The 288,358-nt window shown below is 40.3% G+C and overlaps 3 protein-coding genes across 12 annotated transcripts in view; all 3 read left to right on the forward strand.

Moving 5' to 3' along the window:
- The first annotated feature begins 2,498 nt into the window (after positions 1 to 2,498).
- On the forward strand, positions 2,499 to 96,897 carry KIF21A (kinesin family member 21A). 8 transcript variants are annotated; one of them, XM_065658278.1, is made up of 37 exons: positions 2,499 to 2,766; positions 35,255 to 35,477; positions 36,770 to 36,952; positions 40,139 to 40,288; positions 40,985 to 41,119; positions 44,207 to 44,374; positions 46,956 to 47,071; positions 51,403 to 51,598; positions 52,418 to 52,607; positions 53,305 to 53,368; positions 54,180 to 54,383; positions 57,758 to 57,796; positions 60,023 to 60,107; positions 60,291 to 60,408; positions 61,542 to 61,730; positions 62,664 to 62,863; positions 63,259 to 63,366; positions 63,914 to 63,982; positions 64,093 to 64,304; positions 64,969 to 65,122; positions 65,499 to 65,699; positions 67,021 to 67,122; positions 68,706 to 68,871; positions 69,390 to 69,410; positions 73,309 to 73,369; positions 73,565 to 73,619; positions 74,979 to 75,196; positions 79,190 to 79,300; positions 79,845 to 79,973; positions 81,562 to 81,600; positions 83,599 to 83,735; positions 85,840 to 86,020; positions 86,363 to 86,527; positions 87,750 to 87,867; positions 90,453 to 90,623; positions 93,475 to 93,674; positions 95,645 to 96,897. In XM_065658278.1, the coding sequence occupies exons 1-37, from the start codon at positions 2,723 to 2,725 to the stop codon at positions 95,736 to 95,738; spliced, it is 5,016 nt and encodes a 1,671-aa protein (XP_065514350.1). In that variant the 5' UTR covers positions 2,499 to 2,722; the 3' UTR covers positions 95,739 to 96,897. The 8 variants fall into 8 exon arrangements, with proteins under 8 accessions (XP_065514350.1, XP_065514299.1, XP_065514334.1 ...); XM_065658227.1 differs by lacking the exon at positions 81,562 to 81,600; XM_065658262.1 differs by lacking the exon at positions 79,845 to 79,973.
- Positions 96,898 to 98,539: 1,642 nt separating this feature from the next.
- On the forward strand, positions 98,540 to 123,473 carry LOC135984501 (sucrase-isomaltase, intestinal-like). Its single transcript, XM_065626845.1, has 8 exons — positions 98,540 to 98,585; positions 102,357 to 102,585; positions 103,044 to 103,146; positions 103,231 to 103,376; positions 113,342 to 113,510; positions 114,162 to 114,258; positions 115,340 to 115,452; positions 123,426 to 123,473. Exons 1-8 carry the CDS (start codon positions 98,540 to 98,542, stop codon positions 123,471 to 123,473), a joined length of 951 nt encoding a protein of 316 aa, XP_065482917.1.
- Positions 123,474 to 187,039: 63,566 nt separating this feature from the next.
- The window catches only part of CPNE8 (copine 8), a 107,239-nt gene continuing 5,920 nt past the window's right edge, over positions 187,040 to 288,358 (forward strand). The window contains exons 1-19 of one of the 3 annotated variants that reach the window (XM_065627366.1): positions 187,040 to 187,269; positions 199,503 to 199,543; positions 207,830 to 207,876; positions 216,703 to 216,806; positions 221,060 to 221,099; positions 224,135 to 224,211; positions 238,242 to 238,305; positions 242,207 to 242,310; positions 243,444 to 243,548; positions 249,086 to 249,127; positions 254,982 to 255,057; positions 260,161 to 260,214; positions 263,138 to 263,199; positions 272,803 to 272,849; positions 274,400 to 274,581; positions 276,500 to 276,627; positions 280,207 to 280,309; positions 283,707 to 283,764; positions 287,304 to 287,377. In XM_065627366.1, coding sequence (XP_065483438.1) covers positions 187,130 to 187,269; positions 199,503 to 199,543; positions 207,830 to 207,876; positions 216,703 to 216,806; positions 221,060 to 221,099; positions 224,135 to 224,211; positions 238,242 to 238,305; positions 242,207 to 242,310; positions 243,444 to 243,548; positions 249,086 to 249,127; positions 254,982 to 255,057; positions 260,161 to 260,214; positions 263,138 to 263,199; positions 272,803 to 272,849; positions 274,400 to 274,581; positions 276,500 to 276,627; positions 280,207 to 280,309; positions 283,707 to 283,764; positions 287,304 to 287,377 — 1,548 coding nt within the window. In that variant the 5' untranslated portion in view covers positions 187,040 to 187,129. Of the gene's footprint in view, positions 187,270 to 199,502; positions 199,544 to 207,829; positions 207,877 to 216,702; positions 216,807 to 221,059; positions 221,100 to 224,134; positions 224,212 to 238,241; positions 238,306 to 242,206; positions 242,311 to 243,443; positions 243,549 to 249,085; positions 249,128 to 254,981; positions 255,058 to 260,160; positions 260,215 to 263,137; positions 263,200 to 272,802; positions 272,850 to 274,399; positions 274,582 to 276,499; positions 276,628 to 280,206; positions 280,310 to 283,706; positions 283,765 to 287,303; positions 287,378 to 288,358 lie in introns of those variants that run through there. The other 2 variants (XM_065627374.1, XM_065627384.1) reach the window with 2 other exon arrangements.

Consider the following 288,358-nt stretch of genomic DNA (forward strand, 5'->3'; position numbering starts at 1 on the left):
TTTGCGAATCTGATGTAAATAAATTATGATAACCAATTGGGCATAAGATAACAATGGCGTAAGATTGCACGCTCCGTGGATGGGCTGCAGGTATTTTTAAATAGCTCAGTACAATACAGACAGATGTATGACCCAGTCACGGGTGCTCAGTCCCACAAGCTGGAAACGCCTCACTCACTTTCATTTTGAGGCTATTTCACATGGACGCTAACATACTTCACCTGCAAGAGCTTTTTCTTGCTCAGCTGTCTTGCTCATTCTATAAAACATTGTGGAAAAAGGAAAAGAAAGCATCTGGACGACAGCATTAAACAGAGGATAGTGAGCTGGGAAGCCCAGGGAAATGTAGACTTCCCTCTGCCTGTAGCAGGCTCCCTTGCTGACTTCAGACCGAGCTATCTGTGTCTCCATTTTTCTGCCTTTCAGATAAATATTATCTCAGTATACCTCAGCCATATTCCCGTACTTTCAAATGCTGTCAGAGCTTTGTATAGTGGTGCTGTGTAATTAAGAAGACAGACCATAATTTCATACAGCAGCTTCCAGGTGGGCCATTTTCCAGCAACAATCCAATTTCTTAATGAACAAACAGAAAAAGGTGAGAAAATAACTATAAGAAACAAGCAGTGTATCAATAATACAGTCAATTTCTTCTGAGAAGAAGAGACTTGTCTTCAGAGAGAGGCAGGGCCATGGCTGGAGGCCCCATCCTGCCCGCAGACCTCACCTGCCCATCTCTGACAGACGCTGGGGCCTGGGCGTGAACAGCCTTCACTATCAGAAGCAAAACAACTTGAACTGCAAGGTTTTTAGCATATCATTACAAATGCAAACCCGGGCCTATTCTGATGGAAAATCTTCCTTAGGAATGTGAATTGTTTTGGGCAAAATAACCGGGCTTGTTTCCTGGCAGGGATATTATTTGCATCAAAAATTAATGTCATCCACCCACTCAGTTTCCAACTAAAAACCAGGCATTTCATTAGTGAATTCAGAAGAGCGATGCCTGGCTGGAGCAGTTAGGGCAAACAAACCTGCTGAGTACAGCCCAAAAAATGGGAGAGCTGCGTGATCCTGCAGGTGTGAGGGTCCTGACACCGACAGGGCCAGGGGAGGAAGGAGGAGGCATGAGAACATCCCATTCCTGCTCAGGAGAGGGAAACAGGTGGATGAGCAAAAACCCCTGCCCTGACAGGGGGTTAAGCTGCTGTTTCCCAGCAGCGAGGCCTGGAAAGCTGCATGCAGAGCCTTTGTGTCTGGCTGTGCGTGTGTGCGCAAGAGCCGTGTGTGTTGATAGCATGAGTGGAGCATTGTGGGGGGAAGAGCCGTGTGTGTGGAGCAATGCATGGGTGTCGTGTGTGTGCGGAGGGAAAGAGCTGCCTGTAAACCAGACACTGCAAACGGCGCTGTGTGTGCCCACGGCTGCCAGCGTGTAGGTGCGTAAGAGGTGTGCGTGGGGCTACGTGTGAGCGCACGTGCGAGGAGAGCTGTGTGGGGACGGTAACACCGCACGTGTGTGTGGATGGCAATGCCACGCGTGTGTGCAGAAGGCAGTACCACAGGTGTGTGGAAAGGCCTGCGCGAGGAGGGGAGCGTGCAAGGTGCGTGGGAAGGGCTGTGTGTGGGGAGTGCGTGTCCAAAGGTTGTAGCCCTGAAAAGAGGTTGGAGCATGGAGGTGTTGGGCTCTTCTCCCAGGTAGCAAGTGATAGGACAAGAGGAAATGGCCTCGAGTTGCGCCAGGGGTGGTTCAGATTGGATATCAGGAAAAAATTCTTCATGGAAAGGGTTGTCAGGCATTGGAACAGGCTGCCCAGGGTGGTGGAGTCACCATCCCTGGAGGCGTTTAAAAGGCGTTTAGACGAGGTCCTTAGGGACACGGTTTAGTCCTAGAGTTAGGTTATCACAGAATCACAGAATCACAGAATGTCAGGGATTGGAAGGGACCTCGAAAGATCATCTAGTCCAATCCCCCTGCCAGAGCAGGAACACCTAGGTGAGGTTACACAGGAAGGCATCCAGGCGGGTTTTGAATGTCTCCAGAGAAGGAGACTCCACAACCTCCCTGGGCAGCCTGTTCCAGTGTCTGTCACCCTCACTGAGAAGAAGTTATGAGAAGGTTATGGTTGGACCCGATGATCCTGAGGGTCTCTTCCAACTGAAACGACTCTATGAACAAACGGCAGGTGTGTGTGCGGGAAGGCAGGTGTGTGAGGGGGATGAGCGTGTCCGTGCAGACGGGTGCGGGCGGAGGGGGTGCGTGGGGCGCCGTGCCGGGGCGCCGTGCGCCCGTGTGCCAGGCGAGGCCCGCGCGGCGGGCGCTGCGGCGGCTGCGGGGGCGGGGCCTGCTGACGCATTGCGGCTGCACGGGCGCGGGCGGCCGGGGCGGGGGGCCGGACCGCGGAGGGGCGGGGGCCCGGGCCCGTCCCTCCGCCCGCCGGCGGGCTGACTGACAGCGCTCTCCGACCGGGCACTGGCAGGGCCGGGGCGGGGCGGGGGGAGGAGGAGGAGCAGCGGCGCGAACAACGCTGCGCTGCCGCGGCTGCTACCTATTCATTCAGGCACCTAAAATGGCTGGAGAGAGGAGGCGGCGGAGCGGGCGGAGGAGGTGAGGGGGGAGCCGCAGCAGTGCCCCCACCTCCTCCCGGCGGGCCCCTCCTCGGCCCGGCAGCGCCCCCCGCTCCCGGCAAGGCTCGCGGCCGCCCCTCGCCTGCCCCCCGGCACCATGTCGGCCGGCCAGGACGAGAGCTCGGTGCGGGTGGCGGTCAGGTAAGCGGCGGCGCCGCCTCTCCTGGGGGCCGGGGGGCGGGCGGCCGCGGGGAGCGCTCCCGCGGGCCCTCACGCCACGGATGACCGCGGCCGGCCGTGCCCGGGGGCCCGCTGCGCCGGAGCGGGCTGTGCGCTCCCCGCCCGTGGGAAGCGGCATCGCCCCGCGGGGACAGCCAGAGTGGATCAGCTCGGCTCCTGCTGAGGAAAGATCCTTACAGCGCTTGGAAACAGCGAAAGGAGAGGGGGAAAAAGAAACCCAAACGTTCTGAGGTCTTTCTCAGTCATTTCTCTCTAGTTTTCAGCAATGACCCTGAAAATATTCTGGCTAATTATAGCCCGGTGCTGCAAGTGCTTACTCATGGAAGTAAAGCAGTCCCTGGGCTGTAGCGATGCGTTTGCATCACGGAGCTTTGCCAGAGCGGAGCCCGGCAGACCGATATTTTTAGAAAGATAAAGGCTTTTATCCCAGGCAGGCTGTGTCTCACCTTACGTACCGGGAGGGATGGATGGAGTTCCATGGGGCTGCTCACAATAAACAGGAATAGGTAAATGTAGAAGTCATCATGGGAGTGGAGCTTAAATCATTTTAAAACATCAGCTAATTCAAATTACTCTTTTATCAGAGATCAGAATCTGTTGTTCATCAGTGAACTCTTGGCTCTTCTCAGTTTTCCATGTGAAGATATAATGTTATTGTTTGATGAACTTCCAGATTAGCCCACGGATGCCTTAATTTTTGAGATGTCTTTTATATAATTCAGACATGAGAAATATATATATGTGTGCATATATATGTCCATATGTATGTGTCAATATGTGGGTTTTAATTGTGATACTGAATTATGATTTATTTCTTTCTTTTAAAGAAGTTTCTTTATATTATATGCTGATGCACCTGGAGTATTATATTACAAGAAATAAGACTTTAGGGCAAGGTCTGTGTCTGCCAGTGTGTCCTTGGAGCCACTACATACATCTCACCTTCTTAGATAATTCCAGGGTTGTGCAGGAAGACAAAGAGAGCGGATCATTTTTTCTCTGAAGGGCGTAGGAATAAGCTATGTTACTGTGTGGTGTTGTTGGTATGTGCGTGTGGGGGGAACAGTTCAATAACATTTTCAGTAAACAGAGGAACACCGCCCCTGCATGATAACATGGAGTGTATGCTGCAGTTGTTCATTGAAGTCTGCTCGATGATTATGATAGCATTTTCTATGGGCAGAGATACTTTTGTGAGTGTCGTTATCTGTTGAAGCATTTTTCAGGGAGGTATTATTCCAAAGCATAATTAGGCTGTGTTTTTAAAAAGGAAAATATGAGGTAGGTGTGATCCTAAAAATAGGGTGTGTTACAGGTTTACAGACTGCTCTGTCATATGAAGAAAATATTAAATATGTTCTGAGCCAAAAATAATAGTGATGTAGAAGTTCATTTACAAATACAGAGGTTTGTTGCAACTAGGAATTAACACTTACTGGTGCAAATATGTTTCTAGTTGTATGTGTGTGGTAGATTAGAAATAATATATGGCAAAGAATTAGTAAAAGTGTGTTAAAATAATCCAGCTGTAGCTCTTGAAAACAAACCCCTAATGTTACAAGGCACATTTCTGTAATGTAGTTGTCTAACTAACACCTTAGTGCAGTTCACTAGTCATGAAGGATTGCATCTTCTATCTGCTTTCTTCCTTTTGGCAGATTACTATTCATGTTCAGAATTTCTCCCTCTCTGCTTAGCAATCATGAACAAAAGCATGCACTTTTTTTTTTCCCACCAGTAGCTCTTTGTAGGTGATTTTCTATTATTTCTGGTTGCACAGTCCTGTTTGTTTGCACAGTTCTATAATTCAACTGGTGTGGCAACTCACTGTTTATCAGTGCCATCCTGTACTGTGCATTATGAATATTACATTGTGTGCTTGTTGGGTTTGTCCTTCAGCTCTTTTTTGGAACTAGAGCTTAGTTCAATGATGATCTCCAGTGTCGTGATGAATTAGTTGTTGTTTTTGTCTGTGTTTCCTGAACAAGGCTTGCTCTGCACCAGGACCAGCTTTTAGTTTGCAACCGCTGTGACAGTAACTGAATTAAGATACTGCAAAAGCATGTTGGGCTGAATTTACTGCAAAGCTGAATTTGTTCAAACTTTAAACATAGGTTATACAATAGACATCCCTGAAATTGTTTAGCAAATTGTTTTTCCAGAACCTGGTTATCTCATTTAATTGTGTACAACTGGATTAAAAAAATACTTCATTCTATCCAATTAGCACCACCTTTAAGCTATCGTCTTGTAGGCTAATTGCTCCCCATTTTCTTCTGTGTAATAATGGGGTTTTGAACGATTAGCTAAATACTCCAGTTTAGTGAAGCATGAAAGCTGAAAATAGTTTGGCAGATAATCCAGTAACAAATGTTAAATTCCTCAATTAAGAAAAAAATTCTTTCTCTATTGTCAACCACTACTGAAAGACTTGTGGAATTGCAATTTTGATGATGATGTGCAACTTCAACAAAGAGCTTTGCTCTCCGTATGACTGTGTATAGTGTGTGTTTTCAGATGGAATCAGAGAGCCTCTATGATAGTTATCTAATCACGATGGCTGTTTTTTTATCTGAAATTGCCATCTTGCTTCTATAAATGTCTTTTCAGCATATGAAAACTTAACTTTTTCTGAGTATGCTGTGAAATGGTATAGTTCATCTTTCTAGAACCAAGACCACAAAAAGGATATAGGTTATACTTCCTAGTTTCCTAGTTCTTGTGTGTCTTGCTGCGTTAGTGGTGTTTGCAGCCAGAATACAGCGTGTAGGCTTCCTGCATGCTGGAGAGATAAAGTTCTTGCCTAAGACTGAGACCCTCAACAACCAGTGGTCTGTGTCAGTGTTGTGTTTTAGAGTCATTGTATGAGCTATCCTGAGACCGGATGGAGTCGCCGCAGTCAGAGCCCAGAACCACTAGGTCAGACTTACACTTCTACCAACTAGACCTGAGCTGTCATCAGAATTGAAATAGCTCCAACAGGAGAGCTGACAGTTAGTGCCTGTCCTCATTCCATATGGCTTGGAGCTGTAGGGTTAAGACATCCAAGCAGTGATGGGGAAAGTTGGGCTTGGGTCCTCTGCATTTTTGGATACCTGCTAAACAAGGGAAATCTTGGAGGGCAATCATGTTTGGATGGAGCTCACCAGAAGGCTTGCATGGGGGACTGCTGTCTGATGGAGCATGGAATGATGTCTGTTGTTTGGATCCTGTTATGGAGAAGACATAATGATGCAGAACATTGATGTAAACATCTGTCTAAAGGAGGAAGATGGCCTTGATTCACTCTGAGTCAGTGGAGGCCCCGACATATAGATGATAAGATTCAGTGTTGATGTATAATATCGCCTTTTAAAATACTATGTGAAAACAGAAATAATGAAGAACAATGTGAAAAGATGAATAGCTATGGAAGTTGACCAATAGTCAAGAAAAGCAAGGTGGTCACTCAGACAGGCTTGGGTGGCACCTCAGGTGGAGTGGACAATAGTAGGACATGAAGTGTCAGTGGTGAAGCTAAAGGAAGTTGGGCTTTGGTATTGGGCACGTTGGCATTGTGAAAGATGGAGCCCAGCTGAAACTGTGTTAGGGCAGGGGTGTCAGACTCATTTTCACCAGGGGGGCCACATCAGCCTCACGGTTTCCTTCAAAGGTCCAGATCTAATTTTAGGACTGTATAAATGTAGGAGTAGGGGATGGTGTTTTACAATCAGTGAGGAGTGAAGAGCAGAGCTGTGAAAGTTTCCACTTTTCATCATCCTCGGTGTGTTTGTGTATATGTACCTTCTTCCCTGCTTGGGCGACAGTACCTGACTGCTGCTGCGTCAGCTGCCATGACTGGCATCTGCTCTGGGTCGCATCCCTTAAGCAAAGATGGGGAGTGCTGCTGCCTTCCTCCTCACATGAGCAGAGATGCTATGGGTTCTGGCCACCTAGCTCTTCCCTGAATCTTCTAAAGAATTTGCTTCTCATACCCACCTGGGGTGTCCGCAATATGTTGTGACACTGCCTCACAAAGGTGAAATGTTGATGTTTGCCAAGCATGGAAATTACTCGTGCAAAATGTAACGGATCTATTGGGAAAGTTTTCTAATAACAGTGGGAGTAATAAGTGTAGCTGATGAATTGAAACCACCCAGCTTCTGTTTCTGGTATTCCAAAAGGGAGATGAAGTACTCTAAAAAAATGTATTGATTACAGATTCGATTTAGGAACAGAGATTTTTGCAATTTATCAAGCTGCTTGGGGCATGAAATAAGGATACAGTGTTAACTTTTGATAAGGCAAATGGGACATGTTCATCCCTTGTAACCTTAGCCTTCTGCTGCATAAGTGTGTTATGGGAACACTGGGTTTTTTCTTCTCATACCCCCAGATCTTGAAATATGTGATCAGTTGGACCTCTTCTGCATTGTTTTCTCCTTTGCTAGTTGTGTGTGTTATTTCTCCCCATACAGAATCTGCTGGTTGTTGCTGTTGTGCATCCTGCTACCTTTTCATCTTTTGCATTACTCTTTTTCTTTTTTTTTCTAATAGCTTTTACACTGAAGTTCTCCTCCTCTGTGCTAGATCCAGTTGCTGTTAAATATACTAGGAAAGAAGCAGCTGAGTGGAAGGAACTTTTTTGATAGGTGTGTTTTGAAGCACTTTGGCTATTGAAATATTTTCTTTTTTTTGGGCTGCTGTTCTGCAGACAGTTACAGCTGTGTTTAAGCTTCCTACCATGAATAGATCCTCGAATGTCAGATGAATGGCCATGTATGCTGTGGTATATATCATGAGCTCTAGATGGCAGAGGTACTCATTTCACACTTCCCATACAGTGCTAAGCATTCTCATAAATCATTCGGTAACTAGATAAGCAACAGCAATAGAGCACAGTACTATCCACTCGCACCTTAAAATTAACCAGTTTTCCTTTTATTAGACCACAGTTATCACCCATCTGTAATTGTATGAAGCTCCAAAAGTTTTGGTGGTTTTTTTTTTTTTGGGAAAATGTCTCAGAGTAACTGTTTAATGAAGTTCAGCAGTCTGTCAGTATGCCTCACCAAAGACAAAATCATTTCTTAGCAGTATTACATAGTAAATTTTTGGGACATGTCAGGTGTTGGGAAATACCTCTTTTGGAAAGAGAGTCTGTTAATGGAAAGCTACAAAAGAGATCTTGGTTTTGGAAAGCTCGTGTTTCATATCTTTTGTTAGTTTTGATGTTTCTCTTTGCTCCCTGACTTAAACAAACATTCCCTTGTCCTTCAGTGAAACTTTACTCTACCCCATCCATATGTTTTGCATTTTAGCTGAAAAAAAGACACAACACCATCTGCTGCTGAATTAATTCTGGTTTCGTCATCTCTGACTTGATCATCCGTAACTGATATTGCTTGGGGCAGGCTGAAATCTGTGATCTTGCTTTCTAGGAAATAAACTTCCCTTCCTATCACTCATGATGTAAACACAACATTCTTTGATGGAGGGGACATAAATCCTAATCGGATATTTCCCGTCCTTGATGGATGTATATTGAATTTAGGAAGAAGAAAAAGCAATGAGTGGTATGCACAAGTGTCTGTTCATGGTTGTGGATGAATTATATTTTTAACTTGGCATTTTCCAAAGTTTGTAGAAGACTTGGGAGTTTGCTTTGAAAATCTATCCAATTAGTCACTAATTTCCATTTAGTGGTATTTTTTTTTTACTACTTAAAGCTCTAGGAAGGCTTAAGTTTTATATTGTTGACCTAGACATTCCTTTATTACAGAACTCAAAGCTTCACATTTTCAGTTTTTCTGTGTGATTTCTGCAGATTCTTCTATAGTAGTTGAATGGCCCTTGTGCTTGGGATTAAGGGAGCCTTGCTCCCTCCCTCTGTTTTCCCTTTATTTGCTTTAAGCGTTTTATGGATTGCCTCTGCTGCCCACTCAGGGGTGGCTGCTGGAATTCTTGCTTTCATGTTCTGTTGCCTGATTACTGCTGGGGAAATAAAGCCACTTTAGGTACACTTTGTTTTTCTGTTAAAGGAAAAGATTCAGTATCCTGCTGTACCTGTCGCTGCTGGAACAGAGAATTTTTTTGTTGTGCTAATGTGGTTGCCATGTAAGATACTTGCAAGAAGTTAAAAGTATCATTTGCACTGGCAAAAAAGAAATTTAATTAGAGATCAAACTAGATCTGAACAAGTCCAGCAAGAGTAACTTCATCAGCTGTACCTTTTTCTTGTGCTTGCTTTTTCTTCTCTTATAAAATTGTTTTAAGTATTTGGTAATTTTCTTCCTGTCCTTCCTCCTTTTTTGTACTTCTCCATGTTTATTTCCACTTTTCCCTGGTGGAACTTTTCTGGAATAAATAAGTCTGTTCCAGTGCGACTAAAGGGGGAAATTCAGCCTAATTTTTCAGACATGTTCTCTTGTTTGATGTGTTTACCATAGCAACAAGATACAAATGGAGAACAGTGAAAGGATTTTAAGGTCACTGCCACAGTGAATTTGATGCATAGAAAAGCTCTTTTCAATATGTATTTTAAAATGTGCAAAACTGCTGATTCAGAGCTAATGATTAATTACCAGAAAATATTTCTTGAATAGACTCTGCATGGAAATAAGGAGTGAGGAGGGGGTACCATCTGGTCCTTTTGATAGTATCCACAACAGATTTGGTAAAGTTGGCCACTGCTGGAATAATTAATTTTTGTTTAAAGAACTCTTTTTTTTTTTAAATCAGCTGACAAATGCTAGGCTTGCTGTTTGGGACAATACATCCTGTAAGCATTTTTAGGTCTTTAAATGAACCTAGTAAAAATGACATATCTCTGAAGCCTGTTTTTTATGGAGTTTCATCACAGAAATCTGAGAGCAACAAAACCTTAGTACAAGGTTATGATATTATTGTTTTACCATATGTAGCAATTCAAGTTGAATAGTGCTTTTCCATTGTTGGATTTTAAATGGATCAAAGGATTTGTTGTCTAGGTAATTTTGGTGTCTCACTGGTGGTTCTTGCATTTGTGCTGTTACAGGAACTCTGCATGGTTCAGTTGCTTAGCTGATAACTCTTTGCAGGCCATTTTAGATTAAATATAGTTTTTCAATACTTGCTCTTAAATACTCCGGATTTTTTGATATGCTTTCTCTTGTATACTGTAGCTTTGAAGGACACTTACTTTCCCTTTCGTTTATGTTCGACATAGTCGATCCTTTAAAAACATAAATAAAACATGATTCTAAAGATGGAGAAGAGTTGAAGGACTGTAGCATTCTATAGCATGATGGCTCAACTATCACAGCTGAATACATGGAAGGTTGTAGCTAATAAGACTGGACAGAAAATGTTTCTCTTTTGTGAGGCATCTCGAAGTCTGACACTTTATCTTTTCTGCCCTGTTTTTTTGATAATGGAAGAGTTTGATCAAACAGGCTTCTCTGTTTGTCTGGTCTAATCTCATTTGGGGTTTTAATCAAAGGTCTTCCACATCTTGGGTCAATGCTCCAACCACTTATTTTCTTTAAGCCTGTGTATGTTTTCATTATTTTCATTGACTTTTATATTTCTTTCTTCTGTCTCTTTCTAACCATGTTAGTTGTCTTTTGCTTAATACTGCTAAAATGAAGTTAAGGAGTCATCTTAAGCTGATAACCTATGTAGCCGTGGAGTATTAAAGTCAAGAGACTATATTGAAGTATGTGACTTGGTAGCAATGTTGATTAAAAGGTTTTGCAAGTCATCAGTAATAGTTTAAAACATAAAAGAAATAGTATCCTCTAGAAATGTATTGCAAATAATGAAATATAGTCCTGCGTAATTCTGGAGTCACTAGCAAACCTGCTAAGAAATGTCCCACGTACAGTATAACCCTTACTATTTTATAGAACGTAGGAACCCATGTAAGCCACTTTCTTTGAGGCATTTGGTACCACGTCACCTGTGAGACTGGAGTAAAGTGATGGGGAGGTAGACTGACTTAAGTAAGATGTCTGTTTATGTAACTTGTTCAAAATATTGAAAATGAGGTTACTTACCTAATTAAATTTGTTTTTCAAAGCCAGTAATTCTTAGCCTTCATTTTGGTGGATATTTCTTCCCCTTAGCATGGGACTAATGGGGAGATGAGTCCTGAGACTTTTTATGACACTCTGACTAGCTCATTATCCTAAGATCTTGGAGTTGCTGACCTCTCACTCAGTAGTATTGATTATGCCAACTGTGGCAGTGCCTCTGTCTTAGTTTGTGTTTGATTGTGTACTAGGACAGAATCTTTATGCCCCCATCTCCACCCTTATGAGGATATGAGAGGGCTATGAGTGTAGGTAGTGACTCTTTTGTCTGTCTTTATTGTTTTCCTGCTTTTCCCTCCCCATACTCCACTGGCACTTAGTATGTTCTCATCTCAGAATTGTGCCATAAGCTCTTTGGGACAAAGATGTAGCTTCAAAGTATAATAAATGCTTATGGTCTGATATAAATAATACATGATGTAGAATCATGAGAAAAGCAACTTCTACTAAACACCTGAGTTGGTAATTAACTTCTATGAAGTGTTACAATTAAAAATTCTGTTTTGCTAAAGCATGTATATGGATTTGTTTCTCTCTCCCTGCCCCCCCCCCCCCCCCCCCCCCCAATTTGTTTCTGTGTGAAGAGGAAAAAAAAAATGCCTGTACAAGACACTTTGATCTGTGGGAAATAGCTGACTACTTTTGGTGTTGTGTGGTGTTTGTTGTTTGTTTGGTGGGGTTTTTTGGTGTGTGTGGTGGTTTTTTTTAAAGCCTACTAAGCAAACCACACATTGCTTCAGTTTTCACTCTACCTAAGTTGTCTGGGTAAGGTTTATTTCACTCCCTGGTCTCAAATGCCGTCCTTTTAAAGTCTGGTCTTTAGTTTTAAGTATGTGTGGAATCATTACATTTAGACTTTTTCTCTATAATGTGATGCATTTGTTTTTTTTATTTATTTTTTTAAAGACATCTTATCTATACACATTGTTTTGCAAATTCGGGATATTGATACTATCCAGAAATCACCTTTTTTTTGCTTTCTTTCTGGTTACAATTATATCATGCATGTGAGTAACTGGTATATTTGGGAAAGATGGATTTGTTTTATAAGCAAACCGTTCGAAACACATTAAAGACCATAAAAATATCTTCATGCTGGGCGTAAATATCTGAATATATATTTTCTAGACATGATGGAGATGAGACGAGTTCTACTTCTAATGGTGTTTGAAAAGGTAGCAGGTCGGAGAAAGGGCCACCTGTTCCATCTATATCACTTAGAGTGCAGCTTATGCTTTTGTCTAATCTGATCAGCCAGCCCATCACTCAGGAACAATGAAATTGCCATTTTGATCTTCACTAGCAGAACTTTGAGATCAGCAAAAGTGGATTGGTGTTCAGTGAGCTCTGCAAGTGAGATCTGAGATAGGGCTGAACTGCTGTTGAGAGGTAAACTATTTGACAATTAAACATCAATGTAATTAAATGTCCTTTTTTTTTCTTTTCTACTCCCAAAAGCTTCAGAATTTTTTTTTGTGCGTATGTTTCTTTTTCTTCCCCACATAACCCCCAAAGTGACCTACATCGGCCAGTCATCTAGCCGGCCCACTGTCTTGGCTCTGCCTTTTAAACCATTACCACAGAATCAAAGAATCCTAGAATGTCCTGAGTTGGAAGGGACCCACAAGGATCATCAAGTCCAACTCCTGTCCCAGCATACGACAACCCCACAGCTCACACCATGTGTCTGAGGGCCTTGTCCAGTCTCTTCTTGAACACTGTCAGGCTTGGGGCTGTGACACCTCCCTGGGGAGCCTGTTCCAGTGCTCCACCACCCTCTGGGGGAAGAACCTTTTCCTAATGTCCAAGCTAAACCACATTATATGGGAATGTAGCGCTGAGGAGGTTAGTTAAATGTAAATACGCTCAAGTGACTTGCACCTGTCTGTAGAAAGAACACATACATCACAGTAATTTTTTTATTGACCTTGTGTGCTTGATGAGTAGAACCTCTGTGTTAGATAACGTAGGCCTGGGAGAAACTCTAGGCACCTTATCACTATGTCTGAGATTCTTGCTTTGTTGTGAGAGAGAGCGGGAGGCTGTGCCTGCCTGAAGCCTTGAAATACAGGCGAGCTCAGCAGGCCCAATGATCTTCCAGCAGGGCTGAACTTACAGCGCCTGTGTCCCTGCTCCTGTCACCTCTGCCTGGGAACTTAGGTGCGACTTTGGAGATCCCCCCAGTAGAGAGGTAACTAAAATAAAACTTACTCTTTGCAATGCATTTGTGGCCTCTGGCTCTTCTTGCGATGTGCCTGTGTATGTGTACACACACATCTTCCTGCCATTCCCTTGGGTTCTGTCATAGGTCGCCAAAGAGAAGAGATCAGTGCCAGCCCCTCCTGCTCCCCTTGTGAGGAAGCTGTAGACCGTGATGAGGTCTCCCCTCAGGCTCCTCTTCTCCAGGCTGAATAAACCAAAGACTTTACTGCTCCCCATACGGCTTCCTCTCCAAACTCTTCACCAACTTCATAGCCCTGTTCTGGACACTCTCCAGCAGCTTTATATCCTTTTTACCCTGTGGCGCCCAGAACTGCACCCAGTGCTCCAGATGAGGCTGCACCGGTGCAGAGCAGAGCGGGACAATCCCCTCCCTGCCCGGCTGGCGATGCTGTGCTGGATGCACACAGGACACAGTTGCCCTCTTGGCTGCCAGGGCACACTGTTGGCTCATTATCATTGTTAGCAAAGCTTTTGGGGGACAGATGGAATTTTCATTGTTCTCTAAATGTCAACAAGTAAAGCCTCTGTAGGCCCCAAAGAGGAATAAATGTTGTACAGCTGAGAGCTTCAAATGAAAGTGCTTTGCTCTGTGCTTGCAGCCCTGACAGCAGGGCTGGCCTTTGCCAGGCCAGTGCTCCTGGTGATGTTTAATTCTCCTGACTGCCAAACGCCGAGATGTTGCTTTGGGAAGAGGGGACTTGCATAAAATGGTGTTGGCCTACATCTTGGATGATAGATGGCTGAAAATAAAGGGCCAGTGCGCTCTCTACTGCTGCTGTAGGCAAGAATTCAAGTGATTATTAATAAATGCATGAAACCATAGTGTTGCATTGTGGCAAAAGAAGAAAATTAGTGTATATAGAAATTTAAGCTTTTATGTAAGGTGCAAAGTAATCCATACCTTTTGTTCAGTACTGCTAATCTCTTGGCTGATGTCTAGTATTTGGTTTTGGGTGCTGCAGATCAAGAAAAATGTGGACTGAGAGGAATTGAAAAGAGGAGGGAAATGACCTAAGAAACATGGCCAGTTCCATAGTGTGAGAGATGAGGAGTGAAGATTGCTAAGAGATGTTTTGAAATACCTGGAATCAAATACAAAGTAGAAGGGAACAAATTGTTCTTCATGTTCAAGGCAAAGTGGATACAAGGTAATAGGCTTAAATTACAGTAAGAAAAGTAATAGATAGGAAGAAGGTCTGGGTGGATGTCCTGGAATGATTTGTTTGTGGAGATGTGGAATTGCCTATATAGGAAACTTTTAAAAACTATTCAAACTATTTGGAACATTTTGGATGTAGTTGACATTACCTTGATCCAGAAAGGTAGGGTGGATGAATAAACTCTATGACCTTTCCAGCCCTTTTCCATACCAGTTATCTGTAATTCTGTGAAGCTGCATGTTGAGTGCCAGGACCTGAATTCAGCACAGTCGAATGATCCCATTCAGATGTCAGAATGTGTTTACAGGGGTGTGATGATGTCCACATGAACAATAAAAAAGCCTTACAGGTTTGGAAGGGTAAGCTTAGACTAATTCAAGTTTGAAGGGACCTTAGGAGGTCATCTGATCCAACCTCCTGCTCAGTGTAGGGTCAAAACTAAATTCAGGCAGGGTTGCTTAAGGCCATATCAAGTTAGGTCTTGGAAAAAACCTTTGAGGATGGACATTCCTCAGTCTCTCTGAGCAACCAATACTTGACTGTACTAAAGGGCAAAATTTTTTTCTTATGCCACATTGGGAAGTTTCTGGCTTTAGTTTACCTTTTGTCTTCTCGATGTGAACCTCAGTGAGGAGCTTGGCTCTGTTTTCTTGGTAATCTTTTGTTTTGACAGATGGCAGGCGAGGCCTAAAAGCCAGGAAGATATTGAAGAGCTATGTGGCTGCAATCTGTTGGAAAGGGTGAGATATGGGGGACAGCTGTAGCACAGGGGTGCAGTCACTTTTGTGGATGAATTCTGAATACAATAGAGCAGATTCTTGGAGGACTGGCAGTCATCCAGTGGCGCCGGTGATATGGCTGCAATGAGGAGGTAATATGTTGTAAGCATACACAGCATGAAGTACGGAAGACTTTTGTTTGCGTGGTTTCTATATTATTTCTGTTTTAAAGTCTCTCCCTTCCCCTTGTCCAACCCTCCCTGGCCTGTTTTGAAGACTATTTCATGGCAGATGTGATGTTGTTGCTGTGAAAGCATTTGGAGTGTGATTCAGTGATGGGTAACAATTCACTTTCCTCTTCTCCCAGTGGGAATATGTGGTGGTCGCCTTCTGCCTGCAGTTCCTCTGCCACAGTTCAAGCTCACGTATTCTTTTCACCAAGCTGACTCAAGTCACATCGAGAAGACAAAAGTTGCTCAAGAATAATTAACCTCCATCACTGTTAATGTTTCTTTACTTTTCAGATGTTCATGCTCTCCTCAGTCATCTCATAGAATAATTGTGTCCGTTTCCCCTTCCCCCCATGAAAGTTGGTGTTTCATTCTTTCAGTTCTTCAGGCTTGTTCAAACAATACCTTCTGTAAGTCAGAAAGAAATGCATACAATAGTTGATGGTTTATCACATGAAGCATGTGATAATCTTGTGAGTACAACCCAGAGCATCAGTTACTTATCTTGGAACAGTTTCTTATGACTCTTTGGAAATAAATTATAATTTGTGCATTATCAGTTTTTGTCACATCTATGAAAAATGGATTTTAAAATTTGATTTATTTGGATTTGTGTGTTCATATAATGTGTGTGGAGCACAGGGCAAAGTTAACATTCAGCTTGGTTTGTATTATTGGATGTCTGCCTGGTATCTGTGTAAGTGTTGTCTGGTTGAAGTTCAATCTGTTTAAAACAGCAGAATGTATTGGTAGACTGACTAAAGTGTTCCGAAGCTCATGATATCTGCATCTCCTGAGGATATATGCTTTTGATTCTCATATCGCAGCTAAGAAATGCTACCAACTTCCAAGTTTTATCAGATATGTCAGGGAAGTTTGACTAATTGTAGTCTATTGGCATGACTAACTGCCTTTTTATATGTATATTCTATAATTCATACTTGCATTTTTAAATTTAATATTAAACTTCTTTTGGCCAAGGCTATATGTCTAACCGAGGGATGTCCAGTGGGGCGGATTGCTTGTAATGTACTGCACTGTTCTAGTGAAACTCGTTCTCCTGTTTTGCTGCCTCCTTGGTACAGAGGGGGCTGGTCGCTCCAGCACACAGTGCATGTCAGAGGTCCTCTCCTTTGCTCAGAAGTTACATGAATTGGCACTGTGTTATTTTTCCATTCTGAAAAAAACACAAACGGTAGGATCCTGACTGTTAACCCACTTTCTGTTCAAAATAGCAACAGGACTACAATTTGAATTTAGTGTATTAATGCATTACATTTTGGTGATAGTAATTGTATTTCAAATATTAATTTTGTAAACATGTTTTTCTTGGGTCATTCTTGCTGTTTTCTGCAGAGTGTAGGGTTTGGGGTTTGGTTCTTCCTTGCCAGCTAATAATGCATTTACAGTTTAGTTGCCTCTCATTTCTGCAAGATCTGCCTTCAGCTTCTGAATGTCAGATCCTTTAGAATGGTTCTGGGGGTATCATTCAAATATTAAAAACCAGTCCGTTTAAAGCATGGTTTTAAGTTATGTTGTAACCCGAGGTTTCAGGTATTAATACATTTAACGCATTGTAAGACCTTTTCTCTCTGAGTTACTTTACTTTTAAAGTGCAATATAAAAAGTAGATTGAGGCTTATTTTCCTCATCTGTTTGTCTTTTGAGGCTGAAAGCTCCATCTCTGTAGATGTTAAAATTAGATGAGGGAAACATCGGAAGGAAAACAGCTAGGCTAAGACAAAGACATGGATATATTAACATGTGAGCACTAGTGCTGGTTGATGTAAAGTGATACTGGATGGATAACTTATCAGGTACTGCTGGGAGAAATAGCTGAAAGATTTTGGTGTTTAAGGGGTCTCCCTCTGCTGCAGCCATTACCAGTACTGGGAATTCTTTAGCTATAGTGCTGCCTGTCAGGATGGGTGGTGCCATATACCCTATACACCGTATACATGGTGCTATGTACACCAGTGTCCCCACTTCTGTGTGCCAATGTGAGCAAATGCCCAGTTAGGGGACACTACACTGGCCATCTTGCTTCCAAAGTTGGAAATACTTAAATAATCTGTGTGACTTGTTTTAGTGTTTTTTTTTTTTTTCTTCGGTGCAGGGCTAAGCTACAAAGTCATGGACATCTGCTGCTATTTCTAGGGTCAGCTCTGGTGTTGGAGTATCAATGACCCCATCTTCTGAGTATTCGTTCAGTATTTAATGTGCTGGGGAGACTTACTGCTTATTGATTGAGGTACAGTTGGAGCACAAAGGTAGGGGTATATTCAATGAATTTGGAAAGAGCTGAAAAATTTTGTTCCTGAAGGAAATGGACTTTTGAAGCTCTCCCTTTCTTCCCCCACAGCTAGGCAGGAATGACAAGAGTGTGTAGAACTGGGGACTTTTCCAGTTTTATTACGAATTCTGAAAGGTTCAAGGACAGCCAGAGCTTTTTTCCTTTCTTCCAATCCACAAATCTTTCTGGATATCCTTATTATGTACATACTGGACTTGTTCAGTCCAGTGTGCTTGTGACTGATGTGAAAATCACAGATCTACAAGAATGCACAAGGACCTTTCTTATGTGGGATGTAGGTATTTTTTTAAAATGAAAACTGATCTTTTTTCTTTTTTTGGTCAAGTTTTTCTCACTTGAGTCCTGGTCTAGTTTGTTTACTTTAAATTGTTAGCTAAGGTAGGTGACAAAGCACTTAGAGTATCAGATTTTACTGTTTTTAAGGAATCTCATGGTTCCAGCTAGAATTGCAAGAGATACTGAAGTTGGTGGTTCCTGTGGTGACAGCAGGTTTTAGGTGGAGTGTCACTGCTGTACTGTTTTCCAGCTGCTGAGTCTTTGTGTTGCTCTATTTTTGCTGCCTTTGCAAGACCCCTCTGCCAACACTGCTGCTGTAGATTAGAGGTCAACAACCTAAATGTGCTGCTTTATCTTGGCTGACTGGGAACACAGGGCTGAAGCCTTGTTACTTGGAAACTGAAAACTCTGATACCTCCAGATTAGCATGATGGTGGATAGTACAGAAAAGACACAAGAGCTTGTGTACATTTTTGATCCATTCTGGCGCTGATAAGATTATCTGACATATTGTGTAATACCAGTCAACTGGATTTAACTGAGAATCCAATTATGTATTTAGTTAAAAACATGATTGTATGTGAAGTGCAACAAGTCCTGACCTCAAACTTCAAGAAGTGGCAAAATCCTCTCCTTCCATTAGTTCCAGGTAATCAAGCTCCCTGTCCTGAATCTGTCGCTCACTTATTGCTTCAATTTGCCTTGTTCCCATTCATCAGCCACTATTTCTTGATTCAGTGGTCTTAGAAATGGTTAACTCTGGTAATATAGTTGGGAAATAAGCTATTTGTAGTTTCCTACAGGCCCTGCTAATTATTCATGTGATAAAGCTTACATAAGGGCTGCATTGCAGTTACACTTCATTTGATGACAGAACTCTGTACTTCTGTGTAAACAAAAGTCAAGTGATAAGGCATGGGCAAGCAAAGTCTAGTGGTAACTAAGGAGAAAACAAACTTTTCTGGGAGGATATTAAGGTGGTACTATCTGCTTGATTGTCATGTTTCTTTTTAAAAAAAGAGAAAAAACTTGTCCATATCATATTTAAAAAGAAAAAAAAAGAACTGAAAGAGCCTTCATTGCTATCATTGTTCATTGCTTTAGCATTTCTTCAGATTCAGTGGTGAAAGCAGTTTAATCATACAATTAAAATTTTATGTAGCATAAGTTAGCTAAATATTAAAATTTAAAACAGTGCAGTGATTTTTCTCTTTAGTTTTGACACTGAAATTGTAAAAGCAGGCTGTTGTAGGAGAATTCTAAGTACTTATTTTGGAGAAATCTGGAAATTCTAGAAAAAAGTATAGATCTACTAGAACACCGTTTTAAGACCTTGTTTAATACTTCCTGGCAATTTCTGTAGAACACTAGTTACCTTAAGATGTCTTGTCCAAATATTCAACTTTACTTTTAAAATATCTGTTACCTTAGCATCTGCTGGAATAAAGAGCCTTCTACCTCTTATCCCCATCCCCCAAATGTTATTTGTAGTGCTAAAGGAAATTATTTTAAGTGGAAACAAGGTTGGCCAAAACACTAGAGCTTTGTTATTGCGGTATGAATTTTTTTTTTTTTTTCCTTTTTGTTTGTTTGGTTTTTTGTGTCTTTTGTTTTGAGGTTGACTGTGAAAGCAGGGGCAGTATGTGGCTGAACCCAAGTGCAGCCATGGACTGGAAGTCGTGTGTGTGTCTCAGTATGGGAGGCAGCTGCATGATTCACAGCAGTAGGTGAAGCAAAGTTTGTAGCTTGTGTTATCATGCAGTCTTCTGATTTCTTGGTGCTGGTGAGGAAACAGTCTAAACAGCTTTAATCATAGAATCATTTTGGTTGGAAAAGACCTTTAAGATCACCAAGTCCAATTGCTCACCTAACGCTGTCAAGTCCACCACTAAACCATGTCCCTAAGCAACCACGTCTTAAACACCTCCAGGGATGGTGACTCAACCACTTCCCTGGGCAGCCTGTTCCAATACCTGACAGCCCTTCCCATGGAGAATTTTTTCCTAATATTCAATCTAAATCTCCCCTGGTACAACTTGAGGCCATTTTCCTCTCATCCTTCTGGTTGTTACTTGGGAAAAGAGACCAACACCTCCTAGTTGTAGACAGCAATAAGGTCTCCCCCTCAGCCTCTTGTTCTCCAGGCTGAATGGCCCCAGTTCCCTCAGCCGCTCCTCATCAGACTGGTGCTCCAGACCCCTCACCAGCTTTGCTGCCCTTCTCTGAACTCACTCCGGTTGTGGATTAACATGTAGATAATATTTGTCTGTAGCTTTTAATAAATGTATGACCCCTTATGAAAGCTTTAAATAAGCCTCAGTGTAAGACCCTCCCTAGCCTTTGGGCACTACCAGTGTGCCATTACTGCATTATTTTGTGTGAACTCATACTTTTCCCGGCAAAGTTTTTGTTAGCTTAGGTATTGATCCTGGAAACCTTGTGTGCACCTCCCTTTGTGCACAGTCCTCTTAGGTGTTAGGTCTCATTTCAGCCAGCGGAACTCTTGTCTTGTCTGATGTTAAGTTCTCAGAGGGATGAGATATCTGGTCACAAGTTTTGTGGCAGGGACCAGTTGGTTTTATCATAGTCCTGATATGTAAACAGTTACTGTAAGCTTAAATTTCTAAGTCAATTTGAAACTGTTTATTTTATATGACAGTAATTGTTTCGAAAGCATCTGTGCTACCTGTGGTGCATGAGAGACTATGAACTCTAATGCAGACAAACCACAAGTGATTTGCATTGATGATTTCTGAGAGCAGCTGGGAAGAGCCTGACTTAGAAGTATTATGTGCCAAGAAGAGCTGATTTAATTCAGTCGAGACAAAGAAATGGGGTTCGACCCTGAAGAAGCTTGTCAGGACAGACTTTTTTTTCTGTTCCCAAGGAGCTGCAGCCAAGGGTTGAGCAGACTGAAGTGATCCCTGGATCAGGTGTTGCTGCTCCGTGTGCGCTGGAGCTGAGGGAGCCTGGCAAAGTGGGGCCAGCCTGGCAGCTGCACCCAGCAGGGAGGATTGTTCCAGAAACAGAGGCAGAGCCTCTCCTGCCTGTCATGTACAATTGAGAGGACTGCTTTTCATTCGTATGAGCTACCTTGCTGTGTGATTTATCATTTTTTAAAGTGACTTGGCATTAACAGTTTTGGAGATCTGGTTGGATTTGTAATCTAATCAGGGAATCTGAGCCCTAATGAAAAATTAAGGCTACAGTTAAAAGCTGAAGCAGAAAGTATTTAGCCTCACTGTTATGCCATTTTAGATATTAGTTGTTTAAAGCAGATACAAGTAGCAAGGAAGTAGCTAGTTCTGTCTAGATTTTATTCACAGTGTGCATGTCATGAGTTAACTACGTAGTTGACTTGTCAACGTGTGGGTTTACATTGTGGTGCATTACCAGGGTGCACTTATTTAATGGATGTGCTCTGTCCTGGAGTTAAAATTTTGCTGAAATGTACTAGTATTGTTTTTAGTAGTGGTAATTCCAAACTGTAGGCTTGCTAGTTCAATGAGGTATGCATGCTGATAGCAATTAAACACGGAGAATGACTCTGTTTCCACAATGATTTCCACACTGAATTTGTTCAACCTAGCCAACAAGGATTTTCTACCTGTCTGGAGTGGAAGCTCAAGTGTTAGAAAAATCAAGCAGCCTTTTCTATTTTACATGTTATTAAAAGTCAAGAACATGAAATTAACCTATACTTTCCTGAGGAGGCAGCAGAGCATGCCCTTTCACTTTGTTAGGTTAAAATCTCCAGTGATATGTTGGATATTATAGTTATTTGGGTAGTTTTAACTCTTAATGGAGAATTAGTAGAAGTAATACTGAAACATCACATCTTTAACTTTAGTCAGATGATAAGCATCAGTCATTAAATTTTTAAATGTTTTCTTTGACATAAGGCATTCTCTAATATGTTTCTCCGTCACTGAATAGAAGATGTTCTCTACTGGAAGTGAGGAAATTTAATACCGTAGGCAACGTGGAAGAAGACATAGTGGCTGCAGCTTTTTGCATAATGTAGATATCTTTGCCCAAATCAAACAAATAAATTGAAATATTCCAATTATTCATGTTTAGAAAAAGTTTCTGGTTTATCAGCCAGAAAGTTGTTTTCCATGCAGTATCCACATTTAGACACAGGTCTTCATTTTAATAAAATTCCTGATTTTCTTCCAGAACTGTTTTAATAAAAAAGCTTATGATCGTGCTGGTTTCTTGCCTTTCTTCAGGGTAACGCATTCTGAGTGTGCACTACAGGTGTTTTCTTCTGTGAGAAGTGAAGGTGTGTAAGTGAAGAGAATTGGATTTATCTGTGAGAAGCTACTACCTTGCAATTATGTAGTTCCATGGATAGATGTGACTGGAAAAAAGGCTGGAGATGTGAAACGGTGGCAGCTCAGCCATTGGTGCAGATGTTGCTGCTGTGGAGAGCTCTCTTCCTGCTGGCCTTGGAATGTGAATTTGTGAGTGGAAACTGGCTTTCCTGTGAAGTTCCATATTCCAGTGGATTTCTTGCATAGTTGATGTTGAGCGAGGCCCTTTATAGCAATACCAACTGCAAACTTGTTTCCCTAGTCAGCCGTGACCAGTCCCTTTATTTTGACGACTTGTCATTTAAGCTCCAATTATTTCAGCTTTCCGCTGGTGTTTCCATATAAATGCTAAATATTCTCTCATTAACATTTAAAATTTTTTTCCTGTCCCTTTCTACCACATCTGAAAAAATCAACTTGCAGTTAGGAAAAAAAGCAGATTATAGCCTGTAGGTAATCCAAGTTTGCACCTGATCGAAACTTCATGGGCAACATAGTTAGACTTGGTACCAAGAGACTTGCAAGTATTTCAACTGTTGTGGGGGGAGGGAAAATGGAGGAAGGGGGTGGGGGTATGCTCGGGGACTGTCAGTTTATATTTGCCTGAAATACTGCTTGAAACAAAAGAGCACCCAGCATTGTACTGAGCAATCAATTCAGAGTGTGACTCAGTGTGGAAAAATGCTACCTACTGAATTTCTAGCATAGTTTCCTGAATTGCCTTGACTTAACTTGGAGGCCTTCTTTTAAAGCGTCATCTGAAGCCAGCAAAGGAGAGAGGTGGTCAAGTCTTCACAGGGCAGCTGAATACGGTGTCACTGCATAGGAACAGAAGGATGAAAAAATTAATCTTTAATTTTTGATGCTGTTGCTGCTAGTGTGGATGTTTTTGTAGCCTTGCAAATGGGATGAATAGACATGAAGGAAAGAATTAAAATTGCAGATTGGCATTTAGACATGTAAAAATGTGTAGCTGAACCAGAAGGACTGAAGAAGGTGTATAACATTGTTCATTTCTGTTCTGCAAGTTCTATAATAAAACAGTACTAAATAAAGCAAATGGGTTATTTTTCCTTACTGCACAGTTACAATTTACCAGCTCAGAGCTTTCAGTCACTGCTTGAACAGTCTACCTTCTGTTTTGAGACAGAGCAACTTCTGTTCATTAGAAACAGTCAACAATAAATACGAAGAACTTTTCTGCAGTTTGCTTTGGAACTTGGTGGATCGGGTGTTATGGATACAACGCTGCACTTTTTTTTTATTATTTTTTTTTCTTTTATAAGGAGTGGCAGGAAGGTCATATAGTGGTTTTTGTTCCAAGAATGTTGCACTGAAAACTGAGAGTGTGAAGGCACTATTCAGAACAGATTATTGAAACACCATTTTTAGCTGTCTTGTCCAATTGTGAAGTATCTGCTTGTTATTTTAGTAGTATTAGCTAAGCAGTCATCTCAGTAATGAATAATGACAACTTGTAATTTTCTTTTAACTGACCTGATCCTTCTTTTCTTTTGTTGTATTATTTAATGTAATTACTTGGGAAGTGGCTTGTAGCTTTAGCTATAATAAGTAAGTTGGTAACTTTGTTCTGAGTTAAATGAGGTTGGTGAAAAGTAATTCTTGGACCTGTGGCTCATAAGTGTAAAGCAACCAACTGCCCTAGACTTGAGAATATATTACTGGGAAGATAAATTCTCTGTATGGAGGGAAAATAAATGAAAACAATTTTCAGAGCTACAGTAGTCTTGGTGTGAATGTGTAGTGATTTCTGCGCTATAGCTCTAAGGGCTGGGAGAATAAATGTATGTGTGTGGGTAGGGCAGTATGGGGTGTTGGTGAAAAGGGAAACTGGGTAAGAAAGGCAATAATTAAGAGTGCTCCTTTGCTGAAGACATAGAAAATGCTTTTAACTTTGTTTAAATGTAATAGATTACCTCTTTTGAAAAATTAGGTTATTTTGAAGAAGTAGTGGACTTCTAGCATATGTGCATTTAACTGTGAAGAGGAAGAAATTGGATGAAGCCTAGTGTTGGCATGGCTGACAGGTTTGGGTTGTTTTTTGGTCATACGGATAATCTTGCATTACATTGTTTTTTTTGTTGTGGTTTGTTTTTTTGGTTTTTTTTATCTCATATTTAAAAAAAAAAAAGTTTTCCTATTGTGAATAAACATTGTTTTGTTTCGTTATTTCCAAATATACTTGTGGCACTTATTCTTGATTTCCCTAAAGGAGCTGGAAACTTGAAATGTGAGAAATCAAGAATATATATACTTATTCTTAAAATATTTTATTTTATTGCGTGGAACGATCTTGTTTTAAAGTTATTCCTTTGACTTCACAGGTAAAGGAAAAAAAAAGCAATGGTGGGGATGTGCAGAAATAGTGTCATTGCTTTGCAAGTAGGAGTGTTGAGTTTTCGGACCAGAAAGCCACTGTCAATTCTGTGTCTAATCGAAAATACTGTGTGGGCATTATTAGTTCATTCATCGGTGTACTGTGTTGCTGTGGGCAATGTTTTTGAAACCAGCTGTCTCACAAAACTGTTCTTAGTAAAGTTTGAGTGTGGTAATTATATAGTAGTTACAAGTGTGCTTTATAAAGAGTTGACACCATCAACGTTTGTGTTGTGAGTGGTGTACTTTTTATGGGCTTGGTGTGTTTGGATGTGTTAGGCTGAGTGGGTCCTGGCTCAGAAGATGTACCTGAATGATCCTTAAATTCCTGAACTCTATAAGTTTAGGTTTGCAGGCACTCGGACTGTGTGGTTTGTGTGGTGCTTGTGTGTAGTTCATGTTTGTTTGTTTGTTTATGTTATTCTGTAGCTTGGTAAAGCAGCAGTAGCCACAGTATTTTGGAGAGGGGGGTGTGTGGATAGCCTACGTTCACCGCATTGCTTTTGACAGTACTGTTTTATCTCAGTTGAATTCTTGCACTCAAAAATCTCTGAAAACAAAGTGTATCTAAAATATTGGCAGCATTTGCTACCATGACTCATTGCTAGGCTGCTGGGCTGTGCACTCTTCAAGTTTTCCTTAAGCTCCCTTTTGATTAAGTTATGTATAATGACATCTATTTAGCAGGTTTAATCTCTGTTAAGTGTTCAGCCATATAGCAGAAGGATACCACAGAAAGTGTATGCCTTTTCCTGATTCTGCCCTAATTACATAATTAATACCAGGCTCTGGTAAGCTTTACCAGCAGCATGACTCAGCCACTCCTCATAGTTGCGCGCTCCAGAGCAGGAATGATGAGTGCTGCAAACTTATGTGTTTAAGCTAAATTTTGGAGGAAGAAAACCCATAACTTGCAAAAGAAATATAGGGTGTGATGCTCTTTCTCTCATATATTCTTTCTTCATGAATCCTTTTCCAGAAAAAGATACAGTTGATTGCCTAATTGGCCTCTTTGTATCCATGAGTACAGTAGTTGTAGATGCTGGTCTGGGGACACACCAAAAGACCTTTCTTTCCTCTTCCTTTTTGAATTTGTGACATCTATGTTCTTTAAGCACTGTGACCATCACGTGTTATTTCCATACATTTTTCATAAGCTTTACTAGTCTTTGGTGCTGTCAGTGCTAGTGATTGATGTGAAACACCACCAATGAAATGAAGATGGTATTTAATTCTTTTGTGCATGAGCTTATCATTCATAAAAGCTAAAACATAGCTTTCAATAGAGACCTTAAAATTACAAGAAGCAAGTGCACTCATGAGAGAGACAGATTTAATGCACAGTTTAAGGCAGTTCTTCTGACCTTGATTTGGTTTTTGGATATTTGGCTTGGTATATAAATACATTCAGAGCACAGCCATCAAATTGCAGACCTCTAGCTGGTTGAACCCTCTGGGAAACTACAGCTTTGGTGACTTGGAGCAGTCATCCTAACCCAGAGCCACCCATGGCTCTGCTTCCTTGTGGTAAACTTTTGGGTTACATATTTCCCTTGTTCCTGAACTTCCTTTGGCTCTGAAGACACGTATTTGATTTCTGGCAGGCCTTTTGGAGATGTTAGGTTTTTCAGACCACCTAGGGAAGGGACTTGCCCTTCCTGACTGAACTAGGCATTTGGGATGTCTCTGCTGTTCTATAGACTGTGGGCTGATATCCAGAAGTGCAGTATAAGCAGACAAACAAACTGGAAGTATACATAGGGTTTTCTAAAAGACTAGGAGCTACCTCTCAAAATAAAAACTGAAATGAGCTAGCACCTTCTGGAGTTCCTTTTTGCTCCTTTTTTTAAGAGGTGAAAAAGGTTCCCATGGATTATATTTTCAGGGTTAATTCTTACAGGAGTAGTAGCCTGTGAGGGACTTGAATATTTCAGGATATGTCCACACGTTTGGTACAACATGGTGTCCAGACCTTGAGCTAATGCCGACCATGCTAATAGTACAGCTGAGCACTGTGTTCCACTGTGCTGTAACAGCAGAGATACTTCCTTGCGCTTCTTACTCTCTAAAATTACTTTTTTGTGCTCCTTAATGAGGGGAGGCAGCTTCTCCAGACTAATTAGCTACATGGAGATTAGATGTCTCTAGTCACTTTCCACACCACAGTATGTTTTAGCAGGATTACTGGGACTGAGGTCTCTATTCTGCAACTTTGTTGCATGATACAGATGCGCCTGCATTCCTGTATTGTATGAAATTAATTTTGGACTTTAGTTTTAGGAATGCATAGCTCCTTGTTTCGAATACTTCAACTCTTAATTTGTAAATTAAACTTCACTGCATTTGTTTAGATCTCATTTTCTCCAAGATATCGTTATTTCTCTTCCAGCTTTCTGAGAGTGGCGAGACACAGCACTAAATGTTCATGAACAAGGCAAGTAGCACAGTAGAACAATTTAAAAAAATCTGTTTGCCTTAGAAATGTCATTTCCAATATCAGTTTAGCTCTAATCAAATTGCACTTGGATTTGGAGGCGTGCCAGTTCTGTGCTTGGCAGGCACATGGAAGCTTATGGCAGTGCTGCTTTTCCATCGCAGCTGACCTTGTCTTGAACTAGAAATAATCAAGGCCTGTACAAGTCCTGCAACACAGTGCCCCCTTCTCTCTCTCTAAAGTCAAATTGTTCTCCAAAGCTCTGGGTTTCTTCACTTGCTGGAGAGTAAAATAGTCCAGGAGAAATTGCAAGGAGGAGGTTTGGATGAAAGCATGTGTTCATGTTATAAAGAAAGATGTTGGAGGTCTGTTAGCCCTTCTCTGGGAGGTGGGGGTAGGAAGGGACCGTGTGAGGCAGCAGGAGGTCTGTGTGAGGACAGGCTTGGGTCTTTCCCCTCCCTGTGTTTTGTTTTCTTGGCAAAAACACAGGACTCTGCCTGTCAGCGTGAAGATGCCATCTGCGTTGCACAGCCTGCTAGGCTGTTACAGAATTGCACAAGAATTAATCTGAAATCATACTGCGAAACTGTTTTCTGGCTAGCTGTGGCAGCTGCCCAGGGATGTGGTTATAGTACGGTATGTTGGGAACCAAGGGAAAACAGCAGCCTGCAGAACCGCCTCAGCCTGGCGCTGCGAATGTAATCCCCAACACAAACAGTTAATGGGTACATGAGCTCCTGAAAAGGGTAATTGTTTTATGAAATCAAATTAGTGTTCAAAAAAAAAAGTAGCTGAAGAGGTAGAGGTTGACCGTAGAGGAGGAGAACTGGACAAATCTAGTTACAACAGTGATACATTTCCTCAACTTAATTTAATTTCTGTTTTCCATTTGCTGTCTTCTCACTATGAGCAAACTGGAAATGACTGCAGCACTGAAAAAAAATATTCTGCATGTGTATTTTTGAACAGGTTTGGTTTTTTTTGCTTGCGGTAAAATAAGTTAGCTATTGAAATGTAATATCTTGGAGCCCATTTGGTAATTTGGTGGCTGATGTTGCTGGATATCTAGCTGAGGGCTTAATGGTTATGTTTAGTGGCTACACATGGACTGAAGGGATGCTAATACCTTTTTATCGGTATCTTAATAGGACTTTGGAGTAAAACCTGGACCACATGTATCCTGCTTTAGCTTCTGCCACATAGTCCTTAATAAATGTTTGTGTCCGAGAGCTACCCAGGAAGTTTTATTCTCTGGTGTTGCCAAACTTGCACTGAGATACCTACTTGACGTGTCTGAAAGTTTCCTGGTGTCTAAAGGCAAGCACTAGTACGTGTGCAAAACATCTGCCTCACTTCACTTGCTCAGGGAGCTGGTGTAAGTTTAGGCCAAGTGACACCTGGACTCTGCCTAGTTTCTGTGGGCTCTGGGCCCACACAACACCTGCTGGCAGTGCTGAGCTTGGCCTAGACCATGGCAGCCATGGCAACTTCAGAGCAACATTGATGGGATCGGTGCCCAAGTCTTGCATAAGGGCGATTGAGTTAGTCTCAGCAAGCTGGTCCTGCTTACCCTGCCTGGGCGACTGGTGTGTGCCCCTGCTGCTTGCCACTGAAGCAGGTTCATGGGGTGGGAGCTGACCTGTGATGGGGGGAAAGACTTGGCAACATGCTGGGTGGCCAGTTGCCACAGCTTGGCTGCTGGGCAGCATCTCGTGTAACTGCTATAACCTGAATATCTGTAATTGCATGTCCTTTTTACATCTTAATGCAAGTGACTGGTGCCGTTAACATGAAATTATGCCATTAACTGATACCACTGAATACTAGTGTGCATCTAAAAATCGAGTTAGTCTTTCTGCAGAAGTGACACTGTTGTAAAGGTATCCTGAATATGTCTTACACTTTCTTTGCTTTTGTTTATACAGATGGCTTTTATTCCATTATTTATTCAATCACTGAAGTATTTTATGAAGGCTTGGGTTTTCTCTGCCATAGTAGGCACTTGAAACAAATGGATTCCACTCTGAAGGCCATCAAGGGCTACTGATAATACAGTATATTTATGACTTGTTCAGAGACAACTGCCTAGCTGGCACTTTAACTGAAAAGCAGAAGACAAATATACTTTACCTGTAGTTTACCATAAAAGTGTAGGGGGTTATTTTGATGCTAACCTTAGGAAAGAGTGCTGTGTGGTATTATTTGTAGGCATTGGGTTTGAATTTGTTCTGTGTCATTCTGGAGTTAAAAAAAAAAAAAAAATTGAGATATTTCTTCAAAAGGATTTGGGCTGGAAGGTATAGTACTTTTACACTTTTAATGAACTATGGGTATGTGCATGTGTTTTTGAAGGAAAAAAACAGAATAAAAGCATACTGAAACAGTTATCAGACTTTTGATACTTGTTTCACTGGCCACCAAAAACCACTTTGGAAATGTTGAGAACGGCATTGCAGAACTACATCTGTACTAAACGTACTGAATGGTAACTCGCCAAATATGAGCATTTTGTTACCTGTCAGTGTTATTTACCACCACAGACTGTGTTGCCCCAGGCAGCGGAGGTGCAGGGGCCATTGTGCTGAGATGTGCTGGCAACAGAACAAACTCTTAATGGGCGATGGTTGCTGGCAGGAGCTGCCAGGTTTGTTCCTGTGTCCTTATTGCTGTGTTAACAAGAGGTAGACCTGACATTTGTCATATGCCAGCTTTTTTCATATCCCTAAACCTCATCGAGAGGTAAAGAATTAACATACTGATCAGCTAGTTCAGATGAATGCATTCAGGTGCTATAGTTGTGGTCTCATTTGGAGGTGCTGATAGTGACAGAAGCAAGCAAGCTTCCAATGTGTGCTAGCAAAAATACTGAAAAGTTTATGCAAACAGAATTTAAATCTGTTTAGCTTTCTTTATTCCCTACTTGTTGTGAAGGAGTGTGTTTGATGGGAGTGGATTCGCAGAATCATAGAATGTCTTGAGTTGGAAGGGACCCACAAGGATCATCAAGTCCAACTCCTGCCCCAGCATACGACAACCCCACAGTTCACACCGTGTGTCTGAGGGCCTTGTCCAGTCTCTTCTTGAACACTGTCAGGCTTGGGGCCGGGACACCTCCCTGGGGAGCCTGTTCCCGTGTCCAGCACCCTCTGGGGGAAGAACCTTTTCCTAATGTCCAACCTAAACCTCCCCAGCACATCTTCCTGCCATTGCCTTGGGTTCTGTCATTGGTCACCATAGAGAAGAGTTTGGTGCCTGCCCCTCCTCCTCCCCTTGTGATGAAGCTGTAGCCACCATGAGGTCTCCCCTCAGTCTCCTCGAGGCTGAACAAGCCAAGTGACTTTAGCCACTGCTCATATGGCTTCTTCTCTAAACCCTTCACCAACCAAACCCTTCACCAACTTCATAGCCCTGTTCTGGACACTCTCCAGCAGCTTTATATCCTTTTTATCTTGTGGTGCCCAGAACTGCACCCAGTGCTCCAGGTGAGGCCGCACCGGTGCAGAGCAGAGCGGGACAATCCCCTCCCCGCCCGGCTGGCCATGCTGTGCTGGATGCACACAGGACACGGTTGCCCTCTTGGCTGCCAGGGACACTGTTGGCTCATGTTCAACTTGCTGTCGACCAGAACCCCCAGATCCCTCTCCACAGAGCTGCTTTCCAGCATCTCATTTCCCAGTCTGTATGTACAGCTGGGGTTGCCGTGGCCCAAGTGCAAAATCCGGCACTTGCCTTATTGAACTGCATACAGCAGTTGGTGATTGTCCGGCTTGGTGAGTGTAAATGTAATGGAATAGAATGGAGAGGGAATTGCGATACCGATTTAAGGGCAGGAAGCCGTGTGTGGGGGTTTTTTTTTGTTTTTTTTCTGGTTTTAGAGAGCTTTTGTTTGGTTTTTTTTCCCCTCAGTGTATGTTGCCTGCTGTACTTCATTAAGTGTTAAGTGCTCTTGGACTTAATATTTCACATACCCACATGTGAAACTTAGTTGTGTGAAATTTAATAGGCTTTGTGTAGTGAGAGAGGAGTAATGGAGAGTTTTGGGTTTACAGGTTAACTTGTTTCAAGAACTGCACGTGGTTTGAGTGATGTTTGAACTCGGGCTTTTCTGAGCAAGGTGAAAAAAGTGCTTTCGTCACAGCAGAGTTTTTAATGAAAAACAACTTTTTCTTCTTTCCAACACACAACTTCTGGCTAATTATTGCTATCTGAAAGATTAATCTGTGATTTTTTTAATTTATTTTTTTCTTCTTTTCTTTCTGTAAAACAAGAACAGAATAACTCAATGCTTTGCCCTTTATAGGTCACTCTTAGAAGTTCTTGTTTGCTTATTGCAGTTCTAAACAGGTGCTGAGAAGGTAAATGTGATAATTACCCTGTGTTAGAGTAGTATTTGCAATGCTTCACAAGGAGAAGCAAAATTTAAAAAATCGCTGGTCTCATTTGGTTTAGTATACGAAATGGGATTAAGGGACGGTTTGATCATAGATGCGTGGAGATTTCTGGGGAAAAATTACGTAATGGGGAGGTTTTTAAATGAACAGACACAGAGAGAAAACTTTTCACTAGCTAAAAGGAAATGTGTGTGTATGTATATTTGTATCCTTATGTATCTATCTATCTAAATAAATAACATATATTTAAATCCCAGGGACAATTTTCCACCCCTAGAAATAAACTAAGATAGGATGCTTTTCAAAGGAATACTATAATATTATCTAGTTTAAACAGGAATCAGTTCTAGGAAGTATGTCTTGCAGAACACAAGGTATTGACCTGATGATTGCTGTAGTCCCTGCACTATATTTTCTGGGTCTGTTCTAGCTGGCAATATTTTTAGCAGAGACATTGTGCACGTATTGTACTGAGAGATTAGTTCCAGTACAATACAGTGCATTATTGTGCCACCACTGGCTATTTTAGCCTTTCGTAATTAGACAACTTGTCCTAGTGTGCTGAGACAGAATAGATTTAGGGGATTAAGTTCCATGTGTGTGGCCTGGAGGCTCTGCAAAGTACATGTAAACAAGGGTTGGGTGTGTTCACTTTGGAGAGGAGGAAAGGGAAGGATGCAAGGCCTGATGCTGTTTGGGAAGTTGCCACATCTGAGGAGATGTGATTGGAAACAGGCAGAACACACATCATTGTATACAATTAATAGAGTAGCCTGAAAACCAGGCGAGTTAGAGCCATGTAGAATACAAAATGGGTGAAGTCAAATTGGTCCTGGAAAAAAAAACCAACCCAGTGGCAGACTGCCAGGTGGGTAACTGGGCAAGGAGAGATGACCAAAATGAACTCTTTCTCATTCTAAGGCATGGGCGACGCCTGCTTTGCTGGCAGAAGTGGCCACATTAAGGCATGAGGGAAAGGTTTTACTGTAAGCAGAAGAAAAAATCACTTTGTCATTTGATGTATGGGGTGGAGGAAGAAATGTTCCTATAGCTAGTGCTGGAACAGGAGCAGACTTGCACAAGGACTGCAACTTGCTGGACCTTACATTCGGTGTCGATGATAATATTTTTTGACAGCCATGAAGTTCAAGTAATCCACTCACACTGTTCAGAAGTGGCCAGAGATCGGGTTGAAGGCATTTATTACTTACTCATTAAGGTCATCACATTAGCTTGGTCCTAAACTTATCAAGAGAACTATATGGATTTCAGGGCATGAAAATCTGTCCCTTGAGCAGCCTCAGATTGGGTGATGAAGATCTCTTGTCTGCACATAATTTTTAGTTTTCAACCTTCATCGTATAAGTCGTTGCTGAAAGCCTTTCAGAACTGGGGGGAAGTTTGGTGGTTTGGGTTGCACAAAAGGTTACTTGATTTTGAAAACGTGTTTTCCATCTTGGTGGTGGTTTGTGGGTGTGTGTTTGGTGTGTGGGGTTTTTTTTTTTAATTTTAGATAAGATTTTTCTAGTCTTCCTTGTACTAGAAGACAATGTGAGCAGTACCTCTGGAGCTTTAGGAGCCCTCAGAGTTCATGCTCGTAAGAACAATTGATTGCCTTTGTGCTGTCTGCACTGGATTAGTGAAAGAATAAGAGTGCTTAGTCTTAAGAAGGAGGTTGGCCTCTGACTTCATGGCATTAAAATAAAGCTGTAAAATAAGGTACCAAGTTAGTATTTTCCAAATATTAAGTGTTACAGGCAGCATACTACAATATTTTATTTGCTTAGTTTTTCCAGTTGTGTAGAGCTCTTTTAGGATAGGCATATGACTACTGTCTCTTCGAAGACTTTTTCTCTCTACTTGGAAATAACAGCTGTTTTATTATAAAGTGTTTGTTAGTCTGGAACAAAATAAACTTATTACAAGCTTAGGTACGTGTTTGTCAGGTTTCGTGTTTAGTGGGCACAGGTACTAGGGGATCAAGTTGTTAGTGAGGAAGCTATGTAACTCCTGAATTATTTTCAGCATTCTTATTTCATTTAAGGGGAAAAAAAACCCCTTATGATAATTATTATGTTATAAGAGAAAAAAATCTGTGACCTATATTATACACTCCATGTTGTTAAATGCAAATACTCTTTGTAGAGTATTTGTGCCTATTTTACACATCATATAATCATTCCTTTTAATGATATTTTTCAAAAGTTTTCTGCAGAAAACCTTACAAATAAATTATGGTTATTCTGTTGTCACACAGTAGGATATAATGAAACCTTTACAATAAAAGTTCTGAAAAATATTCCTGACAGGAATGCACATCCCTGGGTGAAATATTTGTTGTCTACAATAAAGAAGATACGTTGTGCTCTGTGTGACTATTTCTTTTTTTTTACAGTATATTTTTAACTTGAACTGAAGTATATGTGTGCTGATATAACTTGAATTAATCCGCAGCAGTCCGCTCAGAGTTGTTGGAGATGAGCCCTCTCAAGCATTGGCACGGTCACAGTAGATCTGCAGGTGGCTTTGGGTCCTTATGTTCCCATTAGATTTTGGAACAAGTTTGGTGTCTGGAGAGGAGCGTTTTGGCTTATTTTCCTGTGAAAGGAGTATAATTTGTGCACACTGAAACTGCTCTCTGATCCAAACCAACATGTGAGAAGTGGAGATGTTGGGGGAGTTTGCTTTAGGACAGCACAGCTACTCCAAACCAAACACTAATGTAGACATCGCCTTTAAAACACGGAATATGAAATGACTATGTGCCTTTAAAGTGTTCTCCATATATACAGATCTTCGACTTTGACACTGTAACCTAAAGTAGCCATACCAAGGTAAATATAGGTGCTTGAAGTTTGATATAAATGGAGAATCTATATAAAATATTCCATGGCTATGTGTAGCTCTACTGCTGACTTTTATCACCTTTATATATGGCCTTACTTGTCCCCTGTCTTTTAAGCTTTAATTGATGCTACTTTGAGAACTTGGAAACACTTAAAAAAAAAAAAAAAAAAAAAAAGTAATTTTGTAAACAAATTATTAGTTAAAGTTTTTCTTCCTGATAGTTAACCATTAAACCAATTGAATCACAAACTTCCACAATCTTCTTTAGTCACTAAGCTAGTACAAGAATTCAATTTTTACAAGACTGCAAGAGTATTAAGAATGCAGAGTAATTAATAGAATGATAAATATAAGAAGTCTAAGATAGTTGTGTTCTACAAAGCAGTTTTCCAGAAACTGAACAAACTGAAATAAAAGCTGGAATTTGTCTCAGTGGGGAAATAATGAGGAGTAAGACACTCTTACCTTTAGGATTTGTTAGAAATTGGTGTGGTGTGTATTTTTTTTTCTCCACTCTTTTTCTCTGAAGATGTGTCACTTCACTGAAACCAAACATTTCACAGAAAATGTCACAGAGACAAAGCTCCTTTCCTCTCAAAGGAAAAGCAGCAATGTGAGACTTTCATTTAAGATGACACATAGGCTTTGGAGGTCCTTGCTCCCAAATTACTACTTAAACTATGCTGCATTTTTTCATATTTCTGTTGCAATTGAAAAATTACAATGAAAACAAAGAAATCTGATAAAATTGGAAAGCTTGATTTCAAAGTCTGAAACAGATCGTGCAAGTTAGTCATTAATAATGCATGGTGTACATACAGAAACACTTTTCTAGGGAGGTCGTTACCTTGAAGTTGGTAGGTGACCCTTCAGGGAAGAGAACATCATCTGCATGAGCAGCTGTGTGAGTGGGGTTCTGATGCCATCAGTACTGTGGCTCAGACTGCTGCGTCCTGGCTTGATGCAAAATTCTCATTTTTCAGTCAGTAAGGAATTCTTTTCACGTCTCTTATTTGCATTGTTTGTATGCTCCTGTTTCTGATGATGAGAATTTCTCATAGTTTTTTTTTTTTTTGTCTCTTCTGAAACAGAATTAGACCACAGCTAGCCAAAGAGAAGATTGAAGGATGCCATATTTGTACATCTGTCACACCTGGTGAACCTCAAGTGTTCTTGGGAAAAGATAAGGCCTTCACTTTCGATTATGTCTTTAACATTGACTCGCAGCAAGAAGAGATCTATGTACAGTGTATAGAAAAACTGATTGAAGGTTGCTTTGAAGGCTATAATGCCACAGTCTTTGCTTATGGCCAAGTAAGCTTTACAATTTTATTTTGAAGCATTTCTTTCAGAATAAACAATTTATTGTAACTAGTCTTTCTCTTAAATTTCAGAGTGCATGAACCTGGTTTTTAGTGTCTTTTTGACATATCCTGTAGGAGACTGTTTGGGAGTTTGTATAGATTCTGTGCAGAATGGCTGTTGAAATACAGGATGTATATAGGCAGTATATGCTGAAAATAGCATGAGTCCATGTAATTCCTGAATTCATCCCAATGCAGCACTACAAATTAGTGACTTCATTGGTTGATATATAGAGATAGGTTGTACTGAGATTCCTTTCTGAGCAATTGTCAATCTCTCTGCATTTTCAGACACTTTTGGGAAGGAGAACTTTAAAAAAATAAATCCTAGGGAACTTCAAGCCACATTGTTTGTTTGTGGGCAAACTGTAGAGATCATATTTCAAAGTCAGAACTCTTCACAGAGAACACACCCTCTCAGTACACTGGGCACAAATTTAAGTTCTCAAAGCTGAAATATCATTGAGCACAATGTAGAGAATGTATTATGGTCTTCTGAATATTCCTCTAGGAATTGTGTAAAATTTGGTTTTGGATGCTGACTTTCACCACTGTTAAATATCATATCTGAAGTTAACTAGGTGAAGTCTAGTCCTAGTGAAACAATGCGGTTTGCAGATCCAGTTTAGTAGATTATGTTCAGCTGTGTGATACTATCTTCATCTTAGGCTTGACCCACTAATTAAGTGAAAACACAACACTTATAGGGCTTATATAGGACTTCACATTTAATTATTTTCCTAGTGAAGGTACAGCTTGTATTCTTCAGTGCTGTTTGTAAACTGAGAACAATGGTAATATTGTACCTGAAATATTCAGACATCATAATTAAGGGAATCATTTGACCTACTTCAGTAAAGAATTGCAAATGCTGCTCCTACCTCCAAAATATATCCTTTAATTAACAGTCTGGGTTAAAAACATTAGCTATTCTTTTGACCTCGGAGATGATAGCTCAAGGCTGATGTAAGCAGCTTAGAGGAAGTTTGTGGGGAAAAGGTTATGAAAGATTGAACTGGTCCCTGCCTTTTTGCATGTGATCTGCGGATAAACAGCAGAGTTTGTCCAGCTTCTACTGTTTATCCATTTTTCAAAGTGACCTGTTGTTGTGCATGTTAATATTGTAAAAATGACAGACTGACTTAGTAGTTGCTATCTAGGACTAGGGTTCACAAACTGCATTTATCTGTGATGATTTGGTACTATTGATGTGTTCTAGTGACTAGTCCTTTCTCAATTTAGACAGGTGCTGGCAAAACATACACCATGGGCACTGGATTTGATGTCAACATAACAGAAGAGGAACAAGGGATTATATCACGTGCTGTTAAGCATCTTTTCAGATGTATTGAAGAAAAAAAACAAGCTGCTATTAAACAAGGACTTCCCCCTCCAGATTTTAAAGTGAATGCACAGTTCTTAGAGGTAAATATGATCCGTGTTTGTGTGTGTAACTTAAGTTTTTTTGGAAAGCAAATTAAACTTCTTTTTCTTGTGCTACTTTTACATTCTTTTCCCACAAGATGTTTTGAATTAATCTTCAAGATTTCAAAAGGAAATTTCATGGAGTTTGCTTCAGCTCTTCAATTTATGAAAAACAGCCTTTTTATCTTATTCCAATTATTTTAGTAGTTTCCTTTACAGGGTTATTTTGAAGTGTAGAAGTAGTTTTATTAGTCATCATTTGTCCCTTTCCGCAGCACACATTTGCTCACAGAGCCTGTTGCTCTTGCCTGTTTGAAATTCTTTACAAAACCTTTAAGCAAAAAACTATTAAAAAAAAAAAATCAGTTGTACTTTTTGCCTTTGAATTGTGACTGTGCTTCACCTGATTTTGTCACTTTGCCATAGATTTCTTTAGCTTTCAAAATCTGTTCAGGAGACTTATTATATTCCTTTCACCAAAGGAGAAACCTAATATAAAAATAATTTTCTCTGATCCCCAGTGGTTTAGGGTTGAGCTTCTGTGTCACTATTCCCTCTTTCATTAGACCCAGAGAAAACCTGTGTCAGTGCTATGCAAAAACTGTTCCCTTTGTGTTTTCTTGTAGACACAGCTACTGGTAAGAGAGGCCAGAAGATCTTTGATCTTTCTGACCTGCTGCAGCAGTTGGTTTAAATTTTGCAGCTTTTATGTTGTGTCTCCTGCCCATGGAACTGTTTGGTTTTGGTTTTTTTTAATTGATTGATTTGGGTGTAATATATTTACATTCGCCACCAAGCTGCAAAATCTGATGCTTTAAACACAAGGAGAGGAAGAATCAATTTAAGGAAGAGGAGGTGTAAATGTGTATTACTTAGTTCAGTATTTGTGACTTTATCTACTTTGGGGGGAAAAAACTCCACTTTTATATGACCCAAGAGAAAAGCTGTTGGTTTCATTACTGCTGAAGTAAAGTGAGTCCTTTAGTCATATGTTCCTATAATTGCTTTAAAGTTTAACAAGCTGGCAGTAGTTTTGCACTAGTTTAGGTTTGTCACTGCTAACCTTAAGCAGGGCTTTTTGTTGCTCTGGCTAATGTTTGCCTAGAGAGAGCCTGGGCCCAGGCGTGGGCCGTGGGAATGCTGGAGTCTTCTGTTCTCTCTGAACACCGGGAGCTGCAGCTCCTTTTCTGCTTAGGCAGCTGCAACAGTAGGAGTGTAAGGAGTAGTAACCAGTGCAGTTTCTGAATTCCTTGTGTTTTTTGATGTGACATTACAAATGTGACTCTGAGAGTCTCAAGATACAGCGCAGTAACTGAATGTTACAGTGATAATGATATGTGGGATCGCAGGCATTATGACATTTCAGATGAAATGTACATCCTAAAACCTCTCTTATTTATCTAATTTAGAGAAAGGTTGTTACATGTATAATAGCTTCTCCCTTAACAAAATGTCACTTTTTAAAATTGTACTGAGGCTAAATAGGAGCTTTCCCAGAAAGAGCTTTTTCTGATTAGTTATGTATTGAACACTACTCCTGAGTCAGAAAGTATCCTCTTCCTCCCATCCTATCTACCATTAGGGCTGGATTACATAAATAGTAATTTAGTCATTGAACAAGCTGAAGCAACATTTTATTTTGGAATAACTTTGAAGTCTGACAGCTGGATAACTATTGGGAACAGTGACTTCTGTTTGCTACTTGCTTGCTTTTCTTTAGTTTGCTGCAGTTTGTCTCTCTTAACTCCTTGCTTTCCTGCTGGCTTCTCCAAAAGACAGGTGTATACAGTCCCATGCAATTGCAGGGGCATTATCAGGATCCTCTCTAAATCGTGGCATCAGTTCGTTTGCACTTACCAAGGTAAAGCATTAGTGAGAAGGCTCCTACTTAGTGTATTTATGCCTAATAATTAAATATAATCCATTTTTAACATGCAAGGATTCAAAGGCGTCACATTCAGAAATGGTGAGCCTTTTCTTCTCAGGGATGGATTTTTACTTGTGAGAGGAGAAAACCTGTAGCTTTTGGTGTATGAGAAAGTACATTGGGTGAATACAGATCTATTGCAGTGGTTCTTTGGCTTTTACCTAGAGACTTTGATTAGGGATTTGATCAGTCTGGCCTAAGCTCTGCTGAAGTGAATTGGTGTAAGCAAACTGAAGACACTGGGCTGCTGCTTTTTCTGTGGTTGTGTTGTGTTTGGGTTTGTTTGTTTGTTTGTTCGTTTGCTTTTAAATGTTTGCCCTGATATCTTCAAGTGGATCTAACATCTTTCCTAAAACCCAGAACATTCCTATGAAATGATAATCCATCTTCTCTAACACTGATAACTGCATAATAATTTTTGATGTCTTTGCTGGTACTGGTAAAATTTGCTGACCTAACAGTCTGATGTGCTTAATGACACTGAGTTGAAAGACCACTAAATGTACACGTACTTGCCTTCAGGACACCCAGGGAAACATGCAGAAAACATTAAGCAGCCTGAAACATGTAGTAAATAGTTGCTGTTACTCATATGATTGTGCCTGAAAGTTATAACTAAATCTGGGGCACCAAAGCATAGGTGTTGTACAGAGGAAAGTACAAAAGCCCTGCTCAATAAACCATGACATTATTTTTGGCCTACTGGTTGGTGTCTTTAATAAGCAGCTTGCACAAAAGCTATTATATGTTAAATTCCTTCCAGGGGAGGAACAGTTTATCTAAATGAAAGAGAGACATAGAATTATGAAGGTGTGAGAGGGGAGATGAGAGAAGGTGTGATGGCAGGGAGAGCAAGTGGAGTGAGTTTGAAGTGTTTGGAGGAGAGTGCAGCCAACTGAATCTACAAAGCAAAGTCAAACCTGAGGACAGCAGGTGCCTGCTACAGAAACCACTGCTGCCGTCATTCTGCGGGCATCCAGTGCCACCCCTTGCCTCATACCACCAAAGAATTTTCTCCCAGATCTGATGATGTGAAGATTGTTGGGGCTTCTTTGGGTGGTGTAATAGTAAAGTGGGGAGATGGCTGCTCTATCATCCTATTGTCTTTGTAAGTTTGTATTCTTCACAGCATCCTTTTTTGAGAGCTTTGGAATTTGCATTTTTAGAATCTTCTGTATGTACCATGCACGATTTATTAGTCATTGGAGGAATTCCTAAAGTAATATGTATTTTTTTTTGTCTTGTTTTTTTCTCCCCAGCTTTACAATGAAGAAATTCTTGATCTGTTTGATACCACACGTGATATTGATGCAAAGAATAAAAAATCAAATATTAAAATACATGAGGATTCAGCAGGAGGAATTTATACAGTGGGCGTTACAACCCGAACTGTGAATGGAGAATCAGAGGTGATAACTGGAAATAAATTGCTCTGTAGCATAGCGAGTGCTTTCCACAAATGTTGTCTGTGTTGATAAGCAGTTAAAAATAGAGGTTATGCTTGCTGACATCTGCATCTCAGACAATTTAGGTGTAAAGTTTAGTTGAAATTTTTGTTTTCTTTGCTTTCTGTACACTTAAAACTGATAAATGTCTGATACTAAGTGTGCATCACTTTCACTTAGTGCTAGAAATAGACTTTTGCTAATAGTGTAGTTCTGCTGGGAGAGAAAACTTTGGCGTATGTAAGTCTAATTTCCTAAATCTTATGTATGTTATTTTTCTTGTGGCAGGAAAGCTTTGCATGATGTTCGATGTGATATAAATTGCTCTTCGTGAGTGTGCATTGCAAATCTGAATAAAAATATTATTGTACCGTGCAAAAGTTGTCCATTTTTACCACTGGCGAATGGAAGGAAGATTGCTGTGTTACTACCAGGGAACAATAAAAAGAGCAGTACATAGTTTGAAGTGTTTTCTTTCAGAAACCACAAAAAACCCCAACTTTTAGTTCACTTATTTAAGAATCTTTGTGCTTTTGACATATAGGAGCAGAAATTATAGCAAATGGAAAAAGCTTGTTTATATCGAAACCAATAAGTGTTATAGGAACACTTTTTATTTAAACTTCAAGCAATATAGTGTACTTCTTGTCTGTCTTCTAGATGATGCAGTGCTTGAAGCTGGGGGCTTTGTCTCGAACCACTGCCAGCACTCAGATGAATGTTCAGAGCTCACGGTCACACGCCATCTTTACTATACATTTGTGTCAAACCAGAGTCTGTCCTCCATTTAACACCGTATGTATCTTGGCTGTTATTAAACTTCACTTTAGTAACTGTTTTTCAAAATGTGAATATTGTTTTGGCAGCTACTGCTGTCTGAATTGCACTTAGTAAAGATGCTACAGTCATCATCATGCTTGATGAATTTGCTAAACATTATTATAATTTGATTTAATCTGTGCATGTATAACCATCCTCTAGCCAGAGGCAACAATAAACTGCAGTCTCTTACATGAACCTGCCCATTCTCCTGTAGCATTTTCTTCAGTATTTTGTTGCAACATACACAAGCAAGAAAGGTAAAATATAATTTTTCTTTAATTGGGAAAGCGTTTTTCAGTGTCTCAGTAGTTAGTGGGTTTAAGATTGCAGTCAACTAACTGACAATGCTTGAGTATTGCAGATTAAGTGCTTATGTCCAATAAGGAGCAAGTAGAAAAGCATTAGATTCTGAAGCTTAGTGTATTTATTTCAAATGGATATATATTTGGGATTCGGATGTGTTGGTAGGTCTATCCACGTGACCTGAAATCTGAACTAGGAATATAGACGGAGCTGTTCTGTAGATGATTTTTTTTTTTGTGTCTGTAAATGTTCAGTTGTTAGTTGCTGTTGATGTATCTTGTAAAGAGGAGAGTTCTGAATACATGTCTACTACCAAAAACTACGGTAGCTTCAGGGGGGCTTAATTTGGTTATTCGAAAGGTATCAAAATTTTTAAGTGTTTCAGTGAAGTCCTAAGTAGCTGCTTAGCATTTTACACATAGATATCACATTTTTAAGCATGTGGAACAGTGAATTGGATTTGTAGTGCTTTTTGAGGGGGTTGCTTTTTTTTTTTTTTTTAACGCTGCAAATAATCATTTTCAGGCAAAAAGAGAGTTGTTCCCTGGTCTTTTGCGGTATGTAGACCTGCTTTATGCACCTCTTATAACACTTCTTCCCGCTTTCCACGCTGAAACCGCAGCCCTGGTGGTGTGGGCAGTGTTCTGTCTTCTCACTTGGGAGGGACTGGCACTATATTCAGAGCCCAGACAGGGCACCTCGGTCACTGCACGGTGACACTGTCCCCTCAGAGGTTTTGTTTAAAACTGTCTGTGTAGCTGGGGAGTGAGAACTCACCTGAGGGCCTCGTTTCCCGCAGGCTGCCAGCGCAGCAACCCACCACACCAGTGCTCTTGCGGCCTTCCCCACCAACTGAGCCACCCACTCTTGCCTGGTTTCTAACAGAAGTTTGTGTTAGAGAAACAGGTGGCTGCTTTCTGCCCTGTGTCAAAACGTGTTTTGTTCCCTCTTTTGTTTTTTTGTGGGTTTTTTGGGGGGAGCTATGCAAGATAATTTGGCTGTCTGGAGCAGGACATTGCTAAATCCTGAATCTGCAGGCAGCACCTTCTCCTCTCCTTGCAGTGTTTGGGAGAGCAGAGATTAGACCTGACATTGGCCTCTGAACGTTCCTGGAGTGTAAATTAATACGAGCCCTTATTGGGTGGCCAGGAGAGATGCAGCTCAAGTTTCTGTTGTTGGTGCTGTCTGGTAGACAACAGTTTTGGGAGGCCTTTGTTACCAGGGCAACGCAGTGCCAGGGATGGGGTGACTCTGCCCGTGTCTCCCTGCGTGGCCCTGGGCTGGGCGGGCAGCCAGGGCCGCAGTGCAGACATGCTGCTCCTTGTGCTGCGCTCACACCCGCTGCGCTGCTCAGGAGATTCCGTACGTATATTTGATTTACTAAATAAGCGAGAGAGATAGAAGGATGTATTAATCCTTGCTTTGAGTCCTGTGAAAGAGAGAGTGATCCACCAGCAGCATAAATGTCAAAATAGCTGAAAAGGCGTGATAGACCAGCCTGGAAGCGGCACAATTCCTGTTGTCCTCTGAAACTGCTACACAAGGAGATTGCTTAAGAAGTTTGGTCTGCAGCCACACACATTACCCCTTGCACTAGCGAGGGAGCTGTGGGCTAACTGGCTAAGGACATAAACATCATTGCCACAGAACATTTGAGGGTTTCTTTTAAAGAAAAAACAAACCAATCTGTGGTTACTGTGATAGAAGATTCCTATAATAACAAAGCCTGTAGATTGGGCTGTGAGAATGTAAGTCCAGTATACACTTGCTAGATGCCTATTACATGCTGCCATGGCAAGTAGCGAGAAGTTGCCCTGCGATGTTTATTTTAGTAGAAAGGTCTGGAACTGGGTGATTTACAAGATTTTTCTCATTCAGCGTTGCTTTCATGGCAACAGGTCTAACCGAACTTAGAGTAAAATAAATCTCCACGGTATATGGTACAGCTACAGTAATTGACAGAAGGAAAAAAAAGCTTGGTATTATCTAATGAAAAAGGATAGTTTTACTGCTGTGCTTTGCGATGTGAAGTGGAAGAGGCCGAGACTATGGAACCTGCCCAGGAACACACTGCACTACAGGCAGGTGCCCCACACTGATGGAAGCGTGTATCAGGTGCCAGTCATTACAGCTTACCTGGGGGGCTGAGGGGAGAAAGGAACCTCTTCTTCCTCCAGTGGTTCCTATGCTGCTCTTATCTCCTGATCAAATCAGAAGTGCTGGTGCGATACTGGTTGCTGGGGAAGCTGACTTAAAAAATTAATTCCTAAAATAAAGCTGAAGAATCATGCCACAGGGAAGCTGATGATAGGGATTAGAGAGGTATAAAATCAAAATATCTCTTGAGTTATTTGGCAGGGTTATGAACTGGTAATTTAGGAGGGCAACATTGTCATTACTTTTTTTTAAAAATCAATTTCCTTTGACAATTGATTTAAGACTTGCATTCCAGGTGAGGTACAAATTTCGTTGCCCAGCTTGTTGCCCTGAAACAATTGTAGCCCATATTTAGAAGTAATTTGTATGCTGCTATTCATGTGCATATATAGCTGGGTCTTAATGATGTGTTAGTGGATATGACTAAAATGGAGATAGGTTTTTGAGAGTTACCGATGTTGTTGTAAGAGAATTGGTAAATAAGAAAGGAAGTGGATGTGACAAATAGGTAGTCTTGTAAATAATTGTTGATTGAACTTTACAGTAGACATGTTAATGTAAAAGATCTTACCAAGCTTTATGGGTTCTTCTTTATTTCAGGATAATGCCACTGATAACAGGATAATATCTGAATCTTCTGAGATGAATGAATTTGAAACTCTTACTGCCAAGTTCCATTTTGTTGATCTAGCGGGATCTGAAAGATTGAAGCGAACAGGAGCTACAGGAGAAAGGGCAAAAGAGGGCATTTCCATCAACTGTGGACTAGTAAGACACTACGATTTGTTTCCATTGGCTGTTGGTACCATCTTCTCTTCCTTTTTGGATTGCTTTGTTTTTAGGAATCCCTAAAGGAGAAATGCATCATGTGCAGAACAAGGGCTGTAGTACGAGACATAACGGCATATATTGGTGATTACTGGTTCTGGCTTGCTAACATTTTCTTGGTTGTACTAGACCCTAACTGGCAAATGATGGCACTTATAACTGTTGTGAAATATAGAGTAACTAACTTTTAAAAGCTATTGCGGAGCAGGGCTGTCAAACTCATTTTCACTGGGGGCCACCTCAGCTTCGCAGTTGCCTTCAAAGGGCCAAATGTAATTTTAGGACTGTATCAATGCAGGAGTTTGTCAATGAGTTTGACTCTCCTGTTGTAGAGATTTCATTTTTATTTTCATTTTTAATTTGTCAAGACTCTAACAATGGGAGAACATTACAACCAGTTTGCAAAGAGTACAGGCATGTAAAAAGTGTACGATGAATAAGCTTAATTGATCAAGCAATACTGGTTCTTTGTTATAATTATGAAACATAATGTCAGACAATCCAAGGCAAAACACTTCTAAGTAGAAATGAAATTTTTAACTTATAGTGTCACTTTTTTTGTCTGTGAACTGGCACTCTATGCGTGGTGGTTTTTTTTTAATGAACTGTATTACATTATTTAATTATGACTACAGTGAAAAGTAGAGCTAGTGATTATCAGTGGAGATTGTATTTTCATGCCTTTATTTTGAGCTACTTGGCTGTGTGAAGGCTCTGTGCAATTTTCTTTTAAAGACTCAAAAATACATGTTCATTTTATATGTGAAAACACGCCCTTTTCTCTGGTCTAGTTTGTAGTACCAGAGAAGTGTTTTGCAACTAGAATGTTCTTAGTGATTCTTTTGCTATCACAACGGTGATTCTGTAGTTACTCTGGTTATATTGTATGTAAGAAAGAGAAGGAGAATTTAGTTCATCACTGCACAGAGCCAACAGAAGCTTGGGGGTGTAGGTGAGACAGATATGTCCTTAACAAACAGGATACAAAATGCAGGAAAGTGAAAATCAGTCTGATAAAACTAATATTTTATATGATCACAAAACTTTCATTTACAGTAAATTCCAGCCCTCAGCTTTGGGAGACAGATTGAAGGTGATTTAAACACTATAAAACATTCACAGAATGTGGTGTGTGTGCAGGTCTTCAACTGCTGGGTGCAATAAGACCATTTTCAAGACTAAGAACACGCTGTACGGGGTGCCATCTAGAGGAATGTTCTTTAATTTGGCATGTGAATAATCTGATTAAAGTACATGCCGTTGCACATTAAAACTAACTTTACAGCTGAATGCTAGGTTGTTTATAAGCAGGAATTAGACCCTTTCTTAGCAATGAAGAAGGATAGCCATGGACTACATAATTTCAAGCCTTAAATGCTTAAATCTTTGTCAGACATTCCTTATTTTATATCTGTAGAGGTAGTAAATTCTGCTTTTTTTTCATATTGTCGTGGTTTGATTGTGGGGTGACAATAAAACCGTGGCAGATGTATTGTTAACCTCCTCTCCTCTCCTTTCCCCTTCAGCCCCTCCCTCTCCCCCCTTCCCACTCAGGACAGGCGATTGGGAGGGAAAGGAGGACAGAGAGAAGAGAGTTCGAAAAAATTAAAAATGTTTTACTAATGCTACTAATAGAAATAGAGAAAATAATACAAAATATACAAAACCGATCTTGAAAGTCCCGGCAGCTGCTCCGGCAGAGGTGGGGCCGGCACCCGAAGTCCTGGACTGGACTCTGCAGCCGACCGGAGCTGGATTCAGTCTGTCACTAGGTCTCAGTTCGCAGGGACAACTCGCAAGGTCCTCTCCCAATGTCGGCCATAAGGAAAAGGGACGAGATCCTCGTGATCCTCCACTTTTATATGAAGTATGACGTGAATGGGATGGAATACTTTAGTTGGTCAATTTTCAGTTCATCTCCTACTTGCACATCTCCCGGGATGCATCATTATCAATGACCTTGCATTCCATTGCTATTTCTTCAAAACATGTACCTAACTTTCAGGAAAACTGCAGTTAGTAAGACGACTTTAGCTGACGGGGAAATTCACTAAAAGAGAAACTTGTTTTTAACAAAACCAGGACACACATTAATACCCTATATCTTATTCTAAAGGTAGTATAAAGCAGATTGATAAAATTAATTTTTAAAAGAAAATAGCTACAGCTTGAAGTAGAGATCAGCTTTAATAATTATTGAAAGTAAATGTTTTTTACACTAAGTATTTCTAACTTTAGTTTGCGACTGACATATCAATAAACAGTGCACACAAATTGTGCTAAGCACTTAGCAGTTGCAGATACCAGACTGCAAGTCATCTGATTCACTGTTAATAGCAAGGAAGTTTATAGATATCTACTGTAAAATGTAAGAATCTTTAGAATTTTTTATTATGTTAACTTTCATGAGCATATTCATTTATTCAGAATATACAGACCTCAGTTTGTAGCTTTTTTTGAGACTAAAACTACTCAGGAACTGATTTTTAACTTGTGTGTTACATGATTTGGTGTGTTATAGCTGGCACTTGGCAATGTAATAAGTGCACTGGGAGATAAAAGTAAGAAGGCGACTCATGTACCGTACAGAGATTCAAAGCTTACAAGACTACTTCAAGACTCTCTTGGAGGAAACAGGTATGAAAACTGGAATGTTTTATATTTTTCATTGTGAATGAACATGAGTGAGTACATACTCTTCAGAAAGTAAAATAAACATTAAACAATGATAAAAATAGCCACTTTTTTGTTGGAGGGAGGTTCCAAATATAAATGACTGTCATGGTAGAAAATGCTGGTAATGCAGGGAAAAGATTTTAAAGAGGCTTTTTGCATCGTTCTTTTCAGTACTATTGTAGCTTTACTAGATGTGAGGCTTCAAGTTACTTAGAAATTACCATTTCCAGGACAAATCCTTTCCATGAAGACATCTTTAGATTATATACAGCATAAATGGTAAATTTTGTTATTGTGTTATAGCCTTATTAATTACAGCATAGTTGAAACCTGTGATGAGTTCTTCTTTTGGAGAGGTTTTTTTTTGTTACTTTTTTTTTTTTTTAAATGGTGCTTAATTCTTTGCTCTGACCATCATGCACAGGAGCTTGGAGTCAGCTTGCCGCAGACACTGTCATCTTTTTGTAAAGGCTGTAATCTCAGGGTATGGTGCATATGTCCAGTTATCCGATGTTGGATTAGAGCCTAATAAAAACAAACTACTGTATCACCAGAATTGTTTGTATGAAGCTGTTCTGTATACCTACTGCACAGGCAAGGAATGGAGACTTTAGCCTCCAGAAGCTTTGTCTAAGCAAACGTTAAGAAATTTATTAAAATAATACAAATTTTGTAGTTTTAATGTTAACATGTACAAATACAAAAGAGAGTGTAGTAGAGTATGCTTTAGCAAGGTAGTATTCTTATTCCTCTTTAGTCGAATACAACTGACTGCTATTTCTGGAGGGCAGGAAGTTTTCTGGGCATTTCAGAAAGGAATAGGGAAATGCGGAAGAGAATTCTTAAATTGTTGCTCTGCTCTTCAGAGAGAGAATTTCAGCAACACCCTGCAGCACCACAGTGCAAGGAAACACAAAGAGCCGGACAACACAAGCAAAATAAAGACTAGAATTTTCAGAAGTGCTTAAGGGAGAAAGAAACTCAATTATGAAAAAAAAAATCAGCAGAAATCAAGAAAATAGCTCTTCTAAGCTCTCTCTAAAAATAACTACAGATAGCATTTCTTGACTAATTTTTATATCAAATACACTTAGGTAATTTGCATTTTTTTTCAAACCACTTCTAAAATTGCATATTTGTTGAAGAATTGTTTTGGCTCTAAAATATTTTCCTGTCTTATAGCTCTGCTGCTCCCTCTCCTGTTCATAAGGAGAAATCACATAGTTTAGTGTACAATGTACAGAGAGCAAATGCTGTCCCAGAGCATTTGCATGGGTATTCAGATATATTCTTTCTGTCTGTTTTTGACTGATGTTGAATTTGTGGATACCCCCTGCCACCACCACCTATATTTATTTATGTGATATACATGCTAATACATGTCAAGTTAGCAGTTTGCTGTTAAGGAAGAATTATACACATTAACATGATTCAAATATTTTCTTATCCATGCTTTGGCAACCAGAATGTGTGGGAAAGCTAAATTTTAATAAATATGCTGTTTTCCTTCCGGGAAATTATTGGATTTCTGTCAGCCTGTTCTCTTAGCCTTCCCAATTCTACTCTAGGTATTACAGTCCACATTGTTTCTCTTTTGCAAATACTCAAAAAAGATTTATTGGTGGTTATTCAGGTTGGATTGCAGTGAGTCCTGAGTTAATGATGATGAAACCATTGTGTTATTGTACTATTGTCACTGTAATCCTGACTTTAAATATAATGCTATAACAGTTATGAAGCAGCATTTAAATAATAAGAATACAAAGTGTTGGTAGTTTTGGAAAGGATTTTGTCTGTCTGAAATTATGGAATTATGTGAAAATCAGAATCTGGTCTGCCTAATGCAGATATTGCTCCACTTCCGTGGAGACAGTGCTCTCTTCCTAGTGCAACCACCTAAGCTTTCATAGAATCGCAGGATTGTTTAGGTTGGAAAAGACCTTTAAGATCATGAAGTCCAACCATTAACCTAGCACTGCCAAGTCCACCACTAAACCATGTCTCTAAGCACCACATCTATGTCTGTGGTGACTCAATCACTTCCCTGGGCAGCCTGTTCCAATATCTGACAACCCTTTCCCTGAAAAAGTTTCTCCTAATATCCAATCTAAACCTCCCCTGGGGCAACTTGAGGCCATTTCCATGTGGTGTTTAGGGACATGGCTTAGTGGTGGACTTGGCAGTGCTAGGTTAATGGTTGGACTTGATTATTTTAAAGGTCTTTTCAAACCAAAATGATTCTATGATTCTCATAGAAGGAGATCAGGTTGGTCAAGCAGGACCTGCCTTTCATAAAGGTGTGCTGACTGGGCCTGATCGCCTGGTTGTCCTGTACATGCCTCATGAGGGCACTCAAGATGATCTGCTCTGCAACCTTCCCTGGCGCTGACAGGCCTATAATTCCCCAGATCCTCCTTCCAGCCCTTCTTGCAGGTGCGTGTCACATTTGCAAACCTCCAGTCAGCTGGGACCTACCCGGTTAGCCAGGACAGCTGATAAATGATGGAAAGTGCCTTGGTGATCACTTCTGCCAGCTCTCTCAGAACCCTTGGGGGATCCCATCTAGCCCCATAGGCTTGTGGGTGTCTAAGTGGTGTGGCAGGTCACTGTCTGGGGGCTTCATTCTACTCCCCATCCCTGTCTTCCAGCTCAGGGGGGCTGGGTGCCTGGAGCACAACTGGCCTTACTATTAAAGACTGAAGCAGAGAGGGCATTAAATACCTCGGCCTTCCCCTCATCCTTTGTCACTGTTTCCCCCTACATCCAATAAAGGATAGAGATTCTCCTTAGCCCTCTTTTTGTTGCTAATGTACTTATAGAAACATTTTTATTGCCTTTTACAACAGTAGCCAGATTAAGTTCTAGTTGGGCTTTGGTCCTTCTAATTTTCACCCTGCATAACCTCATGACATCCTTGTAGTCTTTCTGAATTGTCTGCTCCTTCTTCCAATGGTCTCTCCTTTTTTTCCTGAGTTCCAGCCAAAACTCCCTGTTTAGCCAGGTCAGTCGTCTTCCCCACTGGCTCGTTTTTCAGCACATGGGGACAGCCTGCTCCTATGTCTTTAAGATTTCCTTCGTGAAGAACAACCAGCCTTCCTGGACTCCTTTGCCCTTCACAGCTGCCTCCCAAGGGACTCTGTCAACCAGGCTCCTAAACAGGCCAAAGTCTGCCCTCTGGAACTCCAAGGTGGCCATGTTGCTGGTCCCCTTCCTGACTTCTCTGAGAATCGAAAACTGTTATCATTTCGTGATCGCTATGCCCAAGGCAGCTTCCAATCATTTAAATACAACAGAGAAGCAAATTTCTCTAAAGCCTGGTGGAGAGGCTTCAGTCCATCAAATGTAGGTGTTTTCCCCATCTGTTGTGAATTTAGGCCATGTAGGCACCTTCAGAGTGTGATCTAGAGCTCGAACTCCGGTTCTGACCCCTTTAGGCTGTTCTCATATGATGTGAAATGAGAGTGAGCTCCAGGGAATGAGGGATGGGACCATGGTTCCTCCATCTGCCTGTTGGATAATGAAACCATGTGACTAGAATGCAGAATTTTTTGCCTTTTACTGCTTTTGTGCCATTGGTTTTTGCTGGTCTGTCTGCTCAATAATTCATTTGGAGCAGGGAATTTGTTCTCACCCTGCATATCCCATGATGGGATGGCTGGAGGGCGTTGTAAGAACCTGGAAGGAAGATGGTCTTCATGAATAAATAGTTATAGCCAGATGCACTAAGGCTAAGTACTAGCGGCTCCTGTTGGAGAACAGGAGATAATTTGCAGTGGAGAATTCAGGCAGTTTGGACCTCGGTAGAACCTGAGGTAGGCACTGGGTACCTTAGGTACTTGTGCACATGCATGGATGAGCATTCAAGCAACTTTCAGATTACGTAGGTAGGAACCTCAGGAATTAATGAGAGCAGGCAGTCCTGACTACTGTGTGATCCAAATCGCTGTCTAGGACTTCAGGTTGATCTTAAGGACTTAAACTTCAGTTTACCTATGATTAAGCAAACTAAATATAATTTGAAAAGCATTCTAGGAATGCCAGTTAATTGCTTTTGTAATTTTACATGCAGAATAATTAATGGTCTGTTATCTCCTATGCTATGCTATGGCAATACAAGATGTAACAGTGCTGAACATTGTGATTGACAGTCTTCTACTGTGAATTAGAGGAATATTTTCACAAATGTTATGAAGTCACTATTCTTGTGTCACCTTCTACCTGAAAACCTGTCAGCTTCTCTCTACTCTTTTTGCTCTTGATGAGTAATGCTGACCTATGTTTGTAACTTGCAGTCAAACACTCATGATAGCATGTGTGAGCCCTTCAGATCGAGACTTCATGGAAACCTTGAACACATTAAAGTACGCCAATCGAGCACGGAACATCAAGAACAAGGTGATGGTTAATCAGGATAGGGCTAGTCAACAAATAAATGCTTTGCGCAGTGAGATTGCACGGCTACAAATGGAACTCATGGAATACAAAACAGTAAGTTTATCCCCTTAGGGCTTCTGCTTTAAAATGCTTATAGTTCTACAGCTTGTTTTTCTTTTGTCTACTTCCACTTTGTACACTAAAAAAATCTGAATAGCAACCCTAACTTAAACAACACCTCTAATTCCAGTGATTACCAAATGTTTTCAGAAAACTTAGATTGTGTCCCTAGAGAAAAGATAGATCAATGAATGCCAGTGACATCAACAGGTGCTGCATGCTATTTGCTTTTTGAAAGGCAAAAATTGACCTTGTCATGCTCAGCAATGAGAAATAGTCACTTCCAAAGCGAAATTGACCACAATTTAGATTGGTACATAAATGGATGTGAACAGTAATTGTGTATGGCTTTTAAAGACTTAGAAGGCAGCTAAAACAACTTGTGTTTTAAAAATAGATTTGAAATTATATAAGCTGAATACTCATACCACACAATGCCCATTTCTTCCTGAAATTTTAAAAAAATGTTTTCAGCAATAGGTGTTGCTACCAAAGTGTCCTCCTACATTGTTATCCTTGAGATAGTATCCTAATTTGATAAAGGATTATCTTTCCATTTCTTAACCTCTTCAAGAACTTGTATTTCAGACTAAGATGGAATTATACAGGACTCAAATCCTAGGACGTTGGCCAGACATCAGTGGTTTGAAAACTATCTATCCATGGTTTTTAAACTTTTTGAGGGAAGATTATCTTTTGCAATGAGTGTCTATGTGGAATATAAATTAACCTGTGAATTGCCTTTGCCAAGTTAGAAACTTTTCGTGTGTACGTCAGCCTTTATTAGTAATAAAATGCATTTATTTTCTTAAGGGTAAAAGGATTATAGATGAAGAAGGTGTTGAAAGCATCAATGACATGTTTCATGAAAATGCGATGCTGCAAACAGAAAACAATAACCTGCGTGTTAGAATTAAAGCAATGCAAGAGACTGTGGATGCACTGAGAGCCAGAATAACACAACTTATGAGTGATCAGGCCAACCAAGTGCTGGCCAGAGCAGGTATGCAGTGGGTGCGTTGTGCTTGTGCGTAAACTGCTTAATAAGTTCATGAACTTCAATCAGTTCTGTGTTCATTCTTCATGGGTCCCTTGGGATGAAGTGATGCCTTTGTAACAGTAGTGTGGGACCTACTTGGGCAGGGATAGGCTCCCATCTGGAGAATTCTATTAATATAAATAGTTTGGTACCTTGATCTGACCATTTATTTAGGACTACAAACAACATGAAATGTGAAATAATACTTTTGGGTAGGAGCTACTCGTATGTTTAGCTATACGTGGGTTTAAATATTTTGCTTAGGGTGAGGACATGGACACAGATGAGTGTGTGTTGGCTTGCTTTTCACCTCATAGAATAATTGACCAATTGACATACCATGACTTCATTGTTCTCTTGTGCACTGTTTGATTTATGGTACATGCATTGTTAAAAGTTGCTAATATTGAAAACAAATGTACTAGAAAAAGTTACTTGTAATAATCCTGATCATATGGCACAGAGGAAGCAGAAACTTAATGCAGCTTAAGGAGGAAATATATTTTTACAAATCAGATAAAATCAAAACATGCAGCCCATATGACTGTTTCTCTTTGCTGGTACTTTGTGCCTTGTAACTGTATTCAGGTATTTATACTGTTATTGTCCTTTTTCAATCTTTCTCTTCTGTCCATCTTCCCTTTCTTCTTTGTCCATCAAGGAGAAGGAAATGAAGAAATTAGCAACATGATTCATAATTATATTAAAGAAATTGAAGACCTCAGGTACTTGCATGATGTGTATTTGAACATTTTTTATTAAACAAACAAACAACACTTAGCGTTTGCAAGTAAATACTTCAGCTGTTTTCCTGTGTGGGGATGAATTCAGAACAATGGTCTTTCAATTTCTAAGACCAACTGGTGGTGCTCTTGGCCACAGAAAATTAAGATGTTAAAGATGAAGGTGAGAATAAAAATGAAAGCAAGATGTTGCCTAAATAAAAATGGTGACTCGATGTTGTTGCACAAAGGGCGGCAAAACATGGAACAATTGTTTTATGTTATCTTTGTAACCTTGTATATAAATGATAGTACTGAGAAAGTACTTGTTACTTTTTTTTAACACTAAATTGTATCTGCCTTCCTTTCAAATGAAAAAAAGTATTAAATATTTTAGATATTTTTGTTTCTCTATTTCTTGTAGATGTATCATGCAACAAATATTATCTTGCCTATTCCAAGTTAGTGTTAGAGCTACATAATACTGTAGCTTTTGTGTAATGTGTATATACATAGAGCCTATGCAGATGCTTATCTGTACGTATGTTGTGTGTATTTATACAGCCAGTAGCATTTCTATATATCCTGTCTTGGGTATACGATATATGTACAGTATACATAACCATTGTGTAAAATGGTCTAATCAAGGTATTTACTACACTTGTCTTTCGTAAGACATCAACTTGGTTTGCAGTTTCTTTTTAAACAGAAGTTAATGCATTGCAGTTATAGATGCTAAAGAGTATATATCTCATACATTAGCAATACTTGTGACTTGTGGTCTGCAATTTTTTTCCTTTTTTATTTTTTAAAGAGCAAAATTATTAGAAAGTGAAGCAGTGAATGAAAATCTTCGACGCAACTTGTCAAGAGCTTCAACAAGATCCACATACTTTGGTGGACCATCAGCATTTTCAGCTTCTATGCTTTCTTCAGAGAAAGAGACAATGGAAATTCTAGATATAGCCAAGAAGGATCTAGAAAAGCTGAAAAAAAAAGAAAGGAAAAAGAAAAAGAGGTGGCGTATGAATTTTAATGCTACTTGTTTTCTCTTTATTAGTAAAGAGTTGTATTTTTTTAACCACTGAGAGTTTAAAATTAATTCGTTATTGCTGTGTGGGTTTGGATCCTAAGCTGCTGTTTCTTCAAACCCTTTTACAAATTGAAGTTATAAGTGTTTTGCATCTTTTCTTCCAGTGAAGTATGCGGTATTTGTAATGTCTCTGTTGTAATGAATTTTTCTATATAACTATGCCCAATGGTAAAAGCACAGGTGGTATCCATAAATTTTGATTTTTTTAAGATCTAAAATGTATCTGAAATTCAACAGAAGTTTTCAAAACCAAAAATTATAAACCTTTATCTACCATATGTCAAAACTGAAGCAGCTTTCTGAAGAAAAGATATTCTGAATAACTGGGATTTCTTTGGTAGCCCTTGGAATGGCTTCTTTTGCTTTATCTTCCTGCTTTTATGAATGTTTTTAATTTTATGTTTCCTAATTCTCTGCAACATCATGCTTTGCTGTTTCTTGCTGTCCAACTTCTCATCTACTAAAATGCTCATAGACTTGGATATAAATGCCTGTTCAGACAGCAGTTAGTACAGCAAGGATCTGTTTGTGTACTCTGAGACTGATTCTGTTAGATATTTCCATTTTCCTTGAAATTTTCCACACTTCTATTACTCCTTCTATTAATGTCCCTTCAGACTTTTTCTACAAGTTAAAACTAAAGTAGTATGAGCCTGAAATGTAGTTGAAGTATAAACTGGATTTGAGTTAGTGATATGTGCTATTTGAGGTCTTATATCTATAAATCCATTCACCACACAAATGTCTGATGCTTGTAGAGAACATACATTTTAGTAACAACTAGATTCTTCCTTTGTGTATCATTTTTTCAGGAAACTCGTACTTTTATGGGTATTTTGATAGATTTTGTGTCTCATGTTTATAGGAACTTGAGGGGATGATGGATATGTCAAATGAAATCAGCAGAATGTTCTGACCTCTCTTCGGCCAGACATTTTAATATGTTCTTTAGCTGTAAATGCAAGAATGAAGAGATTTGATTTTGTATAGTATGTTTCAACACATTTTAAATTCAAGCAGGCATTTAAATACAACCTTAGATAGAGCCCCATTTGTTAGGTTGGGGCCTGAGTATTAGGTAGCAGACAGGATTGTGACCACAAAACAGCTAAAGGTTACTAGATATATTGAGTAATATCTTTTATTGTAGGAGATGAAGACTTTAAAAATGTAGTAAGTAAAACACATGCTTAGTCACTTTGTTCTTTCTTTTCTGAAAGAAGCTTCTGTGTCCAATCACACTTACTCACACCAGGCCAGTAATCTTATGAATGGGATAGCTGAGTGGTCTGACCTAGAATCAGGGACTACTTACCACAAACTATTTTTGAGCTCAGTTTTCTATACAATTAGAGGCCATATAAAAATTTAAGTTGGAAGACACCTCTTGATTGTCCAGCCTCCATCTTAAAGCAGGTCTTGTGTTCTTTAGGATGGGATCATACTCTTCAAAGTGCTGGTAAGGTTTGAATCTGTCTACTGGCCCATCTGTCTACTGCCTTGTAATAAATACTTATCAATTTCTGAGGTGCGTATGTTAGGAGAAAAATTCTTTAGAAGCTAAGAAATGTTAGAATTTGAGGGATTATGCATAGAGCCTCTCATACCTGTTACCTGCAGAGTGCTTCTGTCAAATTAATGAAATGCAAAGCCTGTGTACATGATATAGCACTGTGAATTTTTATTCTATTGAAATTTCAGGAATCGGCAATGGGTATACTAATATAATATATTGCAAAGGGACAATTCACCCTGTTGGTAGGGATTCTTTGCTCTACTTCTGTCTTCTACAGGCATGTAGCTGCTTTTACTGTACTATTTCTTTTTAGGGTGCTGATCTTTTAGAGTTGTCTAACTAGCCTTTTCCTATTAAAATGGGATTGGTAAGCCTAGTTACTAGTTCTGTTCCATCTGCCACCTTTCTTGATCTGTTTGTTTTCTGGTTGTGGGTCAGTATGGTGCATAATTTCAAATACAGGCAACTTATCTAAATCGTTGAGAGCTAGCCTGAAGATCTAAGAGCCAGTTTCTGAATGAGCAGCAGGTATGTACTGCTATATACCTGTAGCCTTTAATAAGCATCTGTCATACAGTTTATCAGAAACAGCTTACACAGCAGTAATGTTTTTTCCTGCTGAAATACCGACATGCTTGAACGGAGTGTCCCACAGTGTGACCTACTCACCAGAAGCCCCAGGGCAAACCTCTCATGTCCTTTCCAATTGTTTGTCAGCCTTATATACCTGGTAGCCTTTTTTGACTGTTATCTTTTGATTTCCCTAACCTTTGTTAAACTAAATTAGTGATAAAATTACATGGGGTTCAGCATGTTAGCTCCTAGCTGATACTGAAAGAAGATGATAGGCAGTATAAGGTGAAAAGGCAGCAAAAGCTCCTGCTCAAAACTTGCTCATAATGGGAACATAAAGAATTTCAGTAGTTGTTGAAATTTAAGCCATCTCTACACTTATATATGTCATGCAGAAAGTTATTTACTGATAGATCCACATTTGTTCAACAGGAAAAAGTGCGAGTAAAAATACTAACGCTTTATCCATCTCATTGCTTCTGATGCATATTTTTGTTAATTTATTAAAAAATAACAAGCAATCATTGGCATGTACTTTTTTGAATCCCAGAAAAATAAACAGGTTTTGTTTATTTAAAAACAAACAACAAAACCCCAAACCAAAAAATAAATGCAGTTTAAAGATTTTTTTTGTATGAATTATATTCAGAATATATGTTTTAGAATATTAGTAATAAAAAGTTCTCATTACTATTTTATGTTACAATGTGTTATCAGCATATATAAAACTAGTGCATTGGTTATTTTTTTTTCCTGATGTATTCATGAGGATCTATAACTTCGGTTCAATGGCAGTCCTTCTTGCAATTTTTGGTATGTTACCTGCCAATTTAAAGTGGCAAAAGAGGAGAAAGCTTTTTCTAGAACTAAGATTTTTTTGAATCTGTACTAGAAATAATTCCCAAAGTGAAATATTTTCTATATTTAAAACTTCGTCCTTAATGTCAATTGAATATACAATACTTGACAGTGACAGATTAGTTAACCTACAAATGCTTCTTCTTTGTTTTCTGTTTACTTTCCAACTGTGCAAAATGTATTGCCTTTTTACTACTCGTTGTCTCTTGATGGTATCTTTTAAAATTTCATTTTAAACTCCACAAGCTCATATATATCATTTTTTTTTACCTTCTTATCACTTTTGCCTTTCACTGTCTGGTTTGTCCTTCATTGGCTTGGCCTTCCAATACTGTACCTCGTGCTTTTGAAGGCTACAGAAACTTGAGGAAAGCAGTCAAGAAGAAAGAAGGTTGGAATATTTCCCAGGTTTTTAATTACCTGTCATTTCAATTAACTGGTTGTCATACATGAAAAGAAGTTGGGCAGATCCATAGGTACTTCAAGAGTAGCTAATTTGACATTTCAAAATTCTTTCCTGTGTTTTGACTTTGAACAAGTGTTTTAACTGGAAGAGCCCTCTGTTGTGGGATTGAGGTTGACTCTGGGATTGCACAGTGTTGGACAGGCATTTATGGGGAGGTGGCGCCTTTGGGAATTGCTGTGGAATTTCTTTCTTGCATGGCCTGTATGGCATGAAAGGCAGGAGGAAGGCACAGTAGTTCATATGGTATGAAAGGTATAGCAGGCGATATACAACAATAATAACTTTGGCATGTGAGATCAAGAAGGTCTTGATCCTTCACACCTCAGCTAAGTCTGCTGCTTTTATTTCTGGAAGTGTGACTGAAGCCTTGGCCATTCCTTCCATCCAGCTTCAGCCAAAGCAGTTGTTAGAGAGAGCAGTTAAGTTGAGGGCTCTTAAAAGAGAAATATACTGTCATTGAAAATGAAAGTAACAGAGCTGTTATGTTTCAGCTGTCTGCTTTGATATCCACTGAATTCACTCAGATGACGTGAATCCACAGCTTGGTAGGACACAAATTAAGCAGTGCTGTTCTGCCTGGGAGAGCTGCTGGCTCTCCTTCCTCCTGTCTCCCCCCTTTCTTAGGCAGAACAAAATGCTCTGTGGCGGTGAACCCCATGCTGTGTGCAGGCAGAGGCGAAACTGGGGATTTGCCTCAATCGGCATGAAGATTGCAGCTAAGATCTGCTTTCTTTTAAGCTTATTAACCAACATAAAAAAGAACCTGTTGTGGGCTAAGACGAGAGTCTGTGGAAATGAGATTGCGTGGCTCAGTGTTCCCTGTTGGGCATTTGTTTTCTGTACAAATCTGGTTATTAGGCTTTTTATTTCCAGCCTCCCTGGCTGTTGTGTGGATTCAGATAGTCTAAGCAAAAGGGGGTTGTTTTTAGGTGTCACTTGCCAAATTACTAAACATTTCTCCTCACTGCATTGGGTATTCGTTTTATCTAAGAGCTGGACCTTGAGTCTGAGCTCCTCTTGGTGTCAGTGGAGGAAGATGTGCATTTCTAATTACCCTGCCTGATCAGGGACAGCACACAAATTGCCAAACTTTATGTTGCTGGAGTTTGAGGTGGATTCCACATTATGCAATCATAGCCATGTTTTTTCATGACTACCCTCTATAGTGTTTTACCATGATTTCCCATGTATAGCAGATGGTTTGGGTTTTGCATGTGTAACGCTAGAAGGACTGACATTTGGTCTGTGACAATTCACAGAGTGCCATTTATTTTTGAATTTTGTATTTGCATGTGATATCTCAAATGTGCGCTTAAAAAATGTTAAAACTCCTCCTAATGGCTAATACACCAAACCTTTAAAACAATACAAAACAAAGCCCTGCTGTAACTTGCATAAGCCATCACTACAGTTCAGGTTGCCAAGAAAGGAGAGAATATAGAGATGCTTGACTTTCAAATAAGTTTTCAACCATAGTCTGGGGGAAAAAAAAAAAAAGCAAAGCAGCATGGAAATATACTAAAAAGAAATCTTAGTAGTTGGGAAAAGTTTCTTCTTGAGACAGACAGTCCTATTGCAAAAAATCAGTATTTCTTGATGGTCTTTGTATCATTGCCTATTTTGAGCATTCCCTTGATGTCAAAGTAGATAACTGATCAAAAGAGTAGATATATTATGATAAATTAGGATAATGTTTAATACTTACACATTTTCATATTCTTGTAAGCACAGTAGGCAGGCTCTGTTATAGCTTGACAGTGTAGTAATACATGTATGTTGTACTTACACAAAATGTTCTTCACTTGTTTTGTAAAAGCTATTCTGGGTACACTGCAACTTCCATGCAAAATGAATACTGCTGTAGTTTATGAAGATGTGTATGCTAATTGTCCCAGTCATGCAGTATGCCTTAATCCAATGTGCTAATCATCAATATTATTTTGCAAGCTAAGATTAAGAGTAATTAGGCATTGTCTTATTATCTGTGGGAGTTTGGAAGTTGTGTTTTACCCATGCCCAACACTCGTGCCTTTCTCTAACTGCACTTTGGTTTTCATCTTTATTTGGAATTACAATTTATTGGTTTGGGGGATGGGAACCGCATGCCATTTCAGTTTGTGAATATTTTGTATCTGTGCCTCTTCTGCTTAGTGTTAAAGAGGATAACACAGATAACGAGCAGGAGAAGAGAGATGAAAAAGGCACTTCGGAGAGAGAGAATAATGAATTGGAAGCAGTAAGTATTTAGATGTGTTTGGTTTATTTGTTCATTGTCTGTTTAAAGATTTACAAGGTTATAGAAAGGAAACTAGGAATGGGTCAGCTGGATACTGTGGCTTCACAGTGATAGTCGCAAGTGATTAGGGGATGAAAAAGTGTGGGTATGCTTCAACATCTTTCTATTCTGTACATTTTGTAGGAGGAAATTCAGGAAGCAAGTGATCGTGAGGATGAAGAGGAGGAAGATGATGAGGATGAAGATGACATGGAAGTTGTTGAAAGCTCAGATGAATCAGATTCTGACTCTGATGAAAAAGGTGATGTCAGTGCACTATGTTGTAGTATTTTACAAGTACTATCTGTTGTTCCTTGGGTTTTGGTAGGCAAGATAGCATGCTGTCAACTCGCTGTCCATAATTCTCTGTGGATTGTATGTCTAGTTGTGGTGCTAAGACATGTTATATACACTGAACAAGTGTTCCTGTACTGGCTTTAAAAGTGACCAGAGGCCATTGGGTGTTTGATAACACATTTGTTCCTTAATTATAATATCCAAAGTGTAAGGTTTAAGTACTGGGCTATTTTTATGTCCCAGGACTAATTGCCAAGGTAATAATGTTATCACAGCTGGCTTACGTGTGACCTACAAATTAGAATCACTGGAGTCAGAAGCAGCATCACTGCAATTCCCTGAGTTGGGCCAAATAGACAAACTGAGTCTGGTTCCCTCTTGTTTGAGAGTCACACAGACTATTAGCAGGAGTTGCACAACCTAAAAAGAAAAATCTTCAACTGACACCTTCATTCTGGAGCACATAATCTTAAACCAGAAAAGGACCTAATTGACTAAGGAAACTAATTAAACTTTCATAAATTTGCATGGGTTAGTCCTTTTTCATTTTTCTTCCTACTTTTCTCATGCTCTTCACCAGTCCACTTCCACGATCAAGGTGGATCCTCTCTTCTCAGAATTTTGCCTGTATTTTTTGAAGAACTAGAGGAGAGCAAGTCTCCCCTTGGAGTCTGCCAGCAGTCAATTTTTCCTTTTATAATCTGCTGGATTTATGAATGTCAGTAATTCTCTAGCCCTGAAATGTGGCTGAAGTGTTACATCCTGTGCAGCTTTTGCATGGGGAAGGACAGATTGCTGATGTGGAGATTTAAATGTGAACAATTACAACACATGGGCAGCTGTGATCCAATGAGCGGTGTCTTTCTCTACCTCTTTCCCAGTTCTAGGATGGGGGGAGTGTTTAAGGAGGAGACTTTATCATGAATTGCAGATAATAGTTCCACTTGCTGCATTGTGCTTTGTGTAGAATTCTCTGATGCATAATTTACATGTCAGAAAATGACCCTAACATTGCAGGGGGTATCTGCAGTTATGTGACTCTCACTGTTACTTTAACAGAAGTCTTAATTTTTAATCACTCAAATCTTTTTATTTTAGAAAATTATCAAGCTGACTTGGCAAATATCACCTGTGAAATAGCTATTAAGCAGAAACTGATAGATGAGCTAGAGAACAGCCAGCGAAGGTTGCAAACACTGAAAAGACAATACGAAGAGAAACTGATGATGCTACAACATAAGATCCGAGACACTCAGCTTGAAAGAGATCAGGTTCTTCAAAACTTGGGTAAGAAGTACAAAATCATTTAAACCTAGATGGTTGTGTAAGATATTAAAATTCAATTGTTTGCTAATTCCCTCACTTTTTTCAAATGTGATAAGAAATTGCAGAAAACAGTTTGTGGTCACAATGCCAGTGAATCATATTTTACTCATTCTAGTTTCTACCTGAACTGGGAGGTTTTTTAAAAAAAGATACTGCTACTAATGGGTATTTCATTTGGTTGAATAAGCATTTTCAAATTTCTAGGAGCTTTCATTTTACTATAGTCCTTGAGAGAGTTCCTGAATTAAAAGTACTTTACTGTTCCTCCCTCTCTCCTTTCTTTTGATTTGTGTAAAAATAAGAACCAGGATCAGTGACCTTGCAGAGATGTTTTACTGACCAAGCTTTTTTGAATATGCCATTGTACTGAGATGAAAAACTGACTCTGGCTCATGAAATCCTAAGCCATAAATAGTTGAACTTTGGGAGAGTACTGCGGGAAGTGTTTTGTTTGTTTCTTTCTTTTAAAAGCTACATATGCTTTATAGTTATATACTTTAGATGCTTTTACTGTTCCGTTATTCTTTCTTAGACCTTCCCTTTTGACCAGTGCCAGAAAAGGGATACTAGGCTTGATGGCTCTCGAGACTGTTGCTATGATCTTGTGCACATATGTGTGACCAAGCATGTGTGTATCTGTGTCTTCAGGTACTCAGATATTTGCTGCCTAGGGCAAAGAAATCAGAAGCAAAGTGTTAATACTTGACCTCTTATCCATGAAGTCATACAAGGTGGAAAGCTCAAAGCAGTGCAGGTGACAGGAGCTAGTGACAAATTAAATTTTTCAAAGATTTTGCAGATATTGCTAAAAGCAGAGAAAGCAGTCATTTGCTGTGGCTGCCAAAGTAAAAATATCCTGAACAAAAGCACATTAAGAACTCCCTTTTGCTCTAGGTTCTGTAGAGACCTATTCAGAAGAAAAGGCAAAAAAAATCAAGTCAGAATATGAAAAGAAACTCCAAGCCATGAATAAAGAACTGCAGAGACTTCAAACAGCACAAAAGGAACATGCAAGATTGCTTAAAAATCAGTCTCAATATGAAAAACAACTGAAGAAATTGCAGCAGGAGGTGACAGAGATGAAGAAAACCAAGGTATATTTCAGTATATTGCAGTGTCGTACAGTGAGTGTTTACTGAAAAATGGGTTGAAATCTCCTGTGCATTTATCTACCAGATAACTCTGTTCTTGCTGTCAGCTGCTCAGAAGTCTGAAAAGAGAAAAGATATGAAGACTAGGCTATTCCAGGGAGAGAGGAAACCTAAAAAGGTTTAATGAACGGAAGTTACAGTATCAAACATGGAGAAGCTTGCACTACTTATTAGCTGTTATTCAGCACTTAGTGAAGAAGACACTTAAATTGAGGAGGTAAATTGCTAAAAGTGTGTAATATACTGGAAGATGGCAATTTGAATGAGAAACTCTGAGTGAGGGCAGGGAACAGCACTTCAGTGTAAAGAGCTTTTTCTAAGTGATGATGTCTTTACAGGTTCGCTTGATGAAACAAATGAAAGAAGAGCAGGAGAAAGCTAGAATGACTGAGTCTAGAAGAAACAGAGAGATTGCGCAGCTTAAAAAGGAGCAACGCAAACGAGAGGTGATTTGACAGATAAAGAACTTTCATTTGGAATAAGCATCTGTCATGATGTGCATCCACTTGCAGGCACACAATGTGTACACACATTCACTGAGACTGGCATGTACCTTTATATTTTCACCAGACAAAATGCGCATAATTTGATTTGACTTCTATGATAGCTTGGTTTCTAGGTTCAGGTGTTAAGTGCAACAGAAAATAGGAGACTTATTGAATATGTATTTCAGTATTATTTTATTGGTTAATCTTTGCAAAACTGTTGTTATCACTTTAAGTGCATGCAGGTATTATATTTGGTAGAGAATAGATATAGTGAAATGCTTATTTTCATTCTGTCCTAGAAAGACCAAGAAGCCATTGTGACTTGATCTCTTCATGTCACAACAATTTTGCAAACTTGTATTAGTGTGCAAAGGTCTTATTTTTTTTGGTTTTTGTTTATTTTGGGGGCTTTTTTTGGGGTTTTTTTTGCGTTTTTGTTTACACAATACAGTCCTTGTGGCAGATAATGGAAAAAATATCACGTGCTGCTTGTATGTTTTCACAGCATCAGCTCAAGCTTCTGGAAGCTCAGAAAAGGAATCAAGAAGTTATCTTGCGTCGCAAAACTGAAGAGGTACTGTGGTGAAACAGTAATGCATCTTTGAAAACAGAATTATATTGTATTGTAATAACTCAGAACACACTTTTGTGGAGAAGTAATCATGTCTTTGCGCTCTGTTTTAGGTCACAGCCCTTCGTCGGCAAGTAAGGCCTCTGTCTGATAAAGTGGCAGGAAAAGTAAGTCGAAAACTGAGTCTGCCTGAGCATCCTATACAGGAACCAAGTTCTAGCTCATCAGTTGAGCATGATGGTTCAAGAACAGCAGCACAGCAGAAGATGAGAATTCCTGTTGCAAGGGTTCAAGCATTATCTGTAACTGCAACAAATGGAACAGGGTAAGGGTTAAAACTGGTTAGTACTTTCTTAAGAGAACTGAAAATTGCATGGGATTTCTAGCAGATAAACTTGTGATGATACATATTGCAGTAGTTATTTTTCAAACTGCTGTCATGTAATGCTCACAAAACAGGCATTTTACCGTTATCAAATGCAACCTGAGTTTTGTGGGTTTGAGGCAGCGTGGAATAATGTAAAATGGCATTAAAGGGCAAATCACACTAGGAAACCCTAAAATTTCAAAACGGAGTTAATCTGTCCTTAAAGAGAAATGCCTTACTGGTCCAGTGCTTGCAGTGTTCTTGAGTACAGAAAAACCCTTGTTAGAAAACGCAATTTAATATATTAGGTTTGCTGGTGGTCTTCCACTGTGATTTGAAGCAGATCTCCTAGTTAAATAGGGACAAACTCTTAGGTGGCATTTGATTTCAATGGTGCATCATACAAGATGCCACAGTGTTTGATACCTGTTTTTCAAATGCAATATACTGGAGTGCAGTACAGTTCAGGGCTGGGTGCAGCTAGCTGTCTGGTGCAATGAAAAACTTGAAGAAATTCTGCAAGTTGTCTGTGAAAAATATTCTGGCCTGATCATTTCCACGTTCAAATGTGTAATTGGTCTACTTTAGACTTAGTTGTATGTTTCTCTTGAATTTATCACAGAAGAAAATACCAGCGGAAAGCAGTGACAAGTAGAGTTTACTCCTCACGGGCAGCCAGGATGAAGTGGCAACTACTTGAACGCAGAGTGACTGATATCATTATGCAGAGGATGACCATTTCCAATATGGAGGCAGATATGAACAGATTACTTACGGTGAGTGATCCGCTGAACACTGTTGGCTATTTTGTCGTATTAAATAGAGAGAGAACATTTATGTTAGCTGTAAATGAGCTGCTGCGGTGGTGGCATGGGCAAAACAATTGGAATCCGTTGCAGTTGATGAAGAAGCTCTAAATATCACCAGTAAGCACTTGGACTGTGGGATTGCTGTGCTTAGTAGGAAATAAAAAAGACATTAATGGAATAATGTGCTAATATACTAATATACTCACCTGTGTAAATTATTCCTGTAGAAATCATTCTACGTTAATTAAAGTATAGCAAGGAAAAGAAAACAAAGATGTGTTTAAATGCTGTTAAGTGTTTACTAATTCCTTTTTATGTAATATTATGTCTTTGGGGAAAATAGCAACGTGAAGAACTTACAAAAAGAAGAGAAAAGCTTTCAAAGCGAAGGGAGAAGCTCATCAAGGATGGGGGTGGCAGTGAAGCAGATAGAAATGTCCAAAACATAAATGAAGAAATGGAATCACTAACTGCAAACATAGACTACATTAATGACAGCATTTCTGACTGCCAAGCAAACATTATGCAAATGGAAGAAGCAAAGGTAGGTCAAATATTAATGCAAGAATAGTAAAAAGGAAAAAAGAAAAAACAACCGTGTTAGCCTTGAAAATATTCTCATTAAGAAATGAATTTTGTTTTGGCTATATAATTATTGAACCAGGAAATGAAAATTACTGAAAACTTTGAAATCTGAAATGAAGAGTGTTTATACAACTGAACCTTCAGATCTGAGTTTTAATGTCAATAGTGTAATGCAAGTTAAGATTGCAAAGCATTTAAGTGTCAAAGCTGATGCTTTCTATTCTGCTGGCATTAAATTAATAAAATTCTTGGGACTAAAGGCTAACAGCTTGAATCATCTTCCTGCAGCTGTTGATATACTTTCACTCCCTTGTATTGGTTTTGTATACTTAAAATATATTTAAGTATTTTTGTATGTAAGAATTCATATAAATTCTTTATATTGCATTTTAATATTTCAATTATGGAACAGTGGCCTTCTGTAACTAAAGACTGTTTTCAGGCCGTGTTGCTTGTTTAGGATTTTTTTTTTTTCCCAAATAGTGATTTAGTAAAGGGAAGTTGTCTATTACGTTTGATGTAGAAACTTTACATTACCAAGAGCAGTAAAATCCAAATGTGGAGACTTTTATAATGTGCATCATATCTTACACGATCTAGCTGGAAGAATCCATCATGTGCAATCTCTCTTGGCACACGGTAGCATGAAACGTGAACTATAATGCTTACCAGTATTTTTATATGACAGTGCTTGAGTTCTTCCTCCCCCACCTTGAGCTAATCTGTGCTTTAATACATGTTACATTGCTAGCAGCTTTTACTGTTTTACTCACATCAGGGTTTCTTGAATTTTGGACAGCATGCTGCAAGGTTACAGGACTTTACCAGTGAAGAAGTGGTGAGCACAAAAGGCTTAATAATACTTGAGGGTATCAAAGTGCCTAATAATGACTGAGAATAATTGGAGGAAAAATGAGGAAAAGACTGAGGGAGAAGTCTTCAAAAGCATGATGACTGCAGAGGATGAAGGAATGCACTTATTTCTGCATCCACTGTGAATAACTTAGCTTGTAGAAAGAAGGGGTCTGAGCTGAAGGTTGAGAAGAGCTTTCTAATAGGAAGAGAACTGAAGGACTGGAAGAGACTGGGAGGGCTACAGAGTCTGTACTGTGAGGTGTTCTGGGGATAGTTTGGATAAAAAAATTGTCAGATGTGGTTTACAGGTACCAAGGGGATGAACTGACTGTTGCAGCATCTTTACTTTCTGTCTTCTCTGAATACCATAATGAATTAAAAAATTATGCATTTTTCACTGTCTGTCTTTGTTGTTGCACACATAGGAAGAAGGAGAGACCCTGGATGTAACAGCAGTGATTAATGCTTGCACTTTGACAGAAGCTCGATATTTGCTTGATCACTTCCTCACGATGGGTATCAATAAGGTAATGCATTAAGTGAAAGATGTGTGTGCCAGGAACCAGGAGCAGAGCTGTGCTGCCATCAGTACTAACTAATGTGAATTTATACCTGTGAAAAGCCAGCTGGACAAAACAAAGCTGGTCGATGCTACGGAGTCACGCTGGTTCTCAGCATGAAGGCCCTTGAGATCCCTTGTCCCCTTCAATCCGTTGCTTGTTTTTCAAGCCCCAGTATGGTCTACTTCACTAATTACCTCATGTTGTTCTTATAAGAGCACTAGCTTTTTGCAGTCAAATAAATAAAGTTGTTCTATGTTTTTCAACAAGCTCCTGAAGAATGCTCAGGATCTTTTTTTAAAGACTGGCTCATCCATTTCCATAAAAATGAGTGTTTCAAATATACCAATGCGTGGCATACTTCAGTCAGAATTTTTACTTCTGAGTAGAGTAGTATGGGCTTTTTCTGAAAGCACTGGGAAGCAATATTTTCAAAATGAGTATTGGGCAATTTACAACCCTATGCACACATGTATCTCATGCTCTTGCTGCTGTTTTTCTTTCTGTTAGAGACCATACTCAGTGATAATCAAAGAAGTTTTCCTTGCAGCAGAATTAATATGAGAGAAGTGTCTCTGACTTCGTCTGTTAACAATTTCTCCTTATCATGATAAAAAGCTGCATTATGTGAAGGTGTTTCTCTTTTTTCTGATAAGTAATTATTGCGTAGAAAACCTGAAGTACGTTTTCTTGCAAAACTGGTCATACATGCTGTCTATTCTGTCGTCATTTCCATGTAGAAAATGTGTTTATTAATATGTTGGTTTCGTTTTTTGATAAAATCAGAATCTAATGTGTAAGTCCATAGTACTGCACTTCTTTCTCAAGTGCTAGTGTTCAAAGTCCTCTGTTATCCTATAAGCCTTTGAGAAGATGTCTTTTACTCTCATTTTTCCCTACTGTTTCTTCTATTTCTAAACCATTCTCTGAAATTTCCTTCACTACATTTTCTAAAACCATGGATCTAGGGAATAGATTCTCTCTTAAGTTAGGTCAGAATATGTTTCAGAAAAAGCTGAAAGTTCACTGAGTGATTCTGTAGGACAGATTACTGTTCTGGGGTTGGTGGTGTGTGGTGGTGGTGGTTGGTGTGGGTTTTTTTTTATTTTTTGGTGTGTGTGTTTGGGTTTGTTTTGTTTTCTTATAGGCTATCATAGGTAATTTTTTTTAAAGTACTTATTTGTGAAAAATGAAGATGTCTTTTTTTTTTTAATTTTTTTTTTTCAGAGGTTTTCTACTCTTAAATAAATGCAAATAATCTATGAATTGTGCTTGGGACTCACATCCAATTTAGCCATAGATGCAGAGTCTCAGGAACACAAGTTAAATGAATGCTTAATAAGTCCCTTTAAAAGACTTTTTTTTTTTTAAAAAAAAAGGACATTTAGTTGACACCTGATCTTTAGGATGCAAAAGGAAGGTTACAATGTACGTGTTGTTTGTCTTTTGTAGTTTTTAAAAAGTTTTGGCAATTCTCATTTTGTAGCAAAAGAGTTGTGATAAAGTGTTTTTCATCTTTCTCCTTCTTTCTTTCTTTTTCTCTCTCGTAGGGTCTCCAAGCAGCTCAGAAAGAAGCTCAGATTAAAGTTCTTGAGGGACGTCTTAAACAGACAGAAATTACTAGTGCTACTCAAAACCAACTGCTGTTTCACATGCTAAAGGAAAAAGCTGAATTAAATCCTGAACTTGATGCTTTGCTGGGTCATGCTTTGCAAGGTAATTTTGTCATCTTATATTCTGAATAGTCAACTGCATGTCATGTTTGCCTTTCATGCATGCTGTACTGGGCATTCTAGGCTATTTCTTTCCTGAATAGATGCTGTATTTTAACATCTTACACTTAAACTCTATTTCACAATTGGTGTGCATGTATGTCATTTTTAAGTATATCCCCTCAGCAGTGGAATGTAGGAAATAAAGAAGGGGTTTTTTTTATTATTGAGACGTTTTAAATTCAAGTAATCTGCTTGTTTTTTTACAAAAGACTGCGTTTACAATTTGCTGTGATTTTAACTTCTGAATGTGAAATTCTAAATATGCAATCCTGTTCAATCACCATGCTAGTGATTTTGAAAGTGACATCATGTCTGTTACGGCATCTATTCTACTTCTCATGAGATGACATTAAGAAATTTAGAATACATTTGGGTACTTCTGTTTTATTTCTTTTTATAAATGGATATGTTTTGATTGGAGTGTTGCTTTTTGTTTCCTTCTTGCTGTTATTTACACAGACCTAGATAGCATACCGTTGGGTAAGTATGTTTAGCTTTCTGTGTACCATACAGCTGCATGAGCTACTAATTCATTCATGTTCACTAACTGGTGCATCTTAGAATTTGTGAGTTTGTGAAGTTTGCATGAACTATTGTGTAAATGTACTCATTATCATGAGCTTACAGAGCATTTCTTCCTCTCTGAAACCACCCATAGCCCTCATATTAGTTAGATTTGTCAGATAGGAAGTGAACACAGAAAGCAGAGCTGAATTTCAAATTTATGACTTACTGCTTATGAACCTATAGTATGTTCAGATTACATACAGCTATTTCATGATATACTACTGCTGTAGTTATGACATTCTGCTCATCTTTTTAGGTCTGAAAAAAGTCATTCTTAACATATAGATGATTTTGAACCTTTTGCAGATAGCTTATCTTGTAATGTAAATATTTCACAGAATGCAGGTTATATCTCATTTTTTCAATTGGCTTTAGTTACTGACTTCACTGATTTTGAGATGAGGTGGTTGTTGTTGTTGTTTTTAAATGATTCCCAAATAAATTGCTCCTTTTCTCTCCTCCCTTGTTCTTAGACACAAAATCAGCTATGTTTGAAACTTGAAAAAATAATCCTGATGTCAGTAACAATTCCTTTTGTGCTGTCTTGCATTACTTCTAATCCCATTATGCTGTCCTGTGCTAGTTGCATAGGCCTCTGAAACATTTTGAGACCACCATAGTGCCTGAAAAGATCATCACCTGGTGTAAACTGGTGAGAATTTTACCAGCTTCCTGATGGGTGACACATGAAGATCTGTGTCAGGGCACCTTCCTGCATATGGACAGTATTGTTCAGGAACCTCAGTGGTTATTAATACCATAGTGTATCTAAAATAGACCATTAATGTGTGTGCACGTGTGTGTTTATCCCTGCTGGAGTGAGAGCAATGCCTCTCCAGTCAGGAACATAGCATTGTGTTTTCTTTGGCCCTGGACAGGCTTTTACTTATTAACAGCATCTGAAGCAGTGAAAAATCATTTGTTAAATGCATTGGAACAGTAGCTCTATTGTGAAAGCTTTTTAACACTTTGCAAGCGTGAACTGAGTCTTTTAAAACATCTAAACCACTCAGGTCTCTGCTATCACTTTATAGGAAGGAAACTTGACTGTGTGTGTGTCTTGGCTGATATGCCAAACTCAACTCCATCCACACTGAAATCCAAACTGTCGATTGTGTGTTGTAGCCCCTTTGAGCTGCAGGGAGCTCAGACACGGCTGCAGTGAGGCCCCGAGGCTGGGACTGCCAGCTGCTCAGCACGGACTGTGGGCTGGGGGCTCCCTGGTGACCTGACACGATTCCCGGAGCTGGAAGTGTGGGTGGCAGCAGATCCCGAGACTGATTTCACCAGGCTCCCTGGCAGCCCAGTGGCACTACCCAGCCAGCCCTGTCTCTAGTAAAGGGGCGGCACTTCTAGGGTGCCTGTGAACCATTCCCTTGATGCCTACTTTCAGCTTTACCTTCAAAAGTTCTAAGCCATTTGAATACACTTGGCTTGAAGAAGTTTGGGCATTCTTCAGTGTAGTTGTGCACCTGCATTCAAGGGTAGATTTAAGAAGAGGATTCAGTCTGCAGAAAAGTACATCACAGGCTCAGGTTTTGACCCTCAGAATGGGTTTTGAATGCACACCTGCCTTGTGTGTGGAGAATCAGCTGCCATTTGCTATCCTATCCACTCTTGTGAAGAGTTAACATGACTACAAAATAGAGTCCTGAAGTGTTGCTCCTCCTTTCTGAAGAATTGTAGGAGCTGCTCTTTTCCTTCTCACCTGTGACATTTGGACATTCATGGATGTGACTCACAGCCATGTTTGTACAGATCATGAGAGGGCTGGTCAAATGTAATTTCCTCAGGATGAACCGTGCTGGTGTGCTGCACTGTACTGGAACTGCCCAGTTGCATCTGCAAGAGGATCAAGACAAGTCATCAGAAAAGCTCTTCTCTGTTCTTCCGTCACTGGTTTATTAGCAGTCGCCTCAGCCACTTCTCTCAAGCAGTACTGCCTTTACTAACTTTATTGCTCCTTTCATCTCTTCTTGTTCAGGACTTCTTGCAGAATCTTATTCTTCTGCCTCTTCTCATTTCATTGATTCTGTGTGCTGGTTTCTACCTGGGAACTTCCTGCAGTCTTCCTGTGCCGAACTGCAGGCACACTGAAGAAGAATATCAACACGTCAGGTCATGTGCGCGTGAGCCTACAAATACAATCCTGTCTTTTGTGGCCAGCCCACACTTTCTACTTTGTTACCTGGGAAAGCCAATTGCAAGTTCTTTATGAGAAGGGGATGAAGTAACATCACCCTAACATGAATCTTACATTAAAAAAAATGCATTTCTTTTATTGATGCTGCTTTTGTGACTTGCTTGGAAGAGCAGTACTCTAGATCTGCCTCTTCTGCAGAAGACATAGAATAATAATAATGTGTATAGAAGAGGTTTAACGTGGGCTCAAATCTAGGGTGGAACAAAAAAGGAAGTTCAGAGTACTATTCCTATAACCCTGCTTTCTTTATAATATTGTTGTATTTCTGATAATTAAGGTTATGTTTTTAAAATTAATACAGCAGTTGAGTACCTCTGAAGTGCATTGTTGGTGCTAAGTCAATATATGGTTTTGACTTTTTGGGAGACATTTTTAGTAGCAGCATACACAAGAAGGCAGCATTTTACTTTTCTTTATTCCTTCTCAGAATTCAACTGGAAACTATATATCTTTCTCCCTTTCTCCAAAGCATGAACTTGCACTTAAAACGTATAAATGGACAAACCTATTTTAATATGGGTGCCAAATAAATTGTTTCTATGCATTACTAATGGTATCTGCTTTATGGTAAAAATTAAGTAAATAAAGCACCTATAATAATAAAGGAGAAATGTAATAGAATGTCATGAGAAGGTTATTTAATCTTTAACATTTCATGAGTATGTTCAAAAAATAAGGGACTTTGCTTGCAGGAATGTATTACCTATGTCCTTAAACTATGCTTAAAATATATTATTATTACAGAATAATACGCAAGTTAGGGAATTTGGTTTCCCAACGGTTTGGAACTGATTGTACATGTGCCTTGGACCAGTCGTCTCAGCTTAATGTTTTGCAGAGTTTGCATGCAAACAAGTCAATCTAGTGTTCAACAGTGTTAGTGTGACGTGCATGCTGGCTTTGTCTTTTGTGGACAGGTTTGTGTACCCATTTTACTTCAGGAGCATTTCTACTGAAGGGCTTCATTTTACAGTTAGCTTCAATACAGTTAATCCCTTTTTAGGAAGCACTTCTATAGTATTAAATAGTGGCATCATCCAGCTTTGAAACCTAAATGCTTATATACTAATAAAGTGTTTGCTTCTTGTCAGCCCAAATGCTGCCATTCTATATGTGCCTCAGCTTGCTAGCTAGTTAAAAATACAGGTCTTTTCATTATAAGCAGGTCGATTCTGTTTTAGAGCGAGATTACAAAAACAAAAAAGGTGGGGGGAAGAAACATCCTTACTGTCCGTTGATTTAAATCTTGTCTGTTCTATGTCTTGCAGTTAATTTCCTTTGCTTTATCATCTTTCTTCCAGATTTCCTTCTAGAATTTATTTCTGATTTTCTGTCATCCCTGTTGCTCTGTTATGATAAATGGAGGACCACATTTGGCACAGTATGCCTAGGTGTATGATTTACTTAGATTGTATGAAAAAACTTAGTTTAGATACCAGGAAAAGTCATTTGGGACTGCCTAGCAAATAGTCAAGGTATTTTGAAAATCCCTGCCTTTTGTGTGCTGTTCATCTACGTTCAACATTGTCTGAGGTGTTTTGTGTAGCACTTAAAACCTGTCCTGTTGAAGGTGGACAGACTAACATTATTCTCTTGGAAATTTTCTAGAAAATTTGGAAGATAGTACTGATGAGGATGCCCCACTGCATAGTCCTGGGACAGAAGGAAGGTGAGCAATCTTTAGATCTGGTTCTCGAAAAATTACTGTAATTTCCTCTTTTTGTAACCAATCCTGTATGTGTTCTTCTGACATTGTTTCATTACATTTCACCCACCATTTCAGTAGAAAGTAGGATCAAATAAAAATAGCCTGCAAAAATATGACTATTTTGTTTCTAACTGTGATGCATTTTTTTTCTTTCAGTTCATTATCTTCAGATCTTTTGAAGCTTTGTGGTGAAGTCAAACCCAAAAGCAAGGTAGGCTGTACAATGATGATGACAATAATTCATCTATGTGTCTTTTAAATGATTCTATGATTCTGTAGTAATTCATACTTTAATGGCACCTTCTGGAGAACGCTCTTGCTTTGCTCTAGAGACATTAATGAACAAAGACGCAAAAGGTGAATAGACGTACTGTTCATGTGATTTGTATGTAATATGCTTTTTTGTTATACTCTCCCCTGAGAAGCAAAGATAAAAATATACTTTTTCAATATTTTGTAGTTGAATTTTTACAGTTTCAGAAAGAGATATATTCTGCCAATTAATAGCACTCGGAACTGGAGTAAATTTGCAGTTTAGTATTAGGCTGCAGTTTAATGCCAGTGGAAACTGTGAACATGTTTATTGTTTGCTATTTGCTTCTGTGGTCATAGGATTGTAAAGGAAGTTTATAAAATAAACGGATGTTTGACCTCCAAGCTCTTAATTACAGTTGGCATTGGAGGAATATATCTAGGCTGACTGCAGTTTAATATTAATGGCAGCGGGAACTGGAAACGTACACTGATTTGTGATTTTGCTTTTATGCTCACAGGAGCATAAACCAAGTTTGCAATTAAATAGAGGCTTAGTCTCCACTCTTCTAACTGCAGTTGGCTTTGGAGGAATATATCGATGTTGCCTGTTGTTCATTGGTGTGCAGGTCTTTAGGCAGGTAAACTGAGTTTGAAAATGTTGGCATAAAATGAACGTGTCGTTTTTGTAATGGCTCTGTTCAGACTGGACCTTTGTCCTCCCCAGTGACCTTTCTTTCCCTGAAGAATAGATCTTAATTTCACAGTATCATCACACCTAGCATGTGTGATCATTTTTTTAGGAAGGACTGTGTTGCACAAAGCTTGGCTCCTTTGTGAGGTTTTCTGTTTTCAAAGTGTTGAAATGCTGAGCAAATCCTAATTCACATTGGCTTAAAGTACTTTTGAAGTGACATAAACTAAGGAAGAAGCAGAGTTTGTAAATCGGAAGAAGCATCTGTGTAAGAAGTCACACCAATATAATTGTAGCTATTTAAATTTACATTTTGCTTGATTCCTCTCTGCTTTATAACATTTCATTTGGATAAACCTTAGGAGAGCAATATTGTACTACTGTATTATTGACAGTCACTTGTACCTGGTTGAAAGGATATCCTTGGAAACCAGTTGTCAGATCGGTATTTCATGCTGTTGAATTCGACTTGCCTCCTCTGAAATTGTTGCCAAAGTAGAGGTGAACTCCTTGGTTTAGTTTCCAAAAGATGCAAACTACCAACCAATGCCACGCTTAAATGCAGTGCTTTTGACATATAACATGAGATGTTTAAGTTGCAACTTGGTTTTTATTTGTCTCCAGGCCCGCCGGAGGACCACGACCCAGATGGAACTGCTATATGCAGACAGCAGCGATTTAGTGTCTGAAGTCAGTGCTGCAGACTCTACTTTGGCTGGCCCTCTTGCATCAGTTGCAGAAACCCAAGCAAGTGGGATGGCTGCTGACACAAATGATACTTCTGCTAGGGACAGAGAGTTTATTCCCCCACCATCTGGCTTACCTTCTAAAATAGGCAGCATGTAAGTTTGGCCATGCTGTACTAATTATCCTTTGCTTTTAAAAAATGCATGTTGCCAGTTTCTTTTAATCTATTATTTTAACTTTACAAAGGAGATTGATATACTTGAAGCTTACTAAATAATACTGACAAAGCTCCTCCTTTTCTACCATCACCACTCTAGAAAATATAAATGCGCTGTTGTAAAGAATGTGTTTCTTATTGAATATACAAGTCCTATTAAGTTGCTTTGTCATAGTAAAATTACTGTAGCCTTGTTTCTAAGTAGCTGGAAAAAATCCATGTCGTACCTTAGATACTTTGTTATATTAGTGCTATGGGAAATGCACGTTCTAGGGAGCTAGTGAGAATCTGCTTAGAACAGCAGAGATTTAAAAAAGCAAACACCCCAAAACCCAACCCAAAGACTTACATAATGCAGTAATAGTATCTGTATATGGTCGTAACTAGTAAGTGAAATCTTTCTGTGAGTCATCTTGTGTGGATTGTGCTTAAAATGACTCAAGTCTATACAATAATAGAGCATGCAAGTGTAAAGGTGAAGGAAACATGTTGGATATTATGAATTCTCAAAAATAATTTTGATTTGCAGGTGGCAGTTACCTGCAGAACAGATTTACTAATTAAAAGTATTACTTGATGCCAAATAGAACTAAAAAATATTATTTTTGTCTTTTTACTTTGGGGCCAACAGCTGTCTCTCACATGTACTCTCTTTTTTTTCACTTGCTCTTGCTGTTCTTTTTTATATCTACCAATATCACTGTTGGTTATTAGCCATTCACTGCTAGAGACCCTTTTCTTGGCTTTTTAGGTACTAGCTCCTGTGTTGCACAAACTGAATGCGCTTGCCATGTTCAGCAATATGGAAAAGCTGTGCCCCAGAGCTATCCTCATATTACAGATCCTGGAATTAAACATCTTTCACTATCCATCTGTCCTATTTGCGTAATATTTTTACAGCAGTCTCCTTCTAATGTACATTTGCAATTTGCGTTTTTACTGTGTATTTCTAGCATCTGCTTGAAATGGCAAACATGAACAGCAGAACACTGCTGACAGCAATTATTAACCCATGCTGATGGCTTCAGTGCATTTTACCAGTAGAATCTGCTTGGAAAGAATGCTCTTGGGGGTGAGGATAGGTGGAGAAACCCACTGGTTTCAGCAGTTAGTGTGAGATCACTAGGGACTCTTGAATCTTCAAGATTAAAAACGTCAAGTGTTATGACCTGGCATCCAAGACTCAGGTAATACCAACTTTTGCCTCTCTCCATCTGCTAGAACGTATCCATTTGTGAAACTGAGCCAGCAACGAGGCAAAATGGGATTTTCCAAAAACTGCATTCTGTGAGCATTAGAGTGTTATGCGCTGTCCGTAAATCAATTTCATCAGCAGTATGCCTCAGGTACATTCAGGTTTGTTATTGATCATGTTTTAGCAGATAAGTGACCAGAAATTCCCACAATCAGTCTGCAGTGGCTTCCTTACTGCAATTTAGATGCTTTTTCAAAACTAGAACTCAGTATACTTTATACAGTATTACTATTTTTGCTGGTCACTGGTCATTGTTGAAGAAAGTTTCTCTTTGTCATCCATCTGGCCTTCCTATAGGGGTCTGTAGTGCCGTCATATCTTATATAATAAAATACATTCTTCTGGAGCAGATTGTGGTCTTATCTGCAATAAATATTACCTCTCTTGTGCAACTTACTGAAGTGGCATTCAGAGATGTAGAAGCAGTAACACTGATCCAAAATACACATTCTCAAAGTGACAGAAATTAGTTATGTGCTATGGAGCAAATCTAGCATATGTACAAACTGCTCCACTTTGGAGACACCTCAGTTTTCTCAGATCTGTGGTGATTCAGAGAGGTGCCTAAATGCACATGGGCAACAGTTAGTTTGGTTGGAATTCTGTTCACAAAGATGGATAGTGCCGTTGTCCTTGGATATGCTAAACTCATCTACAGCAGCCTCTTCAGAGTAGAGTGGCCTCCTGTAGGTCTTGTGCCAGCTCTTCAGATGTCTTATGTCCTGGAAAATCTGAAAGGACAATGGAAACCTGTAATTAGGTGTGTGTCTTGCTCCTTTTCATTCAGGTGATTGACATCATGCACCCGGTTTTTACATCTATGCTTGGGAAGACTGCTGCATTTTTAGAATACCTGTGTTTCCAGGCTGTCAAAAAGAATTCATAATATGGGCATGCTCTTTGCACCTTCTTCTGAGGACGTGCCACTGTGGAGTCAAAGATGGAAGACTCAAGGGGCAGGTAGAGTGTGAGCAAGAGGAAGTTGACTCCATGTCTGAGTATGCAGGATGCTGGTGTGAGGCAGAGGAGCTTGGGTTCCTGTTTCTGGTGTGGCTTATTTAATCTAATAACTGCACAGAAGACACATAGGCAACCATGGCAGTGGAGACTGTAGCCCAAGTTTGTCATGCTTGCTGAAAGATCTAGCTGTCATGCTGATCGCAGGATTCGCCTTGTAACCCCGGGACTTTTTACGTTCCTAAATGCATACTGGTCCAGCATAAAGAGACAGAAGTACTGTGTCCTGTTCCACCTCCTTTTTGTGTCCTTTGCAGCATATGCCTAGAAGTAAGGGAGCCCTGCAGAGGAAAGAGTGCTCTGGCCTTGAGGAGAGAATTGAATCAACCTTCTCCCCTTTTTTTTGTACTTTAACTGCTAGGCTTTTGTGCAAAACCAGACAGGTTATCACTTGTCCTCTGTTTCCCACCTCTTGAAGGCCCCAGGGGAGCTCTAGGGTCTGCACACAACTCTTGGCACTAGGTCCTGCAGGTAGGACCTTCACTTTCAATTAGGGCTTATGTTCAGTGTCCATGTGATCGCTTCAGGCAATCTCAGCTACTTGAGTCAAGCAGCTGTTCTTGGTTGTGCTGTCCTTGTTAAATCATGTTATCCTGCATGCCAGTCCTCAGGAGGATTTCATATAGCACAGACTTCTTCTCAAGGGAACCTGGTACAGCTTCGCTCTTGTAGAGAAGCTGCAGCAATGTAGATCCAGAGCCTGTAGAGCTCTGAGAACAGACACTGGTGACCATGTCAGGCAGGTGACCTGCCAACTGAACTTTGTTTAATAAAGTTGTGTGGCACAAAAGCACTTTCAGAATCTGCTTTCTCTCTTTTGGTGTTTCTTGTCCTTATATTCATAGAAACAACTTCTACACACACACAAAAAAGTGATAAACCGAAGCCAAAGTTGGTTTTCCAATTGCTCGGCTAGGGAGAAAAGGGAGTTCAGAAGAGAGGAGACCATCCAGATGCCCTTCTTTTTTTGGCTGTGGTGAAATGATGACATTTGGGTGTGAGCATTAATATTATACTCTTCATCCTCTTGCTATTTTTAATGAGGAGTAAAAGGTTGGGGCAAATACCCTAGTGACTGTGAACTTGAATGATGTCAGAGCAATAACTAGAGAGACGAAAGAAGGATGGAAAGCAAGGAAGAAGGGAAGAGGTGACAAAGAGAGGCAGTGTTATTATAACAGTCAGGCTGTGAATGCGAAATACTTTTTCTCACTTCCTGGTTTTGAATTTGATATTGAAACGTGAATATGTTAATACAAAGTTCATATATGAACAGTCATGATTTTTCTGTTCTCATGTATTTAAGTGGTCTATTGTAGATGAAAGTTGTGGAATCTGAAATTTTAGATCTTAATCAGACCTTCCATCTTTTCTGTGGTCTATATTTGAGAAACACGCTCCACTGTGTTTCTTTTATTGTTGAGTTAGTAGTTCGCCTTTGTGTATTCAGTATCTGGCTCTTAATACGTTGATGAACTATGGAAGTTAATAAACCTGGTGTGTTTTCATATTAAAATGTGAGAACAAATTTTGAGTCCGTAAATGCGAGAGACAATAATAGATAAAGTGCATTCTGAAATTTGAAATCTGAATGGGAGAATGACGGTTCATGTAAGAAAAGCAAGTTTGTAAGTAAGATAATGATTCCTCTTGCTTTAGTTCTAGACAGCCATCTCTGTCAGAGAAGAAGATACCTGAGCCTTCACCTTTAGCCAAGAGAAAAGCCTATGAGAAAACAATGGAAAAGACAAAGGCAAAAGAACAAAAACTGTAAGATTCTTTTATTTTCTCTGACATAATTTAAACCTCGGGTATATTTTCTTGAAAAATAAATCTGTATTTTTCTATTTATTTAATTCTAAGGCAGTTTTTATTTTAGGCAGTGAAATGATTCTCTGCTTAATTTCTATATGTGGATTTATTTTTTTCCAGAGTATTTTTCTGTATGAAATAACTTGGGAGCAGAGCCCTGAGACCATGTCCTTTGGAACACTTGCAAATGACTTTTTAAAAATTATTATTATTAAATGGAAGTCATCAATTTCTCTAAGAAACTGCAGTTTTATAAGAATTTCTTCATTTTACATATGTGTGTTTTCTGCCTGGAGCTTTCACCGTTTGCACATCAACTTTGAACATTGTGCCACCTTGTACTCTGCAGCAGTTTATTGACTTCTGTGGGAAATATCTCTAGCTAGCATTATAATTTTATTTATTCGCTTAAGAAAAGAGCATCTAACATTTGAGGCATGTTGCATTTAACTTTTCTAACCATTCATAACCTATTAAAGAAGATGTTCTTTTTTTCTTGTAGCTCAGATTCTGGAGCCCCAGAGGCTAGTCTGTCACCTCCTACTTCCCCACCAAGCCGGCCCCGTAATGAAATGAATGTTTTTAGTCGTCTTACTGTTTCTCAGGGAAACACATCAGTTCAGCAGGATAAGTAAGTCACAGAGGGAAGCCTCAGCCCCCAACCAGGGAATTGCAAAGTATGCTCAAGTTATCAGTGTAGTATCTGTTAGATATTTTGCCCTTCTCCTGCAAGACAGGAGGAAGCATTTCTTGTGTTTGCATGTAGTTTTCAAAGAAAATACTTTAGACTTCCATGGAACCATTGTAAAAATTCAAGAAAAGCAATTTCCTGCTGAACCTTGTTTCCTGTTTTCTAGGCTATGTCTGGTATTTGTAGGTTAAAACCAAAATATAAAAGAACAATAGAATTCTTAGATGTATGTGTATTTGTGTGTGTGTTTATACCTAAAAATAGGATTTAGCTGACAGTTCAGGAAATGGTGCTTTTGGCAGTTATTTGGTTGTTCCAGCATTGCTCTGAGTGCTGTCACAACAGCACCCTGGAGGACGGGATGTTGAGATGGCTAGAACACGGTGGTTTAGAGATTATCCAAATTATTGAACAGACTGACTTCAGGAGGTGATCTGGAGGAGCAGATGGCAGTCATACCTGTTCAGAAAAAATGGAGCTGAGTTTCCTTGCATGTTAAGCATCTGTTAGGCACCTTACTCCAAATTGCAGCAGACTTGACTTGAGCAGAATCTTTATTGCAGGTTTTGGTACTGATACTAGTGCCATGCAGCACTTAAGAACTGCAACTTAAACTTAGAATAAACCTTTAGTTTTCACTGTAGCACGACAAGAATTTGCTCCTGTCTGTTTACACTCTTGTTTTTTTATAAAACTTCGCTTTTTTCCCAGTGTTCTACAGAGTCACCATATAGCAAGCAGTAGTTTGCAAGGCTTTCAGTAGTTTAACTGTGCTTATAACCTCTTTATCTCTTAGCTATGTTACCTTTACCTTACTGCTAACTCCCACCTAACCCTTTTAATTTTTGCTGGACTGGCTTTGAAGTTAAATTGAAACTGCTGAGTGTTTGATTTGAGTTGAAAATGAAGGACATCTTAAGACATACTGCAAATGTTCATGTTGGGGGTGGATTTTTTTCTCAATGTGTATTTTCTCTTATTTATAAATGTTTCTGAAAATGAGAGGTGAAGGATTTTGAACTTAGGATCATTTGCAAATTGGTGTTCTTATTTCAGTGGGTTATCAATATGTTTAGTATTTATGTTCCATGATTAACATTTTACGTGTTTCTTCTACACCTAACAGGCGTTGATATTCAGATTTTTTTTTCCTTTTGACATTTTCAACAAGCACTGTGTTACAGAGGTTAAATTATGCATCCATCTTCTCCTTTTACTCTGTTGCCTTTACTTCTGTAAGAAAATGTTGGGGAAATAAGAAATGGCTCAGCTGGTGTTATTCAGATTCTTGCGCTGAGACAGTCTACCACTGTAACTTACTGCTGAGAGTGCTGTTTTAAGATTGATTCCCCCCAGCCCCATATTATCAGGGGTTTAAGATATACCCTGAGCAATGCTGCATACTGTATGTGGATTTGCATTGCTTTTCTGAATTGGCCATGCTGTTGTTTGTTCTTCTCCTATGGAGGCTTTACTTTGCTGATACCTATATTCTTTCTCCTCACAATTCCACCACTGTTGATTGTAGGTCTGATGAAAGTGATTCCTCTCTGTCGGAGGTACACAGGTACTTTCTCTTTTCTGTTTTCCTGGCGTCTCTCACTGAAGTTAGTCCAGTTCTTAGGAAATTTCATTTTGCTGCATGACTTTTCCTGATACTTGTGCACTGCATCTCTTTTGCTTTTGCCAGAAGTTTAAAAATCTGCAATTTTGGTCAAGTATGTCTCCCTCTCTTCTTTTTTTAGAGTGTTCTTTATTGTGTTGAGCATGTCAGGTTTTTTCTTTTCAAATGAAGTATGGTGTAAACTGTCCCTTAGACATATTTTTTCTCTCTTTGTTTTCTTTAAAAAAAGAGGAGCAGATGTTTTCTTAGGTTTTGTATGCTTCTCTCTTTTTTGTTTTTCTTGTTCAGTTGTATGCTTTGGGTCACTCACTAAAAATGAAATCCTAGTGTAAATTAAAAAAAAGTAGGTTTTTTATTATATCTTTCTGACAGAATGTGCAGTGGCTTAAGAGATGAAAGAGATGTCCCCATTCATGTTCCTAACCTGTGGCTTAGGATTTTGGTACTCAGTGAAAAATGGGTTTACCGAGAAGGGCAGTGAAGGGGCTCATAATAATGTGATGGTGGCTTTGTCTTGTCCTTGTAGCAGTTGTAGCCTGTTTTGTCTGTAGATTTCAGAGCACTGCACACAGGTAGATAAATAGCTGTGGGACATGTATTTTACATGGTTTGTCAAGGGAACATGTGGGTGAGAACAGCAGCAGGAATAACTTGGCCTAGAGGCAGCGTGATCCGCTGGGGAATACTACAGAGAAAACCGTGTTAGTTTTGGATGGTGTTAGAAAACAAAAGCATAGAGACCTAAAGTAATAATAAGAATAAAGTAAGATGTTCCTGTTCTCTTGAAAACATAAAAAGATGCAGATTGCAAGGCGAATGCCTTTCCAAAATGAGGCATTAATGTCAAACAATTTAAGGCAATATTAATATTAGTAAAATCTATAAAAAGATTGTGGAGTAATGAATTATATGAACGAAGAGGTCCTGAGCAGTAAAAATGTATAAAATAATAATTTCGAATACTCTACTAGATAAACCAGCCAATTGCCACAAAGTTAGATAGTATCAGGAAGGACTTTTTTCCTTCCTGTGGCAAGGTTCTGGGCAATATTATGGAATTTTTACATTTCCTAAAGCATCTGACACTTGTGTATGTGTGTGAGATAGGGCTATGGCTTGGTTCCTTTTTCTCACAGTTACATGTGTAATATGCAGAAGAGCATGATGGTGAGTCTTCTCTGCAAGCAGATCAGGTCACAGCGTTGTGTTGCATGTTTGTGGGCATTACCTTGAGGCTTTTCTACACCTCACAGAAATCAGTGGCGTCTGTGTGTGTGCAGCAGTATGCATGGGATTTTAGACTGCTAAATAATTTTTATTTGGGGATGAACTGTGGCGCTTTTTTCAGGCTGAGTTAGTCTTTTGGCACCACCACACAACTAGCTGCAAATCCCCAGGAAAATTCCTCTGGGCTATCTGTATTCCAACCACAATCCTGTTTAGCCATTTGAGTACAAGAGTGGCGTTGGGTACAGGTGCAGTAGGAACCTTCCTCAGGCACACAAGTTAGCAGCAATTCTCCAGGTCTTCCTGTAGAAGGCAGCTGGTGTGAAATGCCTGCTCAGTTTGGAATTGGCAATGTACCATAAATTTGCTCCATTTTTTTCAGATGCCCTATTTAGATTGAGATGTCTTTATGCAATTTGCAGTCTTAAGGTTCGTCCTAGGCATCCAGGAGCTTTAAGCATCCTGGATCTTTCAGCATTATACAGACTTACCTGTGTACCAAACATTCAGCGTCTTGTCTTTTTTTCATTTGTTTTTTTTTGTATGTGATTTGCTGTAACTGATAGTCCAGATTTGGCACTTGTTGAAGCTAAAAAGTAAAAATCCTTCCATAGTTTATGAAAGGCATTCAGCTGTTCTGCCCTCACATGTAAGAAAATGAGATTAATTTTATGTGTCTCTTACTATGCCCAACTCACATTTTCTTTTCTTTAGGGGGATAATCAACCCATTCCCTTCTTCAAAATGCATCCGATCATCTCCACTTCAGTGTATCTATACAGCTGAAGGCCACACCAAGGCTGTGCTTTGTGTGGATGCAACTGATGATCTTCTCTTCACTGGATCTAAAGGTTGGGCAAGCTCCATGTGTCTGTGCTGCCTACAGAGGCTGCTTTGACAGCGTGGGGTATTGTGAAATTCTCTGTTTGTGCTTAGGGGCTGTAAACACAGTGGAAATTGTGAGGATCCATTTTGTAACAGAAACTGAAGAAGGATTTACAGTAATTAGCTACAGGTTTTTAATTCAATGGGTAGTAATCGGCTATTTATTTGTAGTGGAAAAAGTATCTATTGAGAATAACATTAACATTTCTTGAGTGATATGATGGAACCAATCAAGGTAACGTGCACACCTGACATGCAATGCAAAGTAATAGCCTCAGGGTAGGGATAGAGGTGGGAATTAGCACATCTTTGGCTGCACTACCTACAGAGTTGAATCACAGAATCACAGAATCACAGAATGTTAGGGATTGGAAGGGACCTCGAAAGATCATCTAGTCCAATCCCCCTGCCAGAGCAGGAACACCTAGGTGAGGTTACACAGGAAGGCATCCAGGCGGGTTTTGAATGTCTCCAGAGAAGGAGAATCCACAACCCCCCTGGGCAGCCTGTTCCAGTGTTCCGTCACCCTCACTGAGAAGAAGTTTCTTCTCACATTTAAGTGGAACCTCTTGTGTTCCAGCTTGAACCCATTACCCCTTGTCTTACTGTTGGTTGTCACCGAGAAGAGCCTGGCTCCCTCCTCGTGACACCCACCCTTTATATATTTATAAACATTGATGAGGTCACCCCTCAGTCTCCTCTTCTCCAAGCTAAAGAGACCCAGCTCCCTCAGCCTTTCCTCATAAGGGAGATGCTCCACTCCCTTAATCATCTTTGTGGCCCTGCGCTGGACTCTCTCCAGCAGTTCCCTGTCCTTCTTGAACTGAGGGGCCCAGTTGAAGAGAGTCTTCACACCATAGTCGATTCGTCTAGCAGACCTAAGGATACTTTCTGCTTCCCCTGTGGTCTTGTTGCCTGTCTGTTGTGGGCATAAGAGTTGTATGGCTGTTGTGGGAGGAACTGGGTTTTTAGTAGTCACTAAATTCTGTACTGGATGGTGCAACCAGTCTATAAACTCCTCAAGCTGGTAGAAACAGTGTTTTGGAAGAAAACCTTTTGTTCCTGTCTTGGACTTTCCACTGTGATCACCTATTTTGGCTTGAAGATAACATAACCAGACCTCAGTGGTCATTTTTCATGAATACTTTTTTTCATATTGCTCATAAAAATGTTTTTTTGCATGTTCTTTTTCTCTGGGCCTTTTCATATAAGATACTTATGGTAAAGGACTTGCTATATTCTTAATTGTGCAGCTGAAGCTATGGCAGACTCTGTTTCTCCCAAATAGAACCTGTGTGATGATCTGCGATTTTTATTTATTTTTAATTTTTTTTCCTTTTCTTGGAGTACCAAAAGCTAAGGTGAGCTAGAGTGGTGGCTGGGAAAAAGTTAACACCTACTGAAATGGAGACTCTCATTTTCACCTGTACACATAATGAATAAACTGAAATTTCAGGGCAACCTTTTTATCCCTCTAGTAACACAGAGGTAATCCTATCCAGATGCAGGTCTTCCATTGCTAATATTCAGGTGGCTACTGAATGAAAACTGTGACTAAAGTACTTATGCTGTGATTTTCAGAGGCTCTTAAAGCACCGAATAGTTTGGATCACTTACCTTTGTAGTTTCGTTGTGGCAGTCAGTACTCTGTTGTGTTGAGCCTCGAAGTCCCTCTTGAACTATGTTCTTGAACTCTTGAATTAAAAATTGGGGTCTTCTCTTGATCTGTCATCATCCAAACTTTACAGCCTCAAAACTATCTGTATCTTCACTTTCCTTGAAGTGGAATTTTATCCTTCTGAAATGCTGTGGGAGCTAATACGCACATCTTGAATGCACAAAATTTAATGGTTAACCTTGCTTAGTTTTGATGATGGGTGATGATGCCCATGTGTATTCTTTAAGATCTATTTAATTTAGCTATTTTCTGTAGTACCTACCTAATGGGGGGGATATGGATGAGTAAAAATGAATGCATGTACTTATTTCTTAAATTACTGAGTTTCAGAAAAACGTGAGTTTTCTGTGGAGTTTTTAAATATCTTTTTCCTCCTGTTTGTCTTTATTTAGATCGTACCTGTAAAGTCTGGAATCTGGTAACTGGACAAGAGATTATGTCTCTAGGGGGTCATCCAAATAATGTTGTTTCTATAAAATATTGCAACTACACTAGCCTGGTCTTCACAGTCTCAACCTCCTATATCAAGGTGTGGGACATCAGAGATTCTGCTAAGTGTATTCGGACATTGACGTAAGTATGCTAAACCTCAAATGCCAAGAGTTTAAATAAGTCTCAATTTCAGATAAATTTTATTAGATTTAATTCAGTAATGCAGCATAGTGTAATTCAAGTACACTGAGGCTGGAAGCTTTCTATGTATGTTCAGGCTGAGTCACTGCGGTGCACTGGTAATGTATGGAAACACGAAACAATTTGCATTCATGCCTATAGTGTTTTACCAAACATTCTGTATTCATCATTGGCTTGCAGCCTCTTTGCTCAGGTAAATCGATTTGGTTTTGAACAGTATGCAAAGCAGGAAAAACATGATGTAGAAGTTTGTTGTTTTTTCTTCTTCCTCCCTGTATTCAGATCTTCGGGCCAAGCAATGCCTGGTGATGTGTGCTCGGGAAGTACTAACAGAACAGTTGCTATCCCAGCTGGGGAGAACCAGATCAATCAGATTGCACTAAATCCAACTGGCACATTCCTCTATGCAGCTGCTGGAAACTCAGTGAGGATGTGGGACCTGAAAAGGTACTGAACACTAGCAGAAGAGAATGTTCTTTAAGTGGTTACATGTGCATATGACGCAAAGTCAATGAAATGTTTCCTGTTTATGGTAATGTCCTTAACTTGGGCAAAATATGGTCAAGGTATGGACTGACTCCACATGCATGGAAGTACTCATGATTTCCTCATGTGTTAAGGTTATGATGAATTGTTTCAGTATTGGAAGGGGGGTGGTTAGTAGGTCGAGAGAGGTTCTCCTTCCCCTCTACTCTGCCCTGGTGAGACCTCATCTGGAATATTGTGTCCAGTTCTGGGCCCCTCAGTTCAAGAAGGACAGGGAACTGCTGGAGAGAGTCCAGTGCAGGGCAACAAAGATGATTAAGGGAGTGGAGCATTTCCCTTATGAGGAAAGGCTGAGGGAGCTGGGTCTCTTTAGCTTGGAGAAGAGGAGACTGAGGGGTGACCTCATCAATGTTTATGAAAGGTGAGTGTCACAAGGCTGGAGCCAGGCTCTTCTCGGTGACAACCAACAGTAAGACAAGGGGTAATGGGCTCAAACTGGAACACAAGAGGTTCCACTTAAATTTGAGGAGAAACTTCTTCTTAGTGAGGGTGACAGACACTGGAACAGGCTGCCCAGGGAGGTTGTGGAGTCTCCTTCTCTGGAGACATTCAAAACCCGCCTGGACACCTTCCTGTGTAACCTCACCTAAGTGTTCCTGCTCCGGCAGGGGGATTGGACTAGATGATCTTTTGAGGTCCCTTCCAATCCCTAGCATTCTGTGATTCTGTGAAATCACTGGAAAAACACAAGGTTTTGTTTAAGACAGGCACTATAAAACAGACTCTTGTAAGGAGACAGATGCATGAATCCTGACTAATAATTGGTGATGAGATGAGGAAAGCCAGTTGATGTTATGTAATATAATATAGAACTATGACAGCCATACTATAATAGCAGTTTTCCAAACAGAACCCACACCTAAAGAATGCATTCAAAATACAGAGAATACTTTGAGGGGTCTGATTTGTCTTTCCTTCTAGTTTTTAAAATTATTATTTTACACAAATATAAGCTTTTGTTTACATTTAACATAGATTTAACATTTACCCATGGATACGAGCAATAGAGGATGAATAGTTAAGACGTAAGGGAAAATAAAAAGATGCAATCTGACAGAAATTGTGCAATAGACTGTATTGGATGTATGAACAAATAACAAATCCTCATTTCTTTTTCTTGAAGATTTCAGTCTACAGGAAAGCTAACTGGTCACCAGGGTCCCGTTATGTGCCTTACTGTAGATCGAATTTCCAATGGACAAGATCTTATCATCACTGGTTCAAAGGATCATTATATAAAGGTAAACCATTAGTATTTGCTTATTTCTTTTAACTCTTCACATCAGCATGGGATGCAGGCTTCAGCAGAAGTGACTCACATCTCTGCATCTGAAATGTGACAGCCAAAATGAAAATTTTTCATCAGTTATAGATTATGAAAAATGTTCATTTTTTTCAACGCTTATCACTTCGTTGCTATTTTTATTTGGATGGCTTTCTGTAGTTAAACTTTTTCTTAATCCCCAGTAAAGTGGACATCAGGTGCAGGAAGTCTTGGAGAAATATTCATAACTCCTACTCTTAAATAACATTTAGCTCTTGGAAGTATCTTAAGTCAGTGTTTTGTTTTGAGTGCAGACCTAATTGCCTCAACAGAGACAGTCTGTGTGGCCCCACAGAAGAGAGTCTGGAGTCCAGCCCAGGCTCTTGCTTAAGTGTTACCTGAGTTCTGAGGTGGGGAAGAACAGGGAGGTCAGCACATCTCAGCCAAGGTGCCCAGTCTCCTGGTGTATTCATGAGCACGCAGGTTGCTCCAAGTTGTGTTCACAGCATAGCCAGTGGTGTTACAATACTTTCCTGCTTCTTGGCATTGTGATTAATTCGCTCAAAGATAGGCAATCTGGTTTTGTGGGGAGAGGTGTTCAGTTTTGTGTGTGTTTGTGTTTTCTCTTATCTAACTTTTTTTCTATTTCGGGCCCACCTCAGCCAGGGGCTATGTGAACCCACAAACTCCTGTTTCTCAGGAGTATGCCTGAACCACCAGACTATGGGAACTATACATCAGCTTCCCCATAAAGTTGCCCCTCGCACTGCAAAGAACACTTGATTCATGAGGCCACAGAGAGAATGAGCAAGATACTCTGGCTTGTTATGAGGGAGCCCTTCGTTCTGATCTTTATACTTCTCACACACTGGAAAAACTGTATAAACATGTCTGGGAGTGGAGCGGGAGCCAGAACCTGAGTGAGCTTTCTCTCTGAGCTGGGCTTTCTCTTTTTGATATTATCCTGCAATTCTTGGACACTTGGTTGTGCACTGGCCTCACCTTGGAAGACCGTCTGTGAGCTCGACAGTTCGGGCCATGGGTTTGAATCCCGTCAGCAGTCCCTGTAGTTAGAGGCCAGAGGATTCCTAGGCAGTGGGATGACAGAGCAGTGCTCATTAATTACTTCTCTGCGTAGTTCAGAATATTGGGTTAGTGAAGAGCTGCCTTCCTGGCACACTAATGAGCATAGAACCTCAGTGGGGACAACAGGTTGTGATCATGTAATGCGAGTTTGTCATGCTACCAACCCATGTGACAGGCAAGGACGTGGGAGACCTCTTGGAAAACACAGCTGTCAACAGTCAGGCAAGTTCATCTGCCATTCTCTTGTGTTCCCTTGCTGTGGGCAGGCTACAGAAATCCTTATGAGGTGCCCACCTCTTGACTTACGTCACTGGAATATCCAGGGATATTTTGGCCATGTGTATGTGCTGCAGAGTAGTGTGTATTCTGCAATTCTCTGTAATTGTCAAGCCGCTTTGGATAGTACAAATGATCTCTCTGGGCATGGTCAGTGCAGGGGTTTGGGAATTCTCAGGGTTCCTCCACGTGGGGAAGCCCACTGGGAATAGTAGGTCTGGTCACAGCTGCTGCTTTCCCATACCACAGGAAACTACTGGCTTGTCTACTGAGCCAGGGTTAGTCACCTCTGTTTACATGCCTAACTTTTCTGGTGTATCATTGAACTTCTGTGTTACACCTGGACTGGTGCATGTTAATTGAATGCAGTAACTTTTAAAATACCTTTAAATCACTTAAGGTATTCTTTTACACCACCAAGCTGTCTCTTTTTTACTGCCAAGCTTATTCATTTTAAAAGGTTGACGAAGAGCAAATAATAGGGGATGAAGTCTGACATTTCATTGTGAAACAGAGGTAGTGGTTCAAAGAGTTAGAGCTCATCTGTTCCTCCTCAGCTCAGTCTAACTGGATGAGTTCTGGCCTGCTACAGTGCAAAAATGAAACAGGGTTGCTTATGCTGCTGCTCTAGGGACAAAAAACCTGATGGGATTGATTATGCTTTAGGTTGTTAAAATGGCCTCACTTAAAGAATCTGTTTTGAGACCCTATTCTTGGAGCACAGGCAAGGAGAGAGATGTGTCTAGTCCATGGAAAGCATCATAATGCTGTGTAACCCTTGCCAAAACACCTTGTCCAGAAAAATATCTTAATACCTCCTCCTGCAGCTGCCTGTGCAATTCTCCCAGGGTGAGTCTTGTTTCCCATGCTCACTCATGAGCTTCGTCCCTCTAGCCCCCACATGGTGTATATACAGGCTCTTCCTTGTGAAGACACTGTGTATTTCATAATCAAGTAGTAGCACTTCTTCCCAGAGCAATCTTCTCAGAAGTTAGCGAAGCATTCCTGATTCGGGCAAGAGGTAGAAGAGTAGAGAGGAATGGTTCTGGTAGATAAATATTGTTGAAGGTACATCACGATACAGTGGTCTGCAACAAGACTTTCCAAGTTTTTTCCCTGAAGTTACTGCACATCTTCCACACTGGTTAGGTGGCAGATAATTTTGTTTAACATATTTGATCTTTTATTTATCTATTTTAGATGTTCGATGTGACTGAAGGAGCTCTTGGAAGTGTAAGTCCTACACACAATTTTGAACCCCCTCATTATGATGGCATTGAAGCACTTGCTATTATGGGAGACAACCTTTTCAGCGGGTCCAGAGATAATGGAATTAAGAAATGGGATTTGGCTCAAAAAGACCTTCTTCAGGTAATGGGAAAAATCACACAGCTAATGTGACAGTCATGCTCTAGAACTGTTTTGAGGTTGTGTAAATGTTCAGACTCATACAATGACTGTTCACTTAGATACTGATGTTTTTAACAGGAAAGGCACAGAGCACTGACTAAAAAATCAATAACGTACTTGATCTTTACACTAGGAATGCAGTTTTTCTTTTCAGTGAATGTATTGTCAGGAAGTTTGGAAGAAGTGGTCAGCCCTCTATTTTAGCTTTGAGTATGTGAGGTTTGTTTTTTTGCTTTGGAATAAAGGCAGCACTTGCCTCCTCTGCGATTGGAACTGCTGGATATCATCCTTGTCATTGACAAGTTAGTAAATTCTGGACTGAGGACTCATTAATGACAAACAATGCTTTAGATCAGGCTACAGAATATTTTCTTTTGAAGAGGGTTTACAACCTACCTTGCTCCACCCAGTCTTTTTTTCTAAAAAGATTATTCTTTACATCTCCATTCATCCTTTTATACAATGAATATGTTAAATAACGTATACAACACACACATCATAATCCGTTTGTGGATAGAAAATAGTGGCTGTGAATCAGGGAGAAAAAAAAGTGGAGGGGTGCAAAAAGGACCTCAAATCCAGGGAAACTTTGAAGTTTGTTGTAATTTGTTTGACATGGAGAACTTTGATTTTGGCTATTGCTATAAACTAGTCTGTTCTTTTAGGTCGAATGAGAGGTGGTTGAGGTAGAGATATAATTATTTGAGACCGTGTGAGAAATGGAAGGCAGAAAAACAAATGCCAGAAGATACTGCTGTTTTCGCAGAGGTTTGGTTAGATTAGATACCAATCATTTAATAACTTTTAGAGGGAGGAGGAACGTGTCTTTTTTTGCATTTAATGTGCAGATTGATCGCAAGGAAACAAATAGAATATTGAAGTTTTGAGACATGAGAAAATAATGGACTGGTCACCTTAACACGAAAATTTCCATATGGGCATACTGAGTATTCCATAAATATACAAACTTTCTTGACCTTCTTTCAAAGTTGTCTAATTAGTTGCCAGTCCCTTTTTGGAGTGCTACTAGGAGTTCACAGTTAAAATAAGGATTCAGAAATTCAGCTGCTTACAGAAAACCTTCACTTGGCCGTACTGGGCCATCTGCCCTCTTATCTGTCTGTCTAGGGGAATGCACTAAGCAGCTTGTTAGTGAAGACAAGGAGGACTGCAGGAACAGGAAAGAATTTGAATTTTCAGGATGACTTCATTAAAGCTGTGGGAAGCATCTTCACTATTGCATTTTAGGCTCATTAAAATATTATGCGATGTGCATTTTTGCCATTGCAATTAACATCAGAAAGAATAAAGGGGCAGGGGTGAAGTAGGATGTAACAGTGGACTAGTTGTATGCCTTTTCTTTTTCTTTTTCTTCTTCTTTTCTTCCTTTTGGTACATATGTATTTCGTATTTTCTATACTTCATGTTCCCTCGTTTGTTGGTTTGAAAAGTAGAACTTAATTATCTCACACTTCCTTCTTTCTATTTATTTCTATAAAATATTTGGTGTTTTTCAAGGAGAAGAGACCAAAGTGTTTGACAAAACAATCTCAAGAATTTTTATTCGCTGTCTTTTTAGGCCTTGCCCAGCTGAGTTTTCAAAATCTCCAGGGTCACAGATTGCACAGCTGCTCCAAGTGACCCATTGCACTCCTTAAACTACTCTGGTGTGAATTTCCCCCCCACTCATATCCAGTCAGAATTTCTGTTGTTGCAATCTTTTTGTGGTGTGTACACTTGGTTGTTTTAGATGAAGGAAAAATAAACCTGAAACAGAGCTGAGCTGCTTTCAAGTATAAATGCTAACATTTCAACAGAGGTCCTTCTTTGTCATACGTGTGTTAAAACAAATCTGATCCTCTAGAATTGATGAAAATAGCTTAACAAACATGCTACTCAAAGTATTTTGGAGATCATCTACATCCCAAGCCACAGAACACTGCTTGGCAAAATTCGGATGTATGAGAACCACCCCCCTCCCAGTTTCATGAAGTGCTGCGAGACCAGACCGCCGGTGTTGTGATAGCAGTGTGTGTTATAGGTGAAACATCGAGATGATCCTCAGAAGCTGCATGTCCTCCATAATATGAGAAAGGCAGCAAACCAAAACAGTTCCTACCAAACTGAACTGGAGAAGAGCCACTTTTGGTCCCCTTAAAAGACAAACTGGGGCTCTTATTTCCCCAATGCTGGTACCAAATGGATGGTGTTCTCAGCTGGTCTGTGCAGCATTTTGCTTTCTGAATTAATAATGTTAGTGTCCTTCCTCAATAAAGAACCAATGTGTTTTTGTGAAGTGCTACATCACAAAATAATTTATAATGTGTAATGGGAAAAGAAGAAAGGAGGAAGGCAAATATAGAAAGAGTTTCTGTCTCCCTGGTGTATTTTCTGTGCAGTATTTTGGATTTTCTTTTTAGGTGTTTTATAGCTGGTTTACAGACAGACTTGAAACATACACAGCGACCATATGGTCAAATATGCATTTGAACATATGCAGATTTAATATTATCCTAGATGAATTTCTGTTCCACGTCAGGTCAGTTGTGCATATTGGATTTTCTTCTTGTTTTGCAGTATTATTTCAGAAAGAGAAACAAACTCGTGGTATAGAAGTAGCCTCATAGAAGATATCACTCTCCTTGCTCTAAAGGGGGAGAAGCCCCAGAGCTGGGATACACCTGGAGTCATGTAGCAAATCTGCTGCAGGACAGGAATCGGGCTTCGAACTTGGGATTTTTCCATTTCGGTGCTTGTTCCTCTAGAAATTTTTTTGCAGTCCTGTGAGACTTGCCTGCCTTCTCTTTTTCAGCAAGTTCCTAACGCTCACAAAGACTGGGTTTGTGCTCTCGGCCTGGTACCTGGTGCTCCGGTTCTGCTCAGCGGCTGCCGAGGAGGCAACATCAAGCTCTGGAACGTGGAAACCTTCGCACCCATCGGGGAGATGAAGGGACATGACAGCCCTATAAATGCCATCTGCACCAACTCCAGCCAGATTTTCACAGCAGCAGAGTGAGTTTCTATTCTCAATGAATCTTTCTTTTCTCTAGCTCCTGCTAGAATTCTGCGAGTGCAAATGAATTTAGAAGATCTTCAGCTGTTTAAGTCACTGTGTAGCAAGCATGGGGAAACAGGGCCAGGCCCCTAAATGCTAATAATATACTGCAGTGGTTTTCAAAGTAGGGTGCATGTGCCCCAGGGCATGCACAAGATGATCCATCGAAGTGCAGGAAGAAAATATTAGAACTTCAGTAGTACATGTATATAATTTATAGATTAATAAATGTACATACAGTGAGGGCGAATGCTCAATTTTTTTTTTTTTGTGATGAGGTATGTATCAAAAATGTTTGGAGACCACCAGTCTACAGGACGTCAGGGAGGATTTGGCAGCAGTGAGAATTTTACCAGCTTTTATCTATAGTTGGAGTATTTAGTACTAGGACTGACTCCTGACCTGTGGGAATTTTTCTAAAAGCAGTTTGATGTGCTGACACATAGCAGAAGCTTTGCAAGCTGTTGTAGTGTCCTTTAAAAACCTGGTTTTGAATATTTGCTTCTTCAGTAAAAGTGAGCAACTTTAGTACCTGAAACCCCAGGAGACTTGACCAAGAAAAATACCCGATTCTGGAGAAAGGACAGGAGACAGCAACAGAGCCCACTTAGCGGAGCAGTCTACACACAGGAGCTGTGAAAGCTGTTGTGTTGTCTTCTGGTGCCAACCACGGAAGCTTCTGCCCTTCTGAACACAGGCAGGAGCTTCTGAATCGAAGCAGGACTACTTCCCATTCGGGAGTTGCTAATTTCCCCATTTGATGGCCAGTTTTCATGGTTAAGCACTCACAGATGGCATGGAAACATCAACACTCATGTTTCTGATAATCTTAAAGATTATCAATGAGTTTAGAACACGCATGCACATTAAATTTATTCTTTATTACTAGTGAAAGAAAATCCCAACCTTCTGGCAATTACAACATTATGGTGAAGGTCTATAGAACGTGGGGTATCCCTGACCATTTACAGCTCAGAGAAGGCTCAAGCCAGAAAACCTCTGTACTCCACTGAAGTCTGTCCCAGCTGCTGCCTCCTGGCTGGTTTGGGGGGAATATAAGGAACACACGAGTCAATGTTTGCCAGTCACATGACTCGGTGTTTATGAGAAATTCATTACTTCTCTTTCACGGTATAAGTTGCTATTTAACAAGGCTCATTCTTTATTTTATTTTTAAATTATGATAGAGTTTTGTAACACATTCCATGTGATACTTTACTTACACACTCTGCAAATAGTGATTCTTGCTAAAAGTACAGAATTACAACTTGCCTCTCCTGGGCTTCTGAACACCAGCTCACTAGGGAAGGGATTTGGGTTTTTTGGGGTTGTTGTTTCTTCAGGGTTTTTTTTTTTAGGACTTTGTGTCTTGTGGTTCTGTACTTTTTTACCTTATTACACACTGACACCTCTTGTGAAAACCGAGCACGTTTCAGATCCTGTTTGATTTAACCTATTATAATTTTTCATGCTTTTTTTAGGACAATGTCTTGTCCTAGTGATTCTGTCTCTCCAATTTTGTAGTACGCTGGCTGTTTGTGGTCTTCTGAGTTGCAAATAGTTGCGTCATGGAAGCTCTTCTCTGATATCAGTCTGCTTAAACCTGTTACTGTTATTAATAGTTTGTATCTTAAAAAATGAAGTAATATTAGACTAGGTTTTTTACTTTCCTACCCTTCCTACTTTTTTTTTCTTTATACTCGCCTAAATAGTTAAAGGTATTAGCCAGTGCTGTGATAAGGTTTGGGAATCTTAAATGTTGTAAATCTTGGATTTCAAAGTCTCCTGGAGGTGGAATGACCGTTGCATATCCATTAAGGAAATCTGATTTTGCCAACAACACCTTTCAGAAAAAGACACCTGAGCTGTCCCTCTCCCTCCCCAGTTTCATTACCTAGCTCTAATACTGCTTTATTTTGTTTTTCAGTGACCGGACTGTGAGGATCTGGAAAGCTCGAAATATAATAGATGGACAGAGCTCAGATACAGGAGATGCAAGTGAAGATCTTGCCAGTAATTGAAATGATGGGGATAAATGAATATATTGATGAATTTGAGGTGCACTCTATGCAGTTTGCTGCATGCTTTTTAGGTAAACACTGATGACTGGAATGAACTGAAAAATAAGAGTGAACTCTTCTACTTAGACCTGCTGTCCTTAAAATATGTACTGTATTTAAGAAAAAAATAACCCTTGGTAACATGCTTGTGTCTCAATGGTCACATATACATGTCTATATATTATGGCTGAATTTGTGCGTATATGTAATACTTGCAGTTAAAATTAACTGGAAATCAGTCTTCTCTAATGACCATCTCAAAATTATAACCTAGAATGCTGCTCTGCTGTATTTCACTCACAGGTATGATCAGCTGTTTTGCATTTTAGGGTAGCAGGAGAATGATGATGTCCCAATAATAAGCCTTTGATTATGACAGGCATTGTTTCAAGATTCTAAAGGTGACTGACACTGTTGTTGGGAAAGTGGAGTGAATAACCGATGGGAAGAAGCTGTTGATGACACATCTGTCTGACGTGGCTGTATCCTGCTAACAGTGAATGCCGTATGATTTGTGTTAATGTTGGCATATAATCCTTGTTGACCAAAGTTGTGCAGCTATGTATACTCTGTGCTCAGGACTAGAACTCAAATGCTCACCAATTGGTATGTTTTATTAGTGTTTTGCCTATATTCTGTAATGACTAGGTGTTCTTAATGTCATGACAGAAATATATCTTAATCTATTTTTCTTACGGATTTGTTTCAATCATCTCACATTTTCTTTTTTAAAGCAAAATGTCTTTCCTTTTTATCTAATTTTATATGCTGCTAAATGTATTTTAAATACACTGTTTTGCAAACCTTGGCGGTTACTTCGAGAACTGAACCACGTGTATTGGAAAAAGCTGTGTAAATAGTTGGTTGTACAAAGAAAATATCTTATCTTGTGCCTGTATGACTTTTAAAGCTCTTAGAGTGTGGATATTGAGGGAGGATGTATAATTTACCCAACTGCTCTGAATATTAATTTGTAAATTCTGCAAATTTTGAAAAATTATGTAGATTCACCTGCAGTGTTTGGATATTGAGGTTGTTTTGGTTGTTGTGGGTTTTTTTAATTTTTTTTTTTTCCAGAAATATCAGTCTGTAAATTATAGCTTATGTAGGTAACACAAATAAAGATGTGAATGTGAACTACTTTTCTTTGCCTTTTTCATCATACTTCCTTAGAAAAAAATCACTTCCCTTGCAAAGGCCCTGAATATAAAATGCACAATTTTACACAATGCAGTAGAATAGCTTGCTGAGTAACATAGTCCACAGGTTGTTCTGCTGTCCCACGTCTGTGTTCATGTTGGCCATTATTTGTGTTTTGATAGTCCTTAGGAGCCCTGGTAGGATTCCCTCATACCAAGTAGTGTACAGACTTAAAATGAAGCAGATGGCTCCTGTTCCGAAGAGATGACAGTTCTTACCGTACTACATATGGTCCGTCAAACAAAGAAGGGTTCTGATGCCTCTTACTCATCTTGGAGGAATTATTTCCTTCATAGCTCAGCTTGAAAAGAGATGAAAATGCATACGGTTTGCAATTTGAGGCTACCAATTTATTCCAAGTTTGGGCAGAAATGAGTAATGATGCATATTGTTCAGAAACAATGTATAGGTTAGTTAAAATAAACAGCAGCAATACCAATTAATGTTTATCTATCATGATTTTTGACTGCTTAAGAGTTGCATGCACAAAAGATTTGACACCGTATCACAACTTTGAACAAAACTCCTGGTGCGGAGTAGATGTACGTGCAAGACCCATGTGAGAGGCTTCGTGTGCCTGGTGGAGGGTCCCCGTTCCACCTGGCCCAGTGGGTGAAGGCCACTCGCTGTGCCAGCCTACACAAGTGATGCCAACAGCTTGGTGACCCCTAGTTTTGGAGCCGAATGCTCCTGACTGTCACCTGGGAACACTGAGTAGCTGTGGTTTTTTTAGTGTGTGTGCAAGATTCATACGAGTGTTGCTCTGCAGCTGCAGGACAGAAGTCCTTATGAAGCTGGGAAATGATGACCTGCTGTCAGGCTGCTCTGATTAGATAAACCATATGGCGAGGGGCTGTTGTGGCGGCAGTCTGAATTGCAGATGTTTCTCCCTGGCGATGCTCGACAAGGCAGACATTTCGTTTGACAAAGCTGTCTCCTGATAGAACTTGGATAATGAGTGTATAGAAAGATTTTTTTTTTTTCTTCCCCCCTCCTCTAAGAGGACATTCCACCTAAACCAGATCTTCCTGTAGAACACAGCTTTACTCCGAAAGTTTTTGCCGTCAAGTATTCAGAAGAAAATTGTCATTTTGTGAAGGTCACATTATCAGTGTCTTGTTTTAATGGAGAATTACTCAACTGTTTTGTTTGGGTTTTTTTCTCCAAACTTTTAATTTGTACTATAAGACTACATATATGAAAAAAAGATAATATGAAATCAGAAAAAGGTAAGCACTGCACTCAGATTGTCTGAAAATTTTTGTTTAAAAAAAATGATGATTTCTGAAAAATTCATTTTCTAAGTCACTATGGGAAAGTCCTGTTCTCTCTCAAAGCTGGAATTCACAAGTTTGTGGACAACTTAGTAAGTACATCCCATCTTATCTGCTTAGATACCTTCTTAAATACAGGCAAGGTCGTGTGTTATAATTAATCTCATGTAAGATACGAATGCTGAGAAAATATTTGCAGTGTTTCTTATTGTGTATCGGAACAAGTGCTTATCATGCCCCTGCCTTGGATAAAATGCTCTGTGCACCTGCAGAAGTTGAGGTTCGGCCATGGAGAGGAGCAGGGGGCTGTGTTTCTTGGCTGCTGTGCTCGCAGGTAATTGTATGATACTTGCATTTTCTCATGGGCTTCAAAAGCAAGGTACAAATGTGAAAACAACAGAAGAGCTATTAGGGGAGGGGATCTCTTTCCACGAAAAAGGAGAGAACAGGAATGGCTTTAACCCCACCTGAGGTGACTGTGCAAAGAAAACAGGGCTGGCTTGTTCAGAAAGACACCCCAGTCCAACAGCAGATCCAGCTCCTGTGCACCAGCACAGCCGCGCTGGGGTCAATGGGACCGTTCAGCTGCTGAAATGTGCCCTGTGCTTTGCTATTATAGTTTGTTCGCTGTGGTTTTGCCCCAGTATACCAGAGGTTAATTCGGCCTACAGTCTAGTAAAGGGACAATGCATCCTATTATGTTCGGAGGAGGGTGATGAAGCTGGTGAGGGGCCTGGAGCCCAAGTCTGATGAGGAGCGGCTGAGGGAACTGGGGCTGTTCAGCCTGGAGAACAGGAGGCCGAGGGGAGACCTGATCGCTGTCTGCAACTGCCTGAAAGGAGGTTGTAGCATGGAGGGGGTTGGTCTCTTCTCCCAAGCAGCAAGTGATAGGACAAGAGGAAATGGCCTCAAGTTGCACCGGGGGAGGTTTAGATTGGATATTGGGAAAAAATTCTTCACAGAAAGTGTTGTCAGACATTGGAACAGGCTGCCCAGGGAAGTGGTGGAGACACCATCCCTGGAGTGGTTCTTAGGGACATGGTTTAGTGCTAGAGTTAGGTTATGGTTGGACTTCATGTTTCTGAGGGTCTCTTCCAACCGAAACGATTTTAGGATTCTATGTTGCTAGAAAAAGCAAGAGGGAACCTCTGCAGCAAATGTCTTTGAAACGTATGAATGAACACAAACTGTAAAGGCTAATGTCATTACATTAAAAGGCCTGTGGTAATATTTTAGTTCCTTGCTTACATCATATTGCAGCATTTTCTAATCTAACTTCACAAAATTGGAATTGGGGTTTTTAAAAATCAATGGGGACAATTTTTTACATATGTAGTTCAAACTCCCTCTCTTAAGCTGCTGTTCCCATGGAAATTATCGTGAAAAGCAGCAAGTGGCCATACCTATTGCTAAATTCAGCTGCTGGCTTGCATTTCATATTCTGCATGTGTTTACAGACATGGTCCATAAATGCAGTGAAAATGATGTGGAGATGAAATGTTTTTTAAAAGTAGAGAAGGAAAATTGCATCTTCCCCCTTGCTACTATCCCATTTGCACTGCAATAGAGGTAAATCCAGGAACAAGGGATGAATGAAGTTATAGCCTTCTTCAGTTGCTCATACCTGCATGTGCTTATTTTCAAAATTTAAGATTCACAGTGATGATGGGAAAAAAAATAAATTAAACATTTTTTGTCTCCTGCTGGGGTAATGTTTTTTCCCTTGAACTAGCTTTTTCATTCACAATATCCCTCTTGTTAAGCATTTGAAAGTATTTTATTATACAAATGAGTTGATAAAACTCTCCTGTGAACTTATGCTATGTAAAATGATACCAAGTTAATAATACGCTGTAGTGCATTCAGTCGTATTCTTTGATTTCAGCATTGAAAACACCGATGTTGCATTTGACTCCCATTAGAAAAAACGAAACAAAACCAAATCTAAATGAAATGTGGTGGATTTACTCTGTTTTGTGCTTTGCCTGCCAAGGTGCTAACTGGAACATGCAAGGCACAGCAGGGCAGAGCTGCTGGACGCAGAAGCCGTGCGTTGACTGCAGAGCTGGGGCTTGGTCTGTCGTTTCTTTAGCCACTGTGGTTGCACAGGTTCCCTTTGAAATTCTTTCACTTCTCCCTCAATAAGGAGGAATACTTGGTGTATAGTGGCACAAAGGCACGGCAGTTATTTCCAGGGGACCTGTAATCTGTGTGTCTTTCTCACATTTGGCAGGACCCAGAGTATTCAGTGTTTCATTAGACCATTGATGAATTCTCCCTGATTTCTGCTCCAAGAAGAGAGAATGTAGAGTTTGCAGAGGGATGTTCATATTCCTATCACATATCAGAATTTAGGGCTTTTCTATGTGACAGATCATGGCCAGGGGGAACACCAGACAGAAATTGGCCAGCCTGTGGGTCATGACTGCCCACCCCAGAAAACAAAGGGGGGAGCCAAGGCTGCCTGTCTGGCAGCCGGCAGAAGTTAACAGGATTTTGCCTGTTAATTCCTGCCTCGCGAAGGTGGCACAAGGGGTTGTGGCAGGGAGGAGCCAGCTCTGCTGCGCATCCCCTGAGCCTCAGACCTGAGCGACAGGTGCTCCTGCATCAAACGGGGATGGAAGTTTTCTCTAAAGACACATGTAGACAGACAGCACTCAGCTCCTGCTTTGCTGCATTCCCATCCCCTCCTTGGAAATCAACTCTGACATCGCAGCATGATGGCATTTGCTAGTAAATCTACAGTTTTACTCTGTAAATTTTCCCAGTATATATAATTATTGCTTGTGCACATCTGCTTGTAAAGTTCTTTATTTGGAGAAGCCCAGACTGCATTGGCAATCACATTTTAAGCTTTTAAGCACACAACAGTCCGCATTAAAAAAAAAAATAAAGCAGAGGTATTAGTCATTTTATAGAAAAGAGCAATTATCTTTCAAGTAGATTTAGTATTTGAATATTGCTGTAATGACTAAAATGACATAAATTAACTTCAAAATAAGGATGCTGCCTGCAGTATGCCTGCTCTCTTTAAGAATATTTGATAACAGAGCATTCTATGGGCATAGCGGGGAGCCGGTCTCACGGTCCCCTGGCTCTCCGGAGGCTCACTCCATGCAGCGGAACCACAGGGCTTGACCTGCAGTTGCAGAAGAAAAAAGATTCAGCACCTTACTAAGAGGTTTTTGTCAGGATAACTCCGCAAATGACTGATTTGTGCCTTTTCTTTTACTGCGGGCATTTGCCCTTTACTCATAACCATACCTGTATGAATGCAAGCTACTAATGCTACCTAGATGTAGTAGTCGTATAATATAGAAATGAAGGCTGATACAAACATATATATAATCAGTATTTTTTTATTTCTATATGTCATACAGGTGCATACCGATTTCACATGTTTGTATCTATATATATATAACCTCTGTGTATAACTCGAGAGAGAATAAGTATACAGAAAATATAGTATTTTAGTATCTATAGCAGTTCTAGTCCTTACTGAAGTACGTCTCCTGTTTAGTGAGTCTGAAGTGTTATTCTGGTGCCTCACCAGTGGTTTAATTAGCAGGCTATTTAACTTCCCATGAGTATTTAGAATCATAATATTGCTTTGGTTGGAAAAGACTATAAAGATCATTGAGTCTAACTGTTAACCTGACACTGCCAAGTCCGCCTCTAAACCGTGTCCCTAAGAACCTCATCTACGAGCTTCAGCTGAACACCAGCAGCTCCGAGCACTGAAGGACGCAGACCCACTGCCTTGGCTTGTAAAAGAAACCGGTTGCTCTTGTCTTGGTCACGAGCAGGCGTGCTGCTCTGCCACCACCTGGGTCAAAACAATCATGCGTATTAGCCCCAAAATGGGAAAAAAACACAACCAAAAAAAGGATAAGTTGAATGTTTCCAGGGATGGATGTGGTTCTGAGCAACCTGATCTAGTTGAAGATGTCCCTGCTCATTGCAGGGGCGTTGGACTAGATGACCTTTGAAGGTCTCTTCCAGCCCAAACTATCCTGTGATTCTGCATTGTGGGTTGGTTTGTTGTTGGTTGGTTGGTTGTTTAACATGGTTCTGTGCTGCTCTGACTGCTTTTTCCCGTGCCCAGCCCTGGGTGGGTGCCTGGGCCAGCCCGCGCAGTGCCCCGGGGCCGTGGCGGTGCAGAAGCGCATCGACTGCTACCCCCAGCCGGGCGCTTCCCAGCAGGCCTGCGAGGCGCGGGGCTGCACCTGGTGTGCCACCGACGTGGCCAACGCTCCCTGGTGCTTCTTCCCTGAGGACAGTCCCTACGGCTACTCCCTGGGCGGGAACGCCGAGACGACAGCCAAGGGCTGGAGGTAAGAGTGCGCGGCTGCGTCGGTGCTGCGCTCCGGCACTGCCCGGCCACCGCCGCTCAGGGACCTTCCCCAGGCCGCTTTGCTGCAGCGCGCTCAGCTTGCAACGAGGAGGACAAGAGGTGTATTTCCCTGCGTGTAAGCCACGCAGAGCTGGGCTCCTGCACTCACATCGTGTCACTGGTGAGGAAACCAGGTTCTGGCATGGAGCGGTCCCTCTCCCTGGGAGCTGTGTCCCAGGAGCCCGCGAGGCACCCTTGCTTCAGGAGCTCCTATTTCATCCATTAACGGCAAGGAGAGCCTAAGCTAACCTCCCCTCAGAGATTATTTTTCTCAATACGTCAATGATTGTTTTTTTAAGAGCTGAGGTAGAATAGCCAGGTTGTCCCCTGCCCGCCGTGCCAGGGTGGCGGCAGGCAGTGAGTGGTGGCGGCGGGCGGCAGCGCGTGTTTCTGCCGCAGGGTAACGCTGAACAAGCGCCAGGCCTCCTCCCTCTTCGGAAATGACATTTCCCCCGTCGTCTTGGAAGTGGAGTTCCAGACCAGGGACAGGCTCCGGTTCAGGGTGAGTATTTGGGGGGCGATCACCTAACCAAAGCAACGCACGCTGAGGAAGGAGCTCACCTGCCGCCTCCTTGCCTTGCTCTAGCTCTACGACCCCAACAGGCAGCGGTTTGAAGTCCCACTTGAGATTGACTCCCCGGGGGTTGCTGCCGATGAGGCCAACTATGAGGTGGAGTTTGTGGATGACTCCTCGCGCTTCAAGATCAAGAGGAAAAGCACCGGCACAGTGCTGTGAGTACCAGATCTTGTTAACATCGCTTTTTGGAGAAATTAAGTGATGGGGTGAGCACTGTTTCCTCACACCCAGTTGTTCAGGTCTGTGTGATACAGGCGCAAGCGCCAATTGGATGTGGCTTCATGCAGATTTATGCTTCAAACCTGGAAAACTCTCATTGTTAGTAGAAGTATGTGCCTGTATAATGGGAGATTATCTACATGCATGAAGGAAAGATTATTAAGCAACTCAGCTTTTGAGGCTACAGTGTTACAACTTGGGATGCTGGTAGACTCAACTTGTGAAAGCACTGAACTAAGATTTCTGAAATTTAGGGTGCTGAAACGTGTCAGAAATTGAGCACCAAATGTCCTGACGCTCTCCGAGATGTAGGCCCAGGAAACCAAAGCTCAAACCCACAAAGACTGTAAACCTCTAACTTCCACTTATTTCAGTAAAGGGCATCTGAGGGTCTAGTTCGTCTCTCTGAAAAAATGCCGGCTGTATGTATCCTCAAGCTGCTACCGTAAGTTTAACTTCAGCAAAAGCTCCCCTCACAAGCAAATGTCAACAGCTGTCATAATTTTCCTATTTTCCTGGATTCCACCAACACATCTCTAGTGTGTAATGCTACTTAGCAAGAGAGTTTTTTGGAAGGAGCAGCTCCATGTGTCCCAGTCAAGGTGTGATCCTGCCAGTTGCATTCGGGGGTGCTACAGCCTGGCATTAGCAGCGGTCTGTGGCTGTCTGTGGTGACAAATGACAGGGTTACAGACCACTCTGTGTTATCATCACTGGACATAAGTGAGCGAAGGAGAGGCACAGAACAGAGAAACATGGGTATCGTTCCCATCTGGCTGTGGTTGTGTCTATATTAGCATTTTAATTCAGATCAGCAGCACCCTTTGATGTGAATCTCCTGATTATACCCACCTCTTGTGTGCTGGCTGACCTTGCAGTGCTCCTGAGGAGTGTGGATTTGGGTCCCTTCCACGTCACCTCAGTGAGACGTGTGCCCTGGGAGCACATGGGTGGGCTCTGGCTGCTAACAGGCTGCTGCAGAGCAAGCCCCCGAGACCCGTGCGGCCGCTGGGTGCCCAGCACCAGCTGTGCCCGTCTTGCAGCCCACCACTAGTGCGAGCACATTCCCAGAACGCCATTGGGATCCAAGTCATTAGTTTCATGCATTAGAAAATCTAACCCCAAATCAAGAAATTAAAAAAACAGCTCAGATTTCCCCCCGCCCGAGAACCTCACACACTCAAAATACAAGTATTATCTTTGAGAGCAATGTAAGGTTGGCTTAACATGTGCGATGCAGCCTCTAGAAAGGTTGGAGTCTGCAGATGGAACCACCACACTGGGTTTTTAATTCACTGCCCATCCTTTTAAATTACAGTCTCTTTGCATCTCTTTTCATACACATCACAGTCAATTCTGTAAAGTTTTCTTTTTGCAGGCTGTTGTAAATGGATGTATTACGCATTACTCCGATAACAAAAGTAATTTAATTCCTTGTTAGACTTAACGGCCTGGTGAAAACAGCGGGCTTATATTAAAGGCCCAATTTTCTTCTCTTGGTAATAAGAGATTTTTGTAAAGGCTCATTAATTGGAATGGTGATGCAAGAGGTGAATGCATAACGAGACATGGTGAGCAGCTCTCTCACGGCCTGTTCCTGTTCAGCCCTTCTTGTCTTCGCCCAAAGCCCAAGACTTTAGCCTAGCCAGGACATTCTCATATTTAGGACATCCTGGTTAAGGGAAGGGGCCTGCCATAAAGCAGAAACAAGGTTTGATCTGCCGAGCTGCCAAAAGCACAACTCCAGCGAGAGGCAAAGGAGCACAAGTTGGTTCCCGCTGAGGAGGTTTCCAGGAGGGCACATTCCCCAGACTGCCGTGGGCCCAAGGAAGCCTCCTCCATTCCCCCAGCAGTGGGGCACCCCTTGTCCCCCAAAATCTGCACTCAGCAGCAGCTCAGGCGTGCAGTGCAGCAGAGATGTGCTGCAGAGCCTGGGGAGGTAGAGGGCAGTCTTGGTTAGCAGCATCGATGCAGCACTCAGCAGTGATGCTCTGCCATCGAGCATCGCTGGTGGAAAAGTATATGCTGCCTCTGGGCAGGTAAAGGAGTTCTCCTGAAACCCAGCTGACCCCTAAAAGAGGAAATTGCAGGTGAATGTAACGTGCAGCTAATGGATTTTTATCTTGTGAACAATGGCAGTGCTGCTACTAAAGGATTCTTATCAGCAGAGACACAGAATTTTGCATATAAAAAGGGAAATTATGTTTCCAGAATTTTTGTTTCATGTGAAATGGCACAGCCGGTACTTACAGACTAAAGGATCACATCCTGGCAGGGAGCCATTCCTTTCACAGCTGAATCATATTTGGAGTTAAATTCCCTGTGTGAGGAGCAAAAATGCTCCCTTTTCATTTGCTTGCCTGTGTGTCCTGTCAGAGTGAATGAATGCAGATGCTCAGGGATACCTCCACAGCCTGACTTAGAGGGATTTGCAGCCTCCCCAGCCAACAGAAGAGAAGTGCAGATGGACATCTTATTTCAAAACAGGAAAGCAGGTTATATATCCTGGCCTAAAAGACATGGGTAGCTGCATTTTCTTGACTGGGAGGGATGAACCCTCAGCAAGCAGCACTACAGAAGTATCCCCACCGGTGACACCACCGGCTGGCTGGGTCTGGGGAGCACTGGTGGCATCTGGCACATTAAGTGGATTTTCATGTTAGTCCAACGTGCCCAAAGGCAGGTACGGATGCATGGGAGGTGAGTCTGAGTGTGCTCAGTGGCTGCAGCAAGGGCTCAGCAGGAACTGCTGCTGAGCATCTTCATTGTTGCCTGTACCCCGTCCCAGGTGCAGTCTGCAAAGACGGTGCAAAAACCCAAATATTTAGGGCTTCTTCCAGAGGTGAGAGCTGCTGCGCCAGGGCACCCAGCGTGCCCGGGCCAGGCATTGAGCTGCGCAGCTGGTGGGCTCCATGGCTGTGCCAGGTTAGGGCAGGCTATGTGGGCAAGTGTCCCTGAGAAACGGGCAAGCACCCAACACCTGGAGGGACGTCAGTCTCCTATTTTAAGATGTGAATGGCCATGGCCTTTCTGTCTCAACAGACAGCTGAATCAATCGACAATGTTCACATGCACGCAAATATTGCTCAGAACAGTTGATGTGGGTAGATAAAGCCTCTTCAACAGGTACTGCAGCTGCACTCCCTGAGTGTGAGTGGATAATATTGTCTACACCAAACTAAGTCCAGGTGCTCTGCTGGACCTAAGATCTCTGGGAAAGCCTTTCCCATTGTAAAGCTACCCCAAATCCTCAGAAATCTGTTTTACATGATGCTTCTTATCCCTCACCAGCAGCTTCACACTGCTAGATGACCCACCCCCCAAAAAAGCTTAAAATCCCTCATTATACCCAGAGTTCTCTGGCACAGCTGACCCAACCCATGTGGGGAGGGAGCAGCCTGTCCCAAGGAGAAACGTGGTATGGGTTTGGGTTGTTCTTTGAAGTCCATACTTGTGTTTCTCTCCCCTGCTTCCCATGGCGCAGTCTATCCCCCATCAGCGTCCCTGCGCCGCAGACTTTGCAGTGACGACGGAGCTGCCGGCAGGCTCCCCGCCTGCCTGCTCGATTTAAAACCCCATCCCAGCTCTGCCACTCATGCACACAAAGCCTCCTCCTCGTGAGGAATGATTTAATACCATGTTGGAAACATTTCAGGGGAGAAGCAGCGGAGACTCTGAGATATACCTGAATGTGCTTTGCAGGCTTTTCTCCCGCTCGCTGCGCACGAGGAGCATTTGCTGTAGCTGAGCTACCCTGGCACTGGCTCGAGGAGCGCAGGACAATCTCGGGGCTCCGTGCAATCACAACAACAGGGGAGAGGAATGAATTATGTGAGGGGAGAGCCATTAACGGCTGATTGCAAACCTCACGTGGAGCCAGGAGCAAGAATAAAAGGCCAAGTCCCGCTACATTTTCAGCTTGCTATGAGGTAATCAGGCAACAGCTGCTGCTTCGCCTGTATGGGGTGAAATTAGATGGGGTCATGCAGGTAAATGATCCACACGCTGCTGGGGGGTTCCGGGACCAGGAGCTCCTGGGCTGTCTCCCTTTCTCCTCCCAGTAATGCCTCTTGTCTTACCCCCTCTTACCTCCACTGCTGCCCTTTTCTCTGTCCCATCGAGTCCTGATCCTGCCCCTCTTCTTCACTCTCTCTCGCACTTCTGCTGTTTCACTGGTGGCCGGGAAGGTCCTTCCCTGTGCCAGCCATTCTCCAAGGCCATGGGGGTGAAGAGGTGTCACCTCCACGTGTTCACAGGTGAGGTACCGAGGATGTCAGATGAGACCCAGGGGCAAGCACAGCCCCTACTCCCATACAGATGACAGGTGTTCTCTCTTTTGCTGAGGGAAAACAGAAACCTGCAGTCGATTTAAGTCTGCAAGTCTTAGATTTGCACCATCAGGGACATGGACTGAGGCCTGGGTCTCCTGCCCCAGAGGTGAAGCTCCCAGACTACCGGCCTCAGGGAACCCTTGCCCACTCCCATGATGCTTGGAAAATACCCCTTTTGGCAAATGGTTATGATCAGTGGCAAAGTGTCTTGTCAAGAAATTTTTAATTGGCTTCAGTTTAACACATCCTCACTCACACTTTCCTAGCTGGTCTTGCAGCTCTACCGGGAAACTGGCCTGTCATTGACCAGGGCCCTACAGTAATAAAAACAGGAGAGAAAATACTGGGTTGAAATGAGGCAGACAAGGGAGCATGATGGAGCCTCTGCGTTATTTAGTGGCATGCGCTCTCCACTTGAGCGCTATTCTCTGTTCTGCTCCGGCCACTCGCAGCAGCGGCCACTGGAGGAGGCAGTATCAAGTGTGAGCATGAAGGGTTCAGGAAAGCAGATTTCCTCAAGATCAGAGAGTAAAAGGCCGGGAACTGTTTGCTTTAAGGCAGCAATAAATAACAAAGACATCCTCACTTTGCAGCCTGTGATTACTCTGTGGGACTCGTTGCCCCAGGGCGGTACTGACAGGGGAGGCTTAGCAGGATACACATTCATACATAATAAAAAAATCATCTGTAGAAAAAAACCAAACCAAAACAAACAACTATTTTTGTCTCTGTTTTACAACATAAGCTAATTTATGAAAACAGCCAGAAACTTCCTCCATAAGCGCATTATTGCAAGACTGGCTCTGAGTGACATCTTATGCCTTCCTCTGCGCTATCTGGCCTGGGCCATTGCTGGAGACAGGCTGCAGAGGGATGGACTATTGATCTGATTCTCCACTTTAATATCCGTTCTCCAACTGACTTTTTCATATGAATAATGGAAGGCAGATCATTTTTCCCAAGCTGGATAAGTGCTCCTTTCTCTCTGTTGCTCTCTATTTGGAATACCTCGTTTGCTATCACACTTGGGAAGCTATGGCACAAAGAACTGAAATCTAATCAAGATTAACCATGATTTCCAAAAAGGCTGCTGGAGAGTTCAGTTACAATTTTATTGATTCTGGTAGCAAGCACACACACCACTTACCATGAAGAGGTTTTTACATAGGCAAGGCTATTAGAATGATTTATAACACTATTGTCTTAAACTGCAATTTTGCTGAAAGCAACAGGAGCAAATTGTGTACATCATGGATAGCTTGCGTTTGGTCCTACTTTGTAAGAGCTGCTATTTTATTCTCCTGGTCATTAAGATTTATGTTATGTAGGTAAGAAGTATTGTAGGTATATCACATATCCAAATGTTTTTCAGAACAAAAACGAACCAGTGTCTATCCAGCCACTTGTAGGACATGCCCTGATACCATGACAATGAATACAATAGAAGTAGAGCAGAACTGTGTCAATAACTGCAAATATACCTTGCAATCCTTTCTTTTAAAATGCCACGTTTGTGGAAAATCTGTTGGTTACTCATGCTGACTTCCTCTACCTATTTGAAAAACCGCGTTAAAAATAAGATAAGCATATAAAAATTCTCTCTTGGTGTGCACTTTGCAGTTCAGTGGTGCCCCAAGATTTAACAGCTAATAAGGAATATGGCTGTTGTGAGACAGTGGAAACATTTTTCAGCAATCTGAGAGCAACAGAAATTCACGGCTCCTAAGCTGACGCTCCCCAGCACCTCAAGTGGGATGAGTCAGGTCCAAATGTATTTGAGGTTCTTCTGAAAACAGGGCCTATACTCAGTCCCTGAGGTGCCTTACTGTTTATAGGCAGCCTGTGCATACAGTGACAGCCTGTGCCCTCTGAAAAGGTATGACAAAGCTCTGCCAGGAGGCTGAGAGCCACTTTTCTGATAGATGTGTGAAATTTCCACCTGAAATTGCACACAGATAATACATATGACTTGCTCAGTTTCACAAGGCTATGGTTTCCAAAGGGTCTGCTGGCCAAGAAAAGCAGATGTTAGAGAGGACATTTTCTCCAAGCAGAACAGGTGTTCACACCTTAAAGTAACGAGTTCATTTCTCTTGGATTCATAGCAATAAGAAGAAAAAAAAAAAATCAAAAAAACCCAAACCTCTCCCAACAAAAAATGATTTATGAATTTCCAGACAGTGCATGATACGTATCCTAATGATGTATCATATGTGTGTCTCCAGCCTCCTAATTCTGGAGGTTTTATAAGACCTCTCAGTGTGTGCCACCAGCTGCTTGCTCACAGCAGGCAAGAGGCAGCGCTCCGAGCTGCTGCACGCACTGCCGTTATTGGTCTCCAATAAACTTCAAGCAGAGCAAAGTCGTTCAACGGGGTAAGTTGTCATGTCCAGTCTGTGTTACAGAGAACTGACGACCGCGCTTCTGAAAACCATTTTATACTGCCTTTTAGTCATCCCTCTCAAATGTCGTGACAATGTTAGTCATAAACCACATCTTCAACACGAGCGGGATGTTTTATCTATCTGCCCACCCACCTTCCTTCGGTTCTACTTCCCCAGCGTGCCGTAGTTACCTTTTGTCCTGTTGGCCCGAGAGCTGACTGCTGGATGTGAGACTGGTTCACTTGCTGGCCAGAAATGTTAATTTTCACACAGGTCTCTTGAATTCTGAATCATTCTCTTTTTTTTTTGCCTCGATATGAGGTTAAAAAAAAGAGAGGTTTACTTTTGAGTATAGTGCATGGTGTTAGGAAGAAAACTTCAGCTTTTGTCAGTCAGGCTTCCCAGACAGGCAGCAGGCAGCTGTTAGCAGGCAATGGGCCAGGCAGAGGTGTGGGGAGCCCAGTTTGCATTTCAACTGGCAGGAACGTTCCCACCACAGAGACACTAAAAGGTCTGGACTTTCCCCAATGAACATGAGTTCAGCTATTACCTCTTTTGCAAAGAAAAGGGTTCTTGTCTTCACAGGCTTTGCCATGTCTGACTGCTGGTAGGGGTTGAATTTCTGACAGTGAACAACTGCTCAACTGTATTTTTAGATTTTTTTTAGATTTTTAGATCCCTTCTGTTGCCCATTCCAGCACTGTTAGGTTTTGTAGGACTGTTGGAGGAGAGTCTTGCATATTCCTGCACACATGGTGTCATTTTATGCTCCCTCCTGTGTTGTTCCTTCTATCTGCTTTAAACCAGCAGGAGGTGAGGTGGGAGAAATATAACATTTTCTTTTACTGTCTCCAAGTGCTTAAGGAATGACAGACATTGTTTTTTCATTTAAGGGATCGCTCTTGGCCAACACAATGCAAGCAAACACTGATAAAGTAGCACAAGAGCTCACCACAGTGTGCTGATGAGTGTGAGGGCAGCTGCCTGGGAGTGGAGGCAGAGAGGTGCCAGGGGAAAACCTGTCCATGCTCTCTCTCAGATGGAGAAGACATAATGGTGCCCGGAAAAAAGAGACAGTCATTATTGGTCTTTTTATGTCACATTTAATGCTATATGTAGTGCATGGCTGTTCTGGCAAGCGTTGGTCTAACAACAGATGAGGCCGACAGCAAGCGATGGCTGACAGCACAGCACAGGGGGCTCCTGGGGAGCCCAGCAGTGGAGGGGGCAGAGCAGGGCCCTGTTTAGGTGATGCCATGTAGAAGGCGAGTGACAGTGGCCCAGGGGAATGCATGAGATATGACATGGTTTCTCTGTGTCATTTTAAGATGTGATGAGGAAGAGAGGTTGCTCCTAGGGCTGTAGTTTGGACCACCCCAGTGAACCTTCTGGGCAGAGAGAGGACTTGCTGAGCAGGAGCACTTTTAATGCCATGGTAACACTGACTGCTCTCATGATGGGAAATGTCAGTGCTGTAATGTGGGTACCGTGACCGTACAGAGCCTCATGTCCTCTGAAGAGACATCATGGAGAGTGCTCAATGAGTTAGGACAGATATTTAAGCTCTTCCCAAAGCATTTCCCCTCTGGCATCCTTTGCTTTTTGCATAACCCCGTAGTCTGCTCAGAGCAGTGACCGTGCCTGTCTTGTCATGGAGTAGAGCTACGTGACAGCGCTTCTTTGGACAGGAATACAGCTCCAGAGCCCATCCCTGTTCCTGCACAGCAGCAGCCTCTTGCAGAAAGGCTTCTGTTCGCCCAGGGCTGGATCTGATTCTCAGGTACATTTTGCATACGTTAACCTTCCTATAAGAAAATAACCTTATTCAGTACAGCGTGTAGGTGGAGGAGATAATGGGAGGGTTTCTGCTTGCAAACAACCAAGTCAAGACTTAGATACAAATTCTTACTTTTCCTGCTTGTGAGAAAGGTCAAACAGATTTTTCAAAAATACATAGACCCTTCAATACATGTGGTTGCCTTAGGACTTGTCTAGGACACTTCAGGAACTGCTTGTGCCTGCTTTTTGCATGGAGAGGCAGCAGGGTCCCTTGGACCCGCCTCTGGGCACCCCTGTGAGTGGCTGTCCTTGGTTCCCCGTGGGGAGAGCAGAGCTGCTCAAGGCTGGCATGGTGGAGCAGCAATACCCTCCCAGTCCTCCCAGCAGCGGTGACTTGTCCCCAGGCAGGAGAGCCAGTGGCGCTGGCAGCAGCCACGGCTCACCAGGGAGAACCGCCCTCGCAGGGGTAGCGCTGCTCCCCACCCACACAGCCCATCTTCCGCTTCCCCGATTTACCGGTCAATTTGATCGACCATTTAATTTTTTCAAAATCATTGACAAAAGACCATTAAAAGGAGGGTTATGCCACTTCTATGCTCTATGGCTTTGGCTCATTTATTTTAATTAGCTGTAACAAATTCACGGTTAAACAAGGCTCGAGAGGGTGCTATCTAAATGTGGCACTCATGGCATACACAGTACCATTAACAAAACACTTCTCCACAGCTTGACTATGTTCTCCTCCATCTAGTTTACAGCTCATTATAGCACTAGAGATAGGAAACAAAATGTAACACCTAATTAAAATGTGAGCCTGTGTCCACAGATGATTCAATAGAAATAAAGTCATTAAGCTGGCAAGAGAAGCAGGAGAGAGTCATCACAATAAAAACATCTCATTCAAGCAGAATCTGGAAGAAGCTGCCCCTCTGCTTTAGGCACCTGCATAAAGTCAGGGGTAACAAGAGCGTTCAGGTCCTGATCCAGCAAAACGTTAAAAAGTAAAAACTGGTAACAACTAAATGTCTGTTATTCTCATTAAGGATTCTGAACCCCACTGCGTAATAACAATTTTTAGCCTGCCCTGTTGGTTGTCATAGAAATAGCACAAGCAACCATTTATTTTGGTAATAGGATTATAGATAGTGTCTTCTGTTATTTTAGTTGTTCCTTTCAAAATTATACCAATGCATTTTATTGTATAAGCAGATGAGATGTCTGCAGCCATTGCAAGATGAATGTAATGTGTGTTAGGTCAAGCATGTTAGAGGCGTGCATAGAATTTAATATTTTTTTAATATTGTTACTCTCCAAAATACAGAAACAGTATAAATAGCCAGCTGTGAACTTAAAATGATGCATACCAAAGATAAGCAAACTAATCAAGTCTCCCTCTATTTGTTGCAGGTGGGACAGTCCCCTGGTTGATCTGTTTTTCTCCAACCAGTATCTTCAGATCACCACTACTGTGCCATCCACCTCAGTGTACGGGTTTGGTGAGCAAGAGCACCAGTCCTTCAAACACAGCATGGACTTCGTTACCTATGGCATGTTCAGCAGGGATCAGACACCTACGGTAATCCACTTCATGCAGCACTTTGTCCTAAACTGTATCACCAGAGGGAGGTGGCGAGGTGCAGTTTTGCTAATGTGAATTGATGGCAATCATGGAATGTGATGGGTTTTGCAGGTGTCGTAAGTTTTAATTAACTGACAAACCATGACTCATTTTGAGAGGACTCTGAAACCTTTCATCAGAAGCTTTCTCACAGTGCAGTTAGTTTTCAGGAAAAAAAAAATATTTTGTGTGCCAAGATCCTGGATCAGGAAAGCATTTCGTGTCATGCTTGGATCAATCCCTGTTCATTTAAACAAGGTGCACTTCAGCAGGGTTCATTAAATGTGTGGCTAAACTGGGGTCAGTGGTTAATGAGTCTATTTTAACTAGCAAAGCAGTTCTTACTCATGCCATTTGGCAGGGTTTGTCAGAATGTGGAAGGTTTAACTGAGAGAGACTAGAAAGAAGCATAGTGATGATGCAGAAAACCTAGCTCTTTTTTACCAATTTGACTTCACACAAGTTAAGATGAAAAAATCCCCAGTCTTTCAAAGCAAGTTTCTGACTATGAGAGAATTTATTTCCTTGTCTTTGCTTATGTAACTAGCTGACAAAAACTATGAAAAATAGCCAAGTCAAGCCATACTTAATGCACTGTTTATGTTTCAGCCACTTGCCAACCTCTATGGAGTTCACCCTTTCTATATGTGTGTAGAAGCTGACTCCAATGCCCATGGTGTTCTCCTTCTGAACTCCAATGCACAAGGTAAAAAGACATATGGATTCCCTATATGGATGCATATAAAAGCATTGTAGGTTAGTAAATATAAAAAACTGTTTTATTGATTGCTTTTTCAGTGTGGTACAAATATAAGTGACTGTTCCATAACTGAGGTTCCAGGAATTACTATAAAATTTTCAAAGGGATTTCATTAGAATGACTGTTTAACAAGGTAATGTATTTTCAGTGAAAATATATGATTACCTTTTTTTTTGAAAATAGTTGCACATACAGGGAAAGGAGAAGGTGGAAGAAATTTCCTCTGGGATTGGCATAACTGAATCAAATCAATTTAAGTTAGTCCTATATTCTGTCTGTGGAGAATAGTTTTGTGCGTTGCCATGGTCACCTTACTGTATTAATCCAGTGGTATAATTTCAGAAAAGGAGAATCTTCACGCAGTCTATAAAATCATTTTCCCCTGGCAGGCAATGATTTCCAATAAGAGGATTAAAATAGCATAGACGAACCCTAAACACAAGCTTGTGTTTCCTTTTTATATAAACGAAACTGAGACAAATGGATCTGCGCAATCTCCTCTGTGTGGATTTCTATGATTTATTGCTGCACAATGCCAATCTGAAAGCAGAGATTACAGAAACAGTGGGCAGCTGCTAGCCTGTGTACAGGTCCTGTTTGCTCATCCAGTTGTACCCACAAGGCGTCAGGTACTGACTTGAACTTGTAGCCACCTCTGCCTGGGGATATGTTTATGCACAGAAGAGTGCAGTGTGCATACACCTAGAATAGGATTGGACATTTCAGTTAGAAGAGACCTACAATGATCATCTAGTCCAACTGCCTGACCACTTCAGGGCTGACCAAAAATTAAAACGTTATTAAAGGCATTGTCCAAATGCCTCTTAAACACTGACAGGCTGGGGGCATCAGCCACCTCTCTGGAAAGCCTGTTTCAGTGTTTGACCATGCTCTCAGTAAAGAAATGCTTCCTTGTGTCCATTCTAAACCTCCCCTGGCACAGCTTTGAACCATTCCCATGCATAGTGTAGAGCTATTTTGTACTGAGAAACTGTGTGGGTTTGTTTGTTTTTTTTTTCCCTTTCAGATGTTTCTCTGAGTCCAGACCCATCCATAACTTTCCGCACTATTGGAGGGATTCTCGACTTCTATGTCTTCCTTGGACCCACTCCTGAAAATGTAGTTCAGCAATACACAGAGGTTAGTAGGAAGGTCCATATGGCACATGGGGGAGTGTATTGTGATAAACAGTATCGAGAACAGGACTGTGTTAAACGGATGCAATGGTTAGAAAGAAATTTCTCCAAGCTTACTCTTCCCCGGGCTGTGATAGTTTCACAGTCTTCACTATGTGACTGTAACTGTGTTTTGACGCTGTGGATAGAGAAAACAAAACAGACAGGGAACAGATGATAATGTTTGGGAACTTTACATCTGCTGGACTTTCAGAGATTTGGAATGACCCTCAAAGGCTTCAAGTCTTTATTTGCCAGTGGAATTGTCTGTTGATTTTGGACCCATCAGCCTGGTTTTTTACTAACAAAAATCCATGTAATTGCACTGGAGAGCATAGGTGTCAAAAACATATTTACTACTGTCTCACAGAGCATAACTACTTGCTTTGCAATTGCCCAGTGTTTTCCAGAGAACTGAGGGTACACATGCAAACAGCTGTTTTGGGAGTGTGCATGCAATTCTTATTTAGTGAGGGCTGCCTAGAAGAAAGTGGCAGGTGGCACGTTCTTCCTGGTCACCAAATGCCAGGTGGCATGTGAACTGAGCACTTGCACAGAATAATGCCACCTCAGAACCAAACCCTGCATAAAGAAACCAGCGCCAAGCCTAAAGACTATAGAGCAAAGCTGAGAAGGGGCATGTCGCTGTCAGAATGGGGGTTCATGTGTGCAGACTCTGAGGATTAAGCTGTCACCGGAGACACTGAGCAGCCTGCCCTAGGGCATCCCAGAGCCAGGCAGCTGGAGCTCCCAGTGAGATGTGCACATGCTCTGCCTTCCTCTTCACAGCCCCACTGAGGGGCATGAACTCTGATTTTCAGCAAACATTTTGTCTTTCCTGGCTTTTTAAAGCCTCCATTTTTAAACCTTGCCTTCTTTTAACGTGCCTGCAATAGGAACAGAAATATTGTCATTTGGACCAAGGGAGAAGATTTAGGAGGATTTAGGTCACAAGGAAAGTATTGCCAGGTTCTGTTTTGGTGACGGAAGGAAGAAGCTTCATTCATGCCACTGTTTTGGGAAGGCTGGAGTGTCCTCAGGGTGGTGGGCTCTGCTAGTCCTTCCATTTCAAAGCAGAGGTTCAGGTGATGTCTCCCAGAGAGGTGGGAGGCTGCCAGTGCCCCTCTGCATCCTAGAGAGGGAGTGACTGCTCCATCTCTTAAACGTCTCTCCAGCTGCCTCTGCATGTCCTCCCCACCAGCCACCTCTGACTCCAGTGCCACAGACTAACCAGCAAACTGGGTTTTGAACTTACACATTGGCAATCAAACTAAAAAGAAAAAAACCAACAACAACCACCAAAAAAGAAAAAGCAACGTGACTCTCCCTAGCTGCAGCTGTGATCCCTGCAATGAAAGCACCTATTTCAGGGGAGTCGCTGCAGCAGTGCAATGGTGATTAGAGCCATCCCCGTTTCTTTTCAAAGTCTGTCGCTGGTTTTTGAAGGCAGCGGTTTTGTGGCTTAGCAGGTGGCCAACAGCTGAAAATAAAATGAGTTCTCACTCCCCAGCTGATGGGTACTGGCAGCTCACTTTCCACCCCTGCCTCTCTGGAAATGGAGCTGGAGCAAAGAAAACAAGGTAAAGGGGAGCTGGTGGGCGTCCCCTAACTAGACATGTCACATGCCAGGACAAAAAAATCCCCTGTTCTGTGCTCTTTGAGCCTGCTCTCAGCTCTCTAGGGAATCTTAAAGAATGCATGGTAGCAATTTCACAGTGAAATAATAACTTCTTCAGTAAACATCCTGAAATTCCCGGATTGCAAATGTTACAATTACCATATTATTAGTCTCTAGGGTAATGATTTGGCTTTTATGTACAAGATATGTGGGAAGATGAAGGAGACAGAAAAGACTTTATTTTTCAATTGTATTTTCTGTTGCACTGAGAGGACTCTCCTGTGCGGTCATTGTCATGCCCCAGGGAAGGAGAGGGGGCGGAAAGGAGCAGTGTGACCGATGACTACAAGGCACAGTGCAGCAGCATTGCTCAGCTCTCTCAGCTGCTTGCATGGATCTCCTCTGGGAAGTGGTGTTTTGGGAGCCCCCAGCTGCAGGGGATCCTGGTGGGGTCAGCCTGCCCTGCTGCAATGAACTTGAGGGAATGGCACCTGCCTCCTGCCTCTGTGAGCATCTGCCCGAAGCCACTGCATGGGGCTTTCTGCAGGGGCCACCCATTGCACCCTCTCCAGGATGGCCCCAGTGGTTTGGCAAGGTGGTCAGATGCCAGCCGAGGCATGGCCATTGAGAGCAAGTGAGCCGTGTCCAGAGCAAAGTACTCCCCACCTTTCCCAAACATTTTGTGCTGTTGCCTTCAGTGCCACTTTAAGACCTGCGCAACCCCTCTGCCCCCTGCCATGCTTGTTTCTGTGAAGGATTTAGAAGCTTAGCTCTGCTCAGTGCTTTTATGCAGCTCCATCCAAACCAGTGAGTTAGGACAGCTTTGTAACGAAGCTCTTTACCGGGTCTCTGCAGTCCGCAAGCTTTCTCCATGCACCTCTCCAGGTTGCTGCCAGCACCCAGGGGTAGCCCACGGGCCCTTGCCCAGATCCACTGCTCCGTGGCTGACTGGGGGCAGTCAGGCTGTGCCAGGTGTGAGGCTCCCTGCATGGTGACCAGGGCTGATTGTGGCTGCCCTGCCAGGGCCACCAGCCTCTCTGTGCATCCTCTGGGTGAGGACATGTGGCGTTGAAAGCCATGGTGGCCCCAACTGCCAGCATGGCCGAGGATAATCTGCTTTAAATGGGCTCTAGGGGTGATGCAGGGAGTAGGAAGGGAGCAGAGAGCTGGATGCCAGCACCACCGTCCCCCCTGCTGTGTCCTGCGCAGAGCAGAGCTGGGCTGTAGGACGAATCCTGCCAGTGACACCACAGTGCCACAGCAGTGAGGGCAGTGACAGGGCACGTGCTGAGCATCGCGCGGTGGGAAGGAGAAACCTCCTTCCTGATTCCTCTGCTCCCCCTTGTCTCTGAGCTCGGCTGTGAGGAATGCTGCTCCTGGCGCATCAGAGACAGTCCTGCCACAGCTATATATATATTTGACAGTAATCACATTTTTCTCCTGCTACAGAAGGGGTCCAGTATGCAGAACAGTTATATAACACAAGTCTCACTTTTTAAGGCGAACACTTCAGTTTGCAGGAGGATGGGAAAAAGCAGCAATAAGCTAAAGGGCTCAGCCATTGAGCTGAGCCTAGCTGGGGCTCTACAGCCAGACCTAAACCAGATCACCCTTGCCAAGTCCACAGTTGGCCTTTCTGGACAGAGTAACAGTGTGTAGGAGCAGCATATGAGCTCCATACTAAGATACTCATAAACGTTATAGTTCAACAAATGGACATTTAACAGCTGTTGGATGGAGTGAAGGCCATGAATTTGTTATTTTATCACAAATTTTCCGATGACAAGCTTTAAGAGAGCATACTGCATGTCTCCTGATTCTGTTTTGAGAGCAAATTGCTGGTTTACTTCCTCATTATAGATTGTAGGGTAGTTCTGGGTGGAAGAGACCTCAGGAGGTCTCTAGTCCAGTCTCCTATTTGAGATGATTCAGTGAGAGTCTCACAGTTGAATATAGACTAAGCAGCTGATAAGTGTTTGTGCAGCAAAGAACAAGGTTTGAAGCCCTTGGCATTGAAAGTTCTTAAAATTTTTAGACTCCTGAGGTTGTGAGCATCTTTTTAATGGTTCAGCATTTGCAGGGCCTTTCTTCTTGCTCTTCTAAAACAAAGTTCAGCTTCTGTGCATAGACTTTGAGTGAAGGTTACCCCCTGCCTGACTAGATGCCCACAGCACTCACCTGCCTGCCTCAGCCATAGGAGATGAGCTGGATACAGATATCTGGGCCACAGGAGCGCCCGTGTGATGTAGCCATAGTGTGACTATCCACACACACTATTTCTGTGTCTAAATTCAGAGCATTAGCCCACTTGGATTTTTATAGTTTCCTCCTACAGCTCTTCCTTAAAGAAAGGAAGTTTAAGCAAATATCAAGCTTCAAGAGTCATTTTATATGGATAATTAGGCTGTAAGATTAGCAATCTTTCATGTTGATCTCCTGTACCTGCATTGCTGGAGATGCTGGCTCCTTTGTAAGCATGGGAAAGCATATCTTTACAGCCTCTATCATGTATAGGGCATAACTCTTTAGTCATCTCTCTCACATCAAAGTCTTTGGTCATAATGTTAATAGAATAGGATCTTGATTCACTCTATAGCATTTATAACTTAGTTGATATCCTTAATGCTCATAGTAATAATGTGATTCCTCCAATAACCCAACACAGGGAAAGTGAATACATATCACCTGCTCCCTGGGCACAGATTTTAGCTGTTAGATATATATGTTTCCACTGAAGTTTGTTCTTACTGCAAAATGCTTCTGGAGTTCCTCCTAGATTCATCAGCTCTCAGGTGCATCTGAAAAAAGTGAAAAAATAATTACATAATGACAAGTTATGTAAACCTGAAAAAACTCACAGTGAATTTATTAAACAACACCAGGAGTTATTTAAGAACCAAGTGCAGGAGGAATTGAGGTACAGAAAATAGGATCTATTTTTTTTTTCTGCTTCTGCATTACTGTATCTTCCCATTTTTTTTCTCAGTTTGGATACTCCGTATGTTTGCTGTTTCTGCCTTTGTCATTTTCCTCTCTTAGTTCCCCTGCCATACCTCATTTACCTTTTCTGATTCTATGGGAGTCAATTTTGCCAAGCAGGCTTTCTCTGCCTACTGCATTTTATAAGCATTTGTATGCAGAATGCAATCTGTATGAATTAACTAGATCCTAAATATACATAAAATCCAACATGAGTTTTCAGGTTTGCAAAATTACATTCCTGCCTCTGCTGATCCATCTGCAAGTAGGTACCATATGTCAGTTACTTTATCAGGAAACTTCAGGGGGATCCATTAGAGAGAGTCAGCAGCATAATTATAAAAAAAGAACATTTGTTTTCCCAGCTGCCCTGTTTTCATCCTTCCTCTTGAAATGTTCTGCTGATTTCAATTAAGCTCACCATAGATGCTCCAGCCTGGTGAACCTGGGGAACTAATTGCTTTAAAACTTAAAGCCTTGCTTGCAAGGTGGATTTTCTTCAGTTAGTTCAGCTATAATCTCAAACTCCTCAAGGGATGCTGTAATGAAATACTGCCTCACCATGGGGCAGCTCTGCTGTCTGCAGGTGAGACATCACCTTCAGGTAAGGGCAAGCGGCCAAAGCTCAGCAAACCCCAGCGCTGGGGACATGGCCTTTGGGAAGGACCCTGGCTGGCACACCAGTGGCCACGGCTCCACCATCAGCCCTGATGGTGTCATCCTGGGTGCTTGACAGAGCATGAGGGCAGAAGCAAATCCCCTTCCAGCTCTTGAACTGCTTTGTATTGGCGATGTCTCAGGCTGACTGTCCTCCCCAGCCAGGAGCAACCTGGCGTGTTGCAGGACCCGGAGCAGGGCTCCCTGGTGGTTCCTCCTGCCTCTGCCCAGGCTGGTCACCCCCACAGCAGTTCCCATTTCCCAGCCCGCTCGGGGAGAGGCAGCAGATGCCAGGCAGGCATCCTGCCAGGGCACCTGGCTCTGCGTTCAGCCGCAGGATTAGTATTTATCAGCTGGTTGTCCCTCTTCCTCTTTTCCAAGAGGAGAAGCCTATGCACAAAACATTTTATTTCATTAGGAATTTCTTTTGGTTTTGTCTGTCTTTTTAACATAGTTTGTAGAGGTCACTCTGTTTACTGTTTGCAGTAGAGAAAGCAAGGGCAAAATGTGCATCTGCTTTAGAAGCACAAAGTGGTGGGGTTCAAAAAGCTCATCTTGCAGCCTTCACTGGTCTAAAACAAGCTCTGCTGCTGCCTCAGATTAATTTATCCTTAATATGGAGAGTGCAGTTGCGACAGAGAAAGCAGACTTCTTGCCCTGAGCCTTGCCGTGCTCTGCTGGACACCTTGCTGCTGGCTGACAGGGCGTCTAGGAGGTTGTCCCGAGCCATCGCACCCTGGTCACCTGGCCATGGGAAAACCCAGCAGAGCTTGAAGGATGGTCTGGGGAATCAGGTGCATCCACACAAACTGGAAATAACTAATGACATGTGTAACTAGATGACACTGCATCATGGTAGCAATGGTGTGTCTCTGCCCACTGACCTCCGCCTGCATAGTTGGGGGTCACCTCCATCTGTCCAGGACCTCTCCTGGCAAGGGCGCAGCAATGCATAGTGAAGGTGAAGTGCAGCAGCACTGGGTCTTGCTGCTGACGGCTGTGTTTCCTTCCTCCTAAGGGCTTAGCCTCCAGCTAAGGTGGAGGTCGAAGCAGGTGTTGAATAGGCTGAAGTGAGTCCAGTCTGGTGGAACGGGAGGAGCAGCAGGCATCCAGGGGAGGTGCGCTGCTCAACCAAGCATCTGTCCTGGGGGCACTCAAACTATTAATCTCAACAGTTGTTCTGGCCTCTTCCTGCTTTCTGTTAGGTGAGACAGCAGCAGCCCAACAGGAGAAAGCACGTTGTATAGCCAAATTTATAATGCTTAGTGCGTGAAGTTCACCTATCTGTACACGAACCGTTCTAGTTTGCAAGCATTTTACCCCACGTGCTCCCCCAGCTCAGATGCATTAAAACATCCTCTGCTTATCCCTGCTTTTCTCCTATCTGTTTTTGTGTTCAGTGCAGTTTGCATGTTACAGAATCAAAGAATGTTAGGGATTGGAAGGGACCTCAAAAGATCATCTAGTCCTATCCCCCTGCCAGAGCAGGAACACTCAGATGAGGTTACACAGGAATGTGTCCAGGTGGGTTTGAATGTCTCCAGAGAAGGAGACTCCACAACCTCCCTGGGCAGCCTGTTCCAGTGTCTGTCACCCTCACTGTGAAGAAGTTTCTTCTCAAATTTAAGTGGAACCTCTTGTGTTCCAGCTTGAACCCATTACCCCTTGTCTTACTGTTAGTTGTCACTGAGAAGAGCTTGGCTCCATCCTCGTGACACTCACCTTTTATATATTTATAAACATTAATGGGGTCACCCCTCAGTCTCCTCTTCTCCAAGCTAAAGAGACCCAGTTCCCTCAGCCTTTCCTCATAAGGGAGATGCTCCACTCCCTTCATCATCTTCATTGCCCTGCGCTGGACTCTCTCCAGCAGTTCCCTGTCCTTCTTGAACTGAGGGGCCCAGAACTGGACAAAAGATTCCAGATGTGTTCTCACCAGGGCAGAGTAGAGGGGGAGGAGAACCTCTCTGGACCTACTAACCACCCCCCTTCTAATACACCCCAGGATGCCATTGGCCTTCTTGGCCACAAGGGCCCAGTGCTGGCTCATGGTCATCCTGCTGTCCACCAGGACCCCCAGGTCCCTTTCCCCTACACTGCTCTCTAACAGGTCATTCCCCAACCTATACTGGAACTTGGGGTTGTTCCTGCCCAGATGTAAGACTCTACACTTTCCCTTGTTATATTTCATTAAATTTTTCCCCACCCAACTCTCTAGCCTGTCCAGATCTCGCTGGATGGCAGCACAGCCCTCTGGCGTGTCAGCCACTCCTCCCAGCTTGGTGTCATCAGCAAACTTGCTGATAGTACACTCAATTCCCTCATCCAAGTTGTTGGTGAATATATTGAATAATACTGGCCCCAGAACTGACCCTTGAGGCACTCCACTAGATACAGGCCTCCAACCAGACTCTGCCCCATTGGCCACGACTCTCTGGCTTTTGATGTTCCACCAGCTCTAGCATCTCTAAATTATTTTAGAGAAATTCCAAGTTCAGCATTGCTTTCCCAGGTCAGATCCTTACTGGAGAATATCCTATAGAAAGATGAACCTTTATGCACTGTGAGGTCTAGAGAGCTTGGCAATGCAATTGATACAGAGTACCAGGAGAGTCTTGTTTTATTTAATTAAAGTAGATGGGGTTTCGCTGCCAATATCTGTTTTATTCTTTTTCATTTCTTAGCATAATTACCTCTCTGTGGAGATCCACGAGGAAATAAAGGAGGAATAGTTATTTGGCCAAAGGGAGTCAATAGCTGCAACTGATTAATAAGCCGTGGGTTCTTACTGACTACTTGATTTTCATGTACTGTCTGCAAGGATGTGAGAAATACTGAATGAAGGTTAATTGCATGGGTTCTAACAGTTTAATATTGGAGTAAGGATTTCAGGAGGTGTCCCACAGAAAACACCAGTGTGTACTATTGAGGCAATGCCAAATTTCAGCTTATTTCTAGAACAGCAACATCATGGTGCTCGCTCCTCGTCCCAGGTTGCCCGAGCAGCTCTCACTGGGAGAAAAAGAGCAGGATGCCTTGCTCCCCTCTGCTCTCAATCCAGTTTCCTCATGCAGTTTACAGCTGGATTACGTGGAGCCAGTGGAAATCAAATATTTATAAAATCATATTTAACTCATTATTTCATGTTTCAGTTGAGAATTTTGGGACCAAACAGTAACTATGACCTTGAGGAGGTTTGTCAATGACTGGCAACACAGTGCTGTGGTCCAGCAATAAGAGCACTCAGTCATAAGTAACTGAATTTCAACAGAGTGGTGTGTAAATATAATTAAAACTTCAGAGAGCACAAATAAACATCAGACTCCTGATGAGTTAGTTCAGCTGGATGCGACGAGAAATTAGCAAAGCTGATGTTGCTGTGTAGCATCAGGGATTTGCCTGCTGTTGACCACAGGGTTTGTGGACTCGGCACGGGTCAGGCAGTGTGAGGCTCTACGCAGGGTTTCTGCCGACATGAATCACGTAAGTGAAGGCATGTGCCGCAATGCAGAGGCTGGGACCTCAGTGAGACCCTCATTTAATGTTAATCTGAGTTTTATACATCATATCTTCCACTGGAGTGTTCTCACAAGTGATGCTCACTGTGAGTGTCACTCAGAGCCCCTGTTCAGGACAAGGGTCCACCAGAAGCACTGTTTGAAGCCAAACATGCTGTAGTGAGCTATTCTGAGAAAGGAATGGATATTTCATGAGTGTGTGACACCCGTGCCCTGACCTTCATGGCATAAATGAACTGGGAGTCTCTCCTGGTGTTTCAGAATAACTTCTCTCTCCAAAATCTTCATCTCACCCTTTGCAATTCTGTATTCCTCATGCCTGCTGTAGGCCATTGGACGCCCGCACATGCCCGCTTACTGGTCCCTGGGATTTCATCTCTCCCGATGGGGTTACGGCAGCATCGATGTTTTAAAGAAAACTGTCAATCGCATGCACTACTATGATATCCCATACGTAAGTATCAGTTTTTCACTGTGTATGCTAATTTTATAATCCAAAGCGAGATGAATAAAATTATAATAGAGGAAAAGTGATTATCCTGCCAAGAGAACTGTAGAATAAAAGAATGTTCATAATCTTATGTAGTGGTTTTTCATGGAATAACTTTATAACGCTTAAAAGAACATTCGAAGTGGGCTTTGAATGTGAAGTTTAAGTGTTGCTCTTGGCTGCATAGCAGGTGATTCTGGTGTTGATTTATTGTTATGCAGTATGAAGTGCTAGCATTTTAAAAATAAATTATGGTATTTCTGATGCATATCACTGCCAAACCGTTGCTAAACTAGGACTTAAACATTTCCATTTTGTCCATTGCTACCATATAAGTTTATAGGAGCTGCATTTGGCCTGACAATTATTTACAATTATTATAGCCAATCCCTTAGGCTCTATTTCCTGTGTTAGTTACCTTTTAGAAAGTTGCATATATTCTGGTTTTCTGTATCAAATACTTCAATCACGGAGTCATAGAATAGTTTGGGTTGGAAGGGACCTTCAATGGTCATCTAGTCCACCCCCCCTGCAATGAGCAGGGACATCTTCAACTAGATCAGGTTACTCAGAGCCCCGTCCAGCCTGGCCTTGAATGTTTCCAGGGATGGGGCATCTACCACCTCTCTGGGCAATCTGTTCCAGTGTTTCACCACCTTCATTGTGAAAAATGTCTTCCTCATGTCTAGACTGAATCTCCCCTCTTTTAGTTTAAAACCAATACCCCTTCTCCTGTCACTACAGGCCTTGATAAAAAGTCTGTCCCCATCTTTCTCATAGGCCCTTTTCAAGTACTGAAAGGCCTCAATAATGTCTTCCTGGAGCCTTCTCTTCTCCTGGCCGAACGACCCTCAGCTCTCTCAGCTTTCCTCATAGCAGAGCTGCTCTAGCCCTCTGATCATTTTTGTGGCCTCCTCTGGCCCCTCTCCAACAGGTCCATGTCTTTCCCGTGCTGAGGGCTCCAGAGCAAGACACAGTACTCATGTAATGTTTCCTTCAAAAATGTTTAGGATGTCCAGCATCTCGATATCGACTACATGGAACGTCACCTGGACTTTACCTATGATAAAGTGAATTATGCAGGTCTGCCAGAATACCTCCAACAGCTGAAGAGGAAAGGAATGCACAATGTCGTGATTCTGGTAAATTAACAATGTTGCTAATTATTTCTCCATTTATAAGAACTATTTGCAGCCTAGTGTTCATAGCAGTATCTAGGTGCTAACGCACGCATTCTATTGTTGCAGATTTTCCATTTTTGTCATTTGTTGAGAAGAGCTGAAGAACAATTTTTCACAGATTTCATATTTAAATGTGTTGCATTTATCAGATATCTGTGTACCAGCACCATCTCTATACCATAACATTAATTTTCTTTCACTCTTTTTCCACTCAGTTATGAGAAATTTTGCCGTTGCTCAGGGCTAGGTTGAGACAGGATTGCTTTAATGCAATTATTTTCCTGAAAAAGAACAAATGAGTTAAATATGCACAGAAAAATAGTAGAATAGTGGAAAAATATCTACTCATAATCACTCAGGAGAGCTAGTAACTACAGTTCATACTGTCTTGTTTTTACTTTTAATCTAAATTAGTGTAAGAGAAGTTTGTTTGCATGAAAATTGGTGGAAAATATTTGTTGAACCTATAACCAAAATTGATGTATGATTCAATGAATAAATATGGGCAGAAGTTGGAGATTTCTGTCTTCCCCTGTCACTTTTTCCAACAAAGATTGCTGCTTCTCTCGAGCAAGTTCACAGATGAGTCCTTGCACTGAAATTATTTTTTTCTCACCAGCTATGTAAGCGCCATTGGCAGCAATTGGAGGCCAGAAATTAAAGAAAAGTCCTTGATAGATGCATAAGAGCTGGCCCAGCACAGCCTGGGACAGTCACACCACCCGGGGTGGGAAGGCTCAGGAGAGCTGAGACCTGGAGCGGTGCATGCAGGTGTGGAACGTCGCCAGAGAACAGAGGCGTAATTTGTTCTCCATAACCACTAAGGACAGAATAATAAGAAAAGTGCTTTAAATTGCAGCAGATGAGGTGTAAGGTAGACATTAGGATAAATCTGCCAGTCTGCAAGGCGAGGCGAGCAGGAGCCAGGGGTCCCTCCCTGCGCGGGTGCTGCAAACAAGTCTGGCAGACGCGTTGGGGACAGCTCAGGCTGAGCTGACCTGCAGGGGAAGGAGGAGGAGACAACCCCGCAGGGTACCTCTCAGGACTTTTTGCTGTAATTGCAGTATTCTATTTTCCAGCCTAAATGGTCGGCTTATATCTTTCATTTGGGTGCTACTATTCCTATTTTGCAAAAATTGCCAGTTTCTTGTCCTGCTATTCTTTCCTGATATACTTATTCTAACGAGCATATTCTCCCCCAGCTTTGTCTTCTAGGCTAAAAAACCTGAAGTATTATATTCTCTTTTTATGAGGTGAGGTCTTCAGGATCTCATTGTAGTAGCTCTCCCTCAGATGTGCCCCAGTTTGAATGCCTGTGTGGCAGATAACTGGATTTCACAGTGCTCCCGATGTGCCCTCAGCGTCCGGAGAATGGCAGAAATATTTCCTTCATTCTGCTAAAAATGCTTCGTATGACAAAGCCATTTACCTACATTATATTGGTGGCTTATACTTGTAAGGAGACCAATTAATCCAGCTGAATCAAGGCCACTAGCCTTTGGGTCTTAAGTTGATCCAGCCCTTTTAAAATAAGGGCAACATTCTTCATCTTGTCATGGGGGTCCTGTCAAAGGCTTGTGGGAAGAGAGGCTGAATACGAGTCCTAAATTGTGGAACAGCTCGTCTCTCACTTGTGGTGGTGTATCAGATGTTTACTGGAGTCAAGATCACTGAGAACTACTGCAGTTTCCTCATCTAAAAATCACATCACCTTGTTGAATAGATATATTAAGTCAGAAGTGTCCTTATTTTTTGCTTTACAATTTGTTTTAAAGTTTAGCGTATGACTGAGGATGGACTAGTCAGCACCATGGATACCCATATCAGTGTTTTCTTTTTTAAAATACAGTTATGAGGTTTGCTATTCCTCAGTCTCCTGGGATATTTTTGGAAGTTTCATTAAAAATACCTGCTCCCTGTTTATTACTGGCCTAATCTTCACTTTGTTGTACTACAATTGCATTCGCTGCTAGGAATCTCAAACAGAACAACATAGCCCAAGTGATCAATTACATATTGATAATGGAAATAGCCTATATAGTGAGTACCGTTTGCCAGCAATTTGTCCTCAAAGATGCATTCCCATGAAGTCGCAGTCCTTCTGCAGCTGTAAATCATGAGAAGCTCCAGGGTGCAGCAGTGAAAACAGTTTCCATCATTGCAGGTCCAAGGCACAGAGTTTAAACAGTAACAGATTACTAAGTCACTCTGACGGAGAGCAACGTCAAGACAAAAATAGTCGAAATTAACTGAATACATCATTGACAATAACTAACCAAGCAGTAGATAAGCGCATGTTCTGTCAGGACTGAGTGCTCTTTCCAGCTATTAGGCAGCTTAGGCTCCCCGTATCCTCAGTACTGCTCTGTAAATTACCCAGTCACTTAGAGCTGTAACTTTAGATACCACCTGTCTATCTATTGTTTTATCTCAAAAATGGTTGCAAAACAAGAATATATCAGCAAAATACCATGAGTTTGGGGTAGCTCTTCCCATGCACTCTTGCCCTTCAGTAAATACATGGTAGTCACCTTTTTCATCAAAGTTGGGATGCTTACCGTTGTTTTGCACTTGCTGCTGGGTAAGAAGCTACAGGCAAGCAATCACGGTTTAGTGAGTGAGCTCCGTTGTCTTCGTACTTCCTACATTTTTAAAGCCCTTTCAGTTTCTCAGATGGCTCATGCTAGAGTGGTGTAAGCAGCAGTTGCTACATAACTCTAAATTCAGCTGTTAGGCAGATGCAAGGAATGTAGCAACAATTTTTAATTAATGCAATGGACTAGTGGCAATACAGATAGGAAACCCTTCTTTCCTCCTTCCACTAACCTGTAACTAAAGACTGTCTTCTGCTCTAGTTCTTCAGATAAGCTTGTGAAAAAGAACAAAAGTTGTTCCAGTTTGTCCTTCAGTTTTTAAAAGCTAATGGGAAGTAGAGGTTGCACCAGTGGTGAAGTTTTCTATTTTCACTTTATTACAGCTGCTGAAATTTCTGTCAGATTCTGACTGTTAGGATTCTCTAGTGATGTAAAGCATTCCCATAAGTTGAGTCAGGAGCTGGAACAGCATGAAGGGTTCTGTTCCCAAGTGACAGCGAAGATATGCTAACAGCAATCAAGCCAAGTGTAATCCAGTTTGATACTGAAAGAACGATTTTCTATTTAGATTCCCTTTGGGTAATGACAGTAATGAGTGAGTTCCCCCAGTGCAGCAGATCGTTGCCTCCCTCAAGATGATTTCAGGAAATGTGCTCTGATTGCAGGCACTTAGTGTCATGTAAAACCTCTGGTAAATGGATTTGGGGGAGATGGGTTCAGTCCTTCTCATCTCAGACCGCTATGGTCAAAAGCAAAGTGCAGATTGTGGGAGCCAGCAGTATTAACACTGGTGACCTGCCTGAGGATGGGACACTGAATGTGGTTGTGCCACCACTACTGAGGTGGCTGGTGCCTCACCACCAGGAAATGTGGTCCCCATGCTGCATCCAATGCTGAGACCCCTCTGTGCCTTTGGTCACCTTGATAGTAGGATGGCCCCATTACTTGCAGTCGTTCAGCTCTTTTCTGTCCCAATCTTTTCCAGAGGCCACCTCCATTTCAGGAAGATTTTGTGTAAGCGTGTAATACTTCATTATCATTTTCGCACTGAATAATGTGCACACTTCAGCCGAGTCAGAACAAATATATTCTTTAGAAACAAAGAAAGAACATCTAAAAGTAAAAGTGACTACAATGTAAAATGATAAACATTACTACTGAAGAGGAGCTTTAATGAAAGACCTTGTATACCTTCCATTAAATCACACTAAAAATAGAAGCAGCTAGGAAAGTCATGAATGACAAATTACTTAAAAGTCAATAGCAACATGCTTATGATTCAAAATGCTGCTTGATAGCTTCAACATTTTAAAGTCCAGCTCTATGAGCTATAAAGGCTAAAATTTCCAGAGATGAGTTTTTATGGATGTGCATCAAAATCTATATTTGGAGCCACAGGTGGAAGTGCATCTGTCTGGATAAGTGCTGGGCGCCCCAGGTCTCAGGCAGTCAGCTGGAGTTTGGGATGCTTAGCACCTCCTCTCCAACAGCTGCTAAAAAGATGAGTGAGGGAAGATTTAACAGACGTGAACTTCCTCCCCCACAAAAAACTCATGAGTGCATGGGAGTGTTTTGTTCTCTTTAGGATGATGCTAAACCTGCATAATGTATGAGATTTATGCACTGGAATAACCTTTCAGCTGAAGGAAACCAGAAATGTGGATTAGGAGTAGCTAATTAAGCTGACTCCTTCCAGCCTTCAAGTCCCTTGAGAGATGTCCTTTCCACAATTATAAGATAATTATTGCAGATGGACAGTTTCCTTTTTTCCAAAGCTGAGCTATTAAACAAGTTAAAAATGTAATGGACACCTATACTGTTTATGTAGGTGATGCTGGAGGTACATAGCTGAAGTTGAACATAATTTTGCACTTAAGGTAGGGATTTAGCAGAGGCTTTTGTTTTTGAGGCATGGAAGAATATACTTTCCTCTTCAGGGCTATAGCTGTCATAGGGCTTACAAGTAAACCAGGCAATACATTCACATATTAAAATGGGCTTTAAAACATGTCTTTAAATAATTTACCATTTGGGATTGGATAATTTTTATTCTTAAGAAGTTTATTAGTTAGACTTCTGTCACATTTTAATTAAAGTTCACTTAAATTATTGCACGAGCTATAAGTGAATGGAAGAGTTTTTTCAGTGATGTTTTCCTCCACTGTGTCTCATAACTGGAAGTTTTTTGCCTTAAGCAGAACCTGAGGGGCTAACACTTTCTAAGAAAAACATAAAGAATTCCCTTCTTCTAAAATGGCTTCAGTCTTCCTCTGTTCTAAATAACACAAAGCAGATAGCTGCTCCCAATTAGGGATATATTGGAAAATGCATTTATCTCCTTTTAGTCCCAGTTGACTGCTGAGCAGAATTGAATAGTATATCTTAATTCACTGACATCTGAAACTATTCCTAACTTTATTACTCACTGGCATGGTAGGCCACCATCTTCCCAGGAGTAGATTAGGCTCCATTTTGATGAACTTGGTGGCTACTGATGGCCACCCTGGGGCAGAGAAACTGGCGGTGTCAATGCCACTGGCAGCAATGGGAGGTGGTGACCACCCCAAGCAGTGAAAGGGGCAGCAAAGATGAGCTATGGGGTGTAGAATGCTCTGGTCTTCATGTCTGTGGACAATCGTGACATATGGCCCTGCAGGCATGCATGAGTGGGGTTGTCTGCAGCGGACTGACATAGAACACCCTTGTCTGACACTGGATATGAAGGGAGGGCTAATGAGGTCCATTAGAGGTCAAATGTGTCCCAACTTCAAGCCCCTTGAGAAGTTCTAGTTATTCCAACATAGAGCCGCTGATGCTGAGACAGCTGGAATGAGGATTGTCTTGGACGAAACCCAGAGGTGTCCAAGTGTGGGGGTGCCCAGCGTGGCACCCTGCTCTGCCAAGCAGGGACCTCAGCAGCAAGGAAAGTAGAATCTAGTTCTCTTTAGAATAACTTGAATATAGCATGTCTCATGAAAAATAAACATGAGGGTATTTAATAATTTCACATCACTTTGGCCTTATACAAGAAATACTCACGACATATCCTTAATGACATTTCCTAAATTATTATGTGCTCTGAACTCTTATTAAATTTTAATGTTGTTTTCTTCCAATATTATTGCAATCTGCATTAAGAACGTAATCCAATTCTTTCTAAAATATACAAATAGAAAAGTAATTGTTAACTTTGTGATTTTGATAATGGAAGTGTAATCACTGTTTTCAGGACCCTTTCATAACTAAGGATGAAGAACCGGGCACTTACAGGCCTTATGATCTCGGGGAAGAAATGGGAGTCTGGGTAAACAACTCTGATGGTGTAACTCCTGCTGTTGGAAAGGTTGGTTTATTCAGTCCTTTCATGCATTTGGTCTAGTGCTGCTTCCAAGTGATAAAGCAGCTATGTAACAGAAGAGAGAAGGTAACCAGTTGTTATACCTGTGACCTCCAGGCCTGGCCCCCCGGCGACTCGGTGTTTCCTGACTACACCAACCCCAGGACAGCTGAGTGGTGGACCCAGATGTGTCTGGAGTTTAAGGATGTCCTGGACTACGATGGGATTTGGATTGTATGTCTCATTATATTTGCACTCCCTTCTTTTAAAAAAGGAAAATGAGGCTTCTGACACATGTCTTTCTTTATTCAAGGATATGAACGAACCGTCCAATTTCTTAACAGGCCAGTATCCTGGATGTGCTGTTAATGATATCAATGACCCACCTTACGTTCCTAGTAAGTAAAGCTTCCTTGACAGTTTTTTTTTAAAATTTTTTTTTTTTTAATCTCGGATAGGCTATTTCTTAGGGAAAAAATCCATCTTCTCATTTTCCATCTTTCCCTGCCTATTCTGTGCATTTAGTTGCATGTTTGTCCAGGACTCCATTGGCTCAGTTTTGGTGGAGTATCAAACATAAGGCACTTACCTCTGTCACTGGGGCTGCCTTGTAACAGGATTGGAAAAATGACCTTCTCTGCCATTCTCTGAGCAACAGGTCTGCATCAAAGAAAGGGCAAGGTACCTATATACTGTAATGTAGCTGCAGATTTGTGGAAGGAGTAACACTTCTGCCTTAACCACCACCACTGTTAGTCCCAGGGCTGGGCAGTCTCTGCCTTTTCCACAACCCGTGATAAGGAAGATGGCATCTCCCTGATGCTTTAAGTCAATATCTTTACTTTGTCTTAGGAAAAAAAATGTCATTGCCTTATTAGAAATGGGCTAAAAACAAGTTTAAAAATGCCCAAGCCTATGGGAGACTGATAGGAATGGGAACACTTCTTCCAGTAGCTGAGTTAATGACATGCTCATTCTCCCCCGGGAAGCCGTGAGTACTTAACAATTAGTGCCAGTGGTCCTGGCAATTAATCCAGCCAACATTTCCCCAGGAAAGCCCTGCTGCCCAAGCAATGCTAATATGCAGCAGGAAGTTGATACATAAATGAGTTATTGACAGTGAAGTATTGGAAATGTCCCCTTTTTCCCTCCAGGCTGTGGTACTGTCATGTGAATTCTTCATGTTATTTATTAAATCTCATTTCTTTTCACTTTGAATACAAGAGAAACATAAACATAACAAAAGCATGACAAATTATAAAAATATTGTAAATTATTGAAACAAGAACCAGAGCTTTTAATTATGTTTTGCTGTTTGCTCTCTTTGCGGGAAAACTGCTGACTGTAACTGTTGTATACAGGCTCTGTGGGTCTTGTCATTGACCAAAGCCCAGGAACTGATGAGACATTTCCACCTTTGCCTTAAGTTACCTCCATTTTTGTCAGCATTCAGAGCTGCAAAAAAAGGTGTGAGACTTTGGGGAAGATGACCAGAACACCAAAAAAAAAGGAATAAGGGGTGGATCCATAAAAAGGCTTTGAGCCATGAAGCTGAACTGCACAACAACTAACACTGAAGTCTGAGCCATTATAGAGGAGTCAGACTTGGAGACCTAGATATTATATATCTACATGACACGTAAGGACAACGAAGGGTGCTGAGGACAGGGGTGTTTTGAGCCCAGTTTCTCTCTCTGACGTGCTACTTCTCATGCAAGGATGCACCTACTTCTGCTTGCAACTCACAGTCTTGGTGTCCTTTCTGCAGACAGGAGCCTGAAGCATTTTCTCCAAGGTGCAGGAGGAAATCTGTTTTCAGCCAGTGTTTGAGGACTTTCTTTTATATTCCACTTTATGTCAACGCTGTGCATGCCCTTCGCTGTCAAAGCCCTTGACTGGTGTAGGTGTGAGGTGGGACCTAAGTTGCTTAGTCTGAACAAGACATTAAGACCTCCCTGGGGCTGGCAGGGTTTTGAGGGCTCACTGTTGTCCTAGGTGACTGAATCTGTGCAAGTTCCAGTCTCTGTGCCTCAGGCTTTTTGTCAATGTAGCCTTCAGCCTGCTTATCTAAGTTACAACCATGATAACACAAAACCATGGTTTGAACCTCTAAAACCAGATGTCCTTCAAAACAATTTTCTGTAAAACACTTTATACTGAAGATTAATATGCAATTGTAAAATAATCAATATTACTGAGGGAGAATACAAAATATTCAAACAAAAATGAAGCACAAAAAGATGACTCATGTAGCAGCATTTTCTTTCATATTCCACCTTAATTTTATGAGGCTAATAATTAAGTGCCGCTGAAACATTAAGTGTGACTTTCCTCAGGACCTTAGTGTCTTCTTCAAAGCCATGTCAGTCAAAGTTACTTGGAAATTGCCTGTAATTAAGTTATTTCTGATGCAGATCAGCCACACTGGAGTCTTTGTGTCTAAAGCTCCAAACAGGAGGATTCCAGCTGTGGTGGCACAGCAGAGCAGAGATGCTAATGGGGTTTCAGGTACAGAGAAATGCACTTTGTAGTAATGAACTGCAAACGCACAGAAAAGTGCGATTGGACAGTGAGATTGCTTGCTCATAGAGAAATATTTACAACAGTGCATCCACTAATTAAGCATGCAAAAGAAGAATATTTGAGAATCTATCTTCTTCTTTTGAGATGGTTTTCTAGCATTTTCGACTCCATCTCTAAAAATAAATACAATGTATAAATGCATTGTATAATCTGACCTGCCCAATTCCTGCTGAATTTCAGGTGGCATTTTCATGGAGGTTACCTGCAGAGGATGAGAATCACATTTTGCACACTGAATGGGCTTTACTAGCATCTCCTTAATATGGGATCAAAGACCAGGCAGCATCTGTGCAGCCAGTCTGTGCCTCATGTTCCTTCCCCTCAGCTCAGCTAAATCTGTGCCACTGACCTCAGGCTACTCCTGACCATGGCTGAAGGCAAAAAGCTACTGCTGCCCCACTGCCTGTGACCTGCTGACGGAAAGAGTCACTGGATAATCATGTGAATATACCCCTTATAATCTGTCCTTGCTCTCTCCTGTGCAGCGTATCAGGCCACAGCAGATGACACCCTGTGGATTGCTGCACCTCATGCCACTTTCCCCGCACACCTTCCACCCTCCTCACTCATCACTCGCAGTGCTGCCTGGGGCCATGCGGTCCTGCTGGCTTTTAGTCTGAGATGCCTCAGGAGAAGAGAGGGTCAGGCTTGAGCCTCGGTGTGAATTTTGCCATGATAGGGCAGAATTGTGCTGCCTCCCTACATCTGCACATCTGCAGCTGAGTGACATGCAAGCCGAGGTCTTGTGATTTCACACAACCATACAAGTTCTCTGGGCATCTGAATTTCTAGTTGTGTGTTGGTTGGTTGGGTTTGTGTTTGTTGGTTTTGTTTGTTTGTTTATCTGTTCGTTTGTTTTTCTTGCAGCATCTTTGATGTTAAGTAAAATTTGTCATTATGTAGAAGAATATGTAGGTATATCCTCAATTCAACAATGCAGAAATTTTCTTTCTGGCTATTAATTACTGAATACATGATATCCATACAGATGGTTTGAATTATTGGACATAAAACCTGAAATTAATTAGCAGTGTTTACTCAGTCCTCTCACCCTCCTGAGGACAAGTGCCTGTCTGCAAGCAGGTATTCGTGGCTACATGTTAACCTCTAATCAGTGCAGATCTGGAGCTTCAGCTTTTCCTCTTCCCAAATCCTTTGGGAAGGATTTTTTTCAAGAGTAGAAATATGAAGAGATTTGAACTGTGATGTATATAATTTTACAATGTTCTGTATCATTTTCAGGCATTTCTGATCATTCCCTGGCAGAGAAGACATTGTGTCCTGACTCCAAGACTTACCTGGGAGAGCACTATAACACACACTCTCTCTTCGGCTGGTCACAGACAGCACCAACTTTCCAGTAAGTTTTCTAAGTATTTCTAAGCAGATCTCAGGTGATAGAAATATGTTTTAAAAGCCGCTGATGTTACCTGTGAAATCTGTAGTTGTGTCTAACAAGAAAGCGCCCCATGCTTCATTTTGCTGTTTGTCATTTAGTAAGAAGTTTCAAGAAACGAGAATCTTGGAAGAAGAAACAGAATCTTTTCCAATTTTACTTTTCTTAGCTAGGATCAGGATCTACTTGTAGGGCCTGACTCTTCAGCTGCTGCTTTTGTATAACTATGGCAAGATGTTCCTATCCTCTGCTGGAGATGCAGCTGCTGCAGGGCAGCCTTCTGTGGTGCCAGGGGAATTTTTCCACCCCTTTGTCGCTGCGGCCCAAGCAAAGGAGCTTCTGTCACTGCTGGTGCAGGATCCAAACTGCGCAGCTCCCCAGCTGCTTCTGGAGCTGCCTCCTGTTCCTGGCAGGCAGCATTTTGCATTTTGGCTTGGGGCTCGTTTGGTCCAGGAGGGAAGAGCTGCATTGCAGCGCAGTTGCTGTCAGATACTGTAAAACTTATTTTGCAGCTGGGAAGCACTAAAAACCAGCTTACGCAGGCAGACTGTTGCTGTGCGGCTGGAGTAACAGCGGAAGGCTAGCTAGCTGTTGGATTAAATCAAATGGGCAAAGCAGGCTTTTTCCAGCAGAGACTGAGCTAAAACATGGATAAGTTTAATACTGCAATGTAAGTGCCAAAGCAGGGGTCCTAGTGCTGGCTTATTTCAGTATTTAGCACTCATTTTCAGTAGTTGTATTGTGATAGCATCCAGAGGACATGGCTAAGTGAGCCTACTTACGGTGATGCTGCACTTGTATTTTATACTCCTAGCCTGGGGGAAGGGAAGAACTGGGTAAAAGCCAGAAGCAGTTTGCCAGCTCTTGTGGGCCTGGCTGGAGAGCAGCCCAGCTTTCCAGAGAAGGAGCAGAAAGCCCTTGAACTCTGCACCTCACTGGCCACCCAGCCCAGCTATGACACAGAGGAGGTAGTGTGGGTTTTGGGCCCCCGCATCCCAGTCTCAGCAAAGATCCTCCCATCACTGGTGTCTTCACTGGGATTTGTCCCCTGCACAGTGTGGGGTCCAGCAGAACACATAACACTCCTAACACTGTTCAAATAGAGGCTTTGGATTTGTCCGCCTTCTTGATCCAATATTTTTTAGTTTTATTCAGGCTCTGTGTCAGCAAAGCCAATTGCCTGGGGCAAACCCTGTGAATTTATCAGGAAAAGCTCTGTGTGCCAGCACATCTGCCCCAGCCTCTTTGGCGTGCGTGCTGTCCTGGCCATGCTAACCTGGACCAGCCCTGCTGGGACAGTCACTGCTGCGTGGCTCCTTGCAGCCTCCCCCAGGGCTGTGAATCTTCCCTGTTCCTTCTGTACTTTTTTTTAGGGCTTCTTCAAAAAAACCCCCACATATCTTGCTCAGCCAAATGTAGAGAATCCTTCAAGTCTGGAGAACACCACCAAAAGCATAAGCAAAGGCAGGATTCGCTGCAGACCTGGGAAAGTGTGGTGGAGAATTTTTCATACTTATTAATTTGGGTTTCTAAAGAACATTCTTTTCAAGGCTCATTGTGTATCCTTTCTGCATTTGAACTTCACAAATAATATACTAAATTAAATTTCTGACAGGAATATTTAGCAAAGTGGCATCAATTGCAGGATATTGGCTGAAAACGAATGACAAGTTCATAATCGTATAAAAACAATTTTCAGAATTATTCTAATGCAGCCAGAGAATAGGAAATGTGTCATCTGACCTGTGTCACATGGCTTGAATTTGGATACAAGAACTAACAGCAATCTACTTGTGCATAGTTTAACACAAAGAGTTATTCGCACATCATGTTCTGTAAATAATTTCAGTCAACAAATTTGACATTAGAACCTGTTCAGCAATGATTTACAATAGACTGAAATTTATTCAATAAATCACTTGTTGCAAATTGTTTATGCAGCTCTGGGTCATAGCTGAGTTGATCCAATGTGGCCTTCATTAGCACTTGCATTTGCAAATGGAGGCAAAGACTTGTGCTGAACAGTCAGAGGAGAGGACTTATACTTAGGACATCCATGAAATGGCTCCAAAGTACCATTTTTACAAAGCACATGGAGTCTTGTACAGTTGTTTGGCCCAGCAGTGAACCTACAACCCAGAACCAGCAGGTTCCGCACAGTTCAGCAATTGCACCTCTTGCTGCATGTGGCCCATAAGGTTAATTTGTTTAGACTTGAATGAAAGCTGTTGGGTTTTTTTTTTTGCTTTGGAAATAAATATTGAAGCATTTTAAAGGCTCTGTGCCATTACAGAACCAATACTGAACATTGGCCATTACGAATATGGATGAAAGAGCTCTTGATCAAATCTCATTAAGGAAAGGGAGAAGGAGGTGGATGGTGAACAGCATGATTAATATTTCATGCTAGGATTTCCCAGAGAATCTGAGTAGTGTTGCCCAAATCGTATTAAAGCAGAGTTGGATTTGAGTTCCTGTAATATATAATATTGCAATATGTAATTATGTACAGAGATTACCCTGTGTTGAGGAATTTCGTAGCAGATTCATTAGTAAGGCATATTGTACTTCCTTGATTTTCTGGTGATGTAGCAAAATTATTTTCATAAGGCAAGGAAATACTCATTACACAATTAATTCTGTTATGAAATCTCATATATCAAACAATGACAGAAAACCATAGGAAATGCTACAAGGATGGGGGTGGCATTTTGAATTATTACATTTTTGCTTTCTATATTGATTACTTCTTTCTTTATTTTTTTTTAAGATGTTCACATATTGTTTTGATTTTTTTGTTTGTTTTCATTTCCAGGATATTAGAACTTTACTTGCCAATACAAATCTCTGAATAAATCCTATATTGAAAAAAATACATGTTATACTGCTTTTTAGGAACCTGTAGGACACTAAATTAATTGTAGTAATACAGAAAGGAAATTATGTTTCAATTTTTCAGTTTGAAACACTGTTGAGAATAAATTAAACACAAGTTATTCTTAGGAAGACTAAAAATGCCTGAAACAAATTGTTTTGTGGATCGGATAGATTTTAGTTTTTTATCTTGGCCACTGAGTAAAACTTTCCATTATTTGCAGTGTTGCAGTCACATTTTCACATGACTTGGGACCACAATAATAATTTCTTCATGAATAACACCCTTCCAGGTAAAATTGTGCCTGAAAGCTCAGGCTGATTATATGACTCTTTCAGTTACCGTTCTTCTTTTTAATGATCTTGTTGCATTTCTTTGCAGTGCTGCCCAGCAGGCAACTGGAAAGCGAGCGTTTGTCTTGAGTCGGTCTACGTTTGTCGGCAGTGGGAAGCACGGAGGCCACTGGCTGGGTGACAACTTCTCTCAGTGGAAGGACATGCACTATTCGATCATTGGAATCCTGGAATTCAATCTCTTTGGCATCCCCTACGTAAGTCTGGTGTCCTTCAGCAGCAGCTGGCTCGTAAACAATATCACTTTAAATTAACTCAAATGTTCTCTGAAATAAGCTGCTTGAGATGGCCAGCAGTAACGGCCTCCACAGCATAAGAAGCTGCAGATTAAAAAAAGCTAAATGTCATCAATCTTGGCTGGCTGAAGAGAAACAAAAATAGCACTGCTAGATTCAGATTAAATCACTGCATGCCATCCAAAACCGATCTCTTTATATTATGTATTCTGTCATTGAGATCCCTTCATATATTTCTGGTTTTGCAAGCTGGACTGGAGAATTTGCAGAATTACTGAAATACAGTCAGATCCTCCACAGTGATATTAGTGTTCCAGGAGCCAGTACAAGCTCAGTCCCATAAAAATTCATATCATTATGGAGCAGTCTTATAAAGTCATCAGAAATAGGTATCTCCTTCTGAAAATTATTTTTATTATCAAACTTCTGTGGTTTCTCATTTTCAGGCCTCAGTCACAATCACAAACACTCATCAAATTATTTTATTTTTTCTTTAGATTGGTGCTGATATCTGCGGTTTTAACTATAACACTACTTACGAATTGTGCTTGCGCTGGATGCAGCTTGGCTCTTTCTATCCATTTTCCAGAAACCACAATGCAGAGGGAAATAGTGTAAGTAAACGAAGTTACACAAAGCTGTAGTCTATGATTACAGGAATGATGATGGTGATTTGTATTACTTTCTCAGAAATTAACCTGCCATTCTCGGGTAAAGTGGCAGGTGAAAAGGAGTGCTGCACTGAGAACAGGAATTACACCGCGCAGTGTAATTTTTTCCCCTCCATAATGTAAAGATTACATAGAAATGCTAAAAAATAGGTAGTATCTACCATCTCAAAGCTATGCAGAAATGTGTACGGCACACTATGAATGACAGAAAATGGTCTTCCCATGTTGCTGATAAGATTCGTCCCGTCCACCTTTTACCTACCGAAGCCCAGGTTTTATTTAAGAGCCAGTGGGTCTCAGCACACCTTCCTCCTCCCTTATTTACTTCAATTTTTTTTTCCGTATTTCTGTAACTATAATAGGCGTCGCAGGAAGGGGAAAGTAGGCATTATAAACAATTCTTACTGTTTAAAAGCAAGTTTGAGACAAATGCCACAGTTACAAACTCCAGACAAACATGTGAGAACTCCAAGGAGAGCCAGCAATAGCAACAGTGTTATCAACCAAGATGCAATAAAGACTAAAAAAAGCCAGTGAGCCCATGAGGAGGATGCAACCTCAGCCCAGACCCATGCCTTGGCTTTGACTTATCATAAAGTGCTTTCAAGACTTGTCTCAGATAGGGAGAAGTATCAGGTTGTTTCTAACTATGAACAGTTTGAAGGTCTTGCAGTCCACATAAGTACACTGTGTTTATCTTCTGCAGCCACAACAAAATGGTTCTGCTAGTTCAATAAATGTCTTTTTTTTTTTTTTTTCCTTTCTGTAAGCTGCTCTGCACAATGCTAGAGCTCAGATTACTAGCTCACCTTCAGTTTTCTTTGAAGTTGGGTCATTGAAGTATTGTAACATTTACACCCCCGGAAAGACTTCTGTCTCTGCATGAAAGTGTGGCAGACATTCAGCAATTGGGCAAATGCACGAATACTAAGCTACAGTGCTGTCATTAAGAGGGTCAGGACTTACCCTGTGGATCCCTGAGATATTTCTCTCTAGGAGAAAAAATGTCTGTGAGGTGTTACCTGCTGCTGTTGATGAATATTTTCTATTTACCTCTTTTCACTAAAATTAGAAGCATGTATGTATGCTTGCTTGCCCCTTTGGGCACACAATGGGGCCTAATCTGGGTGACTGGGTATTAATCACATACGCACGATTTAAAAACCAGGAAAAGAGCAATGGGTCTATGTGATGGGAGCTGCAGCTCAGTGTTGACTGAACGACAGAAGTAACAGAAGATACATTTTGTTTTATTGGACTGCCCAATCCATTCAAAACATTGTGTTCACTGAAAGAAATGAAGAAGGCATTTTGGGTGACTCAGCATCACCTAAGAAGTCTGACTGTGGGGTTTTTTTTGGTGAACTTAGGCAATATTTGTACAGTGTCAGAATACTGGTAAAAATATAGCACAATTTTGAAATAATAGATGGATGCTCTGGAGCTCAGAGCCAGCAGGGAATATTATCAGTGACTAATTCTGATGTAAACATAATAATGGAGAAATTTAACTTTAATATTAAGTTTAATTCATATTAAGTTTAGTGTTAAAGTGAAACCTAAAATGTCCACTTTGCCTAATCCATTGGAGATTTCAAAGGGTTTAATTAATACTTTTCATGTCTGAAAAGGACTAGATAATATAAAAAGCTTTGTTACTTCTGTTCCTTTTATGTTTCATTATCCTTGGAATTCATCATATGTTCTTCCATTTTAATGAGAAAACTGAGTATTACGGGAAAATTTTGTGAAGGAGGGAGGCAGCCATGTGACTTGTTAGCTGACTCGGTTTAGAATGGGAGAAGATTGGACAGGAGGAATTAAAGGAGAAGTAATTTTCTAGTATCAGCATTGCCCCGGGCTGTGTGCTCTGCATCCCCTCACAGGGGACACTCAAGGATGCCTTGAAGTAGATCAGAAGCATCCAACGAGCGTAGACAGGTTGCTTAAACCTGTCCTCTTGATGGTGGGATCCAGCACATGTGCCCCTTCTCCAAGGACAAGGAGGCGAGGGACACTGCTGATGTGTGGGTGTCCCCTCAGTCAGGACATCCTGAAATGGTGGGCACAGGAGGACAAAATCATGTTTCTTTGTATGGGTGAAATGTTTTCCCCACTGCATGCCGTGACTTCGGTCACTCCTGTTGGCTTCAGCAGGGCCGTGAATTTACTCTTACTTTTAAATAGATTTGCCTTTGTATTATCGGGCAATTTAATTATGCTTTTGCCTTTGTTTTGCAGATTATTCGTCTTCCCTTTTTCCTGTGTTTCACCTTCTCTGTCCCAGAGGGCTTGCACTTCCAGGATAAATTAATTTCTAGAGACGGAGTGTCTATTCCTGAGCACAGACATGAAACCCTAGTTCCTCTCCCATCATGAGGTTAGGGGTGGTTGCAGATGGCCCACATACACCACGGTGGAGCATCATCTCCCTGAAATCACTGGAATTTTTCAAGTTGAAAAATTTTATACAAATATTAGTTTGGTGATAATGGATGTTGTTCTTAATACATCTTCCAGTTTGCAAATCAATGCTTTTTCTTATTTAAATATTCATTTTTGTAGCATCATGCCAGCTACAGGTCTCCTTAGGTTGCGCACAGTTTCTCTGTTGCATTTGCAGTCCCTGTTAAAAATGCTCAGCACAAATAAAGACTTTTCCTTAACAGGAACAAGACCCAGCTGTGTTCGGAGCAAAGTTTGCCAAGATTTCTCGTGCTACACTTCAGATCAGATACTCACTGCTGCCGTACTTATACACCTTGTTCTACGAGTCTCATGTTCACGGAAACACAGTGGTGCGGTCACTGATGCATGAGTGAGTTTGGACTCTCTCTTTTTTATCATATTTTACTCACAGAAGTAGTTGAGCTTCTATGTATAAACTAGTTGATATCTGTTTGAAAATAGTCACAGCTATATTACTGCTCTCTCTTAAAAAGAACAGTTTTACAATGAAATCTAATCAAATTATATGCACAAAACCGCCTCTTAATATATGCAATGGATTTACATTAAGATATAACCTATAACTGTTTCCAGTGGAAAAAAAAGCCTGAATAAGGAGAATTTTGAAAATGTCTTGTCTTAGGCAAATGTGCAGTTCTATTTTATTTTAAAAATAGGAATCACATACCTGTATTTTCTGTATTTGAATGAAATCTATGAAATTTGTATTCTGGTCCAGAATTCCAAGGAGGCCTCATACAGAGAAGTCTCCATTTTTCAATCATCCACAGCATTTGCATTTTCCAATTCAGCAGTTGCATCTGCCTGCTATGTATGAAACCTACATCTGTGTCCATGAATTGCATGGAGAAAACAGAGATAGAGATGTTTGAGTGTAGAAGCAGATGCAAAACTGAGATTAATAAATACAGACTGAAAAACTCCTCAGAAAATGTGACCTCATATGTTTGGAACAACTCTTTTTTTTTCTGTTTGGAAGAAGCAGGAATCAAAGTGAGGTTTAGTTTCCCTCTCAGCATCTTTTAATTAGCTTTTTATCTGCTTTCAGTAAATTTTGTACTTCAGAATGCTTTATGCAAAGACTTGAGCAAAAAGAGTGCAAACAATACATACGAAAGGCTACTGCCCAAAGCTCTGACACAATTAAGTCTCATTGATGCAGGCTACATCCTGGACTGTTTAATGTTCTTTTTCCCTCTAGGTTAAAAACATTTTGGTTAAAGGGTAAGGCATTTTTTGCAAATTAAACTGAGATTACACTAAAGTGCAGACCATTCGAGTATGGAAAGGATATGAACAAAACCTGTTTTACCTACTGAATGTAATGGCTCAATGATAAATTTTAAAAGCAGTATCCTTCCCCTTCTTACTCTGCTACCTTATTTAATTATTTTACATTAAGGAGAAATTTTATAGGTACTCCTGTCTTACAAGGGGCTATTTGCTATTTCAAGTATTTATTTTAGCTCTATTTTTGCTTAATGAGATTTGTGTTAATATTGGAAATGACCAAGTTAATTTTGGCATTAATATTAGCTAATCTCTGCTAATACAGAATTACTTTAGTCATGTTAAAGCTGCTTTTCTGACTCTTTCCAATATACTTTACTTGTGCTTTATTTGGGCCACATCAACATTAGAAATTTCCAAATCTGCTTTGATTTGAATTGTAGAGCAGTCTCAGATGCACCAGCAGAGACTTCCGTCGGGTGAAACTGAGCCAAAAAGTGTGCTCCAGCCATTAATGGGAGTTTAATCAGTGGAACCGTACTGGGATTAGTAGGAAATAAAACCTCTAAAATGCATGTAGGGAGTGTAGGCATCAGGACACCAGCACAAACTGTTTCACTACCCAGGCTCCATCCTAATGGGCATATCACTTGCTAATGCTGCCATAGCTAGATCCTAAAATGGCTTAGAAGTATTTTTTACTATTATTAGTTAATTCTGGTTGCTATTCGTAGAATCATAGAATAATTTGGGCTGGAAGGGACCTTCAAAGGTCATTTGGTCCACCCCCCCTGCAGTGAGCAGGGACATCTTCAACTAGATCAGGTTGCTCAGAGCTCTGTCCAGCCTGGCCTTGGATGTCTCCAGGGATGGGGCATCTACCACCTCTCTGGGCAACCTGTACCAGTGTTTCACCACCCTCATTGTAAAACATTTCTTCCTCATGTCAAGCCTGAATCTCCCCTCTTTTAGTTTAAAACCATTACCCCTTGTCCTATTACAACAGACCCTTCTGAAATGTCTGTCCCCATCTTTCTCATAGGCCCCTTTTAAGTACTGAAAGGCCTCAATAATGTCTCCCTGGAGCCTCCTCTTCTCCAGGCTGAACAACCCCAACTCTCAAGTATTTCTTGCTGTTTCTAATTAATATTCATTGGTTTAGTGTGTCTGGTCAAGCAGAGAAAGTGGCCCAGATGCTAACAGGAGGAGAAATGTGGAGTTTAGATAGAGAACTGAAACAGACTTTTTGATATACGGATGATGGAATTTTTACATCAAATCTTTCCCTTCCTTGTAACAAATACAAAGAAGAGCTAAAAAAACTGCTCTAGTTTTTCCAGTGCAGCTGTTTTGAGTTCACGAAGCTCACTGTGAAAACAACTCTGCTTGGGCAGGGAGTCTCCAAGCAATGGCTATTTCATGTGGTGATTTCAGATTTTTTATTTCATTTCAAATGTTTAGGTGCTCATTTCAGATCACAAACAACAACAAAATCCCAGTAGATTTCTGTACATGTTTTAGGTGCCTCTGAGGCTTTCACTCAGTTGAAACAGAGGCACCAGTAGCTTGGCTGTCCAAAAAGATCTGGATGTGGTATTCATTACTGGCTGGGAAAGCTCTGCTTAATAGCTAAACAGGGGAAAAATCAGACAGAAGAGAGGCCGGCATCTAATCGTAGGAAGCATGTAGATGGAATTAAGCACCTTTCATAGATCACAGATATGGGTTAATGGCTTATATTTTCAAAATGGGAAAGTTCATTTGTTTGCTGAATTTGTGCTCATGGTTGCTAAAGAAAACAGTGCCAAGTTAGATGGTGAGATGCTTGTTTCTGTGTGCAAATAAGAGCAACTTCTCTTTTGTCATAATTTCTTGGTCGGCTTTTTCTCTTGAAATCTTCCACAACAAGGTATATTGAATCAATATTATACTTTTATTACAGCAAAATTAAAAATACAGAGTCGACAAGAAAAACTGTTTTATATTTCAAAAACTTTAAGACAAAGTAATTCATCAAAAACCACACCCCACTTTAAATATTTACAAAGCATTATGTCGAAATGAAATGATGACCAAGATTAAGGTGTCCAAAAGAGCTACTGTTTTTGACAGAAGAAGAAACTGAATGAATTGAGGTTTTTTTCAGTCAGAGCCTGAAGCATGCCTTCAAGAACACTTTTTCCTGAGCTCCACGTACTCCCTAAAATGACAATATTTTAGAAATTTGAACACTGAATACATGTCTTTTTATTGCAAAGGTGGTTTTGGTGATTTGGGGTAGTTCCTGTAGGTCTGGGCAGGGTGCACAGTGCACACTTGCGCTGTACCGAGTGGGCAGGACAGCCACACTGAGACACTGCTCCAGCCAGTGTACAACAGAGACCTGTCCTGAGACAGGGCCAGCTGCAAACTCAGTTAAACAGACACAGTAAATAAGCTTTTAAACAAATAATTTGTACCTCCTTAGAGAATATGTTGATGTGCAACAGCCAATGTGAATTTGTCCAAAGTGAATGACAGTAAAGTAGCCCAGTTGCCGTCTTTGACAAGGCAGCAGGGCTGTTGGATGGGAAAAGAGGCAGAGGGGCAGGAGAAAGCAAGAGGTACAAGGTACCTTGATTTTGGGAGGGCTTGTGACACACTCCACGTGGTATTATTATAAGTGAACTAGGAAACGAGGCTCCATCATTAACTTCCTCGGAGATAAGTTTATAAATGTTTGAAAGCCTATTTGAATTCTCAAGGATTTTATGCCAGATGAGTGGAGGTTCCTGAGATGGGGAGGATCTCTCCTCTTTGCCAGATGCTGTTCAATATTTTCATTAGCTGATGCTAATGGTGCCATAGAGATCTCTTCCCAAGCTGGCAGATGATGCTAGGCAAACGGGACTGTAAGCACTTTGGAGGACATGATCAGAATCCAAAACAATTTTAATGCATTCAATAAAATGGACCAAATTCCGTAAGTTTTCATGCATTCAGGAAAGGCAGCTGGAAAGCACAATATGTATGAAGGTTTATTTGTGTTTGTCCTGCAAAAGATTTCTAATGCAAACCTGTGAAATGTGCAGGAAGCCAAATCCAAGGTTTTTCACAAATGCTTTGGGTCCTAGAGCACAGTGTTATGGCTCTGTGTTCCTTCTCCTGGTCGTGACCCCAATCCTGCAATTTGGCCCCCTCGATTAAGTCTCAACCCACTGGAGAGAAATTAAGTTAGTTGTTTTCCCACTGCTGCTCTTCTGAAAAGAAATCAGCTCTAGCATTTTGTGAGGGTTCTGGTCTGCTCCAGTATGGTAGGTGCTACTGTGATTTCTGAATCTCTGTCCAGCTTTTTGGCATTCCCTCAAGCAGGAAAAATATTTGGCAGTGTTGAAGGATGTATTGAGGCAACAGATTTCTTGTTGCAGTGAGTGACATCAAAATAATCTGCAAGTTCTATAAAAATATGAATTAACATTGCATATCTCACTTTCAACACCAGATTTACCTCCGATCAGGAGACTCATGGAATAGATACTGCCTTCCTTTGGGGACCTGCTTTTATGATTGCTCCTGTTCTTCAAGAGGCAAGTGCTGTAATTAAAAAATGCCATCATACTGGAATAAAAGAAAAGAGCTGCGCTTAGGGCATTGGATGACATTCAGGGCATGTTTGCTCATATCCACTCATTTCTTCTCTCCACTGTCAAAGCTCGCAGAACGCATTTCTGCACAACACAGACAGAACAGAGCTGCCCGGTGCTTGAAGTGGGAGGATGAAAGTGAGGGCATGGCATTTCCCTGCTACTCCAAGTGCTGAGTGGATGTAAACAGGCTGGATGCTGCCCCTCCTGTGCTCCTGTTACTGTGCTGACAGCTCTCTCCAAGGACACACACAGAGCAGTAATTGTCGAGCTAGGAAGAAACATGCAGATATTAAAGCAAACTGGTTTCTGTTTTACCACTCACCCCCTGTGTTTTGGAACTGCAGCATTGCAAGGGCTGTGCTAGGAATTTCCCGGCATCATAGGCAAACACAGTCATTATGCAAACAGTAATGACAATGTTAGCTGCTAATATGACAGGTTGTAGAAGGCAACATTTTCCTGTGGCTGTGCTGGGGTCAGGGCTCTCACTGCTCAGCCAGATCAAGAGTGGGTTCCTCTCCTTGTCCCACCACTCACTGCCGACAGCACCAGAAAGGTACATCCGAGCAGAGCTAAATATTTGCCTGGGATGTATCCTAGAGCTGTTTGCAATCAGCATGTTGCCAGAATATCTGATACATTTTCTACATGTTGCTGATGATTAAACATCTAAACAGGCCGCTGCTAGCCACCTTTTTTTTTAACCAGCCTTTGTACCTCTGTGAATTTAAAAGGAAATTTTTATTCCTGCATTAAAACCATTCTGACTCTGCTCAGGCACTTCATTCGTCAGTCCTTCATCTTCAGTATTCCCCAGGTTTCTAATAGCTGATGACTAACGAGATTTCACAGGGTCTCAGCCCAGCAAGATGATGAAAGATGGGAGAGAAACCTTCCCACAAAGAGAGGGTGACAAGCCAAGGGTGGCTTCCTGCAAATAGGTGGAAGAAAGAGAACATTATAAGCATACATAAAATGACAGGGGGTCTAGATTAGGAGTTCCTAATATTTTCTGAGGGATTGCAGCTCAAATGGAAGGATGGGTGCCTGTGGCCTGATGGGGGAAGCAGAGCTCTGGAGACAACAGGCTGCTGGGTCCTGTGGTGGCAGAGAGGTGGCAGCCAGGGCCTGTGGCAGCAAGCAGGGCAGGGGACAGAGGTGAGCTGTAAGCCCCTCACCGTGGCATTGCAGGCCAGCAGTGACTGCATCAAACTGCAGCATGAGACCCGCTTGTCTGGAGAGGATGGGTCAGAGACAGCTTTCCCTTCGCTCCTTGAGTCCTAGGGTGTGAGCAAGTGAGACACCCATCAAAATTAAAGTGGGGAACTGCCTTATACAGTGGCTTGTTTAGGGAGTCATGTTATTTGGGCTCATCAAGATTCAGACAGTGGTTACACACAGAATACCCAGGGTTGTCATATTAATGTAGAGAAAATACAGAGTGCCATCTTGAATTTATAGGGTTTTTCTTTCAAGTTTTCAAGGCACTTTGTAGATTAAGGCAACCTTTAATTGTTAAATAGCTAGCAAGATCTAAGCAGACAGAGCAAACTACCTCAGCCTTACTGACTGCAGCACTAGGACACTTTCCCTGGAACACGTCGCGCTGCCCACTGTGGGAGACAGGTCGCCAGACATGACAAATTTCCAGTTTAGTGAGTCTTCTAATATGAGATTTGCATACTTTAATAAATCAATTATTTCTTACTCCTTCAATATAAAATACCTAAAATGTTAAATGATAACTTTGCCTTAACTCTCCTCCTCCACCTTTACTTTTCATGTTCCAATTGCTCCCTGGGGTAAACCTTGGGGCTAAACCATAACTCTGCAAAGGGGCAGACGCCTGTGTTGAGAACCAAAATGAATCTGTTTGTAAAAATGAGCAACTCATGACAAAAAAGCAAGTATGTTTTGATTCCAACTTTTCCTGCAGTTATTAATTCAAACTGCCTTTAGTGTGATTTCCTCCTTTCAGCAATACGATACAACACAGACTGCAAAAAGAAGTACAGCAATTGTGGAATTACCAGCACATTATTTATTATTATTTATCTGCATCTTTAAATTGTTGCCAGGAAGACCTAACTGTGCATCCTCCTTGCCAGACCTTGCTCTTCACCTGTTTCTGCAACAGGAATGGTGCCAGAGGCACCAAGCAGTGGCGTCCCCCCACACCATCACCAGATGTGAAGTCCTGTCTTGCAAAGGGATAGCTCAGATGTTAGAGGAATGCACCTGGCAGTTATATTTGCAAGACATAGAGCTATGTACTAGACAGAAGTAATCGTATAACATTGACTCATCCCATGGAATGACAGTAAAACCTATCAAATCGGATTGGGTCATCTGTTTAGCATTATAGATTAGCCAGCGCTAGGCCACTGCTATGATAATAACTCAGCCATAATATCCAAGATTTAATGTTATTAAAATATTCAGCATACATCTCTCCATGCATAAATAAAGTTAATGTAATATCAGAAATGCAAAGAGAAAAAAGACTTTAATCACTTTATAACAATTACAGGGAGCAAGATCCGTGGATGTATACTTCCCTGAAGCAACATGGTTTGACTACTATACCGTATGTATTTTTAAGATTCACTTTCTTACAATTTTTACATAATTTAAAATGGTACTATTCCAGCAAAATAACTTTTAGCAATGTTCAGCAGTATTTTTACCTCTGCATCTGTGTGTAAGAAAACTAGAGCACAAAAAGTCTACACCAGGCTAGCTGGGAGAGTAAATTACACAGCTCTCAGTAGCATTTTATTTTCTATTTTTGGTTTGTAAAGACACAGAGAACTGAATTTTTGAGAGCAGCCTAGAAATTCATTAAACTGTCAAGATTTATTTCTTCTCCCCAACTTATTGCATGTTTTAATTCTTGTACTGATACACTTCCCTGCATAGAAACAGAGACATAATCCTGAGTTGTACTCCTGTGAACATGCTGCAAACAATTTTGTGCATGCACGTTTACACACATATTACTTTTGACAGAAGGCATATTTAGAGAGCAGGGTGAGGCTCCCCTCTGAAAGATGCTTCCAAGAGATGCAGAACAATTTGCTCTGTGGAAAATGCCAGCCTCTTATCATTTCAGGGACTACGAGTTTTGACCTTTCAAACACCATCATCTCCAGTACTGTGTTTCTGAAAGCGCTCAGTTTCAACCCAACTATGCTCTGCTGCAGTCTGCATGATAACACCAGTGTTGGCTTCAGCAGGAGTGGTTAGGCGGATACTAAGAGCTTTCAGAAATGTGAGCCCGGGAGCATCAGGATGTTGTTAACTACCCTGAGCGATGCTGGCAGAGGAGCGGGCAGGACAGAAATGCTCTCAGAGGAAATTCAGACTTATTTTTAAAGAAGTTTCATCATTTTCAGCATTCGGCTGGTGTCCTCAGATGGACGTCCCTTTAACCCTTTCACTTTTCCCTTTTCCGAAGAACATGGAGCTGCAAGGTTGAGCATTTTGTTCAGCTCTCCTTCTGGTTCCCTCTGAGCCCTCTTACTGGGCCGGGCTGAGGGACAGAAGCCCCGGTGTCCCCTGCCCTGCCCATGGAGCATGGCCCTGGCATTAGCAAAGCTCAGCTCCCAGTATTCCACATGTACTTGCTGAAACATGGTGCTTATCCAAAAGCAAGGTTGGGTCCTTACCATAAATTTTGAGGCATTAAAACAGAAAGGAATGATACAGAGAACTTGTGCTAGTTGTCTGCACATGTATGATTTTCACTCATTGAATGCTGTAATTACTTTTTGTAAGTGGAATACTTCTCCTTAAAAGAGAAAAAAATCTGCAGTTTACATTCCCAAATGATTACAAATCACTTACCTTACACTGAAGTGTGACAGCCTCCATGTGCATAAAAAGAGGAAGCAAAAGTTTCTCTTGCTTTTTGCTCAGTGTCTTGATGATTTTTTCTTTTCCCACAGTGTATGGAATAATAACACCACTTTTAAAGACAATTTGCTCTCTTTCATTCATGATGCTTCTATCTTATGCATATGCAGAACTGCAGGGGCTAGATCCTCTTTCATGTCAAAAAAAGGAACTGGAATAACACCCCTGAAATCTGCTTTTTTGTTTGGATTTTCACTGATGTAACTGAGACAAAAATGTACCCCTTGTTCTCTTTTTCAGTGGTATGTGGTCACAATACATAGTGCCTACATTTGTGGGTTTTTAACTGCATTGATTTTTGTGGTAGGGTCACAAAGTGCCAAGTACCTGGAAGAAGAACTATGCTACCATGGCTGCCCCATTGAGCAAGATCCCTCTGTTCATCCGTGGAGGCTACATTCTGCCAGAACAGGCACCAGCCAGCACCACTACTAAGAGGTAACATCATCTATGTCCATCACCAAACAACCGCAGTGCAGGTCAGACCCACAGACAGCCAAAAAAGCAATCAAAAAAAGTGCAGAAGAGAGGCTATCTGCAGCTCCCAGCTGCTGTCCCAGGTGATAAGCACAGTATTTTTATCCTGTTATTTGCTCCATTGGATTAGAAGTCACCCCAGAGATGACCCACATCATTGTTGGCACAGCTGAAACCTTCTCGTCTCTGTGGTTATGCTCTGGAAAGCTTTTGCACCTCCTACTGCCACACTGACCTGCTGCCAGCCATTCAAAGTAAACATATGTAAGGGGAAAACATAGAACTCTTCTCCTTGGCTGTATGTATCCAGTGCCATGGGCAGGGTGGAAGAGCTCACGTCTCTTTTGAGGAAAATTACTGCCCCACGCTAGTGTGTAATATACGGGTCTCACAGTTGAACCATGCTCAGAAGCTGATGTGAGCAGGGAAGGAAGGGAACAGCACTGTGCAGTAACCAAACCAAACCATAGTAAGGTAGCACTGGTGACCAGTTGTCTCCCAAGCTGCCCAGTTATCATACAGTAAGGCCACTAAAAAAGGGGAAACCTGTCCACATGAGCACTCAGAAAGTGGGGATCTTACACTTCTGTGAGACAAGGCAAGGTAACTTTTCATCATCCTTTCAGGACCCATTTAGGTGAATATGGTTGTCATTCTTCAGTTATGGCTTTTTTGCAACATTAAAATTGGAGTTAATTGTCTTCAGAAGTTTTTATTAAATAACTTGGAAAGGACGCTGCCAACCAGTTTGCACTGACACTTTTCAATGTGTTTGTCAACAGCCGTCTGAACCCATTTGGGCTCATTATCGCCTTGGATGAACATGGAGAAGCTTCTGGGTCTCTCTTCTGGGATGATGGTGATTCAATCGGTAAGCTCAGTCCCCTGCTGTGAAACGGGGTCTGTGTACAGGCTCTTCTCAGGCTGCCTTGTGTAATGGCACAGACTCCTGCTAGAAATAGCTGGAGAACCGGCCGTAAGTTGAATGTTACAGAGGTAAGAAGCAGATTGCTCTTAAAATCAGTGTTTTCATGTGAGAAAGGTGGGAACAGCTTTTCTGCTAGAGAGGGCAATCACTCATGTCGAGTTTCCCCAAGAGCACCCTGAGGAGACTAGAGGAAGAGATTAAGTAACCCACAAGTCATCTTAGTCTGATGTTAGCTACTCGCTACAATTAATGTGAACTGATTATGGATTTTACACCCTGTTTTGATACCAGTCCTCCTTGTTCTGTGTTTTGACAGATACTATTGAAAACGAGAACTACTTTTTGGCTAAATACACATTCAGCAAAGTAAGTAGCAATGTACTTACCTGCAAACATACAGGTATCTGTATTTTAGTGTATCCATTGTAAGGTGCTGATGTCTAACCCTCCTCTGGAAAGCTTTTTTCTTATAACTCAGCCTTTAAACCTGGTAAGCTAACTAATGCTTTAACTACAGACAGCTACAAAATAATCCAACTATGCTGCTGCAGTTTTGTGTTTGCTTCATTGAGTACCATAGTGACGTTAAGGTCCCTGCTGTGGTGTGAATCTGAAAAAGTAGTTTTTCAGCTCAGATTTTTTTTTTTTTTTTCCTGAGTTGCTGCTGAGGGAATGAGGAACCTTTCCCTTGTCTTCCTCCTGTGAACACTTCCAGTCTGATGGGTGGAAGAAGGCTACGTTCCTCTCTTCAGGAAATCCCAGCAACTTTTAAACTTTGACCACTTGAAGCCTGCACTCTGTGGTGCGGGGAACTACGTAGTCTCACTTCTTTAGCTTGCGCTGCCTTGTCTGACAGCACAGAGATGGCTCCTGTGGTCGGTGTCCCGCAGAGCGATGCAGCACGCTGCCGGCAACCCGCCGTGCTGCTCAGATGCTTCGTGCAGCGCGAGAATAGATTGGCCCAGGGTCAGCACGCTGATGCCTTTCACACAGCGCTCACTTCTGCGCAGGAACGCCCTGAGAAAGCTCAATAGAAAAACCCAACAGTTTAGGCTTCAATTGAGAAAAACCTGATAAAATAAACCTACTAGAATCTCACTAAGTACATGACAGTAAGCTGTGGGAGTTATTGTAAAAAACTTGAGCTACTTCATCAATCTATACAGATCGTATTTTATCTACGATTCCAACATCTGGTAAGAAATAGGACGTTGTATGTAGACTGTGGCACGGTTTTCATGGCATTTATTCCTAAAAGCCCCAAGGTAGTCCACAGAAAATATTCGAAAGAATAAAATTGTGTTAACTCCTATTGTGATATTGCTCTTAGAATGTATGTCTTCTAGGAGTGCGAGCAAGCAGGGTAAGACGGGTTTTATTATGTAGTCTTGTATAGTCGTGAAGATATTTTTCTGCAACTAATAACACATCTCTACACTTTAATTTATTTTCTTCTTGATTTACCAAGAAAAAAAAATCTTCTTTAAAAAAAAAAAGGATGTTTCAATGGTAAAAAGAAAGAAAAATCACTTCGGCTTTCTGTAGTCTGTGTATGGTAATTTTTTGCAGGAGGACTACAGAAAAACAATATCCAGTTTTATATTAAATCCTGATCTGTGCAAATTAGATTGTTGATTCACTGGCACTTCCATTTCTTATTGCTTATATTTGACTTCTGCCTGTAAATCCATGACTGAATTCCCTATCTGGATTCCAATAATCTCTAATGTCGATTTTTTATTATGTGTTTTTAAAGGAAAAAATCCATCGCAAATAGCAAATTGTAGAGGTATGAGAAATGTATGAAAGTCTTGGGTTTTGTTGTACATTTCTATGTTCTTAAAAAAAAAAAAAAGTGGATGAATAATTTAAGCACACCTAGTGTTAGGAGAACACACAAGTTTTGATCCCTAAGAGATTTACTGCTAAGGTCCAACATCATAGCATTTACTCTGAACCTAGCACAGTGTGTTGTGCAGGTAACAGCGACAGGATGAGACCCTCTCATTTATATTTTCATCTAAACAACCCAGAATACAAAGAAGAATTCCAGACTAGTGCAGGCACTTACGACTCAGAGAATGATTCAAGCTGCCTGCTCTTGGGTACTGTCTCACTGCGGTCAGTATTTTAATTCACTTGACACCTCCATTTCGACACACATAATGGCTAAGTGACCTGAGTCAAAGTGCCCCGAGTCAAAGTGCCCCATATATCAAGCCTATAAGCCTAGAAAAATACGTGAGCCAGATGTATAAGATCTGCTGTATCTCAGGGATGAGCAGGGAGAGCCATAAACTCTGCCTCCATCCCCAGAGGCGTCAGACAAGGTAGATGTGCTCAGACAAGTGAGTCCAGACACTAAATGGATGGTGATTGCTTGTCCAAGGAAACAGGAGCTTCTGAAAGAATACACTGGCCACTAGGTAACTGAGCAGCCCGAGAGACAGTTCCTCCTAAAACTGGTCCAGTTTTCAGGAGGAAAATGTGTGTGTGTGTGTGGGAAAGGTGAAGTTCGTAGGACATGAGCAAGACAATAAGAAAGAAAAATCAGGAACCTGCTGCTCAGAAGTGCAGGAGGAGGTCCTGGTTTCTGGTCTTGGATACAGGACTTTTTGCTTTGCATTTATGGGGCTTTGAGTGATGTCCATAAGTTCCCTCTCCCTGACAAGAACTCAGGACCTTCCTGGGAAATTGCTTTAACCGCTAGATGCCTGGAGAGGAGAGGGTCACCCACTCCCCTGGGCCATCACCTCCCCATTTCCCCAAGACCTTCAGTTCTAGACTGTGGTCAGAGGGACAGTGGTATCTACTGCAGAGTCCTGGCTCAGGGCCTCCGAGCCCAAGTACAACCTTATTTATTAACACAGTTGTAATCACTGAGTTTAGCATCACACCGAGCTAACAGGGTGGCCACCTGGAGCTAGCTCTCCTGCTTAGCCACACCTGAGACCACAGTAAATCACTGCAGAGAGGTGCTCTCTCTATACTGAACCTGCCTCTATGCTGGGGCTCTGCCAGTGGGGAGCAGACACTGTATATAAGTAGCCTAACACATTCTCCAGAGGCTTTTAGAGGCCTCTCCCCATTTGATCCATAATAGCCCACATTCTTTATTTAGGCAGTTTAAATCAGTGTGGATACCTGAAATAAGCAGTCTAAGCACAGCCCTAAGTTACAAATACTGTGATTTAGCTTCTGCTCTCCTCCCACCATGCTTAACATAAGCTAATTTATGCAAAAGGTTCCATCATGGATTTCTCCTTGGCATATTTTTAAAAAGTCATGATTGCATAGCAATTCATCATTTCATGAGCAGTGTAATTCATCTTTCTTTCCTTAACAATTTTGATCACATAACAAATGCAATGATTCCTCTTCATGGCTTGTATGGGAAATTACTGTTGCTGGTGATCCAAATGAATTTGGTTAGTGATTTGTGTGTCCTCTTGATACACCCTAAGTATGGGATATATGGTAAATAAGAAATACAACAAGCAAGACTCTGTGGACATAGCGTGTTCCCTCAGTATCCTTAAAGCTGGGACATACAGAGCAGAGATTTCTAGCAGGAGCTGTGGAGATGTGGGATATAAAATAGGAGCAAGATATCTAGCAGCCAATGTCTGTGGAAGATGCTTTAAAGCAGTTAGTTGTGGATGTTAATTAAATCTGCCTTAAGGTCACAAATTGAATTTCTGCGTCTGGATTTTGGCTTTTCATATGCCACTGTACCCTGTAAATTGATACAAGAACTGAATTTGTATGGATTACAAGTAGAAAAAACATGTCCAAGAAGATTCCAAAGCAATATTGTAAATGCAATTTTGTTTCTTACTTTGTTAGTTTATACTGATACATGAAACCTTTCTTATGTGAAAATTAATGACTCTTGTTTTTCCTTTTTGGTCTCAGACTTCAGCGTCTACACTGGAAGACATTCTATAGTCCATTGACAAAGATGAGACCACAACAGTAACAGTATGCAATAAGTCACCTCCAAAGAATTGTTATGGTCCTAAAATGTTCTCTGTGCGTCTTTCCAGGGAAACCTGAAAACAGTAATACTTAAAAATGGATACCGAGGAGCTGACACTCTGAAATACAACAAAATTACGATTCTTGGCCTGAAACGGAGACCTCATGCTGTTGCTCTGAATGCAAGACCCATCCATGGAGATGCTTTCTCTTATGACCTGAGCAGGGTAAGAGCTCAGCTGAGCAATTATGAAAAACCTTAGGGAGAGGAGGATAGTCAATGTGCAACAGGAGCAGTTTCTTATCCGCACTGTTTTACATTTCCAAGTGTAAGCAGACACCAGTTCTTCATACAACAGTCTCAGTTATTTTGGGATGGGTTGAGGAGGCCAATAGCAAGAGGTTTTTAGGAAACTTTAATCTTTGCTATTACACATACTCTTGTTCTGTCTCTCATTTGGTATCTGCCACTTACAACAGTTTTTAAACTAATGAAATAATGAAAAGAAGATACAGCTCCACAAACTGAGAGAAATGTTAGTAGTTTTATGGGCATTATTATCATTCTGATAAAAAGAGAAAACCTCTTAAAGTTATATATCAGCTGCTGAAAAGAAGTAGTGGGGATATTTTCTTACAACAACTTAGTGTCCAAGAATGATTACAGCATAGCTAGCTCTAAAGAGCGTTTTCCTATCCTCAGAGGAGGGAAAAGGTGAATCTCTGCTGTACATTTGTTCCTAAGAAACTATCACTACAATGAGACAACAGTTATGGTTTCAGTGTCTTAAAGTGTCCAACCTTAGTGTCCCAGACAAAAATACATGACTGCTGGTGCAGTTCTCCTCCTTTAGCACCAACAAGTAGAAACCCCAGAAGGGATGGACTGAACACCCTAATGAACAGCTCTGACAGCCACTGTGGTCCCAATTTCCTTTTCCACAGGAGAAGAGACAAAAGGAGCAACACTGAGTAAACTTCCCTTGCTCTGGGCACTTGTCCCGTATCTGTCAACACACATCAAGGTGGTGGGTTGTGCACACTTTGTATGAGATGCGGTTCTCACATCTCAGCACTGGTCTGCACCTAGGCAGCTCCCAGTACGAACACTGTAAGATGCCACCAACTCATCATTCAAAGGTAGCTGAGGCAACAAGCAATGGATGTCGTGCCTCATGTTAGTCTACCCACTTGGCTTAATGATTTAAGTTTATTTGAAACCAAAGCATGATCCCCATTGTATGCACCTGGTTCTAACATTTATTTTATTGAAGGAATCTGTAAAGGAAGAAAATTGCTGAGAATAAATTTCTGCCTTGGAGAGTCATAAAAAACTCACTTTCAGAGACAATGTCATAAATAAGTGTAATCAGTATTGCCTCAGGGGAAGAAATAGTTTAACAGCCAAACTGCCTCTGAGCAAGCTGAAAGCAACATGAATGTGGCAGGGTAAAGAAAACATTCCATTGAGATGCGCTTGAAGGCACCGATCACAGAAAACCAGAAGATAACTGCATACTAACAACATAACATAAAAAGATGATTAAGACAGACTAAAAAGCTTGCCACAAAAGTATTATTTAAAATTTGATTTAAGCACAAAAAAATATCTCGGTGACTTAAGAACTACTTCAAATAACAGAGGGGAAAAAACACCAAGCTGCTGTGGTAGGAAAGGTCCCAAACTGCAAAAAAAATACATTATTTAAATCAGACAGGAACCTACACCAGCTAAATATATTCCTCTTATGATTCTAAGAGATTCAGTCAACCTCTCCCACCATCCCTGTACAGATGTTATAATGCCATTACCTATTATCCTCTCATGTTTGAGCCTCTATTGAAAAAAGAAAAAAAAAAAGGGAAAAAAATTTTTGAAAAAGCACTAGCAGCTTGGTTTTAGATCACGAAAACTTACAATGCATGTAATTAAAAAAAACCCCAAAATCTAAAGGGCAAATTTGCCACTTTTTCACAAGCTTAATGAGATTACATACTGTATAATAGTTTAACAAGCACAAAGGCTGTTCTGTTTAAAGGGATGTAGTAGAAAGTAACTTCTACCGTATTGTTTTTGCTTTACAGAAAGCAAATTTGCCTAAAAGCAGTGCTTAAGCGCATAATCGAGCCACAGTTATTTGTACAAAAATAGAAGCAGTTTGCTTAGTAATAAGCCACTTCTTTCTCTCTGATTCACACAGCGTTACCCTGGTCTGACATTTGTAAAATCACAGAATCTTCCTGTCATTAGGAATCTCTGTCTTGTTCTCTCCCCCTGGAGTGCTGAACCCCAAGAGCCCCAGGAGCTGTGGTGGGACTGCGGCGGGAGCGCTTCTGTTCCCCAGGCTTGTGCTGGCAACAACGCAACCTGGGCACAGCAAGGGTCTCCCTTTGCTTCCACTTGCATCTGCTGGGAAGTGCAGGGAGGTTCCCACTGTCCGTGGTTCCCGCTGTCCGTGCAGTGGTGCGGTCTGGAGCTGCCTCTCTGGCTGCCTGGTGCTTTGGGGTTAGCGTTTGGATGGGGTTGCAGTATTTTTGTCTGGAATAAAAGGCAAAGCATTCAAGAAGTGGAATTCCTACCTACCAAGTAGTAGCAGAGAACTGCTTCTGATGGAAGATTAAAATAGTACATATTTTGAAGAAGTCATCTAAACATAGACTGTTAGAGCGGTGTTAACATGAATTTGTGGGTTGACGAAGAAACAGCTAAGAGGTGTGAAGGGATATCATGCATTTTAAGAGACTTAATTCTGAAACCTAAAGATAAAACCGGTAAAGTACTGAAAATGGAAATTATATGAGTAGCATAAAATTTATCAAATTTAACTTCAAACAGAGAGAGCGCAGGACAGGTATTGTATTCATGATTTCATATTTAATTCATGTTATTAATTAATTTTAACTCTTCTTGAATTTCTAAAAGGGATGTTGAATTGCCTAGAGCAGTAGAAAATGCTTACTGCTACCAAGTCAGTCTTGCCTCCTAGATGAGGTTAAGGGAATCATGGAGGTCTAAACTCCAGTTTCCCTTCTTGTTCTCTATTTTGAGCTGATTGTTTTTAAGTTAACATAAAGTTGTTTGTTATTTTTGTGTCTTTTTTTTTTTTTTTTTTCCACAGAAACTCACTTTATGGATTTCTGCCCCACTTACTCGGGAGCTCAACATCAGGATTTACTAGAATGGTCAGAAAGCACCGACATAATTTAACATCCTTGACTGTCAGATATTGATCTTACTTTGATTTTAGGGTAAAAAAACCACATTTAGCCATTAAAACATTGCTTATGTACCTGATGATTGCTATTTTCCTATGTAGTATTTGTAACTCAGTACACTTCAAATAAAATTTGCAATAGTAGTTAATGAGCATTACCTTAGACTGATGTGTGTTCAAAATAGCACAGAAGAAATAATCCTGAAAGTTCTCTCTCACCTCAGATGGAGATAATATTTAGGAACGTTTTCAATGGGACTGTATTCTGGGCAGCATACACTGTTGGCTTTTTTTTTTTCAAACTTATGGTGGCCAAAAAAAAAAGAAGAAACAGCCAGATAGTCAGCTTAACTCGCATAGCCTTATTCAAGGGGAGGTAACTTGTGTTTCTCAGGAGAATGCATGGGAAACACAGCTGGTCAGAGGTTGGGGATGCCTGCATCTACTTTGTACTTCAGCTATTTCTGGCTGCAGAATGATCTCCCAAGACCATAAGAAGCTCTGGCTTGTGGAAATGTCTCTAAGGACTCACTGTTATTTCCATTTATAATAAGATGATACATAATTAGCCATTAATACAATATACATAATGCATAACATATATAATAAATAATAAAATATTATATGAAATATTATATAACCAGCTGGTACAAATCAGGCAATAGTCCCAGGCTACAAAATCTACAACTGTAGTAATCACTCACTTTTGTCTCCTTTTCTGTGTTCCTGAACTGTAATAAATGTAGCCCGGGCATGCCTTGAGATCCAGTGATCGTAGAGAGAATTTGCTGAAAACTTGGGGGATTTCTTTCAAGAATCTGTTTCTCTCTGGAGACTGTTCCCAGTGTTAGAGTAGCTCTTACCACAGCAGATGGTTGGTGCCCTTAAATGTTCACTGTGGCTTCCGGTGGAAGGGATCCACACTATGGCAGGCTCAGGGCTTCACAAACTCAGTTGTTCCCACACTTTTAACTCAATGCTAAAAACCTTTTACTTTTGTTGATATGTATTTATGAGAAACCTGAGTCACAATTTGCAACCATAAGAGCTTTAACAGTAAATAGATGCTCCATTAAGGAGGCTGGGAAGGAACTGTGATCCAATTTAGCCTGCTAGCGCCAGCCCTCGTTTCCCCAGAAAATCGCAGGCAGTCTTAAGCTTCATCTCAGGCTCCTTAAGGTGTTCATGGCTCTTCCTGTTTCTATCTCTTACCATAACAAAAATGTATGGAAAATCCTTCTTGAGACAGAAATGCCATGTCAGTTCCCAGCACATCAATTCTGCTTCAAAAACACTTCAGGGAAACGCCTCAGCCACAGTCTACTCTTGCAAAAAGCTCCGCAGCACTACTTCTGATGGGAAACTGCTCCTGACATACAGACATGAGTGCAAGTGCAGCGTGTTGTAACAAGAATGTCTGATTTTCATAACAATCAGTTCTAGACCACTCAAAGATAAGGATTTCATCCAGGTGTTTTTACACAATCATATTTCTTCTGAATTAGCCAGGACATGCGACACAGCAGTAAACTTCTCTTGTTCATGCCAGCTGCAGGAAGACGCACACAGTCCTGCCTGGCAGCTAAAGGTTGTGTTCTTCAAGGTGAGCTGGGTCTTGTGGAGCAACCTTCAGACCTGGGTCTCTCCAGAGCCTTTGCTGGCTGCACCAAGATCTGCTGTGAAACGTCTGCCCTGCACAGTGCAGAGAAAGCAACTCGTCATCAGCTCTTTAGTGGGAAGAAGCTACAAGGAGGCTTAGCAGAAGATGGCGAGAAAGGGCTGAGGAAGAGCAGAATATGGGCCGTGGAGTGAAAGCCGATCTGAGGTGATGGATGAGACAACCATCTTCCTTGTTTAAGAATACAGCCCATAACTAGACTCCTTGATGAAATAAACACTTAAAAGTATGCTTCTCTGAGTCCATGGGCTGGGCAGACTAAGGACCTTGTGTGAAGGAAGGATGTCAGTATGGTTCGTGAGAGCTGTGTGTGTTTGGGAGAGAGCAAAGCAGGAGAACCTCTTTTGGAGCAGACAGCAGAGGCAGGCAGCCAGAAAGAGCAGTACTTGTTGCATAAATCTGAGGAAGAGGAGAGACCGGAGGATGTGTCTGTACTGGGTGTCACAGCTCTGCACCAGAGAGCTCAGAGCAGGGCCAAACAAGCTGGAGGCTCCAGCTGCCACCAGCCACACGCACGTTGTCTCAGGGCTCAGCCACGCTGCTAATCATCCTCCTGTGGCTGCTCACCCGTGTTCATTGCAGATACAACCAAGAGAAAGCTGTTGAATGGCCTGACAAGGTGGGATGGGTGGGGAGAACTAGAGCAGACCAGTCCTGTGCAGAACCCGGCCTCTCCCGTGTGGTCTTTGCAAACATGACATCACAGAGGTACCTGCCCTTAGTTTTCTCCCAAAAGTGAGGATGTCAGCTCCTCACCATGGCAAGGAGAAAAGAGAGAGCTAAATCTGACCACCACATGAGAGAAAGCAAATTTGTGAACACCCTGGCTGTGAGTAGGGGGATGAGGTGTTTTGGTTTTTGGGGGGAGGGCAGGGTTTCTCTGCTGTGGAGGGTTTGTCTCTAATCTGCTCTTACTGAGCATAGCAGAGCCCTCTGTGCCTGTCCCCTTCATTTAATTTGTGCTGCTTCGCTCAGTGTAACTGATTTGGGCTACTACCATGTTTTCAGGTTATACAAAATCAGCATGAACTTTTTGCAAGAATGGGCAGCAGGATCCTTTGAGATTAAACCCAAAATCATCTTAGCAAAAGGGGGAGTTGAGAGGTGAGAGGGAAGGTGGTAAATTTGCTGACAACTGGTGATAGAGGAGATGGGTGTGGAAGCTGAAAAACAGATGCAGGTGAGACATCACCTCTGTAAAGAGTCCTTGGCTGGATAGCCGTGTGGAGCCAGCCACTGCTCACTGACTTTCTGCGAAAGCAGTGACTAACCTAGAAATTTCATATGTGTCTTAATAAAATAAGAGCAGAAAAATACACTGATATCAGCATCAGTATGCTCTTCAGGCTTGTATCGCAACCTGAATTTTATTCCTTTCTTGTTATCTTGCTCTTTGTAGCTTCAGTAAACACAACAGGAAATCATTGGTCAGTCAGACATCCACCTTATGCTCTAATTTCACATGTTTATTTCGCAAAAGTAAGCAAGACAGCTCTTGGTCAGCATTTGTATCAGAGACATCAAAGAAAAATGGAGGTTTTGTGTGTGTGTATCTGGCTATCTATTCTCTCTGAGCATTGAGCTGCGGGTGTAATTTTAGATCTTTTTACACTTTTTTGAAGTTCTGGTTATACTGCTAGTTCTTTCCCATCCCAACAATTTATTTATTTTCTGTTTTTGAGAAAATGATAAGGACTTTGACAAAAACATAGAACGTGTTATAAGTGATACAAGCTGAATCCAAGAATCTTCAGCCAAACATTTTACTGTCTTTTAAGAGCAGATTAGATAAAACATGAACTTCCCTGAGTGTTGGCATGGATTAAATTTATTGCAGATATGGATCTTTGGTGGAGAAAGAACTTCTCAGAATGGGATTTAAAAGTGTCTGTAGTCAGCTGCTTTCTCCAGCCTGCCTTTGTTAGCTATGAAACCCACCAGCCGAGTCCTTCCGAACCTGAAGGAGTTGAAATGCAAAGGAAAAAATCTTACTTTGAATTTCAAAACCCAGATAATTCTAGGCTCCTGCCTTACAAAGCCAGAAAGGGAACACAGAAAATCACCAGCAAATGTACACTGACCTCTAAGAATATGCCATTAAGCTTCACTTCTGCAGAGAAAGAAAAAATAAACATTCTCCATGCTACTCCATGTACACTTTGATAGCTTTTTATCTAAAATAGGTGATTTTAGGTTTAATCTCAAAGGATCCTGCTGCCCATTCTTGCAAAAGGTTCATGCTGATTCTATATAACCTGAAAACATGGTAGTAGCCCAAATCAGTTACACTGAGCGAAGTAGCACGAATTAAATGAAGGGGACAGGCACAGAGGGCTCTGCTATGCTCAGTAAGATGGGCACAAACCACACATTTTGATATGACCAAATGTAGTATTCTATGTCTTGGAATGAAGAATGGACGAAAGAAGATGAGACACTGCTAGAGCAAAGAGACACTGGAGGAGGTTTGGGGTCCTGTTGGGCAACAACCTGAGCATGAGCTCCCAAAGCAAGGCTGAATCAAAACGAGGTAGAGCAGCCTCAGATATACAGACAAGCAAAGGCAGAGATGTTATAGTTCATTTGTCATACTGGTAATGCCTTGGTGGAATAATGTCCTATTCTGGTGTCAGAAATTCGTGGAATATACTGATAAAATGAGCTTGGTACAAAGAGAAGCCACAAAAGTGTTTGAAGGACTAGAAAAACACATCTTCCAATGACAGCACCAGGGACCTCAAACTGTCTTTAATGGCCAAGAGAAGTATCAGTCTCACAGGAGTCTTAGTGTAACCACAGGGCCAGAAATCTGGTGGCAGAAGCTCTTTAAACTAGCAAAGGTGAGATTCAGTTTCTCTTAATGAAACTGGACAGATTCAAAGGCTGACATTTTAACTCTTGGAACAGCTTGTCAGGACCTGTGATAAAATCTCCTGTAGTAGAAATTTTTAAATGAGAAGTGGATGCTCTTCTGAAACAAATATTCTTGCTCAATAATTTAGGATTTCTTTGGAACTGTATCGCTAGCGTGTGTCATACCAACTGATCACAGCACTTCCTCTTGGGTTTGCAATTATGAACAATGAAAGGAGTATTTTGTAGGTTATTTTGCAAAATGTATTTAGATTTCTGTGACAAGTCAGTGCTCTTGGAGATCTCCGCATACTTTCAAAGATCATAAATTGGCATCGGTATAATCAGCTTTTTGGTAAGTTTTGACATGTAATGTATTTTGAATGTTTAACTTGTGAAGGTTCTGGTAATTACTTTTTCGTATGATCGAGTGTAACTGGAATCTCCTTGGAAGTTAAAGCAATTCCGTGCCATTCTCACGCAGGGGCTATTTGCCACTCAGGTTGTCAGTGTGTCTAGAACAAAAGAAAAAAACACCGGGTCTACAATGAGCATGAAGTAGAGAACAAGATGGCACTACAGCAGAGCTGCTGCCTGGCTGGTGGAGCAGTGACCCCTTTCCCAGCCCCCGCCCTTGCCCAGGGCTGGGCTTGCAAACAACGCTGGGCTGCTGGTACGACCCAGAAAGCTGAGTGTGAGATCCACGCATGCCGGTTACCCCAGAGGTGTGGGGTAATGTGACCAGGGATGGACACGGGAACAGTGACATGGCGATGCTCAGCACTGTGATGCATCACCCCGGAATGCCCCAGGGCTGGAGCCCTGGCAGTGGCATGTAGAGACCTGGGCTGGGAGACCTGTCACTGTGCTCACTGTAAATGCATAAAATGCAAATGCTGCCATGGAGAATTATGAAATGAAAGCAAGATGAGCACATTGGGCTCAGAGGGAAGGAGACTCGCAGGGCTTTCTCTTGCAGGGAACGTTTCCATCACAAGGGGGAAATAGAGCTGCCAGAGGATGTGCAGACAAAATTGCGGTCCCTCTCTAGGGACTAACAAACCAAAAGGATTAGAACTTGCACAAATGCAGAATGCCACCTTTGTAAACCCTAGCAATGATCTCAGGTCATGCCTCATGGCCACTGAGGAGGCCTCCTATAAGCATTTCAAAGAAAAAAAAAAGTGTAGCAGATCATTCTAGTGTCCTCTCCTGTTTGAAGTCACACAATAAACTGAGCAAATCCTGTGAATTTTGAGGAGACACCACAGTTCCAATTAGCAAGGCTGGTGGTCCCAGTATCCTCGTGTGGGGTGTCCTGGCTGCGGCACTGGGGGTTGGTGAAAGCCGCAAAGGAGGGGAGGAAAATGTCCTTCCCTGAGAGGAGCTGAACAGTGCCAGCTGGGGAAGCCCTGAGAGTGCAGGGGCAGCGAGAGGGGCACGGCTGGTGGGAGCAGAGCCTGGGACCCATTCTGAGCAGCCCGAGACAGCGAGGCTTTTCCTAGTGACCCAGAAGGGATTGTGTAGACCTTGTAGCAACCGGACAGTCTCTAAAGGTTGTTGCAGAGTCACACTGCAGAGAAAGACCTGTGGAAATGATCCTAAAGTAGTGAGAGTTGTAGGTGAGTCTTCTCTGTTCATTGAACTTTACTCAGGTGATCATTGCAGTTGTAGATTGTGCTCAAACAATTTTGGAGTGCTGTTTGTAAAGAAGAGGTGCGGTAGATCCACTGGCCCAGAGCAACTCAGTTTCCTGCTGGGGAAGTTTTCTGCTCTGTCCACTCCTTGGTTCATGCTGCTTCACCTGTAAGCACTTGCCTCCAGCCCCACCTCCATTTCTGGTGTGTGACCACAGTCTACCACTTGTGGCATAGAACAAAACTTTCTCATGATCTTGCCGATAGCTCAGGACTACTCTGCTTCCTCTCACCTTTTCCCTCCTTATTCCCTATATAAACTCACACCTGGAAGTCTGCTCACATCAGGAAGGCTGCTCAATATTTTACCCCTTTTCTTCTATGACTCTACTTCTACTCCTTAATGTCCCCTCAGGTAGAGCTCCTGTTTGACCCTCTCTTGTTCGGGAGTGATTAAACTACATTGGGTCTGCCAAGTGAAATATTTACTTAATGGGACATCTGTGATCTCTGAAAAGCCAATACCAAACCTGTCACAAAAATGTCCTCTCAATTGCTAGCTGCTTTCTCCAGATCCTTTCATCCATAGGTGATGGTGGATGATGAGGTTCTGCTCCGTCCTGCCATAGTTTCCCACTCTAGGTCTGTCTGAGCCTCTTCCTTTAAATTTTGGTCCTGATGCCTTCTCCGAGCAGCAGTAACATAATTTTAGGATATTTTCCCTCTTTATCAAGAGTCCAGATCCCAGATTTGTAATACTTCTTTGGTATATCACGATGCCACAATAGTTTTGCAGTCATCCACAAAAGGTCTCAAAACTTCTAGTTTAAAAATAAATTTTTAAACTCAAATAAAATATAGACATTTCAATAGAAATTCAGAGGAAGCAGGAAGGAAAGCAATACTGTTCTCTGGTCTTTGAAAGGGTGTTGATCAGTTTTTTTCACCACCTGATTATGCTTTCTGGAGGATAAATCTGAGAAAGCTGAGATAAAAAGCATGGCAATTACTAGATCTCTCTATATATGCATACATACATATATATAAAACTTTGCACAATAATTTTGAAGATACAAGCAATGTTCCTCTCTTTTTGCTTCCATGGGCAAAGCCTGAAAGAAAAACTGTTATGAGCCATTGCCAAGTTGGTAAAGACAGAAGAAAATGTCCTTAACACTGATGTGTTTTTAGATCAAGCAGCTGGAGGCACTGTACTTTCTGGCAAAGAAAAAACATTTTTTTTGGTAATACATAAAAGAAAATAACACAGTGCATAAACTACACATTTCATTATTCCTTAATCTGTTTCATGTGATCATAGAGGTTTAGAGGCTAGAAAATGAGAAGGCGTTTGAGAAACTCCAACCTACAATGTCTAGAATTAACACATAGCTGAGAAGCAATGGAGGTAAAAACAGTGTTTACTGGGAGATGCAAAGTCTGTTTGCCTACCTGAAACAGATGCTTCCTGTTTTCCATCATCTAAGGGGAGTTTTAAACCATGAAGCAACAATTTGAAGATGACTGTTATGTCTTCAAGAGCTCTTTTGTATAGGGACAAATCTTCTTTTGTGTATATTTACCAGACAACTCTATTTTTTTGTGTGTATTGTAAGTTCTTATTTCTTTCTTGGTGAATCACCTGCAGCTACACATTTGAGCCCTGTTTTGAAAAAGTAGCTATTTATAAATTCATAAAATATACTTGCACATTAAATGTTCATGTCAAGCTGGCAATAAAAATAGAATAACAGGATGTTTTATTTAGGATTTAAAAGATTATGAAACCACTGTTATATAAAATATTTGCGCACATTCTTAGTTTCAAATTGTCTGAGGGCTAAATTTAATATTTTGAGTGATGCACAGAATTCCTACTGACTTTTCTGCAAGTGATGTATATGACAAAGGTGCCCCTATATTAGCATTTTACTTCAGATGAGGACAAAGCTTTTGAAGTGAATCTCCTGACGGTCTCCATTTACTGCACTTGGGTCAGGCAGCCTGTGAAGTGAATTTCTTTCACATGAGCTAAATGAGAATAGGTGCTCTAGGACAGCACACAATGCACTCCAACCATCAAGAAGCATTCAGGCTATATGGAAGTAAATAATCTATAAAGTGTATGGGGTAGGTGTTGGCTCTTCAGCACCGAGCCTTTCCCTCTTCACTCTGCTCCTATTGCACGGTATTGCTTTCTAAGGTAGACACTGGCTTCAAGGCCAAATGTAGTCTGAAAAATTGTTTCCCCTAAAGATTAATAAAACCAGTGGGGGGAGAGAAGGAGATGCAAAAATAAATATCTAAGGAGAAGTTTGGGCTTTGGGGTTTTGTCTGAGCTCATTTTCACTCATCAAAGAGGAGTTTTCCCCTCTGAAACCTCGTCTGTAACAGAAATTTGAAAAATTTTCAGCCTAATTGCTGGATAGATAGTACAAACCCAGAATTCCCAACAGAGTGTTTGTCCTGGCTTCGGTTGGGATATAACTAATTTTCCTCCTAGTAGCTGGTATGGTGCTGTGTTTTGGATTTAGAATAACAATAATGTTGATAACACACTGATGTTTTAATTGTGGCTAAGCAGTCAAGGACTTTTTGGCTTCTCATGCTGGTCTGCCAAGGAGAAGACAGGGAGGTGCACACGAAGCTGGGAGGGCTTTGGTCAGCTGATCCAAACTGGCCAAAGGGATATTCCATATCATATGATGTCATGCTCAGTATATAAATTTGGGGGAAGCTGGCCAGGGGGGACTGCTGCTTGGGGATGGGCTGGGCATCAGTCAGCAGGTGGTGAGCATTTGCATTGTGCACCATTTGTTTTGCATATTATTTCGTTATTATTATCGTCTCTTCCTCTGCTATCCTATTAAACTCTCTTTATCTCAGCCTGCAAGGTTTTTTTCTGTTCTCTCCCCCGTCCCACTTGCGGGAGGTGTGAGCAAGCGGCTGCATGGTGCTTAGTTGCTGGTTGAGGTTAAACCGTGACACTGTTAAAATGCTCCTAGTTTGCATAGTGCTTCTCTTCCTGCTATGTTAGTTTAGCCTGCTAATGCTAATTTTTCTGGGACAGTGAACCGACTTTCACGATTCCTAATGTAACATCTATAATTCTGTTATGATATGTTGTTTTGAGATGCAGAGGTCAAATCAGCAGCTACTGAAATACTGCTTTATGAAGGCTATCCTTTTAAATATGCCATCGATTTTTGTTTTAACGATACTCAGGTCTGGCAAATATGCTCTATTATAGCCATTGCAGGTATTAATGTCATAGTCGTTTTATTAACCTAGTTCAGATATTCTCTGATAGCTTTTTGTTTTGCCGTGGTCACTTTTCAAGTAGAGCTGTTTATCTCCCACTTTTGTCTACTTTGTTGTTCTTCCTTTTACTGCTCCAGATCACACCCTTTAATTGTAAATCTTGTGAGGCAGGACAACTGTTGATTATTTGGCTCTGTGTTCTTAATAGAGCCATTATTAAACATAATAAGTATATCTCATGCTGAACCTTAAAAAGCAATAATTATCTTATTACAAGTAGATCTCAAAATCCACCCGTTCAAGTGCAAATGCTTTCTTCATGCTTTCTTCTTTTTCCACCTCAAGAAAATAGAAGATGCTAATTTACAGATAGTAAAAAAATTAATCTTCTCTGTAGTTTTTATTATGACTGACATGATTACAGTGAGTTTTGTGTTAGTTCCTATGCAACCAATTCTCACACACATTTAACAAGTCAAACCTGTTACAGTTCCTTTTCTTAATTCTGTTTGTTTTGTACCATTTAGGCCTAGAAATTGCTATAGGCATGTGCTATACTTGCTTTGGTCTTACTGAACACAGGGAATAAAGAAATACTGAGATTTCTCCTGCTTAAATGTAGGTAACTGCAGCCCAGACTTGGAGATGAGGGGGTGCCCCTTGCAGTCAGAGCTGACAACATCACCTCCACGGTGTCTCACCCCCCCTGGAGCAGGCTCTCACTTATGGCCAGGTGAATCCCACCCTGAAGCCCATTGCTGGCCTTTACCAGTCTCACTGATCACAACAGGAGCCTAGACACTCAGCCCAGCGTGCACACCTACTCTATAGACATCTAATAGTAGCTGAGGCGATTCCCATCCAAGGAGTCAACTGCTTTGAAATTGCAGCAATTCAGATCATCTGGCACTGGATTGGAACTGGATCACCAGTCTTACTGTGATATTTCTTTCCTTGGATGAGTTCCAGCTGAAGCTCTCTGTTCAGCCAGGCCGGTCTTCTTCGCTGACGGCCTGTCTTTCGGCACAAGGGGACAGTGCTCAGGCACATGTCAGATTTCCTTCTTGAAGAACGACCAGCTTTCCTGGACTGCTTTGCCCTTCGGAGCTGCCTCCCAAGGGACTCCGTCAACCAGGCTCCTAAACAGGCCAAAGTCTGCCCTCTGGAAGTCCAAGGTGCCAGTTCTGCTGACTGCCCTCCTGACTTCTCTAAGAATAGAAAACTTGATCATTTCATGATTGCTGTGCCCAAGGTGGCCCCTAGCCATCACATCGCCCCCAAGTCCTTCTCTGTTTGAAAACAACAGGTCCAATGGGTGCCTTCCCTAGTTGTCTCGCTCACCAGCTGCGTCAGGAAGTTGTCTTCCATACACTCCAGGAACCTCCTGGACTGTTTCCTCTCTACTGTATCGTATTTCCAGCAGACATCTGGTAAGCTGAAGTCTCGCATGAGAACAAGGGCTAGCGATTGTGAGACTTCTCCCAGCTGCTTACAGAATACCTCATCTGCCTCTTCATCCTGGTTGGGTGGTCTATAACAGACTCCCACCATTATATCTGACTTATTCTGTAATATTGACAGCATTTCTGTTAAAATCAGCTGAGGTGTGGGGATGGAGAAGCCTGAGCAATACTAGAAATTTACAGTAAATAGCTGCTGAAGCAGGAAGAGTTGATGAAGAAATCCAAAGGAGAGAGTGACAGAAGTAATCTTCAAGAGACAGTATTTGGGAACACTCCTTTCTGTGGCAATATCTTTACCGCATTCCTGTGTGTCACTGAACCTTCCCAAAGAGGTGAAACACCCCAGGCACTGCTGTGTGAAATAACCCATTGAAACACCCAAGCAGCGTGCAGCTGAGAGAGCTGAGCAGCCATTCTGCCTGCTTGTGACACCACGGAGCAGCTCGCAGGCAGCAAACACAGCTGATGGGGACAGCTGGCAGAGAGCACATCTGGCAGAGAGCACATCTGGCAAAGAGCAGAGCTGGAAGAAGCAGCTTTGAGCTAGTCCAGCGTCCTGGGGGCAGTGAGCAGCCAAGGGGAGTTGCTAAGTTCAGCTTAGAGCACAGAGTCCTTCCTGGCTTCTCCATACTGAAACACAGTGGTGACACATCAAGCTCACACAGCACCAGCCAACTCTGTGTTTTGGGACAACAGCTCGAGCCCTGATTAGATAGTCTATATGATGAAAAGTGGGGGTGATTAAAGGAGGAGGGTTCTGGCTGATATTTTCTTTGCTCTCTGGGATGTATCAGGTCAGGACTGCAGCCAGTATACTCTGAGGGAGGGTAGTTTTGTTTGCTGTAAATTTTTTCTCACTCAAACACTTAAAAAATTCTATTATTTAAACTCAAGCGTGCAAAAAATTGTTTGTCAATGGGGAAAAATGTTCATGTTTTAGGTGCATTAATTTAATTCCCCTGAGTTTCAGGCTGACACTCAGACTCCTGTTCTGTGTTTCCTAAGGTCTCCTGGAAACAGCATCTGCTGCCTGTGGCCATCCCATGCTTGGGGAAAGGGCTACAACTTGCCTTCTCCTGTTCTATAGCACCATAAACTCCTTACAGCTGTCATCCATTTTGTCTCCAATTCTGTGTTGAACATGCTGCTCCCTAAAACAGAGTTCTATATATTACATGTATGATCTGTACCTTTGCATCTTATAGGCATATGTTTGCATTTAACGACATTGCCCCATTGTTTCAGGGAGCCCAGTTTACCATGAAATTCCAATCAATTGATAGAACTACTTTTTTCCTTATTAATGGTCTCCATTATGTTTTATCTGTGAAGTTTCCCAGAAAATGAGAAATACAATGACCAGAACTTATCCTGCAACATGCCATTAGAAATGCTCCCTAGAATTACTTTCTGAGTCATAATCTTTTTAGCATGTGCTGCATTCATTTTGTATAGTGCTAATTTTTAATCAACATATCATTTGGTGAGAAATTATATCAAATCCTTTAGTGAAATCTAGATGTATTACATTGCATTGTCTCCATTCACTGATTTTATCAATAGAAGTAATTATCTGGCATTATTTGTTTTCTGTGTGCACTCTGTTGCCCATCCTCTGCAGTTATCTTTAAAATCCACATGTTGAACCTTAGCCTAATTTAATCTCTTTGAGGCAGGAACAATTCCAGTGTTAAGACAGTGCAGAGCACAAAGGGAATTCAGAGTACTACTAATAATAACCGTATGCCGACTATTCTTCATCTCTCTGCTGTGATCTAGTTGTTTCACATTTATCGCATTACTTTAGTCAGAACAGAATTCGAAGTACCAAGTCCAGAAAAGGAATTTGGTAGCTACAAGTTACGTCCTGAAGTATCCTTATTATCGGATTCTCCCTCTAAGAAGAATTTTAAAGCCTATGTCAGAAGACCACATTTCTTAAGTGGAGCATATATACATACAGACACCTGGAAAAGACAGCTCTTTAGAATTAGCCTCTAAGAAACACTGAAAACAAGGCTCTGTTTGAGATCCCACTGCTCTCCATGACAGACCAATTTTGCTGCATGTCAGCTCACTATCCCAGAATATTTATTCTTTTAGAAACAGAATAATATTCACTCTTTCCCATAAACCATGAGGGGCATCCTTCTCCCCTGTCTTCTGCATACAGGGGCAGTGATCCAAGCACTGAGACAGATCCATTTCCTTCCTGAGTCTGGAAGTTCAAATCCACATCTTGTGTGTGTGGCAACATCAAGCTGCCTTGAAAGAGGCAAGAGGCGGCTGTGTGCTGAGGCTGTTCTGTTTGGAAAAGGAACATGAGATTCTCAGAGAAGAAGGGGTCTTACAGGCAGTCAGGTCAACTCCCCAGGAAGAAGTGTTGCCCTAAAAAATAATGGCCAAGATACAGATACGAAAGAAGGATCTCATGAAGCCCAGCAGCCCAATACCGCTTCTGCTGGGGACAGGCCCCAGGTTTCACACTAACTGTGCAAGGGCTTAGGACTTGTCAGGTTTCGTCTAAACTTGTCTTTGCCTGCATGGAGAAAGGCGTAACAACGTGTTGGAAAACTAGCCCCAGGGTGGGGATCCTCAGAGTGGGGAAGAAGCCCTCCACATCATACTCCTCCTTCCAGCAAAGAAGTAGAAGGAACTCCATCACGAACATCACACTTCTCCTAGCAAAGGGCATGGGACGCTGGTGGCTTACTGCAATTCCCATCTTCTTCTTTAGCAATACTGAGGCCGCCAAATACAGGGCAAAAAATGAAAGTCTGAGGGAGAGCCCAACAGCAGAGATAGGGAGGTTTTGTAGAAGAGTTTTAACACTATTATTAATGTCATTCTGTATTAATCAGACAATTTGTACTGTGGCAGGTGGTATTAATATGACTAGACTAATCTTAATAACTGTCTGTTTTATTGTAATTCATCTTAAGATTTTCATTAGACTAGCGATAAATTCTTGGCTTCCCATATAAAGTGTTTTCTTTCCTGCCCAAAACAAGTTTTTGAGTACAACACTGTTGTACATTCCCTTTCATGCAATAACCATGGTGAGGAGCAGTGGCAACATAAACAATCATCACATCATAGTTAAATTCTATTAATTTTGTAACTTTATTTTTATCTGAGCAAATATTTTTTAAAAGATGTAATTATTTTCTGTAGTCATGGTTCCACATATTTAGCTAAATAACTTCTGCTGTCATAAACTCTGCAGTAAAAGTGAGTTTTATAAAATAGAAGCTGTCCCTTTTTATTGCAATGCCTTTTTTACATATCTAATCTATTCTTTAATATGACAAACAGATCATGGAAGTATTACTTTCGGTGTGATTGTAAATAAAGTATATGTGTTCTGGGACCTGATGAGATGCATCCCAGAGTCCTGAGGGAATTGGCTGATGTGGTTGCCAAGCCACTCGCCATGATATTTTAGAAGTCATGGCAGTCCCCACAACATCCTTCTCTCTGGATTGGAGAGATACAGATTTGATGGGTGGACTGTTTGGTGGATGAGGAACTGGCTGGATGGTGGCACTCAGAGAGTAATGGTCAATGGTACAATGCCTGGATGGACATCAGTAACAAGTGGTGTCCCTCAGGGGTCTGTACTTGGACCAGTACTGTTTAATATCTTCATCAACGACATAGACAGTGGGATTGAGTGCATCCTCAGCAAGTTTGTGGATGACTCCAAGCTGAGTGGTGCAGTTGACATGCCTGAGGGATGAGATGCCATCCAGAGGGACCTGGACAAGCTCAAGAAGTGGACTCGTGTGAACCTTATGAGGTTCAACAAGGCCAAGTGCAACGTCCTGCACCTGGGTTGGGGCAACCCCCAGTATCAATACAGGCTAGGGGACGAAGGGATTGAGAGCAGCCCTGCGGAGAAGGACTTGGAGGTACTGGTGGATGGGAGATTGGACATGACCCAGCAATGTGCTCCTGCAGTCCAGAAGGCCAGTTGTATCTTGATAAAAGGAGCATGGTCAGCAGGTGAAAGGAGGTGATTCTGCCCCTCTGCTCTGCTCTGGTGAGACCCCACCTGGAGTACTGCATCCAGCCCTGGAGCCTTCAGCACAGGAAAGACATGGACCTGTTGGAGAGGGTCCAGAGGAGGCCACAAAAATGATCAGAGGGACAGAACACCTCTCCAGTGAGGACAGGCTGAAAGAGTTGGGGTTGTTCAGCCAGGAGATGAGAAGGCTCCAGGGTGACCTTATTGTGGCCTTTCAGTACTTAAAAGGGGCCTATAAGAAGATGGGGACAGACACTTTAGAAGGGCATGCTATGATAAGACAAGGAGTAATGGTTTTAAACTAAAGGAAGGGAGATTCAGGCCAGACATGAGGAAGAAATTTTTTACAATGAGGGTGGTGAAACACTGTCACAGGTGGCCCAGAGAGGTGGTAGATGCCCCATCCCTGGAGACATCCAAGGCCAGGCTGGACGGAGCTCTGAGCAACCTGATCTAGTTGAAGATGTCCCTGCTCACTGCAGAGGGGTTGGACTAGATGACCTTTGAAGGTCCCTTCCAGCCCAAACCGTTCTATGATTCCATCGACATCAAGGAAGAAAAAGAATTAAGGAAGTACAACACAATTTGTTAAAATCTGAACAATTTTGCATCTCTAAAATGATATATTTATGTTTCAAAGGTCTCTCTTCTCAAAGGGGAAAGGTTATTTATAGATGTTTTAAACATAAAAAAGTGAGAGTTAAAGAAATCTGTATCTATTTGTTTAGTAGAAGTACTTTTACTATTTTGAATTTGCATTGCAGATGCCATTTCCCAGAAAGAATAGTGGGAAAAAACGCCTTTGATGGATATGTGATACAAGTTAGCTTTTGCAATTCTCAGCCTGTCTTCCTTTACTACAAAAGAATAATCAGTTTAATTAATTAGATTCAGATAGCAAATGTCTGTAAGAACCTTATTTTGGAAGGCACAATAAAAAAGAATAGCATTTTTAAGAGAGCTTTTCAAAGAAAAACTAAAAGGGTGATATTATAAATTCAGTTTCAGACAATATAAAGAACAGGGTAAATGTGCAAAGATGCATTGCATAGTGAAATATATATCTAAGTTTTGGAGAGCAATTCAGAGTGTCGTACTGTATTTACTTTATAGGAAAACCGAGGGCCGTGGGGCAGACACAGAGCAATGCTGCAGAAGGTGGTTATGGCTTGGCTTGCACAGCCGTAGAGACTCTTGTATTAAGTTCACAGACTGGTTGGGAAGTGGCACCAAGGCTGATATTAACACCAACTCTACATTCTGCCTTTGGTTTGGACTTATCCTGAAAGAAATAAAAATTAATGGTGTAGTTAAAAAGAACAAACTGAGCTAGTTTTTGTACCGTGACTAATGTTTATTTCCTTACCATATTATGTTGTGCTGTGAAACGCTACTATTGGAAACAAACGAACAAAAAGATCAGGTTTGAGAGAATAACCAATAGAAGACTTTCATCACATTGATTTTCTGTGTTGAGAGAAGCTGCCAAGCCGCAGCTGGGGTCAGGGTCAGGGCTTCAGCACCGATGGTGCTGCTCGGCCCTGCGGCCTGGAGGACCAGGCCAACCGGAGCTTCAGGGCTGTCGGCGCACTCGGAATGGATAAACGCGGGCAAGGGTGCAGGATGGGGGCCGAGTGGCAGGACAGCAGCTCTGCGGTAAAGGTCTTGGCAAACGAGGGGCTGAACACGAGAGACCAGGGCACCCTGGCAGCCATGGAGGTCACCAGGACGCTGGGTGCCCGAGCGGCCGCAGAGCCAGCAGGTAATGGCAGGGATTTCTTCCTCCAGGTCACATCTGGGCACAGCGTTGGGACCCTTGCTATGAGACAGTCAAGCTGCAGAGATGCCAGCGCAAGATCATTAAGATGATTAGCGAGCTGATGATTAGACCATAATAAGCAAGAAGAACAGGGGGAGCTGTCCTTGTGTAGCCTGGAGATGAGAAGGACGAGGAGGAGTCTCCCTGCTGTCTGCCATTACCTCAGTGGAGCTGTCTGATAGCAGGAGAGTTGCCTCCGAGGTGCACAACAAAAAGGACGTGAAGCAACGGTCATGAGCTGCAGCAAGGGAAATCCTAATTGGACACAGGGCAAAATTTTACAAGTGGTTAATCACGGGACAAGTCACCTGGCGAAGTCGTACAATCCTGCCTTGGAGAGCTTCGAACCCCAGTGAACAAAGCCCTGAGCAACTTGATCTGGCTTTGAAGCTGGCCATGCTCAGAGCAGGAGGACTAGATGAAACATGGAGGTAATTTCCAAGCTAAATGATCCTATCATTCTTTGATAAAAACAGCAGGTTTCCACATTTTGGACAATGTGAAATAGTGCTTTCCCTGCTAAGTGAGCTACCATGCTGAGATGGACTCATGATGTAAAGTTATATTTGAAGTTTGTGTTAGATTTATAGTTGGATAGGCATCTACAGCAATAGGTAAAATAAAATTTACTGAGTTTGAAAAGTCGGATTAAACTCAGCTTTAGATAATATGAATAACTAATTTGCATCATTAAGATTCTCTGCCTCGAAGGACTATCAAGACAAGGCTAAATACAGATGTTAGAATCATAGAATAACTAGGTAAACCACATTTTTAATTTGAAAAGGGATGAGAAAGTAGGTTTTGAAGCACGACTCCTAAATTTCCTTGCCATATGAGTTTGTGATATAAGTGGCTTCTCAGCCAATGCTAAGCCAAGACAAGGGTTAGCCTTGCAGAAGGTAAATTCAAGATTACTGACTGAGCTGAGAAAAGAATATTGAGTTACAGTTCGACGACAGCTGAGAGTGACCCTTTCTGAAACACAGTTCATGATCCAGTTCTTGGGATCCAGGTGGCACTGAGGAGAACGCTTGTGCTGGGACTCTGCTTCCACAGGATGCCAGGTAGCAAAGGAATTGAATTCTGTATTGAATTTGTGGGATGGTCCTTAGAATTAGGTATGCTGCAAGGCTAAAACTGGACTGAGGCTTAGGAATTATGTATAAGGAATTTAACCTTGTGTTAGGAGCCCAAGCTTGTTCGTTATAAAGATTAACACGGGAGCATGTATAGTATTTGTCCAAAAAGCTTTTTAGAAGTATAACCTTTCTAAAAGTACAAACTTCTAAGTGCCTTGCCCTCTTGAAAGGTTATTTATGTTTCTCAGGAAACATACAAACTGGACTAAAAATATATTTTGTAATCAAATTTCTTCTACATTTGCTATATAACTCCACATAGCTATGCTAATTACATCACTAAGAAAATATGCACTGAAATACTAAATGACTAAGAATCTTAAATTAATATTGAAAGTATAATATTAACTTGCACTGAATTATCTGTTAAACTCAAGAGGGTTAATTAGTTCATTGTTCATTTCTGTTCTGTTGAGTTCTTATAAGGAGGAATGTGGCCCAGGCTGTTTAATTTTCTGCCATGATTTAGATATCCAATATGTTTAAGAATATTTTTTTCTAATTTTTCTCTTAGTCATGCAAAGTAATGTTAATTTACCATTTTTAAAGCTACTGAACTAGCAAATTTATTTTTCGTGTGTTTATAGTTAAATTCTAAATCAAATAGGTAGACATGAAATGAGGAACCACTATTCAAATATTTTTTTTTTAATTTCAGGGAGCTTTGTGTTTACCTCTGAGGAAAATTCAGAATTCAACTCGTGACTATTTTAAAATCTGACATTTATTTTTGCTTTATTTTTGTTCCAGCATTTTTCAGTGTTTTTGCTTCCCCACCCCACCAAAAAAAAAAAAAAAAAAAAAGAGAATTGTTCATGAAGTTACTTTCTCAGCTTTGACAAATGCTGGTTGCACTGGCAGCTAGCCAGCATCTTTTTTTCAGAATAACTTTAACACAACTGTACTAAGATTACCTAAATAGTAGGATAATTTTCATAGAATTCTTGCTGCTGTGACTCTGGAACGTATGCTGCTGGTATCTGGCAATCATCACAAACGAATTAGTTCTTTATTTTTGAGGATGAATGTTTATTCCATGGTTGGATAAATAATGTGTATGAACTCACTTTAGGAAAAAAAAAAGTTTTTCTTAGGGTGTAAGACCTTTCTGAAAAGAAGGGGAAAAAAAGGATTCTCATTTATTGCAGGTACAGAAGTCCTGACAACCATCAGCAGAGTTCAGTCTATGGTACTGATACAGTTTAATCTTTCATATTATGTTAAGGAATTTAACTCCCATTTGAGAAATATTGTGCAATTCTATAACTGAAAATAAGTAACGGATCAGGTCTCATTTGAATAATTTGTGGATATGAGCAAGTACACTGAGACAGCGGAACGTGACATGTAAGAAAATGGAAATGTTGTTCTTGTACTTTTCACACAGACATAGTACAACAAATACTCCAAACTCAGAAAATGCTACGTATGGGCTTACACCTCACTGAAGTCAGGCAGACTTGCTGCCCAACAACACAGTTATGAATTCGAGCATATGGTTAAATGCATTCCTGCATTAGTGCCACAGTCATTCTGGAAGATAGTCAAACTCATTACATTATTTGGGCTGCAAATTTTCAGCCTCATTAAAACCCTAATTGCTTGAATGGTGCCATGAAATGAGGAAAATCTTATGAACAGTGTTCCCAAAAGACAATCCCCACGCTATCAACTGTTTGTTTAAGGTATTGTAATGTAATGGAAAAAAATATAGAATTAAAATTCATGAATGATGGAATAAATTAGGGAAAAAGAAATATTTTTAAAAATTCACTTTCCCATCTGAAGTCCTTTTCTGTTTCCATGAAAGAAAGAGAAACAACTCTCTGAAGTTCTCATTTCTTCTCTAGATATTTTAGTGAGTTGCTAAATGTCATTACTATAAGTCACACTGTCTTTTTGATAGTTCATTAATAATGCAAAATCAACCCATATAACAAATTAATGTGTGGTAACAGGGAATATAACTGTCATTATAAAAAGTGATCAAAATAAATGCTGTAAAGTAGGAAAATTTAGTTCACAGATATAAATGAGTCACGAGTGATTAAAATTAGCTTCTTAGAGAGTTAGTGTATTCACTTTGGATCTTGCTTCTGGTAAATGGGCAGAAAAAGAAGAGTTTGCCCACAGTAACAGTAATTCTTCAAAACATCCTGAGCACAAGGACCTCAGCTTTGCTGCAGAGGTGTCCCAGCCGTGTAGGCAATGGCCAGGCTTCCACCCCACACCCAGGGGCACAGCAACCCAGACCACTGCACAGCTCCAACCCTGCCCCAAAACCTGCCGTCTGCACCCTGAGAGAAAACCATGGGCTCTACAGAACTCATCCATACAGGGTAACTCAGAAAATTACATTTCCTGAACTTTCTTTGAGTATCTGAACAAAAAGATCTTACTGCTGGAGGTCTTTCCTGGAGGTAATTTAACAGATTTTTTTTGCCAGACCGCGCATCTGACCTTAAAGCTCCTATCACGGAATAATGATTGATAATTGTAGGAGTGGATGTTTTTAATAGTGTTCCTAGTATTTTAGTTACTGTTGCTTGAGTCCTTGTAGGTTGAGACATAAAATCAATTGCAGAAGCCAAATCAACATCATAGATGATGCTGATAGGGTCTGTGATCCACTCAGATAGTCTTTCAGCTGGAAAACAGAGGTTGTTAATATCCTCTCACAATGCCACAAATCTTTCCAGACACAATTCCTTCTCTTCCCAGAATCCAGATGATAGGACCCCATCGTGTGGGAAAGACGTGCGCTTTCTGGTTCCGCATCCAACAGTGGGTTACCAGCTATGACAGAGCTGCCTTAAGGAGCCGTGAAGTTTTTCCTCTATGAAGGGCAAAGGGCATTTGTTGGTTTCTTCCACAAAACAGGTGTAATATTGGAAAAAAAATGAAGTAATTAACATAAAAATCTAGCACAGCTTTCAAAATGATTTTTGGACAGAGCTTCACTCTAAGCCTGACTGCATGAAAAATAGTACATGGAGTGACCTGGCAACATGTTGGAATTTAATTTATCTCTGAAGGAATACAAAAACACCCACCACTATTTTTTCAAAATGCTGAAGCAATAGACATGGTATGGGTACATATGGCGACAGGTTTTCTAAAATTCCTCTATCCTGGCTTACACTGAGAAATTCGTTAAAGAAAGTTCTAAAAAGCAATTGACAGAAAAGTCTGGCTTTACTTCTTGCTGTTTAGAATAGACAGTGTTACCCTGACTCCACTGGGATTCTTCTGGGAAGCTGAAATGACTCCTGAACCTGATATGTCACCTACATTAAGTATTTATGTGAGTTTGAGTGTGTGACTATTGACAGGCAGTGGGTCCAACACTCACCCAGATGAATCCAGGTTGTCTGTCACCCTCACCATATACACATTTGTCTGAATATTTACAGGTAGGTAATATATCAACAATTACTGGTCCCTGATGAAATCTGTGGTGGAGTCTCCAAAATATTAAATCTGAGACTGTTTTGGCACAGATGCTGATTTCTTCCATGCTCTAAACAGTGTTAGCTCAAGTCTCCTCTATGGTATTAGGAAATGAAGTCATGTGCATAAGTAATGAAAGGCACAACCTGACAGATGGAGAAGGATGGTTCAAACAGAGCAGTTTGGGTATTGCTGCTCTTAGGTTCAGAATTGCTGTAATTTTTTTCCTGAAGAAACTGAGTTTGACTTTACTCACAATGAAGAAAATAGATGTAGGTCAAGCGTGCTAATTTCTTCTGAATTAGCTAACTCACAAAGCAAGTTTTACATGTGAAGACTTTGCCTCCAAAGATGTGTTGCTAATGGTGGCAGTGATTTTATGAACACACTGGAAGCAGGCTGAGAGAAAAGATGTGGGTAGAGATTAGGCAGGGAAAGAAACTGTGAAGCATATTATGCCTAAAAGATTTGTAATACTCACATATTTTCCGCAAATCAGCTGATTTTTCTTAGAAAAATAAAAGGCCTAGAGGTGAGTGGGCATGGCAGGGAAGGATAGGAGAAAAAATAATCAAATCTTCAAGTGTAGCCCAAGAATATGGGAAGTGACTGAAGAGGAAGAAGTAGATTTCCTCTTCTGAAATTAAGATACTTTCCTTAAGTGCTCAAATGATCTTGTGATGAACACGTTGAGGTTTCATTTTGAGGGTGCCTGATCTTATGGTCATTGAAAGGAAGACCCTTGATTGTTATTTAGAATTCTCAAGACAAATTGTAAGCAGACAATCTTTTTGTCACCATCCTTGCTGCCATACTAAACACTCTTAGTTTAGTAGCACCTGAAATTGCTGCCATGAGCGAGTCGTGAGTTGTTTTTCTAGAGAAGTGGCGTTAAATGCATCCTCACATTTTTTTCTGGCAACCTGTCCAGAAATTAAATCAGTCTGGCCTATGGCACAGCTGAAGGTGTATGAATAATATTTCTTCATTCAAAAAAGAGACCTATTCAGTTCGATTCTTTGTCCTTTAAAAGGAAATCTGAACTGTAATGTGACTTTGTTGACTGCTAAAAACTAGTACTAAAAATATTCCCAAATCACATGCTTAGAACTTGAGATCCATCCTACATGCTTCCCTCTGCCATAAGAACCAGAAAAAGTGCTCAGCAGTTCTAAAATTCCTCTGTCCATAGATGTAAAGACCTTACTAAGCAGTACTAAGTGTAAGAAGTGAAATGGGTTCCATGACACCTCCTGGATGACTCTGAGAGTGTTTCAGGGGTCTTTGGCATCTTGAAGAGCTCCTGAATGGACTGAAAACTGTGACAGGATCTGATACTACCACTGCTTGACTTGGAATGGCTGTGCTGATCCTATGGAACTTTCCTTAGGGTGTGGAAAGAAGGAGCCTTATGGTTACTGCTGCTGATCTGTCTCTTCTGGCCTGGAAGGAAGTTTGAAATAATCCAGGAAACTTTATCTAGAGCTAAAGGTGATTTGATAGATAACATAGCCAGTTCTGGTGTAGGTAAGTATAACTGAGATGAGAATATTTGTTGGATAGCTATCCTTTGTGTCTTTGGAGTGGGGAAGTGGTATTTACACTTTGTGATTTTATACTGCAGGGAATCGGTAGAGAGGTGTACAAACAAACACATTACTAACTTTGTCATGGTAGAGAAATGGCAAAATCATCAGCTGTCTGCACTGATGACTCACTAACTTCCCCATGCTTGTGCCATGGTGACAAGGTGCTCTTTTCTCCTGCAGACAGCAGGGATAGGCTTCAAAGGCTTTGAAATGTAAGCCTAGATACATTTTACTGAAGAATGTATTCTTGACACCTGTGAGACGGCAGACATAAGCCCTTGAAAAACTAGCACTTAAAGTGAAAACTGTGAAGGAGCGGAGATTTTTTCTTTATGTCTAACCTCTGAGTCAGACACCTCCTTTAGACTTCACTATCACTAAAACAGAGCTTCATCAGTATTTGTGCGTTTTGAAAGTGGATTACAAAATCATGGAGTTCTAGGAGATAATTCATACTAGAAGAATAAAGGGACTAAACATACCCATCGGCATGTTGTATCGCGGGTGGTTTTTAAAGCCTGCGGTCTGGATGTAGCCACGGTGCTTGCTGATGGTTTCAGTAATAATGGTGGTGCTGATGGTTCCACATGGTCCAGTAAATGCTAAATGCCTTGTCTTTGGTCAATGGATTAAACCAATCAGCAGCAGCAAAGCAAGAGGAAGCTAAGTGTAGTGATCAAAGGCAGGAAATAAAGATATAACAATTCTCAAACTGCCATGTGTTTTAGGATCGGCAGTGTTTCGGTGCTATGTTTACCTGTCAGAAAGGACCAAGTTACGGCTCAGTTCACCCCATTCTTCAGGCTCTTGGAAGAAACAGTATGACAGCAGTCAGGCTAAAATGATGGTGTATGTCAGACATTAATTAAGATAATTACTGAACAAATACTTGAGGAAGAACCAGGGAATATGGTATGTTCATCACAAATTCAGACTTAGTAAGCAGTATTTTGCCATGAAAATGGTATTGTGTTATAGTTGCAGCTGTTTTGTTCCAATAATGCTGAAGCTCACTTCTAAACTCACTCTCATACTCATCCACACATTGTTTCACATCTACAGAAGTATAGATACCATTTCCAGTTCCTTAACTTTCTACAGAATAGTTTGTGTTGGGTTTGTGTGTGGGTTTTTAGAAGTGCAAAGACTGAATCATAAAACTTCTTTTCTTGAGATGTCTAATTAATGATCTACAATGCAGAAAGCTGAGGGGGTGGAGGGCAGTAATTAATGTTTGCATCCTGTGGCATTCGGGTTCAATTATACTGCTGAAACCTGGAAGCAGTGATGCTTTAAAGCAATCATTCAGTGCTACACATTACAGCTATTCTGGAATCTGCAGTTTGTTCATAGTTAGTGCAGTAATTACTGCAAGTATATCCCTCATTCCTTAAATTAGGTTGCAGATACTGAAACAAGTTGTGTAGATATCTGATAATTAGCATCAGCTGACAACAATAAAGTAGCAATCACAAAAGAAAGTGAGGAAAATACGTCTTGCTTTCCATTGCAAAATTTTCACAGCACCAATGATCTCATTCAAATGTCAGCATAGCATATACAACACACAGCCCTAGTGTTTCTTTCACACTTTAATCTGGTAGGTATTCTGTATGTAAATTCCAGATATTTTCCTAATACTTGGGCATTGTTGCAGTCCCTACACCACAGTGCCATTTAAGAACAAGGAAATACAAGGTGCCTCTCTGGAATTACAGTAATGTATATTAGCCCCGTTGATGCATATCTTTCAACTATTCCTCATTTTAGATTTTAGTTTCTCTCTTTCCCATATAAATCACTCTCAGTACTTGAGAATTACATACTTACTCTAAGACAAAACATTAGAAGACAAAATAGCTGTGCCTTTGTAAACATCATGAGAGAAGATGGATATCTCCCCAGCAACACTGAAGACTTGAATTTCCTTAATGCCTTCATTACTTTCATAGGATGCTCTACTTATGGAATCACCAATAACCAACTATTTCCACTTTTCTAAGCAGAATAAAACATTAAGATCAAATAATATAAAAATGATCAAGCCAAACCCCCACCCAAACCAAAGCAGTGATCTAAAGTGGATCAGTAGGGAAGAATATAAGATCATATCACACTTACGTGATATACTTTTAAGTTACCCATGCCTATAGCTATTAAAATAGTTTTATAATATATAGTAATATTATAGTCATTACAACAACTATTAATGCCTTTTAAGTTATTCATGCCATGCCCTGTGGGATCCACTGATTATGCTTAGATTTTTACAGATTATAAAAGAGGGAGGAACAGTATCATAATGCTGAGAAAGAGTTTTAATTTTTTCTTAAAATCTGTTCTTTCATTTTTAGTCATCTAGTACCCTATTTGTACTCGGCATTAGCATCTCAAGACGCCAGTGGTCCTTCACCCATCCCTTCACGCTGCTGCACAGAAAAAATAATAGTGAACTAAATTTACCTGTGGGGTTTTTTTAGCAATTTCAGCTATAGGCTTACTGGTTTGGCTGGCTGCAGGCACACCTAGAATACTTGTGACGATACGTGGTTTCTTGGCTGTACCGAAAACTTCAGACAGGCTGGTTTAAGAGGAAATACTTTGGTGATACCTGATGAGAAACTGCGTTGTGTTCAACAACAGGACAAGAGAAGGAAAAGAAAAGAGACTTCAGGTGATACATTCCTGAAAACAGGGGCAGAAGATTAGAAGCAGGGTGTGAATTTAGAAGTTTATGAATAAAAATAGCTGTGATATCTTCGAGTTTCTCCCACTGAAGTTATGTTTCAGACGTGTGCTGTGCACAGGCAGTATATGTCCCCTAAAGAAGACCATATTACTGTCTTCTGTATTCCTACTGCTTAATCTGTTGGCTAACCAGGAGCTAACGAGGTGTCCACATTCAAGTTCTCTGTCCATCATTATTTTGATGTATTACCTGAGATCATGCATGGAACTTGAATTACAGCAACAAGAATTTAGACATTAAATTTTAAAATGACTGTATTCTGACAAGGTTTGTGGCTTTAGAGTTACATTTGTCTTGTATAAGAAACCACATTAAACTCCTTAGTTTCTATGTGCAGAACCAGAGGAGAAGAGGACTTCTGAACAGGATTTGGGGTGATAACCTGTGATCTTTGGCCTGTCCTACATGTTGTGCAACAAAAGACATGGCGTTTAATTTGTCTGTGGCTTATCTTCCCACATGTGACATAGAGATGGTGGAACTTCCATATCTCATCAAACTGCTATGATGTGAGATGAATATTGGGGGCTCCTTATATGCCATGGTGTTGGATACAAATTAAATACATGCGAAATAGATGATGGAACTGTTAAGATTATTGTGAATTATTACGAACAGATTCAGTGACTGAATTAGCGGTCTTTAAAAAAAAAGATACAGGCCTGTGCAAGTACATGGGAGGGTGAAATTCCCATTTTTTTTACGTGCCACTTAATACATATAATAGCCAAGGCAAAACCACATCTTTTCGGTCAAGTCTCCTGTAACAGCAACTGCTGTTCTCCTTACAGGTGCAATTATCACCGCTGTCTAATTTCCCAGGTTTTTCCGCTTTGCCGTTTTCGCTCTGCAGAAGCGCAGCCCCGCGGAGCGGCCCCTCTGCCGCGCCCCCTGGCGGCGCGGAGCCCGCCCGCCCGGCAGCGGAGCCGCCGCGCCCCGTTCCTGCCCCGCCGCCCCCCGGAGCACCCCCAGCGTTCGCTGCCGGGCTGCGTTTGCCTTGGTGTCCCGGGCAAACAAGTCTGCCTCACCGCGGGCCTGCGCGCAGGGCGTCGAATTTGGGACGTGACTCGCCAGGGCGCAGCCCGCCCCCGCCCTTCCCAGCGGCTGGCTGCCGCCGACGTCGGGAGTCCCTCGGTTGCTCGGGGCGCGCTTACTCATCAGGGGGAAGGAGGGGTTGCCTCGGACAGCCCGCGGGATGGGACGGGAGTTTCCGTGCAGGGGCCGAGCGGGAAGAGACGGGAGGTGCGAGAGCTGAAACACCCGGGCCCGCCCCCCGCGCCGGTTTCCACCGGGGCCCTTCCCCGCACCGCACCCTTTGGGGTCGCGCCGCCCCGGTGCCGTTTTCCCCGCTGAAGGCTCCGGTACTCGAGCGGGACAGGTCGGCGGCGGCTGCGCCCTGCCGAGCCGCGATCGGCCGCCGCCGCCCCGCCGTGGGGCGGCCGCCCCGCGCACCGGCCGCCGGGCGCCCCGCGCGGCTCCCGCTCGCGGTGACGTCACGGCCCCGCTCCCGCCCCGGGCGGCGGTGTCGGGCCGGGGCTCCGCGCCACGGGCGGCGGCGGCGCGCCGTGGAGTGGCCGCTTGGCGCCGCCTCTTCCCCTCCCTCCCCGCCGGCCTCTCGCTCTCCGTCCGTCCCTCCGTGCGCTGCCCCATGTTCGGGCTGGAGAAGCCGGCGGGGCAGCAGGAGCCGGGCAGGAGTGGTGGGTTTCCGAACATGGCGTCCGTGGGGGATTTTAACGTGCTCAGCTCCAGCATCCCGGCCACCAAGGTGGAGCTCTCCGTGTCCTGCAGGTACGACGGCGGCTCGGGGCTGTCCTGCCAGCTCGCCCCGGCGTTGTCCGAGGGTGCGGACGGCCGAGCGGGCTGTTCCCCGCGGTGTGCCGGGGCAGGGAGCCCCTGGCCCCGGGCTTGTCAGCGGGGCGCGGGCAGCGCCGGGCGCGGGGCCGCCCTCCACATGCCCGGCGCGGTGCGAGGCGCTTTCCCTCCTGCCCCGCAGAGCGCCCCGTGCGCGGGGAAGTTGTGGATCCCCAGCCGCGGGCAGAGCCGGGGAGCAGCCTGCGCTCGGCGGCCGGCCCGCTGCAGCCCGCTGGCCGCGCACCGGGCGTGCCCGCCGCGGGGGTGCTGCCGGCGGGAGGAGCGGCGGCTCTGGCAGGGGCTGCGGGCAGCTGGAGACACGGGCAGCTGCTGCTGCTGTTCCGCATCCTTCCCCTGCTTCTCCCGGCACGGGGGACGCGTCCCTGGGCGACCAGAGCGATTCCTCCTGCAGGTGCTTAACTTCTGGAGCTGTCCCAAGTGCCGCGGCTTGAGACGGAGGAAACTCCCATCCGGAAGATTCATTTCATGGTTTGGTGGATTTTTTTGTTGTTGTGTGTTTGGGGTTTTTTTAAGGCTTTCTTGCAAAATTGTTACGAAACCGGGCGTGTTACCTCATCACGTTTTATCCTAATGCTGTTGCCGATAAATTAAAAAAATGCCAACCCATAACACAAAACCTAGTGTATGCAGTTTTGCTCAGCGTCATTTTTTTCCCGTTATTTGTTTATTGGTATTTCAAAAATACTGCCTTCTTTCTTGAACCATAGACAATTTCCTATTAGAGGACTTTTTTTTTTTTGTGGGCTTGTATATTCCTATTTTCACTCACATTTCACAGCTTCCTTAAGTATTCCCTTGTAGTTGCAGAGTAGTAGCTCCTTTTACCAGCAGAGTTGGCAGCTTCTAGCGGATAATCTGAACTGTTAGTGTTGTTTCCTGATGGGAAATGAGACAAAGTTTGTGCTACAGTCCGTTGCTCCATTTTCTGAGTAGCTGCCTGGGTGTTGCTGCTATTAACTCTGCTTCTCCAAGGACAGCACGACAGCGCTCTAAACTTAAATTGTCAGACCACTCCCTCTGTTCTCTTAGTAAATAGAGTATGATTTGATGTTTTATCAAGGTTGCCTTTCAAAAGAAGGCAGAGACCATGAGAAGTATAGTAAAATTGAATTTGGAATACTGAAAATCACCGGGCTGACATCTGAACACACACAACTGCCTCTCTCTGCAAAGTTCACTGGCAACAACCAAAACAAACCCTGGTCCCACGGAGGGCATGCTGCTGTGTGTACAAGCAATCCGAGACCTTTAGTATTACTTTTAGCTTCTTCAAATGACCTGTCACAATTATACCGGTCAGAACATTTATGCTGAATTTGACCCAGTGCACTTATAATGGGAGGTTCTTTTGTTCCAGATATTGTTTGCATATATCTACAATGTTTAATTCAAACCTTAGTTTTATAATGATTTGAGAATCCATCAGATAGTTATGAAGAAATGTGGGCTTATGATATAGTCCATCATTTCTGACCTTAGTTACTTTACGTGTAACAAACTTTAGTATATGATTTACAATGTTAATTTTGCTGTAGGTATTTTCAAAAGTCACGACTGTTTTGTTAAACCTTTTTTTTTTTCTTGTTAAAAAAATGGTCTCTCATCCTGATATGTCTCAATATCAAGTGCAGAAGGATGGGAATTTCCATGGTAATTCCTTTCTTCATGTGCTGGAATGACAGCTTTTAATCACATAATCATGCTTCAAAATTGAGTGTAAAATGAATGACATTGGTGCAGAGATTAATGATTAACACGATTGTGATTCATCTGTAAACATCTTCATTGGCTAAAGCTTTCAAAAAGTAGTGTTAAATGACATTGTGAAATACAGCAAAAGCAAACTGCAAAGTTCAGAGAATGCTGAAAATTCTTTAATACTTAGCAGTTGTGTATTCCTTCACACCTGGAGAGAAATGCTTTTAAAATAATTTGGGTCATGACATTAGTTTTTTCCTTGATACCTGTAAGAGTTGTAAAACTAATTTGGTCAGTAGTCTACATCAACAATTATCAGCTGATAACTATTCTTTCTTCCTAGTTTTTTGTTACTGTTGTTGTTGTGGTTTGGTTTTTTGTGTTTGTTTTATTTGTTTTTTTTTTTCTTTTGCTATTTTCATTATAGGCAATATGGGAGCTTCTTCCAGTTTGTACAGGTGGTGTAACTTGGTGGTCAGTGAAGCAGTGCAAGCCGTTTGTACCACAAAGTAAATTTGTGACTCTAGATGATAGCCTGTCATATTTTTTTTTCTTCTCTTTTCTCTTATTCAGTAAGGATACATCTTCTATTCACTTAGCTTTTAATTCTGTATGGTTTATCTGTCAGCACTTCCCAAGTTAATTTGCCCTGCATGCCCGTACTGTCAATGTTACCAGATGAGCCAGGTTCCAGTACTATGCAGATGGCATTGTGCTACTACTTATTCTGCAAGCCAGCCTGTTTTAGCTTCAGGGGCATGTCAGGTAACCTTTAGGAGAAGTGCATCTCATAAGATGAGAAATTTTCTCTGAAAATTTAAAAAATCCAGAAATGTTGTGGATATCAGATAATACTCTTTCTGGTGTTTCTTTATGTCTAAAACCATTTCTTAGTATTCCCATGGCTTATTGAATGCCAGCATTGACTGTAGTTTTCCAAATGCTAGAAAGATAATAAACGAGTTTAATTCTGTCTAGTTATCACTACTCAGTACCTATCAAAGAAAAAGTTCAGCATTCTTTTCTGACTCTTGTGAGATGTAGATCTCCAAACCTCTGAGTTGTGGTTTGTTGTGTGTGTGTGTTGGTGTTTTTGTTGTTTGTTTGTTTTTTTTCTCCAGGAATCTGTATTCTTTGGCTCAAGAGCCAGATCTAATGTGGCAGAGGATCTTTTAGTGTTGGTAATAGCCCACTATTGTCTGGATGAGTTGTTCTAGCAGCCGTCTCTGCACCCTGTAGCTGCCTTCATCACACGCCCTGAAGGGCATCCATGGCCTGATGAAGATTTCACTGTCATCTGCTATGTGATCTTTATTTGTTGCAGCCTAGCATACTTTTGCGGTGAAGGATCAGGACCTTGGCTCTCCAACTGGCGTGGAAGAGAGAGTATAGGCTGTTCTCTATATTTCAGTCCACTACTGGTTTCCAGCCCAGAGATTCCTCTTTCTCTACAGGGTATTTGCTCTACGTACTTATTATAGGCCTGTGCCTAGACTTGCATCTTCACTTCCCAGCTGTGTGTGGAAACTCCTCCCATGTGAGCTTGACGTAAGCTTCAGGACATGTGTCTGTCATCATGTATCTCCCTCTCTGGTGATGTTCTTCCCTGATTCCAATCTGCTTAAATCTTGGAAAAGCTTCGTATTCTCTTCCCATCTTCCTTACTATCAGTGCAGTTATGGTGTTGTTGACTGAACTAGTGTATGTAATGCTGAGAACACAAGTAGAGGGTGGTTAACATGTATCAGTGGGCTCTTAAATTTTTTCACTTCTTGTTGTGACCAACGCAGTTCAGCGAGCCCTCAAATTTTTCACTTCTTCTTGTGACCTGTACAATGGTGATTTCTGTTCCTCATGGTTAGTATGTGGACCCACCTGTTTTTTTTTTCTGTAATCTCCCGATTGAGCCACAGCCTTTATGAAACCTTATCTTACAAGAAAAGCCACAAGTTTCCTTAAGCCTCATGTTAATGCTTAGTTACTTACTGAATGAGTAGTTATCAATCAGAATTATCTTCTTGAGAGTAATTATTAATACCTATAGGAAAGCGAAGCTGTAGTTTTATCACTTTATGACTTCTGGTAGTGTATCAGAGATGCCATGGTTATCTGAAAGATGGTGAAACTGTTGTAGAACATTGACACAGTACAGGGTCACTTTGCTAATTCAGAGGTTTGTTATAATAGTATTGCTCTGCTAGGCTTTATGCTGGATCAGTCTGTCTGTCCTCATCATTCAGGGTTTATGCTGGAAAGGCCCTACACTAGCTGTATTCCCACACCAGGCATAATGTGCGTGAAGGCAGCATAAACTCCTTATCATGGTTAATTCAACAGAAATACAATTGGTTGTCCTTGTCTGGTTTGGGTCAGTTCTATGCCGCCTCACAGTTTGTACAGTAATCTAATATTAATGAATGGGCTGAATGGAATTAAGCAACTCCTATTCTCAGTAATAAAGGCAATTTAATTTCAAGTTTCTCAGAGAGAGGGACAAAAAGTCCTACTTCAGAATTTTTGCCTTTCCTTTTGTTTGGCAGTCTGAAGGTTTTAGCCAGACACCTTCTAGTGGCTGTGGTACCCAACAGTATGTTTAATGATACCTTTATTGGCCTAAGCATTGATTTCTGGAAAGATCACTTCTCTCCAGACAGTGTACTCACCTCTCGGTGGTTTTTTTGGAAATATTAATCATTTGTTACAAATCCCTATCAATCACAGAAAGATCCCATGATAAATGAGATATCCATAACAAATTATTTGAGCTTGCAACTCTGTATAGGACAAAATACAGAATATAAAATTCATCCTGATTGTAAGTCTGTTTTTCATTTTCCTGCTTTCTTTGTATGTGTGTGTCTGGGCTAGATCAAAAGTCTGTAGAGTGGTTATACATGACCGACAACAGAAGGTTTATCTTAAATGTTTTTTTCTTTGCAGAGAAGGTGCCTAGACAACTAGTTGGCTTCAGCTGGGGGAAAACTAGTGTATCAGGAGAAAAAAAATAAATGGGTGACAATGTCCATTAAAATAGTCATGGAGATGCGTTCCTGATAGCCTGCATGGTTTGGTTTTCAGCTATGTGTCTATATTGTTTGAACTTTAAGCATGCAGACATGTGACTTCTGGAATTTAAGGCAGATCTGCAGGCCTGTAAATTTGGCCTTGTGATTGCAAGGAACAGGTCCCAGGTTTCACACTAACAGTGCAAGTCTTGGGACTTGTCAGGTTTTGTCTAAACTTGTCTTAGGCTGCATAGAGCTTTGTTTGGGTTTGCTTAGCTGCAAACCCCAAATTTTCTCTAGTGAGCAGGTAGCTACTGTGTAGTTAGTTTCACTCTGGCTTGTCTTGATGTAATTGTGTGGAACCATCTTTCTTTCTACAGATATTAGTAGCAAGTAGTTATTCTGTGTGAAACAACCAATTCGTCACCTTCACGGAACAGGGCAGCACAGAGAGGCATCGCTGTGGTGTTACAGCAGAGACCTACAAGTGGGGACGCAGGGGGAAGGAGCAGGGGCTCAGTAGAGAAGGTTTGAGGTGCCTCTGGAGATCCTAGTGCTGTAAAGAGCTCACCAGTGATCACTAAAAAAGCGCTAGCTGGGAACTGGGCAAAACTGGGTTTTGGAATGACAAAGAGATGAAAAAGCAAGTCTCAAACAGTTGTAAACCACACCGTATACCGTAAATTTGGACATGAGATGGAGTTGCAAACCAATGAAGCAAGAGCAAGGTGTAAGAGCATGTTGGAAAAATAGCCCAGGTGGGGATCCTCAGAATGGGGAGGAGGAAGCCATCAGCATCGTACTCCTTCTGAGACCATCTGCTCCACCTTTGCCACCACTGTAAATTTCGTGTTCTCCCCAGGCAGGACGTGGGACACTAGCAATGGCTCGCTGTGACTGCCTCCCGCAGCTGGAGCCAATGATCTTAGGCCTCAGAAGCGGGGTATAAAGAAAAGTCTGCCAGCAGGGAAAGGGCTGCGTACTAGAAAGTCTGTAACAATGTTAAATGTGTTATTATGAACACTTTCTGTAGTAGTATTATTTTCTTCATTTTCTTTTATTTCTTTCTCTGGCCATCTAAGCAGTGCTTTCCCCACCAACACCTCTGCAATGTCTGAGGAAGGATGAGGAGTATTAGACCGATGGCGTATGTTTGTTTTCTAAATGGCGTCTTTGGTTTATACCTTTTAAAGAATTGTTTCAGAAAAACTGCAAAACCAATCTGTATGTTTTATATATTGTTCACATTAATGAAACATTAACTATGCATTCCTAAAGAAATCAGATCTAAAATAGGACCGCATATCCGTGGATTTGGATGGGCTGGGTGAAGGTAGCTGGGAAGAACTGGTGAGTTGATACTAGATCGAACAGGTCTTTTGACCACCGGCAATCCTTAGTGTCATCCCCCAGGATACGTCACCAGTAGCTCAGAGCCAGGAACTGTTTACCTGCCTTAGAAACATAAATGTAGACGGCTCATTGTGTTGCTTTCAAATAATAATTGGGTTGGTACTGAAGCAGAGTTCAACCAATTTGTGATATTCCTAAATGGACTTTTTTTTGAAACTGGAACGGTCCAAGATTGTGTTCAGGTCTGCTTCATCTGCAAGAGTATCTGTCTCTTTTCACAGAACTGCTGCAAAACTATTGCTGTGTTTAAGTGAATAAACTTGGCAATTCCTATGGGGTTTTTTAACCTCCAGGAGTAGTCAGCAGTTTTGATAGAGGTTTCATCCTAAAACTTTGGCATACATCTAGCCAGAGAAGACTTTCTGTGGGTTGTCATAAACCACATGGAAGCACTTGTGGTCTTCTTATTGCTTCTTGCTTTCTTTTTCCCTTAAGAGAATCGCTTCTGAACCAATATATGTTTAAATTGGCAATGAAAGTTACTGGGAGGCTGAAAATTATTTCTTCATCTTCTTGTGAACAAGGAGAATCAATTACTTCTCCAAAGGTTATGAAGAGGTATTGTGGATGTTTTCTTAAGCTTGCATATCAGAGATACGTTTGCTTTCTTCCCCATCATTCTAGTGCCCCAAAGAGTGGAGACAATCTGAGCAGAAAGGAAAAGGTCCATCCTCATTGCCTTTTAGTCAGGAGAGCCACCATTTTCTCACCTGTGAGCCTTTCCTAAGAGAACCAGTTATTTCTGACAAGACAAATTTCTGAGAAATTGTCTAATCTGTTTTTGGGTCCATGGCATTTTGAATCTAGAGATCTGGAGGCTAATAGCTTGCTTTTATTTTGTTCTGACAGGATATAGAAGGAGAGAGAGTAAATAGCTGGGGAAGGGTGACCGCTTAAGCTAGCACTGCAGCTGAAAAGTTGTTTGTGAAATTACTCTGCAAGAAGTCAAGTGGACTCTTCACTCAAGTGGGCTCTTTGGATCATACGTCGTCTTGCCTGGGACTGACCATTGCAGTGCAATAATGCCAGTTAAGGCTGAGGGACAGTGGCTACTGGGATTTAATACAGTTGTGTTACAACTAGTAGTAGAGTGGTACTATTCTGCACAGTAAAAAGTGAGGAGATGCTGCTTGTTTTGTTCAGGATCTTCCTTGAAAAAGGCACATGGGCCCAGCATTGAGTGAGGGAAACAGAAATGCATTTGTTTAATGAACTAGGGACAATTCCTCTTCCCATGGGGTAATACAGGTGTACTGTGAGAAAAGTAGTCTGTGCTTATATAAGAATATAGTATATTGAAAATATGTTTTCAAAAGTTCAAAAATGATTTTGCAGGTAAGTTTTGTGTGTGCAAACTGCTTAGTGCTTTATTTCACAACCAAGGAGTCTTTGCATGTGCTTAAATATAACCTAAAGATGAAGAGAAACATTAAAACCTTATCACCTGGAGAGATTCTGACAAATTTATCTGAAGTAAACCACATTTTTATCATTAAGGATTTCAGAGCTGTTGAAAGCAATGTATAAATATTTTTCCACTCATATGAATGCGATTGGGTGTTTGGATTTTGTTTTGTTTGTGGATTTATTTATTTATTTATTTGTTAACTAGAGAAATTGATTTAAAACTATTCGGTTCTATAGTTTCTGTGGTCTGCTCTCCAGTGTCAGAATTCTGTAATTTCTGAAGGTGAAATTGGATTTACTTCTGCCTAGCAGTTCGGCTTAACAAAGGGTTAGATTTAAAACTAAAAAATTACAGAATAGGAAGCTCAGATATTGACCATTAAAATAAAGTCAAATTTGAAGCAAAGTATATGTGAACAAGGTGAGTAAATGTTACTTTTTAACATGGGATTGTCTTTGCCAGCGTACATGTAATGCATAGAGTACATGAGATTGTACAAAGCAACACAGACTGTCATGACTTGTTTAGCTACCACTAACTAGATCTGTGAATCTTGAAGTATCTGATTTATACACACGAGATGTTTTTACATTAAATATAGTACAAAAACTAGACATTAGGAAGCATTTCTGTACTGAGAGGGTGGTCAAACCCTGGAACAGGCTTCCTAGGGAGGTGGTCGATGCCCCAAGCCTGTCTGTGTTTAAGAGGCATTTGGACAATGGCCTTAACAACACGCTTTAACTTTTGGTCAGCCCTGAGCTGGTCAGGCAGTTGGACTAGATGGTTGTTGTCAGTTCTTCCAACTGAAACATTCTATTCTAGAACAATTTTTGAAGTAAAGCACTGGGTAGAAACTGTTGTTTCGACAAATCTTTATCAAGTTCATGAAGCTGTGTGAACTAAGTGATTCTGCTAGACATAACTAAATATGTTTTAACTTATTTACTGATCACCTTTTTTTTTTTTTTTTTCCCCTCGGGGAAATTGCTTTCATTATACAGAAAAATAAATCTTTATCCAAGTATTTCTAATCTGTCTTGTGCTTTCCAATTTAGACTAAGTGGGCGTTATTGCCGTGGCTCCTAGCTTTTTCTTTATCCCCCTTAGTCAGCTGTGCTATTGCAACCACTTTGGAAGGTCCACTCCAAAATGGACAGGTGCAGAAGGAATTCCTTCGGGATCTGTGATGGTAGAATAATGCTTTTTGCACAGATGTTCCTAGACTTCTTTGCTACAGGTATTTGATGTGCCTGTTTCTCCAGGCAAAAGCACTTCTCTTTTTTTTCCTTTCTCGTAATTGATAGCAATTAATTCTCTTTTCTTTTTGCATTCTTCATCTGAAAAGACTTACTGGGCATAGAAAAATCATACTTACTGTGTTCAGTCAAAATAGAAGTCTGTTTGTCTTAATACTGTGATTGGGAGGAAGAAACAGGAGCTTCAGATACTTTGGGTTTCTGACTTTGTGAGACGAATTGTGTACGACTGAAGAGAATGCTTTTCTCAGGAAAAAGGGAAATAGGTACACCCTGCATCGCTCAGCCTGTGTAGAAAGTGCCATTGACTATTAAGTGGATAAAGACTACATAAAGTTCCAGAAATATATCCAGTTGTCTTTCTCCTTTTGGTGTTAGCATTTCTTTTGGTCGTAGATTGTCCTGTGCTCTATGCTTATGTGCCATACAGTTTTGATATATTTAAAGGAGCATTTTGGTTGTTTTCCCCCTAAAATGAAAATGCGCAAATGAAATTGAGCAGCCTCTTAAACTGTTAGGTGATTTAATGGACAGATCAGACTTTTTTTTTTTTTTCTTTTCTTTCTCTAATATCTTCTTCTGTTGGAACTAGTCTTTCAGTTCCTTCCAAAACTGGCTGTTTCGCTTGAGCAGCTTGTTAAGTTCTTATGTTACTATTTTGGTTGGTTATTAATGATTTGGAAGATCAGGCTTGTCTGCAAACTTTGCTGAATATATTATTTATTTATGGTAAAATGTGTGAAGGGTCAATCTGAGGATATGACAAGCTGTTTTAGTTCAAAACTGTGATTTAATGACACTTACTGGCCTCAATTACAGTGTTAAACTTCGGTATCTCAACCCTTACAATCCTTTCAGGGATACTGTCTGTGTAAAAATGTCTTAATTCAAGGAGTCCCTGAGCAGCCAATAGTTGGAGACCAGGAATATTCTCAGGAATTATTACAGATTCTTACCTTGTTCTTAAACTGTTCCAATGATAGCTACTTTTTGCCACTGCTGGAATAAGAGTATTGGGGTAGTCTGAGCTTTACAATAGCTGGTAAGGTCAGTCCTTATGTTCTTACGTATTTGGGAAAAGTACAAGCGAAAAAACCTTAAAGGAACAAAACAGTAGTAGGAAATATACAAAAAACTTGAAGCACCTTATCTTAATAAAAGAGTCATTAAAATGGTGTAATCTTAATCTGCAGTCACAAACACTAACATACCAATTGTAAGATCATTGTATAGTATTTATGCAGAGGAATTAAAATTGCTTGGAATCCTGATGGTGAGCATGGGAGGACTACCCGGAAACCTAATATACTATTTCTTTCATATAACCCTAATTCTAGGTTTTTATAGCAATTCATTTGGGGTGATAAAACCAATTCTAGTTGCCATGAATTAATGGCATATCTAGGTATGTATAATTAAACAGGCACAGGAAGCAATTTCCTCTTTGAATTGGCAATTCTGATTGTAGACTGTACTGTCTTTTAAAGCCGTTTGTAGTTGTCATTGTCAAATACAGACTTGGAATCGCTGATTTGCTTGGGTTTCTTAATATTTCCATTTATATTTGCACATTTTTGGTAAAGATAGAATACAGCCTCAGTATAATTAAATGCATATATGTAAATTCCACTTCTGAATCGATTAGTGAAGTTTTGAAGAAGCAGCATGTGCAGACTTCAGGTTCATTCACAAATACTGATTTTAATCCTAGTGTATACATTGACTAAAGGAAATAAAACAGATGCACCCAACGTTCTTGTAAAACCATCCTCTGTTCATATTGCCTGTTCTGAAGTGTGAACTTTTCCTCGTTGAAGTCTGAGTGGACCACTTAGAACACCTGTATTGAACATTATTAATGCGCTTTTCAGCACTGTTGAGTAGAATAAAAATAATGTAATTTAGATCTGAATGAGAGCAATAAATTGTGACCTTTAAAGAGGCTGTACTAATTATTAAAAATAATAAGCTGTAAGGGATGTAAATGGTTTATTTAATCCTCCTGCTTGCTCCAGGGTAGGATCAGAGAGCTTATTAGGACTTGTAGCTACCTAACAGATTCTTAAAGACCTTCAGTGGTGGAGATTTCACATCATATCTGGCCAACTTTTACAATGAAAGGTGGTAAAACAACGGAAAAAAGTTCAACTTCTGCATCTGCAGTGCAGAAGATTAAGCTTGGGGTTAAACCTGTTCCTACTTGATCTGTCTACATGGAGATCAACTTCAATTTGTGGCAGTGTTTTCCTCATAGATGTGTTCTATAGACTTCTGATTATTTCTGCTTCTGCTGGACTCTGGTGGCTCCATGTCTGCCTTAAATTGCAAGAAATTGGAGTGCCCAAAAGGTTATTGCTTGAATTGAGTGTTTACCAGTATTATGAAGACCAGACAATTACTCTAAAATGGCACAAGATTCCTGACTTGCATTCAATTTGTGGTCTATAATGATGTCTAGAACCATTTTTTACATAACTGCTGTATATCCAGCTATATGCAGCTGTGCTGTATTTTGCTGTTGATTAAGTTTAATACCTAACTTAATCTACCTGCCTAAGTTCAATAGCTCTTTCTTGCCCCTGTTCAATGGCATCCTGTTTTCAGACCATTTTTCTAGTTTTTCAAGTTTGGTGGTTTTTTTGGTTTTGTTTTGGTTTTGTGTATTTTTTTTTTTTTTAAGTTTTAATTTTGAATGATGAAGCATTGGTAACTGTTCTGAGAATGGTTTTCTGGTCAGTCCTGATTCTCTAGACTTATTGTTAATTTGAGTTTCCTCACCTATGTGTGATTCTCAGTTGGCTGAACTGTGGCTACAATATTGGGACTGCTTTAACAAATAAATTAGTTCTTACATGCTTATTCCTAGATATTTTGTAGACATTTAGAAAATTTCTCATTTTGGTGTATGGCCTGTGTGTGCTTTAGTTCTCTTTACCTTACTTGTCCATGACAGATATTTCCTGGTGACACTAAGATGTCATAGCTGTTCTTTTAAGTAAAGTCTAAAGTTTTGGGGTTCAATGAGCAAGTTAATCTCTGGTAGACAGTTTGTGATTTAAAGGTATTTCTGTTCCTAACATCCATTATATATATTTAATGTTCTTGTCACGTGTTGCATTTTACTTCATGGTGTTGAAGGAGATGAGCCACAGTTTGCTGAAATCCAAAATGTATAATAAAATGAAACGTAAGATGACTCAAGTGTTAGTGCTGACTGAATTTGAGTAAATGTTACATATACAGAGGGCAGAAAACTAAGCTGGCACTCGATCAAAGTTGTTAAAAACATATATGCATTGCTATCGGCTTTGTATCTTTCACCATTTTTTATAAACGTGATCATATTTCTCTCTCTTTTTTTGACAGAAATCTTTTGGACAGAGATACGTTTTCTAAATCAGATCCAAGTAAGTATATAGCATTTTATTGTTTCTTCTCATATATTCAACATTTGCAAACACTGGATTAAAAATTAGATAGGTGATTTTCTTCAGTGTCAGGTGTACATTGTCTTTTTGACAATTATTTTAAAAAACTAAGTTACTCTTAAATAAGTTACTTATAGTTTCTCTTATATGAACTGTATTCAGTGTTGCTTTCCTGAGCTACATGGTCCCTTATTTAGCAGTTAACCTACATTTTCCCAAAAGAAATAAATGCAGAAAATTTTTTCCTGTTGTTGTTTGTTTGGGGTTTTGTGTGTGTGCGTGTGTTTCAATGTTGTTATTTTTTTCTTTTCTTTTTTTTTTTTAGTATCTGTGGTTCTAGATCTCTTTCAAAGCTAGTACACAAACTTCTAAATAAACTAGAAGCACTTGTTGCTGCTAGTACATAGTGTCCACTGATCTTGGAGTCAAACACCGAAAGCCAAAATTAATTCCTCCCTGCAAAGCACAACCTTTCCTGATCGAAAATAGTATGATGGTTTCTGAATTAATATTTTCAGATAAAAGATAGTGACACATGTTTTCTCCTTAAGTTTTATTAATGCACGATTGGATCCAAAAAAACCTCTTGTGCTGGTGAAATTATATATGATGAGACTTTTGATTTAAAATCCATTAATATCTACCTGTATTGGCCGCTTTACGAAACTTTTATCGAGGAACTGAAACCACAGAAGATTTATTTTTTGGCACTTCCGGAGCCAACAGTTCCCCCCTTCTCTTTGCCCAGGACAGTACTGCTGTATTCCGTGTTTTTGTACTGCTGAGCTGTGGCACACAGGCCCAGTTGGCAGCGTAAGTGGGTACTCAGCTTGAGACCAGATCTCTAAAGCATTTCACCAATTTGAGCACTTTAAATAAGCTATTTACTGAAAAGAAGAAAGCAGTATGTTTTGAATTGATAAGCAAGGTTATGACACTTCAAAAAAATATTTCCGTATACTTTGAATCTATAAAAAATCCACCAGCTTGCGTCTCAGAAATATTTTAAAGATAGATATTAAGATTTTTTTAGGTTTTTTTCTGCAGCTCAGTTTCCTTGCGTCCCTTACCTAGCATGGGTCGCCCACAGACACAACTGCTTGGGCTGCCCACAGGCCATGGACCCTTCAGAGGTGTCCTGCCTTTGGCATGGGGTATCTCTTCTCAGGAGTGCCTCTCCAGCAGCACATCTTCACAAATGTGGCTCCGGCAGTATCTTCGGCAGCTGTGTCTCCAGCTCCTAGCTGCTGCTGCCTTTTTTCTAAAATACGTTTGGGCAAAGGCACTGTGAGCTCCCTTGGCTGGCAGAAGTCCTGGCAGGTGATGGATGGTTCCTCACACGGATTTTGGACCTGACGTGGAACCGTCCGTGACAGTCACTGGGCGGTTCACAGCCCCTTCCCACGCAGGTCCCACTGCTACTCAAACCCTGCAATCTATGCCTAGTACAGTTGTCTATGTGATAAAAACTTGAAGCACTTGTCCCTAATAATATTTAAGCTTAAAAACTAGACGCCGCATCACTTTTGTTGAAAGGCACCTTGATTCAGTAAAGAGATTTCTGAATTCAGTCTATCGGGGGCAACAGGTCACAGACCACTCTTCAGGATTCCTTAACCTAGACAACTGAGGTTTTTATTAGTCAACCAAAAAACAGTAATATGCAAGACATTCAATTCTGCTTCTGCAAGATCACCTTACACCAGAGGCACTGTATTGCCTATGTCTCCTTTTTTAAAAAATATGTTTTATAGGTTAGGAATGTCAAAGGTAATCCTAACTTTATGCAGCTTTTCCCCAGGAAGTAGAAGCTTTTCCCATCAAAAGTCTGCTGTGAAATCTCTCTCAAGAAACTTTGGTTAAGAACAGACAAACACTCTCACAAAAGTACCTAAATGTTTCGTACTGTCAAATGACTCAGTATTCAAGTATATCCCATCAGGACATGGTTACATGCCCAGACACTTGATAGAAGTGTATGTGTCTCAGGTTATTTTCAATGTCAGTATTGGCACTCAAGAAATTACTTGGCAAAGCAGCTCTCCAAACAGTGTAAATTTAGTTTTAGTATTCTGCAGGTTTTTTTATTAGCCAATTTAGTTTGTTTGCTCTCAGTGTCCTTTAGTTGAGCAGGAGATATGGCCCTACTGTAAAAGTGAAAAGGGATAAGGGTGTATTATAAAATCTGCTGTTCTTTTCTGTAGTTGGAAGTGTGGCAGGATAACCTTCCTGACTGTCTGTGTGGACAGAAGGCCATTCTTAGGCTGGTCTGTATACAGTAACTTTACCCTGTTAGCTAAAAAGGTGTCAAAACCAGCATCATACCACTTTCGCAAGATCCACTTTGAGACCCACTGAATTTGCAACCATTAGATCTCATACAAGGTAAAATCATGTGGAGTCACTCTGTATGTTGAGGTCTTACTGGATTTGACTAGGCCACTTCTGATACACTTTTCAAACTCCAGTGCAGTTATCTAGGGATCATACTGATAGTGAAAATGCGATTTTATCATCTTGGTCTTTTCCTTAGACAGGGACACACATGGCTATAGTTGACTCCCGTGTCCACATGAACAGCCTTCTCTTGAAATTGAAAAGAGAACTGTGATTTCTCTGGTTCTCTTGGGAGGTTCGCTTAGCCTTTTTTTGATACTGTAATTGCTACTCAGTATTTATTCCAATTCTGACCACTTCTCTGCAACCTAGAGTATTCATGCCAAGAGGAAGCTGGCACTTTGCCTCACTAGAGGCAAGTTACAGAAATAATATAGAGATATTACTTATAGGTGGGACGGACTTGGATAGCCCTTGCTTATGAAGTATTTTACACAATACCGAAGTCTCTTACTGACAGTGCTTTCTCTTCTGTGGTGTCTAAGCAAGTCATATATATTGATTGATTGTAGCATTTGGATCATTGTGTTCTTCCAGTTTGGAATATTTTTGAGAAAACCCATTTTTCTATTATTTTATTGGAGAGAATGAGCTAAAGCAGTGTTTCCTTGATGAGGTAGGGATAAAACCTGCAAAGGAGATACAGATTAATGAATTAGGCATGTTTCTTTGTTTAAAGATAGGCAGAATCATTTTCTTCCCATGCACTGACTAGCCAAACGGAGCCACTGTGCAGCTGTGGTGGCAGCACCATGATCAGGGTGGAATATCCTCTCCTTGTAGAGCCCTGTGACTCCTGAGTATGATAACAACAGAAAAAGTCTGATTTGAAAGACTGGAGAGGTAAAAACTTCCCCTGGAGGATCTGCCCATGGAAGAGAGTAACAATGAGAAGAATGTCATGTCAGTTGGGACAAAGGGACCTTCAGGAAACTCTGTCTAGAAGGTATAGAGTCTGTTTGGTGAAGAGTAATGGGGAGTCCCTGCTAGAACTGGGTGCAGGATCGTGGAAAGATTTAGGTATCATGGGGAAAAGGCTGATTTATTGTGGCTAAGAATTTCTTGAAGGGGAATAGATGTGCTGTTTTGTTTGGGAAAACGGAGATGGGCGGTTTGGATGTAACAGTAGTTTCCAGGCTAAAGGGTAAACATATATGCATTGAATGGTAAAGGAGCAGTGTAGGGCAAGGGAGGCCCAAACTAGCTGGGAAAATAAGAAGGTGCAGACTATAATATTTGGGGAACTGAATCTATAACTGAGTGACAACTGTTGACGCTTCCACCACTTCTTCATTGCAAGATTTCATTAAATTTACCTTAGATTTTACACTGTGGTGTCAGCTTCCAGAGTTAAAAATTACTAAATGTTAATATTTCTGACTACAGGTATGGATGTATCATCCCTTGGAAGAGCTCATATGCCAAAGCCTTCCAAAGGGTTTCTCAGCCACCTTCCTTGTCAGGGCATGTTACTCTTCATGAGTGTGCTGCTCTGAACCTCCTCGTTGCTTCCTCAGTTTTCCAGATATATAATACAATATATATAATATAATACAAAAGAACAACCAGGTGTTCAGCTCCATCTTAGGATGAGGTTGCATGATGTGTTGGCTTTTGAAACTTAAGAAGTTCCTGGTTTTCCCACTTTATTTCTTCCCCTCCCACATAACAATACTATTGACTGTTTCCTGCTAAAAAAAAAATAAAATAAAACCTAGTTGCTTCTTGAAGCCTTAGATCTCTGGTTTGACCAGTTCAAGTGCTTTAGATCAACTTCAGCATTTTTATCTGTATTTCTCCAGCTGCATATGACTTCAAATAAATTTTTGAGGGATTATTGCTATTAGTATGATAATCAAGGTCTTCATAAAACCTTCTCTCCAAGAGCCTTTAGGGATAGTGAATCTTACCGCTGATGGAGACTAGTGTCATGGACGGTTTCCTGAAAATTTCTGGTATGAGTTTTAGAGGAAAGATAGAAGTTTTTTAATTAGTCTAGATTTGCAACGTATTTATCAGAAAGTCTGGAATGTGTGTCTTTTCTGTAGCTTTCATTAGGACTGACGTTTTTTGTGAAATGTCAGTTTGAGATGCACGTGTATGTATCACTATCAAACTTTCACCTTGTACTTAAATATATGAGATAATTGTTAGTCTATATCTTCATTATATTTAATCTGCAGCCTAGGTAAATATCAGAAAATTGCTAGTCATACTACAAATTCTTAGCTTTTTTGCTTTATTAAAGGTTTTATACAAATGATTCTTAAACTAGAGAGGTGATTGCACTCCTGGGATTTACCTTTGGAAGCACTCGAGGAGCCACTGGTAGTGAAGAGGAGTAGAAGTCTACTAATACCTCAGCAATGAAAATGTGAGAATGATAGCATTGCTTGCTTTAAGTGCTCCAAAGATTTAAAAAAAAAAAAAGTGAACTGACTATGAAGAAACTGAATTTGGAAACTAGGATTCTGACAGACAGACAGTTGTGAGCAGCCTTCCAAAAAGTAAGAATAGAGTAAGGGACTGAATCAGTTTTAAGGTGGAGCTTTACACCTGGTTTTTAACCCTTTTATATTGTGTGACTCCCATCTCATCAACTGTGATAGGAGACTGAAATTATCCTCCCATAATCTTTTCTCGGTTTTTTTGTTCATAGATGATCTTTTATTTGGCTTCATAAACTAGGGAGATAAGGTAGTGTCAGAATGTTTCTTGTCTGAAAATTTGACGGTAGTGGATATTTTACAGTTGTATTGTTGCTTTCTTCTCCTCCATATTAAATCTCTCATTTTTTAATATTCTTTTTGTTCCACAGCTGCAATGAACAATTGTTACTTGATTCACTGTATTAACACTAATACACAGGGCAGGATGTAGTACAAAAAATAAAGCAGCAAATCAATAGGGAAAAGTGATTACATTTAAGAAAAATCTGGACAATACCATTATCTGAATAGCACAAGTGCATATTATCTGTAAAGAGTGGCTTTTCCTCTAAATGAATTTCAGTTCCATTCTCAACTGCAGTTACAGATATGAGACATTTCTAAAGGAAAACTTAGATGTAAGATGGACAAAATCCACAATTATATCTGCTTTTGAAATTAGTAAGATATTTATATTCTTGGAAACTACTATTGAAAATTGGAAAATATGAATTAATGCAGAACTGGTAACATTAATTTAAAAAAACTTTTTAAAGTTTCCAATGAGGAAAGGAATGTTTGTGAGAGCCTACCTGGTTCTGTGTTAGCAGTAGGAGTAATTCCAGGGAATATTTTTTGCTTGTTTTTATCTTTGGAAACTTCATTTGGAAACATACCCCTCTAGGGTTATCTTGGCACAGATTTTACTAGATGCAAAGGTTCGTCAGAAGTTCAGTAACCCTAAGACACTTCTGTAGCTGATTTAATAGCTTTAATTTCACTCTGTTTTCTCACATTTTTCACACTTAACTTTGTTCTTTGTGTGATATAGTTCAGCAATCTACTCCAGAGTGTGCTGTAAAAATAGGCTTGTTGGTGTGGATTCACCCTACTATGAGCAGGAACCAAAGCTAGGAGTATGATTGCCCAAGGTTTCATTTAGAGTAAATGAAGACAGGCTTCTCCAGAGAATTATTTTGAAATTTTGTAAAAGCTTTTTTCTTCTACAAGACATCTTACTTGGGGAAAAAAAAAAAAAAAGGAAGAAAGTTTAATTGTGTTAACTTCTGTGTGAGCTAAATAATGGAACTCACTTTTTTTTCCTGTCCTTCCTGTTATTTGCTGCTGCCTAGTGGGATTTTTGTGTGTGTGTGTGTGTGTGGAGCAAGTACCTTTTAAGTAAGAAGGAAATGTAGTTTGAAGCTTGAATTCATTTCTACTTCGGTGTGTTGATGATTCTGACTTCATTGAGAACAAAACCAGGCTTCTACCTTTATTGTTCAAGGCTTCAACCCAAACCAGTATTATTTTTAACCTTCTGCTAAAAAATAATGATCAGCACAGGAGAAGAATTTGTCAGGAAAAAAAGTGTTCAAATCTCTGTATTTCCACCGTTTAGAAAAGGGTCGTAGTGGAGTTTCAGGTAAAACCTTCTGGGTGTTAGCTGCAACTAGGTCAAGACTGTAGCAAATAAAGTTTATAGCACTCCTTTAGTGCAAATGATTTGTACTTATAGTAATGTTTAAAAGACCTGATTATAATCACTGTACCTCTGTCACCAGTTCCTCTGATGGAAGCTGGAGATTGATGTGCAGTGGGTTCTGTACTGGAAAACCAGATCTGTAAGGAGAGTCATGCCTGCGGGATTATGCTGCCTGGTCTTTCAAAAACAGTTTAGGCTGACAAACTTCATTGATGCTATTTTTTATTATGTTTTAGTTTTGTTATTTCTTTTTTTAAAAGATGCATATGCAAGATGGTTCAATACATATAAATAACTTGAAGCAGAATTAAGGAAGAAAACCTGAGAATTTTTTTTTTTTAATTTTTTCCACTTTTATTTCCGCTGTCTCTTTTTTCCAGTAGGGTTCTCATTTGTTTTTATTTTAATTCTTTCATCTCTTGAAGGAATCATAATTTAGGATAATTATGCATTAGATTAACTAGGATAGCCAGGCCATCCACATTTAATGAAGATCTGCTTTTATCCAATTTTACTGCTGAGGATTGTCAAGTGATTTGCTGGAGGTCAAGCGTAAGCGTTGCCTCCCATTTTAGAACCACCCTACTAGACCGTATTTTTGCCAGATCTCATTAGGCATACTGAAAACTGAGAAGAACTCAGTTCTTTTGGGACCAATACTGTTCAATATATTCATCAATGACTTGGATGAGGGAATTGAGTGTACTATCAGCAAGTTTGCTGATGACACCAAGCTGGGAGGAGTGGCTGACACGCCAGAGGGCTGTGCTGCCATCCAGTGAGACCTGGACAGGCTGGAGAGTTGGGCGGGGAAAAATTTAATGAAATATAACAAGGGGAAATGTAGAGTCTTGCATCTGGGCAGGAACAACCCCAGGTTCCAGTACAGGTTGGGGAATGACCTATTAGAGAGCAGTGCAGGGGAAAGGGACCTGGGGGTCCTGGTGGACAGCAGGATGACCATGAGCCAGCACTGTGCCCTTGTGGCCAAGAAGGCCAACGGCATCCTGGGGTGTATTAGAAGGGGGGTGGTTAGTAGGTCCAGAGAGGTTCTCCTTCCCCTCTACTCTGCCCTGGTGAGACCACATCTGGAATATTGTGTCCAGTTCTGGGCCCCTCAGTTCAAGAAGGACAGGGAACTGCTGGAGAGAGTCCAGCGCAGGGCAACAAAGATGATTAAGGGAGTGGAGCATCTCCCTTATGAGGAAAGGCTGAGGGAGCTGGGTCTCTTTAGCTTGGAGAAGAGGAGACTGAGGGGTGACCTCATCAATGTTTATAAATATATAAAGGGTGGGTGTTGCGAGGATGGAGCCAGGCTCTTCTCGGTGACAACCAACAGTAAGACAAGGGGTAATGGGTTCAAGCTGGAACACAAGAGGTTCCACTTAAATGTGAGAAGAAACTTCTTCTCAGTGAGGGTGACGGAACACTGGAACAGGCTGCCCAGGGGGCTTGTGGATTCTCCTTCTCTGGAGACATTCAAAACCCGCCTGGACGCCTTCCTGTGTAACCTCACCTAGGTGTTCGTGCTCTGGCAGGGGGATTGGACTAGATGATCTTTCGAGGTCCCTTCCAATCCCTAACATTCTGTGATTCTGTGATTCTGTGAAGAAACATGTTACTATTTGATTGTCCTAGTTACTAATTTCAACAGCATCAGAGACTACCAAATTGGTGCACTTAATTTAAGAATATGTTACGTTCCGAAAATGACCAAATGTTTTTTTCTTTTCACAGTCTGTGTTTTGTACACACAAGCCATTGGAAACAAAGAATGGAGAGAGGTAAGATGCATATTCATAGATGCGTAAGTTTTTTGAGTATACTTAAGGCTGGCCACTTGCCCTCGCAGAAGAGAGCGTGTCACAGCCTCTTGAATGCCCATACTGAACAACAGGAGTCCTATCTCTGTGACCAAAGCAAAAACACCTGAACAGGGCGGTGTGCAACCTTATTGCTTGTATTGCATCTTTGCACTGATTAGAGAGTATCTTGGCTAGGTGATGCACTTCAGCATATGGTTATGGCGTCAGTTTAGGAAATACAGGAGTTAAAGCAGACTTTTGACATGATAGTTGCTAGGAAATATATATATATATTTTCTTTTAAGACATAATTATCTCAAGTGTCATGAGAAGGTCTACATATACGTACCTACAACTCAGTCGACTGTTTGTTTTTAGTTAATGAAAAGACAACATCCTGAGGGCAGTTCATCAGACCTAATTTAGACGTCTGCATTAGATCAGATGAATCATTCTTTAGAAATGCCTCCAGGTGATGATCAGAAGCCTATACTTTTGACTATGTCAGATGTAAAGTTCGGTGAGTAGAATCCCATTCTTAGTAGCTGTTATGACAGTCAAAATTCAGAGGCTGGCATGATAGAGGGGCTGAGTCAGGACTGCATATTATATGTTGTGATGTATTCTATTTATACCAGTGATAAAAAATAAGGTGTTAGGTAGAAGATTAATTACATTAGGTGGGTAATCTCATATCTTTATTTTTGTGCTTTTTCTGCCTGCAGTGGCGAATGCACTAATTTCAGTAAAATTCTGTATTATGTGTCCATTTTGTTGCATTTAAATGCTTAATATTTTACTAGCTTGTGGAGGTGGAAGTCACCTGGAACTGTTTGGAGAAGATGAAACTGAGACAAATAATAAGCCCCGATGATATGTGTAGATGTTAAAGAATGGTGCTCAGTCATGGCAACATACTTCACCTTGTTTCTGTTCCATATCCTTTTAAGCCTTCCTTCTTTTGCCTAATCACTTTCTTTTGAACACTGCAGAAAATGCTTGGGGATCATAAATACAGCAAATCATTTCATATTCTCCATAATTTCACTGGCACTCTAGTCTAGAAGTGTGCTCTTTTTCCCCTTCAGCTAAACTATTCAGATGGGTTCAATACAGTAGTTAAATCAAACCCTTCACTTAATGAAGAGCAGATGTTTTTCTGGGCACTGACTCCCTGTGGTATAGATTCCAGTGTTTTTACCCAGTGTTTTTGTTGTGCACTAAATCTTCAGCAAAGAATTAAAATGTTTCATTCTCGAATTTAATAGGGTGGTGTTTTTCAAAACAGTTTCCCTGTTTTCACTTGCAGTATTAGGGTATCTTCATTAATATAATTGACAACAAATGCATAATCAGAATCTGAGCTCTGGTTTTAAAATATTTACTTTCCCTTACTTTGTGAGGATACATATGAAATATGGCCAGGTATAACTTACTGTTATCTACAGAAGCCTTAAATAATATATTGAAAGAATCCGAATTTCTCCATTTTGAAGCAGGTGTTAATTCTGAAAACAAGAGGGAGCCCTTCAAAGGTGAATGCTAAATAAATAATAGACATTGTAAAATACTGAACCAACTGCAGTTTTACTGGCAATATCCACCAGTGGTACGTGTCAAGGAACTGCCTATAGAGCAAGGCTCTGAGCCTCTGGTCCACCTACTGTAAGAATGCATTGGATGCAAATTAAATTTGTGTACCTGTCTGGAAGTCTGTTCTCTCACTGGTCCTCATCATGCTGATATCCAGCTTTGTGAGCTGCCAAATGTTATTTTATATCCTCTGTAAATTTCCATTGAGTCTTCTAAAATCGTTCATGGCTTCCCATTCTTCAGGTCTTTTTGTTCATTGTGCATTTCTTTCTCCACAATTCAAGTTTCTCCTTATTTTCACATGTAGTGAAGCTAGATCAGAAACTCTAAGAAGAGGGTTATCTTTTGTTGTGTGTTTATATACTGTTTTGTGCAGTGAGCTTCCAATGGAGATTGTTACCTAATTTTCAAAAGCCATTTAGATCAGAGCCAAGAACCTAGTGATAGTTTAAACCATTTTTAGTTAGTTAGAATTGTAACAGAATACTAGATTCTGACTGTTCACATTTCAAGGAAGATGTTTAAAAGACAAAAGACTACAGATAAAAGTAATGAATTATTAAAAGATTAAATAACATATGCTACACTGAAAAACTTAAGGTCAAATTATTTTCATAATGAAAGAGTGAGTTAAGGATAATTGTAGTCAGATGTAAATATCAGCACTAAGAACATTAATTTCATAATGGAAAACATCTCAGTCTACCAAAGGTATAGAAAGATCCAAAAGATGAAAAAGGAAGTGAAAGGCACCTTGATTCAGTAAAGAGCAAGAAACAAGAACTTACTTTTCACAATGGTGGTGACCGATTATTGGAACAACTTAATTGCAGTTGTGGTAAAACACTGCAAGTTAAAGAAAACAAAACAAACAAAAAAAACCCAACCAAAAAACCCCAACAAAAAAACAAACAAAAAACCCCCACAACAACAACAAAAACCAAACCAAACCCAAAACCCACACACACAAAAGGCTCACAGCCATAAAGTTGAAGCAAGAATTAATTCAGAGAATTCATATAGAAGATGTTAGCAGAGGGTTGGGTTAAACCCTCATAGTTACAATAGTTGCTTTTTATCTTTAATATTCGACTTACCCACTTGCTAGTCTTTTATAACTCTGATGTTATAATGAAGGTTATGATTTTCCTCATAGCCCATTAGGCTGGATCACTTAAATTGAGATGCTATAAAAATTCGAATGACTAAATAAATTTTAAAACCCCTTCTACCAGGAGACCCTGTAGTATGAGGTGACAAAGACTCTCTGTGTCAGGAAAGCCAGAAAAGGGACTCTGTTCTTTATTTTCTTTGTTGAACATATATTTTCCTTTAACTAGTTAAATTGATTCTGTTTCTCTCCTGAATGACATTTCCAGAGGTATTTTCTTGTTGGCTATGTTAAGATTTTAGCTTTACACAACTGTTAGTGGGGAAACTAGGCCATGTGGAGAACTAATTAATTAGCAGCTATGTTATTAGTCGCAAGTGACTAGGTTATAGAAATAACCTGTTCTGCTTAAATTGAGAAAACAGATTTTAAAAGATAATGCTTCCTTTAGCTGTAAAGTGTAGACTGGTGATTTATAGAGGCCAGCATTTTAATGTCATCTGTAAAATAACTTTTAATATAATTTGTCAGTTAAGCAATTAGTTATATTAGTCTCATGTGAAAGAATCATTTGTATAGCCCTTGGGGAAAAAAAAGTAAACAGACCAAAAAACTGAAGCCTCAATTAAAAAAAATGTAATTTAAAGTTAGCAGTGGCACTGAATTCAATCTCAAGCTTTGTAACAATTTCACTGTAACTGATGAGGAGATAAAGGTAGAAGTGTAACAGGCATTCTGTTGGGTCTTCTCTCGTCTCCGTGTGATTTAATCATCAGCATATTCCATATTTCTCTTCTTTTACTGATACAGTTCTGTCATGCATTTTAAATCAAGTCCAAAAGATTTCCTAGGTGTAACATGGTTATAGTGTAAAGTGAAATATAGTTTACCGAAAATAAATGCATATTTGAAGGGACAAAAAATACTTATAAATTTTTGATATTTTACTGTTTTAAAAAATTAAAACTGACATTTAGGTGTCATAATTATATTTTTCCTTTTGAAGTAACTTTCCCTTTGAATTCATACATAGTTTTATTTCTAATGGAACTACAAAACCAAAAAACCTGAGATAGGAAATATGACATAATCATGGAATAATTTAGGTGAAAGAAACCTTTGTGTTATCCACCTTCCTACTCATCTGCTGTGTCTGGTTCAGCCTCCTGATCCATGCAAAGCCATCTTCAAAGCTAGGCCTGGTTGCTCAGGTCCTTTCCTAGCTAAGATTTTAAATTCTCTCATGACAGAGACTGCACAGCTCTCTGGGACCCATTCCAGTGCTGAATCACTCATTCTGGAAGTATATTTCCGTATATCCCTTCATCATTTCCTTCGTTGAACCTTTTGACTATTACATCTTCTCCTTTTGTTGTGCTCTCTGTGAACTGTCTGGCTCTGTATTCTATAATGCTGTTTAGGTAGCAGAGGGTGGTAGTAGAAACAGATTTCTCTGTAAACCTCCAAGTTGAGCAAACTGAGCTCTGTCGGCTTTTCCTCAAGTAGTGTGATCCAGCCTGCTGATCGTGGGTTTTTGTGTGTGTGTTTTTGTTTGTTTGTGGTTTGTTGTTGTTGGGTTTGGAGGTTTTTTTGTTTTTTCTTATGGTCCATTTAACTGAACTTCCTCCAATCTGTTGATTTGGTTGTATTTAGAGCCCCAAACTGTACCCAGTTTTCCAGGTGGGGCCCCACATGTGTTGAATAGAGGGAGAATAAATGTTGCCATTTTTTTGATTTGCAGACTGTGCTGACCCCCATACCACCGAATGTGTTGTTGAAACCTCATGGCTGCACCAGGACCTTTTCCGCACAGCTCATGCCCCACTAGTTAGTCCCCAGTACCAGCACAGGACTTTGAATTTGTCATTGTTGAGCTTTGTGAGAGTCCACAAGGCTGTATAAATTAAGCTGAGTTTTTTATTAATATCTGGGTGTCTGTCCTCCTCCAGTCGTGTCCCCAGTTCTTAGTACCTTCCATCTGAGTGAAATGGGGAAGTTTTGAGTGTTCAAGCCCAACATGCTGTGCTGCATTAGGGACAGCATTGCCAGCAGGTCAAGGGGGGGTGGCCCTTGCACTCAGCACCAGTGAGACCACAGCTGGAGTCCCGTGTCCAGTGCTGAGCTCCTGTATGAGAAAGATACGGATATACCAGAGTGGGTCCAGCAAAGGGCTACTAAAATGTTAAAGGGACTGGAGCATCTCTCGGGAGAGGCTGAGAGAGCTGGGCCTCTTCGCTTTGGAGAAGGTTTATGTTTTATCCATGTTTATAAGTACCTGGTATGAGACCGTAAAGAGGGCAGAGATGGACTATTCTCAGCTGTTTCCAGTGGAAGGACAGCAGTTAGTGGGTACGTACTGAGATATAGAAAATTCTATTTGAACATAAGACAAAAAACTTTATTCTTTGAAGGTGATCGTACACAGGAACAGGTTGCCTGAAGAGGTTGCGGAGTCTCTGTCCTTGGACATACTCAAAACCTGACTGGACAACCTCCTCTAGCTGATGCTGCATTGAGCAGAAAGGTGGAACTGGGCAATCTCCCGAATTCCCTTCCAGCCTCAAGAGTTCTATGGTTCTTTCCCATTTTCCTTAACCATTACTTTTCTTCTGAATGGCTTTTGCAAAGTCAAGTATATCCTCCTGTTGTGCAAACTGCCTTTGTTATTTCAAGAAGGATCAAGAAAACGATGTGTTTATCAAGGTGTCAAGCCAGAGGTTTGTCAAGAGGTATTAATGCCCCTAAACAGACTCTTGACAAGTTATGCTCAGAGCTCAGTTATTTTGGGTTTGTGCCTTTCAGTTTAGATGGTGATTTTGGTAGCAGAAAGTAAACTTTCTTAGGCTACAGCTCCTTGTGTTCCTTGTTCCTCTGTTTCTTCCATCTATATAGAAATGTAGGCCCCACATGATTGAAGGTCCTCTTGGTCTCCTTCAAGCTTGTCCTAATCTTTAATAACCTTTCTTTTCCTGCCTGGTGATAAAGGAGTCTCCCAGGACAATTTGCTACTTGAGTCTGCACAGGGTGGGAGATATTTTCATGGGTATCTTTGTGTATGTGTGTCTGTTTCTGTTGGACATAGCAAGAGAGATTAGCCGAATTTACGAAGTCTTTTTTGTAGGCCTGCTGTGCCACCGGTAGCTTCACCGGTTACAATGCACTCATGTTTGGATTTCTTTTTGAAGGCCCAGAGTCCTTTGCTTCACTACTGAGGGTAGATCTCTTCATGCGGCTGAATCTTGTCTTTGAGAGAATTTGGGCATTTTGCTCTAAGAGTGCAAATGGAAGAAATAGGATGCTTGAGGGGAAAAAATACACAGATGAGATATATTCCTGTCCAGAACTGCAAACCAGATGGTCCTTATGACCCCATTGTTTTCATTTTTCATCCCTGGTTTGATGAACTGCTGTTTACTGGCTTTTGTCAGAGAGTAGCTTCTCATTTTCAATGCATACCTTCAAACAGTACTAAATGCTTAGATATTGCTGCATATTTCATTTTATAAGCCATTCCAGCTTTCAGTTTTTCCTGACTCCAAAATTGTTGAGTGTTATAAAGCGTGCAGCTGACAGGGGAAGATTTTATTCATAAACATTGAGATTTATTTGACCTGGAAACTGATCAGAGGCTTTGAATGTACATAAAATTTGAATGCTGCTATTCAGAGGGGACAGAAAGGCCCTTTAGCCCAGGCAAGTATTCTAGCCATACTTATTCCCATAGAAATGCCAACTTCCTACCACTGCTATTGTTTCTTGTTGCTTAATACTTGGCCATAGTAGTCACCTGTGTTCGTTCAAGAGGGTGTTTTTTACAGCAGTCTGCCTGTGAACTTTATCCCAATATTTCAGAGAATATCTTGAATCCTTTTTAAAGGGACTGACTTATTTCATCTGAAACAAACTGTGAAGATTGAACTATTTATTCATGTTTTGATCTGTTTTTGGGATCATGTGCATCCTGTGCTAGTCCTTTCTTAAGAGACTTGGGGGTTTTATTTTGAATACCCAATATCTTCATCACGCTGGAGAGCTTCTGGAGATTTCTGCTGCCCATGTTTGTGCTTATCCCGTTTGTAGCTAGTGCTTTGGCTTAGGGGAGTTGAAGAAATACAGTGATTGCTAATGAGTAGTCTTGCTTTCTAAACAATTTGTGCCTTAGGACATATTCAGAAGCTTTCTTGCAGGGGATATCAAGGTTCCAATGAAACCAGAGAATCATTCCACCTGGGTTATAAGAAATGATGTAAAGTCTTGGCGAAGGGGTATGGTAATTGACACTATATGTTAAATATTCTTTGCCTTTTTGAGATGATATCATTCATTGGGAAGATAGTTTTGCTTCTCTGTCTTTTGTAGGAAGTGCTGGAATATGGAGATCTCTGAATAAGACTGTCCCAATTGAACATCTCACAGCATAGCAAAAGTGAAGGTACCTAACAGGATTCAAGCACACTCTGTAAAGGCACAAATCACCACTGTGTCACTTCTGAGGATCGTTCCTTGTCCTGAGACTTTATAGAGCTGTGTCTTGAAGATGTGATAACTTTTGTTGAACGTTTTATTGTACCTGAGACCTTTGGGTGGACAGTTGCTTTTTGCACAGCAGTTGTCCTCTTAGATACAGGCCTACTTCTCCAGATGACCTGCGTAAAAGAATGGTGCTTGGAGTCAGTCCCCTGCAGTTTGAATACATGAATGCACAGTCATTCAAAGGAGTAAAAAGAGTTGCTGACAGTAATGGAGTTTCTTTAAAGCATGCAAATAATATGACTGGAGTTCCTTACCGTTTTATTTTAGTAAGAATCAAGCAATGGAAGGAAGTTGCTTAGTTTTGCAATGAAGAGACAGTGGAATATGCTCTGTCCTTTCATTTCAGTTAGAAGTGTGCAGGGTCCAGGTTAGGGAGGGTCCTATTGGAAGCTTAGGGGCTCTGTGCAGGCTACAGTGGTTAGATTCACATCTGTGATGTGAAACATTTTTAGGAAATGCATCTCAAAAACCTTCAGTTACAAGAAGGTTTATTCTTTCCATCCCTGGCAGTGTTCAGGGCCAGGCTGGACGGGGCTTTGAGCAACCTGGTCTAGTGGAAGGTGTCCCGGGCCATGGCAGGGGTTTGGAACTAGGTGATCTTTAAGGTCCCTTCCAACCCAAACTGTTTTATGATTCTATGATTTATCCGTGTTTATTGATTTAGTTAAGTCCTGTCAATAAAGTGGGTGGCAGTCTTTGAGTCATTCAAAAGCCTCTAGTCCCAGATTGCAGTTTTGAGGACTCTTTAATGATGATCTTTCAGCAGACTGTCAAAAAGCTTTTCAGTAGGGTACATTAGAATTTCTCTTGATATGTTCAATGAGTAGGACAAAATGAAATGTTCATTTCAATAATAACTCTTTTTTGTTTGTTTTCTGCGAATCTTTAAAGAACGGCTAAAACAAGAACAAAACAATCGCATCGATATTTTCAGTCATTTATATCTGTGATGTGTATGAACTGATGTCAATCAAAAGTGGTTTGTGTTTTGGTTTTTTTTTTTAATTAAAGTAGTTTCAGCTTGATGAGAACTGAGGTTCTTCCTGTAAACACCAAGAAAGCAAAGGCATTTTGCGGAAAGCTCAGAGGGAGGGGAGATTAAGAGAGAGCTGAGCTGAGCTGAAATAGGAGCTGAATAATGCAAAAATTATACACTTCAAGTGGAAGGATGACATTCCCTAATATTTAAAGCTATCTGAAATAAGCAATATATGCAAGCTTTTGCTTGCTGTTGTCATTTTTTTTTTGGTGGATTTTTGTTACTGAATTTCTTCCCCAAATTTTTGTGGATTCTGATCAGCTTTGGGAGCTGATGTTTATAAACTTTAGGTCATACAATGCAGGGCATGCACCACACTTTATATTGGAATATGAGATCTTCTACCAGTCTATCTTCAACCACAGATAACTGACCTATTAATGTGAGCACAGTCATTTTCTTTCATGGCATCTGTTCAAGAGAATTTTTTACAGGCGCTCTCATATATCACATATTGCTGATATTGGCAGTCTACTTAATTATACTTCATTATAGCATGTGGCTTAAACTTATACTTTTCTTTTTACAGTTTGGAAGAACAGAAGTAATTGATAATACTTTAAATCCAGATTTTGTAAGAAAATTTATAATGGACTACTTCTTTGAAGAAAGAGAGAATCTGCGATTTGATTTGTAAGTTAACAATATTTGACTCTAATATTGTAGCCTCTGTAAACATACTAAGTTTTGTTCAGCATAAAATAACTTGAAAAGAATTGTGTCTATTGACACGGAACACATTAATAAACATGATTGATTTAGCTTTGCTTCCTCAAAAATAAATGAAATAATGACTAAGTTTTAAGAAATTGGCAGGTGTTAACTAGGCAAAGTACAATCTTACTTACAATCATTACTTTTAGAAAACAGAAAGCTAAGTATGTGAAAATGTTAAAATATTCTTGCAGCATAGCCAATAAAACAGGTATGGACATACCAGAAATAAAATACTGTACAAGTAATACAGAACCAACATTTTCTTTACTAAAATAAATGCCAGTATGCATTTAAGTACACTGAATTTTAAGATTTTTAAATGAAAGCAGTTGTTCCAGAAGTAGATGGCTTTTGACATTATTCCAAAGCTACTAATTTCATTCCACTGGTGGAATTGATCTCATTTTCACTTTCACTTTCAAAAGATTTCTGCCTTCATTTGTATTTCTTTTAGTATATTCATTCTTGAGAAGTATTTAGGAGAATCCTCTGTTAGTTACTTAATAAATATATCAATAAAGATACAGTGTAGTCTCCCTTCTTATAATTTATAATCCTAAAGACTGAGGTCTCCTGATATGCTTTATGGAATTGTGACAAATAATACTCAGGTGTTGATTATAGTAGTGCTAAATTGTAGTACCATTGCTTCCCAATTTAAAGTTACGTTGCAAGTTTGCCTTGATATAGAACATGCATTTATTGCATTTCTGTCATGTAGACAGCAAAACAGTTTAAGAAGGTTAGGGATTGACTGCTGGAAATCAGCACTGCAGAGAAGGACTTGGGAGTTCTGGTTGACAACAGGTTGACCATGAGTCAGCAATGTGCCCTTGTGGCCAAGAAGGCCAATGGTATCCTGGGGTGCATTAGGAAAAGTGTGACCAGCAGGTCGAGGGAGGTTCTCCTCCCCCTCTACTCTGCCCTGGTGAGGCCGCATCTGGAGTTCTGCATCCAGCTCTGGGCTCCCCAGGTTAAGAAGGACAAGGAATTACTGGAGGGAGTCCAGCAGCAGGCTACAAAGATGATGAGGGGTCTGAAGCATCTTTCTTATGAGGAAAGACTGCGAGAGCTGGGTCTCTTCAGCCTGGAGAAGAGAAGGCTGAGAGGGGATCTCATCGATGTTTATAAATATCTCAAGGGTGGGTGTCAAGAGGATGGGACCAGACTCCTTTCAGTGGTGCCCAACGACAGGATGAGTGGCAAGGGGCACATACTGAAGCACAGGAGGTTCCATCTGAACATGAGGAGAAGCTTCTTCACTTTGGGGGTGCCAGAGCCCTGGAACAGGCTGCCCAGAGAGGTTGTGGAGTCTCCTTCTCTGGAGGCATTGAAACCCACCTGGACACATTCCTGTGCAATCTGCTCTGGTGAACCTGCTTTAGCAGGGGGGTTGGACTAGGTGATCTCCAGCGGTCCCTTCTGACCCCAACCATTCTGTGAAAGACTTCATAATTTGCCTAAAATCTCCTAGCATGTTCTTCGTAAAGCTGTTTTAAAATCTTCTAGGTTTTAGTCTTAGTGTGCCATTTACTTACCCAAGTAGTTGCTTCAAAGTGACTCTTACAGTCTCTTGTTTTTTATTATTTCCCACCCCCGAGTTTCTGGAATGCAAATCAATCTGTACATTAAGCAGAGCATAAAATAAATAGCGCAGTGATCACATTAGTGATGATTCTTCACATAGCAGTGGAAGAAAAAGTATGATTCTTGATAGATCTATGTTAGCAAAGTTAATAATGTTTCATGTAGTTTTGCTGATTGTTTGAAGTTGCCAGCAGGGTGTACTAAAATGCTCTTGAATGGCAGCAGTTCCTGTATTGTGAAAACAAAAAGAACCCCACACATCTAATTTTTCTTTAGCCATAAAATGTCTTTTTATAGCATGTCAGAATGCTTCCTAAGTAAACAAGAAGTGCTGGAGGGATGAGTGAGGAGGAAAAGCTCCATTGCGTTCAATACACAGATAGCAGCTGGCTGTTTCCACCTAGACTTCAGCTATTTCAGGGAGTGAAAGGAATCACTCAGTGCCAGGAAAGCTTACAGGGTGCTTCTAGATCGCTGGGTACAAATTCTTTCATCTGCACCACAGAAGCCTGGTGCTGGTGCAGACTTTATTTTTGATTTTAGAAGTTGGGTTTAATGTCATTAAATCTGCTGTGTATAACAGTTGCCTGTTATTTAAACTAACTTTAAGTAAGCATTAGTTACTTTGTGAAATTAAGGATTCCTCTCCAAGTGTAGGTAAAGCATTGCTGAAATAAGACACAGTTGGGGCTGTGTAGGAGTTGTGCTTTTGTTGCCTCTTGCTCTTCGTAGGATGCATGTATGTTATGGGGAGGAGGCAGTGCAGTAGAAGAGATGAGCAAAATAAATGAACCAAGGAAGAGAAAGCTAAGCTCAGTCTAGGCAAAGAAAGCCAGGTCTGTAAAGAACTTCTGAATAAGGGCTATCTGCAAAGGACTTGGTCCTGGAAGGAAAAATACAGTCTCCAGTTTGATTCCTTGTGTAGCAGAGAAATGGACTCCTGTTTATTTATTGGTGAAAAGCTGTAAATACCAAACGTACTCTGTACTTATTGGAAAGACCTGACTGCTTTCTGCTGCTGTTCTAGATTACCTGGAGACAAGTCTGTTCTGAACTCAGAGCTGAATAACTGTTATTGATGTTTGCCTGCAAGTGACCATGTAGCCATAGTCTGTGGATTTACTTTAGAGCCCTGTAACAATGACAGATGAGAAACAAAATATTGTAGAACTTAGGGTTAAAAATGTGCAACTCCTACAGCTACTCATGGAATAAAACTCTGATTTAGATCAGGAAAAAAGCATCTTTAGAAAGCTTCCTTTTTAAAGTTCCTCAGCAAAATTATGTACTACTGTTGGCTAAAGTGTTAATTTTTCATGTAGAGAAACTTGTCATATAATTTATATTTTTTGCAGCAAAAATCAAGTGGCAAGTGTGTATCTTATTTTTGGTGTTCTGATAAATGAATCTGAGCCCCCCTCCTAAACTGTACAGCCGCCAATGTCTCAGGACCCTTTCTGTTTGTATTTGATTTGTTACTGATTTTGCCAGTGAAGTAGTTCTCTTTTTTTAGTTTTGTAGCTGGCCCTTGGGTCAAATTACCAGTTGGTTTTTTTTTTCTGTTAAATTTCATCAGACAGTATGCAATTGCTTTTTTTTTTTTTTTTTTTTTTTTTTTTTTAAATTCATGTTAGGGATTTTTATAGTCATTCCTTTGTTTCCAAATATGTTTCTAAAACTTTGACCGCACGGCACCACGTCCAGCTATGTTATGTGTTATGGTATTCCTGATTTGTGATCTGGTCCATAACACATCCCAGCAACCCATTGTGGCAGCACCACCACGGGGATAGCAAAGCACACGGTGGGAATGGAAACGTGCAGGAGAGGTGGAGAGGCATGTAGTAGATATTTTTCAATTGAATCTGAATGTAGGATTTGATAAAAATATTACTGTGGATTATCTGATAAAGATGGAAGGCTATGAAAGTATAGAGATTAGTAATCCCCCAAGAATTTCTTTGTATTACTTTTTTTAGTCTCTCTTGAATTCACAGAGTAATTTTTTTGAAATCTGCCTTGGTAATGGAAGGGAAACAATGACAGTTTCTAGCTGGAGGAAGAACAAGATTATGATAAGATGAAAACAAGTCAAACTCTTGCTAAAAGCAATTTAGTTTATTGTCAATTATTACAATTTAATTAGTCAAATGACAAAAAAATTACCCAAGAAAATAATTCATATGTTAGTTTGTTTTCTAAGATTAATTTTTAATTTTTGTTGTGATTTTTGGCAGCTTTCATTGTTCAAACAGGAGTATCAATAATTTCTCTTGGTAGCCTGCACTTTGTTGAAAACTAATTTCGTTTCGAAGAGCTAGTGAACCGTAGTGCTATAATCTGTAATGATTCAGTTTGCCTTCCTTACTGGTGAGACTTCCATCCACGTATCTATTTGTGTGAATTTCACCCATTGAAATAGTGAAAGAATTGTGGTGGGTTTTTTGGTGGTGTGTGGGGGAGGGTTGGGAGGGGTGTGTGTGTGTTTGTTTTATTTTATTTTTTTTTTTTTTTAACATTGTCTTCAGATCTGTCATCTGGCAACTCTGATATAACTTTCCTTCTTTTTTTTTTTTTTTAAGCTATGATGTTGACTCGAAGAGTCCTAACCTATCAAAACATGTAAGTTTTATCTCACTATTATACCTTCTTGTGCTGAAATGCTTACGCTTTCCTAAATATGTTTATTTGCTTTTGACTGTAAGTAATACCAGATACATGGAGACAAATACAGTGATTGTGCTGTTGCTAATAACATACATAATGCTTGTGAGTATAATTTTAATGGGACATTCCTCCTGTAAAGAGCATATTTAAGCATGTTTATACCTTTTCTGATATATCATAAGCTGCATTTTGTTGATACTTCTCTGCGTCCTAAAAATTGTAAACTGTAAACAGGCTTTGATTGTGTCCCAATTAATTTAGTAGAAATCTTTTATGCTCACGTCATCTTGAAGTGGAAGGTTTAAATATTAACTTCAGATTTTAGAGATATGAGAATAGAATTCAGTGGCTTCTGAGTGATTCTTTTGAAATAAAACCAGGAAAGGTTTCTTAGGAGAACCTTTAAGAATCTGGAGCAAAGGAAAATAGAATAATGGAAAGAATGTGGGGTGTGTGTGCACTTGACAGTGAAAAGATAAGACTTTTGGTCATTGATCTCCAGTTAGATCCTCCCTGTAAAGATTTAAAGCCCCTGACAAACTGCTTTGCACTTCTGTCATCATGGAAAGGTGGTCTGAATAACTGCAATGCTAGATAGGAAGATGCAGAAAATAGAAGTCTTCCCTGTGCTATCTTCAAGAAGGATAAATCCTCATCCTGGCCTTCTGCCCAAGATTGTTTGCACTTCTGTAGTAACTGGTTTATCTGAATTCTTTTTTTTCCCCAAATGTACTTTTTTGTACAAAAACCTCATAATTAAGTTCTAAGAAACATGACACAAGTTAGTCACTATTGAAGTGCAAACAAAAAAATATATGAAAATACAGAGCCTAGATTTCATTGATTACTAGAACAGGAATTGAAGATTTTAGTATCTTGCTGAGCCCACAAAAAAAAAAACCAACCCCACACAAAAGAGAGTCTTAAGACTATTCAAGTGCATCTTGAATTATATATGTGCGTGTTACATTCTAAGTATAGGAGGCTAAGCATACTCAGACACATTAGGTCCTATTTTTTCAACAGTGCAAATTTCCTCGAATTTTCAAGTGTGGAGTAAAACTTTATTCTTTAGACATTAACATTAATATCAGAAATATGTTTCCCTCCATTGTCTCTAAGAGGAAATGTGTACAAATTGGTGTAGACTTGGTATCTGTGCTGAAGACACCCAAACTCTGCCATATAGTATTATGCACACAAAGAAGACAGCCCTGAGACCCCTGTGAAAGATGGTAGCTAGAAATGTGTTTCTTAACCACAGCAATTAATTTCCATCACTTCCCGAGTGCTCAGGGTTGGTCTGGATGGCTCCTGTTGCTGCCAGCGTCCTGCGTCTCCTTCCCGGAGCTCTCAAGGATTTGGGCAGTGAGTTGGTAGGATGTGAGCAGAGCTTTGCTCATATCTGTGCACTGGGAGCTTGGTGTTTCCGAAAAATGTCAGGCCAGAGGTGTTTGCATAGTGAGACATCTCGAGTGTTGTAGTCACCTCATGTGGAATAAGATCTTTCCTGTTCCTAAAAACAGCTGTTGACCCATTCCTTTGGAAATATTGGGCGGTGTCATTTAATAGTTGAACAGTTTGGGGGGTGAAACCTGGAGAATTTCAATTCCAGTGACTCAGATTTGGCAAAATGAGAAGCAAGTGAAGCAAATTTTATAACAGATGTATGAAGTAACCAGACTAGACAGTGCTGCCATTGTGGCTGTCTGTAATAATGTAATCTTATAAAACCGGCCACCTGAAATGAGACTCTTTTGTTCATGGTAAATTCCTTATTTAAGAAAAAAGGAACAGAGTAATGAACGGTTCTAATTAATAACAGACTGTGGAACTAATAAAAATCAATCAGAGAAACTGCGCCAAAAGTAAGAGAAAATTGTGGAATATGTGGTTTCAGTGTAGAAAATGGTGTTATTTTAGAATGTATCATGCCTAATGTTTTTAAAAATGAATGAGGGGTTGAGTATTTTCAGACTAATTTTAACCATTTTAAAAGACTCAATCTTTATGGAAACAGTGTCGCAGTGTCAGAGCAGTTAGAGGACATAGTTCAAAAATTTATTTTTTGCAGGGCTGTTTTCCTCGTCAGTGGGATTCGTTCTCAGGCCCAGTTCACTGTAGGGACCCATAACTAACACAGTGCAGAGACGGGAATGAGTGGCCTGGGCCGAGAGCAGAGTCAGAACTATCTGTACATATATTCACTACTATATACAGTGTCGTAAGTTATGGTTTGCTGTATGGGAATTACACTGTCTCGATTCTCTTTACCATTCGTGAACAAATCTCACAAACTCCTGCTACTACCACTGCCAGTGATGCTGGGAAGTAACAGAGCTAGCAAGCTCTTTCTCACTTGCAAGATAAGGAGTTGGACTGCAGCATAATTTCTTTTTTTTTTTTTCCAATAGACATACAACAGTTTGAAAATCCATTCATATTTTTAGGTTTCTTATGCTACAGGGAGATATAGTATAAAAATTAGGTGATTTTCAGTGATGCAGTTAAATTATAAAACACAAAAATAAAGTGTCTCGTTAAAGCAATACTTGTGCATAACTGTCAATCCAGGGTACTCATACAGATCCTGCACAGGCAAGAATTTCTGCCAGCGTAATTAGCTTCCAAGAAATTAATAGGATCAGTGTAGAATCACTTCATAAAAGAGAAATTTATTAAAATGTTCCAGTTAAAGAAGGTGAAGAAAGTCATGGTTTTTTCCATCAAGTTTCATTTTTGTTGATTAAAATGGCAATATAAAAACAGTAAGTGGAGTGCATTAGAATTACTTCTGTAAATGTAACCCAGTGCAATCTAAAATATGTAATAGTGAGTCTGTTTTATGAGTCATTATTGCATAATTATTTTTAAGATGCGATGTTCAGCAGAATGTATTCTACACTAGTGAAGCACCCAGATAAAATGGGAAAGCAAATTTGTCTCAATGTGAAATATGAATTCTGAGTGTTTATGTTACTGTTTTTCAGGACTTTTTGGGACAAATGTTTTGTACACTGGGAGAAATAGTTGGGTCACAGGGGAGCAGACTGGAAAAATCGATTGTGTAAGTATGGCATTCTTGAATGTTGGATGAATACACACTGCTGCCTGAGGTCAGAGTTGTGGTGTTTTTGCCTTGAGGTATCTTGATACATGGAATTGACAGACATGGCTTCAAAGAGAGAATAAATTGTTAGGTACAATAGAAGTCTTTCTTTATGATAATTTAAGTTTCAGTTTGGACAATTAGCAAAGGAATTGACTCATCCAAAATGTTTATCGACTTCTTGCATTAGACAGAGTTTAAGTATGCTAATCTTAAAAATGTTTATCTTTCTAGTTTGCAAATGAACACATCGTAAATCTTTATTGCCTTCTGTTCAAGCATCAAGGAAGAAAACCCTCACTGTTTCAAATCCAAACATTCCTACTTGTATTTCTGTTGTTCCCAATAATACAATTCCCAAACAATGAGACAAGCCACAGTATCAAATATTTTGTATTTATCCTACTGAATTTATGAAAAACTTTATGATCAATGGATTTTTCTCCCACGGATAGGATTTTGATATTTACAAACTGTTGTTCAGAGGGATGCAGAGATATTTAAAATACAAATTATATGAACAATCTTAATTTTCTATTCCTAAATAATGTTTGAGTAATTGAAAATATTTTACAATTTTTATCAGAATGTATGCTACAAATTCACATATGACTTTAAAAGCAAACATTTAAAGTTCTAACTGGACATTTCATGTGATGGTAATATCTTTTGACTTGAAATTTTTTTTTCTTTTAATCGTGATTGCACTGCAGTGAATGATCATGAGTTTGGTTACTCTGTCGGATGGAGTGTCCTTCTTGTCCCATTATACTGCGTTCATTATGAGTAATATACCAGGGTTACTTCATTAACTTTTCTTCATCACTGATTTCATTATAAGGGCAGATGAAGTTTTCAGGCTTAGCAAGTCTTGTATTATTCTGGGCCAAGCTTTGCTGAAAACACCACTCAGGGCATATATTCTGACTTTGTATTCAAATAACAAGAACCAGGATCTTGATGAACTACAACAATCTGCAAAATTCAGAATGTATTTAGATATTATTTTAGTATAATTGCAAATACAAGAAAACTCCTTAATTGAGTTACATTAATGATGCATTATTATTCCGATGTAAAAATCTTAAGAAATATGTTCCTAGTAATACATTTTCTTCTATGTGTATGTTTGAATAACCATTTCTGTTACCGAGATGACACTTGTATATCTATCATTAGTGGTTTATATGGTTTATACACTACTTATCTTTTCATGTACATATCTTGTATCCTGTACCTGTCAACCTCAAACTTAAACATTAAGTAACAGCTTTGAAGTCCTGTGAAAAATCTCAGAAGTCAGTATTTTGTTATCAGTGTCCAAAATATACCAATGGTAACGTTTCCCCCTAGATTTTATTATAGACTTTTTTCTTGTTTATGTAAATAAATTAATGCCATTGATAAAATAATTTTTTTAAAAAAAGCTTTTCTCTAGTTTGTATCGAATAGCATGGTGATGTTCTGTGGAGGTGGTGTTAAAGCTTTCATCATGGTGAAAACAGTGGCCAACTTCAAGGAGACCCACACATGATAACTATCCTTTTAAAGTGTTGAGCTGTCAAACTCAAAACTTTTCTCAATACTTGAATCCAATTAAATTATTAAATTTTTGCAATTCTACTGCAAGCATAAGCTTGGAAAAGCATCTGAATTTTCCTGTTTTCATGCCAAAAATAATTTGTTTGTCTCTAGAACACTTTCTGGATGAAATACCAGTTCGGAACGGAATATTTAAACTGATAAACCTAAAGACAATTTACATAGTTTTCATTTAACTTAATCTAAGGGTCCTTATGAAATCATGAAAACTTTAAAATAAAATACAATAAATATTTCCATTATGAAAACTGTGGTAAACTTTCTTTAGTTATATTTTAAGTTTAAAAAATATTTTAATGGAATTTAAACTACTTGAATTTACGAGACTTAGGCATACCTGCAACAAATCCTTTTGAATGATAAATGTCATGGGTTGGCTGGCACTGCTCCGCAGGGAGGCATTCCTGTAATTATGCCCTTCCAATCCATTAGCCTTGACTAAATTTTGCCTGTAAATGTCTTATTTCCAGTCATTTGGGTTTTGTACAGAAGCAAATTTCAGCTATTCAGCAGGACTTACCATACAGTTCATGCTGAAAAATCAAGTAACATGAAAAAACTTGAGAGGTCTTTGCAAAACATTTCCACGTACTGTTTTATCAAAATAAGCCTTTGATTTAGTTTCCCTAATTTACAGCCAACTGCAGATGTTTCAGATTGATTTGTAATAAATGTAATCTGTTAGTTCTCTTGCTGAATTCCCTGAACACTGCGATCATTACTGCTGCAACATCCTTTAACAATATGATACATATTCTCTTTAATATTCAGAATTGAGGTCAGTAATAAATGCACTTTTGCTGAATTTTGAAGAGTTCTAAGTATAGTTCAGTTACCTGATCACTGTATTTACAGACTCAGTCTTTATGACAAGTCCCTAGTAATCCTCCCTGCTCCCCGCAACCTCTCCTGCCCCCCTCACCCTCCCTCCCCAAGGACCACAGCAGTACTTTTTACACTATTTCTTTTTAAATCAAGGGCATAAACAGTTCTATTAATATCACTACCTGTTCCTTGTTTTTTCCCTTCTCTGTATTGGTGGGACTGTGCACACTGGGAACTACTCCATTTTCAGGGTAAATTCTTCAACTCTGAAGGTGAGGAAGGTTTCAGTATCTGCAGCACAATTCAGGAAAACTCTTATAAACAGACTATTTAAACTTAAAAACACGCTAATGCACACAGTAACATATGTTAAAAGTAATACTACTTCACTGCATCACTTCCTTAAATAACTTGAAAAACTACCCAGAAAAGCCACTCTAAAACTGTGTCACTTTCTGTTCCTATCAAGGTTCGCAAATGAACCTTAACTTTTAAGATGTCCTTCACTTTCAGTAGCTAATCACAAGTTGTCTGCAATAAAATAAATATTGTATAAAACTTAAAAATATCCAGGAAATATCCTTGAGGACAAATATAGTAAGTGGTATAACAGAAGAGGTGTGTTAGGTTACACAATTAAAAAGCTTGTCTGCAAACAAAGAAGAGAGGCACAACAGCAGGTGGGGGAGCCCAAATTATACCTTGCCCTGGCTGCTTCCAGACCCCTCCCAGGAGAGTCATCAGCCCATCCAAGCCCCATCTATGCACCCACAAAGGAGCACAAAGGTACAAGGCAGGAACAAGGGGGAACTCCAGTGACCCAGTTAAACAGCCCCTGGCCAGCTCCTACCAGCGCTGTCCCAGGAAAACCTCAGCACCATGGCGTGGAGACACACGTTTCCACTCGTTCGGGACGTGTTTTTAGCTCTTGTTGGCAGGTGGGTTGGTTGCGTAGTTTGGCTGTCTGCTTGAGCACACAAACACTATGCTGTCAATCGGGACAAGAGGGTGACTCTATTTTGTTTACTTCTACTACAACAAAAGTTCGCTTACTTTTCACTGTCTAGGCCTAACTTATGCTAACGGCCGCGGTGAATAGTGCTGTTGCAGCTCCATTGACTGTTCCGACTAGTTGTCAGTTGACTCTACTGGAAGCCTGTGGTGGTTTGGTCAGAGAAAGGTGCTGACTTTGGACACCCATATTTAGTAAGACAAATCTTGCTGACTGCTTGAGGGTCTTTATAGTTCTTTCTGTCTATGAAGTGGTAAATTATTTGGCACGCTACCCATTTTTTTAAATGAGAAAATTCCTGACATTTATTTCAAACATGTAGATTAAAAATCATTCATTCAGCAGTTTGACATCACTTGGTACAGGTGTGTAACAGATGAAGTTTTAAAGTTTCAAGTTAGCTATGAGAAAGGAAAAGATATCAGTGAAGATTCTATGGAAAAAAGGTCTTATAATTATTTCACAGATGTGTTGACCTGTGTAATACATTCTGTCTTGGATAAACAAGCATTGTGCAGGTCTGGTGCTGAGAGGGTACTCTGTTGTAAGGCAATTAGTAAATGGGCCCAAATCAGTTGTCCCCCTGAAAGAATTTGAAATATACCTTCCTTTTTGTATATGTGATATGAGTAGATATTTGTTAATGTTAATGAAGAAGTCTTCATGACTCTTTATCAGCACTTGCCAGAGTTCAGGTTTTATTTTGCAATTAGTGCTTTTTGCAGAATGATGACAGTGCTGTGACTGGACAACTGTGCCTGGTTAATTGTTCACTCTGGACTCTCTGAAATCTGGATACCTTGGTGTCTCGGGAGACATTTGTTGTCTTAGTTTTTCCATTAAACCATTGCATTCCAGGATTGTTTGCTTATAGACGTGTGTTTAATGTCTCTTAATATTCAAATAATAGTAATTCAATTTACAATATCGCATGGCTTCCATTCCTAAGGAATGCTTTGAATTTACATTTCTCTTTACAAAGTCAAGCTCACATTCACATAACTTGAAAGTTATTTATGGTGTCACTTGAGATAAGAGAGCTTTTTCTCTTCACAGTGGTTCTGAAGCTCTTTAACATTTTGCTTTTTCTGTTCTCTGCCAACGGATGTACAAAAAAGAGAATGCCCAGTACTGGTTTAGTCCCAATCAGCCACCCTACTGAAGTAGCACTTTTTGTACTTAAGCAGCTTGAGAATGTTGAATTCCATTCTCTGATTGGCACTCAAGTAAGCTCTGACATTATGTCAAAATGAAAATTAGAAAAACTTGAAGCTTAAACTTCAGATCTATCTACTTTAGACATTTAGAAGAGCCCAATGAGATTCAAGACTCTATGGCTGCCATGAGCTGGCCAACTCCAAGTCAGGTTGTGTATCACCAGGGAAAGTTCCCTTAGAAAGTCTACTGTGAAAGCATACTCTTATCCTTCATCAAAATCATTGAGCCTAGAGGGTCACCATTGCAGTGGTCTGTCAGGCAGGCTGAAAGATATGTTGCTACTAACCTTCGTGATGAATGCAAAAGTGAAAATATACACGCACATTTTTCTTCTTTGCCTTCATGACTGGCGTGACTTGCAGTTTCATTGGTCTTAAAAGCACCAGCAGATTATGCCTGTGAGGCATGAACCTAATAGTATTTGGTCTTTGCAGCTATGAGGATGTTTCCTGAACCTCATTCTCTGTTTCTGACACCATTATGGGCTTTGAATTCAGTGCAGTCTGTCGCTCCAAGTAAGGTGGTGACTATGAGTGTTTCTGTTCAAGAACATACTTTAGTGCTGCACTTTATTTTACAGACTGGCCAGGTACAGAGGTGAACATTTGCTCTGGATAATTTCTCTTGGAAAATAAATCTAGTCATGCAAAGCAGATGAAATGGAGAATCTGGCATTTTAACAGTAATATTTACTCTCTTTACCTATTGGGTTACTAGATTCATTAAATACTTTCTCAAAACAGCTCCATGGGTAAGATTTCTTCAGACTGGCTTTGCATGCCCCAGTTGTATTAGCATGAAAGGATGAAGTGCATACGTACCTACTTGCAGATATGACACAGCTTTATTTTTCTCTCAAGAGAGTGTCACCTTCCCAGACATTATTCAGAACTAGATATTTGCATCTTCTGTCTTCCTAGAGAGAAGATGCTAGCCACATTTGTAACTCTGAGCAATGCTGCTTTCAGGATCTACTAAGTGCATTCCTGTAGGGATTCCCTTTAATGAGGCGGCAGAGCTATTGCAAAGCTTAATGAGCATTCTGTGCTAGTTATTCACATCTGAGTGCCATTGCCTGCTAATGAGGCTGTACTGGAGCCAGCTGGCCTCTTTTGGGAAGTTTTTTCTCCTGTCATCTTGCTGTGAACATAATTGATAGAAAAACGTCTGAACCCTGGAATTGGGACTCCCTGTATATTTGTCTTGTTGTTTTTATCTGTGGTTGTGACTGCCAGAGGGTTAAGTTCTGTAAATTCAAGGATAAGACTGTAAATTTTTGAATGATCTGAAAAATGTCCCATCCTCTGCCTCATTTCAGTTTCAGCTTGCAAAATTGGAAGCTCTGTTTAACCTCTTAAGTTTGATTTCCCATATAAATTGTCATCTTTTTCTGACTTTTTCACCAACTCTGGAGAAGTCCTCCTTTCAGTCCTTGTTAAAGCCCAGGTGGTCTTCAGAGTATCCTTTCAGACTTCTCTAGGTGCTGCAGATGTGATGTCTCAGTTGTAGAATCATTTGTTCTAAGGACGCAATAATTACTGCTCAAGCCTGTATCCTGTCCAGATACATGCAGGTATTGTTGAGGACCTTTAATTTCAGAGAATCACAGAATGTTAGGGATTGGAAGGGACCTCAAAAGATCATCTAGTCCAATCCCCCCGCTGGAGCAGGAACACCTAGATGAGGTTACACAGGAAGGCGTCCAGGCGGGTTTTGAATGTCTCCAGAGAAGGAGACTCCACAACCTCCCTGGGCAGCCTGTTCCAGTGTCTGTCACCCTCACTGAGAAGAAGTTTCTTCTCAAATTTAAGTGGAACCACTTGTGTTCCAGTTTGAGCCCATTACCCCTTGTCTTACTGTTGGTTGTCAGCGAGAAGAGCCTGGCTCCATCCTCGTGACACTCACCTTTTATAAACATTAATGAGGTCACCCCTCAGTCTCCTCTTCTCCAAGCTAAAGAGCCCCAGCTCCCTCAGCCTTTCCTCATAAGGGAGATGTTCCACTCCCTTAATCATCTTTGTTGCCCTGCGCTGGACTCTCTCCAGCAGTTCCCTGTCCTTCTGGAACTGAGGGGCCCAGAACTGGACACAATATTCCAGAGGCGATCTCACCAGGGCAGAGTAGAGGGGAAGGAGAACCTCTCTCAACCTACTAACCACCCCCCTGTAATCCACCCCAGGATGCCATTGGCCTTCCTGGCCACAAGGGCACAGTGCTGGCTCATGGTCATCCTGCTGTCCACCAGGACCCCCAGGTCCCTTTCCCCTACACTGCTCTCTAATAGGTCATTCCCCAACTTATACTGGAACCTGGGGTTGTTCCTACCCAGATGCAAGACTCTACACTTGCCTTTGTTGTATTTCATTAAATTTTTCCCCGCCCAACTCTCCAGCCTGTCCAGGTCTCGCTGGATGGCAGCACAGCCCTCTGGCGTGTCAGCCACTCCTCCCAGTTTGGTGTCATCAGCAAACTTCCTGATAGTACACTCAATTCCCTCATCCAAGTCATCGATGAATATATTGAATAGTACTGGTCCCAGCACTGACCCTTGAGGCACTCCACTAGATACAGGCCTCCAACCAGACTCTGTCCCATTGACCACGAGTCTCTGGCTTCTTTCCTTCAGCCAGTTCACAGTCCACCTCACTACCCGATCGTCCAGACCACAGTTCCTCAGTTTAGCTGTGAGGATGCTGTGGGAGACGGTGTCAAATGCTTTACTGAAGTCAAGGTAGACCACATCCACTGCTCTGCCATCATCTGTCCACCTCGTTATGCCTTCATGAAAGGCTATGAGGTTGGTCAAGCATGACTTCCCCTTGGTGAAGCCATGTTGACTGTCCCTGATGACCCTCTTATCCTTGATATGCCTTGAGATGGCACCAGAGATAAGTTGTTCCATCACTTTTCCAGGGATGGAGGTGAGGCCTATAGTTACCCGGGTCCTCCTTCTTGCCCTTTTTGAAGACCGGAGTGACATTTGCTTTCCTCCAGTCCTCAGGTACCTCTCCCGTTTCCCAAGACTTGGCAAAGATGATGGAGAGCGGTCCAGCAATGACTTCAGCCAGCTCCCTCAGCACCCGCGGGTGCATCCCATCTGGACCCATGGATTTATGGATGTCCAGATTGCTTAATTTCTCCCTAACCCAGTCCTCATCAACCAAGGCAAACTCCTCCATTGCCCTGCCTTCCTCTGGGGCCTCAGGGGTACGGGGCTCCTCAGGACAGCCTCCAGCAGAGTAGACAGAGACAAAGAAGGCATTCAGTAATTCTGCCTTCTCTGTATCTTCTGTCACTGGGGCACCCACCCCATTCATCAGTGGGCCTACATTGCCTCTAGTGTTAGTTTTATCTGCCATGTATTTGAAGAATCTCTTTCTGTTGTCCTTGACCCCTCTTGCCAGGTTTAACTCTAAGGAGGCCTTAGCTTTCCTAGTTGCCTCCCAACATCCTCTGACAACAGCCTTATATTCTTCCCAAGTGGCCAGCCCCTCCTTCCATGATCTGTAAACTCTCCTCTTCTGCTTGAGCTTACCCAGCAGTTCCCTGTTTAACCACGCAGGTCTCCTGGCTCCCTTCCTTGACTTCCTACACGTCGGAATGCTCTGATCTTGAGCAGTCCCTGAATGCTAACCAACTATCTTGGGCCCCTTTACCTTCAAGCAGCATTGTCCATGGTATTTCCCCTAGCAATTGTTTGAACAGGCCAAAGTTGGCCCTGCTGAAGTCCAGGGTTGCAATTCTGCTTGTTATTCTGTTCCTGCCACATGAGATCCTGAACTCCACCATCTCATGGTCGCTGCAACCAAGGCAGCCCCCCACCTTTACTACTTCAGCCAGACCCTCCTTGTTAGCGAGGACGAGATCCAGCAGCGCACCTCTCCTAGTCGGCTCCTCCACCATTTGCATCAGAAAGTTATCATCAATGCACTGGAGGAACCTCCTAGACTGAGGCTGGCTGGCTGAGTAGTCCTTCCAGCAAACATCAGGGTAGTTAAAATCCCCCATAACAACCAGGGCCTGTGACTGTGAGGCCACGCTCAGCTGCCCGTAGAAGGCCTCATCAACATCCTCACCCTGATCTGGTGGCCTGTAATAGACTCCCACAACAGTGTCACCCCTGCCAGCCTGCCCCTTCATTCTCACCCACAGACTCTCAACTCGCTCCTCAACCGCGCCTGGACAGTACTCAGTACATTGTAGTTGCTCTCTCATGTAAAGAGCAACTTCACCACGTCGCCTGGCTGGCCTGTCTTTCCTGAGAAGGACATAGCCATCCATGACCACATTCCAGTCATGTGAGCTGTCCCACCATGTCTCTGTTAATGCCACCAGATCATAATCTCCTGACCGAACGCAGGTTTCTAACTCCTCCTGCTTATTCCCCATGCTGCGCGCATTGGTGTACAGGCACTTCAGGGAGCGAGCTGAGCACACTGATTTCACTCTAGGAATATGGGAGGCCTCCCGGTCTTCATTGATTCTAGAGTGCTGCCCGACTGGTGCAAGCCCAGCTACAACCCCATCCCCCTTCGAATCTAGTTTAAAGCCCTGCAAATGAGCCCTGCTAATTCCTGTCCCAGCATCCTTTTGCCCCTGCGAGATAAACCTTTCCCATATATCACTGACTGGACTGGTGTCTTATAAAACCAGCCATTATCAAAGAATCCAAAGCCCTGCCTGTAGCACCAGTCTTGTAGCCAATCATTTATGGACTGAATTTTTCTATTCCATCGCACGTCATCACCCGAAAATGGAAGGAGGGAAGAGAAAATCACTTGAGCCCCAGACTCTCTCACCATCTGTCCCAAGGCCTTGAAATCTTTCTTCGTTCCCCTCAGACTGTGGGATGCAGCTTCCTCCCCACCTGTCTGGAAGATCAGCAGTGGGCAGTAGTCTGTTGGGTGCACCAGGTTGGGGAGTGCCCTGGTGATGTCCCTGATCCGGGCTCTGGGTAGACTACAAACTTCCCTGTGATGAGGGTCAGCTCTGCATATTGGGCCCTCTGTCCCTCTCAGATGATTTGATGATGGTTTTCTGTTCAGTTCCTCTGACAGTCAAATTATTTGCTCCCTCAGATACTGTTCAATTATTTTGCCATCTCTGGGCACGTTTCCATTGGCATCTTTGTTCTAAAGGCAAAATCTCTCATTCTTTAGCTTTTAGTATCAGAGGCCTCAGGTGAACCCTATGCCATAACAACTTCTGCCAGCAAGGCATTTTAAACAACTGGGGCATGCAATGCCAACAAGGCATTTTAAACAACATTTAAACAGAAAGGAGCGATCACTGTAGAACACCTACAAGTTCTGGGCTCTCAAACCAGAAGGACCCGCTGAAACATAGATCTTCCTTACATTTTACCTTCCTTTGTTCAGTTTGCACCCTGTTTAGCCTTAGACTGACATATTTTCTACATCTGGGTGCCAGATAACTAGCACCGAGTGTTGGAGTTTGCAGTGGTTATGCAATACAGATTGGCTCATCATTAACTCACAAAACCTGATCCATAACCCTTTCCAGCAAAATTTATCCAGAGAAACTAGTTGCCTGAACATAAATTCTGTATTGTCACTTTAGTGCTATAGAACCAATTCCAGCTGAGGACCAGCTATTTCTTAAAACTAAAGAAGATGGGTGGTAGCACTGCATTCTGGATTTAAACAGGTAGAACTCTTACATGCTCGTCTTGAAGAGAATATTAGTCAGTATTTCCCTGGCAATTGGAAGGACTGGTCCATAATAGTAAATCTCCAAGTAGTATATTTTCATACAGCGATAAGACCAGCTTGAAATTATTTTGTTATTTTCTCACAAGGCATTATTGCTAGTTAAAGGTCTTTTCATTTGGCTGATCTAGGACTGAAGTTTTTGTCAGGGTGCTGACTTTACATCTAAGGGGTTTTTTTAATAATGATTTTTAAGGGAACTTATAAGAGAACAAACTCTTTAGTGTCTAGTGTCTCCAAATGGTCCAGTACTTTTTTCATGCTTGTACTCTCAAGACAAGCATACGAGGTTCGTACTTGATAATGTCACAAACTGTAGAGGTCATTTGGTAGAGTTTTTAGTTCCTCAGTAATGAGAACTTTTTCTTCTGTAGAGAAATTCTGTGATAATCTTGAGTTAGCATTTCACCTCTTTGCCAGCCATCACAGTATAAAAATATTGTCCTTCTTTTATAAGGCACATATCCTCGAGAACCTTGGTGACACGTCAAGCCAGACTTTACCCCAAGTGCTTTCAGATGTGACTATGCTGTGTGTACTTTTTGCATCTACTCAAGAGTTCTCTATTTTTTCTGACATACCCACACAAATATCTTCAAGGGATTGCGTCTCCAGTTTCCCTCATTCTTCAGCGTGATAATTCCAGACACATGTATCTCTTGGATTTGGGCTTCCCCTGGCCTTCAAGTTCATAAGATGAACTGAAGCATGTCTCCTAATAAATGTCTTCCTGTGCGAATCTCAGTTTGAGACAGGCAGGTGTTGACTGTCATGTGTTATAACTGCAGGCAGGGTGGCACAAGGTTCTCTGTCAAACTAGTTTGTCAGAAATGGAGCTTGCTTATCAACAGTTATCAACATGACAGCCCGCTGAACGTGAGCCAGCAGTGGCCCCAGGTGGCCAAAAAGGCCAACAGCATCCTGGCTTGTATCAGGAATAGTGTGGCCAGCAGGATTAGAGAAGTGATTGTACCGCTGTACTCAGCACTGGTGAGGCTGCACCTGGAATCCTGTGTTCAGTTTTGGGTCCCTCATCATAAGAAAGACATTGAGGTGCTGGAGAGAGTGCAGAGGAGGCGACGAAGCTGGGGAGGGGTCTGGAGCACAAGTGTGACGAGGAGCAGCTGAGGGAACTGGGGCTGTTCAGCCTGGAGAACAGGAGGCTGAGGGGAGAGCTTATCGCTGTCTGCAACTGCCTGAAAGGAGGTTGTGGCATGGAGGGTGTTGGTCTCTTCTCCCAAGCAGCAAGTGATAGAAAAGGGAAAATGGCCTCAAGTTGCACCAGAGGAGGTTCAGATTGGATATTAGGTGAAAATTCTTCCCAGAAAGGGTTGTCAGACATTGGAACAGGCTGCCCAGGGAAGTGGTGGAGTCACCATCCCTGGAGGTGTTTAAAAGGTATTTGGACGAGGTTCTTAGGGACATGGTTTAGTGCCAGAGTTAGGTTATGGTTGGACTTTACAATGCTGAGGTTCTATGATTCTAGTTTACTTCAGACCTCCAGCTCTTCAGGAGGTGATCAGATTTGTACTTCTCACAGTCTAGCATCTGACACAATAGTATTTTGGAAGTGGGATAAATCTATTTGACTTTTCATACTTTTTCTTCAAAGTACTGTCACTGCCCAGACTGTCTCAAATATGTCCCTAATGGCAGAGTTAACTGTGCTTAAATACTTCAGTAGGAAGAATTTTGATTCAGGTAGTGGTAATTCTGATGCTGGTGCCTTATAGTTCAGTTGGCATAACCTACAGAATGGTGGTGCTGAGAACTTCTGTTATTTTAGTTACACTTCTGAGATTTCTGTTTCTTCCTTACCTGTCAACGCCAGTGGCATGATCATTTGTTCTTGAAACATTTTATCATGTGAGGTCAATATTACCCTGATAACTAAGTTATTTCTGCTACCGCTACCAAATTCCAAACATTTTTGAAGCTTCAAGAAGTGCTGTTCGAAATAAAAGATTCAGCTTTTCCATATTTTGAAAATCTGAGATTTCATTTGCCATATCCCATTGCTACAGAGGCTAAAATGGGTAATTTTCAGTCATGAGCTGTTGAAGCTTTAAAATCAGATGATTTGGGATGCTGATAAAACTATGCTTTTCTGTTATTTGAAGAAAATTCTGCTGGTTGGTCTTAACTGTACTTTATAAGTCATACTGCATTAAATGGAAGAGTGCCATAAGTCTTGTATGTATTTAAATCATCATTTAAAATTTCACACCAAAAACTTGAATAGTTCCCCTATCCCCTGTTGTCCTTCTGAAATTCAAACTTGCTGTGTAGCACTGAGAGGAGAGCAGTCACCTGTCCCTCTGATTACTGCCAAATGACTGCAGCAGTATAGGAGCAGCATTCCCTGATGTATTCTGTATAGACTTAAACATCAACTTCTAAACAAGAGTTTCAGTGAGCTTGCATAAATTTGCATCAGTATTTGCTCCTCTGTTACTAATTTCTAAACTTTTATCTGCTTTTAAAAACTATTTTCCCGCCAGTTCTTTATTATGCCACAGTCTTGCTAAACTTATTTAAAGTTGTAGAGCACTGTAAAAATTTCAAAAATATTAAGGAAACTAATAAATGAAATAACAACAGTAAATGTTTACATTGATGTTTTGTTGTAACAAAAGACCAGGAGTGCCCTGTAGTTCTCTTAGAAAAACCTAAAAAATATAATCAATTTGAAAATATAATTTTACATTAATGTCTTATTGGAAAGTAATTTTATTCAAATAATTAATTATTTTCAAGAAAGATGCGAAGAAATAAAGAACTAGAAATAAAATGAGCATAAGCAATCACATTAGTTTTGAAAAAAAATCTAGAAGTAATTGCTAAGGTGTGTGCTAATGGACATGCTAATACACATTAGGATGTTACAGAACTACTCATTTATATTATGGCATTGTGCACAAAGTTGCATCTAAATATTTGTACTTCCCCTGCCGTCCTCCCCTGCCCCCCAAAAGTCTGCTGCCACTGAATACTATCAGATTATGTGTGGCTTTTCTGTTCCTATATTGGTTTTTATGCTAAGGATCTGGTTTGTGCTTTCAGGTGTTGCAGCAGCATGTTTTTAATTGCTGTGTGTGTGAATTATAATTTATTTTGCAACTATGGTATCTGACATAATGTGAGATTATGTGTCTTCATAAATATTTCAGAACAAATGTTGTCAAATAAGGCCGGCGTATAGTTTTAAATATATTTTAGATATTTTGTTTAAGGAAAATTTGCAAAAGGATGCTTTTCACAAATAAGTAAGTTGTAGAGTCATCTCTCAACAAAATGACAATGAGAGGGTGGAAAATAGAATTTCTGATATTGTCATATCATCCCATTTAAACTTTTTATGCTATTTCCTTTAAAATTGAAACCGATTTGTTTCTTGCTAGTTCAAATACATACGCAGCTCATTTAACAATTCACTTTGGATGAACCAACTTTTTTACACAGGACAAGCGACAGAAGAGGGAAACTGTAGCAATGCCATCAGTTTTGTGACTCGAAAGCTCACCTTGTGTTTATCTGTGTCAGCTGTAACTTTCATAAATGATACTAAGGAACTGAGTTGATGAAGTTGTATTTTCTTGCAGAGGAATTCCTGGGAAGAAATGTGGAACAGTCATAGTAACAGCAGAGGAGCTGGGCTGTTGCCGAGTAAGTGTGTGTTCATTGCTTTCTGAACAGTAAAATGAAAATGATCTTGTGATTTATACTGCAGCAGCTTGCCAAAGGTATAAGATATAATTTTGCATTTTGTGATATATGTAAGAAGTTACGTTAATTTTTTCCTATCAGTTATTCTTAGTTTTAGATAGCTGAAGCAGAAAACAATACAAAGCTTAAAGTTTTTGATTCGTAGATGAGTTTTAAATCTAGTCTTTATTTCCCCAAGTAATTAATCACATTTTAATCTCTTAGTGTCAAAATTTTAACAAAGATCCATTTGTTTCAACCATGGAATTATGTTTCCATTATGGAACATTGACATTACATGAATATCAAAGTACATTTTTGGATTTTTAACCTTATAATGAAAACAATTTATGCTAATAGTGAGTTATTTTAAAAACGTGAAACTAATGTTTATGGAAAAAAAGTAGTAAAGTATTTCAAATAATTGCCATGAGAGTTTAAACAGTAGAAGGTGCCTTATTAGTGGCATATGTCTGCTTATGTAATAGAAAACAGAAGAATATGGGAGGTGGAGGGGCTGGACCAGCAGTGGGGAATTTGACTGGTTAAAGAGAGAGACATGGTGTTGTCATGACCTTCCCTGAGTGTCTTATTTTCTTAATTTCATTAAATATTTAAATTAAAAAGAAATCCTTAATTTTGTGCCTTATTTCCAGATTAGACAAGTTTGTATTATTTCTCTGCAGAACTGGTATATTTGAATAGCACACAGGCTCAAATCTTCCCTGCCTTTTCCAGGCAACCTGCCAGTCCTGCACAGTTATGTTAACAGGGTGCACCAGCTCAGGCTTGTTGAACTCCCACGTAGCAGTAGGAAATTCCCATGTTACTAGTATGAATGAATAAGTATGGTCATGGAAAATACCTGTCTTTCCCATCTGTTTTACGTCGGCTGAAACTTTCGTACATAGTACATGATCAAAATGTTCACACTTTCATCAGATGACAAAATAGATACATTGACTGCTTTCCTGCAGAAACTGTGTCTCTACATTTATTAAGAAATTAAGCTCCCACCATTCTTAAGAGACATATGTCATCACCCCAGGCATCTATTGATGACCTTAAAAAAGTCCAAAGGCAATTATTTCCTGATATTCCGGGTTTGTCCTCCAAGGCCAGAATTTGTATCCCAGTTGTAACAAACTATTTAAAAGTCATAAATATGTCATTAAATCCATAATCAGAACAGGATTTTTTTCTTTCCCTTTTAATGAAGACAAATACTAGGTGGCTTCCAAGGCTTTCATGTTCTTTAGATTCACCCCACTCAAATTTTACATACGTGATGAGTAGTTCAAAATCACTGAAGGGAGCTTGCAAAGAATTTGGGACTCAATGCCTTTCTCTTGCACTCTCTTTTGCATTCTCTGTCATGCTCTTTCATGTGTGCACTCTCACACACACTCTCTTGTGCTGTCTCAGCAGCTGTCGCATCTTTCTCTGTGATATTTTCCTGCCTAAGGTTATTCAGTGTTTGGATTAATTCTTATCTGATCTTCTGAGATTTTTTTGCCGAGATTTTTGTAATCACTGAATTGCTGAGGTTGGAAGAGACCTTGGGAAATCATCTAGTCCAACCTACCTGCTCCTCTTAGAGCAGGTTACTCAGCGCTCTGTGCAGTCAGGTTTTGAGAATGTCCAAGGAGACTCCAGAGTCTCAGTGTTTCAGCACACGCACAGTAAAAAGGTTTTTTATTGTATTTAAATGGAATTTCCTGTATTTCAACTTGTACCTATTACCAGTTGTTCTTCCACTGGATACCACTAAGCAGAGTCTGTTTACTCCCTCCCATTGGATATTTATACAAACTGATAAAATCCCCCTGAGCCTTCTCTTCTCCAGGCTAAATAATTCCAACTCTCTTAGCCTCTCCTCATATGAGAGATGGACCAATCCCTTCAGCATTTCAGTGACTCTTTCACTGGTACTGCTCCAATATGTCCGTGTCTGTCTTGTATTGGGGAGCCCAGAATGGAACACAGTCCTCCAGGAGTGGCCTGAGTCACCTCTTCCAGCTTCTGCCAGAGCTCTCCCTAATGCAGCCCAGGAGGCTTTTTGGCTGCCTTCGCTGCCAAGGGCACATCGGTCAACTCAGTGTCCACCAAGACCCCGCAGTCCTTTTCTGCAAAGCTGCTTTCCAGCTGTTTGGCCTGCAGCCTGTGCTGGTCCATGAGGTTGTTCCCCTCCAAGTGCAATACTTGGCATTTTCCTCTGAACTCCATGAGGTTCATGTTGGTTTATTTTTCCAGACTGTAAAGGTGGCTCTGAATGGCAGCACGACCATCTGGTGTATAAGCCGCTACTTGTAGTTTTGTATCATTTGCAAACTTGCTGAGGATCTACTCTGTCCCATCATCCAGGTCATTATTGAAGATGCTAGATATTACTGGCCCCATTTTTGACACCTGGGGTACACCACTAGTGACTGGTCTCCAGCTGGATTTTGTGGCACTGATCATGTCCTTTTCAAGCCCAACAGCCAGTTTTCATTCCCCCTCACTGTCTAGTTATCTAGTCTGTAATTAATCAGTTTGGAAACAAGGTTATTACAGGAGACAATGTCTAAGGCCGTGCTAACATCAAGATAAACAACATCTACTAGTCTTCCCTCCATCCACTGAGACACCATGTCATGAGGAAAAGCTTCAGGTTGATCAGGCATGAATCTCCCTTTTGTAAATCCATGCTGATGACTCTCAGCCACTTTCTTGTCCTTCATGTGTTTGGAAATGTTGTCCAGGATTATTTGCCGCATCATCTTCTCAGGGATTGAGGAAAGAATGGCCTGGGTCCTCTTCCTTGCCTTTTCTCTAAGAGAGGAATAACATTTGCTTTCTCCCAGTCCTCAGGAGCTTCGCCTGAACATCGCAACTTTCCAAAGATAGTAAAAAATGGCCTCACAGTGACACTGGCCAACTCCATCAGCACTCACAGGTGTATCATATCAGGATGGACTTCTGTATGTCTAGTCTGCTTAAATGTTCCCTTATCTGGTCCTCCTCTACCAAGGGCAATTCATCTTTGTTCCAGACTTTCTCCAGTGCCCAAGATTCTTGAAGGCAAATCTTTCCACTAAGGACCCATACATAGAAGGCTATAAGAAACAGGGACTTTTCTGTGTCCTTTGTCACCTGGTCCCCTGCCCCACTCGGTGATGAGTCCAAAATTTTCCCTGGTCATCTTCTCACTGCTGTTACACCTGTAGACGTGTTTCAGGAACAGAGTCTTCCAACAGGCCCTGCCCCAGTTAGCTGGTGAGTCTGCAGGTTTATCTTTGCATTTATAATCCTTCTCACATTCTTTACTCTGCCCAAAAAACTGAGCATGTGTGACTGTCAGTTTGCCTGACCACAGCAAAGCAACTTTTCCTCCTTATTTGTCATCAGAATGGGTATATTTGGTATCTTCCAGACTCATATTCTGGAACCTTCTAGACTCTTAATAGCAAGCTGTTAAGCCTTTTGCTTTATGGACAGCAGGAGCAGACAACTACATGTTTACGTCAATGAAGGTGTGAGTCTTAGCCGTGTCTCACTGGAGTTTTTAAGATTAATGTTAATGTGTGTTCCTTTCCTGTGCATCTGCTTCCTTCAGAATGCAACTTTGAATGTCAGAAAATACTGGAAAAATCCTGAGGCATTTAGCATAGAAATGTACCCTTCCTCTGCACCTCCCTACATAGGAATTCTCGTTCAAACTGCACTGTAAGGACATTGCAGGAATGTATGTAGAGGGCATCTAGAAGGCAGATACCCTCATTCCCGCATTTATTTCGTTTTCTGTTTATATGGTTATTTTTTTTAGTTTAGTGTAGTAAAGTGCACATTGTATGTAATTTTTCTGTATTACCCATTTCAGGATTCCGTTTTAATGCAATTTTGTGCGAACAAACTAGACAAGAAAGACTTCTTTGGGAAATCTGATCCTTTCCTTGTATTTCATCGAAGCAATGAAGATGGCAGGTAGATGCCTGTTAAGTATTTCTCTTGATAAACAGTAGGCAATTTACTTGCAGATGTGATATAGTTATTTTTTTATATTTGTCAGATTAAGATATGTTTCTTTTGTGTTTGTTGGACTTAAGTATATTATATTATGCAGTATAGGAATAAAACTATTGTAACAGATCAAAGATCGCAACTCAGGGTTTTAAGAGTTGAATGTATGATAAATATAGAGCACTGAAAAATAATTTTAATTAAAATGGTTAAATAATGTTACTTTTGCTAAGATACAGTATGCCTTTAAATAGAATTCTCAAGAATATGTGAATGCTTAGAAATTGTTTTAGGCAAAAACATACTGCAAATTTGAAAATACCTTTTCTCTTTTTGACAGAGTCCTAGAAAATAGAATTCAAAATACCTTAAATAGATATATATTTTTTTTGCAACTGGTTGTTTGCTGCATTCATACTTTAATTTCTTAAAGTAGGTTAATCTCTCCCGTTCTGCTGCTAAGACTTGACATGCTACCTTCTGGTCAACAAACTGCGTATGTGGGGGTCTACTGGCAGGTTAAGTTTTCCTGGAAACTGGTAGTCCTCACATATAACATTGTATCAGCCCAAAGGCTAGACATGTGTGATATTACTTTGGCCAGTTGGGGTCAGCTGTCCTGACTGTGTCCCCTCCCAGCCTCCTGTGCACCTGGCACAGCAGGAGAAGCTGAAAAGTCCTTGACTGCTTGACAACCGTAACATCAGTGTGTTATCAACATTATTTTCATTCTACATGAAAAACACAGCACCGTACCAGCTACTAGGAAGAAAATTAGCTCTGGCTCAGATGAAACCAGGACATCTATGTGTGGGTGTGTGTCTGTTCCCTGTTCCCTTGTAGAAGTTTTGGGTAAAAATATTTTAGGTTTAGAGTTGTTTAGCACTCTAGTCTAATCTCTCTCAAACAAATCGATTCTCTTCAGTCCCCCCTTCTCTCTGATTTCTCTGCATTTCTTTTTTTCTTATCTTAAATTTTGTATGGACATTGTATGAGTGACTACAGGTTACAGCTCTTTTAATTCCACGTTTGATGACACACACATGAAAAGTAAATAAATACAAAACATATATATATTTTTTTTTTTTTAATTACAGTTTTACAATCTGCCATAAAACAGAAGTTGTAAAAAATACGTTAAATCCAGTGTGGCAAGCATTCAAGATTTCTGTCAGAGCACTGTGTAATGGAGACTATGACCGGTAAGCTTTCCTAGCATGTATGATTTTTTTCCCTCTAACTCCTGTGTTCTTTTGCATGTCAGTTTTTTTATGCAATTCAGTCCCTGAAGATATTTAGGTTATTTAATCAGCATTTTGAAAGGATAATATGTGTTCAAAGAACTTAGAAAAATACAGCCAATATGCTAAATCTGCAAGAAATGTTTGAGATGATTTCTGGAAAAAAAATATTTGCTCTCCATGGTGTCATTAAGAAACAGAATGTACTTGTCTGGGTATTTCAAAGGCAAAAGTTTGAATGCCGTGTAACCTCTAAACATCTGTTGAGATTGGTATGATCATATCTTATTATCTTATATAAGTTATTTTATATTTTTGATTAAAATAAAAAAAGATATTTAGTATTGCATTCATCTAACTGCGAACTAATGTTTCGATCAGCAGAAGCCAAATCCTTTGCTGTAACACTGCTGCATGTAGAGAAATTAAGTAGGACTTTGGTCAAATTGATAATTTTCCTATGAGGGTGTCTTTGAAACAATCTTTAATTTGGAATTTAAATAGTTACTTTTCTACCTCAGTTTTTAGTTTCAATGTCCGTGTATGTGGTTACTATCCATTCATGTACATTTTCTGTTACTGTAGTATGTGATTTTGCCATGTCGTAACTCTAGTGCGTTACTTTATCAGGCTAATTATGGAGTGAAATGTGTACACTAAAATTATTTTAATCAGTTACCATGAAAGCTTAGTCTTGTGGGGAGATGTTCCTTGAACTTGTAATTTACTGGCTAATGCCAGGGGATAAACAAACCAACTCTTGAATCAACTGACTGGATCTCAGTAGTCAATCTGAAGAACCAGGAGAGTAGATTTTATATTGGCTAAGCTAAGCAGAATGCTTTCACAGTGCTAGACTTAAAGCTCTGTCTTTATAATCTGCTTAATAAAAAGTAAAAAGTTAATTGCCTTGTGATTTTTTTTTCCTAGGAAAATGGTATTTTTTAATCGTTGTGGGGGGTGTGGAAGGAATGGCCATTTTTACTCTTTTCTAATGGATCTTAGCAGCTTTATTTGATCTGTCATACTTTTCCAGTACTTGATGTCGTGTTCCTTCAAACTAGAAGGGAAAAGGGTTCTCCTATGTTGCCAAGACTGTTCTTATGAAGTATTTGATACAGTTGTCATCAGCCACATTGGGTACTCTTTCAATTAGATTCAAAAAAACACGGCAATTTCATATAAGTACATTCGAATCAAATAGAATTTTTAACTTGTATATGCGTTCATGTGCATAATGCATAAGCAAAACAGTGCACGTGAAACTAGTCTCTGGATGCTGCTGTATTTATCATATTAAAGAAAAAAGGTTTTCTTAATAATTAAAAAAGATATTGTGGTAGAGGCATATTGAAAGAACTCCAGCATTCCAAAGGAGAATTAAGAACTATAATAGTGTGCCTCAAATTACTGTGTAACTACTGTTTTCTCATGTTGAATCTACTTTGAATGCTTTCAACGTTATCTGTTCAGTGAATGCCTTAAAATAAAAGGCTCCATGGAACTTTGTAATCCTGCTAACGAAAATCATGTATCAAATCAAGAAATACTCATTAGCTGTCAGATTCAAATTAGTACCTGCTAATAGACAAGAAAAAGCATCCAAAGTTTGGGTTTGTTTGTTTGGGTTTTTTTTATTTGAAAACTTTTCTTTCTAAAGGTAAGGATTAGTTTCTTAAGCTCAGCATGGTAATACATAAAAACACAAACCTTAAAAGTCTCTTTCAGATAAAGAGAGTTTCACGGATCAAATTTTGGTGCTCTGTGTTCTGTCATAGATGCGAAAGGTGGAAATAATGTCATTAGTAAGAATATGTCACAATAAACGTTCGTTCTAGTTTTGGGGAGAGTAAATCTTCAGTTAGTGGATGCTTCTGAGTGAGCTCTGTCTACATTTTTCATTGTCAAAAGTCTGGGATTTGCTTAGTTTTTCTCAAACTGTGTAGTCATACAATATATTTCAGCCATCACAGGGATGGGATTTCAGTGCTACAGTAGTGCTTAGTATCTCTAATATTTTTGTCCTTTCTTTCTCTTAATATGAGCTCTCAAATAGCACTTACACACAGTTATCTTCTGCATAAAAGTTTTAAGGCAGAGTTATCGTAAACCCCAAGGTTTTCTAACATAATTTTTTTAAATTAAAGGTTTTTTTAAATTAAAATAGAGAACCTGTCCTCTAAACTGTGTCCTTTAAGATAAAATAACAGCGTAGTGGGGGTAAGATATCAGTATGTAAAGATTTGAAAGACCTTTTAATATCTTGCATGTCATTCAGAATGGGTAAAACTCAAGATCTGTGATCAATCTTTTTAATATGAATTAAATTTCAGGAGAGAGGAGCTTTGTTCAAGAAAGAACTGCTCTTACTGAAGTTGTGTGTCTGAAGATCCTTCTTGAAAATTTATCTTTATCATCTTAAGTGTTTATCTTAATAATTCTAGTTTTCTCTCTGAGATGATTTGACTATTTGAACACAGATTTGTAAGGCAATTCGAAACTTAAGTCCCACTAAACCTTATGTAAATCTTAACTTACTAGGGTGCCTGTGTATCCTAATAGTAACAGGTTTTGAAACCTGGAAGTAAAGTAATGGTTCTCTAGGGAGAAAAGCTGTGTGATATTGCCTTTCTTACTAAATGAAATACAGTTTCTTTTCAAGGGCCAGATACTTGGTGGGATAAAGAAGGTTTGGAGTTGTTCTTGATTTCATTTCACAGAACAACTTTCACTTTAATCAGTTTACATTCTAAGGTAACTTAACCCCAAACTGAAATTCCACAAGGCGGGTAAAATGTGACAAATGGTGTGGTCAGAGCCATTAAGTTTGAGTTGAAAAGAGAAACATCCAGACAAAGCAACTTCTTCTTTGCCTTTACCATAAAAAATGTGAAGAACATTTATTTATTTATTCATTTATTTATTTATTTATTGGTGTGCATCGTATCAGCTGTTGATCAACCTTATCCCCAAAGAGTGCCTTCCTAGTAAAGAAAATTATTCGACATGTATTCAACTGTATCTCAGAGGAAGAATGGGAAGCAGCTTCTGTGGAAGCAAGTTATAAAGTAATTGCTTGCATTCCTGTCCCCTCTAATACCACAGACCTGATGCTTTCACTTTGTGTGAAACTATTCTATATAAAAGTTGACATGTTGTTGCTTAAAAAATAGCAAGTCCGGAGGTGTTATTTTCCTGTCCCATGTTCAGTTCATTTTATGACGGACAGGATTCATTATTACTGCTCATTGAATTTACTCTCTATATAATACAAACTTCCTGTATTAAAAGGAGATAAATAAAACAATATACTATCTCCATCCTGGTATGTGTCCTGTTTCATTAGTGATATTGATGATCATATGCTCTATAGTATTTGCATTTTAAGAAATCTGTTCTTCAAGTATGTAAAATAAGTTTGATCCCTTTACATGGTAAATTTTGGGGTTTTTTTTACATTTTATGTGTTTCCCAGTCATCACTAGAGCAAGAACAGAGCTCTCCTCAGAAGTTCACTTTACTCGTAAGGAAACAGTTCATGGCCACATTCATCTTCCATTTTCAGCTTTTACATGTGTATAGAATCATAGAATGTTTGGGGTTGGAAGGGACATTTAAAGATCATCTTGTTCCAAACCCTCTGCCATAGGCAGGGTCACATTCCACTAGACCAGGTTGCTCACAGCCCCGTCCAGCCTGGCCTTGAACACTGTGGATGGGGCATCCACAGCTTCTCTGGGCAGCCTGTTCCAGTGCCTCACCACCTCATGGGGAGGAATTTCTTCCTTACATCTAATCTAAATCTGCCCTCTTTTAGTTTAAAACCATTACTCCTTGTCCTGTTACTACAGGCCCTACTAAAAGTCTGTCTCTCTTTTTCTTATAAGCCTCCTTTATATATTGAAAGGCCACAATAAGGTCTCCCTGGAGCTTTCTCTTCTCCAGGCTGAACAACCCCAACTCTCTCAGCCTGTCCTCATAGGAGAGATACAATCTCATAAATGTGAAATAGTGCAGAGGAGGTACATGAGCTTGCTTGTTGGACCATACTTCTAGTTAAACTGTTTCGGTATCCTGTCTCAGTATTCTGATTCACACAGTAGCCAGTTGCAGATTCATCAGAGGGATGCTCAAGAAAATGTATGAAACCATCATATGCTTAACATTTTTAATGAGGTGCTTCTCTGAAAATTTGCCAATTAGTTGTTGTTTTATACTGTGAAAAAATATTTTAGATCCATGTATTATTTTGTGTGTATAATAATTTACTGGTTTGGCTTTCGATTCTGATTTAAATGAAATAAACTCAGATTTGTTCTCCTACCGAAAAAGTCTTTGCACCGAGTACCTGTGTTTTAGCAGATTTTATGATAACATTTTATTGCCCAACTTGCCCACCAGCTCCTGACTCACCAAGAGGAGGGTGTGTGTTCCCAAGGTGTCCAGGGCAATCTGTCCATTTGGGAAAAACTGATACCCAGCATCTGCCTCTGTCTGTTCCCCCCCACACCCCACAGTCTGTTCCATTTCATTCTAGGAAGCCAGACTCATGGTTATGTTGTATAATCTGACGGTTATCTAGTCTAGTCTGATGACAGAGCTGAAAACTCTGCTATTTGCTTTACAGAAATTAAAAAAAAAAAAAAAATCATATTGCACTTTTCTGTTCTCTTCGGTCAGATAGCCAAGCAGCTGCCTCCTTTAGAGAGAGGCAGGAGGGAACTCAACGGGGGAAAAGGACAAGTCTTTAAAGAACTACAGATTTCTTTTATCTGCAGCCACAGACAGGACCTTCAGATCACCTTAGATGGACCTCACAGAGTTTTCCTTTCTCACCCACTGCACAATGTTTAGAAGAGATTAATACCATTAATACTGTCTACCAGACTGAAGCTTTATCTTATTCTAGAGTAGTTATTTTCATTTAAGAACCAAAATGCTTTAAATGTGTTTTACTTTGTATTGTGAACATTGTTTTTAATCTCTATTTTGGTGTTTAATAAATGTGTTTTATAAGGGCCCTCTCAATCTCTGCACAATTCTTCTCTAAATATGGATATATTACTTTTTTCTGTAAAATCTTATTACCCACAGAGGATGTCACTTTTCCAGAAAATAGCATATTCCAAAGAAAACTTCACAATAAGTTCCAGCTTGTTAATGTTCTTAAATCTTTGATAATACTTTAAGGTTTAAAGAATCATTTATTAAAAAGAAAAAAAATTCAGAGCATTAGCAAGTAAAAATATCTCAGTTAAACTTCCAATGTGTTTAATTGTTTCCTTAGCTTCCGCTGTATTTTGCTATTAATTTATGAAGATATATTTGGTAATCTGAGTGACTTGCTATTTTCTGCCCCATGAGAAATGACTGGAAAATTCTGCCTTCTGGATTTGACACAATCAATGCACCCATATGCTGTTAAAATATAAGTATTAAAGGCAATCTGAATACATTTTAATTTATATTTTAATAGGGTTCTGTTTTTACTTTTTTAGGACAATTAAAGTAGAAGTGTATGATTGGGATAGAGATGGAAGGTAAGATTAATTCTATTGTTAAACTTTAGGGTTATCCATGAGTATTTATACACATTTTAAAATGTATAATTATATATTAATAGTGGCCAGAAAAAGGACTAGAGGATGGTATTTATTGATATTTAGAGGTACAGGTACTGGAAAAATAGGTTACCGTGCTATAGTTCTGTTTCGTTTTGCAGTTGTAGTAAGTACTGATGGATTGGCCCATTTCAAACATAATGTGTTCATATTCATACATGGAACAAGCAAGATGTGATCTGTAAAATCAGTTTGGTGAATCTCATGTTATCAGTTAATGTACATATATGAAGAGATGGATAATCCATTTTATAATCTACTTTCTTTTGCTTAAAACACTACTTCATAACTGTTGCTTTTCAAGTATGATAAAATGACTGAGCTTGCAATTGCTTCGTCATGGTTTCCTAGATATTGCAATGTAGAGACTACCTATTAATTATAATAATTTAAGAGTGGGTTTGAATGTTCTTTCCATGCCTGTCTTCATCAAAGCATTGTTGTAAACTCTAGAATTGGAAGGCATGGGTTTTAAGTAACTGTATTGCTAGAAAGAGGATGGTGGAATGTACATGGAATTTCTGTTGCTAAATGCAATCTGTTATCATTCAAGCTTGCTGTCTGTACTGAGTGTACCCTTTTTTTCTGAAGAAATTAGCTTTTCAGGTCTCCTTTATTTTGAAAAACAAGATAGAATTAATTTTTATCAAACTGGATTGATACTTCTTGTTCTTTTAAAAATGTTTGAGCTTGTATCTTAATACTTTGCTTAGAAACTGTACTCATAAATCACAGTACTAGAACTTGTACGGAATACAAGAATGTGTTAATTTCTATTTATCTTTGAGTTGGTCTGTCTTAATGATTTCCTGTTAATCTTAATTTATATTTTAAATATATGGATATGCACTTACATTTGAATTTTTTTAAGTATATTATTTATTATACAGTAATGTCTTTAATATTGCTAATGCAATCTGCTTCTAGCATTATAGCTACTGATATTGTGCTTCTGTGGCCCAATAGATCTTGTAACCACAATAAGCAAATTTGTCCTGTGCTGCCATTCATTTCCTTGCTGACAAGGTCCAAGATCGGTTTCAGCATTCTCAGCTTATACTTTTGTCGTTTTGGTTCTGTCATGAAGCCTGTTTGTTTATAAGCATTCTTATCACATGTTTATCCTCTATAAATACCTGCTAGCGCAAACTCATCCTTCTTGATTAGTTATTCCCTGGAGTGACAAAATAACATATTCTGACAATTAAAAATACAAGGATTTGAATTAGCAAAAAATCACTGCATCACCATAATGATGAATTTCTATTAACATTCTCTGTTCCTCAATTAGATTTCCCAACTCCTTAAAAATTTGATATATTTACACTTTTGTGTATAAACAACAATATTTTTAATTATCTAACAATGAAAAATTAAATTGTATTGCCAAGTTAATAAAAATATAGATTATACTTTGTTAAGGTGTCAAACCTCACGCACTGTCCAATTTCATCCAAAATCTGAAACTGAGGTATGATTAGAAAGATAAGAAAGAAATCTGACAAATAGTATTGTGTAGCTGCAATTCTGAGTGAAACTGTCAACATACTGTGGAATTCAGGCAATCATCATTAGCTTCTGCACACTCCCAGTTTGAAAGATTACCTGCTTTTGCTCACATCCCACTCTGAATACCTACAAAATTAATTTCTAAAACAACAACAACAAAAAAGCATACTATTTACATGTATTCCTTTTTTATTCTAGTTGTGTCATTTTTTTGCCTTTTGCTTTCTACCTTTTTTGAATTTAGAGACAGGCAGAACACTGACATCTTACGTTAAATTCCTCAGCAAGACGAGACGGCACTCATCTCATGTAACTTCAGACAATGTAAAAATCAGACAGCTAGACTGGACTAATCATTTGAGCTACTTCAGTAGCTTACAGGGGAAATGGTTGGATTGAATCCTAACTGGAATAAACTGCCATTTGGTGGTGCCTATGACTTACTGGTGATCATAGCAAGAACCTCAGTGCCTAATTTAACTTTGACATTGCCAAACGTATCTGAAGGGAATCCCATTCAAGAATTAATCTATCAATTTTTGTACAATGCTTCTTTTACTCAGTTTATATTAATTTCCGTTTTTGGTGGGCTCTTTGTTTTTAACCAGTTGTTACACTCGCTGATCAGCTCACTGGGCTCAGTCTCTTTGCTCCAGATGTGCAGTCCGGGCAGGAATAACCTTTGAAAGATCATCAGAGAGCCTGCTACATAGCAAAGCAAGTTATGCTGAATATTGCAGGTTATTCTGCAATCAGCAAGGCAACATTACTGTGCATGTACTTGATTACTGGATCTTGACTTGACTCTGACTTCTTGAGTCTTGACTTAGAGGTGTGGTTTTTTTTTTTCTTTTTCTCCATTCTGTGTTATTTGCGCTTTGGGGAAACAGTACGAGGGTGCTTTGGGTTGAGCTTCTTACTGTCACTTTCATGAATTACATTGTTAAGAATAATTATATATTCTTAGCTCTCATTTGTTTTTGAACATCACTTAAAATTTCTTAACTAAAAAGTAACACAGGACCTTTGTAGCATTAACATCATTAATTACTAAACATTTCTTTGTCTCAAACCAATTTTTGCAGAAAAATTGGCAGATCGTGATCCACTTTTTCCAACTGCTAGCTTTTTTTTACTTCTAAAAGCTGTTAAATGCCCAAAAATATTTGGTGCTACAAGAAGTCACAGAAGTTGTTACTTTGGACAAGCCCACTCATGTGCTCAAGTGAAGCAAAGTGACTTTCTTTTTGTTGAGTGTCCTTATCAATTAAGTACTTGCAGACGGGTGTTACAGCAGTTAAAATAAGATGATCTGCAACTTCACATCAACACATCAGCAATACTGATTTATTTCTCTCTGAAGGCTTTTTCACTAATTTCAGATAAATTGTTACTTAGCATATATGGTGCAAAAGTATTGACACTTATGATCTATTATGCAGAAGAAATGTTTTCTTCTTTATTTTTAAAACTGTAAATATTACCATGCTAACCTAGGGCCACTGAAACAGTCATCCGAGAATCTAAACATTCCAGGAGAGCTTGTCTCTCTCAGATTCTAGGCTCTCTCACTGTATTTCTTGGTCTCCATCTTCATCCTCCTTCTCCAGCTGGATAGTTGATTTTTAGATTATGGCACTTTTCCCCTTACTCATTGACATTTCTCTGGTGATGATTGTCCTTTCCACCTTTTTTTTTTTTTTCATTAGATTATTAAACAAAAAAAATCGAAGTTGATATAATTCTGAAAGTGATTTTCAGCACTTCAAAGTGTAGCATCAAAAGTGGTAGATTTAGGGAGGTGTGGTTCAAGTGATTATTTTGTGCTAGGAGTCTCTGATCCAAGGTTTTGATACACCACTCATGGACAAAAGTCTTTAAGTCTAGGAATATTTAGTGGTAGAAAAGCAAAGACAGTAACTTATTTGGATTTTCAATGCAGAGACCAATAAGGAGATCCATTCGGTGGCATGCGATCATGACTATTGGGAGGGATTGGTGCCTTGTTTTTCTTAAAGATTTATACTTCTAGCGAAGGCAAATGTTGTCTGACAGACACTCATCTGTCAGAGCGAACGTCATGGGGAGGCATACATCCATCTCAATACTGAGTGTGAAGATCCAGGTTGATGATCTTGTAAGTTCAAAGGACTGGTTATATATGCCCATGCCTTTTTAACATGATTAGTCAGAGGAATTATATCTTTCTAGCTCAGTTCTTACTGTCTGTGTATATTGCCACAAGGAAAGGAGGCTTTCCAATGTCCCTTAGAATTAAGGAAACAATTACTTTTGAGCAGTACAGACTTTTTTCCCCAGAGACAACCCTGACTGGAATTGCTTACAATTCCTCTGTTTGCTGCAGCATGTTTGTAGGTAGTCATTGAGCTATTGTTTGAATTTCTGTCTTTGAAATATACAAGCTGACTCGAAAATTTAAGGTAAGAACTGTTACGAAAGGGAAATATTCCTCTTTTACCAAGGTGCATTTTTCTCCAGTGCCACCGTTACCCAAGGTTAAATACACCTTATGTGCTACAGCCCGTACAGAACTCAAGTTCTGTAGCCTGTATGGGTGGCTTCCTCTGTTCCCCTGCCTGAATAGTCATTGCAATCTGGAGAACATTTAATCAAAGGAGATGATAACTCCAAACTGTGTTTCTTAAGAAAAGTCTTAGTCTGTCAGTCTCAGAAGCAATTTCCTGATCTCCGAACTGGAAAGGGAGTGTTTCATGGGAGATGGTCTTTTCTGGGTCTGAGTAATTGGGAATATCTTTACCACATAGTATTTCTCAAGCTTTCTTACAGGATGCTTTGCTTATTTCATTTGCATTGACATGATGACTGAACTTCTTAATTGTTTGTTTTACATAATTTGTGAATTCATGCTGGTTTCAGAAAGTGAGATTTATATTTGGGGTTTGTTCTTTTCATTTCACCATGAATAAATGAAGAAAGAAATTTCATATCACTATGGATTGTTTCTATTTTTCCTCTTCTTGCAACATTGATTTATTTAAATTTGCTTTTAATATTTATAGCTTAATTAGAAATGTGCTGTATTTATTAAAAACAAATTTTACAAGTAACAAAGTCGTAACACTTTGACTTTCTATTCTAGTTTACCATTGGAGGGAAGGTAAAAAAGTGAGTTTCATAGCTCACCAGATGCGGAGGCAGAATGTGGAGGAGATAAAACACCTTGTTAGGGAACAACTGTGAAACCAGAGGGGCAGGGGGATTGGAGCTAGAGCAGCAGTGAAGAAAGTTCAACTGGGAAGAGTGGAGAACGGGAGCAGGTCTGTGTGTGCTGGGAGGTGTGTGCCCAGCTGTGCAGCACTCGCCCCTGGGGTCACTTCCATTCCAGACCCCCATCTGAGACACGAACCTGCAGCTCAGTCGCTTCTGGCAGCCCCGTAGTTTCTGTGCCCCCGGTCCCTATTCCCAGCCGCCTTTCTCAGCGACGCTTCATCCCCTGCGCTCCTCTGGCCACCCGCTCGCAGCGGCTCCTCGGCATGCCATCCCCTGCTTGGGAGGTGATAAAGCAGTTTTCAAAATGTGGGTGACAGCACAGGAGTGTTGAATGTATTCTTGGAACAGAAATAGAATTTAGAAAGGAGAAGCTTGATAACCACTGCTTTAGTGTTAGGTTAAGATCTGCTTTCCAATGGTGTCTAATACCGTAAGATGAGTGGCCTCAGTGGGTGGCTTTTCTTCTCCCAGATGAGAAGAGACAGCAGCTGAAATAAGCTTTGGGTCTTCCCCTTAAAAGTACCGCTCAACGTCACATTACACCGATTGGTAGGGCTGTTCTTTTCTGGTTTGTTACTCCTTTCCCTGTCTTACTTTCTCTCATGTAGTCTTGTACACAGTTCAGAGTCCATGATGACAGTGGTCACCCAGTGAGAAAATGGAGATAGTCTTTGATAGCCCACTCTGGTTTTTCAGATTCTGTAAGCTTACATTGGGGTCAGATCACTAATTTACAACCTAGTCCTCATTGTGCAGCTCAGTTAAGCAGAAACCATCAGAAAGATTTAAGCTAATACTTTTCATCTCTAGACTCTTAGTACTAATAGAGTGAACATCAAACAGAGTGAAAAATAAAGATTTTTTTAAGCAAATTACATCTTTTGCCATTGCTTCTTCCTTGGGTGTCAGTTCATACTGGCTGTGCTTCTCTTTTTCATAAATAGATGTAATACACGTTTCAATTAATAAATGCTGTGCATTTGATTTTAAAACTTTTTTTTTTTTAATACAGCCATGATTTCATTGGAGAATTCACGACAAGTTACAGAGAGTTGTCGAGGGGGCAATCTCAATTCAATGTGTATGAGGTAAGTATTGTGAGTATTTACTCACTTTCAGGAAACATATGAGAATACTTCAAATGTTTTCCTGGCAAACTGGTCAAATCTGCACAGTGCTTGTGAAAATCGCACTTCAGAATTATTTCACATTTCTTTTATAAAGAAGAACAGAGAATCTGAAAGTGCTGTTTCATAAAAGGATTTAAGGACAAGTAGGTATGTGTGCCTGTGTCTGCATGCTGGGCTGTGACAGGGCAAGAAGAGCACTTGAAGCAGCTGGGTTGGTAATAACTTGGAACAAATACTGGGTTACCCCCATTCGTGTATGAATGATTCGTCATTTATTTCTCCTTTTGGCAACTGTTACATGTGTTGTATGTTATTTTCTACAGTCTGAAGAATATCTGGTGATTCCTACATCAGATAGAAAGTCACATGCCTTTGATTTTAAGTGCAGACTTTAGAATCTTTACAGTTTTGATGAAGGGCTTACAAGTGACAAGTGAAAATTTAGCTTACTTACTGGTAGGGTTTTTCATGTGGTCAGTTACCATATTTGCTTAAAAATTTGCATCTTATTTGCAGTTTAGGATTTACACTTCTGCCAGCTACTGGGATTGACAGGCAGTTGTCAATTCAATTATAGTTTTATATTGTTAGATGACTTCTAACTGTGGTAAGACCTTATCATGTATTGTAGGTGAAGGCAAACTACATCCATGTGCCTTCTTAGTCTTCTTCCTCTTCTCTGCTCAGGGCCCTTTGACCAAAATTGTACAGGCTTGTTTATTTCAGATCTAATAAATCTCTAAGTTAAGACTTCTTTCTTAATTTAGTCTGACATTATTGAGATTTGCAAAAAAGTAAACTTTTTTCCAAGATCAAACTTTACTGAATCTTCAAAATGTGCTGTCATTTATTCTCAGAAGAAACCAATGAGTTTGTGCAAACAAAAATTGAGATGCACAAACTTGAAGTGTCATAAAGGAACTCGGGTTTGATTATAAAATATGAGATCTTTTGTCCTTTTCAGAATTTATAAATAATATTAAACACAGGAATGGTCCAGTTTTGAGTTTGGTTGTGTTTTCCTTTCTTTCATGTTAGAGAGGCTACAGTCTCCTCTCTAATGAACTTAAAATTTGTTTGTATCAGTTGAGTAATGAACGTAACCCAGGAAAACGCAGCATCTGCCAAAGTGCCTAAGGGAAAGATAAGAAAGGTGACAGTGCATCCTACTAGAAATTGCCTTCATTTTGCCTTGGCTCTTGGAGCCTTGCTCTTTTTGGGTTAGACCTTGATTCTTACCCCTATGCAATGGATTGCTGTCATCACACCACAGTACAAATGCCCATTCCTAGGTCTGATTACCAGCAGGATTATTCTAGTTAAAAGTAGCTCTCTCTTGGAAAATGTCATCATACACAGAGCCCTCTTGCGCTTTTGACATTCTGGTAGCGTGAAATGGGTCCTCTTCCTGCAGCAGCAGTTTCAACCCATGTCTTCTATAATGTAGACCAAGTTTAGGAACTGAAGAAAAATTAAGGCACTTAGCATTTTTTCCCTGTTGTTTTTGACGTCCTTAAAAGTATTTCTTCTTTCTTGTATTCTGGAGCTCCTTCCCAGCTTCCGCCTGGGATATTGTGTGTGATATTTTTCTTGGTATTTCTTTAGTGACTCTGTGACTCTGTCCTTGATCTCCAGTGTTACCAGAAGCCAAGATTTTGATCTTATACCTCCTTCCCCTGCTTTCCCAGGGAAAAGTAATAACTAAGGCTCCCCAACATCAACAGTGGTCATATTGCCATCTGAAAAAACAGGAAAAGCTTTTTCCACGAAATCTTCCTTTAACACAGTCTTGCTAGTATGAGCATCTTCTCTTTCAAATTAGCAGCTAATTTGTCATCAAGTTATACTGCAGGTAATACAGGCACTTCTGCTATGTGATGCCACCTGGTGACTTGTGGATTCATATAGGCTGTAATTGCTTTTGGGATGTTTCCATGATGAACTGCCTTGAAGATTCTGTTCCTTATTTGTCCATTCTGGTAGGAGAGCCTATTCCTGAATTTAGACTCACATATGTGCACATTGATGAAACTTCTGACCAGCCTGTCTGCAAGATCTTTATCGATGTAATCTTTATCCCATGATCAGAACTTCTTTCGGTTCTACTTTTCCCAAAGGTGATTCAGATGTAAGACAAATCCAGCTGATTACTCATGGTTATCCTGGTAAACTGTTTTATTTCAAGGCCTCTGATGTCCTTCAGAATAAATAGTAATACTTTCTTCTGGGTTTTAGGTATGCTTTTTGAAGGATTTAGGTTAGCTTCTGCATTTGCACCATGAGTTCCAGCATCACGCAGTTTGCATGCACGATGTCTCTCAGAACTGAAATGTGTTTTTTCTTCCTCATAGAAGATATTCTTGCTAATAATGAGAAGACAAGCCTATGTGGTTATAGCCTGTTTGGTTTTTTGTTTTGGTTGGTTGGTTGGTTTTTTTCTGCATGGTATGCAGATCTTTGTTATTCCTTAAGCTATCCTTTAATCGGTCTTGGACTACTGCCATTAAACATCAGTATTTTGTAAAATTTCGTATTCCTAATATAGGTGATCACAAATATGACTGTTCAGGCAAACACTAATGCGAGGTAGGGACCGACGGTGCTCCAATTACGTGCTGCACTTTTATTTTGAAGATAAGCAAAGGTCCTGCTGTGAGCAAAGTTATCTTTGCAGGACAAAGATAACTGAAAGCCATGGGGGTTTTTTTATTTATTATTTACATCCAAGATCAACCCCAGAATTACTGTAATTTACATCAATTTCCTTTGGATAGTGTCACAGCACAGATTACTGTGTGCAGTGAAAATGTCCTCTCCTATTGTACCACTGACATGGCTTCTACCCTGCCAGGAATGTTCTATCGTAACATTTTAAATCATTTTGCAATTTATTAAATATAGTATCAATATCACATTCCCACATTTCCTGAGCATCCCAGGTTTGCCTCCCCACATTGCAATCCTCTGTGCTTTGCTACCGATTCTACTTGATCAGGATGTACAATATCAGAACAAGAGAGACTGGAAAAAATATTTTTAATTATTTTGCATTTACGTATTGACCCAAGGCAGGTAGAGAAATTTGTGTTTGAGTGGGTGGCCGATATTTTCAGATTAGAAACATTGCTATGACAAGCTGTTTTCAATTGACTTTTTTAATAGGTGAGAGTTCATTTAGCGTCCTAGGGGGGTGTAAGGCTTTCAGAGGGTAAAAAATGTTGGTTTATTTAGAAAGCTATCTGAATTTTGAGAAAAAAATAAATATTATAATAATTATAGTAGCTGGAATTATAGGAGAGAGACAAGCTGTAATTTAATTACTCTTTGATATCAAGTAGATGCCTTGTTTCCTGTGATATTTCACTCCAAGCTCCAGTACATTTCCTAGCAATTCCTTAGAAACCAATTGTCAAGTTACCTGAAGCAGAAGATTCATCTGAATCTGCTTTGTGGCATTTAATGACTGCTGGCAAGAAATATACTGCTAATTCAGGCCTGACCACTGGATTCTGGAGAACTGTGAATGAAGGGCCACAGGGCGGGCAGGCAGTCTGGTACCTTCATCTTCCTCCTCTGGGCAGCTGTCAGCAGGAATCAGCTTCTGGCCAAGATTCTGGTTCAAAAAGAATCACTTCATTGTGTATAAACCACCATTACACAGATTTAATCCATTGCTCATCAGTCAAGACGCTGTTTATAGGAGGGACAGGGTTTGTTTGGGGGTTTTTTTGTGTGTGGCGGTGGTGGTAGTGTTGTTTTGTTGGTTGTTTTTGGTTTTGGTTTGGGTTTTTTTTAAGTGTTAAAGGGCCTTTGTATGTGTAGGGCAGTAAAAGCTTTGAAGAATACTTATCGGTTAACTGTGGCATACTGGAGCCTGTTTGGGAAGACCTCAAATGATAGTTACCTCTTTTTGCCTTACCTTTCACAGCTGTTGTATGTTGTGCAAGGAATATGATCTTTAGATGTAATTTCATTTTGGTTGGGGGAAGAGAATGTTTGGAAGATATGTATTACTATTTTTCCCATTTTTAGGAAAAATGGTTTAAATATTTTATAGCAGTTAAGTGACTAAGATTTCAATTGGAAATGTTTTCATTCCTTGTCATTCACAGAACATCTGTGAGTACTTTACAGTAAAACTTGGCAGTAAGCCACAAGGGTTTGAGTTTCCTAGTTATATAGGAGATAGTTGATCAACTTAATTAACAAAATAATGTTTTGCTTCCAGTTCCATGTACAATTTTGAGAAAAGCAGGAGTACATTTTAATGTGTGTGTAATGAAACTGGCTGAGACTTGCCTTTGAATGGGTAGTATTCAGAAGGGAAACAATTTTTTTGGTGGCTACAGCGGCAAATTTTATAGATGTGGGTTCAAGACATTCAAGAAAACTGATTAATGCTTTGTAGTCCAGTTCCATGAGGATTCTTGTGCATGGGGAATGCCTTGAGGCCCTGCAACTCCTATACAGCAGTCAAGTGGTGGTCTGCACCATTTTCATGAAATTGCTGACCAGTTTTAATTCTGGGACAGTATGATCTTTCACCAGAATTGCTTTTCCTGTCAGCCAGATCCTGTCACTGCATCAAATACAGAAACTGGGAGTAGAACGACTCTCATGTTTATCAGATAATATTGAAGAAAAAAAGGAAACACACTAACTGGAATGTGAAGAGGTGCATTGTGAGATGAAGAAGTGGTGACACGGTATGCTGAAACACTGGAATCAGGAATGCAGAAAAATGCAGAATCTTGTGAAAATTCAAAGAGGTGTTTTCACTGAGCACTCAGATTTAGTGAACACTATCACCTCTGCCTCAGTCCCCTATTTGTCAAGTGTGAATAACAGCACTGGCTTACTGAGCAGGTACCATGAAGATAAATTTACTGGGTTTTGAAATATGCATATATCCCAGCACTGAGGTGCATAAGTAAACAGTATGCTGAATAAATTTAGAATCCACCGAAAATAGACTACTTTCTGCATTGAAAATATCTAAACACTTATCTTTATTTTAGATCATAAATCATACTGCTTTAATATTTTTATCTGTTTTTCTAGGTGATAAATCCAAAGAAAAAAGGAAAAAAGAAAAAGTATGTTAATTCTGGAACAGTAAGTAAATATATTTTATATTACTGGATGCTTTTCTCTTGAAACACAGTGTAGTTGTCTTGTAATTTAACAGGATTAGAACAGAACCTCCTGTGAAGGCCACAACAGTAAACTATTTACTGTTATACAGCATTTATTTTTAGATTATTTTAGTTTGAGGAGTCTGATAAAAGCTGTGTCCAAGTGTGCTGTTAAGTTGCCAATGATTTCCAAAATTAGTTACACCAATGTTTTAGTCAAATCCTCAAAATTACTGGACTGAACACTTAATTTTTATCTGAAATGTATCTACACTTTCAAAAGTTAATTTTCGTTTTAAATTTAACTCCCGAGCTAGCATCAGTCAAAGCTATTATGCTTATCATGGCTAAACAAAATGATTAATCATTTTTTATTACCAGCAGGTTTTTGTAAATTTATGTTGAAAGATTGTTAATATAGTTTGGGATGAGATTTTAATGTCCTTTCATTCATATTCCATATTTTGTTTTATGAAGCGTTTGCTACCAATGCAAATAATTCCCTTCAATACTTTCTCAACTTCTGTGCTCTGGCATCCATGATGTTCCAACATCAGTTACAAAAAAAAAATGAAGATAAATGTTGAAGAACTGCATACTGGAAAACTTAATCAGATATAAGATATGTTTTTTTGAAAACATATCCAGCTTGTGGGTTATATTCCACATGAACAGTTCCACTGACGTCGGCACAGGGCTACTTTCACCCTGAACTGTAGCCTTGAAGGAATTTTCTGTCATTCTCACATTCTTGCAAAAGTCTGTTTATCAGTAGGAAAATAAACACTTATTTGTACCTCTGCTTTAAATTGTGAAAAAGAGGCAGAAGCTGCTTATCCACGAACGTTTAAAATACAAGACCTGATTCATTAGATAATTTACTTTTTGCTAACATATTCCTTTTACTAGAATTGAGTGTGTTAAAATAAAGTTCTGTTACGCTAAGTCAGTGAGTAACTTATAAAAAGTGGTTAAAATCAATACTAAAGGTAAGTGTACTCAAAATTGTAGGTATAAAATCTGTCCTAGGGTACAGAAGAGCAAAAAATACGTTTACATGTTACATTTTCCTGTTGATTTTCATTTTAAATATTTTAACACCTTCATAGGAAATCTGTCTGCATTTGAAAGAATGTATTTACTTATGTTTGGACGGACAGAATCAACTGTGTCTTGTTATCCTTTGTCTCAAATTACATGGAAATTCCCAATAAAATGTTCTTAGTAAATTTATTTTCTCTTTCCTTCTCTACCAGTGTTGTCTGTTGTTCGTTTTGTAATTTCTTCATCAATCTTTCTTTGCCTCCATTTGTCGTTAACTTCTATTAGTCATTCAGGCTTCTCTTACACTTCTCCAAATTGTCGCTTTCCTATGTGTTTGCCTAAAGTTTTATTTTTCTTCTCCCTATCATTCACCTAAGACATTCTTTGTCCTGTAGATTTCTAAATTTCAAAAGCAGGCACCAAGGCCATCATTCTCACTGATAGGAAGTTGGCTTCTGGAAAACTTATGTAAAGTGGATATAGATCATTGACTGCTATCTCACTGCTGCTTTTAAGTACTGTGTACCTACAATAGCCATCTGAATTCATTATTACTTTAGGGGTCATGTTAAATTCAGACAGACATACTAAGCAGAAATGTTTCAGAATACATGATTAGTTTTAAACAAAGCGAAGTAGTACAATTTAAAAGTCACCATATAAAACTTGGAGCTTTGGTAGTCATTGTCTGTATGGAAGCAAACACTTTGGCCACTTTGGAAGGGTGGCGTCATTTTCCATCTTTTACTTTTTTAAATTCGATTCACTGAAACATTTGCTTAAACTAATTAGGAGCAAGATAACTAGCTGTAATAACAGTTGAATCATTAATGTGACTGAGTCCAGTGGGAAAATGTATAGAAGTTGCAGGCTTATATGCAAGACTAAGCTACTGATAGTCTGGTAGAACTTTGTTATGACTTCTGTTCTCAACTAGAAGGGTAATTTGATGGTTTTAAACTTTGCAAGTCACTTAGAATCACAGAGTAGCTGTGACAAAGGAATTAGGGTAGAAGAGAGAATTACTACCTGTAATCTCATTCTGAGTCCAAATTTACAACATCAGAATATTTTCAGCTTTTATATTTTGCTGCAGGTGGAGGCAAATAAAATTTTGTGACAAATTCCATCCCTTTTTTATTCTTTGTGTCATTATCAGTGAATTTGCTTTGAGTAGTTACTTAAGCCTGCCTGCCTGATGCACTTATGTTGTGAGAGAGTTTTGTGTCAGTTTGTAAATAAAATGAAAGTAATTCGGATTTAACTATTTGGTTCATAGGTGATGTGCAGTATATGAAGATCTCGAATGCTGAATCTTTTCCGCTTGAGTTTATACTTCTGTGACTCGAGTGCTGGAAATGCCAGTGACACCTTTAGACCTCTATCTGTGTTTTAGACCTCTATCGTTTCTGAGTGATAGAAGCTAGGACTGAAGAAAATTCTTATCTTTGCATTTGTTATATATCCCACTTCATTTATTTTATATATTTCATATATATGTATAATTTACTAGATTTTTTTCATTCTTGGCTTGCATCGATACTCAGTACCACTTTGAGATGAGAAATGACATAAATAATTGTAATTGGGTCACCTAGCCTCTAATATTCATGTGTAGGTGTAGTGCACACTGATCAGAAGAGATGCATGTGGTAACCTGCCCTGGAATACAACTTTGTATCCCTTATCTTTTTCTTAAAAAACTAAAAAAAATAAAGCAATTGTAGTAGATTTTTTTTTTTTAATCTTCTAGGATATTACATTTTAAGGATAGAGCTCCAAAAACATTGTGCTTATGTCTCTACTTGTTCAGCTGGGAAATGACAATTCATGTCTGACTGTCTTTTATTTGCTTTCAGGTAACATTGCTTTCCTTCCTAATTGAAACAGAAGTTTCATTCCTTGACTATATTAAAGGCGGGTACGTGATTGGCAACAAACCTTTCTCGTTTTCACAATCTCATTGTCATTCACTAATAATTTGTATATGTACTTTGCATATGATGACTCTTAAGTAGTATCTGTAAAGAGCTGTATTGTTTCCTCATTTTAGAGGCTGTACTTTCCTACGTAAAACCTGCAGATAGTTACTGATGTAAGTTAAGTTATGGAACTTCGCTTATAATGTTGGAATTGGTGTGGTGCTAAAATACTGAGTAATGACCGCTGATCAGCCAGTGAAAATTGGATTAACCGAAAGGGGATTATCCATATACTAGCAAATTAGTAAAATGCTCTTTTATTTCTTCTGATTACACTGACCTTTGGTGTACTTAATATTGGCATTTATTTAGAGACATTCCCCTGCAAAGGCATTTTTTCAATACTAATTATGTAAAACTTATAACATATCCAGTTTCTCATTTATTGTCATTTTCCCAAAAGCAAAGTAGAGACAGAAGCATCAAATGGCTTACCCTAGACCATGCCTGGAAATGGAATAGAATTTCACAGATTCCTGGCTCTTAACCTCCCTACCAGAACACAATTCTTCTCTAAGATAAATGGAAATAATTTGTCATACGTTCCTAGGTACTTAATGTGAATTTTTGAGGCATACAATCTGAATATACATTCCACATTTATTTTAGAGCATTGATTCCCTGTGAAGAAACAAGTTAGTTTTTTTATGCCAGTCTTCAACCAGGCTTCAGCCGAAATAAAAAAGAAGTCTGTGTTGTGTTTTGGCAGTAGCAATATAAGGCTTTGCCTTTTTTCCCAACAGTGGTAATGCTACAGATGAGAATGTGCTTAAGGTTTATTCATTAAGTTAAAGTGACAACCCCAGTCATAACTGTTAGCTGCAGCGAAACTGTCAGTAAGCTCTCTCAACTGTCATTGCATTCAGCGGTTTGAAAAACTACAACCTGAGGCTGTGCTCAGCACTGAACTGGTGACTGTACAGGGAATGGATCGTTGTTAAGATGTTCTCCAAACTGTTGACCCTAACCCATGGGCTGCTGCAGAGTGTAGGTTTTTTCTCTCTCAAAGACTAACAGCCTCTTTGATGTTTCAGTTCTCCAAACAGTTAAATTTCAAAGTTAGAAAATCCAGGTTCACTGCTATTTGATCTCCAGCCAAGAAAATAAATATTTTCACTAAGGGTGAATTCAGTCTGTTACATATCTCAAAACACTGTGTGTTTCGGCTCATTAAGATTAAACCTGACAAGAATGTTTTATGCATAGTACTTAAAAATGGGAATGCTTAATTAGGGTTTTTAACATTGATGTGGATGTATTCTCCTTAAAATTCTTACTCAGTATCTTTGGAGAGGTTTGTGATTTGCCTTGCTCATTTGCTCGCTCTTTGGTGGCCGAACATATTTTCTCATTTGGAGAGGATACAGAGCCTCTGCAACATTTGATTTGATTGTTTGATACTACAATGTCGTATGGTGTACACGACTGCTTATGGGTGACCTTCAGAGGGAGTGGCGTAGGCCCATCATGGAGGGGTGTAAGTAGAGGCACATGTTAGTGGCGGGAAGGGGCTGTGTGAGGGGGCAGCCGTCCCTCCCCAGGATGGCTGTGGAGCTGGGGGTGCAGCTGGGCAGTGTGGCTGGCGGGCAGGGTCTCACCAGCCAGTCGTGCAGTGCACAGGCAAGGCAAGCAGGGCAGGCCCAGAGGTGGCGGCCAGGCTCAATGGAGAGTCCAGATCATCAGGGAAGTTTGTGCCGATGAGGCAGACCAAGGTCAGGCTGGGAAGGCAAACCACAGATCCAAGTCAGGACCAGGTCCAACCATTACCAGGCAGAACTACGGTGGACAAGGCAGGGAGGTCAAGCCAGGAAGTCGGTCCATGGGTGAGGATCTGGATTAATGGAGTCCATGGCCAGGCATGGGCTTGGCTGAGCTGGAGACCCATGCTCCTCAGACGCAGCGCAGGCAGGGACTGAAGGCTCAGCTGCAATGTGGCTCCTGAGCCAATGGAGAGGCACCTGGTAGAGGGCCGAGGTGAGCCTGTTCAGGGCCATTAAAAGGCTTTTTAGTACACTCGGGATGCTTCTGGACTGCAAACTGTCAAGCTAGAATTGCTATCCTTACCTCCAGTTCAGTTAACTGGAAACTGCTGCTGGAATAATTCTCGTCTATATTTGCACTCTTTGGATCCTACAGTGTCTCCTCAGAGAGGATTTAATTTGGTTGTTGACTGCATTAGAATCTGTTACGGTTTAGCAAAGGTAAAACTTCCTAACACTGGTCAGGCATACTGTCAGGTACTACTGCATCTTTAACAGCTGAAGACCGTGTAAACTCTATATGCTATAAAGAATTCTATTGGCACATTTGCTTGGCAAGCTGTTCCTCAGGCACCTAGATTGCTATGGTTAGGAAACCAGTTAATTCTGTGTTTCTGAGTCCATTTCCAACGATGAGTATGGGTTGTGCCTGCTTCGAACCACTGTGAGTAACAGATAGACAGCTACTTGAGATAATAGAAGAGCATGTGGAGTATCCAGGTTCTGGATGTGATTTCCATATGAACAGTCATGGTCAATCTGTTGTGGAGCACTTCTGATTTGTGCAAGTGTTCTGGTTTTAGTACAGAATTGTAGAGTTTGAGAGAAACGAGTCAATTTTATTAGGACTGCTGTTGCCTTTCTCAGGAATGTTCCTGTTGTAGACTTTACCAGAAGTAGAAAATGGCCATCCGTCCATGTTTACTGAAAGTTTGTGTTGAATGAAGCATATGAGTGCACAGATGCATGAAGAAACAGTTTTACCTCTAGTGTAGCTGGTTGTTCTTTGAAGTGTATTGTACATATATAGCACAACTATCTTATTTCCCATTCATTCATAATTCATCTATACAAGAAGAGTGTGTATAAGGAACTGAGGAATTAAGTTTTGTATCTAAATTTGTAAAGAATATAATGTGTGCATGTGTAATCTTTTTAGGATGGTTTATGACATTTCTCACTGAGATGTTACAATACAAGTTAATAAACCTAATTATATACTAAAGACAAATAGTAGGATTTTTGAATACAAATACTACTTTGTCGTTACTGATAATTTGTATGTATCTCTATAACTTCAAGTCAAAGAAGACTTCTGATATTAATAATTACCGTTCAAGCTTTTTTTCTCTCTTTTATATAAAAAGAGTGTAAATCAGTAGAATGCTGTGTACTTAAAAGTAAGCAGTAATACTTATCATTTAAGTATTTTATACAGAATCTTGTTTAGTGATTCATACAGTTAATTCTATGTACATGCCAGTGACAACTGTAGAAGTACGTGTATAAAATGTTACCTTTCCTTCTGCAGCCTATGCAGTTTTGTTATTTGTAAACATGACCAGGAAGCTGAGACTCAGAATCATTTCCTTGGCTTCTCTGTTCCTTCCTTTGTCTCATTTAATACTAGTGTGTATCAGTTGCAGTCCAGCTGACAGATTTTGAAGGAAGGGAGAAGAGAAGATTTCATCATTTCCAGCTGACAGATTTTGAAGGAAGGGAGAAGAGAAGATTTCATCATTAATCAGTCTGTTTTCTCATCAAGTATCGCCTCCAAAATTGCTTTTTTAGTTCCCTGTTTTACTTCCATTTAGTCAGGCAAGAGGAAGAAAACACTGATTCTGCAATAGGCACAACATTGGCTCTTTTAAATGGATGTTTATGAAATACTTCATGTTCAGAACGTTAATTGTAATTGATTAGAGGTGTCTAGAACTAATACTGGTTTAATGGAAATCTCGACATCTTTAACTGTGACAAATTGGGATTACATTATTGATTTCATTTATGTTTTGGGTCTGCATCGTTTAATTGGTATATTGCATTGTAACTGTCATCAATATGACTGGGTTTTTTAAAGAGCATTGCAGAATGAAATAGAAGTTTGTCCATAAATTCTAATTTTGTTTTACTACATAATACTGGATTTTGTAGCAGTATGGCAGGAAAGAGGTAGATGTTTCTTTTGCATCTGAATGTTACATCAAGGGGTGCCATCTTAGTAGCTGACTTTTTCTTACATCTTGATACTTAATCACGTATCTTGCCACACTGGTCTTCCCATATTTAAAATAAGTACATTGTACTAAAAATTAATGTATGTTTCAAAATCAGACTTCTCCTGCCACTTAACAATTAATAACATATTCCTATCAAAATGCCTCATAATATGTGAATAAGCTCAGGAATGTAAGGGTATGGCCTTGAAGAGGAATGCACTTGAAATTATCCTGGTTTACAGGAATGACTGTCAAACACTTAGTTTATAGCCTCCTCTGATTTTGTCTGTAAGAGAGACCAGGAGCCAAAAAGCTGCGAGACTTAGCGGACTGAAAGGATATATCCATGCAGAGGTTTCTAGCCCGTCAGACTTAGTAGAAAAGGGAGTGATCTAACAAGTTACTCTAGGCATTTGTAAATCAATAAAATCAGAAGCTGAATCCTTTTGCAACACCAAAATATTGATATCTCTTCTGTCCCAAATGAGTGGAAGATAAGAGGAAATGTTTTCTTCCCATCATATTTAAAGTCTTACCTTCATCCAGGTTTTGGAAATGAACACCCACATATTGTTTGGATTCTAAGGGCTTTGGGCATGCATTTTTAACTGAATTGTATTGAGTCATTGATGGTCATAATGGAAATTTAGAACTCCTTTCATGACGGCTATTTTCATCCAACCAATGCACCATATAATGCGATGGCATGCATATTTGATGTTCAGAGCAGACCTGGTGTGCGAGACAGTTTTGAAGCAAGGGCTGCCAGAGCTACGTATTTTGGAGGCTTTACCAGATGTTTTTTGTATCCTTGGAGAATAATGAGTAATAAGACTATATAAGAGGAAGATCTTATAGAGCTTTTATCAGAAAAATCTTTGTTATGTTGATTCTCCATTTGGCCAAACAAGCATCTGCAAAGGGGAAATTATAAACTAACTGTCACTGGGGACTTAAATGCCATGGAGAGGATACAGCCTCTTGGTAGTGTTAGTTATTCCATTAGCTCTGTTGTAGAGCTGTGCACAGTAAGTGGTCCTCAAACCTTCAGCAGCTCCCCCCTGCTAACAGACCAGCTGGTTGTCACTCTGAAGCCACAGGAGAAAATTCATGTTTCCTTCTAATGTACTATTTAAAAAGCCATAATAATTACAAACGTTATCAAGCCTAGTAGGAAGCTACACACAGGCTTAGTTTGTTCCCTTATGTATATCAGTGCTGATACAGCTCTTAATAAAAGACGATAGATCTCACCTTGCTCTCCCAAAGAAACAAACAAAATTGCTGCTCTGTGGTTGCGAGGTGATTACTGTTCCTTTTTCAGATACTTTCTTCATTTCTCATGGTAGTACAGGGTAAAATCACCTGTCCAGGTATCAAATAGATCATGTCATTCTATACCAACTAAATTCTGGCAGAGCAGTAGTGATCTGTTCAGCTCTGAATCCATAAGGCACATTGCTGTGCTTGGATGCTCTGCGTGATTTCTCCCTCGGGACAGGACATTCAGCAGCTCCGCCTGCCTAGCCACGTGTCAGTGTTTTAGTGGTTTTCGTGCAAACCCTCATGACCTCGCAACATCACTGATCTAGCGAGTGTTACGAGCTTTTAATGTAGCTCCTTGGAGAACTGTGCAGTTGGAAAAGCAGGAACAGAGCCTTAGCCAAAGAATTTCCATATTAAACACAACAGGTTTTGTTGTCTTCATGTGTTTTAAAATTTGCATCATTTAATCAGTCACCTAAATTTATCTTGAAGACTTCAATTTTATATGCTTTTTAACATTTTGAGTGTCCTTATTCTGAATTAATGATTTTTCAACTAATGTCTCTTTACATAAAATATAATAATCAATAATCTCATTTTTAAAAGTTAGTGTTGATGAAAGTTAATATGTTAATAACAGTGACCTAATAATGTGTACTTGTTACAACCTAAGAATTAGTCTGTTAAAAAGAAATAAAACGTGTAGTAGAAATTAAGAAAAAGGACAGTGGACTTTGGGATATATTAATTACATTTAATTTGGTTCCAGAATAACGTGTTACCAAGAAAACACTTCTTAAAATATCATCCAGATTAATTTTCCAGTCATCCCATTTGGCTTCCAAAGTAGTGATATCTGATGTTTTCATGACACACAGCTTCTAAATTAGCCTTCTTGGATTAATGTTTTAGTTCACTCCTGATGAAACAGTAGAGAAATTAATACCTTTTGTAATAATCTTTCACACAAAATACACTTGTTCAAAATATTAAAACCATTTTTGAAATAGTTTTTCCAGTGATACTAACTTGAAGTTGAGTTGTTTATTTGAGCTTAAAAGGCCAGGTTTTGTGTTCAAAGATTTAATTACATTTTGATAATTTTGGCTGCAAGGTTTGACCTTTATTTTGTACCTTTTTGCAATTCGTTATTCCTTTCCTCAGAGGACACTGGTGCCCTCTGTAACTTTGGCTTCTATGTCTCTTTTCTGTAAGATGATATTCAGAGGGATGTTTCTGATAATAGAATCATAGAATCGTTTAGTTTGGAAAAGACCTTTAAGATTTAAGACTGAGTCCAGCTGTTAGCCTAACACTGCCAAGTCAACCACTATACCCTGTTCCAAAGTACCACACCTACCTGTCTTTTAAACCCCTCAGGGATGGCAACTCCACCACTTCCCTGGGCAGCCTGTTCCAATACCTGACAGCCCTTCTGGTGTAGAAATTCTTCCTAATATCCAAACTAAACCTCCCCGGCACAATTTGAGGCTGTTTCTTCTTGTGTTATTGCTTGTTACTTGGGAAAAGAGACCAACACCCTCCATGCTACAACCTCCTTTCAGGTAGTTGTAGAGAGCAATAATGTCTGCCCTCAGCCTTATTTTCTCCATACATAAATTACATGATAGATCAAACAAAATGATCATTGAAAACAGGGCAATGGCAGCGCAGGTGTGCTGTAACAGGGTTTGTTGTAGCTTTCCTGGTCTTCTGTAAGACATAAATGATGTTCTCTGGGGTCATAAGTCCATAATAAAAAGTGGCAGATGCATTAAGAGTGGGATTAAGTTTCCTGAACTGTGTAGGCATCTAATGCCATCTTAGACTACCAAAAATGTCCATGGTGTAGTAAGTACCTTGGGGGTTATAAAATGACATTAGGAACCTATATTTAGGAAACTGAATTTGAATCTATGTACAGTCATCTATTAATGGTTGAAATAATGTAATTGGTTTAAGTTCTTGCATGACAGTGTCTTGGGAATGTACCTACAGATGGAAACAAATTACAGAGATGTAGACATCAAAATCAGTCTTATTTTATGGCATGATTTTTATAGTTGTCAAGTTGGCAGATATTGTAACATACAAAAGTCATAATCCAGATTATTTTGGATTGTAAATGGGAGAGGGTGTTTTTTAGTTTACCATATAAGTTTCTGTTATCTGGAGCAGTGTACTTTTAGTACAGATACACACCACTTTGAGGAATACTTCAGAAACTGATGCTATCCGTCATTACCTGTAGCCACATGAAAATTGACTTTGTTGGTTTTGCCATTAGATGTGGTTTTAATATTTTTATTTTACTTTTGTTAGCTGTTTTGCTTTTTAATCTTCTTTTATTGTGCTTTCTCTTGTTTCTGTCTTGAATTCACTATCTATGAAACTCTGTTTCTTACCAGTTGGATCAGAACAGCTGATCCAGAAAATTAGTTTACAAATAAGTTTTGCTGTGCTTATGCAGAGGAAAAAGCTGTTTGAGGGGTTTCTTTTTCCTCAGTGACACATTCTTCAGCACACTGAAGGATTTCTGTCCTTGATGTACCTGACATGTAATGCTCGGAGGAGTCTTGTTTTGCTCTTCAAGCATAGCACCACATCAAAGCCCTTAAAATTTATGTACAGGGGATTATAGCCCCAAAGCAGTTTTGCTTAGCAGTGCCAGTAAGGACTCAAAGCATAAATCTGAAAACTGTATTGTATTAGGCTTCTTTGTTGTTGTTTTTCCTAACCTGTTCTTATCTGAGGAAGAAGGCAACTTTTCTGCACACTGTAGTGTAGAAAACTAGTTGACGTGTACGTCTTGGGATCTTTATTCTTACAACTAACTGACAGTGCAGAAGGACATTGTGATTAAGAAGCCGCAGAGGCCGACATTTGGGTACAGATCAAACAAAATCTGACTCGTCATGCCATTAAAACATTTTTGGTGAAACCGCATAAAGCAGAATGCAGAAGTATTGGCAGAAAACGTCTCTCGTAAATCTTAGGTCTCTGAACTTTTCAGAGATTGCAGCAGCTTTCACTGGTTTTTTTGTTCAAGTCCATATAGATGCCACAGTGTTTTTAGACATACTTGGGGCTGACCATGTTCCAAGGAACTGCATGACTTCTTGATACTGTGGGCATTGATAGGCTTTTATAATACCACTTTTTGGAGTCAGAGTCAGCCTGTAACCTAGCTTATTTTGTGTTGGCCTTGATCAGTATGATAAAATGATTCCATGTGATTTTTTTTCTTATACACAGCTTTTTATGAAATAAATAGTATTTTCTCTGGCCACATCAGGTTATTTGAGCAGACGACCATTACTGCAAGGCCAAGTATGAAATTGTTGATGTTTAATCGAAATGTGCATGAGTTAAATCTGTTCAGTAACTTTCAAAGAGCTTTGCTAATTCAGTCATTAAGTTCATAGGTGCACATGCTGTGAGAGGCAGAAATTTGAAGAAAGGTGTAAAAGACTCAATCTGAGCAAAATGTCAATTTCATATTCATACAAACTCTTTTTTCTGATAGAGTCCTACTAGCTAAGAGATTATCTCCAGAACGACAGTATTCTGTCCTGAAGAAAGCTGTGGAACAGAACTACATTTGATTGGATTGTCGCTCTGTAAAAGTCTATTAATGATTAATTTTTCTGACAATAACTCTGTGCTAACAATTGATCCATGCATGAGAATGGATTTATATAGCTACTGCTCCAAATACAGATCTTTATGTTGCTGCTTCCAGATTTTACTTTTGTCTTCCAAGAATTACCTTGATATGCTCACTCAAAGTACTGATTATGTTCACAGGAATGAAATCCACTGCGCAAAACTATGATATCCTGTAGAAAGATTTTATGCACAGCATGATTTCAAATATGTTCTGAATGAAGATACAGTTTTAGTGTTAAGAAAAGGAGCAGATTATTAAAACCTGACTTCCCTTGCCAAAGTCTTCCATGACTAGGGCTAAAATATGTACAAAGAAAAATCATTATTACTGATGAAAATGAATTAGTAATGGTTATAGATCTTAATAACCTTATTAACAATTAGGATTTTTCATAAACAATTAAAAAAAAAGGAAGGATGGAGTAAAGTAACTGTTTTCAGTGTGTTAATAAAATAGCGTTATGTAGCTCTTGGCTGGAACCTTAAAAAAGAGAATTTTCAGTGTTTATTTCCTGTATTAGAAAGTCATTGTCCTACAGTTTGTCCACAAACAACGTTATCATCTCTTGTTTATTTTTCCACATAACAGTAAAACTATTAATAAAATTTATATTTGCTTTTTCTGCAGAACCCAAATCAATTTCACAGTAGCTATTGATTTCACAGCCTCAAATGGTAAGAAAAAAAAAATAAAAGTCTTGTGTATGTATGCACTTTGTTCAGTTTTAAGTGTGCGTATCTGTGTGTCTATATCAGTATTTTGCTTAACTTCATTGTGTTATTGATTATCTGTACGCCTGGCACCACCTGGAATCAGGTTTCTGTTTTGCTGAGCAACAGACTAGAGGCCAGTTCCTACCCAGAAAAGCAGGGCAAACAGAACACATAAAAATTGAAAAAGCTAAATATAAAATTTAACAGATAGGAGCAGTTTGCAAATGTTTGTGTACTTTTTTTGTTGCTTTTTTTTTTATTGCTGGGAGAAAACTGGCTAACTTAGAAGACCTCATTGAGAGGGGCAAAAGAAAGGAGTTTAAGGTGGAGGGAGGCTGCAGTGAGATGAAGCAAAGTTGTGATCCTCCTCCAAAGCTGCTTTCAGAATGTCATAATGCTTTTGTATATTCTGTCTTCAAAGTGTATACCATATTATAAAATGATGCAAATTTACACTTCATGAAGTTCAACAAGGCCAGGTTGAATATCCTGCACATGGCTTGGGGCAATCCCAAGCCAGAGAGGGATTTCGTAGCCATACAGGCTGGGCAGAGAATGGATTCAGAGCAGTCCTGAGGGGAGGGACTTGGGCGTGTTGGTCGCTGAGAAGCTCAACATGACCAGGCAATGTGCACTTGCAGCCCGGGAAGCCAACTGCGTCCTGGGCTGCGCCTAAAGAAGTGTGGCCGGCAGGTCGAGAGAGGTGATTCTGCCCCTCTGCTCTGGCCTGGTGAGACCCACCGGGAGTACTGTGTCCAGCTCTGGGACCTCCAACATGGAGAAACATGGAGCTGTTGGAACGAGTCCAGAGGAGGGACATGAAGATGATCAGAGGGATGGAACAGCTCTCCTATGAAGACAGGCTGAGAGAGTTGGGGCTGTTCAGCCTGGAGTAGAGAAGGCTCCAGGGAGGCCTTGTAGCAGCCTTTCAGTACCTAAAGGGGGCCTAGGAGAAAGCTGTAGAGGGACTTTTTAGTAGGGCCTGTAATGATAGGACAAGGAGTAATGGCCTTAAGCTGAAAGAGGGCAGATTTAGGTTAGACATAAGGAAGAAATTCTTCCCCATGAGGTGGTGAGGCACTGGAACAGGCTGCCCAGAGAAGCTGTGGATGCCCCATCCCTGGCAGTGTTCAGGGCCAGGCTGGACGGGGCTGTGAGCAACCTGGTCTAGTGGAATGTGACCCTGGTCATTGCAGGGGGGTTGGAACTGGATGATCTTTAAAGGTCCCTTCCAACCCAAACCATTCTATGATTCTAAGTCTAATCACAGTTTCTTGTTGCCTGTTCAATGCTGAAAAGGTTTACAGCTACTGCTGTTAACCTATAAAAATGTATTCAGAACACCCCATTTTTACCTGATACAACCACAGTTATTTATATAGGAAATAAGTTCATTTTCTTTTAATGATCTTTTCCTTACAATTTCTACTTTCTTAGATTTCTATAATTTTTAAGAGAGAAAATTCTGAAGTGTTTCCATTTTACAGTAAATCTGATCCTTGCTTCAACAGGTAACCCTTCACAGCCAACTTCATTGCACTACATGAATCCCTATCAGCTGAACGCTTATGGCATGGCACTGAAAGCAGTAGGTGAAATAATTCAGGACTATGATAGTGATAAAATGTTCCCAGCTCTAGGTTTTGGAGCTAGACTCCCTCCAGATGGAAGAGTATCACATGAATTTGCACTGGTAAGTAAATAAATATTTATAAATGGTTTTAATTTCTTTACTACAACATTTTTGGAGTTCAGGTTCAGTCGTAAGTGATTACCGGACAAGTAGAGAACAGAGAATGTGCTAATTCTTCTGTCTAAAAGACTATTTCAAAATTTTTCATCATAGTGATGTTACTGATGGAAATCCAGAATGACGAAGTCCCTGTAGGCCAAAAATAGTAATAAAGTAATTATCTTTAAGCTCATCCATGGCAGCATGAGAAGCAGATGCTTGAAAGACTTTAGATTGAAGCTGTTCTATCTTAAGAAGCAAGTGAATCATGATCCAAGATAGTCTTTCATTATTCATGTTATTGTTCTCTCTCATTTTCTGGGACCTCTTTGTCTTTACCAGGCTACTAATTCAGAGACATAGAGATAACTAAGTGGACTATAAGACTGGGGTGACCAGAACAAATCTGAGGCAGGTCCATGTGCCAGTTAAATTACAAACCTAAAATGTAACAGGATTTGCAGAAAGCCTGATGTGTTGTAACTGATGCTTGTGATTGGTGTAGATGTTTATCTACTTGCTTATTTTGAGGTTTTTGTTCTTCTGTAAGATAAAGTTGTCAGAATTACAGCAAGTGTAGTTATATCAGGTAAGTTTAAATTAGATAGCAACAAAGACATAGCAGAAGACTGGTGATTGCAGATGTGTATTTTTTCTGTCGGCCTGTGCTAGAAAACAATAACATATGTCTTATCTCAAGGAAAGGTTTTCCACATGGATAGTAATTTAAAACAGGTGCAATTGCAGATACTAATTTGAATCACAGACTTGCTTTGGACTTCCATATAGCAAGTTCAGATATATTGGTACATATAATCTTTAGGCTATTAAAACAGCAGACTTATTCTTGGCTGTTTCCAGTTTTGAAAGTGGTTTCTCAAATTAATCCAGTTAATTCATGAGGCATTATGGTGCTAATTTAGAGGAAAAAACAGTCTTATTTTCCTTCCTCCGTGTAGGTGTCTCCCATTTAATGCTAAGCAGTGTTTTCAACACTCTTTTAACATTCTAGATCAATTCCATTAAAAATCTCCTTTGCTTTTCCAGATTCGCAGGAAGGTATACTCTACCTCAGAATGAGATACTGGTACATTAAGACAGTGAGGTGTTGGCACATAGAGTAAGGTTATTTGGAATGTTTTGAAGCCTTACATGGATCATTTGTTTGGCCTGACATTGGGTCATTAGTCTGGGATTTAGCTTATGTTTGTATTGTCATCTGTAAATAGGTATCCTTATTACAGAGTCATTATGGAGATAGGTAGTAAATGCCTACCCAAAGAATTTACTGTCCCAGCCATTTCAGTGGATTCCCAAAGAATAAGTTAGTTTCTTCATCTGTCTATACCAGCTCGAAAATCAGTTTTCCAATGTAGAACAGTGTACCAAAAGAATGAAGAGTTTATAGTTTACCTTATACTCACATAGTGCATGAACATCAGAATCTGGCTACCATTTCTTTTTTTCATGTTTTTAAAATAAGAAGTAATTGAGCCAGAACTGTGCTCTTAAACATGATTCCAGTTTTACATCTGCCCTGTAACTCATACCTTAACTCCACACAGGGAAATGCCTGTTACTATTGCATGTAAGACTGTTTAATTCTAGTTAAGATGGTATTTATGTCTAGGAACCAGTTCCAGTGATTCAGGCTGCACATACAATAGCATGAGACTGCTAGAGCCTCCTTCCCTAGGCAGTTAACGCTCACAACCAGCCATGGCACTTACATTAGTCGCTTGTAGTAAACTCTCTGAATAGATTCTAGAATGCTTAAGTCTTTGCCATTTAAAAATGTACACTGGGTAGTGTTCACTAACCTACATAATTTTTGCTTCATAATTACATTTAGTGATTCATCTTCTTTTATTTTCATTAGAATGGAAACCCTCAAAATCCATACTGCCATGGAATTGATGGTGTAATGGAGGCATATTACAGGAGTCTAAAATCTGTACAGCTTTATGGACCAACAAACTTTGCCCCTGTAATTAATCATGTAGCCAGGTAAGCATCACAACAGGTCCTTCACAGAAACGTCTTATTGTCAGTACAACTATCACATACAAAAGCCTAACAGTTGCGTGATGCTAAACATTGAAAAAGGTATTTACGGTTGTTTTGTTTATTCAGTTTAACATGATTAACCTGTAGCTTTGAGTAGGTTTGAAGACCGTGTGATAGTATTATGCAGAATTTCATCACTGATTAAAAAGAAATACAAGTGATCTAGTTGATTCACCCTCTGTTAAAATCTCAGAAGAAATAAAATTTTTGAGAGATCACTCTGCCATGCTCCTTTTTTGTCCTTTGGAGCATAGAGTTTTTGCTTCACAAAAAAGACATAAATCTATTTTTAAAAATTACTTTTTTAAATGCATATGTCATTCTTCTAATCTCAAAATGTTCAAAATGTAACCAAAATTCTCCAGGGGTCTTTGTCGCAACAGTTCCCAGCTGGTCGTGGTGCTGTTATGGCAGTAGTCCAGCAGCCACCACTGGGGACCCACAGTGCTGTGCTATGCAACAACTCGTCTAACTTCTCGAAGTAAAACCTTCTTGTGTTTGTAGAAGTTTCTTAAGGAGGATAATGTTGCCTTATTGTGGCAGACAAGATCATCACTTAGAGTATCCCTCTGTGTGTTGGTATAGGAAAAGTGATATGGCTCAGCTAATTTAGCCAAGTAACTACCTGAACAGATTTTATTTTATTTATAGATACAGAGAAAGAACTAGTGTTTATAAAATAAAGCACTAGGGATGCATAAATCATGGTACTATTAATGTTTTATTTATGAGCTTGCAAAGTATGTAATTGTAGCAAAAAATATTTATTTACTGTCTGTTCTTGCTCTTGGTAGTTCTGTAGCTCAAAGAAAAATAATTTGCAAGTTCTATAGTGCAAAGAATTTTCTGTGCACCCCAGCATGGCTTGGGTTGGTTTCAGTTATTTATCATTGGGATTAGTTGTTCCATCTTTGAATCATACCATGCAAATTATGTACATGTATATTCCACTGCTTCTGTTTAGCAACTAGCTGTTTCCTTTTTATCTTCTCTTTGACAGGGTCTCTCCAGTAGCAGTTTTCCGACTGTGAGGAAATATGCCAATCCTTATGAGAGCTGAATTCCATGTATGGAATTCCAGGCATTTGTTGTCTGTATTAGCCATGTTAACTGGAAATCTAACCCATTGGTTTTTCTGGCTCTTTCTTCTTCTCTAGAACTATCATATCAGCTGAGCCGGCTGGTTCAGAATTTTGCAGTTAACCTCAAGCCTCCTGTGCATTGCAAAAATTGCAATTCATCATCTAGTACCATCATAGCACTGGCATAAATTGAGTTCCTTTTCTCACCAGTTGTTTTTCAGGAATATTTGTCAACTTCTGCAGAATTACAGAAGCCTGCCACCTGCATTTGTAGTTCTTCCACTGAATTTTTGTCTAAATATCAAGTGGTTGTAAACTTTGGAAACTCCTTCTGGTAGTAAATCACACTGTATCATAGTGGAAAAGTTAAGTATCTTCCTGAGGATTTCTGCTGCATGATCATCTTTAATATAGTCCATGTTCCAGCCCAGTTCTCAGTAACATAATTTTCTTTCAACATTCGGTTTCTTCACTCTTCTAGTGACTTTAATATACATGGTAGTAGAAATTATGATCTAGCTGCAGTTACTCTTTGAACCTACTTTCAGTCTCAAAGAAACTTCTTCCCACATCCCTCCTACTTCAAATATGCCTCTGATGAAATCTCTGGAAACTGTGTCAGATATTACTATCCCATTGTGATCTCAGAACTCTTCAGAAGCTCTTTAAGCAGATAATGAGTTTATTATCCTTCCCCTGACTAGGGAGTTATCTACACCAGCTTCTACCTAGTGTCGTTTGTTATCTCCCCTCCTCATAGAAAATCTTTCTTACAGAAGACTTCAGAATGTGTTATTCTGTAAAATAACCAAATTTCTATGCCATTTCTTCAGTGTAGGCATGTAGTATTAAGTGCTCAGAAAGAATAATGAATTTTTGTTTTACTCTCTCATCTTATTATCCCTTGTCACTGCAGTCATCAATGAAAAGATCACAAACATTGTGGAAAAATGAGATTAAAAAAGTCTCTGCATGGTGGAGAAAATGTATTCCACAGTAGGTCTTATTAATCTACATATTTAACTACCAGTTCCTACTGCCAGCATGTAAATAGATGTTCAACAGGTTCATTGTCCATGTGGCTTTTCTACCTGTCTTTATCTTGGGGACGGAGAGAGAGGAGAATAGCGGCTTTATGTGAGTTGTAGATTCCATTTCACACACATTCCTCCAAACTTTCCAAATGTTGTGGTCACAGCATCTTATATATTGGCTGTACTCACTTGCAAATGCACTGTATAACATCAGAGTTAGAATTTACTAAGCACGTGCAATCACCATGAGCATCATTAGAACAGATCCTGTTTGGTGACACAGACCTTTCATGTTCAGTGCCCAATAAGATAGTGGCAAGTCATATTCTGTACTGGGGCATTCCACAGTATTCATATGGAGACTAATATTTTTTTTGGCCTGCTCTCCATACTGCTTATCACCAGTTTTATCACAAGGTTCTACTATTTGACTCCTTGACAGCACCAAGAGCCTTCAGGAAAAGTCGTAAGTATATTGGCTGCTGTCAAGTGAAGCAGCAAGTGGAGAGGCCTGTTACACGCAAAAACAAAAAAAAAAGTTCTTCACTGACTATGTAGGACACTTTGACCCTTGGGAGTTGAAGATAAATGAACTGAAGTCTTCATTTCTGGTATGCAGGCCACAGAGTTCAGTGTGGCTGCTACCAACTCGCTATCTTTCAGGACTTTACAAATCTTCAAAAGCTGCTCATTTTCAAAGAGCAGTTGCTTCTTGGGTCCTTCAGCTGAGGCAGGACTGGAATGGCACTGGATATTTTTTGTCTTGTATTTGTGTACTGAACAGGGAGAAGTTTGAATCTTGAAATCACATGTGTGGGTGGTACAAAGAGATGAATATCTAAGCCAAGGCTGCAGGGTGCGTGTTCAGCCATTTTACAAATGTGCACATAAATGGGAACTGTAAGTCTGCTGGTGTGGTCAGCAGTAAGTAACCTGGTTTTGTAAGACAAGAAGAAAATTAATGAAATATTTAGGTAATGTGCTGATTCCTCATAGGTTGTATTTGTGCTATAAAACCTATATGCATATTCCCTTCATACCAAGGTATGTTCCTTAGAGGTAATAACTGTTAAATAACTTAGACTTTCTAACAACTCATGATTTTTTAAAGCACATTTTGTCCATGCTCCTCTTCAGAGTGATACAGTTCCCATTTTCACTGATTCAACACATGCAGATTATCACTATCAATATCGTATTAGTTAATGTTTTTCTGATGTTCTCATTCAAGAGTAGTCCATCTTAATTATGAATGTCTTTACTTTTGAAATCCACTGCATCTTATTTCTGTATTTTTATTAGTCCTTAGTAGTGAAAATTTTAGAATAAAGCTTCTTTTCATATTTGTTCCTTTGTATAAAGGGGTTTTTTTACTATTATAATGTTATTTTTTCTTCCCTTAGATATGCCGCTTCAGTAAAAGATGGCTCCCAGTATTTTGTTCTTCTCATTATTACAGATGGAGTTATTTCTGATATGGCTCAGACAAAAGAATCCATAGTAAATGTAAGTTTTGCTGAAAGTGTTGAAATGCAAAAGAATTACATCTCTAGGAATTAATATTTGGGGCAATAAAATAAAACAGTTAATATTTAAGGCACTAAATTTGTTCCATAAATTAACTTTTTTTTTTCCAAACAGCAGAAGTTTATTATGCATAAAAACAAAAAGAAACCAAAATTTGAATCTCAGCTTAATTAGCTAGTGTTCTGTGGGAAATGATACTTCTCCTCTCTGACACCATGTGTTCATATGGTTTTCCTCATCTGATTCTTGCCTCCTCGTTCCTCATGCACATTCCACCATGCAATTTTCCATAGTGAACTGTTCTTTCTAGTAACTGCAGACAGCTTTGATGCACACACCTCCCCACCACCACCACTTTTTAGAAACTGCTCCAAACTTTCTGATCCCAAATGGCAAGCATACCAGTCATCTGATTTCCTTCTAAATGGTCCCCTGGAATTTTAAAAATTCTTAGTCGTTTCTCAGTTTCTACATTATTTTCAGTATTTTTCTCTTCAAATCAGCTATGCTTATAATTAATATACAGTATTACGAACAAGTTTCACTTTTGCACCTAGGAGATGTCAGGTGAAAGTGCACAGAAACAGCTAGCTACCAGACAGGATTTGAAAAGATCTATACTAATAGTTTAGAACATACCACAGTGGATCTAGTTACTAGTGAAGTGGTGGCTGAGAAGCCTACATTAAAATAATTAAGCATCACGTCAAAATGAGTAGCGTAGAATTAGGCAGCCTGTTTTTTGAGGCCCGCTGTCACTACCTCCGGTAGACACTCAATACCGTTCTGGTTTGTAGGGTGCACATGCAAATATTACTGAAATGTTCTTGCATCTCTTTCCCCGGAGAGCAAGATGCCCTCAAGTTCTAGCCAGCAGAACAAGGACAGAGTCCTGTGTTAATAAGGACTCTGACATCCCACCTGTAAGTTTTCATACCCAGAGCTACAACTGTGTTTGAAGGCACCACTTTGCTTCCTCTCCTCTTCCAGTATTAAAATAGGATAAACCACTTTTAAAGCAGATAAACAAGCTTTTAGCTTGAAGGTTCATCCTCTAGTTCAGCTTAGAAGTTTGGTGACAAAAAGGCTCCATGGATCAAAAAAAGCAGCTCTTGATTTAACTTGTCCCTCAATTTAAAGTCCATATGAGACCAACAAGTCCAGTTGCCTGATATTTTGTAAGATTAAGTAAATAATTTGCCACTAAGACAGAGAAAAACCTTGTTTCCAGTAATAGTTAATTTCCAGGAATAATAGCTGTTAGCCTACGACTGTCTGGAAATAACAGCAGATGTGCTGTTAGCTTGGAATGAGTGGACGTTTGGGAATATTTGCTATCTTTAAGAAGATGCATTTGGTTTTCTGTATACTCTTTGAACTGTGAGCATAGCGTACCATGACAGAACTAATTAAATGCTATTCAATAGCAGGTTTTTTCTGTTTTAATAATATCCAAAATAATAAAAAGGGCAGTGATGTTCAATGCAACTTGATATGTATAAAACTCAGGAAGAGTATATTTCATTTTTTTAGCACTAATTGTGCTTTTAGGCATCTTTCTCATTACAGCATATATGTCAGACACGTTCTGTTTTACCAAACTGTTTAAAGGTTACACTGTCATTCAGTAAATGCCAGCACTTAAGTTTATATGCAAAAGTTTAACTCTGTCTTTATCATGTCCTTGCCACTTACTGTTTCATATACATTGTGTCACATAATACTTTGTCTGTCTGAGTAGGAATTTCTTTAAAGGATGTTTTCTTTACAGTCAAGTGGTAAGATTCTAGAAAACATCTGAAAAACAGAAGGGGTTATGTTCTAAGAAATGCCTTCATGTCTGGAAAATAATCCATACTCACTAATATTGACTTAGGCAGTACACTCTAATTCAGATACAATTACACTGTATTTGTGGACCTTAATCACAGAATCACAGACTGGCTGATGTTGGAAGGGACCTCTGGATGTCATCCTGTCCAGCCCTCTGCTCGAGCAGGGCCACCTAGAGCTGTTTGCCCAGGGCTTTAAACTATTATCTTCAGTAGCACGTTAGTTTCTGACTAACAAGGGATTATTAGGGTTTTTTTGGGGTTCTTTTAGTCTGCTACAAAATTTTAGCTGGAAACCTGACTATGTAATAACACTCTGTGATGAATTTGCAGCCAGTATGTAGCACATAGTGTATAATGTATAGTGGTATAGAACATTAAATAGTGATTTATAGAATGGGATATTTTCATTGTTTTAAATAGCATGTTTACAGTAATTAACTGTAAAGCTACTTAAAGAAAGTTGGTTTTATATATAGTATTATGACAAACGAAGAATGGGAAATGCTGATGATATACCTAAAATGATAATATCTTCTAAATGAGGGAGAAAAACACGTTTTATATTCCAAAAGAAAAATATAACAGTATGTTCTAAAACCACTTGGCTTCAGAATTCAGTGAAGCAGAAAGTGTAGTTCTATGATTCTGGCTAGTGTATACTCCTGTTTAAAATTGCTGTAGAAATTTCACAGTTCAGCAGAATATCTCAATAAGGAACAGTTGTTAACCCTGACATTTGGTGATGGGTTTTTTTAGTTGTTACCCTCCTCAACAGAGGCAGTTTCGGATCATTTCTTTAAAGTAACAGATATCTGCTGCTACTATCACGGCAGGAGAATCCAGCATTTATAATGCTGTCTTCGTCATTTTAAAGGTTTTACAGAGAGTTTATTCAGGGAAAGCCAGATATCATCTTTGCCTTGTTTCATTGAATGAAAAAGATTACATAAAATTAAAAGTCTTACCGTAAGACAGTTCGATATCCGACTTACTTTGTGGCATGGATGACTGACTTCAATAAAATTTCATTCATGGAAGAAATATAAGATACATGTTACTCAGATAATTTATTCTCTTGAGAAGAACTGGCATAAGACCTGCGTAAAAAAATAATGTCACATAGTGCCAGGCAGCTATGTAACATCGAGAAACAGCAAAGTACATTTAAATACACATCAAACTGTTACTGGGTACATATTTGCAATTAATGTCAGTTTGCAGAAGCTTCCAAGAGAAATTTGTCATCTTAGTTGTCAGATTAGTATTAAATCCTAGCATAGTTTGTGTTTAATTACGATCCTATAGTATTCCAAGATTTTATAAAGAAAAAAATAAAATAATCATCTTCCTTTCTATCTTCATCCAAGATGTTTTGTACCTTTTAAGCAGACAGTTTACACAACTCAACTTTTCAGGTGGAAGAAAAAATTGTTCTTTAAAACATAACTTCTGCATTTTTTTTTATTCCAATTGTCCTCAGATCTCACATATTATTGGCATAGGTTATGTAATCCGTTAAACCTCTTTTTCTTCTTTTGAAGGCTTCAAAGCTTCCAATGTCAATAATTATAGTGGGGGTAGGACCAGCAGAGTTTGATGGTAAGTGTTCAATTTTTTTCCTATAATTTTTAATATTTGTTTACATTTTACTATTGTAATATGTGGCTTTTCAAACAAATATTGTTCTTTGTAAGAGCATCATATGGAACAAGCAATAAGGGCTGTTGACATTTCCAGCTGGATTGATTGATAACTGAGTATGATTTCAAGCTACCATGTGGAGCTGTGTAGCCCCTCAGGCTCTCTGCTCAAGTCACAGAACCATATGGGGGCTCTGCATTTACAGAGCTCCAGAAGATGAGTGGAAAAAAGCTCCCATGGTAAAGTAAGCATACTCAAGTAATGTTGAATTTCTTCAGCACGGATATTTAGTGGCCTTATTAAGTCTCAGCTGACTGGAAATATTGATCATCTGTTCTTACGGTGGTAAAAAATACTGCGAAAAATAAATACATTTGAGGAGGTGACCTGGGTTAAACTGCATTTCACAATATAATGGGAGTGAGCCTCACTGTATAGCAGCATTGAGAAAATATTACAGTAGGAAAGAAATTACCAGGCTTATTTACATATTCTGTCATGTGATGTTCCAGAACACCATTCTCTATTGCAATAAGTAAGCTGCTTCTGTTGTTTGGACTAATTTATTAAGTGCCATCATGTATATCACTTCACTATGAAGTGCAGACATTCCCTGTATATCTATTCTTCAAAGTCCTACATCCTTTCTTTTTAATTCTGATATTTCTGGTTAGACATTCTTTTGTATGTGAAATATACTTAGTACTACCGCAGATGTATAATGTAAATAGTCACTAATGACTTGAATGTTAATTCTTGTACAATATTCTAAGAGTAAGAAAACAAGAGGAAAAAATAACACAAGAATGATAGTTTATAGAAAGTTGACTTTCTTACACTTTTTGCCAAGTGATATATTAGTGATAATTTTAAGTATCTTATTCCTTGAGGAGACTGTCAAGGTGGATGCTTATACTTCAGACGGTTGTATGTCACAAGCAATGAAAAAGACAGTTTATCTTCATAAATGCATATGAGGGAAAGTTGCAAACTTCATTTTCCCCCCTAAGAATTCCAACTCCAGTCATATGTCACTTTTCTGTCACCCCTCCTTTGCCTTTTCTCTTTCTCCTTGTTTGCCCAGTCCTTGGGTTTGTCCAGGCTCCCCTTAACTTAGTCAGGACATGTAGATTCTGTCTTCTTTTTACTTCTGGAGGTTGCCTTTTCAGGGTTCTTGAGATGCCATCGCTGTTGCTTTTATTAAGGCAGGATTCTGTTTACAGTGCAGGATACAGTTTCCATCTCTGGACCCACACTCCATGACCATACTGCCTCGGTGAAATTCACTTGTGAGGTGTGTGCCAAATCTAGAGTCCCTCAGTGTCCAAGAGGGCAGAGAAATTACTTTTCCATCCACAGAAATTCCTTCTGGAAAAAAAACAGACTCCATGTCTGATATGGATGCTGAAGAAGTCTGTGTGTAGGAGGGTATATGTTCCAGGAACACTGTCTTACAATCCCAATGCCAGTCAAGCTTCAGTTCTGCTGTAGAGAGACTAAGCTATTCCTCTCCAGGTATCACTGCCCCCTGAATCTCCCAGCCGCTGGGGGCTACCAGAGGGTTTCTTAAAAGTCTGGAGCTCAGATAGTATGATGGTTTGACTGAAATTAAGTTCATTTCTCTTCATGCAGTTAGAATCTTTAGTAGCTAACACAGTCATTTGGTTTGGGTTTAGTATAAGAATAATGTGATAGCATAGTGTTAACGTTTTCTTTCAGTAGCTAGCTCTGTTTTGGAGTCGATATGGAACGAATGTAAGAACTCACTGATATTTGGGCTGTTGTCAAGGAAACCAAGGACTTCTTCAACCATCCAGCTACAGGTGAAAATTGATAGGAGAGGGGCACTGACGGGACAGCGTCTAAATTGACATCCAGGTTGATCAATGAAATATTCCCTACCATTAGTGTCATGCTCACTGTAAAGCTGGAGCCAGCTTGTCTGGCTGGTTAGTTTGGGTCTTCCAGGTCATTAGTTTGGTTATTTCTGTTCAGGAGTTCCGTTTCATTGGGTGTTGGGTGTTAGTTTTGCCATTCTGCCATTTTGCAGTTGGCCTTTGGGCCTTTTGCCTGTTTGCTCTCTCTCATTGGGATCAGCTGTTCGGGACCAGGCTGCTCTCCTCTCTGGGACTGGCTGATTTGGCATGACTGGAGTTTTGTGAGGGGTTGCACTATATATATATTTTTATATATATATATTAGTATATTATTATTATTTTGTTGACTTATTAAACTGTTTTTGTCTCAACCCAGGAGTTTCTCCCTTCCGTTTCAGTTCTCTCCACTATCTTACTTGGGGGATAAGGGGAGTGAGCAATTGGCTATCATGGTCTTAGTTGCTAACAGGGGTTAAACTGCAACAGATAGGATGGCACATACATTTGGCAGAGCTTTACACAAGGATGTGAGGATGGCTATAACAGGTCAGATCAGGGCTCTGTTTTTATCTGATGTGGCCATAGGTTGTTATCTAGAGAATGTTAAGAACAGAATAAGCAAATATGATACTTCCTTGAATACTGTTTTTAGATTTGAATTTCCTGAGCAGGATGTGCTTTATGTCTATTTTGGAAATTTTCAGTGGATATGTCCTTCAAATACTTGTTCAGTCTCCTGAATTGAACGCATGGACGTTTTTTACATCAGCAGCATCAACTGGCAATGTACCGTACAGACTTACTAATTTTTTCTTTGAACAAACATGCTCTTTTGTTTGGTTTGAACTTGGCTCCTGATAGCATCATTTATGCTTTCTAGTTGTTGCATTGGATGAACTAGGTTTTCAAATGTTGGTTTCAGTGAACTTGGCCCAATTTGTAAAACCCTGAGAAGCTCAGTGATGCAGGGCTTTGATTTTCATGGAGTATGCTCAAAGAAGGGTTGTAGGACTACAGATCCAACGGCTGAGCAATAATCTGTGATCCCAACTCCATCCATTTCAACACTGACCAAAGAGAAGGTATTCTGTTCTACCTAGAGTGGCTTCTGGGTATCTGGACAATTTTAGTTTTCCTGGATCCTGTTCAGAAAGATAAAATAATAAGTTGAATATTTTTTTTAAGAACTCCTCATTCCCGTGCATTAACATTCACTGCTTTTCCAGTATGAATGCGAGTTATTGTGTCTTTGTGCTGTATCCCATGATATCTTCTGTAAGAATAATTGCTAAAGATGAATTCTTCTCCACCTATGAAAGCAAAAATATAGCCTTAACAAAACAGATATACTTGCTGGTTTGAGAGCTGGAAGGATGAATACCTTATCATGGTCTCTTTTATTCTGAAGTTGACAATAAAGGCAGAAAGTATGAACTGCCAGTATGAAAAAGGGCAAAATAACTGCAAAGCATGGTGTCTTTTATGGCACAAATGATCTTAGAGTTACCTAAATAACAATTGTTGGCTTTGTGGCTCTGAAGTGTATCTCAGTAAGATTGTTTTTGTTGTGTAACTGAACTCATAGATTAATTGTTCTTGGTTTTTTTCTTCTTTTTTAAGCTATGGAAGAACTGGATGGTGATGTAGTGAGGATTTCTTCAAGAGGAAAGTTTGCAGAAAGAGACATTGTGCAGGTGGGAGAAAAAAATTTAATGGTTAGATTTTACTGATCCTCTTTGTTTGAATTCTTGTTTCTTTCTGTAGTCCTGCCTATGATTTTACCTTAGCATTGACATACTTTATCTTGAGGTGTTCATAACAAGCTCCGGAATTCTCTGTGGTATCTATTAGCCTTTATGTAACGCATAGCAGTGGATTTGCATTTATTAGGAAATGACCCCTAACTGGTAGCACACTGATATAAAGTCTTAGGCTTATACAGCCATGGGAGAAGAGTTGGGTGCCTCTGTACTGCAATCTCACTATGATATAATACTGTAAAGAAAAACTGCAACTTCTGTAGAAGTCGGCAATACCTAGATCTCTAACAAGTGCATCTGAGATGCCTACGGTGTCTTTTCTTGCCTCTGACTGCCAGTCCAGAAGAGCATGAGTGTCTCCCAGTTCTTATGTTGTGTCTGTCACACACGACCATGCAGATGTCTCGTGCTTTAATGAACATCACGTGATAGCTGGAACAGGTTCCCCAGAGAGGTGGTAGATGCCCCATCCCTGGAAACTTTCTAGGTCAAGTTGGACGGGGCTCTGAGCAACCTGATCTAGTTGAAGATGCTGCTGCTTATTGCAGGGTGGGGTTGAACTAGATGACCTTTAAAAGTCCTTTCCAACCCAAACTCTTCTATGATTCTGCGACTTGTGTTTACTTGTCCGAACCAAGCCCCAAGAGTGCTACTCTCATCTGCGTTCCACAGACGCCTCCGTTTCTCTGCCAAAGTCCTCCAGTTCTGTTCCTGCTCTGTACAGTCGTTCAGTCCTCCCCGTAGTTGTCATTCAAACCTAGGCAACCCTGGCAGGCTGCTATAGCAGTTTTGCGTGCACATGCACACCCAGTGTAATCCCCCTTCCCCTCAGAGCTGCAGATTTCTAGAACTCCACAGTTGTCCGAACAATGTGCTTCATCCATTCTCCAGGCACCCCATCGTGCTTCCTGATTA

Source organism: Caloenas nicobarica, chromosome 1 (genome assembly GCF_036013445.1).
Source record: "Caloenas nicobarica isolate bCalNic1 chromosome 1, bCalNic1.hap1, whole genome shotgun sequence".
Taxonomy (NCBI): Eukaryota; Metazoa; Chordata; class Aves; order Columbiformes; family Columbidae; genus Caloenas; species Caloenas nicobarica.

Excerpts from the sequence above, each read along its gene's own strand:
- KIF21A (XM_065658278.1), top strand. The coding sequence starts at position 2,723 with ATGTCGGCCGGCCAGGACGAGAGCTCGGTGCGGGTGGCGGTCAG. Across the intron at positions 41,120-44,206 it reads TCTGTCCTCCATTTAACACC|GATAATGCCACTGATAACAG; the intron begins GTATGTATCTTG and ends TCTTTATTTCAG. Across the intron at positions 53,369-54,179 it reads AAAGAAATTGAAGACCTCAG|AGCAAAATTATTAGAAAGTG; the intron begins GTACTTGCATGA and ends TATTTTTTAAAG.
- LOC135984501 (XM_065626845.1), top strand. The coding sequence starts at position 98,540 with ATGGAGAGGAGCAGGGGGCTGTGTTTCTTGGCTGCTGTGCTCGCAG. Across the intron at positions 98,586-102,356 it reads CTTGGCTGCTGTGCTCGCAG|CCCTGGGTGGGTGCCTGGGC; the intron begins GTAATTGTATGA and ends TCCCGTGCCCAG. Across the intron at positions 114,259-115,339 it reads TCTGAACTCCAATGCACAAG|ATGTTTCTCTGAGTCCAGAC; the intron begins GTAAAAAGACAT and ends TTTCCCTTTCAG.